Source organism: Poecile atricapillus, chromosome W, assembly GCF_030490865.1.
Source record: "Poecile atricapillus isolate bPoeAtr1 chromosome W, bPoeAtr1.hap1, whole genome shotgun sequence".
NCBI lineage: Eukaryota > Metazoa > Chordata > Aves > Passeriformes > Paridae > Poecile > Poecile atricapillus.
Genome location: NC_081288.1, coordinates 813,922 through 1,089,681, shown reverse-complemented (window position 1 = coordinate 1,089,681; position 275,760 = coordinate 813,922). Strand labels below are relative to the sequence as shown.

The window sequence follows — 275,760 nt, the reverse complement described above, 5'->3', positions numbered from 1 at the left end:
ACTGGCACCAGGACTGGCACCGACACACGTCCCACGGGCTCCCACCTGCCCTGGGTGCGTCTCCAGCTCCAGAACTGGCTGGGCACGGTGGGATCCAGCGCTGCCTCCTCTCCCAGCCCCTCTGCAGCCCCTCTTTCCCGGGATGCTGGAATGGCTCCCGCAGGATGCAGCCATTGGATCCCCTCCGGGCCTTTCCCGGCGCCTCCCGGCACCATCAGCGGCTCTGGGGAGCGCTTTGGGATCGGAGCTGGGACATTCCCGGGATGTGGCGCTGAGGGATCCTCCAGGAGGGTGGGATTGTTCCCCTCAGTGCTAAACCAGAGTGGGAGCTCTTCCCAATCCCTGCCCTGGAGCTCCATTCCCAGTGGAAAGGATGGGCTGGGACAGAGCTCCAGGCTGAGCCCTCTGGAAGCTGCTCCATTCCCGCTGGAGTCCACAGAATCACGGATTTATTTGGGATGGAAAATCCCTCTGAGCCCATTGAGTGCAATCAGTGGTGCCAAGGCCACCCCTGGCCGTGTCCCCAAGTGCCACCTCCACACGAAATCCCTGCAGGGATGGGCAGCTGGGCCAGGCACGGACATCCTTTGAGGTGGGATCTTGGGAATTAGGAATTCCTGGCTGGAATGGAATTCCCAGAGCAGCTGTGGCTGCCCCTGGATCCCTGGAGGTGGCCAAGGCCGGGCTGGGAGCACCTGGGCCAGTGGGAGGTGTCCCTGCCCTTCATCCCTGGGATCAGCAGTGTCCAGCTGCTCTTCCCATTGCCTGTCCCCTCAAATTCCAGTGCAGTTTGGGACCTTTCTGGGCTGTTTTATCCGAGGCAAAACCACACTTGTATTTTTATTTCTATTTTTCTGAGTTTCCTGGTGTCTGCAGGGACTTGGGAACTGTCCCAAGCAGGAGCAAAGCTGCTTTTTTTATTTCCCAAGGGTCAAACTGTCCAGCCAAAAAATCCCTGGAATTTAAACAATCAGAGCCCTGTGCTGTTGGGAGCCAGGGGTGGCTCCAGGGCTTCCCACAAGCTCTGCAAGTGTCCTGGGGGAGCAGCACGTGGGGCTGATCCAAAGGCAGCTCGGGAAATCCACGGGAGCTCATCCCGGGGCTCGGGTGGGACACTGCAGTCAGGGCTGATCCTCCTTGACAGCTTTTTGGGGAAAAAAGCGTTCCCAGGGAGTGCAGGGAGGTGGGGATTGGAGCTGCTGGACATGGACAGTGTCTGACAGCAATTCCCAGCAGAGATCTCTGGTTTTAATGGATCAAATTCCCTGGGGACAGGCTGAGGGTGAAGCGGGGAGCCTCTCCCTGCAGAGCCCTGGGAGTGCCTGGAGAGGGCATTCCCAAAAGTGAGGGCATTCCCAAAAGTGAGGGCATTCCCAAAAGTGAGGGCATTCCCAAAAGTGAGGGCATTCCCAAAAGTGAGGGCATTCCAGGAGTGAGGGCATTCCCAAAAGTGAGGGCATTCCAGGAGTGAGGGCATTCCAGGAGTGAGGGCATTCCAGGAGTGAGGGCATTCCCAAAAGTGAGGGCATTCCCAAAAGTGAGGGCATTCCCAAAAGTGAGGGCATTCCCAAAAGTGAGGGCATTCCAGGAGTGAGGGCATTCCAGGAGTGAGGGCATTCCCAAAAGTGAGGGCATTCCCAAAAGTGAGGGCATTCCCAAAAGTGAGGGCATTCCAGGAGTGAGGGCATTCCAGGAGTGAGGGCATTCCCAGGAGTGAGGGCATTCCAGGAGTGAGGGCATTCCCAAAAGTGAGGGCATTCCAGGAGTGAGGGCATTCCAGGAGTGAGGGCATTCCCAGGAGTGAGGGCATTCCCAAAAGTGAGGGCATTCCCAATAGTGAGGGCATTCCCAGGAGTGAGGGCATTCCAGGAGTGAGGGCATTCCCAAAAGTGAGGGCATTCCAGGAGTGAGGGCATTCCAGGAGTGAGGGAATTCCAGGAGTGAGGGCATTCCCAAAAGTGAGGGCATTCCCAAAAGTGAGGGCATTCCCAAAAGTGAGGGCATTCCCAAAAGTGAGGGCATTCCCAAAAGTGAGGGCATTCCAGGAGTGAGGGCATTCCAGGAGTGAGGGCATTCCAGGAGTGAGGGCATTCCCAAAAGTGAGGGCATTCCAGGAGTGAGGGCATTCCCAGGAGTGAGGGCATTCCCAAAAGTGAGGGGTGACACTGGGACAGTGACAGTGACCCGGCACAGTGACACCAGGACAGTGACACTGGGACAGTGACAGTGACCCCAGGACAGTGACCCCGGGACAGTGACACCGGGACAGTAACACCAGGACAGTGACACCAGGACAGTGACACTGGGACAGTGACAGTGACACCAGGACAGTGACCCCGGGACAGTGACACTGGAACAGTGACAGTGACACCAGGACATTGACACCGGGACAGTTACACCAGGACAGTGACACCAGGACATTAACAGTGACACTGGGTAGTGACACCGGGACAGCAACAGTGACACCAGGACAGTGACCCAGGGTCAGTGACCCCAGGACAGTGACACCAGGACAGTGACACTGGGACAGTGACAGTGACACCAGGGCAGTGACACCAGGACAGTGACACCAGGACAGTGACACCAGGACAGTAACACCAGGACAGTGACACTGGAACAGTGACAGTGACACCAGGACAGTGACACCAGGACAGTGACACTGGAACAGTGACAATGACACCAGGACAGTGACACCAGGACAGCGACAGTGACACTGGGACAGTGACCCCGGGACAGTGACACCAGAACAGTGACAGTGACACCGGGACAGTTACACCAGGACAGTGACACCAGGACATTAACAGTGACACTGGGTAGTGACACCGGGACAGCAACAGTGACACCAGGACAGTGACAGTGGGACAGTGACACCAGGACAGTGACACCGGGTCAGTTACCCCAGGACAGTGACCCCAGGACAGTGACAGTGACCCTGGGACAGTGACACTAGGACATTGACAGTGACACCGGGTAGTGACACCAGGACAGTGACAGTGACACCAGGACATTGACAGTGACACCAGGACAGTGACACTGGGACAGTGCCACCGTGTGTTCATCCCAATGTTCTGCTGAGCCAAAGCTTCCCCTGTGCTCCAACAGGAGCTGGCAGCAACCCCTGGATGGAGAGTGTGGGATGGAGAGTTTGGGATGGAGAGTGTGGGATGGAGAGTGTGGGATGGAGAGTTTGGGATGGAGAGTTTGGGATGGAGAGTTTGGGATGATGGAGAGTGTGGGATGGAGAGTGTGGGATGGAGAGTTTGGGATGATGGAGAGTTTGGGATGGAGAGTTTGGGATGGAGAGTTTGGGATGGAGAGTTTGGGATGATGGAGAGTTTGGGATGGAGAGTTTGGGATGGAGAGTTTGGGATGGAGAGTTTGGGATGGAGAGTTTGGGATGGAGAGTTTGGGATGGAGAGTGTGGGATGGAGAGTTTGGGATGGAGAGTGTGGGATGGAGAGTTTGGGATGGAGAGTGTGGGATGGAGAGTTTGGGATGGAGAGTTTGGGATGATGGAGAGTTTGGGATGGAGAGTTTGGGATGGAGAGTTTGGGATGGAGAGTGTGGGATGGAGAGTTTGGGATGGAGAGTGTGGGATGGAGAGTTTGGGATGGAGAGTGTGGGATGGAGAGTTTGGGATGGAGAGTTTGGGATGGAGAGTTTGGGATGGAGAGTTTGGGATGGAGAGTGTGGGATGGAGAGTTTGGGATGGAGAGTTTGGGATGGAGAGTTTGGGATGGAGAGTTTGGGATGGAGAGTGTGGGATGGAGAGTGTGGGATGGAGAGTTTGGGATGGAGAGTTTGGGATGGAGAGTTTGGGATGGAGAGTTTGGGATGGAGAGTTTGGGATGGAGAGTGTGGGATGGAGAGTTTGGGATGGAGAGTTTGGGATGGAGAGTTTGGGATGGAGAGTTTGGGATGGAGAGTTTGGGATGGAGAGTGTGGGATGGAGAGTTTGGGATGGAGAGTTTGGGATGGAGAGTTTGGGATGGAGAGTTTGGGATGGAGAGTGTGGGATGGAGAGTTTGGGATGGAGAGTTTGGGATGGAGAGTGCGGGATGGAGAGTTTGGGATGGAGAGTTTGGGATGGAGAGTTTGGGATGGAGAGTGCGGGATGGAGAGTGTGGGATGGAGAGTTTGGGATGGAGAGTTTGGGATGGAGAGTGTGGGATGGAGAGTGCGGGATGGAGAGTGTGGGATGGAGAGTGTGGGATGGAGAGTTTGGGATGGAGAGTTTGGGATGGAGAGTTTGGGATGGAGAGTTTGGGATGGAGAGTGTGGGATGGAGAGTTTGGGATGGAGAGTGTGGGATGGAGAGTGCGGGATGGAGAGTTTGGGATGGAGAGTTTGGGATGGAGAGTTTGGGATGGAGAGTTTGGGATGGAGAGTGTGGGATGGAGAGTTTGGGATGGAGAGTGTGGGATGGAGAGTTTGGGATGGAGAGTTTGGGATGGAGAGTTTGGGATGGAGAGTGTGGGATGGAGAGTTTGGGATGGAGAGTGCGGGATGGAGAGTGTGGGATGATGGAGAGTGCGGGATGGAGAGTGTGGGATGATGGAGAGTGTGGGATGGAGAGTTTGGGATGGAGAGTTTGGGATGATGGAGAGTTTGGGATGATGGAGAGTTTGGGATGGAGAGTTTGGGATGGAGAGTTTGGGATGATGGAGAGTGTGGGATGGAGAGTTTGGGATGGAGAGTTTGGGATGATGGAGAGTTTGGGATGGAGAGTTTGGGATGATGGAGAGTTTGGGATGGAGAGTGTGGGATGGAGAGTTTGGGATGGAGAGTGTGGGATGGAGAGTGTGGGATGGAGAGTTTGGGATGGAGAGTGTGGGATGGAGAGTTTGGGATGGAGAGTGTGGGATGGAGAGTGTGGGATGGAGAGTTTGGGATGGAGAGTGTGGGATGGAGAGTTTGGGATGGAGAGTTTGGGATGGAGAGTGTGGGATGGAGAGTTTGGGATGGAGAGTGTGGGATGGAGAGTGTGGGATGGAGAGTTTGGGATGGAGAGTGTGGGATGGAGAGTTTGGGATGGAGAGTGTGGGATGGAGAGTGTGGGATGGAGAGTTTGGGATGGAGAGTGTGGGATGGAGAGTTTGGGATGGAGAGTGTGGGATGGAGAGTGTGGGATGGAGAGTTTGGGATGGAGAGTGTGGGATGGAGAGTTTGGGATGGAGAGTGTGGGATGGAGAGTGTGGGATGGAGAGTTTGGGATGGAGAGTGTGGGATGGAGAGTTTGGGATGATGGAGAGTTTGGGATGGAGAGTTTGGGATGGAGAGGCCCCAGTGACACAGAATTTGGGGAGCAGCTCCTGGGGGTGCTTTTTCCTGCTGTCCCTCCTTCTGCCACCCCAAGCATCCGGACAAACCCAAGCTCCCATCCCTTGGGCTCTTCCCAGGGAGGAGAGGAGGATCCATGAGCTCAGGGAGTGATGATCAGCTGGAAAGTCTCAGTTTCCAGCCCGGGCTCCTGAGGGAGCTGGAACAGCATTCCTGAGCCTTGTTCTCCCGGGATTTGCTGAATTCCCTGTCCTCAGTGTGCCTCGAGCCCCGGAGGGAGCAGGGCTGGAAGCTGGGGATCTTCCACAGCCCCTCAGCAGCCACACACAGCCCTGAGGAAATAAAGAAATCCCCCTGAGACCCACCAGGAGTCCTGGGGCCCGCGGCTGGAATGACCCCGGCCCCGGCCCCGGGAGGGGCTTTGGGAAGTGCAAGGGACAGTGCCAGGGGACAGTGCCAGGGGACCGTGCCAGGGGACAGTGCCACCTCCTGGAGCCACTCCAGGCCTGTGTCCCTCGTGTCCCCTTTCCTGCTGGGCTCCGTGCTGGTGGCATGGGCCGGCTGGCACATGGTGGGCGGGGGGCCTGCAGAGTTCGGGGGGCTTGGTGCCATGGGGTGTGCAGAGTTTGGGGTCTCTGTGCCATGGCGTGTGCAGAGTTTGGGGTCTCTGTGCCATGGGCTGTGCAGAGTTTGGGGTCTCTGTGCCATGGCGTGTGCAGAGTTTGGGGTCTCTGTGCCCTGGGGTGTGCAGAGTTTGGGGTCTCTGTGCCATGGGGTGTGCAGAGTTTGGGGTCTCTGTGCCCTGGGGCTGTGAAGAGTTTGGGGTCTCTGTGCCCTGGGGGTCTGGGGGTGTGCAGAGTTTGGGGTCTCTGCCTTGGGGTTGTGCAGTTTGGGGTCTCTGTGCCATGAGGCTGTGCATTTTGGGGTCTCTGTGCCCTGGGGTGTGCAGTTTGGGGTCTGCCTTGGGGTTGTGAGGAGTTTGGGGTCTCTGTGCCCTGGGGGTCTGGGGTGTGCAGTTTGGGGTCTCTGTGCCCTGGGGGTCTGGGGTGTGCAGTTTGGGGTCTCTGTGCCCTGGGCTGTGCAGAGTTTGGGGTCTCTGTGCCATGGGGCTGTGCAGTTTGGGGTCTCTGTGCCCTGGGGTTGTGCAGAGTTTGGGGTCTCTATACCATGGGGCTGTGCAGTTTGGGGTCTCTGTGCCCTGGGGCTGTGCATTTTGGGGTCTCTGTGCAATGGTCTGTGCAGTTTGGGGTCTCTGCCCTGGGGGTGTGCAGAGTTTGGGGTCTCTGTGCCCTGGGGGTCTGGGTCTGTGCAGTTTGGGGTCTCTGTGCCCTGGGGTTGTGCAGAGTTTGGGGTCTCTGTGCCATGGGGTGTGCAGAGTTTGGGGTCTCTGTGCCCTGGGGCTGTGAAGAGTTTGGGGTCTCTGTGCCCTGGGGGTCTGGGTCTGTGCAGTTTGGGGTCTCTGTGCCCCTGGGGGTCTGGGGGTGTGCAGAGTTTGGGGTCTCTGCCTTGGGGTTGTGCAGTTTGGGGTCTCTGTGCCATGGGGTGTGCGGAGTTTGGGGTCTCTGTGCCATGGGGCTGTGCATTTTGGGGTCTCTGTGCAATGGGCTGTGCAGTTTGGGGTCTCTGTGCCCTGGGGCTGTGCAGAGTTTGGGGTCTCTGTGCCCTGGGGGTCTGGGGCTGTGCAGTTTGGGGTCTCTGTGCCCTGGGGTGTGCAGAGTTTGGGGTCTCTGTGCCCTGGCAGGAGTTTCCCCAGGATCTGGGGGCTCCAGCCTGGCCGGGCTGTCCCATCCCAGCTCCTCTCTGGGGTTCTCCAGGCGGCTCCTGCTGTCCCTGTGGACAGGACAGGACAGCACCGGCCCCACTTCCCTGCAGAGCGGGATTTGGGAATATTTGGGAATATTTGGGAATATTTGGGAATATTTGGGAATGCCCAGAGCCGGTCCAGCGGGGTTGGGAGGTTCCAGGAGACCGGGGGGCTCTGCCCAGCGCTCTCCCCACTCCTGCACCACAGAGCTGCTGTGGCCAAGGGCCGGCCTTGGGGTCCTGTGGTGTGGGATGGGTTTGGGGTCCTGTGGTGTGGGATGGGTTTGGGGTCCTGTGGTGTGGAACAGGTTTGGGGTTCTGTGGTGTGGGATGGGCTCAGGAACGGGGTCCTGTGGTGTGGAACGGGTTTGAGGCTGGGGTCCTGTGGTGTGGGATGGGCTCAGGAATGGGGTCCTGTGGCGTGGGATGGGCTCAGGAACGGGGTCCTGTGGTGTGGAACAGGTTTGGGGCTGGGGTCCTGTGGTGTGGGATGGGCTCAGGAATGGGGTCCTGTGGTGTGGAATGGGCTCAGGAATGGGGTCCTGTGGTGTGGGATGGGTTTGGGGCTGGAGTTCTGTGGTGTGGAACAGGTTTGGGGTCCTGTGGTGTGGGACGGGTTTGGGGCTGGGGTCCTGTGGTGTGGGATGGGCTCAGGAATGGGGTCCTGTGGTGTGGGATGGGTTTGGGGCTGGAGTTCTGTGGTGTGGAACAGGTTTGGGGTCCTGTGGTGTGGGACGGGTTTGGGGCTGGGGTCCTGTGGTGTGGAATGGGCTGGGGGCTGCGGTCCCACGGTGTGAGATGGGCTTGGGAATGGGGTCCTGTGGTGTGGGATGGGCTCAGGGCTCAGGGATGGGCTCAGGGCTGGGTCCCACGCCATGGCAGCCGTTTGGGACGGGCTGGCAGCCCCTGAGGTGTGGGATGGTCTCAGGACCAGGGTCCCATGGGGTGGGACAGGCTGGCAGCCCCTGAGGCGCTGTCCCCCCGCAGTTCTGCCAGCCCAGCGGGTGGCAGCTCTTCCCCGAGAGGAACCCCCCAACCTTCTTCGTGGCCGTGCTGACCGACATCAACTCAGAGCGGCACTACTGCGCCTGCTTCACCTTCTGGGAGGCTGTGGAGAGCACACAGGTACCGGGGACACCAGGACATGGGGACATGGGGACTCGGGAACACCGGGACACAGGGACACGGGGGACATGGGGACACCAGGACATGGGGACATGGGGACTCGGGAACACCGGGACACAGGGACACGGGGGACATGGGGACACCAGGACATGGGGACATGGGGACTCGGGAACACCGGGACATGGGGTCATGGGGACTCGGGAACACTGGGACATGGGGACTCGGGAACACCGGGACACTGGGGACCTGGGGACACGGGGACATGGGGACATGGGGGACATGGGGGACATGGGGACACTGGGACATGGGGACATGGAGACACCGGGACATGGGGACATGGAGACATGGGGACACTGGGACATGGGGACATGGAGACACCGGGACATGGGGATATGGAGACATGGGGACACTGGGACATGGGGACATCGGGACATGGGGACACCGGGACACAAGGACATGGGGACACTGGGACATGGGGACACTGGGACATGGGGACATGGGGACACCGGGACACGGGGACACCAGGACACAAGGACATGGGGACACTGGGACATGGGGACATGGAGACATGGGGACACTGGGACATGGGGACACTGGGACATGGGGACACGGGGACATGGGGACACCAGGACACAAGGACACGGAGACACAGGAGTACAGGGACACAGGAGTACAGGGACATGGGACACAGGGACATGGGGACAGCGGCTGCCAGTGAAGGATCTGGCTGCCTTTGGCACTGGCCAGGGGTTCCTGCATTCCCTGTGCCACCGGGAGCTCGGGACAGGGCAGAGCATCCCTTAACCCCCAGCGTGGGCTGGCTTGTGTCTCCCCAGCCCCAGAGCCACGCCAGGAATGGTGAGGGCGAGGAGGAGGAGGAGGAGGAGGAGGTGGCCTCGTCCCCCGTGCAGCCTGCACAGCTCTTCGCTCCCAAGAGCCTGGTGCTGGTGTCACGGCTGGACCACGCAGAGGTGTTCCGGGTGAGTTGGGAGCGGCTCCGGGAGTGGGGCTGAGCTGGCACGGCCCCGAGGGAGCCCAGTCCTGAGGGAGATCAGTCCTGAGGGAGCCCAGTCCTGAGGGAGCCCGGTGCCATGGGAGACTGGTGCCATGGGAGCCTGGTCCTGAGGGAGCCGAGTCCTGTGAGAGCCCAGTCCTGAGAGAGCTCAGTCCTGAGGGAGCCCTGAGGGAGCCATGTCCTGAGGGAGCCCAGTGCTGAGGGAGCCCATCCTGAGGGAGCCCAGTCCTGAGGGAGCCCATCCTGAGGGAGCCCAGTCCTGAGGGAGCCCAGTCCTGAGGGAGCCCATCCTGAGGGAGCCCAGTCCTGAGGGAGCTCAGCCCCATGGGAGCCCAGTCCTGAGGGAGCCGAGTCCTGTGAGAACCCAGTTGTGGGGGAGCCCGGTCCTGAGGGAACCCAGTCCTGAGGGAGCCTGGTTGTGAGGGAACCCAGTCCTGAGGGAGCCCGGTCGTGAGGGAGCCCTGAGGGAGCCCGGTTGTGGGGGAGCCTGGTCGTGAGGGAGCCCGGTCGTGAGGGAGCCCGGTCGTGAGGGAGCCCTGAGGGAGCCCAGTCGTGAGGGAGCCCGGTTGTGGGGGAGCCCGGTCGTGAGGGAGCCCAGTCGTGAGGGAGCCCGGTCCTGAGGGAGCCCGGTCGTGAGGGAGCCCGGTTGTGGGGGAGCCCAGTCGTGAGGCAGCCCGGTTGTGGGGGAGCCCGGTCCTGAGGGAGCTCGGTTGTGAGGGAGCCCTGAGGGAGCCCGGTTGTGGGGGAGCCTGGTCGTGAGGGAGCCCGGTCGTGAGGGAGCCCGGTCGTGAGGGAGCCCAGTCCCGTGGGAGCCCGGTCCTGAGGGAACCCAGTCCTGAGGGAGCCCAGTCCTGAGGGAGCCAAGTCCTGAGGGAACCCAGTCCTGAGGGAGCCAAGTCCTGAGGGAACCCAGTCCTGAGGGAGCCAAGTCCTGTGAGAGCCCAGTCCTGAGGGAGCCAAGTCCTGAGGGAACCCAGTCCTGAGGGAGCCAAGTCCTGTGAGAGCCCAGTCCTGAGGGAGCCGAGTCCTGTGAGAACCCAGTCCTGAGGGAGCCATGTCCTGAGGGAGCCCGGTTGTGGGGGAGCCCGGTCCTGAGGGAACCCAGTCCTGAGGGAGCCTGGTTGTGAGGGAACCTAGTCCTGAGGGAGCCCGGTTGTGGGGGAGCCTGGTCGTGAGGGAGCCCGGTCGTGAGGGAGCCCGGTCGTGAGGGAGCCCGGTCGTGAGGGAGCCCAGTCCTGAGGGAACCCAGTCCTGAGGGAGCCCAGTCCTGAGGGAACCCAGTCCTGAGGGAGCCCGGTCATGAGGGAGCCCTGAGGGAGCCCAGTCGTGAGGGAGCCCGATCGTGAGGGAGCCCGGTCGTGAGGGAGCCCTGAGGGAGCCCTGAGGGAGCTCGGTTGTGAGGGAGCCCGATCGTGAGGGAGCCCGGTCGTGAGGGAGCCCGGTTGTGGGGGAGCCTGGTCGTGAGGGAGCCCGGTCGTGAGGGAGCCTGGTCGTGAGGGAGCCTGGTCGTGAGGGAGCCTGGTCGTGAGGGAGCCTGGTTGTGAGGGAGCCCGGTTGTGGGGGAGCCCGGTCCTGAGGGAGCTCGGTCCTGAGGGAGCCCGGTCGTGAGGGAGCCTGGTCGTGAGGGAGCCCGGTCCTGAGGGAGCCCTGAGGGAGCTCAGTCCTGAGGGAGCCCGGTCGTGAGGGAGCCCGGTCGTGAGGGAGCCCGGTCCTGAGGGAGCCCGGTTGTGAGGGAGCCCAGTCCTGAGGGAACCCAGCCCCGTGGGAGCCCTGCCCCATCTTGCCCCCGGCACCCTGGAGCTCCGGGGCCGGCAGCTGCTGCTGATCCTGAACGGCCGCGGGACACGGAGCAGCTGCTGGCCCTGCTGATGGAACCCCTGAGGAACAGCCCGTTCCTGGGAGCACTGTCTGTGCCAGCCGTGCTGGCTCCAAAGGTGCTGCATTGTGTGCCTGGGCAGGGCTGGGAGCTGTACGGATTGTATCCGTGGGGATGGGGCTGGGAACGTTCCCCTGGAAAGGAGAAGGATCCAGGGAGAGCTGAGAGCCCCTGCAGGGCCTGAAGGGGCTCCAGGAGAGCTGGGAATGTTCCCCTGGAGAGGAGAAGGATCCAGGGAGAGCTGAGAGCCCCTGCAGGGCCTGAAGGGGCTCCAGGAGAGCTGGGAATGTTCCCCTGGAGAGGAGAAGGATCCAGGGAGAGCTGAGAGCCCCTGCAGGGCCTGAAGGGGCTCCAGGAGAGCTGGGAATGTTCCCCTGGAGAGGAGAAGGATCCAGGGAGAGCTGAGAGCCCCTGCAGGGCCTGAAGGGGCTCCAGGAGAGCTGCAGAGGGACTGGGACAGGGCTGCAGGGCCAGGAGCCAGGGAATGGCTGCCAGTGCCAGAGGCCAGGGCTGGATGTTGGGATGTTGGGAATTGGGAATTGCTGGCTGGGCTGGAATTGCCAGAGCAGCTGGGGCTGCCCCTGGATCCTTGGCAGTGGCCAAGGGCAGGCTGGAGCCTGGGGCTGGGAGCAGTGGGAGGTGTCCCTGGCCTTCCATAGAGTGGGAATTCTCAGCAATACAGGATTTGTTTTCCTTAGCCTGGGGCAGCAGAGTGGGGTCCTGCCAGGCAAAGCTGGGGCAATTCCAGGGCACAGGGTGACCTCACTTGTTCCCAAAGGCAGAAGTTCCTTCCAGCTGCTCCCCTGGGACTGCACAGAAGCAGCTCCCAGCTCCTCATTCCAGTGCCCAGGAGTCTGAGCTTCATCTTCATCCTGCCCTTCCCTCTCTGTTCCATTGTGCCACAGTCTGCCTGGCCCTGCTCTCCCAATCCCAGTGTTTGTGTTTTCCCTTTTCCTCAATGCCATGGGGAGGTTGGAAAACAACACCCTGAGGGTTCCTGGAAGACAAATTCCTTAAATCCCTGATTCCCAGCTTGTCCTGAGGGCTGCCCTGTGCTGCTGCCCCCAGACTCCCTCTGAGCTGGGGCTGCTGTTGCTTCCCAGTTGGAATAGGCTGTTTTTGTGGGAAGGGACCCACAGTGACCACCCAGGGCTGACCAGAGTCCGGGTGTGCTGTCAAGGGCATTGCCCTAATGTTCATCTCAGCCAGCCCTCGCTGGGAAAGGATCTCCTCCCATCCCTTCCTTGGGGTTTGTGTGGGGCTGGGAGTGCTGGGGGAGCTGTCCCTGTGCTCCTGGAGCCCCTCGGGCTCAGTTCTCCTGACTGGAACATGCCATCCCTGGGGATGAGGAAGGCCTGGAGCTGGCATGGCCAGGGTGTGTTTGTGGCCAGGGACAGCCCTGGGAGTGTCCCCAGCTCCCAGCCCTGCTCATGTGTGCTCTGCTCCCCTCTCCAGAACAGCCTGGGGCTCATCTACACCATCTACGTGGACGGGCTGAGCGTGTCCCTGGAGAACGTCATCGGGAACCTGCTGACCTGCACCATCCCCATCACGGGGGGAGCTCAGGTGGGTGTCCTGCAGCCCTCCTGTCCCAGCTGTGTCCCTCTCAGCGTGCTGGCCATGCTGGCTCTGTGCCCTGCTGCCTTCCCGAGAGCTCCTGAGCACAAATCCCATCAGATCCTTGATTAGCCACCAGCTCCTGCTGCCTTCCTGAGAGCTCCTGAGCACAAATGCCATCAGATCCTCGATTAGCCACCAGCTCCTGCGGTGGTTCCGTGCCCTGGCTCCTGCTGCCTTGGGACAGACAGGTGTGGTCAGTCCATGCAAGCATTCCCTGCTCCCAGGGCACTCCTGGGGTCTGGCTCTGTGCTCAGCCCTGTGGGATCACCCTGTGGAGAGCTGCTCCAGAGCCCAGCGCTCACGGGCCATCTGTGAGAGCAGGGCTGGCATGGCCGTGGGGACATGGGCCAGCAGGGCCAGCAGGGCCAGCAGGGCCAGGACAGCAGCCTGGAGCTCTCCTCGGGGCACTGGCCTGGTGCTGTGTCTGTGCCAGGTCCTGTGTCTGTGTCTGTGCTGGGTCCTGTGTCTGTGACTATGCCAGGTTCTGTGTCTGTGACTGTGCCAGGTCCTGTGTCTGTGTTTGTGCCAGGTCCTGTGTCCATCTCTGTGCCAGGTCCTGTGTCTGTGTTTGTGCTGTGTCCTGTATATGTGTCTGTGCCAGGTTCTGTGTCTGTGACTGTGCCAGGTCCTGTGTCCATCTCTGTGCTGGGACTTGTGTCCATCTCTGTGCTGGGGCTTGTGTCCATCTCTGTGCCAGGTTCTGTGTCCATCTCTGTGCCAGGTCCTGTGTCTGTGTCTGTGCCATGTCCTGTGTCTGTGTTTGTGCTGTGTCCTGTGTCTGTGTTTGTGCTGGGTCCTGTGTCCATCTCTGTGCTGGGGCTTGTGTCCGTCTCTGTGCTGGGACTTGTGTCCATCTCTGTGCCAGGTCCTGTGTCCATCTCTGTGCCAGGTCCTGTGTCTGTGTTTGTGCTGGGTCCTGTGTCCATCTCTGTGCTGGGACTTGTGTCCATCTCTGTGCTGGGGCTTGTGTCCGTCTCTGTGCCATGTCCTGTGTCTGTGTTTGTGCTGTGTCCTGTGTCTGTGTTTGTGCTGGGTCCTGTGTCCATCTCTGTGCTGGGACTTGTGTCCATCTCTGTGCTGGGACTTGTGTCCATCTCTGTGCTGGGGCTTGTGTCCATCTCTGTGCTGGGGCTTGTGTCCATCTCTGTGCTGGGGCTTGTGTCCATCTCTGTGCCAGGTCCTGTGTCTGTGTTTGTGCTGGGTCCTGTGTCCATGTCTGTGTCTGTGTCTGTGCCAGGTCCTGTGTCCATCCCTGGGGGCATGAGGAGCAGCATCAGCTTCTCCTGGAGCTGAGGCCTCCCTGCTGTCCCCCCACAGCCATGTGTCCCCCCACAGCCGTGTGTCCCCCCAGAGCCATGTGTCCCCCCAGAGCCATGTGTCCCCATGAGCCATGTGTCCCCCCACAGCCGTGTGTCCCCCCAGAGCCATGTGTCCCTCCAGAGCCATGTGTCCCCTCAGAGCTGTGTGTCCCCCCCAGAGCCATGTGTCCCCCCCAGAGCCATGTGTTCCCCCACAGCCATGTGTCCCCCCACAGCCGTGTGTCCCCCCACAGCCGTATGTCCCCCCACAGCCATGTGTCCCCCCACAGCCATGTGTCCCCCCACAGCCGTGTGTCCCCCCAGAGCCGTGTCCCCCAGAGCCGTGTGTCCCCCCACAGCCATGTGTCCCCCCATGAGCCATGTGTCCCCCCCACAGCCATGTGTCCCCCCACAGCCATGTGTCCCCCCATGAGCCATGTGTCCCCCCCACAGCCATGTGTCCCCCCACAGCCATGTGTCCCCCCACAGCCGTGTGTCCCCCCAGAGCCGTGTCCCCCAGAGCCGTGTGTCCCCCCAGAGCCATGTGTCCCCCCACAGCCGTGTGTCCCCCAGAGCCGTGTGTCCCCCAGAGCCGTGTGTCCCCCAGAGCCATGTGTCCCCCCACAGCCATGTGTCCCCCCCAGAGCCATGTGTCCCCCCAGAGCCATGTGTCCCCCCACAGCCATGTGTCCCCTCAGAGCCATGTGTCCCCCCCAGAGCCATGTGTCCCCCCAGAGCCGTGTGTCCCCTCAGAGCCGTGTGTCCCCCAGAGCCATGTGTCCCCCCACAGCCATGTGTCCCCTCAGAGCCATGTGTCCCCCCCAGAGCCATGTGTCCCCCCAGAGCCGTGTGTCCCCTCAGAGCCGTGTGTCCCCTCAGAGCCATGTGTCCCCCAGGGCCATGTGTCCCCCCACAGCCGTGTGTCCCCCCCAGAGCCATGTGTCCCCCAGAGCCATGTGTCCCCCCAGAGCCATGTGTGCCCCCACAGCCATGTGTCCCCCAGAGCCATGTGTCCCCCCAGAGCCATGTGTGCCCCCACAGCCATGTGTCCCCCCCAGAGCTATGTGTCCCCCCCAGAGCCATGTGCCCCCCCAGAGCCGTGTGTCCCCCCAGAGCCATGTGTCCCCCCACAGCCATGTGTCCCCCCACAGCCGTGTGTCCCCCCCAGAGCCATGTGTCCCCCCACAGCCATGTGTCCCCCCACAGCCGTGTGTCCCCCCCAGAGCCATGTGTCCCCCCAGAGCCATGTGTCCCCCCCACAGCCATGTGTCCCCATGAGCCGTGTGTCCCCCCAGCCTGCCCTGCTCCAGGGCCAGCTGGGCTCAGCACATGGGGCTGGGGGCTCCCTGGGGATGGCAGAGAGGGAAAGCCCAGCTGGAGCCCCTGGCACGAGGCTGGGGACAGCAGCGTTGTGCCCTGGAGCTCTGCTGGCCCCTGGCGTGGCCCTGGGGACGTGTGCTTGTGTCCCACGTGCCTTCCCCTCTGCTGAGCTCCCCTTCTCCCCACAGAGTGCCAGGAATGATCCCACAGCCAGAATGATCCAGGGGGGAGCCTTGGACAGGCTGGGACAGCGCTGTGGGGCACTGGGACAGCACCAGGGGCACTGGGACTGCACTGCAGGGCACTGGGACAGCAGCACAGGGCACTGGGACAGCACCAGGGCCACTGGGACAGCACCAGGGGCACTGGGACAGCAGCACAGGCACTGGTGCCTCCCCTGGGGGTTCCTGCCCACTGTGCCTGAGGGGCTCTCCCTGACCCTGAAGGGCTCTCCCTGATCCCCAGGGGCTCTCCCTGATCCCGTGGGGCTCTCCCCGATCCTGAGGGTCTCTCCCTGATCCTGAAGGGCTCTCCCTGATCCCCAGGGGCTCTCCGTGACCCTGAGGGGCTCTCCCCCATCCCAAGGGGCTCTCCCTGATCCCGTGGGGCTCTCCCTGACCCCGAGGGGCTCTCCCTGATCCCTAGGGGCTCTCCCTGACCCTGTGGGTCTCTCCCTGATCCCGAGGGGCTCTCCCTGACCCCGTGGGGCTCTCCCTGACCCCGTGTCCCACCGGGATTTGGGGCAACTGCTGCCGCACATTTGGGGCTCCCTCTGGCAGCCAGAGCTGATCCCGGGAGAAGCCGGCAGCGCTCAGATTTGTGGTGAGGGTACAGCCAGGCCTGTGCCCAGGGAGGTGCTGCCCACCCCAGGCTGTGCCAGGCACCCGGCTCCTCAGTCCCTTCCCATGGGATCTGCCCAGCTCCGGCTCCTCCCGGCTTCGCTGCCACCACGGCTCGCTGAGCTTGGCACAGATCCGTCCCCCCAGCTGGGGCAGGATGGCTCTGTGCCGTGGGAATGGGGACTGTGTCACAGCGGGGACACTTTGGTGGTGGCACTTCCTGTGGTTTTGGTGCTCTCCTGCCGTGGCCAGCAGGTGTTCCTGGTGCTGTGGGCACTCTGTGTCCGTGTCTGTGGGCTCCTGTCCTGTCCCATTGTCCCTGCTGGTGTCCATGTCCATGTCCCTGTCCATGGGCTCCTGTCCCATTGTCCATGTCTGTGTCTGTGTCCATGGGCTCCTGTCCTGTCCCATTGTCTGTGTCCATGTCCCTGTCCATGGGCTCCTGTCCCATTGTCCATGTCTGTGTCCCTGTCCATGGGCTCCTGTCCCTGCAGGTGTCCATGTCCGTGGAATCCGGTCCTGTCCCATTGTCCCTGCTCGTGTCCGTGTCCCTGTCCATGGGCTCCTGTCCCTGCTGGTGTCTGTGTCCGTGTCCATGGGCTCCTGTCCTGTCCCATTGTCCCTGCTGGTGTCCATGTCCCTGTCCATGGGCTCCTGTCCCTGCTGGTGTCTGTCTCCATGTCTATGGACTCCTGTCCCTGCTGGTGTCCATGTCCGTGGAATCCTGTCCTGTCCCATTGTCCCTGCTGGTGTCCATGTCCATGGGCTTCTCTCCTGTCCCACTGTCCATGTCTGTGTCTATGTCTGTGGACTCCTGTCCCTGCTGGTGTCTGTGTCTGTGGGCTCCTGTCCTGTCCCACTGTCCATGTTTGTGTCCGTGTCCCTGGGCTCCTGTCCCTGCTGGTGTCAGTGTCCATGTTTGTGTCTGTGTCCCTGGGCTCCTGTCCCTGCTGGTGTCAGTGTCCATGTCTGTGTCCGTGTCCCTGGGCTCCTGTCCCTGCTGGTGTCAGTGTCCATGTCTGTGTCCGTGTCCCTGGGCTCCTGTCCCTGTCCGTGTGTCCTAACTGACTGTGCTCTCTGTCTGTCCCACCTCAGCCTGACGCGGAGGACGAAGCCGTGGTACGAACTCCTTTTCTTTCCCACCTTCTTTTTCCCTCTTTTCTCTCCTGGCTCTGGGTCTGTCCCCTTGTTAGCAGCCTCTCTGTTAATTACTGTGCCCCAGCCCCAGGTCCTGGTCCCTGTGTGTCCCTGAATGCCAGGCCCACCTCTCTGAGGCTGTGAGAACCCAGCTCATGGTTCTGAGAACCCAGATCAAGGTTCTGAGAACCCAGCTGAGGGTTCTGTGAGAACCCAGCTCATGGTTCTGAGAACCCAGTTCAGGGGTGTGAGAACCCAGCTCAGGGTTCTGAGAACCCAGCTCAGGGGTGTGAGAACCCAGCTCAGGGTTCTGTGAGAACCCAGCTCATGGTTCTGTGAGAACCCAGCTCAGGGTTCTGTGAACCCAGCTCATGGTTCTGTGAGAACCCAGCTCAGGGTTCTGAGAACCCAGTTCAGGGTTCTGATAACCCAGCTCAGGGTTCTGATAACCCAGCTCAGGGTTCTGATAACCCAGTTCAGGGTTCTGATAACCCAGCTCAGGGCTCTGAGAACCCAGCTCAGGGTTCTGAGAACCCAGCTCAAGGATGTGAGAACCCAGCTCAGGGTTCTGAGAACTCAGCTCATGGTTCTGAGAACCCATCTCATGGTTCTGTGAGAACCCATCTCATGGTTCTGTGAGAACCCAGCTCAGGGGTGTGAGAACCCAGCTCAGCCCTGTGAGAACCCAGCTCATGGTTCTGAGAACTCAGCTCATGGGTCTGTAAGAACCCATCTCATGGTTCTGTGAGAACCCATCTCATGGTTCTGTGAACCCAGCTCAAGGTTCTGTGAACCCAGCTCATGGTTCTGTGAGAACCCAGCTCATGGTTCTGATAACCCAGCTCATGGTTCTGAGAACCCAGCTCATGGGTCTGTAAGAACCCAGCTGATGGTTCTGTGAGAACCCAGCTCAGGGTTCTGTGAGAACCCAGCTCATGGTTCTGATAACCCAGCTCATGGTTCTGATAACCCATCTCGTGGTTCTGATAACCCATCTCGTGGTTCTGATAACACATCTCGTGGTTCTGATAACCCATCTTGTGGTTCTGATAACCCATCTCGTGGTTCTGATAACCCATCTCGTGGTTCTGATAACCCAGCTCATGGTTCTGATAACCCATCTCGTGGTTCTGATAACCCATCTCGTGGTTCTGATAACCCATCTCGTGGTTCTGATAACCCAGCTCAGGGTTCTGATAACCCATCTCGTGGTTCTGATAACCCATCTCGTGGTTCTGATAACCCATCTCATGGTTCTGATAACACATCTCGTGGTTCTGATAACACATCTCGTGGTTCTGATAACCCATCTCGTGGTTCTGATAACCCATCATCTCGGTGCCCTGGCTCTGCTCAGCCATGGATTTTGGTTCTGTTCTGGTGGGATTTGGGATCTCCTGGCCGGAGGTGGCTGCAGGGGGACGCTGCTCCTGCACCAGCGCTGTCCCTGGAGCAGGGGAAGGAGGAGGAGAGGGGTTGGGGACAGCCTGGGGACATGTGGCTGTCCCTGTGTCCCTGGAGTGAGCTCAGCCCTGGGAGTGCTCGCTGGGACCGGGGAGAGGCACCCATCCTGTGCTCAGTGTCCCCCGGGATGTTCCTCGGGATGTTCCTTCCCTGGAGAGGCCATGGAGCTGGGGACAGGGACAGGGACAGGGACAGGCTGGGACACGAGAGCTGGGGACAGGGACAGGCTGGGACAGGGACAGGCTGGGACACGGGATCTCCTCCCTCGGCTCCCAGGGTTTGGAGAGGCTCAAATGCCCCTCGAATTCTGGGGAGGCCTGGGGAGCGCTCTTCTCATGGAGAGCTTTCAAATCCACATCCTGGAGATCCCTCAGGTCCCAGGGAATCCTCACGTCCTGGAGATCCCTCAGATCCTGGGGAATCTTCATGTCCTGGAGATCCCTCATGTCCTGGAGATCCCTCAGATCCTGGGGAATCCTCATGTCCTGGAGATCCCTCAGGTCGCAGGGAATCCTCATGTCCTGGAGATCCCTCAGATCCCAGGGAATCCTCACGTCCTGGAGATCCCTCAGATCCTGGGGAATCTTCATGTCCTGGAGATCCCTCAGGTCCTGGAGATCCCTCAGGTCCTGGGGAATCCTCACGTCCTGGAGATCTCTCGAGTTCTGGGGACCAGTGGGTGCTGTGGCAGCAACTTCTCTCTTTCCTTTTCCTTTTCCTTTTCCTTTTCCTTTTCCTTTTCCTTTTCCTTTTCCTTTTCCTTTTCCTTTTCCTTTTCCTTTTCCTTTTCCTTTTCCTTTTCCTTTTCCTTTTCCTTTTCCTTCTCCTTCTCCTTCTCCTTCTCCTTCTCCTTCTCCTTCTCCTTCTCCTTCTCCTTCTCCTTCTCCTTCTCCTTCTCCTTCTCCTTCTCCTTCTCCTTCTCCTTCTCCTTCTCCTTCTCCTTCTCCTTCTCCTTCTCCTTCTCCTTCTCCTTCTCCTTCTCCTTCTCCTTCTTCTCCTTCTCCTTTCCCTCCTCCTGCAGCAGACAGGGGTTGTGCTAGGGCATGGTGGCTGTGTGCCTGGGGGTGTCTGGCTGTCCCTGTCCCCTGTCCCTGTCCTGTCCTTGTCCTGTCCCTGTCCTGTCCCTGTCCCTCTCCTGTCCCTGTCCCTCTCCTGACCCTGTCCCTCTCCTGTCCCTGTCCCTGTCCCTCTCCTGTCCCTGTCCCTGTCCCATCCCTGTCCCATCCCTGTCCCTGTCCCATCCCTGTCCCTGCCCTGTCCCTGTCTGTGTCCTGGTGGCTCTGGTGACACGGGGTGTGTGTTCCCTTGCAGAGGACGATCTCTCTGGGAGCAGGGGACAGGCAGGTGATCCAGACCCCCATCAATGACTCTCTGCCCGTCAGCAGCTGCAGCGTGGCCCTGCTCTTCCGCCAGCTCGGTGAGACGTGTCCCCACGCTGTCCCCATACTGTCCCCACACTGTCCCCGTGTCCCCACACTGTCCCCATGTCCCCACACTGTCCCCACGCTGTCCCCACACTGTCCCCACGCTGTCCCCATGTCCCCACACTGTCCCCACACTGTCCCCATGCTGTCCCCACGCTGTCCCCGTGTCCCCACACTGTCCCCACACTGTCCCCATGCTGTCCCCACGCTGTCCCCGTGTCCCCACACTGTCCCCACACTGTCCCCACGCTGTCCCCGTGTCCCCACACTGTCCCCATGCTGTCCCCATGCTGTCCCCTTGTCCCCACATTGTCCCCACACTGTCCCCACACTGTCCCCATGCCACCCGGGGTCCCTGGGGGTCACCTCCCACAGGAGCCTCCCCAGCCCTGCTGTGCCATCCCTTTTCCAGGAGGGTGGAATTGGGGCTGGGGTCTGGAGGAGCAGCCCGGGGCTGCCACTGGCCTTGTGGCCCCCGGGAAGGGTCACTCTGTGTCCCCAGGGAAGGGTCACTGTGTCCCCAGGAAGGGTCACTGTGTGTCCCCAGGAAGGGTCACTGTGTCCCCAGGAAGGGTCACTGTGTCCCCAAGGTCACTGTGTCCCCAGAAAAGGTCACTGTGTCCCCAGGAAAGGGTCACTGTGTCCCCCCAGGAAGGGTCACTGTGTCCCCAAGGTCACTGTGTCCCCAGGAAAGGTCACTGTGTCCCCCCAGGAAGGGTCACTGTGTCCCCAGGAAAGGTCACTGTGTGTCCCCAGGAAAGGTCACTGTGTCCCCAGGAAAGGGTCACTCTGTATCCCCAGGAAGGGTCTCTGTGTCAGGGGTCTCTGGGGGGTGTCAGGGGTATCTGGGGGGTGTCAGGGGGTCTCTGGGGGGTCTCTGGGGGTATCAGGGGGTCTCTGGGGGTGTCAGGGGGTCTCTGGGTGTCTCTGGGGGGTGTCGTGTGTCCCCCCCGGCTCCTGATCCCGCTGCTGTTCCCTGCCCAGGCATCACCAACGTGCTGTTCCTGTTCTGCGCGGCGCTGACGGAGCACAAGATCCTGTTCCTGTCCAGCAGCTACCAGCGGCTGACAGACGCCTGCCGGGCCCTCCTGGCCCTCATGTTCCCCCTCAAGTACAGGTGAGGGTGTCCCTGAGCCTCCAGCTGTGCCAGCTGTGCCAGCTGTGCCCCTGGCCCACCCTCAGTGCCCCCCAGGCTCTGGGCAGTAACTGGGAATCTCCCAGCCCTGTCTCCCTCTCCCAGGCCAAGCGGGCTCTGGAGCTGGGGACAGTGCTGGAAAATGTTCTGTCCTTCCTGGGCAGCAGGGACAGGAGCCAGGGAACCATGGAGCTGTGCCAGGGGAGGGAGAGGATGGAGAGCAGGAAAGGTTCTTCCCCAGAGGGTGCTCCCCAGGGAATGGGAACGCTCCAGGAGCGTTCGGACACCGCTGCCAGGGATGGCCGGACAGGGCCAGGAGATGGACCCATGATCCCTGAGGGTCCTTTCCATGAGCAGGAGTGAGCAGTTCCCAGCAGTGTCAGTGGTGGCCAAGCCAGCGTGGAGACTCCTGTGGGATGGCTGGAACCCCGCTGTCCCCAGGGAGCTGGGGATGTCCCACAGGGATTGGGAGCCCTGGCAGCTCTGCAGTGACAGATGGGCTGAGGGTCCTGCTCTCCAGGCCGGCCTGGCCTCCCCAGGCTGTCCCAGAGGAACCTTCCTTTGCACACAACTGTGGAATCCCTGAGCTTGGAAAAGCCCTCCAGGGTCACCCAGTCCAAGCTGTTCCCAATCCCCTCCTTGTCCCCAGCCCAGAGCCCTGAGGTGTCCAGGAATTCCTTGGACACCTCCAGGGATGGGCACTGCAAACCTCCCTGGGCAGCCCCTGCCAGGGCCTGACCCCCTTTCCATGGAGGATTTTTCCTGAAATTCTTCTTTTGGAGTTAATGGCTCTGCTGGAAACCTTTTCCTTGGTCAGACTTTGATTGTAACCCCAAGGCCAGACAGGGATCATATTGTGGAATCCTGGGATGGTTTGGGATAGAAGGGACCCCCAAACCCCCCAGTGCCCCCCACACCTCCCACTGGCCCAGGCTGCTCCCAGCCCCAGGCTCCAGCCTGCCCTTGGCCACTGCCAGGGATCCAGGGGCAGCCACAGCTGCTCTGGCAATTCCAGCCCAGCCAGCAATTCCCAATTCCCAACATCCCAACATCCAGCCCTGGCCTCTGGCACTGGCAGCCATTCCCTGCCTCCTGGCCCAGTCCCTCTCATCCTTTGGGATCTCTGTGTGGCCAAGCTGCCCTGGAGGGACTGGGGGTGCCCGGGGTACCCTGGCCCAGCTCCGGGGCAGGGATGCTGTGGGGCTGGGATGCTGTGGGGCTGGGATGTGGGGCAGGCTGGGATGCTGTGGGGCTGGGATGTGGGGCAGGCTGGGATGTGGGGCTGGCTGCAGTGGGGCTGTGCTCGGGGCTGGTTCTGAGGCTGTTTCTGGTTGCAGTTTCACCTACGTGCCCATCCTGCCCGCCCAGCTCCTGGAGGTGCTGAGCACACCCACCCCCTTCATCATCGGCGTCCACTCCATCTTCCAGTCAGAGACCCAGGAGCTGGTGAGGCCACATGCCCTGTCCTGGGGGACAGCTCTGGGGACAGCTCCGTCCATCCTGGGGACAGCTCTGGGGACAGCTCCGTCCATCCTGGGGGTGCCCAGGGCCACGGGCTCCGTGTGCTCTGTCCGGGGTCCCACAGGAGCCAGAGGGAATGGCTGGGAACAGAGGGAATGGCTGGGAGCAGAGGGAATGGCTGGGAGCAGAGGGAATGGCTGGGTTTTGTGGGAATGGCTGGGTTTTGTGGGAATGGCTGGGTTTTGTGGGAATGGCTGGGTTTTGTGGGAATGTCTAGGAGCAGAGGGAATGGCTGGATCCCTTGGGAATGGCTGGGTCTCTCCTGCCAGGTGTCCCCCTGTCCCCTCATGAGGGATCCCAGTGTATCCTTGGATTTGGGGACGGGATGGGACCCAGGGACTGCCGAGGGCTCAGGGGAGGTGGGGACAGCTCTGTGTCCCCTGGGGGAGGTGACACTGGGATCAGCAGTGTCCCCCTGCTGTCCCCACAGCTGGATGTGGTGATCGCTGACCTGGACGGTGGCACTGTCAATGTCCCCGAGTGTGTGCACATCTCGCTGCTCCCGGAGCCGCTGCTCCAGCAGACCCGGGAGGCGCTGTCCATGGTGAGTGCCGCCATTCCCATTCCACAACATTCCCAGTTCCCTGGGAATGGCACAGCCGTGTGGGGAGCTGGCAATGGAGCTGCTCTGCAAGTGGGATTCCTGCCTTGGGGTGCTGTTCTTCCTTGGGTGCTGCAACTTCCTTGGGGTGCTGTCCTGCCTTGGGGTCCCATCCATGCCTTGGGGTGCTGCCCCATTCCTTGGGGTGCTGCCCATTCCTTGGGGTGCTGCCCCTTCCTTGGGGTGCTGCCCCTTCCTTGGGATCCTGCCCCATTCCTTGGGATCCTGCCCCATTCCTTGGGGTGCTGCCCCATTCCTTGGGGTGCTGCCCCTTCCTTGGGGTGCTGCCCCTTCCTTGGGATCCTGCCCCATTCCTTGGGATCCTGCCCCATTCCTTGGGGTGCTGCCCCATTCCTTGGGGTGCTGTCCTGCCTTGGGGTGCTGCCCCATTCCTTGGGGTGCTGCTCCATTCCTTGGGGTGCTGCCCTATTCCTTGGGGTGCTGCCCCTTGCCTTGGGGTGCTGCCCCATGCCTTGGGGTGCTGCCCTATTCCTTGGGGTGCTGCCCCATTCCTTGGGGTGCTGCCCCTCCTTGGGGTGCTGCCCCATTCCTTGGGGTGCTGCCCCATTCCTTGGGGTGCTGCCCCATTCCTTGGGGTGCTGCCCCATTCCTTGGGGTGCTGCCCTATTCCTTGGGGTGCTGCCCCATTCCTTGGGGTGCTGCCCCATTCCTTGGGGTCCCATCCATGCCTTGGGGTGCTGCCAGCATCATCCAGCCAGGATGGGGCCTGAGCTGGGTGTTCTCCTTGGGCAGGTCCTGGACCCGGAGCTGGAGGTGGCCGACCTCGCCTTCCCCCCTTCCACCATTTCCGCCTCTTCCCTCAAGATGCAGGTGAGGGGTGGGAGGGAGAGGGTCCCTGGGTGAGGGGTGGGAGGGAGAGGGTCCCTGGGTGAGGGGGTGTTCCCAGGGACACCCCAGGACAGGAGGGAGAGGGTCCCTGGGTGAGGGGCTGTCCCTGGGTGAGGGGCTGTTCCCATCCCTGGGTGAGGGGCTGTTCCTGTCCCTGGGTGAGGGGCTGTTCCTGTCCCTGGGTGAGGGGCTGTTCCCATCCCTGGGTGAGGGGCTGTTCCCATCCCTGGGTGAGGGGCTGTTCCCATCCCTGGGTGTGGGGCTGTTCCTGTCCCTGGGTGAGGGGCTGTTCCTGTCCCTGGGTGAGGGGCTGTTCCCATCCCTGGGTGAGGGGCTGTTCCCATCCCTGGGTGTGGGGCTGTTCCTGTCCCTGGGTGAGGGGCTGTTCCTGTTCCTGGGTGAGGGGCTGTTCCTGTTCCTGGGTGAGGGGCTGTTCCCATCCCTGGGTGAGGGGCTGTTCCCGTTCCTGGGTGAGGGGCTGTTCCCATCCCTGGGTGAGGGGCTGTTCCTGTTCCTGGGTGTGGGGCTGTTCCTGTTCCTGGGTGAGGGGCTGTTCCTGTTCCTGGGTGTGGGGCTGTTCCTGTTCCTGGGTGAGGGGCTGTTCCCATCCCTGGGTGAGGGGCTGTTCCCATCCCTGGGTGAGGGGCTGTTCCTGGGTGAGGGGCTGTTCCCATCCCTGGGTGAGGGGCTGTTCCCATCCCTGGGTGAGGGGCTGTTCCCATCCCAGGGTGAGGGGCTGTTCCTGTTCCTGGGTGAGGGGCTGTTCCCATCCCTGGGTGAGGGGCTGTTCCCATCCCTGGGTGAGGGGCTGTTCCCATCCCTGGGTGAGGGGCTGTTCCTGTCCCTGGGTGAGGGGCTGTTCCCATCCCTGGGTGAGGGGCTGTTCCTGTTCCTGGGTGAGGGGCTGTTCCTGTTCCTGGGTGAGGGGCTGTTCCCATCCCTGGGTGAGGGGCTGTTCCTGTCCCTGGGTGAGGGGCTGTTCCTGTTCCTGGGTGAAGAGCTGTTCCCATCCCAGGGTGAGGGGCTGTTCCTGTTCCTGGGTGAGGGGCTGTTCCTGTTCCTGGGTGAGGGGCTGTTCCTGTCCCTGGGTGAGGGGCTGTTCCTGGGTGAGGGGCTGTTCCCATCCCTGGGTGAGGGGCTGTTCCCATCCCTGGGTGAGGGGCTGTTCCTGTCCCTGGGTGAGGGGCTGTTCCCATCCCAGGGTGAGGGGCTGTTCCCATCCCTGGGTGAGGGGCTGTTCCCATCCCTGGGTGAGGGGCTGTTCCTGGGTGAGGGGCTGTTCCCAAAGCCATCCCATCCCTCGTGCACCCTTCCAGCCCCGTGTTGCCCCAAGGCTCCTGGCTGTGCCTGGATCCTGCAGTGCCGTGGGCTCTGCATTCCCAGCCGGGCTGGAGCACTCGGGGAATGTTTGGGGGTCCCAGAGCTGTGGAGCTCCCCCCTCCTCCCCGTGCAGCTGCTGGGGGACAGAGCTGTCCCTCTGCCCTCACCCCAGGGTTGATCCCATGCTCAGGGGAGATTCCTGTCCCCACCCCTCATCCTCATTCCCTGCCCTCACCCCGGGGTTGATCCCATGCTGGGGGGACATTCCTGTCCCTGTCCCGTGTCCCACGAGCCCTGGCTGTGCTCCCCTGCCCCAGGACAAGGAGATCCGGGCCGTGTTCCTGCGCCTGTTTGCTCAGCTGCTGCAGGGCTACCGCTGGTGCCTGCACATCATCCGCATCCACCCCGAGCCCGTCATCCGCTTCCACAAGGTGAGCCCAGGAAATGGCGCTGCCTCTGCAGGCCACGGTGACATCCCAGTGTCACTGCCATGGTGACATCCCCAGTGTCCCTGCCATGGTGACATCCCCAGTGTCCCTGCTGTAGTGACATCCCTGCCACAGTGACATCCCCAGTGTCCCTGCCACAGTCACTGTGTCCTGTGTCACTGTGTCACTGTGTGCTGTGTCACTGTATGACTGTGTCATTGTGTGCTGTGTCCTGTGTCGTTGTGTCCTGTGTCACTGTGTCACTGTGTCACTGTGTCCTGTGTCACTGTGTCACTGTGTGCTGTGTCCCTGTGTCCTATGTCACTGTGTCACTGTGTCCTGTGTCACTGTGTCACTGTGTGCTGTGTCCCTGTGTCCTATGTCACTGTGTCCCTCTATCCTGTGTCCTTGTGTCCCTCTGTCCCTGTATCCTGTGTCCTCCTCTATCCCCATGTCCCTGTGTCCCCATGTCCCTGTGTCCTGCCTCTGCATGCCAAGGTGACACCAGAGCCCTTCCCTTGTCCCTTGTCCCTTGTCCCTTGTCCCTTGTCCCTTGTCCCTTGTCCTGCCACCATGGGCCACAGGCTCAGGTCCCGTGCCAGCCCTGTCCCTGCACCCAGGTGGCACCAGGAAGGAGATGGCACCATCCATGGCTCAATGTCACCATCCATGGCTCAGTGTCACCATTCATGGCTCAATGTCACCATCCATGGCTCAGTGTCACCATCCATGGCTCGGTGTCACCATCCACAGCTCAGTGTCACCACCCACAGCTCGGTGTCGCCACCCAGAGCTCGGTGTCACCATCCATGGCTCGGTGTCGCCACCCAGAGCTCAGTGTCACCACCCAGAGCTCGGTGTCACCATCCACAGCTCGGTGTCACCACCCACGGCTCAGTGTCACCATCCATGGCTCAGTGTCACCATCCACAGCTCGGTGTCGCCACCCAGAGCTCGGTGTCACCATCCATGGCTCGGTGTTGCCACCCAGAGCTCAGTGTCACCATCCACAGCTCGGTGTCACCACCCACGGCTCAGTGTCACTATCCACGGCTCTGTGTCACCACCCACAGCTCGGTGTCACTGTCCATGTCTCGGTGTCACCATCCACAGCTCGGTGTCACCCCCCACGTCTCGGTGTCACCCAGAGCTCAGTGTCACCATCCATGGCTTGGTGTCACCCCCCATGTCTCGGTGTCACTGTCCATGTCTTGGTGTCACCCCCCATGTCTCGGTGTCACTGTCCATGTCTCGGTGTCACTGTCCATGTCTTGGTGTCGCTGTCCATGTCTTGGTGTCACCCCCCATGTCTCGGTGTCACTGTCCATGTCTTGGTGTCACTGTCCATGTCTCGGTGTCACTGTCCATGTCTCGGTGTCACCCCCCCATGTCTCGGTGTCACTGTCCATGTCTTGGTGTCACTGTCCATGTCTCGGTGTCACCCCCGTGGCTCGGTGTCACCCCCATGTCACGGTGTCACCCCCTGCTGATGGCAGTGCCTCTCCCGTTGCAGGCAGCGTTCCTGGGCCAGCGGGGGCTCACGGAGGACGATTTCCTCACCAAGGTTCTGGAGGGGATGGCCTTCGCTGGCTTTGTCACCGAGCGCGGGGCTCCCTACCGCCCCATCGACCTCTTCGACGAGGTGAGGCCTGGGGACAGCTGCTCTGGGGACCTGGGGACCTGGGGACCTGGGGACAGCTGCTCTGGGGACCTGGGGACAGCTGCTCTGGGGACCTGGGGACAGCTCTCCTGGGGACAGCTCTACTGGGGACAGCTCCTCTGGGGACCTGGGAACAGCTCCTCTGGGGACAGCTCTCCTAGGGATAGCTCCTCTGGGGACCTGGGGACAGCTCCACAGCTCCTCCTGGGGACAGCTCATCCTGGGGACAGCTCCCCTGGGGACCCTGGGGACAGCTCATCCTGGGGACAGCTCCACAGCTCCCCTGGGGACCCTGGGGACAGCTCCCCTAGGGACAGCTCCTCCTGGGGACCTGGGGACAGCTCCTCCTGGGGACAGCTCTCCTGGGGACGCTGGGGACAGCTCCACTGGGGACAGCTCATCCTGGGGACAGCTCCTCTGGGGACCCTGGGGACAGCTCCTCTGGGGACAGCTCTCCTGGGGACGCTGGGGACAGCTCCACTGGGGACAGCTCTCCTGGGGACGCTGGGGACAGCTCCTCTGGGGACAGCTCATCCTGGGGACAGCTCCTCCTGGGGACCCTGGGGACAGCTCCTCTTGGGGACAGTTCCTCCTGGGGTTCTCCAGGCGGGATGTGCCGTGTCCCCGCCGTGTCCCTGCCGTGTCCCTGCCGTGTCCCTGCCGTGTCCCTGCCGTGTCCCTGCCGTGTCCCCGCTGTGTCCCTGCCGTGTCCCTGCTGTGTCCCCGCTGTGTCCCTGCCATGTCCCTGCCGTGTCCCTGCCCTGCAGCTCCCCTGTCCCCCCCTGGTCCCCAGCTCGTGGCCTACGAGGTGAAGCGCATGAAGGCGGAGGAGGGGAACAAGCAGAAAATCCTGAGGCACATCAAGGAGCTGGCAGAGAAACTCTACAAGAACGTGAGTGCTGGAGCCCCAGGGTGGGAGGGGATGGGCTGGGGGAGCTGGGGAGCAGTCCTGGTCACTCTGCAGGGACAATGTGGTGATGGATGCTGTCCCTCCTGGTGTGCTCAGACACATCCTCACGTGCCCAGAGCTCCTGGGATTCCCTGGTTTTATAGGATCACAGAATCCCAAAATCCCTGGGGCTGGAAAAGCCCTCCCAGCTCATCCAGTGCCAGCTGTGCCCGATGCCCACCTTGTCCCCTGAGTGCCACCTCCAGGAATTCCCTGGACACCTCCAGGGATGGGCACTGCAAACCTCCCTGGGCACTTCCAGGGCCTGACCCCCTTTCCATGGGGAAATTCCTGCTGCTGCCCACCCTGAGCCTGTCCTGGCCCACCCTGAGCCTGTCCTGGCCCACCCTGAGCCTGTCCTGGCCCATCCTGAGCCTGTCCTGGCCCATCCTGAGCCTGTCCTGGCCCATCCTGAGCCTGTCCTGATCCATCCTGAGCCTGTCCTGGCCCACCCTGAGCCTGTCCTGGCCCATCCTGAGCCTGTCCTGGCCCATCCTGAGCCTGTCCTGGCCCATCCTGAGCCTGTCCTGGCCCATCCTGAGCCTGTCCTGGCCCATCCTGAGCCTGTCCTGGCCCACCCTGAGGTCTCCAGTGGCACCCAAAGCTCCCCAGGAGCCTGGGCTGGCTGGCACAGAGCTCCTGGTGGCCCTGGGCTCATGACTGTGTGTCCCTGCTGCTGGGGGGAGCAGATCCCATGGCTGGGATCAGATCCCAGTTCTCGGATCAGATCCCAGTTCCAGGATCAGCTCCCAGTTCCAGGATCAGATCCCAGTTCTCCGATCAGCTCCCAGTTCCAGGATCAGATCCCAGTTCAGTTCCAGGATCAGACCCCAGTTCCAGGAGCAGATCCCAGTTCCAGGAGCAGATCCCAGTTCCAGGAGCAGACCCCAGTTCCAGGATCAGACCCCAGTTCCAGGATCAGATCCCAGTTCCAAGATCAGATCCCAGTTCCAGGAACAGATCCCAGTTCCAGGAACAGATCCCAGTTCCAGGAACAGATCCCAGTTCCAAGATCAGATCCCAGTTCCAGGAGCAGATCCCAGTTCCAGGATCAGATCCCAGTTCCAAGATCAGATCCCAGTTCCAGGATCAGACCCCGTGCCAGCAGGGCTGATCTGTCCCCATCCCCCAGGAGAACCCGTACCCGCAGTGACGATGCACAAGGTGCAGAAGCCGTCCGAGGGTTGTCACCTGTGATCCCAGTTCCAGGATCAGATCCCAGTTCAGTTCCAGGATCAGATCCCAGTTCAGTTCCAGGATCAGATCCTAGTTCCAGGATCAGACCCCAGTTCCAGGATCAGACCCCAGTTCCAGGATCAGACCCCATGGCTAGGATCAGATCCCAGTTCTGGAATCAGAATCAGTTCCAGGATCAGATCCCGATCCCGAGGGTGATCTGTCCGTGTCCCCCAGGAGAACCCGTACCCCGCGGTGACGATGCACAAGGTGCAGAAGCCATCTGAGGGTTGTCACCTGCGGCTGCACCAGCGGCCGTTCCCCCGCCTGGACGAGGGCACGGTGCAGTGGATCATCGACCAGGCCACGGCCAAGCTGCAGAGCGCCCCGCCCGCCGTCAGGGCCGAGAAAAAGTGCATGGTGCCCTCGGGACCCCCCATCGGTGTGTGGGGATCTGGGGGGGTCAGGGGACCTCGGGACCCCCCCTCGGTGTGTGGGGATCTGGGGGGCGTGGGGAGCCCAGGACCCCCCATCGGTATGGGGGGGTCTGGGGGGTGTGGGGACCTCGGGATCCCCCATAGGTACAGGGGGGTCTGGGGGGTGTGGGGATCCCGGGACCCCCCATTGGTATCGGGGTCTGGGGGGTGTGGGGACCTTGGGACCCCCCATTGGTGTGTGGGGGTCTGGGGGGTGTGGGGACCTCGGGACCCCCCATCGGTATCGGGGGGATCTGGGGGTGTGGGGAGCCTGGGACCCCCACTGGTACAGGGGATCTGGGGGGTGTGGGGAGCTCGGGATCCCATTGGGGTGTGGGGCATGGAGGGATCTGGGAGGCCATGGTGCCCTCCAGACCCCCCATCGGTATGGGGGGGGTCTGGGTGGTGTGGGGAGCCCGGGAGCCCCCATCAGTATGGGGGGTCTGGGGGGTGTGGGGACCTCGGGACCCCCCATTGGTGTGTGGGGGTCTGGGGGGTGTGGTGAACCTGGGACCCCCCATCGGTACGGGGGGGACTGGGGACCCTGGGGACTCTGGGACCCCCCACTGGTACAGGGGATCTGGGGGGTGTGGGGACCTCGGGACCCCCCATCGGTATGGGGGGATCTGGGGGTGTGGGGAGCCCGGGACCCCCCATTGGTATCGGGGTCTGGGGGTTGTGGTGACCCTGGGACCCCATTGGGGTGTGGGGCATGGAGGGATCCTGTCCTGGGGGGGTCTGGGGGGGTCTGGGGACCTCGGGACCCCCCATTGGTACAGGGGGTCTGGGGGGGGGCGTGGTGACCCTGGGACCCCCCATCGGTACAGGGGGGTCTGGGGGGCGTGGTGACCCCAGGACCCCACTGGGGTGTGGGGCATGGAGGGATCCTGTCCTGGGGGGCTGTGGGAGGGAGTGGAGCCCCATGGGTATGTGGGGCAGGGGGAGACCCTGCTTTGGGGGGCTGCTGGAGGCCATGGTGCCATTGGGACCCCCCATGGGTGTGTGGGAGACCCCATGGTCACATCACAGGAGCTGAACATGGGGAGAGAGCAGCTCCGACCCCCTTGGGGTCCCAGCACCCCTGGAGACCCCTGGTCACTCAGAGAGGGGGGACACCGTGTCCCCATGAGGGACTCAGGTCCCAGCACCCCTGGAGCCCCTGGTCACTCAGAGAGGGGGGGACACCCCAATCCCCACGAGGGACTCAGGTCCCAGCACCCCTGTAGCCCCCTGGTCACTCAGAGAGGGGGGGACACCCCAATCCCCACGAGGGACTCAGGTCCCAGCACCCCTGGAGCCCCCTGGTCACTCAGAGAGGGGGGACACCATGTCCCCACGAGGGACTCAGGTCCCAGCACCCCTGGAGACCCCTGGTCACTCAGAGAGGGGGGACACCCCAATCCCCACGAGGAGGCTGGTCCCAGCACCCCTGGAGCCCCCTGGTCACTCTGAGAGGGGGGACACCCCAATCCCCACGAGGGACTCAGGTCCCAGCACCCCTGGAGACCCCTGGTCACTCTGAGAGGGGGGACACCCCAATCCCCACGAGGAGGCTGGTCCCAGCACCCCTGGAGCCCCCTGGTCACTCAGAGAGGGGGGACACCCCAATCCCCACGAGGGACTCAGGTCCCAGCAGCCCTGGGCTGAGTGGGATCTGTTCCCAGCTGCCATCCTGGAGCGCAATGGGAACGCCCTGGCCAACAGCGCCCGGCGCCTGGAGGTGGTCAGGAACTGCATCTCCTACGTCTTCGAGAACAAGATGCTGGAGGCCAAAAAGGTGAGGGGGGCTGGCCTGGGGGGTGCAGAGGATGTTCCCTGTCCTGGGCCCAGCTCCTGCTGGGTGGGTCAGGGTCAGAAAGTTGTGGAATCTCAGAGTTAGTGAGGCTGGAAAATCCCTCTGAGCCCATCGAGTCCAGCCAGGGCCAGCACTGACCCTGTCCCCAGGTGCCACCTCCACAGAGAAATCCCTCCAGGGGTGGGCACTCCAAACCTGCTGGGCAGCCCCTTCCAGGGCCTGGCCACCCTTTCCATGGGGAAACTCCTCCTGATGTCCAACCTGGCACAGCTTGGATCTGTTCCCTCTCCTGGGAGCAGAGCCCACCTCAGTAACAGGACCCTGGAGCTGTTTGGATTGGGAATCCCTCTGGCACCATCAAATCCCACCACTGACCATGATCCCCCTTCAGCACCATCAGATCCCACCACTGGTCCAGGATCCCCCTTCAGCACCATCAGATCCCACCACTGACCATGATCCCCCTTTTGGCACCATCAAATCCCACCAGTGACCCAAGATCCCCCTTCAGCACCATCAAATCCCACCACTGACCCATCATCCCCCTTCAGCTCCATCAAATCCCACCAGTCCCCAGCACTGAGGGGTCACCACAGACCCATGATCCCCTTTTGGCACCATCAGATCCCACCACTGACCATGATCCCCCTTCAGCACCATCAGATCCCACCACTGGTCCAGGATCCCCCTTCAGCACCATCAAATCCCACCAATCCCCAGCACTGAGGGGTCATCACTGGCCCAAGATCCCCCTTCAGCACCATCAAATCCCACCACTGACCCAGGATCCTCCTCTGGCACCATCAAATCCCACCAGTGACCCAAGATCCCCCTTTTGGGGAGCCCTTGGCTCTGAGATCCAGGAGAACACTGAATTGCACACAACATGAAATTTCTGGGCGTGTTTTCATGGTGATCCGTGAAAAAAACTGTTAAAGTTGGTTAAAAACCTAAAAAGTGAGAGTTTTCTTAAGTCACTGAGTGAAAAAGTTTAGAGTTTAAACCAGTTTAGAAAGCAGAAGATGAAGGATTTAGAGCGTTGTCTCTTTTCCTTCTTCTTCATTTTCTTCTTCTAGAGGTTTTGGGTAGTAGTAGGTGATTGGATAGAAAACAATCATTAAGAAAAATAATTTATGTGTGTATAGTTAATTGGATAAAAATAAATATAAAGATAAAAAGGCTGCACGGTTCAGGGCCGTTTTGTGCCATCAGAGCCCAAAGTGTGCCAGGCTGTAGTGATTTAAACTCGTGCACAAAGTCTGGAGAGACCTGCCAAGCTTTGTGATAAGATCCTAATTAACAAGATCCTAACGAGTTCTGACCCAGAGAACTGAGATAAACCAAACCAAACTCCAGAGGAGCTCAGCTCAGAAAAGCTGAGAAATCCAGGAGTGAGGAGCAGTTTTGTGATAAGATCCTAATTAACAAGATCCTAACGAGTTCTGACCTGGAGAAATCCAGGAGTGAGGAGCAGCTTTGTGATCACATCCTAATTAACGAGATCCTAACGAGTTCTGACCCGGAGAACTGAGATGAACCGAACCAAACTCCAGAGGAGCTGAGCTCAGAGAAGCTGAGAAATGCAGGAGTGAGGAGCAGCTTTGTGATCAGATCCTAATTAACAAGATCCTAACGAGTTCTGACCCAGAGAACTGAGATAAGCAGAACTCCAGAGGAGCTGAGCTCAGAGAAGCTGAGAAATGCAGGAGTGAGGAGCAGCTTTGTGATCAGATCCTAATTAACAAGATCCTAACGAGTTCTGACCCGGAGAAATGCAGGAGTGAGGAGCAGAATGAGGAGAAGCAGGTTTAGAGTTGCAGAGGACACCCTGTAATTCCCATTCCCATTTCCCCAGCTGTTTCCAGCTGTGCTGCGCGCCATGAAGGGCCGGGCGGCGCGGCAGTGCCTGACGCAGGAGCTGCACCTGCACGTGCAGCAGAACCGCGCCGTGCTGGACCACCAACAGTTCGACTTCGTCATCCGCATGATGAACTGCTGCCTGCAGGTAGGGCAGGGCTGGGGGGGCTCCTTCTGTCCCCTGGGGCGCGGTGTCACTGCTGGTGTCACCCGCTCACTGGTGTTACCCGCTCACCGGTGTCACCTGCTCACCGGTGTCACCTGCTCACCGGAGTCACCACCAGTGTCACCTGCTCACTGGTGTCACCCGCTCACCAGTGTCACTTGCTCACCGGTGTCACTTGCTCACCGGTGTCACTCGCTCACCCGTGTCACCTGCTCACCGGAGTCACCACCGGTGTCACCCGCTCACCGGTGTCACTCGCTCACCGGTGTCACCCGCTCACCCGTGTCACCACCGGTGTCACCCGCTCACTGGTGTCAGCCGCTCACCGGTGTCACCGCGCTCACCGGTGTCACTTGCTCACCGGTGTCACCCCGCTCACTGGTGTCAGCCGCTCACCAGTGTTACCCACTCACCGGTGTCACCCTCTCACCGGTGTTACCTGCTCACCGGTGTCACCTGCTCACCAGTGTCACCCCGCTCATCGGAGTCACCACTGGTGTCACCCACTCACCGGTGTCACCCCGCTCACCGGTGTCACCCCGCTCACCAATGTCACCCGCTCACCGGTGTCACCACCGGTGTCACCACCGGTGTCACCCGTGTCACCACTGGTGTCACCCGCTCACTGGTGTCACCCCGCTCACCAGTGTCACCCGCTCACTGGTGTCAGCCTCTCACCGGTGTCACCCGCTCACTGGTGTCACCCGCTCACCGGTGTCACCCCGCTCACCAGTGTCACCCACTCACTGGTGTCAGCCTCTCACCGGTGTCACCACCGGTGTCACCCGCTCACTTGTGTCACCCGCTCACTGGTGTCACCCTCTCACCGGTGTCACCCTCTCACCGGTGTCACCCTGCTCACTGGTGTCACCCTGCTCACTGGTGTCACCCGCTCACCGGTGTCACCCTCTCACCGGTGTCACCCTCTCACCGGTGTCACCCCGCTCACCGGTGTCACCCCGCTCACTGGTGTCACCTGCTCACCGGTGTCACCACCAGTGTCACCCACTCACCGGTGTCACCACTGGTGTCACCCTGCTCACTGGTGTCACCACCGGTGTCACCCGCTCACCGGTGTCACCCGCTCACCGGTGTCACCACCGGTGTCACCCCTCTCACTGGTGTCACCATTGGTGTCACCCTCTCACCGGTGTCACCACTGGTGTCACCCTCTCACCGGTGTCACCCACTCACTGGTGTCACCCTCTCACCGGTGTCACCCGCTCACCGCGCTCCTCCTCCCGCAGGACTGCACGGCCACAGACGAGCACGGCATCGCTGCCGCTCTGCTGCCGCTGGTCACGGCCTTCTGCAGGGTGAGTGAGCCCTGCTCCTGCCCCACGGGCTCTGCCCCACAGGTTCTGCCCCACAGGCTCTGCCCCACGGGTTCTGCCCCACGGGTTCTGCCCCACAGGCTCTACCCCACGGGTTCTGCCCCACAGGCTCTGCCCCACAGGCTCTGCCCCACAGGCTCTGCCCCACGGGCTCTGCCCCACGGGTTCTGCCCCACAGGGAGCCCTCAGCATCCCCCGGGGGGCAGAGCCTGCAGGAGGGGACCCCTCAGGAGCTGTGGATCCTGCCCAGAGCCTCCAGCCCAGACTGGGCGAGGCTGCCAGGGAGCAGCTGTGGGAATGGGGTGGATCTGGATGGATCCCATGGGCTGGGGTGATCCTGTGGAGCAGCTGTGGGATGGGGGTGGCTCTGGGATGGATCCCACGGGCTGGGGGGAGGCTCTGGGATGGATCCCATGGGCTGGGGGGTGGATCTGGGATGGATCCCATGGGATGGGGATGGCTCTGGGATGGATCCCATGGGCTGGGGGGAGCCTCAGGGCTCTGGGTGGGCTCTGAGCAGGAGGATTTTCAGGGAATGCTGCAGGAGCTCTGGTGCTGAGCCCTGCCTGCCCAGGCCATTCCCAGTGGCTGGCTGGAGGAGCAGGGATACCCGAGTGGAGAGCTCGGCACAAAGGGTTTGTTCAGATGTTCAGATGGACTTTTCCACCTCCCTGCACAGAAACTGAGCCCTGGCATCACCCAGTTCGCCTACAGCTGCGTGCAGGAGCACGTGGTGTGGACCAACATCCAGTTCTGGGAGGCCATGTTCTACTGCGACGTCCAGAACCACATCCGGGCCCTGTACCTGGACAGCGCCGAGGAGAACCACACGGAGCAGGTGGGAGGGGGACCAGGAGAGCTCCCAGGAGAGCTGGGGCTCCCCATGGAGTTACAGAATCCTGGGATGGGTGGGAATGGACCCCCGAGCCCCCCCAGTGCCCCCCACACCTCCCCAGGCCCAGGCTGCTCCCAGCCCCAGGCTCCAGCCTGCCCTTGGCCACTGCCAGGGATCCAGGGGCAGCCACAGCTGCTCTGGCAATTCCAGCCCAGCCAGCAATTCCCAATTCCCAATTCCCAACATCCCACCCCCATCTCCCCTTTCCCAGGGAATTCCCTCCATTCCCTCTCTCCAGCCCTGCCCCGGCTCCGCTCCAGGAAGGAATTTTGGGATCCAGGGGTTTCCCTGGCAATCTCAGCACTGCAGGAAGGGTCTCCCTTCCCTTTCCCAGCCCCAACTTCCAGAAAAATCCCTTGGGATGGATTCAGAGCCTCCCAAATCCCAGAATGGTTTGGGATGGGATCCAGGGACCTTCAATCCCATCCCATTCCAATCCCACCATCCCAGGCTGCTCCAAGCTTTCCTTGGCCATTCCCGGGATCCAGGGGCAGCCCCAGCTGCTCTGGCAATTCCATTCCAGCTGTCCCCCAGTTCTGGGAGATCCCAGTGGGATCCATGCAGACAACCCCCATCTCCTCCCCCCTCCCCAGGAGAGCCCGGAGGAGCCTCAGGAGGCCAAATCGGCTCTGGAGATCGCGTCGGAGCAGCTGCGGCTGTGGCCCACCATGAGCCGGGAGAAGCAGCAGGAGCTGATCCAGAAGGAGGAGAGCACGGTGTTCAGCCAGGCCATCCACTACGCCAACAGGATGAGCTACCTGCTGCTGCCCCTGGACACCAGCAAGAACCGCCTGCTCCGCAGCTCCGGCCTGGGCGACGTGGAGAGCGTCAGCAACAGCTTCGTCACCAACAGGTGACCCAGGGGACAGCCGGGGACACCGGGGGGGGATGGCCCTGCTCGCTGCGGGTGGCTCCGAAGGTTCTTTCCAGCCCCAGACACGCTGGGATTCCGGGATTGTGTCGGGATTGAGGCGGATTGGGGTGCCCAGGGGGGGTTCTGGGAGTGGGGGCTCTCCTGGGGCTGGCAGGAGTGGGAGCAGGCTGGGACTCCTGGCAGGAGTGGGAGCTCTCCTGGGATTGGATCAGGAGTGGGAGCTCTCCAGGGTTTTTATCAGGAGTGGGAGCTCTCCTGGGATCAGATCAGGAGTGGGAGCAGGCTGGGACTCCTGGCAGGAGTGGGAGCTCTCCTGGGATTTGTATCAGGAGTGGGAGCTCTCCTGGGATTGGATCAGGAGTGGGAGCTCTCCTGGGATCGGATCAGGAGTGGGAGCTCTCCTGGGATCGGATCAGGAGTGGGAGCTCTCCTGGGATCAGATCAGGAGTGGGAGCTCTCCTGGGATTGGATCAGGAGTGGGAGTTCTCTTGGGATCAGATCAGGAGTGGGAGCTCTCCTGGGATTGGATCAGGAGTGGGAGCTCTCCTGGGATCGGATCAGGAGTGGGAGTTCTCCTGGGATCAGATCAGGAGTGGGAGCTCTCCTGGGATCAGATCAGGAGTGGGAGCTCTCCTGGGGCTGGCAGGAGTGGGAGCAGGCTGGGACTCCTGGCAGGAGTGGGAGTTCTCCTGGGATTGGATCAGGAGTGGGAGCTCTCCTGGGATCAGATCAGGAGTGGGAGCTCTCCGGGGTTTTTATCAGGAGTGGGAGCTCTCCTGGGATCAGATCAGGAGTGGGAGTTCTCCTGGGATCAGATCAGGAGTGGGAGTTCTCTTGGGATCAGATCAGGAGTGGGAGCTCTCCTGGGATTGGATCAGGAGTGGGAGCTCTCCTGGGATCGGATCAGGAGTGGGAGTTCTCCTGGGATCAGATCAGGAGTGGGAGCTCTCCTGGGATCAGATCAGGAGTGGGAGCTCTCCTGGGGCTGGCAGGAGTGGGAGCAGGCTGGGACTCCTGGCAGGAGTGGGAGTTCTCCTGGGATTGGATCAGGAGTGGGAGCTCTCCTGGGATCAGATCAGGAGTGGGAGCTCTCCGGGGTTTTTATCAGGAGTGGGAGCTCTCCTGGGATCAGATCAGGAGTGGGAGCTCTCCTGGGATCAGATCAGGAGTGGGAGCTCTCCTGGGGCTGGCAGGAGTGGGAGCAGGCTGGGACTCCTGGCAGGAGTGGGAGTTCTCCTGGGATTGGATCAGGAGTGGGAGCTCTCCTGGGATCAGATCAGGAGTGGGAGCTCTCCTGGGATCGGATCAGGAGTGGGAGCTCTCCTGGGATCAGATCAGGAGTGGGAGCTCTCCTGGGATCGGATCAGGAGTGGGAGCTCTCCCGGGTCCATGCTGGGAGTGCCCCTGGCCGGGCTGTTCCTGGCTGAGCTGTTCTTGGTGGGGCTGTTCCTGGTGGGGTTGTTCCCAGTCAGGCTATTCCTGGTGGGGCTGTTCCTGGTGGGGCTGTTCCCATCCCGCCTGTTCCTGGTGGGGCTGTTCCCATCCCGCCTGTTCCCAGTGGGGCTGTTCCATCCCGCCTGTTCCCGGTGGGGCTGTTCCCATCCCGCCTGTTCCCGGTGGGGCTGTTCCCATCCCGCCTGTTCCCGGTGGGGCTGTTCCCATCCCGCCTGTTCCCAGTGGGGCTGTTCCCATCCTGCCTGTTCCCAGTGGGGCTGTTCCCAGCCCGGCTGTTCCTTGTGGGGCTGTTCCCAGCCCGGCTGTTCCTTGTGGGGCTGTTCCCGGCCGGCTGTTCCCAGTGGGGCTGTTCCCATCCCGCCTGTTCCCGGTGGGGCTGTTCCCATCCCGCCTGTTCCCGGTGGGGCTGTTCCCATCCCGCCTGTTCCCGGTGGGGCTGTTCCCATCCTGCCTGTTCCTTGTGGGGCTGTTCCCATCCCGCCTGTTCCTTGTGGGGCTGTTCCCATCCCGCCTGTTCCTGGTGAGGCTGTTCCCATCCCGCCTGTTCCTGGTGGGGCTGTTCCCAGCCCGCCTGTTCCCAGTGGGGCTGTTCCCATCCCGCCTGTTCCCGGTGGGGCTGTTCCCATCCTGCCTGTTCCCGGTGGGGCTGTTCCCAGCCCGGCTGTTCCTTGTGGGGCTGTTCCCAGCCCGGCTGTTCCCGGTGGGGCTGTTCCCATCCCGCCTGTTCCCGGTGGGGCTGTTCCCATCCCGCCTGTTCCCAGTGGGGCTGTTCCCATCCCGCCTGTCCCGGGCTGACGCGCTCCCGTTTCCCTCGGGAAGCATCGCGGGCAGCGTGGCCGAGAGCTACGACACCGAGAGCGGCTTCGAGGACGCCGAGAGCTCGGACGTGGCCAACTCGGTGGTGAGGTTCATCAACCGCTTCGTGGACAAGGTGTGCACCGAGAGCGGCGTCACCAACGAGCACCTCAAGGGGCTGCACGTCATGATCCCGGGTGAGGACACGGCCACCGGGGCTGCGGGGACAGCGGGGGACAGCAGGGGACAGCGGGGACAGCGGGGACAGCAGGGGACAACAGGGGACAGCGGGGGACAGCAGGGGACAGAGGGGGACAGCGGGGGACAGAGGGGACAGCGGGGGACAGCGGGGATAGAGGGGACAGCAGGGGACAGCTGGGGACAGCAGGGGACAGAGGGGGACAGCTGGGGACAGCAGGGGACAGAGGGGGACAGCTGGGGACAGCAGGGGACAGAGGGGGACAGCGGGGACAGAGGGGACAGCGGGGGACAGCGGGGGACAGAGGGGACAGCGGGGGACAGAGGGGACAGCAGGGACAGCAGGGGACAACAGGGGACAGAGGGGGACAGCGGGGGACAGTGGGGGACAGGGAACGGGGGAATTGGGGCAGGTGGGGTTGGGTGGGGTTTGGGTGGGGTTTGGGAGGGGCAGGTGGGGTTTGGGAGGGGTTTGGGTGGGATTTGGGGACAGGACAGGTGAGATTGGGACAGGACAGGTGGGATTTGGGGACAGGACAGGTGGGATTTGGGGACAGGACAGGACAGGTGGGATTTGGTCAGGACAGGCGGGATTGGGGCAGGACAGGTGGGATTTGGGGTAAGGACAGGTGGGATTTGGGGACAGGACAGGTGGAATTTTGGGACAGGACAGGACCACTGGGATTGGACAGGACAGGTGGGATTTTGGGACAGGACAGGACAGGTTGGATTTTGGGGCAGGACAGGTGGGATTCAGGCAGGACAGATGGGATTTGGGGACAGGACAGGTGGGATTTGGGTGGGATTGGGGCAGAACAGGCGGGATTTTGGGGACAGAACAGGTGGGATTTGGGTGGAGTGTGGGGACAGGACAGGACAGGTGGAATTTTGGGACAGGACAGGTGGGATTTTGGGACAGAACAGGTGGGATTGGTGTAGGACAGGTGGGATTTTGGGACAGAACAGGTGGGATTGGTGTAGGACAGGTGGGATTTTGGGGACACAACTGACTCCCTGTGCCACAGACATCGTGCAGATGCACATCGAGACCCTGGACGCCGTGCACAGGGAGAGCAAGCGGCTCCCTCCCATCCAGAAGGTGGGAACACCCTGCAGGGCTGGGAGGGGGTCCTGGGGGCTCCGGGACCCTCCCCACGAGCCCCCCCGTTGTTCCCCCAGCCCAAGCTGCTGCGGCCCACGCTGCTGCTGGGGGAGGAGTGCGTGCTGGAGGGGCTCCGCGTGTACCTGATGCCCGACGGGCGCGAGGAGGCGGCGGGGGGCAGCGCCGGGGGACCCCCCCTGCTCCCCGCAGAGGGGGCCGTGTTCCTCACCACCTACAGGATCATCTTCAAGGGGACCCCCACGGACCCCCTGGGTGAGGGGCTGAGCCTCGGGAAAGGGCCCCGGGGATGCCTGGGGGGCATGGGGGGAATGGGGGGGGTCAGGGGTCCTTGGGGGGCATGGGGGGGTCAGGGATCCCTGGGGATGGGGAGGTCAGGGGTCCCTGGGGATGGGATCTGGTCTGAGGACCCTGGGGATGGGATCTGGTCTCAGGGATCCCTGGGGATGGGATCTGGTCAGGGATCCATGGGGAGGAGGGTCAGTGATCTCAAGGATCAGGATCAGTGATCCCCAGGGGATCCGGGATCAGCGATCCCCATGGATCAGGATCAGTGATCCCAGGAATCAGGATCAGTTATCCTGGGGATCCGGGGCTCTGTTCCTGGCCGCTGTGTCCTCTGGGCCATGGAGGGACAGTCCCCTGGCCAGGGCAGGGTGGGTGTGACCGGCTGTGTCCCCTGTCCCCTGGGCCATGGTGGGACAGTCCCCATGGCCAGGACAGGGTGGCTCTGGACAGTCCCCTGTCTGGGGCAGGGTGGCTCTGGACGGTCCCCATGGCCAGGGCAGGGTGGCTGTGACCAGTTCTGTCCCCTGTCCCCTGGTGGCCCGGTCCCCATGGCCAGGGCAGGGTGGCCCTGGTGACCGGCTCTGTCCCCTGGTGGGACAGTCCCCATGGCCAGGGCAGGGTGGCTCTGGACAGTCCCCTGGCTGGGGCAGGGTGGCTGTGACCGGCTCTGTCCCCTGGTGGCCTGGTCCCCATGGCCAGGGCAGGGTGGCTCTGGTGACCGGCTCTGTCCCCTGGTGGGACAGTCCCCATGGCCAGGGCAGGGTGGCTCTGGACAGTCCCCTGGCTGGGGCAGGGTGGCTGTGACCGGCTCTGTCCCCTGGTGGGACAGTCCCCATGGCCAGGGCAGGGTGGCCCTGGTGACCGGCTCTGTCCCCTGGTGGGACAGTCCCCATGGCCAGGGCAGGGTGGCCCTGGTGACCGGCTCTGTCCCCTGGTGGGACAGTCCCCATGGTCAGGGCAGGGTGGCCCTGGTGACCGGCTCTGTCCCCTGCCCAGTGGGGGAGCAGGTGGTGATCCGGTCCTTCCCCATCGCCGCGCTCACCAAGGAGAAGAAGATCAGCGTCCAGGCACAGGCGGATCAGTTCATCCAGGAGGGACTGCAGCTGCGCTCCTGCACCTTCCAGGTGACACCTGGGGACAGCTGGGACAGCTGGGGACACACCTGGGGACAACCCAAACCTCACCTGGGGACACCTGGGGACACCTGAGACACTCTGGAGACACCTAGGGACACACCTGGGGACACCTGGAGACATCTGGAGACACCTAGGGACACACCTGGGGACACCTGGGGACATCTGGGGACACCTGGGAGGACACCTGGGGACACACCTGGGGACAGCTGGGGACACCTGGGGACATCTGGAGACACCTGGGGACACTTGGGGACACTTGGGGACATTTGGGGACACCTGGGGACACCTGGGGACATCACAACACAGCCCCTGTGGATCACTGAGGGTGGAGACCACCAGGGATGGGACATTTGGTGACATTTGTTGACATTTGGTGACATTTTGAGGATATTTGGTGACATTTGGTGACATTTTGAGGTCATTTGGGGACATTTGGGGACATTTGTTGACATTTGGTGACATTTTGAGGACATTTGGTGACATTTGGTGATGTTTTGAGGATATTTGGTGACACTTGGTGACATTTTGGTGACGTCTGGTGACATTTGAGGATATTTGGTGACACTTGGTGACTTTTGGTGACATTTGGTGACATTTTGAGGACATTTGGTGACACTTGGTGACATTTGGTGACATTTGGTGACATTTTGAGGACATTTGGTGACATTTTGGTGACATCTGGTGACCTTTGAGCTGGGACAGAGCTCTGAAGCCGCAGCCCCCGCGGGAGGAGCGGCAGTCGGGGGCTCCGGGGGAACGGGAACGCAGCGATGGCCCCGCCACTCCCAGCTGGCTCCATCCTCTGTCCCCTGTCACCTCCCCCGGTGTCACCTCCCCGGTGTCCCCACAGCTGCTGAAGATCGCCTTTGACGAGGAGGTGGCCTCGGACAGCGCCGAGATCTTCCGGAAACATCTGCACAAGCTGCGCTACCCCCAGCACGTGCGCGGCACCTTCGCCTTCACCGCGGGCCAGTCGCCCAAGCCGGCCATGCAGGCCAAGGCCAAGGACAAGAACCCCTCGCTCAGGTGACACAACAGGACAGGGGTGACACCTGAGGGGGCCTCTGTGCTTGGGGACACCGCTCCTGTCACCCGGTGTCACCCAGGGGAGGGGCACGGGGAGCTGAGCCCGCCTCAATCACAGCCAGCCTGGGGATCAGAGAATCTGCAGGGATGGAAAAACCTTCCCAGACAGTGATTCCAGACATTCCCTGTCCCTAAAAACCTTCCCAGACAGTGATTCCAGACATTCCCTGTCCCTAAAAACCTTCCCAGACAGTGATTCCAGACATTCCCTGTCCCTAAAAACCTTCCCAGACAGTGATTCCAGACATTCCCTGTCCCCAAAATCCTTCCCAGACAGTGATTCCAGACATTCCCTGTCCCCAAAATCCTTCCCAGACAGTGATTCCAGACATTCCCTGTCCCTAAAAACCATCCCAGACAGTGATTCCAGACATTCCCTGTCCCTAAAAACCTTCCCAGACAGTGATTCCAGACATTCCCTGTCCCTAAAAACCATCCCAGACAGTGATTCCAGACATTCCCTGTCCCTAAAATCCTTCCCAGACAGTGATTCCAGACATTCCCTGTCCCTAAAAACCATCCCAGACAGTGACTGCAGACATTCCCTGTCCCTAAAAACCTTCCCAGACAGTGATTCCAGACATTCCCTGTCCCTAAAAACCATCCCAGACAGTGATTCCAGACATTCCCTGTCCCTAAAAACCTTCCCAGACAGTGACTGCAGACATTCCCTGTCCCTAAAAACCTTCCCAGACAGTGATTCCAGACATTCCCTGTCCCTAAAATCCTTCCCAGACAGTGATTCCAGACATTCCCTGTCCCCAAAATCCTTCCCAGACAGTGATTCCAGACATTCCCTGTCCCTAAAAACCTTCCCAGACAGTGATTCCAGACATTCCCTGTCCCCAAAATCCTTCCCAGACAGTGATTCCAGACATTCCCTGTCCCCAAAATCCTTCCCAGACAGTGATTCCAGACATTCCCTGTCCCTAAAAACCATCCCAGACAGTGATTCCAGACATTCCCTGTCCCCAAAAATCATCCCAGACAGTGATTCCAGACATTCCCTGTCCCTAAAAACCTTCCCAGACAGTGATTCCAGACATTCCCTGTCCCTAAAAACCATCCCAGACAGTGATTCCAGACATTCCCTGTCCCCAAAAACCTTCCCAGACAGTGATTCCAGACATTCTCCCGATGATTCCAGACATTCTCTGTCCCCAAAATCCTTCCCAGACAGTGACTGCAGCCATTCCCTGTCCCTGTCCCCAAAATCCCTCCCAGTGATTCCAGCCATTCCCTGCACTGGGTGACTCAGGGACATTGTCCTGCAGCACTGGGTGACCTGGGGACATTGTCCTGCAGAGCTGGGTGACTCAGGGACATTGTCCTGCAGCGCTGGGTGACTCAGGGACATTGTCCTGCAGTGCTGGGTGACCTGGGGACATTGTCCTGCAGCGCTGGGTGACATGGGGACATCGTCCTGCAGCGCTGGGTGACTTGGGGACATTGTCCTGCAGTGCTGGGTGACTTGGGGACATTGTCCTGCAGCGCTGGGTGACTCAGGGACATTGTCCTGCAGTGCTGGGTGACTCAGGGACATTGTCCTGCAGCACTGGGTGACTTGGGGACATTGTCCTGCAGCGCTGGGTGACCTGGGGACATTGTCCTGCAGCGCTGGGTGACTCAGGGACATTGTCCTGCAGTGCTGGGTGACTCAGGGACATTGTCCTGCAGTGCTGGGTGACGTGGGGACATTGTCCTGCAGCACTGGGTGACTTGGGGACATTGTCCTGCAGCGCTGGGTGACTCGGGGACATTGTCCTGCAGTGCTGGGTGACTTGGGGACATTGTCCTGCAGTGCTGGGTGACTCGGGGACATTGTCCTGCAGCGCTGGGTGACTCGGGGACATTGTCCTGCAGCACTGGGTGACCTGGGGACATTGTCCTGCAGCGCTGGGTGACCTGGGGACATTGTCCTGCAGCGCTGGGTGACTCAGGGACATTGTCCTGCAGTGTGGGTGACTCAGGGACATTGTCCTGCAGCACTGGGTGACCTGGGGACATTGTCCTGCAGCGCTGGGTGACTCAGGGACATTGTCCTGCAGTGCTGGCTGCAGCCCTGAGCCCAGGCTTGGCTGGCAAAGACCCTACCATGGATCCCCTGGTCCCTGTGCTGGATCCCTGTGCTGGGTTCCTGTGGTGGATCCCTGTGCTGGGTTCCTGTGGTGGATCCCTGGGCTGGGTTCCTGTGGTGGATCCCTGGGCTGGGTTCCTGTGGTGGATCTCTGTTCTGAATCCCCATAGTGGATCCCCATGCTGGTTCCCCGTGGTGGTTCCCTGTGGTGGATCCCCATGCTGGATCCCTATTCTGGATACCTGTGGTGGATCCCTGTTCTGGATCCCTGTGGTAGATCCCCATGCTGGATCCTGGTGCTGGATTCCTATTATGGATCCCTGTTCTGGATCCCCGTGTCGGATCCCTGTACTGATCCCTGTACTGATCCCCGTGCTGGATCCCTGTCCTGGTTCCCCGTGCTGGTTCCCCATGCTGGATCCCCGTGCTGGATCCCTGTGGTGGGTCCCCATAGTGGATCCCCATGCTGGATCCCTGGGCTGATCCCTGTTCTGGATCACCATGGTGGATCCCCGTGCTGGTTCCCCGTGGTGGTTCCCTGTGCTGGATCCCCATAGTGGATCCCCATGCTGGATCCCTGTGCTGGATCCCCATGCTGGTTCCCTGTGGTGGATCCCCATAGTGGATCCCTGTGGTGGATCCCCGTGCTGGATCCCTGTCCTGGTTCCCCGTGCTGGTTCCCCGTGCTGGTTCCCCGTGCTGGATCCCCATAGTGGATCCCCATGCTGGATCCCTGTCCCTCGCTGTGCTTTGGATCTCCCCTCCCCTCCCGTGTGGCCGTAGGTTCCGAGCCGCCGCGTCCCCGGGGGTCCCCAGGGTGGGGCCCTGCTCCTGCCAGGGGGTCCCCAGCACCCCAAAGCCCCCGGAGCGGCGGTGGCCGGGTGACAGCGCTGTCCCCGTGTCCCCAGGACGCTGTCCAAGAACCTGGTGAAGAACGCCAAGAGGACCATCGGCCGGCAGTACGTCACCCGCAAGAAGTACACCCCGCCCGCCTGGGAACAGCGCGGCAGCCACAACTTCCCCGAGGACAACGAGGATGAGATCTCAGGTGGGGACAGGTGACACTGTCACTGTGCTGGGGACAGGGTGGGGTGACACTGTCACTGAGGTGGGGACAGGGAGAGGTGACACTGTCCCTGTGCTGGGGACAGGGAGAGGTGACACTGTCACTGAGGTGGGGACAGGAAGAGGTGACACTGTCACTGTGCTGGGGACAGGGAGAGGTGACACTGTCCCTGTGCTGGTGACAGGGAGAGGTGACACTGTCACTGTGCTGGGGACAGGGAGAGGTGACACTGTCCCTGTGCTGGGGACAGGGAGAGATGACACCGTCCCAGCAGTGGTGACAGGGTGAGGTGACACTGTCACCGTGCTGGGGACAGGGTGGGGTGACACTGTCCCTGTGCTGGGGACAGGGAGAGGTGACACTGTCACTGAGGTGGGGACAGGGTGAGGTCACACTGTCACCGTGCTGGGGACAGGGTGAGGTGACACTGTCACTGTGCTGGGGATAGGGAGAGGTGACACTGTCCCTGTGCTGGTGACAGGGAGAGGTGACACTGTCACTGTGCTGGGGATAGGGAGAGGTGACACTGTCCCTGTGCTGGTGACAGGGAGAGGTGACACTGTCCCTGGGGTGGGGACAGGGTGAGGTGACACTGTCCCTGTGCTGGGGACAGGGTGAGGTGACACTGTCACCGTGCTGGGAACAGGGAGAGGTGACACTGTCCCTGTGCTGGTGACAGGGAGAGATGACACTGTCCCTACTGTGGGGACAGGGAGAGGTGACACTGTCCCTGGGGTGGGGACGGGGTGAGGTCACACTGTCACCATGCTGGGGACAGGGCGGGGTGACACTGTCCCTGTGCTGGGGACAGGGAGAGGTGACACTGTCCCTGTGCTGGTGACAGGGAGAGGTGACACTGTCACTGAGGTGGGGACAGGGTGAGGTGACACTGTCACTGTGCTGGGGACAGGGTGGGGTGACACTGTCACTGTGCTGGGGACAGGGAGAGGTGACACTGTCACCATGCTGGGGACAGGGAGAGGTGACACTGTCCCTGTGCTGGTGACAGGGAGAGGTGACACTGTCACTGTGCTGGGGACAGGGAGAGGTGACACTGTCACCATGCTGGTGACAGGGAGAGGTGACACTGTCACTGTGCTGGGGACAGGGTGGGGTGACACTGTCACTGAGGTGGGGACAGGGTGAGGTCACACTGTCACCGTGCTGGGGACAGGGAGAGGTGACACTGTCACCGTGCTGGGGACAGGGAGAGGTGACACTGTCACTGTGCTGGGGACAGGGTGGGGTGACACTGTCCCTGCCGTGGGGACAGGGTGTGGTGACACTGTCACTGTGCTGGGGACAGGGTGGGGTGACACTGTCACTGTGCTGGGGACAGGGTGGGGTGACACTGTCACTGAGGTGGGGACAGGAAGAGGTGACACTGTCCCTGTGGTGGGGACAGGAAGAGGTGACACTGTCACCGTGCTGGGGACAGGGAGAGGTGACACTGTCACCGTGCTGGGGACAGGGAGAGGTGACACTGTCCCAGCAGTGGTGACAGGGAGAGGTGACACTGTCACCAAGGAACACACACATGTCCATGTTTGTGGTTAACAACACCTTTCCAAGCACACTGACCACGAGAGGTGTCCACCAGGAGAAGTGTCACCAAGGAACGCACACCTATCCACGAGAGGTGTCCACAAGAGGTGTCCATCAGGAGATGTGTGACACATGTCCATGTTTGTAGTTAACAACACCTTTCCAGCAACACCATGAGAGGTGTCCATCAGATGTGTGACACATGTCTATGTCTGTAGTTAGTAACACCTTTCCAAGCACACTGACCACGAGAGGTGTCCATCAGAAGTGTCACCAAGGAACGCACACCTGTCCATGAGAGGTGTCCATCAGGAGATGTGTGACACCTATCCATGTTTGTAGTTAACAACACCTTTCCAAGCACACTGACCATGAGAGGTGTCCATCAGGAGAAGTGTCACCAAGGAGCGCACACCTGTCCATGTTTGTAGCAGAAGTGTCACCAAGGAACGCACACCTGTCCATGTTTGTAGCAGGAGAAGTGTCACCAAGGAACGCACACCTGTCCATGTTTGTAGCAGAAGTGTCACCAAGGAACGCACACCTGTCCATGTTTGTAGCAGAAGTGTCACCAAGGAACGCACACCTGTCCATGTTTGTAGCAGGAGAAGTCACCAAGGAACGCACACCTGTCCATGAGACGTGTCCACCAGGAGATGTGTGACACCTATCCATGTCTGTAGTTAGTAACACCTTTCCAGCCACACTGACCACGAGAGATGTCCATCAGGAGAAGTGTCACCAAGGAACGCACACCTGTCCATGTCTGTAGTTAGCAACACCTTTCCAACCACACTGACCATGAGAGGTGTCCACAAGAGGTGTCCATCAGGAGAAGTGTCACCAAGGAACGCACACCTGTCCATGTTTGTAGTTTCTGTCCTGGGAAGGTTCTCCAGAAACGGTGTCCCCAAGCTCCAGAGCTCTCAGGGTGACAGGCGGGCAGTGACCCCAGCAGGGTGGGTGGGTGGTTGTTCTGGGGTCAGGGACACCGTGTCCAGCGCCGCCGCGTCCCCGCAGTGTCCGAGGAGCTGGACAGGAGCACGCTGACGCCCGGCAGCACGGTGAGGCCGTCGGAGAAGATGACCATGACGCACGTGGTGGAGCGCGCCTGTTGCCGGGACTACCAGCGCCTGGGGCTGGGCACGCTGAGCAGCAGCCTGACGCGCTCCAAGAACGAGCCCTTCCGCATCTCCACCGTCAACCGCATGTACGCCATCTGCCGCAGGTGAGCGTGGGTCCTGGTGGGTCCTGGTGGGTTCCTGAGGGTTCCTGGTGGGTCCTGGTGGGTTCCTGTGGGTCCTGGTGGGTCCTGGTGGTTCCTGTGGGTCCTGGTGGGTTCCTGGTGGGTTCCTGTGGGTCCTGGTGGGTTCCTGAGGGTCCTGGTGGGTTCTGGTGGGTTCCTGTGGGTCCTGGTGGGTCCTGGTGGTTCCTGTGGGTCCTGGTGGGTCCTGGTGGTTCCTGTGGGTCCTGGTGGGTTCCTGGTGGGTTCCTGGTGGGTTCCTGTGGGTTCCTGTGGGTCGCGATGGGTCCTGGTGGGTTCCTGTGGGTCCTGGTGGGTTCCTGGTGGGTTCCTGGTGGGTTCCTGTGGGTTCCTGTGGGTCGCGATGGGTCCTGGTGGGTCCTGGTGGGTCCTGGTGGGGTCCTGAGGGTTCCTGTGGGTTCCTGTGGGTTCCTGTGGGTTCCTGGTGGGTTCCTGTGGGTTCCTGTGGGTCCTGGTCGGTTCCTGTGGGTTTCTGAGGGTCCTGGTGGGTTCCTGTGGGTCCTGTGGGTTCCTGTGGGTTCCTGAGGGTCTTGGTGGGTCCTGGTGGGTTCCTGAGGGTCCTGGTGGGTTCCTGTGGGTTCCTGTGGGTTCCTGTGGGTTCCTGAAGGTCTTGGTGGGTTCCTGGTGGGTTCCTGTGGGTCCCTGTGGGTCCCGGTGCATTCCTGTGGATCCTGGACTTTGAACCCTGGTCACTCCTGTCCTTGGATGACCCTGAGCCCTGGTCACTCCTGTCCATGGATGACCACGTCTCTGGTCACTCCTGTCCTTGGATGACCACATCTCTGGTCACTCCTGTCCATGGATGACCCTGAGCCCTGGTCACTCCCATCCATGGATGACCACAAGCCCTGGTCACTCCTGTCCCTGTTTGTCCATAAATCCGGCTCCCAGGTGCCGTTACCTCCTCGGGCCGTGCTCCCTGTGTCAGGTTGGGTTTCCCCCATGTGGAATTTCCATGGAACAATCCAAGGAACAATCCAGAAGATCAATTAGCCCAGGCTGCAGGGGTTAATTAACACCCTAACGAGGCCCGGGAGAGCCGTGTCACCCCCAGCTCTGTTCCTCCAAGGAACAATCCAGAAGATCAATTATCCTGGGGGTTAATTAACACCCTAACGAGGCCGGGGAGAGCCGTGTCACCCCCAGCTCTGTTCCTCCAAGGAACAATCCAGAAGATCAATTATCCTGGGGGTTAATTAACACCCTAACGAGGCCGGGGAGAGCCGTGTCACCCCCAGCTCTGTTCCTCCAAGGAACAATCCAGAAGATCAATTATCCTGGGGGTTAATTAACACCCTAACGAGGCCGGGGAGAGCCGTGTCACCCCCAGCTCTGTTCCTCCAAGGAACAATCCAGAAGATCAATTATCCTGGGGGTTAATTAACACCCTAACGAGGCCGGGGAGAGCCGTGTCACCCCCAGCTCTGTTCCTCCAAGGAACAATCCAGAAGATCAATTATCCCGGGGGTTAATTAACACCCTAACGAGGCCGGGGAGAGCCGTGTCACCCCGAGTTTTGTGTCCACAGCTACCCCGGGCTGCTGATTGTGCCGCAGAGCATCCAGGACAACACGATCCAGCGGATCTCGCGCTGTTACCGGCAGAGCCGGTTCCCGGTGGTTTGCTGGAGGAACTCCCGCACCAAGGCCGTGCTGCTGCGCTCCGGGGGCCTCCACGGCAAGGGCGTCGTGGGGCTCTTCAAATCCCAGAACGCCCCGGCCCCCGGTGAGCGCCGAGCTGGGGCTGTGGGATTGTCCCTGCCGCGGGGTGGTGGCACCTGGGGTGACCTGGCTTGGGCAGTGACACCTGGGGTGACCTGGCTTGGGCAGTGACACCTGGGGGTGACCTGGCTTGGGCAGTGACACCTGGGGTGACCTGGCTTGGGCAGTGACACCTGGGGGTGACCTGGCTTGGGCAGTGACACCTGGGGTGACCTGGCTTGGACAGTGACACCTGGGGGTGACCTGGCTTGGACAGTGACACCCTGCCTCAGGGTGGTGACACCCGGGGGTGACCTGGTCCTGAGAGGTGACACTCGGGGTGACCTGGCTTGGACAGTGACACCCTGCCTCGGGGTGGTGACACCTGGGGTGACCTGGCTTGGGCAGTGACACCTGGGGGTGACCTGGCTTGGGCAGTGACACCTGGGGGTGACCTGGCTTGGACGGTGACACCCTGCCTCAGGGTGGTGACACCTGGGGTGACCTGGCTTGGACAGTGACACCTGGGGTGACCTGGCTTGGGCAGTGACACCCTGCCTCAGGGTGGTGACACCTGGGGTGACCTGGCTTGGACAGTGACACCTGGGGTGACCTGGCTTGGACAGTGACACCCTGCCTCAGGGTGGTGACACTCAGGTGTCCCCTGGCTTGGACAGTGACACCTGGGGGTGACCTGGCTTGGACAGTGACACCTGGGGTGACCTGGCTTGGACAGTGACACCCTGCCTCAGGGTGGTGACACTCAGGTGTCCCCTGGCTTGGGCAGTGACACCCTGCCTCAGGGTGGTGACACCCGGGGGTGACCTGGTCCTGGGAGGTGACACTCAGGGGTGCCCTAGCTAAGGGTGCTGACACTCAGGGTGTCCCAGCCCTGGGAGGTGACAGGGGTGTCCCCAACTCTGGGAGGTGACAGTCGGGGGTGTCCCCATCCCTGGGAGGTGACAGGGGTGTCCCAGCCCTGGGAGGTGACACTCAGGGATGTCCCCAGCTGTGGGAGGTGACACTCAGGGGTGTCCTCCCAGCCCTGGGAGGTGACAGGGCTGTCCCAGCTGTGGGAGGTGACACTCAGGGGTGTCCCAGCTGTGGGAGGTGACACTCAGGGGTGTCCCAGCTGTGGGAGGTGACACTCAGGGGTGTCCCAGCTCTGGGAGGTGACACTCAGGGGTGTCCCCAGCCTGGGGAGGTGACAGGGGTGTCCCCACAGGCCCCTCCCAGGCCGACTCCACCAGCCTGGAGCAGGAGAAGTACCTTCAGGCCGTCATCAATTCCATGCCCCACTACTCTGACGCCGGCGGGCGCAACACCCTGAGCGGCTTCACCTCGGCTCACATGAGCAGTGCAGGTGAGGGACGTGGGGAGGGGGCTCGGGGGGCTCCCCCACATCCTCTGCAGGACCCCAGCTCCGGCCGCGCCTCCCTGGCTGGGGTTTGGGAGATCCGGGGGGTTTGGGAATCTCGGTGTCCCTGGAGCTGGGAGCCAAAGGCTGGGATTGGGGACAGACCCTTCCCTGCGGGGTCTCAGCACTGCCTGAGCCCCGTGCACGGAGCTGGGGACAGGCTGGGGACCCCCGGTGAGGCTGTGCCCAGCTGGCCCTGCCCAACCGGACATTCCCAACTGACCATTCCCAACCGGCCATTTAGAACTGGCCATTCCCAAAGTGACCATTCCCAACTGACCATTCCCAACTGACCATTCCCAACTGACCATTCCCAACCGGCCATTTAGAACTGGCCATTCCCAACCGGCCCTGCCCAACCGGCCCTTCCCAAAGTGACCATTCCCAACTGACCATTCCCAACCGGCCATTTAGAACTGGCCATTCCCAAAGTGACCATTCCTAACTGACCATTCCCAACCGGCCATTTGGAACTGGCCATTCCCAAAGTGACCATTCCCAACTGACCATTCCCAACCGGCCATTTGGAACTGGCCATTCCCAAAGTGACCATTCCCAACTGACCATTCCCAACCGGCCATTTGGAACTGGCCATTCCCAACCGGCCCTGCCCAACCGGCCCTGCCCAAAGTGACCATTCCCAACTGACCATTCCCAACTGACCATTCCCAACCGGCCATTTAGAACTGGCCATTCCCAAAGTGACCATTCCCAACTGACCATTCCTAACTGACCATTCCCAACCGGCCATTCCCAACCGGCCCTGCCCAACCGGCCCTTCCCACCTGGCCATTCCTCACTGGCCATTCCCAACCGGCCCTTCCCAAAGTGACCATTCCCAACTGACCATTCCCAACTGACCATTCCCACCCGGCCATTCCCAACCGGCCCTGCCCAAAGTGACCATTCCCACCCGGCCATTCCCACCCGGCCATTCCCAACTGACCATTCCCAACCGGCCATTCCCACCTGGCCATTCCCAACTGACCATTCCCAACTGACCATTCCCACCCGGCCATTCCCACCCGGCCATTCCCAACTGACCATTCCCAACCGGCCGTTCCCTGGAGGACAGAGCTCCATCACGCCCTGGCGCACTCTGGTGCCGCCCATCCTGTCCCAGTGCCACCCATCCTGTCCCGGTGCCATCCCTCCTGTCCCAGTGCCACCCATCCTGTCCCAGTGCCATCCATCCTGTCCCAGTGCCACCCATCCTGTCCCAGTGCCACCCATCCTGTCCCATTCCTCCTGTCCCAGTGCCATCCCTCCTGTCCCAGTGCCATCCCTCCTGTCCCGGTGCCATCCATCCTGTCCCAGTGCCACCCATCCTGTTCCTTCATCCCACCCATCATCACTGGACACATCAGGGGCTGGGGGCTTTGGGGAGCCCAGGGGGGTCTCCCTGATCCTGCAGGGAAGGAACGTCCGGCCGCCCCCGAGGCCTCTCCTGCAGCGGGGGGACACGGCCGGGGCTCGGCTCAGGGGTGGCACAGGTGACCTGGCAGGGCTGGCACTGGTGACCTGGCACAGGTGACCTGGCACAGGTGACCTGGCACAGGGTGGGCTGGGGGCCGAGCCCCTGACCCCAGGGCTGCCCCTGCTCTGCCGTGGCTCCGGCTGGACGGTGCCTCCCGCGCTGTCTCCGTGTCCCTGCGGCCCCGCTTGTCCCGGCTCCGGAGCGCCTGAGAGCTCTGGGGTGGCCTTGGGAACCTTGGGAGCACCTTGGGAGCTCCGGGAGCACCTCAGGAGCACCTTGGGTGCCCCAGAATGGCCTCGGGAGCCCCAGAATGGCCTTTGGGAGCACCTTGGGAGCATCTCAGGAGCTCCAGGATGGCCTCAGGAGCCCCAGAACGGCCTGTGGGAGCACCTCAGGAGCTCCAGGATGGCCTCGGGAGCCCCAGAATGGCCTTTGGGAGCACCTCAGGAGCTCCAGGATGGCCTCAGGAGCCCCAGAATGGCCTTTGGGAGCACCTCAGGAGCTCCAGGATGGCCTCAGGAGCCCCAGAATGGCCTTTGGGAGCACCTCAGGAGCCCCAGCATGGCCTCGGGGGCACCTCAGGAACCCTGGGATGGCCTTGGGAGGCCCAGAATGGCCTCGGGAGCCCAGGAATGGCCCCAGGAGCACCCCAGGAACCCTGGGATGGCCTCGGGGGCACCTCAGGAGGCCCAGGATGGCCTCGGGAGCCCCGGCACGGCCTCGGGAGCTGACGTTCTCTTGGTGCTGCAGATTTCTCCGACAAGAGGCAGCAGCCTAAGCTGGGATCGCTCATGAAGCAGGTGATGGGAGGGAAGGACGAAGGGCCTGGGACTTTGAGCCGTGGAGGTGAGGACGGGGTGGGGCCTCACCCAGACCCCCAGCCCTGGGCAGCTCTCGTAGAGTAGATTCTTCTCTGGGGGGAGCAGGTGATGATCCCAGGGAGGAGCAGGTGATGATACCAGGGAGGAGCAGGTGATGATACCAGTGCAGAGCAGGTGATGATCCTTGTGAGGAACAGGTGATGATCCCAGGGAAGAGCAGGTGATGATCCCAGTGAGGAACAGGTGATGATCCCAGGGAAGAGCAGGTGATGATCCCAGTGCAGAGCAGGTGATGATCCCTGTGAAGAGCAGGTGATGATCCCAGGGAAGAGCAGGTGATGATCCCAGGGGGAGCAGGTGATGATCCCAGGGGGAGCAGGTGATGATCCCAGGGGGAGCAGGTGATGATCCCAGTGCAGAGCAGGTGATGATCCCTGTGAGGAACAGGTGATGATCCCAGGGAGGAGCAGGTGATGATCCCAGGGAGGAGCAGGTGATGATCCCAGTGCAGAGCAGGTGATGATCCCTGTGAGGAGCAGGTGATGATCCCAGTGCAGAGCAGGTGATGATCCCAGTGCAGAGCAGGTGATGATCCCTGTGAGGAGCAGGTGATGATCCCAGGAGGAGCAGGTGATGATCCCAGTGCAGAGCAGGTGATGATCCCTGTGAAGAGCAGGTGATGATCCCAGGAGGAGCAGGTGATGATCCCTGGTGGGAGCAGGTGATGATCCCTGTGAGGAGCAGGTGATGATCCCTGGTGGGAGCAGGTGATGATCCCAGGGGGGAGCAGGTGATGATCCCAGGGGGGAGCAGGTGATGATCCCAGGAAGTGATTCCCTGTGAAGAGCAGGTGATGATCCCAGGGTGATCCCCAGGGTGATCCCCAGAGCCGCAGGGAGGAGGGAGGGCTGAGCCACATCCCCGGTGCCATCACCTCCATGCCATTCCTGTCCATGTCCCGTGTCCCATGTCCTGTGTCCCGTGTCCCGTGTCCCCTGCTGAGGTGGCTCTCATCCTGTGCCCCCAGGGCTGGGTCACAGAGCCAGGGTCATCACCCTGTCCTCCCCCAAGTGCGCGTCGCCGAAGGGCCGCGAGACCCCCCGAGGTACGGAAGCGCCCGAGCCGGCGGCTGTGACTGACCACTGACCACTGACCACTGACCCCCACTCACTCCTGCCCCTCCCACTAATGGCCAGTAACCCCAGTAACCCCAGTAACCCCCCCAGCCCCCCCCTGCTGCTCCAGGTGTGCCACGGGCACGGGAAGGACCCGGCACCTCGCCAGGTTTGCTTTGGGCTCCTCGGCCTCTGCGGTGCTGGGGCAGGGCTGCAGTGCTGGCAGGGCTGTGGGGCAGGTGATGGGGCTGTGGGGCAGGTGATGGGGCTGTGGGGCAGGTGATGGAGCTGTGGGGCAGGTGATGGGGCTGTGGGGCAGGTGATGGGGCTATGGGGCAGATGATGGGGCTGTGGGGCACAGGACAGGGCTGTGGGGCAGGTGATGGGGCTGTGGGGCACAGGACAGGGCTGTGGGGCAGGTGATGGGGCTGTGGGGCAGGTGATGGGGCTGTGGGGCAGGTGATGGGGCTGTGGGGCACAGGACGGGGCTATGGGGCAGGTGATGGAGCTGTGGGGCACAGGACAGGGCTGTGGGGCACAGGACGGGGCTATGGGGCAGGTGATGGAGCTGTGGGGCAGGTGATGGGGCTGTGGGGCAGGTGATGGAGCTGTGGGGCAGGTGATGGGGCTGTGGGGCAGGTGATGGGGCTGTGGGGCAGGTGATGGGGCTGTGGGGCAGGTGATGGGGCTGTGGGGCACAGGACAGGGCTGTGGGGCAGGTGATGGGGCTGTGGGGCAGGTGATGGGGCTGTGGGGCACAGGACAGGGCTGTGGGGCAGGTGATGGAGCTGTGGGGCAGGTGACAGGGTAATGGCACAGGGGACAGGTGGCAGGTGACAGGACAGTGGCACAGGTGACAGGACAGTGGCACAGGTGACAGGGGACAGGTGACAGGGCTGTAGGGCAGTGGGACAGGTGACAGGGCTGTGGCACAGGTGACAGGTGACAGGGCTGTGGCACAGGGCGCAGGCGGTAGGGCTGTGGCACAGGTGACAGGGCAGTAGGGCCATGGCACAGGTGACAGGTGACAGGGCTGTGGCACAGGTGACAGTCCTGGTGACACCAGACCGGGCTGTGGCAGTGCCAGTGACACACGGAGCCAGCGAGGTCGGAATCCCACGGCACGCAGAGGGAGAGGGAGCCAAAGCAAACCCGGTGCCCCCCAGCACCCCCGGCATGTGCCATGTGCCCCCTGGCATGTGCCATATGCCACCCTGGCATGTGCCACATGCCCCCCTGGCACGTGCCATGTGTCCCCTGGCACCCCAGGCCGGGTCCCCCGATGCCAGCCCCTCCTGAGCCGCCCCATCCCGCAGGGAAGTGGGGCAGCATCCGAGCCAGCGGCCGCGTCAGCAGCTACGCCCTCAACGTGGAGGTCGGGTCCCGCCTGGCCGGGAAGGACCTGCTGGGGACACAACACAACGGGACCCCCGGAGAGCCCCCCTTCCTCCGGCAGCACCGAGCCTCGCTCTACATCATCGGGGACAAGTCCCAGCTGAAGGTGACACGGCAGGGACGGAGCTGCAGGGGCTGGAGGTGTCCAGGGAACGGAGCTGGGAAGGTTCTGGAGCCCCAGGAAGAGCTCTGGGAGCTGGGAAGGTTCTGGAGCCCCAGGAAGAGCTCTGGGAGCTGGGAAGGTTCTGGAGCCCCAGGAAGAGCTCTGGGAGCTGGGAAGGGGCTCAGCCTGGAGCAAAGGGGGATCAGGGGGACCTTGTGGCTCTGCACAAGTCCCTGGCAGGAGGGGACAGCCGGGGGGTCGGGCTGTGCTGGCAGGAACAGGGACAGGAGGAGAGGGAACGGCCTCAGGATGGGCCAGGACAGGCTCAGGATGGGCCAGGACAGGCTCAGGGTGGGCCAGGACAGGCTCAGGGTGGATCAGGACAGGCTCAGGATGGGCCAGGACAGGCTCAGGATGGGCCAGGACAGGCTCAGGGTGGGCCAGGACAGGCTCAGGATGGGCCAGGACAGGCTCAGGGTGGATCAGGACAGGCTCAGGATGGGCCAGGACAGGCTCAGGATGGGCCAGGACAGGCTCAGGATGGGCCAGGACAGGCTCAGGGTGGGCCAGGACAGGCTCAGGGTGGATCAGGACAGGCTCAGGGTGGATCAGGACAGGCTCAGGGTGGGCAGCAGCAGGAATTTCCCCATGGAAAGGGGGTCAGGCCCTGGAGGTGTCCAGGGAGGTTTGGATTCCCCATCCCCGAGCTCCCAGGGAGGTTTCCAGCCCAGGGAGGGTTGGTTTGGATTCCCCATCCCCGAGCTCCCAGGGAGGTTTGGATTCCCCATCCCCGAGCTCCCAGGGAGGGTTGGATTCCCCATCCCCGAGCTCCCAGGGAGGTTTCCAGCCCAGGGAGGGTTGGATTCCCCATCCCCGAGCTCCCAGGGAGGTTTCCAGCCCAGGGAGGGTTGGATTCCCCATCCCCGAGCTCCCAGGGAGGTTTCCAGCCCAGGGAGGGTTGGATTCCCCATCCCCGAGCTCCCAGGGAGGGTTGGATTCCCCATCCCCGAGCTCCCAGGGAGGTTTCCAGCCCAGCCCATGCTGTGCCCGCAGGGTGTGAAGCCGGACCCGCTGCAGCACTGGGAGCTGGTGCCCATCGAGGTGTTCGACGTGCGCCAGGTCAAGGCCAGCTTCAAGAAGCTGATGAAGGCCTGCGTGCCCGGCTGCCCCTCCAGCGACCCCAGCGTGGCGTACCTGCGCTCCCTGGAGGAGTCAGAGTGGCTGTCCCAGGTCAGAGCCCCTCCCTGCGAGCTCGGCTGGGTGGGAGGGACAGGGGACAGGGATGGGATGGGGCTGGGATGGGGCTGGGACAGGGGACAGGGATGGGACAGGGGACAGGGCTGGGACAGGGATGGGACAGGGATGGGACAGGGCTGGGACAGGGATGGGACAGGGCTGGGACAGGGGACAGGGATGGGACAGGGCTGGGACAGGGCTGGGACGGGACAGGACTGGGACAGGGCTGGGGTCAGGGATGGGACAGGGGACAGGGCTGGGATGGGGCTGGGACAGGGATGGGACAGGGCTGGGACAGGGATGGGGACAGGGCTGGGACAGGGATGGGGACAGGGATGGGACAGGGATGGGACAGGGATGAGACAGGGGACAGGGCTTGGGACGGGGCTGGGACGGGAATGGGGACAGGGATGGGGACAGGGATGGGAACACGGATGGGGACAGGGCTGGGAACAGGGATGGGACAGGGATGGGACAGGGCTGGGACAGGGATGGGGACAGGGATGGGACAGGGATGGGACAGGGATGGGGACAGGGATGAGACAGGGGACAGGGATGGGACAGGGCAGTGCCAGGGTGAGCAGTGGCCTGGGGTCACCTGTCCGAGCGTGGGAGGGGATGGCTGGGAGTCCCCTGTGCCCTGTCCCTGCTGCCACCACCGTGTCCGAGCATGGGGTGGTGGCCCCGGTGACCCCCGAGCGTGGGGTGGTGGCCCTGGTGACCCCTGAGCGTGGTGGCCCTGGTGACCCCCGAGCGTGGTGGCCTCGCTCCAGAGAAGGTCGAACCCCCTCATCCCAGCCCAGGAATTTCCTCTCCCTCCTCACCCCTCCCACCCCGGGCAGATCCACAAGATCCTGCAGATCTCGGTGCTGGTGGTGGAGCTGCTGGACACGGGATCGTCCGTGCTGGTCAGTCTGGAGGACGGCTGGGACATCACCACGCAGGTGAGAGTGTCCCTGGTGTCCCCACAGCCCCCTGTCCCCAAGTCCCTGAGACCCCTGTCCCTGCAGGTGGTGTCCCTGGTGTCCCCTGTCCCCTCAGGTGATGTCCCTGGTGTCCCTGGTGTCCCCACACCCCCCCTGTCCCCACAGGTGGTGTCCCTGGTGTCCCCACAGCCCCCATGGTGTCCCTGGTGTCCCCACAGGTGGTGTCCCTGGTGTCCCTGGTGTCCCCTGAGTCCCTAGTGTCCCCACAGGTGGTGTCCCTGGTGTCCCTGGTGTCCCCACAGTCCCCTGGTGTCCCCACAGGTGGTGTCCCTGGTGTCCCCTGAGTCCCTGGTGTCCCCACAGCCCTCATGGTGTCCCTGGTGTCCCTGGTGTCCCCTGAGTCCCTGGTGTCCCCACAGGTGGTGTCCCCTGAGTCCCTGGTGTCCCCACAGGTGGTGTCCCCTGAGTCCCTGGTGTCCCCACAGGTGGTGTCCCCTGAGTCCCTGGTGTCCCCACAGGTGGTGTCCCTGGTGTCCCTGGTGTCCCCTGAGTCCCTGGTGTCCCCACAGGTGGTGTCCCTGGTGCAGCTCCTGTCTGACCCCTATTACCGGACGCTGGAGGGGTTCCGGCTCTTGGTGGAGAAGGAGTGGTTGTCCTTCGGCCACCGCTTCAGCCACCGCGGCGCCCAGACCCTGGCGGGACAGAGCAGCGGCTTCGCCCCCATCTTCCTCCAGTTCCTGGACTGTGTCCACCAGGTGAGCCCAGCCGGACCTGAGTGACCACTGGGGACACTGAGTGTACCGTGAGTGACCACTGGGGACCCTGAGTGACCACTGGAGACACTGAGTGACCACTGGGGACACTGAGTGACCACTGGGGACACTGAGTGTACCGTGAGTGACCACTGGGGACCCTGAGTGTACCCTGAGTGACCACTGGGGACACTGAGTGTACCCTGAGTGACCACTGGGGACACTGAGGGACCACTGGGGACACTGAGGGACCACTGGGACCCTGAGTGACCACTGGGGACACTGAGGGACCACTGGGGACCCTGAGTGACCACTGGGGACACTGAGGGACCACTGGGACCCTGAGTGACCACTGGGGACACTGAGGGACCACTGGGGACACTGAGTGACCACTGGGGACACTGAGTGTACCCTGAGTGACCACTGGGGACACTGAGTGACCACTGGGGACACTGAGTGTACCCTGAGCACCCACTGGGACCCCTGAGTGACCACTGGGACCCCTGAGTGACTACTGGGGACACTGAGTGACCACTGGGGACACTGAGAGACCACTGGGGACACTGAGTGTACCCTGAGTGACCACTGGGACCCTGACTGACCACCAGGGACCCTGAGTGCCCACTGGGGACCCTGAGCACCCACTGGGACCCCTGAATGACCAGTGGGGCCTCCAAGTGACCAGTGGGACCCACAAGTGCCCAGCAAGACCCCCAAGTGACCACTGGGACCCTGAGTGGCCACTGGGAGTGCCCGGCCCGTGGCTCCCGTCCATGCCGGGGCTCTCCCGTCGCTGCTCCCGCAGATCCACCTGCAGTTCCCCATGGAGTTCGAGTTCAGCCTGTACTACCTGAAGTTCCTCAGCTACCACTACATTTCCAACCGCTTCCGGACATTCCTGCTGGACTCGGACTACGAGCGCATCGAGCTGGGTGAGGGCGGCGTGCGGGGCCGGGGCCGGCTCCTGGCCCTGCCCCCCATGTCACACCCCCTGTCCCTCCTGTCCCCCGTGTCCCCCCAGGGCTCCTGTACGAGGAGAAGGGCGAGAGGAAGGGCCAGCAGGTCACCAAATCCATCTGGGATTACATCGACCGCCTCAACAAGAAATCTCCCGTCTTCTTCAACTACCTGTACGCACCTGAGGACGGGGAGGTGAGAGCTGGGGGCACCTGAGGCTCCGGGAATTCCATTCCAGCCAGCAATTCCCAATTCCCAGCAATTCCCAATTCCCAACATCCCAACATCCAGCCCTGGCCTCTGGCACTGGCAGCCATTCCCTGGCTCCTGGCCCTGCAGCCCTGTCCCAGTCCCTCTGCAGCTCTCCTGGAGCCCCTTCAGGCCCTGCAGGGGCTCTCAGCTCTCCCTGGATCCTTCTCCTCTCCAGGGGAACATTCCCAGCTCTCCTGGAGCCCCTTCAGGCCCTGCAGGGGCTCTCAGCTCTCCCTGGATCCTTCTCCTCTCCAGGGGAACATTCCCAGCTCTCCTGGAGCCCCTTCAGGCCCTGCAGGGGCTCTCAGCTCTCCCTGGATCCTTCTCCTCTCCAGGGGAACATTCCCAGCTCTCCGGGAGCCCCTGCAGGCTCTGGAATGTTCTGGAAGCTCTCCCTGGAGCACTCTCCCAGCTCCCTGGGGTCACACCATCCCCTCGGTCCGGCCGGGATTGTCCATCCTGGCCGCGCTGTCCTGGCTGAGCCGCCCCCGTTGGTCCCGCAGGTGCTGAGGCCGTACAGCAACATCTCCAACCTGAAGGTGTGGGATTATTACACGGAGGAGACGCTGGCCGAGGGCCCCTCGTACGACTGGGAGCTGGCGCAGCCGGAGCCGCCGGAGGAGCCGGAGCGCCAGGACACGGCGGCCCCACAGAGCAAGCGCCGCGTCATCTGGCCCTGCTACGACAACCGCAGCCGCATGGAGCCCGACGCCATCTCCAGACTGCTGGAGGTCAGGAACGGGCTGGAAACGGGGTGGGACTGGGGTGGAACTGGGGTGGGACTGGGGTGGAACTGGGGATGGAACTGGGGGTGGGACTGGGGTGGGACCGGGCTGGAACTGGGTGTGGAACTGGGGTGGGGCTGGGGTGGAACTGGGCTGGAAACAGGGGTGGGACTGGGGTGGGACTGGGATGGAAACAGGGGTGGGACTGGGATGGAAACAGGGGTGGGACTGGGGTGGAACTGGGGGTGGAACTGGGGTGGGACTGGGATGGGACTGGGGTGGAACTGGGATGGAAACGGGTGGGACTGGGGTGGGACTGGGATGGGACTGGGATGGGACTGGGGTGGGACTGGGGTGGAACTGGGGTGGGACTGGGATGGAAACAGGGCTGGGACTGGGGTGGAACTGGGGTGGAACTGGGGGTGGAACTGGGGATGGAACTGGGGTGGAAACGGGATGGAAACGGAGTGGTACTGGGGTGGAACTGGGGTGGAACTGGGGATGGAACTGGGGATGGAACTGGGGATGGGACCAGGGTGGAACTGGGCTGGAAACGGGGTGGGACTGGGCTGGAACTGGGGGTGGAAACGGGATGGAACTGGGGATGGAACTGGGGGTGGAACTGGGGTGGAACTGGGATGGAACCGGGGATGGGACCAGGGATGGAACCGGGGATGGGACCAGAGTGGAACCAGGGTGGAACTGGGCTGGAACCGGGATTGGAACCAGGGATGGGACCGGGGATGGCAGCGGGACGGCACCAGGGGGGCACTGGGATGGCACCCAGCAGAGCCCCCAGTCAGGACAGTGACCCCTGGACTGGGATGGTGGCCCCAGGACAGGACAGTGGCCCCAGGACAGGGATGGTGACCCCAGGACAGGGACGGTGGCCCCAGGACAGGGATGGTGGCCCCAGGACAGGGACGGTGGCCCCAGGACAGGGACGGTGGCCCCAGGACAGGGATGGTGGCCCCAGGACAGGGACGGTGGCCCCAGGACAGGGATGGTGGCCCCAGGACAGGGACGGTGGCCCCAGAGGCTTTGTCCCCTCCGGGGCTGATGCCGGAATCCTCCCCACAGGAGCTGCACAACCTGGAGATGGAGCTGGGGCAGGTCCCGGAGCGCTGGAAGGACACCTGGGACAAGGTGAAAGCGTCCCAGCGCACGGAGGGGCGGCAGGAGGGCAGCAGGGTAGGTGACAGGGGGTGACAGGAGGTGACAGGGGGTGACAGGGGGTGACAGGGGTGACAGGAATGACAGAGGTGTGACAGAAGTGACAGAGATGTGACAGGAGTGACAGGGGGTGACAGGGGTGACAGGGGGTGACAGGGGTGACAGGGGTGACAGGGGGTGACGGGGGGTGACAGGAATGACAGAGATGTGACAGGAGTGACAGGAGTGACAGGGGTGACAGGAGTGACAGGGGTGACAGGGGTGACAGAGGTGTGACAGGAGTGACAGGGTGTGACAGGAGTGACAGGGTGTGACAGGGTGTGACAGGCTGGTGCTGGTTCTGGTTCTGCTGCTGGTTCTGCTGGTGGTTGTGGTTGTAGTTCTGGTGCTGGTTCTGATGGTGGTTGTGCTGCTGGTTGTGGTGCTGGTTCTGCTGTTGGTGCTGGTTCTGCTGGTTCTGGTGCTGGTGCTGGTTCTGCTGGTGGTTGTGGTTGTGGTTGTGGTGCTGGTTCTGGTGCTGGTTCTGCTGTTGGTTCTGGTTCTGTTTGTGGTGCGGGTGCCCAGCCCCAGCCGTGTCCCCTGTCCCCTGTCCCCCTGTCCCCGTGTCCCCGTGTCCCTGTGTCCCCTGTCCCCGTGTCCCCTGTCCCCTGTCCCCTGTCCCCTGTCCCCGTGTCCCTGTGTCCCCTGTCCCCCTGTCCCCGTGTCCCATGTCCCCTGTCCCCATGTCCCCGCTGACGCCGTCACCGTCCCGCAGACCCCCAGCTCTCTGCTGATGTCGTCGGGGCTGTCGCACCAGCGGCGCTCGCTGGGCGCGTACCTGCAGGAGAGCGGGGTGGGCTCCACGCTCAACCTCAGCCTGGACAGCGACACCAGCAGCACCTCCACCCCCTCCAGCGCCAGGGCCGGCGGCCGCCGCAGCACCTCCACCCTCTACAGCCAGTTCCAGATGTCCGAGAGCGAGAACAGGCAGGGAACGGGGTGGGAACGGGGTGGGAATGGGATGGGATTGCACTGGGAATGCACTGAGAATGGGCTGGGAATGGCAGCAGGGGGAGGGGGATCCCTCCCGGGGACCAGGACATGGATCCCGGTGGGTTCCCATCCCTGACCCCGCTGTTCCTGGCTCCTTCCTGCCCCACAGGTCTTATGAGGGGTCTCTGTACAAGAAAGGCGCCTTCATGAAACCCTGGAAGTCTCGGTGGTTTGTGCTGGATAAAACCAAACATCAGGTACCGGGTGGGGCCCGGGGTCTGTCCTGTCCCTCCATCCCATCAGTCCCATCCCATCAATCCCATCCCATTGATCCCATTGATCCCATTGATCCCATCCCATCCCATTCCATCCCATCAATCCCATCAATCCCATCCCATCCCATTCCATGGATCCCATCCCACCCCACGGATCCCATGGATCCCATCCCATCCCATCAATCCCACCCCATGGATCCCATGGATCCCACGGATCCCGTCCCTGAGCGCGGCTCTCCGCAGCTGCGGTACTACGACAGCCGGATGGACACGGAGTGCAAGGGGGTCATTGACCTGGCCGAGGTGGAGTCCATCACCCCGGGGACCCCCACCATGGGAGCCCCCAAGACGGTGGATGAGAAGGCTTTCTTCGACGTGAGTGTCCCCGGGGTTGGGCTCTGGGCGGCTCTGGAGCTCTGCCCCCTCCGCAGCGCCCTCAGCCCCTCCTGTCTCCGCCCGCAGCTGAAGACGACGAAACGAGTTTACAATTTCTGCGCCCAGGACGTGCAGCTGGCCCAGCAATGGATCGATCGCATCCAGAGCTGCCTGTCGGACGCGTGAGCCCGGCTCAGCGGAGCCGCAATTCCAGGCACGGCTGCCGGGCCCGCAGCGGGAGCAGAGGCAGCGCCGGGCTCTGGGCCGAGCCCGGGACTGAGGGAGAGGAGGAGCGGCCCTTCCTCGCACCCCGCGGGCAGCACGGGCGTGTCCGGGCTGGGTGGCACAGGGAGGGATCCCTCGCGTTGGAGCGGGCGGGGGTCCCGGCCCGCCCCCGGCCCCGTCTGAGCCGTGTCGTGACCCCGAGTCCTCCGTGTGCTCCGGCCCCGCTCCGGCTCCAGGGCCGGGGTCCCCCCACACCCCCACCCCGCACTGCTGGGAGAGGCAGAGCTGCCCCCTCGTCCTGCCCCTCGTCCTGTCCTGCCCCCCTCGCGTGTCTGCCCGAGCCCCCCGGAACCTGCCCGGCCCCTCCCGGCCTGGGAGCGAGTCCTGGGCTCCCCTCCCGTCCTGCCGGAGCCGGGACCTGGAGCCCAGGGGATGGCAGAGGGGACAGAGCCCTGGAGCCCAGGGGATGGCACAGGGGACAGAGCCCTGGAGCCCAGGGGATGGCACAGGGGACAGAGCCCTGGAGCCCAGGGGATGGCACAGGGGACAGAGCCCTGGAGCCCAGGGGATGGCACAGGGGACAGAGCCCTGGAGCCCAGGGGATGGCACAGGGGACAGCGTGGAGCACTGGGGCCATCCCGCATCGTGTCCCACCCTGGAGCCGCTCCCAGCTGTGCGAAGGAACGGGAATACCGGGAATACCGGGAATACCGGGAATACTGGGAATACGGGGAATACTGGGAATGCCGGGGCGCTGCAGGCGCTGGCTCCGTGTCCCCGGGGGGGGACGTGGCCGTGGCTGCTCCCAGCAGGCAGGAGGCTCCTCGGACTGTGGCCAGGGGTCCCTGTCCCGCTGGGGTCCCTGTCCCGCTGGGGTCCCTGTCCCGCTGGGGTCCCTGTGCTGGGGTCCCTGTCCCGCTGGGGTCCCTGTCCTGCTGGGGTCCCTGTGCTGGGGTCCCTGTCCCGCTGGGGTCCCTGTCCCGCTGGGGTCCCTGTCCCGCTGGGGTCCCTGTGCTGGGGTCCCTGTCCCGCTGGGGTCCCTGTCCTGCTGGGACAGTCTCTACCTCCAGGCTGCCCGTCCCGGGGGCACAATTCCTGCGGGAGGTGCCAAATGCTGCGCCTGGGTGCCCCTCTGTCCCCTCCCGGGGGGTGGGGACCAGCCCAGCCCCGGGATGAGGGTCCCCTCTGGCTGCAGCCACACGGGGCTGGGACAGGGATGGGACAGGGCTGGGACAGGGATGGGACAGGGATGGGACAGTGGCCCTGCGGGTGCCACCCGGTGTCTGCAGGGTCTCCTTTGCACAGGTCACACCCCCCACCCCCCCCCAGGGCTCTTCTCCCTCCCGACTCCTCCCCCCGGGTGCCCCCTTCGTGCTCTGCCTGTGCCCAGCCCGGGGGGATCCAGGGGAGCGGCTCCTGTCCTCGTCCTTGTCCCCATCCCTGTCCCAACCCCACTGTCCCCATCCCTGTCCTCATCCCTGTCCCTGTCCTATCCCTGTCCCTGTTCCCATCCCTGTCCTTGTCCCTGTCCCCATCCCTGTCCCCATCCCTGTCCCCATCCCTGTCCCCTGTCTCTGTCCCATCCCCGCTGTCCCCATCCCTGTCCCCTGTCCCTGTTCCCATCCCTGTCCCCTGTCCCTGTCCCATCCCCGCTGTCCCCCCGCTGCTGCCCCCCCTCATTTCCGGGGGTCTCTCGGTACAGCCCCGGCTCCTGCAGCCTCCCCTGTCCCGCAGCGCTGTGAGCCGGGGGTTGGGCGTGGGGGGACCCCCGAGGGGTCACTCGGCCCCAGCAGCGCCAGGACCGACCCCCCCGGCCCCCCCAGCCGTGTTGTTTTTAAAGTCCAGCGTTTTATTTCAGAGCTCTTTGTACAGTCCCGTTGCTCTGCTCCATCCCGGCTGTGCAGGTGTAACACGGAGGTTTTGTAACTCACCCAGCAGTTGTAGATTATTGAAGTTTCTGTACATTGTGTCAAACATGCAGAGTCCTTGTATTGTATTTGTGCCTAGAGGAAAAGGTTATTCTATAAAGAGAAAACTAACGGAATTTAATAAAAAAATTAATATGAGAGATGCTCCTTCAGCCTCGCTGAGCGCCGGGAAAGGCGGCAGAGCCCGGGGACACGGCCCAGCCTCGGCTCCCGCTGAGCCACGGGGGGATCCCGGGGGATCCCGGGGGGATCCTGGCACAGATCCCTGAGCAGGATCCGCTCCGTCCCAGCCGCTGCTGCTCGGGGCTGTCACCACCCCAAGCTGGCAGGAGGGGACAACCAGGGGGACTTGGGATCCCAGGGAACGGGGACAGGAGGAGAGAGAACGGCCTCAGGATGGGCCAGGACAGGCTCAGGGTGGGCCAGGACAGGCTCAGGGTGGGCCAGGACAGGCTCAGGATGGGCCAGGACAGGCTCAGGATGGGCCAGGACAGGCTCAGGGTGGGCCAGGACAGGCTCAGGGTGGATCAGGACAGGCTCAGGGTGGCACAGGACAGGCTCAGGGTGGATCAGGACAGGCTCAGGATGGGCAGCAGCAGGAATTTCCCCATGGAAAGGGGGTCAGGCCCTGCAAGTGCCCAGGGAGGTTTGCAGTGCCCATCCCTGGAGGTGTCCAGGGAATTCCTGGAGGTGGCACTCAGGGGACAAGGTGGGCATCGGGCACAGCTGGGACTCCATGGGCTGGGAGGGCTTTTCCAGCCCCAGGGATTTTGGGATTCCATCGAGGTCCAGCTCCGCCCATCCCGAAGCCCCTCGGGACCCTCAGCGTGTCCTGCAGGACGGAGGAACCCAGCACTGGCACGTGAATTTTGAGCTTTTATTGATAGTTGGAATTTACAGCCTAAAACCGACAACATAGAGAGATGCAGACTTTTTTTCCTTTTTCTTATTTTCTTTTTTTTTTTTCTTTTTCGCTCGCTTTTTTACAAAAAAAAAAAAACAAAAAAACCAAAATCAAAACCAAAAACCAAAATAACCAAAAAAGCCACCAGCATCAGATTTACAATATAAAAGTTTTGACAGTAGAGAGACTAAAGTACATCTGGAATTACTCAGAAAAATAAACAGGGAGAAGGCAGTCATTTGAAATTTGTCGCTCGTATTTACAATAATACACAGACATTGCTTACAAAGACCCGGAGCCCTCGTTAAGGGCAGTTGGCATCGAGCGGCTCCCCCGGCACCGCCCCCGGAGCGGATCCCGCATCTCCCCGCGGCCCCTCCGTGGTTTTATTGCTTTGCGGGGCCGCTGATTGTGGAGAAAGGCATCGAGTCCCCCCCGCCGGGACACCCCCAGCCCTCGGGAATTCCCTCGGGAATCGCCGGGATGTCCCCGCTGCCAGCGCGGATTTCCAGGGAGATTCGGTGGGGTTTGGGAAGAGGAGTGGAGCTGAAAATCCGGGCTCGGGCTGGGACCCCCTGCAAGATCCCCAAATCCATCGATCCCCCACCCCCCACCACGGGCTGTTGGATTTCTGGGATCTCCAGCCCCCATCCCACATTCCCAACCCTGCAATTGGCTCTGCCTGGGCTGGGACGTGGCACAGGCGCCATTCCCGAGGCCTTTTCCCAAAATGAGCCAGGGCAGGAGCCAGGCACGGCCTGGGATGGGCACAGAACACCCAGGACGGGCACAGAGCCCCTGGGATGGGCACAGAACCCCCCAGATGGGCACAGAGCCCCTGGGATGGGCACAGAGCCCCTGGGATGGGCACAGAACCCCCCAGATGGGCACAGAGCCCCTGGGATGGGCACAGAACCCCTGGAATGGGCACAGAACCCCCCAGATGGGCACAGAGCCCCTGGGATGGGCACAGAGCCCCTGGAATGGGCACAGAGCCCCTGGGATGGGCACAGAACCCCCGGGATGGGCACAGAACCCCCGGGGTGGGCACAGAACCCCCCAGATGGGCACAGAATCCCCAGGATGGGTCCAGAGCCCCCAGGATGGGTCCAGAGCCCCCGGGATGGATCCAGAACCCCCAGGGTGGGCACAGAACCCCCAGGCCCAGCCCAGAGCCCGGACAGAATCCTCTCCCTCAGGACCCCCGGCACCGCTGTGCCCCCAGAGCCTCCCGCTCCCCTGGAATCTGGAATTATTCCCACCAAAGAGTTTTGGGATCATTTTCACATCCCGGGGGCTCTGGGGCTGGAGGCGGCTCCGGGGGGATCCTCCCGGGTTGTGCGAACAGTCAGAGCCAGGAATTCCCAGCCAGCCCCGCCAGGGATGGACAGGCCCTGGAAAAGCGGCTCCAGAGGCTCCAACTCGACGGAAAACAGGGAATGTTCCGAGTGAGGATGGATGGGAAAGAGGAGCCAGGGAGGGATTGGCTGGAGGGAATGGATCCTGCAGGAGAAGCACCAGGATCGGGATGTGCCAGCAGGGATCAGGACCCCGGGACTCGGGTGGGATTAAAGGAAAGGTTTGGAAAATGTCACGGAGAACACCTGGAAAACTCCACATTCCCACCCAAACCCCCCCAAGCGCCGCTGCAGCCGGGTCAGACACGGAAGGCAAAGACAGAAACGAGGGAAAGGGAAAATCCGAGAGCTCCGAGAGCTCCAGGGACCCCCTGGGACGGATCCGGCCGGGAAAAGCCTCCGGGGAAAACGGAACCGGGACAAAACTGAGGGAAGGAATCGCTCCATCCTCAGCCCTGGGACCCTGGAATTCCCAGCCCTGCCTGGGACTGGGATTGGGATTGGGACTGGGATTGATTGGGATTGGGACTGGGATTGGGACTGGGATTGATTGGGACTGGGACTGGGATTGATTGGGATTGGGACTGGGATTGGGACTGGGATTGATTGGGACTGGGATTGGGACTGGGATTGATTGGGACTGGGATTGATTGGGACTGGGATTGGGATTGATTGGGATTGGGACTGGGATTGATTGGGACTGGGATTGGGACTGGGATTGATTGGGACTGGGACTGGGATTGGGACTGGGATTGGGATTGGGACTGGGATTGATTGGGACTGGGACTGGGATTGGGACTGGGATTGGGATTGGGGTTGATTTGGACTGGGATTAGGATTGATTGGGACTGGGAATAGGATTGGGATTGATTGGGACTGGGATTGGGATTGATTTGGATTGGGATTGGGATTGATTTGGACTGGGATTGGGACTGGGATTTGGACTGGGATTGGGATTGGGATTGATTTGGACTGGGATTGGGGTTGGACTGGGACTGGGATTGGGATTTGGACTGGGATTGGGATTGGGATTTGGATTGGGACTGGATTGATTTGGACTGGGATTGGGATTGGACTGGGATTGGGATTTGGACTGGGATTGGGATTGGGATTTGGACTGGGATTGGATTGATTTGGACTGGGATTTGGATTGGGATTGGATTGATTTGGACTGGGATTGGGATTGGGATTGGACTGGGATTGGGATTTGGACTGGGATTGGGATTGGGATTGGACTGGGATTGGGATTGGACTGGGATTGGGATCTGGACTGGGATTGGGACTGGATTGATTTGTACCGACACCGGAGCCCGTTGGGGAGGCGCAATTCTCCTTCTCCAGGAGATCCCAGCAAAGCCAAAAGCTCTGGGAAAAACGGGATTGGGGCAAGTTTAGAAATCTCTGCAATAAATTTTGATAAATATTCCCTATTTACAGCAAACACCGGGAATGGGAGCATGGGGAGGGAAGGAGGAACCAGGGACACGCTCGGAGCGGCTCCTGCTGCCACCACCGGGATGTCCCCAGTGTCCCCAGTGTCCCCTCAGCTTCATCCCATGGATCCATCCCCTCTGGAATGTCCCTGCCTGTCCCAGGGTGCATTAATGGGATCCAGGGATGCACTGATGGATCCAGGGATGCACTGATGGATCCAGGGATGCATTAATGGGATCCAGGGATGCACTGATGGATCCAGGGATGCACTGATGGATCCAGGGATGCACTGATGGATCCAGGGATGCACTGATGGGATCCAGGGATGCATTAATGTGATCCAGGGATGCATTAATGGGATCCAGGGATGCATTAATGGGATCCAGGGATGCACTGATGGATCCAGGGATGCATTAATGGGATCCAGGGATGCACTGATGGCTCCAGGGATGCACTGATGGGATCCAGGGATGCACTGATGGATCCAGGGATTCACTGATGGAATCCAGGGATGCACTGATGGATCCAGGGATGCATTAATGGGATCCAGGGATGCACTGATGGATCCAGGGATGCATTAATGGGATCCAGGGATGCACTGATGGATCCAGGGATGCATTAATGGGATCCAGGGATGCACTGATGGATCCAGGGATTCACTGATGGATCCAGGGATGCACTGATGGATCCAGGGATGCACTGATGGATCCAGGGATGCACTGATGGGATCCAGGGATGCATTAATGGGATCCAGGGATGCATTAATGGGATCCAGGGATGCACTGATGGGATCCAGGGATGCATTAATGGGATCCAGGGATGCACTGATGGGATCCAGGGATGCACTGATGGATCCAGGGATTCACTGATGGGATCCAGGGATGCATTAATGGGATCCAGGGATGCACTGATGGGATCCAGGGATGCACTGATGGATCCAGGGATGCACTGATGGATCCAGGGATGCATTAATGGGATCCAGGGATGCACTGATGGATCCAGGGTGCATTAATGGGATCCAGGGATGCACTGATGGCTCCAGGGATGCACTGATGGGATCCAGGGATGCACTGATGGATCCAGGGATGCATTAATGGGATCCAGGGATGCACTGATGGATCCAGGGATTCACTGATGGAATCCAGGGATGCACTGATGGATCCAGGGATGCATTAATGGGATCCAGGGATGCACTGATGGATCCAGGGATGCACTGATGGATCCAGGGATGCTCTGATGGATCCAGGGATGCATCAATGGGATCCAGGGATGCATTAATGGGATCCAGGGATGCATTAATGGGATCCAGGGATGCATCAATGGGATCCAGGGATGCACTGATGGATCCAGGGATGCACTGATGGGATTCAGGGATGCACTGATGGATCCAGGGATGCACTGATGGATCCAGGGATGCACTGATGGATCCAGGGATGCACTGATTGATCCAGGGATGCACTGATGGATCCAGGGATGCACTGATGGATCCAGGGATGCACTGATGGGATCCAGGGATGCATTAATGGGATCCAGGGATGCATTAATGTGATCCAGGGATGCACTGATGGATCCAGGGATGCATTAATGGGATCCAGGGATGCACTGATGGGATCCAGGGATGCACTGATGGATCCAGGGATGCTCTGATGGATCCAGGGATGCATTAATGGGATCCAGGGATGCACTGATGGATCCAGGGATGCATCAATGGGATCCAGGGATGCATTAATGGGATCCAGGGATGCATTAATGGGATCCAGGGATGCACTGATGGATCCAGGGATGCACTGATGGATCCAGGGATGCACTGATTGATCCAGGGATGCACTGATGGGATCCAGGGATGCACTGATGGATCCAGGGATGCACTGATGGATCCAGGGATGCACTAATAATGGGATAAGGAGCCGTGAGGTGCAGGGGGAAGAGCACAGGGAACAGAAATCCAGTGTTGGGATTGGGATGGATTTAAGGCACTGGGAACAGTGGGAATTAGGAATGACTGTTATCCATGGGAACTGGGAATGGCTGCAGGGATCAGGGAATGGCTGCAGGGAACTGGGAATGGCTGCAGGGATGCAGGGATTCAGGGATTAAGTGCAGGGATCAGGGAATGGCTGCAGGGATGCAGGGAATGGCTGCAGGGATGCAGGGATTAAGTGCAGGGATGCAGGAATTAAGTGCAGGGATGCAGGGATTAAATTCAGGGATGCAGGGATTAAATTCAGGGATGCAGGGATTAAATTCAGGGATGCAGGGATTAAGTGCAGGGATGCTGGGATTAAATTCAGGGATGCAGGGATTAAGTCCAGGGATGCAGGGATGAAGTCCAGGGATGCAGGGATGAAGTGCAGGGATGCAGGGATTAAATTCAGGGATGCAGGGATGAAGTGCAGGGATGCAGGGATTAAATTCAGGGATGCTGGGATTAAATTCAGGGATGCTGGGATTAAATTCAGGGATGCAGGGATTAAGTCCAGGGATGCAGGGATGAAGTGCAGGGATGCAGGGATTAAATTCAGGGATGCTGGGATTAAATTCAGGGATGCAGGGATTAAATTCAGGGATGAAGTGCCAGGAGGACACGGAATGCACAGGGCCAGGAACAGCTGCAAGGACCAAAGACCATGGAACAGGGATGAGGATCAGGGATCTGCAGGGACCAAGGGATGGCTCCAAGGGCCAGGGAAGGGCTCCAGGGAACCAGGAATTCTCAGGAGGACACGGAAAGCACTCAAAGACCACGAACAAGGCAACTCCAGGCCCAGCTCCGGGAATTTCCCTGTCCCAATCCCAAGGGCAGCCCAAGGGCCCCTCGGGGCTCTCCAGGAGAAGTTTGGGAAAGAGGAGAGTGGGAGAAGCATTCCCAAGGTCTCCAGGAATGTTTGCTGTGCCCCTGGGTAATTCCATTCCACGTTTGGATCCATGAGATCCAAGGAGGGCATCCTCTGGGAATCCACCCCCAGGGAATCCTACAGAATTCCCAAAATTCCACCAAAGTTCTGCAGAACCAGCTCTGGGCATCAACACGGCAGCAGAAAGGATCTGATCCTCGTTTCCATCTGTCCAAGGAATTTGAGGGAATCAAAAAGAGAAGGGGAAAGCCCCGAATCAAGGAGAGAGGAAAATCCCTCTCTTCCCATCAGCATCCAATACAAAAATACACATTCCAGGGGAATGTCCCAGTGCTGGGAGCTGTGAGAGCCACCCGGGAATTCCGGGAATTCCCTACAAATCCAGGCTGGGACAGCACAAAGCCCTTCCTGGATGAGGTAAGAGAGGTTCAGGTGAGCGAAGCCGCCGGGGAGGAGCCGAATTGTTCCTTTCCCGTTTGTTTGTCCCGAAGTTCAGCCCCAAATACACCCAGGAAATTCCAGGCTTTGCTGGAACTTCCCAGCACGGAGGGAAAAAACCAGGATCAAAAATCTCACTCCCAATAAATTCCTGATAAAGTCAGGAACGTTATCCAAAGCCAATGGGAACTGATCCATTTTCCAAAGGGGTTTCACTGATGGAATGCTGGACACCATTCCTGCCACTGCCACATGACATTAATTAACACAGGAAATTAATTATTCATTAACGCTGCCAAATCCCAGATCCCAAACGCCACAATCCCAAATCCAACCTCACAGAGCAGAGGGAAAATCCCGATAATGATCCAAGGGCGACGCCTCCATCCCGGCTTTCCATGGATACAGCAGCACCTCCCGTCCCAAGGGCTCCTCAGGGAATTCCAGGCTGGCACATCCTGTCCCAAGGGAGAGAGAGCCCAGGGGAGAGGAACAGGGAGAGGGGACAGCGGGAATGGGAACGGGAATGGGAATGGGAATGGGGATGGGAATGGGAATGGGAATGGGGGTGGGAATGGGAATGGGGATGGGAATGGGAATGGGAATGGGAATGGGGATGGGAATGGGAATGGGAATGGGGGTGGGAATGGGAGTGGGAATGGGGGTGGGAATGGGAGTGGGAATGGGAATGGGAATGGGAATGGGAATGGGAATGGGAACGGGAACGGGAATGGGAATGGGAATGGGAATGGGAACAGGAATGGGAATGGGGATGGGAGTGGGGATGGGGATGGGAATGGGAATGGGAACGGGAATGGGAATGGGAATGGGAATGGGAATGGGGATGGGAATGGGAATGGGGGTGGGAATGGGAATGGGAACGGGAACGGGAATGGGGATGGGGGTGGGAATGGGAGTGGGAATGGGAATGGGAATGGGAACGGGAATGGGAACGGGAATGGGGATGGGAACGGGAATGGGAGTGGGAACGGGAATGGGAACAGGAATGGGAATGGGAATGGGAACGGGAATGGGAATGGGGATGGGAATGGGAATGGGAACGGGAATGGGAATGGGGATGGGAATGGGAATGGGAACGGGAATGGGAATGGGGATGGGAATGGGAATGGGAACGGGAATGGGAGTAGGAATGGGAACAGGAATGGGAATGGGAATGGGAATGGGAACGGGAACGGGAATGGGAGTAGGAATGGGAACAGGAATGGGAATGGGAATGGGAACGGGAACGGGAATGGGAGTAGGAATGGGAACAGGAATGGGAATGGGAACGGCAGCAGGAGCTCCCATCCCAAGGTGCAGCCCGTGAGGACAGAACCAGGAATTCTCCCCGGGCAGCCCAGCAGGCCCCAGTTTAAACCAGTTCAGAGCCAGTCCATGAGTGACATGACAGCAGGAAAAGGGACACAGCTGGATACAGCTGGATACAGCCGGGATAGAGCTGGGATAGAGCTGGGATAGAGCTGGGATACAGCCGGGATACAGCCGGGATACAGCCGGGATACAGCCGGGATAGAGCTGGGATACAGCCGGGATACAGCCGGGATAGAGCTGGGATACAGCCGGGATACAGCCGGGATAGAGCTGGGATACAGCCGGGATAGAGCTGGGATAGAGCTGGGATACAGGCAGAATACACCTGGATACACCTTGGATACACCCTGGATACACCCTGGATACACCCTGGATACACCCTGGATACACCTTGGATACACCCTGGATACACCCTGGATACACCCTGGATACACCCTGGATACACCTTGGATACACCCTGGATACACCCTGGATACACCATGGATACACCTTGGATACACCCTGGATACACCCTGGATACACCCTGGCTACACCTGGATACACCCTGGCTACACCCTGGCTACACCCTGGATACACCCTGGATACACCTTGGATACACCTTGGATACACCTTGCATACACCTTGAGCCCTTCCCTAAGCACCACACGCCCGTTTCTCCAATGGACCAATTCTGGTTTTTCTGATCAATTCCAGTTTTTTGGATCAATTCTGGTTTTTCTGATCAATTCCAGTTTTTTGGATCAATTCTGGTTTTTCTGATCAATTCCAGTTTTTTGGATCAATTCTGGTTTTCCCAGCAGGTAATTCCCAGCCCGGCCGGTGGGGGGATGAGGGGGATCCCCGAGGGATTTCCAGGGATCCTGATCCATCAGGATTTGGATACAGCTCCCGGCCAGTGTGGGAACCAGGAACTGAAATGATGTTTCCTTTGGATATGTTCCTCGGGAATGTCCCTGCACCTTCCCTCCAAACCTTTCCCTGGATGCCCAAGCCCTTCGGAACAGACACTGAGGGCAGCACGGAGCTTTTGGGTGGATTTTGGGTCATTTCTTTTCCCTTTTTTTCCCTTCCCAGGTTTCCATTCCCTGCCCACCTGCAGCTCTTGATGAAGCTTTGGGATTCCATCCCAGGGACTGCAGCAAAGCCTCGGGACACTGGGAGAATTCCCCTCGGGCTTTGCTGAGGATCAGCATCCCAACAAACACCCGGGATTCTGCCTGGCTGATGGTTCTGCCCCAGGAGGAGCAGGAATTGTGGTTCAGGGAAGGTTTTGGCTGGGAATGACCGGAATCTTCCCTGCAGGGAATTCTGGACACGGCCCAGGGACCCCCCTGCCTGTCCTGAGCCCCAGGAATGCTCCATCCCATGGGATCCAAACACCGGGATTTGGGATTCCGAGAGCTGCAGAACGCTCCCCTCCCCCACTGCAGCCAGGTGCCACCGCAGGGCTTGGGAGGCTGGGGGGGTGGGGTGACAGGGACAGGGGACAGGGGACAGGGATGGGGACAGGGATTGGGACAGGGACAGGGATGGGGACAGGGACAGGGATGGGGACAGGGACAGGGATGGGGACAGGGATGGGGAGAGGGGTTGGGACAGGGACAGGGATGGGGACAGGGATGGGGACAGGGATGGGGACAAGGACAAGGATTGGGACAGGGACAGGGACAAGGATTGGGACAGGGGCAGGGATTGGGACAGGGATGGGGACAGGGATTGGGACAAGGATGGGGACAGGGATGGGGACAAGGACAGGGATTGGGACAGGGACAGGGCTGCTCCGACACCGTGGGATGCTGCCAGCCCCAAGGAGCCCCTTGTTCCCCATCCCCCAGGGACAGAGGCGCCACGGCCCAGGAATTCCCGGGACAGCCCAAAGGGATGAGCTTCAGCTCTAACTGTGCCCGAGACCCCCTCCCATCCCATCCCATCCCATCCCATCCCATCCCATCCCATCCCATCCCATCCCATCCCATCCCATCCCATCCCATCCCATCCCATCCCATCCCATCCCATCCCATCCCATCCCATCCCATCCCATCCCATGGATCCCATCCCAGGGGGGAGTGGCCGGCACAGCAGGATCACCGGATCCCAGAAGGATGAAGCCAGCAGATTGGGATCACCGGATCCCGGATGGATGTGGCTGGCATGACAGGATCACCCGATCCTGGATGGGAAGCCAGCAGAGTGGGATCACCAAATCCTGGATGGATGTGGCTGGCACGGTGGGATCACCGAGCGGGATCACCGGATCCCAGAAGGATGAAGCCAGAGGGTGGGATCACTGGATCCTGGATGGATTAAGCCAGCAGAGTGGGATCACCAGATCCCGGATGGATGAAGCCAGCAGAGTGGGATCACTGGATCCCAGAAGGATGAAGCCAGCAGAGTGGGATCACTGGATCCCAGATGGATACAGCTGGCACGGTGGGATCACCGGATCCCAGAAGGATGAGGCCAGCAGAGTGGGATCACTGGATTCCAGATGGATGATGCCAGCAGAGTGGGATCACTGGATCCCAGATGGATGAGGCCAGCAGAGTGGGATCACTGGATCCCAGAAGGATGAAGCCAGCAGAGTGGGATCACTGGATCCCAGATGGATGCAGCCAGCTGGGTGGGATCACTGGATCCCAGATGGATACAGCTGGCACGGTGGGATCACCAAGCGGGATCACCGGATCCCACATGGATGCCCAGGCAGGCAGAACCACTGCACAGAACATTCCAGAAGCATCCCCCGGATGAGCTCAAGCCCAGCTCCTCGTGCTCCCCCTGGCCCTCCCCAGGTTTCTCCTGGGATCCATGGAACGCCAGCCCTGTGGACACCAGAGATCCCGGGGCAGGAGGGAAGCGCCGAGCAGGACTCAGGACATGGAGCCGCACAGGGCCAGGGGATGAGGGGATGGGGGACAGGGAATTCCATCCTCAGGAGCCGGGAGATCCTGCTCCAGCCCTGGGAAACCCTTCCCCGGAGCACAGGGAGAAGGAAAAGCCCAGCTGGGAAGCTCCACGCCCGCTGTGCCTCCGGAGGGTTTCCTATTCCCGGTTTCCCCACAGGAACACGGGAGCCAGGCCAGGAGCTGGCTCTGCTCGGAGCCCAGGCAGCAGGAGCCGGTTCTGGAGCAGCCCTGGCTGCTGGGAAGAACAACCCCAGGGGAAGGGAGAGGTGGAAGGAAGTGAGAGCCTCAATCCCAGCCGTGGAGGGATCATCCATGGGCACCAAACCCACGGGATTTGTGCATCTCCCCAGGTCTGAGCCAGCCCCAGCGATGTGTCTCAGCACTAAGAAATAAATCAGCCCAGTAAGGAGCTGTGCTCGGATCAGGACATGGCCAAGGATATTATTATTATTATTATTCTTATTATTATAATCATTATTATTAATAGAATGGTTATTATTAAAGCTCTCACTGACACTCAGGGAGCCGAAGCTGAGGAATGCCAGGCTGGAATTGCAGCGGAAGGCACGGACAGCCCCATCCCCTGGAGACCCCCGGGGTTACTGCTGCCCCTCACCGCTCCTGGAGCTCCCCGGGCTGCGGCCCCAGCGCCCCCAAATCCTGGGAAGGGATCCCAGCCACAGGAACGCTCCAGCCGATCCCACACGGCACCGGGAACAGGCTGGAAAAACATCCCCCAGGATCCAGCCAGGCTGTACCAGCACATGGATCCTTCAGCTTCCATGGAATCAGCCCCGAGAACGCCCCAAGGGAAGCCGATGTCCAGCAGAACTCTAGCACCAATCCTTGGAAAAATTAAGACTTTAATGTGTCTCCAATCAGGACCTCAAAACCACTGATCCTGCCTGAGAGTCCTGGCTGGAGCGGGATTGATCCCTGAACACCAAGCGGGGAAAGCAAAGCACAAAGTGAGATTTCTTTTGTTTTTTTTTTCCCTCCCAGTGCAATTAACTTTAAATTATTAATTTTAAATTACACAGAGCGAGTGAAAACTTCAAGAAGGAGAGCCCTGCACCATCTGATCCCCAAGGAACTGGGGCTGGGGGACAGCCACCCCCTTCCCTCCCGGCAGAACCCGGCTGGGAAGGCAGGAATGCACCCCGGGAATGCACCCCAGGAATGCACCCCAGGAATGCATCCCAGGAATGCACCCCGGGAATGCACCCCGGGAATGCACCCCAGGAATGCACCCCAGGAATGCATCCCAGGAATGCACCCCGGGAATGCACCCCGGGAATGCACCCCAGGAATGCACCCCGGGAATGCACCCCGGGAATGCACCCCGGGAATGCACCCCAGGAATGCATCCAGAGCAGCTGGCTGCCCCCTGTGCCGAGCTCCAGCCTTCACTCCAAAGGGAGGAGTTTCCAGGATCCCACAGGGGGTTCCAGCTCAGCTGCCCCGAGCCCCCCCAGTGCCCCCGATGTGCTGGGCAGTGAGCTGGGAGCCTGGGAGCGGCACAGAATTCCATTTATCCCAGCTCCAGGTGCTCCCCTCACCTGGCCCCGCTCTCCCACGGCCCTGAGGGACCTGGGTGTCCCCTCCCCGGGCGGGCACGGCCGCAGCCGCGTCCCTTCCGACGCTGCCATCGCCAGGTACAAAGTGCAAAAGTGTTGCTGTTCCTGCATCCATTAAAAACTTTAAAAAACAGAACAAAACAAACAGAAAAAAGGATTTCCATCATCATTTGCAAATACATTAATTCAGTTTCCAAAGAGCCAGCAAAGCCCTGGTCACCTCCTCGTGGGCCAACACGGACACGGGCAGGAGAAGCCGTCTGTGACCCAGCCCAGATCCTGCCCTGATCCAGCAGGAGTCCAGGGGAGGCCGGAGCAGCGCTGGGATTCAGGGACACCCCGGGACAGCCGGGCTCCGGCTGGGGACAAGCCCGGCCTCGGCCCTGCCCAAATCCAAGCCCTCCCTGCTCCCTCCCGTGGAAGTGTTGGCATTCCTCCTCTCCTGTGAAATGTTTCTGGTAAGGCTTTATTGCTCTACAAAGCGGTGCAAAGGCTGCCCGAGGACAGCTCCATCAGGAACTTTGGTCACACGGCTGCGGGATTTGTGCGCTGGCCCCGGCCGCCGCTGGACCTGCTACCTTCCCAAGAGAAGCTGAATACTGTGTGCAATAACACTGGGAAAACAGCACTGAACCCCAAATCCAAAACAAAAACCAGGGGCACGGGGAAAGGGGACAACTGAAATCAGGCAGAAGGCTTGGGAAGAGCCCGTCATTCCCGTGAGGACTGAACTCAATGCTACATTTCGACAATGCCGAGTGTCTTTCCGAACGGATCGGTGCTGTTGGATCTGCGTGTCTGGTCCTGAACGCCAGCTCGCTCTCATCAATGCAGCATTTATTAAAAAATAAAATTAAAAAGAAAAAAAAAAAAGGAAAAAAAAAAAAAAAAAAAAGAATTGACAAAATTGCATCACCAGGGAGCAGCCTGGCCTGGCTCTCACACACGTCCCGGGGCGGCGGCGGTGGCATCAAGCGGGGCCGTTCAACGTGGCTTCGGTGCAGGGCAAGGGCTCCTCACTCCTGTGGGGACAGCGGGGAACGGCCTCAGCCACACCGGGAACGCTCCCAGAGCCTCCCCCACCCCTCCAGGCAATGCTGGGACCTGAGCGGGGACAGCGGGGAACGGCCTCAGCCACACCGGGAACGCTCCCAGAGCCTCCCCCACCCCTCCAGGCAATGCTGGGACCTGAGCTCCTCCCTCCGGTTTGTGTTTTCTGCCCGGTGAAGCGTCCTCAGCTCCCCATGGAGACTCTGCCATGGATTGTAACGTGGAAATTCATGGAATGTTACAGGGAAAATCAATGTGGAATCAGGGAATGGTCTGTGTGGGAAGGGACCTTAAAGCTGTCTGGTTTCAACCTCTTCCAAGGTGGTCAGAGGGACAGGGCACCTCTGCTATGAGCACAGGCTGAGAGTTGGAAATGTTCAGCCAGGGAGAAGAGCTCAGAGCCCCTGCAGGGCCTGAAGGGGCTCCAGGAGAGCTGGGAATGTTCCCCTGGAGAGGAGAAGGATCCAGGGAGAGCTGAGAGCCCCTGCAGGGCCTGAAGGGGCTCCAGGAGAGCTGGGAATGTTCCCCTGGAGAGGAGAAGGATCCAGGGAGAGCTGAGAGCCCCTGCAGGGCCTGAAGGGGCTCCAGGAGAGCTGCAGAGGGACTGGGACAGGGCTGCAGGGCCAGGAGCCAGGGAATGGCTGCCAGTGCCAGAGGCCAGGGCTGGATGTTGGGATGTTGGGAATTGGGAATTGCTGGCTGGGCTGGAATTGCCAGAGCAGCTGTGGCTGCCCCTGGATCCCTGGCAGTGGCCAAGGGCAGGCTGGAGCCTGGGGCTGGGAGCAGCCTGGGCCAGTGGGAGGTGTGGAGGGCACTGGGGGGGTTTGGGGGTCCCTTCTATCCCAAACCATGGCAGGGTTCTGCCCTCACCTGTCTCTCGTGGCCGTTTCTGTGGCAGTTGTGACAGCGGTGGCCACTCTCTGGTGCCCGTCCGTGTGCGTGGCCGCGCTGCTCCGGGCTCGGGGGGCACCGGCAGGAGCGGATTCGGCCACGGGAAGCGTCTCCGGGGCCGTTCCATCGGAGCCACTGTGGGAGAGGGCAGGGACACGTCCATGGAACTCCCACTGGAATGGGGCTCACATTCCTGTTCTCCTCCTCACAAAGGCCTAAAGATCCCGTTGGGAATGAGAACTGGCAATGAACTGGGAATAAGAACAGCGGGCACAGGCAGGTCCCAGAGCAACAGGACACACCAGAGCAGCTCCTCCAGGGAGGAATTCCCAACTCCTGCTGCAAATGCAGTCTGGGAGTTCCCAAACTGCAATTCCCACTGCCACTGCTGGGACATGGACCTTGCTCTGCCCCTCAGGCTTCTGGGGCACCCAGAAAATCCTGGATTTAGGGGCAGATCCTAAAACCCCATGGAGGAAAAACCCCAGGGATGGGATGTCCAGAATCCAAACATGCTGAAGGTGCTCCAGGAGGTGCCACCTGAGGGACAAGCAAAGCTCAAATCCTGGAAAAGGAGAACTGCAGAACAAACCCTCCCAATCTCTCCTTTGGAATAAACCCATCCAGATTTCCAGCTGGAGAAGGGATTTCTGTGCAGATCCCGTTTTTTGGCTCCCAAGGCAGAGGAGGATGAGCTGCCCCAGGAATGATTTTCCTCCCAGTTTCCATCCAGAACAATTCCTTCTCCCTCTCTCCCAGAGCAAACCTCCACCAAAAGGAGGAAAGCTGGAGATGGCTGAGCTGGAATCCTGTCACTGGCTCCAGGGGAGCTTTCATGGAATGAAATAATCCCAGCTGGATAATTGGACATGTGATAGAGACTGGAGACTGAGGTTCTATTTCTGGAGCACTTCTCTTGAAAAAAAACAACATAAAAATGAGGAATAATGAGATCCAAACATTCCCTTTCCTCCAGAGCTCACAAGCTGCTCAGAAGCACCAAAATACACCTTGGAGAGACACAGGGATGGAGCTGCATTCCCAGGAATGTCGCTTCCCACACAAAAAGCTTTGACATTTCCATGGCTGAAAGAGAAACTTCTGAAGCCCAACCCCTGAAGTTTCCAGGGCAGGAGGATTCCAGAGTTACCTGAGCACACACAGGGGCTTGGGAATTTCTCTGCATTCCCTGGAGCTGGACCAGGGCCAGACCCAAGGGTGACACAACAAAGAGTTGTCCTGTTGTCCCCTGACTCCCCAGGGGTGACACAACAAGGAGTTTGTGTGGGATGTCCTGTTGTCCCCTGACTCCCCAGGGGTGACACAACAAGGAGTTTGTGTGGGATGTCCTGTTGTCCCCTGACTCCCCAGGGGTGACACAACAAGGAGTTTGTGTGGGATGTCCTGTTGTCCCCTGACTCCCCAGGGATGGGATCCCAAACCCCCCTGGGCAGCTGGATCCACACTGGGGAGCTGAGAGCGATTCCTGAGCTGCATCTCCTGCACTGGAGCAGCTGGGATGGGGCTCACGGAGGGTGGAACATCTGGAGGATTTCCTGGACTGCAACATCTGGATTCCACAGAATCCACAGAGGCCTTGGGCAGCTCCAAGGACAAAAGACCAACATCTGGATTCCAGGGGCACAAGGGGAAGGAAAACCTGAGTTCCTGAGAAGCTCCAAGGAGAATTTGAGATCTCTGTGGATTCCAGGGACAAGGGGAAGGAAAACCTGAGTTCCTGAGCAGCTCCAAGGAGAATTTGAGATCTCTGTGGATTCCAGGGACAAGGGGAAGGAAAACCTGAGTTCCTGAGCAGCTCCAAGGAGAATTTGAGATCTCTGTGTGGATTCCAGGAACAAGGGGAAGGAAAACCTGAGTTCCTGAGCAGCTCCAAGGAGAATTTGAGATCTCTGTGTGGATTCCAGGAACAAGGGGAAGGAAAACCTGAGATCCTGAGAAGCTCCAAGGAGAATTTGAGATCTCTGTGAATTCCAGGAGCAAGGGGAAGGAAAACCTGAGTTCCTGAGCAGCTCCAAGGAGAATTTGAGATCTCTCTGTGGATTCCAGGAACAAGGGGAAGGAAAACCTGAGTCCCTGAGCAGCTCCAAGGAGAATCTGAGATCTCTGTGGGGATTCCAGGAACAAGGGGAAGGAAAACCTGAGTTCCTGAGCTGCTTCAAGGAGAATTTGAGATCTCTGTGAATTCCAGGAACAAGGGGAAGGAACACCTGAGTTCCTGAGAAGCTCCAAGGAGAATTTGAGATCTCTGTGAATTCCAGGAGCAAGGGGAAGGAAAACCTGAGTTCCTGAGAAGCTCCAAGGAGAGTTCGAGATCTCTCTGTGGATTCCAGGGATAAGGGGAAGGAAAACCTGAGTTCCTGAGCAGCTCCAAGGAGAGTTCAAGATCTCTCTGTGGATTCCAGGGATAAGGGGAAGGAAAACCTGAGTTCCTGAGCAGCTCCAAGGAGAATTTGAGATCTCTGTGGATTCCAGGGGCACAAGGGGAAGGAAAACCTGTTCCTACAGCAACAGGAATGGGGTTTGGTGCAGGCTTGGGGGAAGTGCTTGGAGAATCACAGCCCACAGAGTGACTCCAGAATGTTCCTGATTTCCCTGGACTCATTAAGGAAGGTGGTAAGAAATGGATATTCCCACTGTGGGCAGAGTGGTCTGGGAGAGCTGAGGACACTGGGAATGCTCCAGGTGGTGATTCCCACTGGAGCCCAGCCTGGAGCAGCTCCAGTCCCAGCTGTGGCACCGCTCCTGCCCTCCCACAGCTTCCCCTGGGATTTCCAGGATTTTCCAGGATTTCCTCTCTTTGCCACAGTGCAGTCAGCCCTGGAGAAGGGCAGGCAGGCAAAGGCAGGTTGGGGAAGTTTTATCCCTATGGAATGTGGTAGAGACACTTGTCTGGAGAGGAAAACATTCCCAATGTGCCAAAGCAGGAACAAACACTTCCCTCCTGCCAGGACAGCAGGGGAAGAGGTGAGAACACCTCGAGGAGGATGGACACAGGAACAGCTGGATCTGGGAGGGATATCAGGAAAGGTGGGAAGGGCACTGGAACAGCTCCCCAGGGATGGGCACGGCTCCAGAGCCCTGGGATGTCTGGACAACGCTGGCATCGCTGGACCAAGGATCCCAAGGATCCCCTGGTCCCACTGGGAACCCAGCCTGGCAAGGTCCTGATCTCCCACACCACCATCCAGGGCAGGAAAAGCACAGCTTGGATCAGATCCTATGGATCCAATCCCACACAACCCAGGAGAAGGAGAGGCTGTGCCTTCCCTCACCTTCTGCTTCCCACCCAGCCACAGCCAGGCTGTTCCCAGGCACACAGAGTGCTGTTATCAAAATTAATGCATTTATCAAACTGAAATGGATCCAAAATTAACTGTATTTATCAAAATTAATGCATTTATCCAAATTAACTGCATTTATCAGAATTAACGCATTTATCAAAATCAACTGTATTTATCAGAATTAATGCAATTATCAGAATTAATGCATCTCTCAGAACGAGCTGCCTCCAACCAAACAGACCCTGGGATAACTCTGCCCTAATTCCAGGGAATTCTGCAATCCCAGCGGTTCCCCAGCCCCCAGGAGCTGCTGCTGGCTGAGCACAGCCAGGGATGACCCCAAACTGTCACCAACCATCACTGAAGGGAACCTCCTGCTCCTGACTCTGGTGCACAAACCCCGGGGCTGGTGACAAACACAAGGAAATCCATGGAAAAGTATGAGGAAAAACCTTGGAATGTTAGAACTGGGTAAGATCTCCATGGATGCAGCAGGATCTGACCGGGCTGGGCAGCAGCTGCCCCAGGACTGAAGGCTGGATTGAGGATCCAATTCCTACAGACCTGCCCAACCCCTGGGTCTGCTCCAGCCTTTCCTGGTGCTTTCATCATTGATTATTGGCTTTGACACCGAGGGGAAAACGAGAACCTGGGTTAAATCCTTCCCCCATGGCTGCAGGGGGATCCCAGGGGAGCCTTTGCTTTTCCAAGTGATCCCACCCGGACCCTGCCCTGGGCCTGGATCCCTCATCAGGGACAGAGGAGATCCTGTGACACTGGAGTGACCCAAAGGACAGGGACAGAGGCTCCTGTGACACTGCAGTGACCCAAAGGACAGGGACAGAGGTGATCCTGTGACACTGCAGTGACCCAAAGGACAGGGACACACTGGAGTGACCCAAAGGACAGGGACAGAGAAGCTCCTGTGACACTGCAGTGACCCAAAGGACAGGGACAGAGGTGATCCCGTGACACTGCAGTGACCCAAAGGACAGGGACAGAGGTGATCCTGTGACACTGGAGTGACCCAAAGGACAGGGACACACTGGAGTGACCCAAAGGACAGGGACAGAGAAGCTCCTGTGACACTGGAGTGACCCAAAGGACAGGGACAGAGGTGATCCTGTGACACTGCAGTGACCCAAAGGGCAGGGACACAGAGGCTCCTGTGACACTGGAGTGACCCAAAGGACAGGGACAGAGGTGATCCTGTGACACTGGAGTGACCCAAAGGACAGGGACACAAAGGCTCCTGTGACACTGGAGTGACCCAAAGGACAGGGACACACTGGAGTGACCCAAAGGACAGGGACAGAGGCTCCTGTGACACTGGAGTGACCCAAAGGACAGGGACAGAGGTGATCCTGTGACACTGCAGTGACCCAAAGGACAGGGACACACTGGAGTGACCCAAAGGACAGGGACACAGAGGCTCCTGTGACACTGGAGTGACCCAAAGGACAGGGACAGAGGTGATCCTGTGACATTGGAGTGGCCCAAAGGACAGGGACAGAGGCTCCTGTGACACTGGAGTGACCCAAAGGACAGGGACAGAGGTGATCCTGTGACACTGGAGTGGCCCAAAGGACAGGGACACACTGAAATGACCCAAAGGACAGGGACACAGAGGCTCCTGTGACACTGCAGTGACCCAAAGGACAGGGACAGAGGTGATCCTGTGACACTGCAGTGACCCAAAGGACAGGGACAGAGGCTCCTGTGACACTGGAATGGCCCAAAGGACAGGGACAGAGAAGCTCCTGTGACACTGGAGTGACCCAAAGGACAGGGACAGAGGCTCCTGTGACACTGGAGTGACCCAAAGGACAGGGACAGAGGCTCCTGTGACACTGGAATGGCCCAAAGGACAGGGACAGAGAAGCTCCTGTGACACTGGAGTGACCCAAAGGACAGGGACAGAGGCTCCTGTGACACTGCAGTGGCCCAAAGGACAGGGACAGAGGTGATCCTGTGACACTGCAGTGACCCAAAGGAGCCCCCACCACTCCTTGCAATAACCCTGTGCTAAATCCATCCCTCAGAGCCCTGTGCCACCCCAGGGGCAGGACCTGCTCTCCCATGGGACAGGGGACACTGGGAGCACACGGGGCCATCCCAGGGGCAGTCCCAGCCCCTGGAGATCCCTTCCCACCTGGAGCGAGCCGCCCTGTCCTTGCTGGGCTCCTGCGCCGTGGGTTCCGTGCCAGCCTTGGCCTTGTCGTCGTCGTCGTCGTCGCTGTCGGAGCTGCCCGAGGAGCTGCTGTCCAGGGCCACCAGCGGCGCCTTGCGCGTCCCGCACGCGTTCCACGCACAGGGAGCGGCAGCGCTGCCTGCGGGAGGAACAGCCCACGCTGGAACCTCGGGAATGTTCCCTGGAACGGCCCCAGGGGCCCAACAACCTCCACAGGTGGGCTGGGAACCGTGGCTTGGCTGGGATGGAGCCCAAAGCCCACTCAGTGCCACCACGGGCGGGGACAACTTCTGCTGTCCTGGAGTGCTCCAAGCCCATCCAGCCTGGCCTGGGACACCTCCAGGGATAATTGAAGTGTCCCTGTGGTATCAGCTCCAACTCATCTCCATCCCTTCCTCCCCATCCCAACAAACCCTGGGGATTTCTGCCTGTGCTTCGTGCACTGATGCTGCAGGGAACCCTCGGGGCTTGCCCTGCCCAGGTGCTCCCTGCAGAGCTGGAGCAGCCCCGAGTGGGGCCCTGTGTCACTCACAGTTCTTGTCCTGGCCCTGTGCCGGGCTCCTGTCGCTGCCGCCGCTCTCGGGGTCCACGGGGGAGCTGCAGCGAGGCCCGGACTCGGAGCTGGGGAGGGAAAAGCCCTGAGCACAGAGCCAGGATCATCCCCCAGGAGCAGTCACCGGCCCTGCTCTTCCTTCCCATCCATGTTCTGAACTTCTCTAAGCATTATTTGCTGGTTTTCCACCCCAGGAGGACACAGGGAGCGGGGCTGTGTCCCAGCCCCAGGCAGGAGCACTGGGAAGCAGCGGGAAGCATGACGGAACCCCAACATTAAACAATAGAAGGGCAGAGGAAGAGGAAGGGATTACAGCCAGGCACACCATCAGAATGTACCCCAGATATTCCCCGTTCCCAAGCCCCAAGGGAGCTGGAATTCCGTGGTTCTTACCAGCAGAAAGGCTGGAAGTCTGTGAACTTGGCCCAGCCCTTCTCCTCCGGGGCACTGCTCTGTGGGGTGGCCGAGTCCCACACGCTGGAGCCCACGTCCATGGCCACGGGCGGCGCGGGGCTCGCGGGGCTCGCGGGCTCGAACACGGCCGTCCAGCCAGCCCCTGTGGAGAGCACAGCCTGGGGTGCCAGCCTGGGACAGCTGGGGACAGCTGGGGACAGCTGGGGACAGCTGGGGACACCTGGGGACACCTGGGGACAGCCCTGGGGACAGCCCAGGGATAGCCAGCCCCTGTGGAGAGCACAGCCTGGGGTGCCAGCAGGGACAGCTGGGGACACCTGGGGACACCTGGGGACAGCTGGGGACAGCTGGGGACACCTGGGGACACCTGGGGACAGCTGGGGACAGCTGGGGACAGCCCAGGGATAGCCAGCCCCTGCGGAGAGCACAGCCTGGAGTGCCAGCCTGGGACAGCTGGGGACAGCCCTGGGGACACCTGGGGACACCTGAGGACAGCTCAGGGACAGCCCCGGGACAGCCAGCCCCTGTGGAGAGCACAGCCTGGGGTGCCAGCAGGGACAGCTGGGGACAGCTGGGGACTGCTGGGGACACCTGGGGACAGCTGGGGACAGCTGGGGACACCTGGGGACAGCTGGGGACACCTGGGGACACCTGGGGACAGCCCAGGGATAGCCAGCCCCTGCGGAGAGCACAGCCTGGAGTGCCAGCCTGGGACAGCTGGGGACAGCTGGGGACAGCCCTGGGGACAGCCCTGGGGACAGCCCCGGGACAGCCCTGGGACAGCCCTGGGACAGCCAGCCCCTGCAGAGAGCACAGCCTGGAGTGCCAGCCTGGGACAGCTGGGGACAGCCCTGGGGACACCTGGGGACAGCTGGGGACAGCCGGGGGACAGCCCAGGGACAGCCCCGGGACAGCCCTGGGGACAGCCCTGGGGACAGACAGCCCCTGCAGAGCGCACAGCCTGGGGTGCCAACCTGGGACACCTGGGGACAGCTGGGGACAGCCCTGGGGACAGCCCCGGGACAGCCCTGGGACAGCCTGGGGACAGCTGGGGACAGACTGGGGACAGCCTGGGGACAGCCCTGCGACAGCCTGGGGACAGCCAGCCCCTGTGGAGAGCACAGCCTGGGGTGCCAGGGATGTTCTGGGCTCCAGGGATGTTCTGGGCTCCAGGGATGTGCTGGGCTCCAGGGATGTGCTCTAGGGATGTGCTGTGGCTCCAGGGATGTGCTCTAGGGACGTTCTGGGCTCCAGGGATGTGCTGTGGCTCTAGGGATGTGCTCTAGGGATGTGCTGAGCTCTAGGGATGTGCTCTAGGGATGTTCTGGGCTCCAGGGATGTGCTCTAGGGATGTGCTGTGGCTCCAGGGATGTGCTCTAGGGATGTTCTGGGCTCCAGGGATGTGCTCTAGGGATGTTCTGGGCTCCAGGGATGTGCTCTAGGGATGTGCTGGGCTCCAGGGATGTGCTGTGGCTCCAGGGATGTGCTGGGCTCCAGGGATGTGCTCTAGGGATGTGCTGGGCTCCAGGGATGTGCTCTAGGGATGTTCTGGGCTCCAGGGATGTGCTCTAGGGATGTGCTGTGGCTCCAGGGATGTGCTCTAGGGATGTGCTGTGGCTCTAGGGATGTGCTCTAGGGATGTTCTGGGCTCCAGGGATGTGCTCTAGGGATGTGCTGTGGCTCTAGGGATGTGCTGGGTTCTAGGGATGTTCTGGGCTCTAGGGATGTGCTCCCAAACTCGGTACCTTGGGAGGAGCCCGACTCCTTCCTCTCCGGGGCGCTGCCCTTGTGCGGGGAGGGGGGCGGCCGCTGCTCCTCCTCCTCCTCCGAGTCCACGCTGCCATCGTGGTCCCCGTTCTCCAGGTCACTCCTGGAGCTCTCCGACGTCTGCGACGCTCCAAACCTGAAGGGGAACCGGGAATGAGCCACGCCCGCATCGCTCAGCTCCTCCCCCCTGTCCCGGGGGAAACAGCCCAGAGCCTTTCCCAGGGCTGTTTCTCCCAAAATATTTCCCCCAGTTGCTCAGGGCAATCGTGGGTGCTCAGAGGTTCCCCCAGCTTGCCGGGGTGTCACAATTCCCTGGAGGTGCAGGGACACGGCCAGGTCTTGGATGTTTTCCCTGTCTCCTTTGATCACATCTCAGATTGGGAATTATGGAAATAACTTTATTTAATGAGTGGCTCTATCAAAGGGATGGGAAATTATTTCAAAGCCTGAGATGCCCCTGGGAGGCCTCTTGTTCTCACTTTTCTGATTTGAACGTTCTAAGAATGTTCTGCCCACTCCCCTCAGGCTCACCTCCTCCTCCTCCTCCTCCTCCTCCTCCTCTCCAAGGATGAGGGAAGGAGCAAATTCCAAGTGTTTAACACTAAGGGTGGGAGTTTTCAACGTGTCTGATGGAAGATTCATTAATTAGGTGTTCCCATTGTTAATGAATTGGCTTTAACTGGATCTGTCTCCAGCTCAGGAGAACCCCCAGCACAAGTGGCAGGGAGATAAAACCCCACAGCCCCAAAATGACACAAAACCCAAGGAATTCCTCCTGGCCCAGGCTGCAATGTGCAGATTCCCAGCAGCAGGAGGAAAATCAGGGTTCTGCTTTCACCTTACCGTGTCCTGGACTTGACCTGGGTTGCGTAGGAGATCTCCTTCTCCTCCCAGATGTCCTCCTCCTCCTCGTTGTCGTCGAACTGCTGGATGCGCTCGTTGCAGCAGGCCTCGAACAGGGAGGCGTTGGGCTGCAGGACCACAGGGAATCACTGCACACCTTCTCTGTACACACTGATTTATTAAACCCAGGCTCAGGGCTGAGCAAACCCAGCCCTGCTCAGGGATCACCCAGGATCACCCCAGCCCTGCTGCTGCTTCGCTTTGGGGAATAAAGCAGGAAAGGCCAGGAACAGCCTGGCAATGTTTAGATCCATGAGAAATCCATCTCTGCCTGTGCTTCCCTAATCTGAGTCTGGAAAGGTGATCTAAAGCTGCAGGAGCTGGGAATGTTCCCCTGGAGAAGGGAAGGCTCCAGGGAGAGCTTCCAGAACATTGCAGGGCCTGAAGGGGCTCCAGGAGAGCTGGGAATGTTCCCCTGGAGAGGAGAAGGATCCAGGGAGAGCTGAGAGCCCCTGCAGGGCCTGAAGGGGCTCCAGGAGAGCTGGGAATGTTCCCCTGGAGAGGAGAAGGATCCAGGGAGAGCTGAGAGCCCCTGCAGGGCCTGAAGGGGCTCCAGGAGAGCTGCAGAGGGACTGGGACAGGGCTGCAGGGCCAGGAGCCAGGGAATGGCTGCCAGTGCCAGAGGCCAGGGCTGGATGTTGGGATGTTGGGAATTGGGAATTGCTGGCTGGGCTGGAATTGCCAGAGCAGCTGGGGCTGCCCCTGGATCCCTGGCAGTGGCCAAGGGCAGGCTGGAGCCTGGGGCTGGGAGCAGCCTGGGCCAGTGGGAGGTGTGGGGGGCACTGGGGGGTTTGGGGGTCCCTTCTATCCCAAACCATCCCAGGATTCCCCGATTCTAAGAACAGACTGGCACTGCAGGGAGGGAGGAAGATTCCCTCTGTGCCAGGGGTGCTGCCTCAGAGGGAACATTTCCTGCAGGAGCCCCCTGAGGGTTCTCTCCAGCCCCTCTGCACTGGCCAAAGCCCCCCAGCCTTTGCCCTCTCAGAATGCAAGCAGGACTTTTCCAGAGGCACATTTATCCCAGCACAACCCCACACCCCCACTCACGCTGTCGTCGTCGGCGTCGATGTTGAAGTTGATCTCGGCTATGCGGTCGAAGGGAGCGCTGGGAGGGAGGAGGAGGAAGAGCCTCAGGGATGGCTCCGAGGAGCTTCCCCAGGGGACAGCAGCAGCCCCAGAGCCACTCCTGGGCTGGGATCCCTGCACAGCCACTCCTGCCCCCGGCTCCCCTCGCTGAGGGAAGGGTCATTCCAGCCCGGAACATTCCCTGCCCATGGCAGGGGGGCTCTGGAGGGGCTTCCTGGGGACAGCCAGGAGCTCTGCTGCCAGGACAGGCTCAGGATGGGCCAGGACAGGCTCAGGGTGGGCCAGGACAGGCTCAGGGTGGGCCAGGACAGGCTCAGGGTGGGCAGCAGCAGGAATTTCCCCATGGAAAGGGGGTCAGGCCCTGGAAGTGCCCAGGGAGGTTTGCAGTGCCCATCCCTGGAGGTGTCCAGGGAATTCCTGGAGGTGGCACTCAGGGAACAAGGTGGGCATCGGGCACAGCTGGGACTCCATGGGCTGGGAGGGCTTTTCCAACCCCAGGGAATTTGGGATTCTGGGAATCTCAGTGCAGCAGTGGCTCAAAGCCCGAGGTGTGGCTGCACTGTGGATTATATATTCCCAGGATGTGAATATCCCAGGATGTGAATATCCCAGGATGACCCAATTCCCAGTCCAATCCAGAGGAGCCCCTGGAAGGAACAACAGAGGGTGCTGCAGGCCCAGAAATTCCCAATTCCCAGAGTTTGGATGCAGGAAGAGTTCACTCCCCCCACTCATGGATCTGTAGCTTTTCCAGTGTTTTTTCTTTGAAAGACTCTCCAGCTCAATCCTGCTGCAGTCCCAGGGACACTGAACCATGACTGGTGCTCCTGAAATATTCCAGCTCACTTCCAGCCCAGTGCCCAACAGCTGGAAACAGCTGGCAGTGAGCACCACTCCCAGAATATTCCAGGTTTTGCAGGACATTCTTCTTTTCCAACCACAAACAGAGCCACGACATCCCAGGCACAGACTTTTTCCAGCTCCATTCTACACCAGGCACAAAGCTCCTGGGGCAACTCCTCAGGGATTTAAGTCCTCCCTGTCCCTCACTCACATGGGGCTGTGTTTGACAGCAGTGAAAAGTCTATTTTTTATTTTATTTTAGTTTAGTTTAGTTTAGTTTAGTTTTTAGTTTATTTATTTTTATTTTATTTATTTTCATTTTATTTTATTATTTTATTTTATTTAGTTTAGTTTAGTTTAGTTAATGATTTCAGTTTATTTTATTTTATTTTATTTTATTTTATTTTATTTTATTTTATTTTATTTTATTTATTTATTTATTTTAATTATGTGTGGAACTGAATAATTTATGTTCAATTCAGCTCTGATTCTCTTCTGGAACTTTTTGGCCTTATCAAGTTTCTGGTGTCTCTGAGGCCCAGGAAAAACCCCTGGATGGGAAGGGCAGAGGTGCTGCCTTGGATCCCAAGGAACCCCTGGGATGGAGAAAAACCCAGGAGCACTGGGATCCCCTGGAGCACTGCTCTGCCCATAACTGGTCCCATAACTGTGGCCACTGGGATAATCCCAGTGCCAGGTACATTTCCAAGGAGAGAGGATGAGCTGCAGCTTTAATGGGATTAAAGGAATTCTGTAAAAGCAGTGAATTCCGAGCTTTCAGCAAGTTGTGTAACACTGAATCCCCTCTTCCCTGTCTCCCTGAACTGCCACTGCTCCTGATTATCCCTGCTCCCTTCCTCAGGAGCAGGAAAACGGCTGCATTTCCATGGAACCATCAGAGCACTGTCCCTTCACTTCTCACTCCAATAAGGATGTAATTCCTTGGAAAAGATCTGTTTAACTGCCCACAGTTTGTTCTCAGGCTTTGCCTTTAAACTCATTCCAAACCAGGGCTGGACAACAATTGCCTGCTTTATTTCACATATCCCTCTTTAAAATGAGAGAATTTCTTGCTTCTCCACCTGGCTCAGAGATCGGGCTGTGCTCCTGGAAAACAAGGAGCTGTTTCCAACCTGAGGAGGGACAAGGAGGCTCATTTGTAAACCTGGAGCAGAGGGAGGATGGGATGCAAAGAGGCTGAAATGGCAAACACCCCCAGACTCACTTGGTGCTGTCACCAGAGACCCCCAGACTCACTTGGTGCTGTCACCAGAGACCCCCAGACTCACTTGGTGTTGTCACCAGAGACCCCCAGACTCACTTGGTGCTGTCACCAAACACCCCCAGACTCACTTGGTGCTGTCACCAAACACCCCCAGACTCACTTGGTGTCACCAAAGCCCCCAGACTCACTTGGTGCTGTCACCAGAGACCCCCAGACTCACTTGGTGTCACCAAAGCCCCCAGACTCACTTGGTGCTGTCACCAAACACCACCAGACTCGGTGCTGTCACCAAACACCCCCAGACTCACTTGGTGCTGTCACCAGAGACCCCCAGACTCACTTGGTGCTGTCACCAGAGACCCCCAGACTCACTTGGTGCTGTCACCAGAGACCCCCAGACTCATTTGGTGTCACCAGAGACCCCCAGACTCACTTGGTGTCACCAAACACCCCCAGACTCACTTGGTGCTGTCACCAAACACCCCCAGACTCATTTGGTGTCACCAAACACCACCAGACTCACTTGGTGTCACCAAAGCCCCCAGACTCGCTTGGTGCTGTCACCAGAGACCCCCAGACTCACTTGGTGTCACCAAAGCCCCCAGACTCACTTGGTGCTGTCACCAGAGACCCCCAGACTCACTTGGTGTCACCAAAGCCCCCAGACTCACTTGGTGCTGTCACCAGAGACCCCCAGACTCACTTGGTGCTGTCACCAAAGCCCCCAGACTCACTTGGTGCTGTCACCAGAGACCCCCAGACTCACTTGGTGTCACCAAAGCCCCCAGACTCACTTGGTGCTGTCACCAGAGACCCCCAGACTCACTTGGTGCTGTCACCAAAGCCCCCAGACTCACTTGGTGTCACCAGAGACCCCCAGACTCACTTGGTGTCACCAAAGCCCCCAGACTCATTTGGTGTCACCAAAGCCCCCAGACTCACTTGATGTTGTCATCCTGGTCGGCAAACTCCTCGTCGTTGAAGCCGAACTGATCTGCGAAATTTGCCGTCATCTGCTGGATCTGGTACTCGGAGAAGGCCTGGGAAGGGATCCCAGAAATCCATCATTAGGGTGTCCAGAGACACTCCAGACACAGTCAGTGGAGCTGTGAGGAAACAGCTCCCCCAGGAAAGTGCTGCAGTCCCAGGGAAGTGTGTGAAATCCTCATCCTGACCTTGCCAGGGCAGGGTCCCGCAGAGCTCTGGGATTCCCACCCCAATCCCTCCTGAGCTGCTGCCAGGAGGATCCCAGGCCATGGAACCTCCCTGGGAAATCCCAGAGGAGCTGAACACACGGAGCAGATCTCAGGAAGCTGCTCCACAGCAGGATGGACTGAGGGCAACCACAGCAGTGAGTTTCTGGGAATAGTCAGGATGTTCCCAACTCACCTGTTGGAGAGTGAGCTCGTTGGGAAAAGCGCTTTCAATGTCCTCATCCTCGCTGGAGGAGTGCAGGTGGTGGGTGCTCACCTGGGAAAGCACAAAACAGTCAGGGAACCTGGGAAAGCTGGAAAAGCTCCCACGTTTCAATTCCACCAAAGCCCAAAGTCCTGCCCAGGCAGGAGCTGCCCCAAGGAATCCCAGGGAGCAGCTCAGCACCACGGATCAGCTCTGCTGAATGATCATTATGGAACAGGTTTATGGAAATGCTTTCTACTCTGTCTTGAAGCATTCTTTAGCAAAACAAGGAAAAAAGGAAAACCAGGAGTATTCATTTCTTCTGTTAGGGGAAGCCCAGCAGGCACTGGAGTGACCAACTCACCAAATCCACCGTGTTTCTCCGGTTCGTCTCGGTCAGCGTCTCCTCCACAAAACTCTCCCACCTGCCCCTGCAGTCCTCAGGCAGCTCTGGAACCAGAGGAACACAGAAACCGTGGGATTCGGGTGCTCTCAGCTCCCTGGGGACTCACCTGGCCCAAGGACTCCCAGCTTCTCTCACCCTGCTGGGAACAACCACCCCGAGCGGGGCTCCAGCTGCGCCTGGGTCTCCCCTTTTCTCCCGGGACTGGGGGACCCTTCCCTCCCTTCCCTCCCTTCCCTCTCTTCCCTCCCTTGCCTCCCATCCCTCCCTTCCCTCCCATCCCTCCCTTCCCTCCCTTCCCTCCCATCTCTCCCTTCCCTCCCTTCCCTCCCTTCCCAGCACACCGGGGAGCCCAAAGGGGAGCAGAACCTGAGGGTGGAGGAAAGGAAATGGAGAAATAGCACAAGGAGAAAAGAGAGGATTGTGCTCTCAGATCGTCACTGCCCGGCAGGGGCGGAGCAGAGGGGATGGACAATGTGGAAAATGGAAAATCTTCCTTCCTCCCACCCAAACCCATGGGGGAAAACCAGTTCTCCCAGTGGATCCAGTGAGGATGGACACAGGCTGGCAGTGGGAACACCCCTGATCAGCTGATGAGTCTGTGGCTGCTGGGGACATTTAACCCCGAGTCTCCTCCCTCAGAGGTGTCACGGAGTCATGGAATCATGGAATGGTTGGGTGGGAAGGGACCCCAGACCCCCCCAGTGCCCCCCACCACGGCAGGGACATCTCCCAGTGCCCAATCCCAACCCCACTGTGTGAACACCAAGAGCAGCCAGACGGGGGTCTCACCATGCTTTCAGTGATGGGATAATGTGGGATTTCCCTGGGAATCCTTTCCAGTGGAAAGGATCTTGAGGAAATACCTGCAGGGAGTCCTTCCAGGAGCTCCCAAGGGTTTTTTTTTTCCCTGGAGAGCAGTGAGGGGGAGCTGGAGGAGGAAGAGGAGGAGGAGGAGGAGGAGGAGGAGGAGGAGCAGGCGGTACCTTTGATGAAGTCACTGATCTGGGCCTGCATGGGTCCCTTCTCCATGTTGTGCACCACGGCGTTGGCGATGCGGGTCAGGTGCCCCATGTTCCCTCTCCTCCTGCCGCCCTCCGCCCTGGAACAGAGAGCAGCCGCTACCCTCGGAGCCGGGATACCCTCGGATACCGTTGGAGCCGGGATACCCTCGGATACCCTCGGAGCCGGGATACCCTCGGATACCCTCGGAGCCAGGATACCCTCGGATACCCTCGGAGCCGGGATACCCTCGGATACCCTCGGAGCCAGGATACCCTCGGATACCCTCGGAGCCGGGATACCCTCGGAGCCGGGATACACTCGGATACCCTTGGAGCTGGGATACCCTCGGATACCCTCGGAGCCGGGATACCCTCAGAGCCAGGATACCCTTGGAGCTGGGATACCCTCAGAGCCGGGACACACTTGGAGCTGGGATACCCTCGGAGCCGGGATACCCTCAGAGCCGGGATACCCTCGGAGCTGGGATACCCTCGGAGCCGGGATACCCTCGGAGCTGGGATACCCTCGGAGCCGGGATACCCTCGGAGCCGGGACACACTTGGAGCTGGGATACCCTCGGATACCCTCGGAGCCGGGACACACTCGGAGCTGGGATACCCTCGGAGCCGGGATACCCGGGGATACCACGATGGGAAACTCTCGGAGCCGGAGCCGGGACAGAGCCCTAAGAATTGCCCCAGCATTCCAGCCCAAATGGCCACAGAATTCCATTCCCAATGGCCACGGAATTCCAGCTCCAATGCCCATGGAATTCCAGCCCAAATAACCACAGAATTCCAGTTCCAATGCCCACAGAATTCCAGGTCTAATGGCCACAGAATTCCTGCCCCAATGCCCATGCAATTCCAGCCTAAATGCCCACAGAATTCCTGCCCGAATGCCCATGCAATTCAAGCTCCAATGCCCATGAAATTCCAGCTCCAATGGCCACAGAATTCCTGCCCCAATGCCCATGGAATTCCAGCTCCAATGGCCACAGAATTCCATCTACAGCACAGCCCCTGGCAGAGCTCCAGGGTGGGGCTGGGACTGCTGCAGTGACTCCCCCAGGAGAGAAGACATTCCCATCCAACCATGGGATAAAACCAGATCCCAACAGAGAACCCGAGCAGCCCTGAGCTCAGGGAATCCTGGAATTGGGATAAAAGGGACCCCCAGAGCCCCCCCAGTGCCCCCCTGCCATGTCCCAGGCTCCAGCCTGGCCTTGGGATCCATCTGCCACTGAGAGCAGCCAAGAAAACCCCACCTTCCCAAAGCCCCAGCTGAGATTCCTCTGTTTGAATCCCCATTTTTTCCCTTCCAATCAGATTTTTTCCAGTGTGGTGGTGACTGGAACTCTGCTGGGAAATAGGGATGAGCTCTGGCTCCTTCTGGTTTAATCAGGAAAACTCCCAAGCAGCACCCAGGGATATTTTTTGTCCCCAGGGATATTTTTGGTCCTACAGATCTGGGCAAGGAAATGCCCAGCAAAATTCCTTATGTGGAGGAGGGGCTGTAAAAAGGACCAAAAACCCAAAAAAAACCAAATTAAACCAACCAAAAAAAAAATGTAATCCAGACCTCAAGCCTCCAATTATGGCCAAAACCATGACAGTGGGGCTCCAAAGCCCTTGGAAGCCACCAGGAGCTCAAAATAGAGAGTGAGGACCAAACACTGAGCTGGGCATGGAAACTGAAGCCTGCAGAAGATTTCCACTTTGATTTCTTAGTTTTTTAAAAATATTTAGTTCTTATCAGCCCAATCAGCACAAAATCCAAAGGGTTTATAAAGCTAAAATAGGAAATCCAGGGCAGAAATGCTTGGCCACCCCAACTTAAAAGAGTTTTCTTCTCCAGGGAGAATAGAATTATGCATTTAAAACAAAACAAAACAAAAAAAGAGAATGAAAGAAGTGAATATTCCATGGGATTCCCTGAGAAAGCAGGAAAGCAGCAGCCTGAGGTGCTGGGATGAGGTGTTGGGAACATCCATAAAACCCATCACGCCTTCAAATCCTGTCTGTTTGGGAATTTGGCTTGTCAGCATGCAAACCACCCCAGCTCCAAACCCCAACCAAAACCCAAGTCTGTTTGGACACCACTAAACTGGAAATTCTCCAGGAATATTATCCCAAGTCAATGTGCAGCAATTCCTTACTGGATTTTGTCATTGGCTTCCCAGGCGTCCAATATCCTCTGCACCAGGCAGCACTTCTGGAACAGCTGTGGGGAAATGGGAGAATATTTGGGATTTTCCAGAGGAGAAATGTGAATCCTCCTGTTCCTTCCCGCATTCCTCCTCAGGAGATCAAACCTCAGCCCTTCCCCAGGAGCCCCGGTTCCTTCCTGGTTATTTCCCAGGGATCCCAGCAGATCCCAGCAGCAGGAATTAAAGGAATTAAAGGAATTAAAGGAATTAAAGCCCTGCCAGGCACCACTCTGAGGCCTGGCCACTAACAGCTGGAATGTTCTTAGCTAGGTTTTTTTTCCAAAATTTATAGTAATTTTTACTAAAAAAAAATTGGAATTTTAAGAATAAATGGGGATCATTTTAATAAATAGCAAGGGATTCATGGGGCCATTAAATGAGGGAAGTTTTAATGGGATGTTGCAAATAAAGGCACAAAAGCGAACACAGCTCCACGAGAACCACCCCAAATGATAATAAATAGTAATAAAGCCCACTAAATATAGGTAATAAATAATAATAAATAATAATAAAGCTCATAAAAATTGGTAATAAATAATGAAATTCACTAAAAAACGGCAATAAATTATAACAAAACCCACGGAAAATTACATATAAAAATAAGTAACAACAAATTCAAACTGAGCCAAGTGCCTGCTCTGCAACAGCCCAGCCCAGAGACCCCTGGAGACCCCAGCCCAGGGATCCCTGGAGACCCCAGACCCATCTCAGGGATCCCTGGTGACCCCAGCCCCATCTCAGGGATCCCTGGGGACCCCAGACCCATCTCAGGGATCCCTGGAGACCCCAGCCCCATCTCAGGGATCCCTGGTGACCCCAGCCCAGCCCAGCTCTCACGTGGGTGACCCCAGCCCCATCTCAGGGATCCCTGGAGACCCCAGCCCACCCCAGCTCTCATGTGGGTGACCCCAGCCCCATCTCAGGGATCCCTGGGAACCCCAGCCCAGCCCAGCTCTCACGTGGGTGACCATGACGTTCTCGGTGGCTCCGTTTGGGGGCTCTGAGGGCTCCGTGGGCTCCGTGGGCTCCGCTGGCTCCGGGGCCGCGTTCCCGCTCGGAGCTTCCTCTTTGCTGCCCGGCTCCCCCGGGCTGGGCTTCCCCTCATGCACAGAGTGGGACAGGATGGCTGCTATGGACAGCTCCACTTGGAAATGCAAAAAGTTATTCCACGTGTATTTAAAAAATAAATCCTGGAGGAGAAATGAGAGATGGAAGAGTTTACTCGGGATAAATCTTCCTGGTTTTAATGATCAGTGACATCAGGGATCTTTAAGGATCCTCCCAACCCAACCCATGCCAGGATTCTGGGACTCTGGGATATTAAATTGTTGCCCAAGTTGTTGTTTGATCATCAATTCCACTCAGTTTTCCTGCCACACGCCAGCAGCCACTGCTGGCTGGGCTCTGCATTCCCAGGGTGCTGTCTGTTGGGAAATCAGTGAATATTCCCAATAAATGGAGCACTTGGGAATCCTCTCACAGCACAGACACACACTGAATGAAATAACTCCACTGGGGCTGAATGAATCCTAGGAAAAACAGGAACTGAATCATTGCTAAGGATGGAATTAATTCCCTTAAGCTTGCCCAGGTTCTGGGAGGCCCTTTCCAGTCCCAGGGATCCTGGGAGAAAATTAATCTCTCAGCGTTCCAGGAGCTCACACACACAGCACAGACTGTTTCACACCTTCTCCACCGAACTGACACGGAATTGGAAGCGTGAGGCTCAGTCCAAAACCCCAGACAGTCGGATTTGGATGGCAAAAGCTCCTGCAGGGATCTGCTCCTCGCTGGAGCAGGTAAGGGAAATAACAGGACTTTGTCCCCCTGACAGAGAATGGATTCCACAGCCCATCCCCGCTCCCTGGGAGGCCCCTGGATACTCACAAGTAGCAAGTCCATGGTGCCGAGCCTGCAGAGCTCGTGGTTGATGCTGGGGGTGTTGGTGTGCAGCAGCGCCGCGATCAGCCGCGAGCCGTGCAGCCGCGCGTTGCCCAGAGGCTCCTCCAGCACTCCCAGCGTGGTCAGGATGGCCGGTTTCTGAGGAGCAGGGATGCCAGTCAGGGAAGGACAACGTTCCCACAGCACACGTGCCCCAGAGCTCTGCTCCACAGTGCCCAGAGCCTCGGCTGCTCAGCCATGGGAGCTCCATCTCACCCGGGGGAAGAACTGCCCAGGGAGGGGGCAGAGCCCTGGGACTGCTGCCCACGGAGGGGATGGAGCCCTGGAAATGCTGCCCAGGGAGGGGATGGAGCCCTGGAAATGCTGCCCAGGGAGGGGATGGAGCCCTGGAAATGCTGCCCAGGGAGGGGATGGAGCCCTGGAAATGCTGCCCAGGGAGGGGATGGAGCCCTGGAAGTGCTGCCCATGGAGGGGATGGAGCCCTGGAAGTGCTGCCCAGGGAGGGGATGGAGCCCTGGAAGTGCTGCCCAGGGAGGGGATGGAGCCCTGGAAGCGCTGCCCAGGGAGGGGGCAGAGCCCTGGGACACTGCCCAGGGAGGGGCAGAGCCCTGGAAGTGCTGCCCAGGGAGGGGCAGAGCCCTGGAAGTGCTGCCCATGGAGGGGATGGAGCCCTGGAAGTGCTGCCCATGGAGGGGACGGAGCCCTGGAAGTGCTGCCCAGGGAGGGGCAGAGCCCTGGAAGTGCTGCCCATGGAGGGGATGGAGCCCTGGAAGTGCTGCCCATGGAGGGGACGGAGCCCTGGAAGTGCTGCCCAGGGAGGGGATGGAGCCCTGGAAGTGCTGCCCATGGAGGGGCAGAGCCCTGGAAGCGCTGCCCAGGGAGGGGGCAGAGCCCTGGAAGTGCTGCCCAGGGAGGGGCAGAGCCCTGGAAGCGCTGCCCAGGGAGGGGATGGAGCCCTGGAAGTGCTGCCCAGGGAGGGGATGGAGCCCTGGAAGTGCTGCCCATGGAAGGGGCAGAGCCCTGGGACACTGCCCATGTAGGGGACGGAGCCCTGGAAGTGCTGCCCATGGAAGGGGCAGAGCCCTGGGACACTGCCCATGGAGGGGGCAGAGCCCTGGAAGCGCTGCTCAGGGAGGGGCAGAGCCCTGGAAGTGCTGCCCAGGGAGGGGCAGAGCCCTGGAAGCGCTGCCCAGGGAGGGGGCAGAGCCCTGGAAGTGCTGCCCATGGAGGGGACGGAGCCCTGGAAGCGCTGCCCAGGGAGGGGATGGAGCCCTGGAAGTGCTGCCCAGGGAGGGGACGGAGCCCTGGAAGTGCTGCCCAGGGAGGAGATGGAGCCCTGGAAGTGCTGCCCATGGAAGGGGCAGAGCCCTGGGACACTGCCCATGGAGGGGACGGAGCCCTGGAAGTGCTGCCCAGGGAGGGGGCAGAGCCCTGGAAGTCCTGCCCAGGGAGGGGGCAGAGCCCTGGGACACTGCCCAGGGAGGGGACGGAGCCCTGGAAGTGCTGCCCAGGGAGGGGACGGAGCCCTGGAAGTGCTGCCCATGGAAGGGGCAGAGCCCTGGGACACTGCCCAGGGAGGGGGCAGAGCCCTGGAAGTGCTGCCCAGGGAGGGACAGAGCTCTGGAAGTGCTGCCCATGGAGGGGCAGAGCCCTGGAAGCGCTGCCCATGGAGGGGACGGAGCTCTGGAAGCGCTGCCCAGGGAGGGCCTGAGTCCCCCCAGCTCTGCAGACATCCCAAAGCCAGCTGCATGTGTCCCTGTGTCACCTGCTCCAGGTGACCCTGCCCTGCCCAGACAACCCCAGCTGCTCTGGGATTCTCACATTTACCAGAACCCTCTCATTTCAGGACTGTTCTCAGCAGGGAAACCCAAACCACCTTCCCAAGAGGATGGCTCTGAGGCCACCAGGTGATCTGACTGCCAGATCAGAAGATCAAAATCCAATTATCCACTGCAAGTTCTTTTCTCTCCATCCCTTCCCATCTCCACTCAATCCCCCAGTCCCAAAGATTTCCCTGAACACAACCCTCAGATTCCTGCTGCAGATTCCTGCTGCGGATTCCTGCTGCGGAATCCTGCTGCACATTCCTGCTGCGGATTCCTGCTGCGGATTCCTGCTGCGGAATCCTGCTGCAGAATCCTGCTGCAGATTCCTGCTGCGGATTCCTGCTGTGGAATCCTGCTGCAGATTCCTGCTGCGGATTCCTGCTGTGGAATCCTGCTGCGGATTCCTGCTGCGGATTCCTGCTGCAGAATCCTGCTGCGGATTCCTGCTGCGGATTCCTGCTGCGGATTCCTGCTGTGGATTCCTGCTGCAGATTCCTGCTGCGGAATCCTCCTGCGGATTCCTGCTGCGGATTCCTGCTGCGGAATCCTGCTGCGGATTCCTGCTGCAGATTCCTGCTGCGGAATCCTCCTGCGGATTCCTGCTGCGGATTCCTGCTGCGGATTCCTGCTGCGGATTCCTGCTGCGGATTCCTGCTGCGGAATCCTGCTGCAGATTCCTGCTGCAGACTCCTGCTGCGGAATCCTGCTGCGGATTCCCATTGCAGATTCCTGCAGCGGATTCCCATTGCAGATTCCTGCTGCAGATTCCCGCTGCAGATTCCCGCTGCAGATTCCTGCTGCAGACTCCTGCTGCCTCATGCCTGCACACCTGAGTTACAGAATCTGCGTGCGGGTTTCCCCTCCCGGCCGCGTGTCCAGGCTGGAGCTGTGTGGGCTGCCGGGAATGGTGGCTGTACCTTGGGCGGGCGCAGCAGCAGCTGGTGGAAGTCCTTGAGCCGGGGCTCGATGCCGTGCAAGATGCTGCTGTTGACAGCGTAAGACCTCTCGAATCCCTGAGTGTACGAGTCCATCAGGCCTTCCACTCTGAGGGGACACCGGGATTCACTCGGGGTTCACTCGCAATTCCCTCTTCCCATTCATCACCAGGGTCCCCAAGGTCCCAATCCCAGCTGGGATTCTGGGATTTTATGACATTAAACTATTGCCCAACTCAGTGTTTAATCAGCAATTCCACTAAAACCTTCTAACCTACCACTAATTTTCCTTCCTGGAAACCATTTTCCTTCCTTCCCATTCTTTCCTTCCTGGTTCTCCCAGCTATCCCAGCTATCCTGGTTATCCCAGTGATCCTGGTGATCCCAGCAAACCCAGCTATCCCAGTTATCCCAGTGATCCTGGTTATCCCGGTCACCCCAGCTATCCCGGTGATCCCAGTGATCCCAGCTATCCCGGCTATCCTGGTGATCCTGGTGATCCCAGCTATCCCAGTTACCCCGGCTATCCCAGTTACCCCAGCTATCCCAGTTACCCCAGTTATCCCAGTTACCCCAGCTATCCCAGTTACCCCAGCTATCCCAGTTACCCCAGCTATCCCGGTGATCCCAGTGATCCCAGCTATCCCGGCTATCCTGGTGATCCCAGCTATCCCGGTTACACCGGCTATCCCGGTTACCCTGGTTATCCAAGCTATCCCAGTTACCCCAGTTACCCCAGCTATCCCAGTTAACCCGGCTATCCCAGTTACCCCAGCTATCCCAGTTACCCCAGTTACCCCAGCTATCCCGGTTACCCCAGCTATCCCAGTTACCCCAGTTACCCCAGCTATCCCGGTTACCCCAGTTACCCCAGCTATCCCAGTTAACCCAGCTATCCCAGTTACCCCAGTTATCCCAGTTAACCCAGCTATCCCAGTTACCCGGCTATCCCAGTTACCCCAGCTATCCCAGTTACCCCAGCTATCCCAGTTAACCCAGCTATCCCAGTTACCCCAGCTATCCCAGTTACCCCAGCTATCCCAGTTAACCCAGCTATCCCAGTTACCCCAGTTATCCCAGTTACCCCAGTTACCCCGGCTATCCCAGCTACCCCAGTTACCCCGGCTATCCCAGTTAACCCAGCTATCCCAGTTACCCCAGTTACCCCAGCTATCCCAGTTACCCCAGCTATCCCAGTTACCCCAGTTACCCCAGTTACCCCAGCTATCCCAGTTAGCCCAGCCATCCCGGCTATCCCAGCCATCCCGGTTACCCCAGCTATCCCAGTTACCCCGGCTATCCCAGTTACCCCAGTTACCCCAGCTATCCCAGTTACCCCGGCTATCCCAGTTACCCCAGTTACCCCAGTTACCCCGGCTATCCCAGCCATCCCGGCCATCCTGGCGGTCCCGCTCACCCGGAGCGCCGCGTTTCCAGCAGCGTCAGGAGCACCTGGGTTCCGTTGACGATGCAGGTCTCGCTCTGCTCCCCGTCGAACATGTTGCTGAGGAGCTGCTCCACACACTCCTGCCTGGGGACACAGGGGGGTCACTCACAGGGGGCACCCACGGCCAGGGAAGATCCCGCTCTTCCTGCTGCTCTGTGCTGGGAGCAGGGAATGATGGAGGGAGGAACGGGAGGCTGAGGCCAGCCCTGCTCCCCAGCTCTGGTTCCCCACCACACGTCAGCTCTGTCTCTCCCCAAAAGCCAGCCCTCAGGAATTCCCTTCCCTGGTCCCACATCCAGCCCAACCCGGCATCCCTGAGCTCACAGCCCGATCCCGACTGCTTTCTAACATTGCAAAAAGTCTCCTTGCCATGGGTATAAATAAAATATGAGACAAAAATGTAAAAACAGCTGAATAATTCATGAGGGAGGATTATTTGAATAAGGAGCATCTAAATACCCTCAGTCAGCAGAGCAGGGGACGCAGAGGCAGGAAAAGGAGTCAACTTCTGTAATGAATCAAATTCCCTTTATTGCACCCAACCAGCAGCTCCTGAACCGGGATTTGGGGCTCATTCCCTGATCCCACCTCCTTCATGCTGCTCATTCATTCCTGACTCAGGGATGATAAAAGCTATCCAAAACCCAAAAGGTCGCTGTAATACTGGGAAAATCGGCCAGGAAGGGAATGAGCTTTGTGACCTCCAGCAGAAAGGGAAGAGAAGGAAAAGAATCCCTTTGCCCAAAATGCTCCTTTATTCTGAGCAGGAATTCTGGAGATGGTTCCTGGAAGTGCAGGGTCCCACAGCCCTCTCCAAAACTACCAAGAAAGCCTAAAATTACCAAAAAAGTCTGGAAGTGCCTCATCTTCCATGGCCATCACCCCTCCCAGAGCCCCCATTAAAGGTCCTGGGATTCCCAGGGGGAATGACCGAGCTGCAATCCCATCTCTGACACAAAGGAGAGGCCACAGGCTCCAGTCAGGGCTGGGACCTCCAGTGCCTCCAGCTCCAGAGCCCAACAGCAGCAGCACCTGGAGCGGCTGGAGAGAGCCCAGAGGAGACCCCAGAGCTGCTCCAGGCCTGGAGCCCCTCAGTTCCCAGGGATCCAGCCTGGGAGAGCTGGGAATGTTCCCCTGGAGAGGAGAAGGATCCAGGGAGAGCTTCCAGAACATTCCAGGGCCCCTGAAGGGGCTCCAGGAGAGCTGGGAATGTTCCCCTGGAGAGGAGAAGGATCCAGGGAGAGCTGAGAGCCCCTGCAGGGCCTGAAGGGGCTCCAGGAGAGCTGGGAATGTTCCCCTGGAGAGGAGAAGGATCCAGGGAGAGCTGAGAGCCCCTGCAGGGCCTGAAGGGGCTCCAGGAGAGCTGCAGAGGGACTGGGACAGGGCTGCAGGGCCAGGAGCCAGGGAATGGCTGCCAGTGCCAGAGGACAGGGCTGGATGTTGGGAATTGGGAATTGCTGGCTGGGCTGGAATTGCCAGAGCAGCTGTGGCTGCCCCTGGATCCCTGGCAGTGGCCAAGGGCAGGCTGGAGCCTGGGGCTGGGAGCAGCCTGGGCCAGTGGGAGGTGTGGGGGGCACTGGGGGGTTTGGGGGTCCCTTCTATCCCAAACCATCCCAGGATTCCGTGAAAAGTCAACACTTCCCCAGCACAGGATCCTGTCAGGCCATGGCACAAAGGCTGGATCTACCTCATTCCTGCAGGAGCAGTGAGGGAAATGAAGGATTTACAGAAGTGCAGCAGGTTCTGGCAGGGGCAGAGCTCCAAGGCAAGCCCAGGATGGTCCCAGTGGCTTCCCAGTACTGGGGTGATCCACATGCCATTCCCACCTTCACACTGGAATTATCCCACAGTCATGGAGGAACTGACAGCCATGGATCAGGAGAAAAGATCCCCAGTGCCACCTAAATTCAGAGCTCTGGCTGGACACAAATATCTCAGAGGAATTGGGAGCCCCAGTCCCTTCCATGGCTCCATCCAGCCCTTTCCTGACAAAATGTCACCTCCAGGCCCAACAGAACCTTTTTTAGTTTCAGTCTCCTGAAGAATATCCCAGAGTTTTTCAGTTTGCAGCAGTGATATGAAGCAGAAAACACAGGACATAAATAATTGAATGTTCATTGCAAAGAGCAAAGGAACAACAGCAGGATGGAGCAAAACTGGGAAAATCAACATTTCTGGTACACACTGAACGTTATCTGGGAAATCAGGGAATCCTGGGATGGTTTGGGATAGAAGGGACCCCCGAGCCCCCCCAGTGCCCCCCTGCCATGGCAGGGACACCTCCCACTGGCCCAGGCTGCTCCCAGCCCCAGGCTCCAGCCTGCCCTTGGCCACTGCCAGGGATCCAGGGGCAGCCCCAGCTGCTCTGGCAATTCCAGCCCAGCCAGCAATTCCCAATTCCCAACATCCCAACATCCAGCCCTGGCCTCTGGCAGTGGATGTCATTCCCCTTGTCCTGGCACTCCAGTTCTGGATGAACAATCCCCCTCTGGCTTCCTCTGAGATCACTTCAGACCCTGAAGGTGCTGTGAGGTCCCCACAGAACCCTCCCTTCTCCAGGCTGAAATCCCTTGGGTCTTTGCCTCACCCTGAAGGGGTGCTTCGGGCTCCCTGACCCCCTCTCCTGCCCCTGGACAGAGCCTCAAACCCCAAATCCCTGAAGAGGCCGTTCATTCAGTGCTGCTCCAGCTCCAGAAAAACATCCCTGCTCTGCCTGCTCCCTGCACAGCGATCCAGGAGCCAGCCCCAGTGCCCCCAGTACTCACGATTCCAGTGCTGTGAGAAGCGGATCCGGCTCTGGGACATCCTGGAGCTGAGTGCTCTGGTCTCTGCTCAGCCTGATGATGTCACACAGGGTCTGGGAAGCGTTGGATTGCCTCTGGAAACGGGGACAGGAGCAGTGTCAGCGCCAGGGCCAAGCCTGGCCAGGCTGGGAATGCTCCGGCTGGGGTCAATCCCATTCCTGCTCCCCCTGGAGTTACTCAGTGCTGGACACTGCTGGAGCAGCAGCATCAACAGTTTGCACTCAAAGGAGATTGGCCCAAACACGACCATCAAGAGCAGCTCAGGAGCTCAGGGATGAGGATTCCTCTCTCTCTCCTCAATCCTGCTAACCTGCACATTCCTAACACTAGCATTCCGTCCTTCCTCCCACTGCTCTCTTCCTGCTGGAGAGAACCCTTCACCGTTTAACTCCTGGGGATTAAAAGGTTTTCCAGGGCTGTTTGAGGAATTCATCACTCAAAGCCCCTCTGGAGCTGCTGTACCTCAGCACCTGCTCCAACACAAATCCATGGGGATGCTCCCAGCTCTCCTCTCACAGAGGGAACTTTGCCTGGGATGAGCTGAGGGAATCGGGCTCAGAGAACTGCATTTTCCAGACTTTACAACTGAATTCCCACTCGGGGCTAAAAAGATTTGAAAATGGCATCAAGTGGCTGATTTTAAAGGATCTTCCAGGAACAGCAGGTTCCTCCCTAACCCCACTGTCTGTAGGTTTGAGATCAACCAAGGCAGCAGAACCAAGGAACTGCGAGTAAAAGAAGTCAAAAGCAGATGAAACCACTCCAAAGCCCCAGATCTGGTGCTGAGCAGAGGACAGCACATCCCAAGGCCATCCCCAGCAGCTCCTCCACAGGTCACACGGAAAACAGAAATCTCCAGGGCCCTGCAGGACCCAGCACCCCAAATCCCCAGCCCTGGTGCCACTCACATCCTCATCCTGGCTCGAATGGATCAGCTCCACGAGTCTCTGGATAATCCTGGCTTCATTCAGCCACTGCAGGGAAAAGAGGAGGAGAGAAGATCCTCGTTGGATGTCCAGGAGCTCAGATTGAGAGGAGCTCTGGGAAGCTCTGCAGGAAGGGGATGCCTTTCCTTCCCTCTCCCAATTCCATCCCCGAGGTGGGTACAGAGATGGATTCGGATTTGCATCAGCACGGATGGGGATGGATTAGGATTTGCCTCCTGCCATGGAACTAACACACAGACCCTCTGGAAAACATGGAATGCTCCAGGGTCAAACAGCTCATCTGAGCAGCGGTGGCAGAACCCCCACCACATTCTCCCAGCAGCTCCTGCTCTTCCTGATGCTCACAATTCCTCCTCCTGCCAGATGTTGGAACAGCTGTCACTGTACCTTCACCTTGCTCCACCAGCTCCTGATCTCCATGCAAACCATTCCCTAGCTCCTTTTCCAGCCCAGGAAATCCAGGAATGTCCTCTCCAAATGCTCCCTTCCACTCCTCCAGCCCAGCCCCACCTGCAGGCTCAACCACTCATCTCCACCCATTTCCATTCACATCCCACTCCTGTTCCAGGAAAACTGCTGATGTGTGACATCCCCCAAACTCATCCCAACGATGCCCAAACGCAGCTGCCTGGGAAATGAGCAAACTTCCATTACAAGGAAAAACATTTCCAGGGATGGGTCTGGGACCCCTCTGCTCCTGAGGCAGACCAGAGGACATGGGAATGTTCCCCTGGAGAGGAGAAGGATCCAGGGAGAGCTTCCAGAACATTCCAGAGCCTGAAGGGGCTCCAGGAGAGCTGGGAATGTTCCCCTGGAGAGGAGAAGGATCCAGGGAGAGCTGAGAGCCCCTGCAGGGCCTGAAGGGGCTCCAGGAGAGCTGCAGAGGGACTGGGACAGGGCTGCAGGGCCAGGAGCCAGGGAATGGCTGCCAGTGCCAGAGGACAGGGCTGGATGTTGGGAATTGGGAATTGGGAATTGCTGGCTGGGCTGGAATTGCCAGAGCAGCTGGGGCTGCCCCTGGATCCCTGGCAGTGGCCAAGGGCAGGCTGGAGCCTGGGGCTGGGAGCAGCCTGGGCCAGTGGGAGGTGTCCCTGCCATGGCAGGGGGGCACTGGGGGGGCTCAGGGATCCCTTCTATCCCAAATCATTCCAGGATTCCCTGATTCTATGATTCCTTGAACATGGTAAGGAATTAAGACTAATTACTTCCCAATCAATGTCTGAATTTCTGAACACTGGGAAGAATTCAGATTCCCTTTCTCCAAGCTCTCCAGGTGGACTAAAGAGAAGTTGCTCCATAGAAAAATGAGTGGGAAACCCTTTGGTGCCAGAAGTGAGCCAGGCTGCTGCCCTGGAGCCACAATGGGGCTGAGGGACCCCAGGGAGAGACTCCAGCCCTGGGAATGGGAGCTGTCAGAGGGGTGGATCAGCTCCTGGGATAAAACACCCACAAACCCCATTTGTCCCAAGCCAGGCAGGGACAGGGGCTGGGAGAGGGTTGGCCCTCACATTGAGCACGTCCTGGCGCAGCGCCGTGGGCTCCACGCAGCTGATGAGGCGCAGCAGCAGGTCCATCATGGCAGAGGTGTCGATGTGCTTTAGCACCAGGCTCAGGAACTTGTCCTTTTTCCTCAAAAATGAGATCACCTGTGGAAAGAGGAGCCTGCATCAGCTGCCAATGGGACACGCAACTCCCTCACAGCCCCCTCAGAGTCCCCTCACAAATCCTTCACAACTCCCTCAGAACTCCCTCACAGCTCCCTCATGGCTCCCTCACGGCTCACTCACAAATCCCCCGCAACTCCCTCATGGCTCCTTCATGGCCCACCTCACAACTCCCTTGTAATTCCCTCACAACTCCCTCACGGCTCCCTCACATCTCCGTCACAGCTCCCTCACAGCCCCCTCACAGCTCCCTCACATCTCCTTCGTGGCTCCCTCACAGCTCCCTCACGGCTCCCTCATGGCTCACTCACATCTCCCTCATGGCTCCCTCACAGCTCCCTCACGTCTCCCTCACGGCTCCCTCACGGCTCCCTCACAGCTCCCTCACAGCTCCCTCACATCTCCCTCATGGCTCCCTCACAGCTCCCTCATGGCTCCCTCACATCTTCCTCACAGCTCCCTCACGGCTCCCTCACGGCTCCCTCACATCTCCCTCACAGTTCCCTCAAGGCTCCCTCATGGCTCCCTCATGGCTCCCTCACGGCTCCCTCAGATCTCCCTCACAGTTCCTTCAAGGCTCCCTCACATCTCCCTCATGGCTCCCTCACAGCTCCCTCACAGCTCCCTCACATCTCCCTCACAGTTCCCTCAAGGCTCCCTCATGGCTCCCTCACGGCTCCCTCACGGCTCCCTCACGGCTCCCTCACATCTCCCTCACAGTTCCCTCAAGGCTCCCTCATGGCTCCCTCACGGCTCCCTCACGGCTCCCTCACAACTCCCTCACATCTCCCTCACATCTCCCTCACGGCTCCCTCACAACTCCCTCACATCTCCCTCACAGCTCCCTCATGGCTCCCTCACGGTTCCCTCAAGGCTCCCTCATGGCTCCCTCATGGCTCCCTCACATCTCCCTCACGGCTCCCTCACAACTCCCTCACATCTCCCTCACAGCTCCCTCATGGCTCCCTCACGGTTCCCTCAAGGCTCCCTCATGGCTCCCTCATGGCTCCCTCACGGCTCCCTCAGATCTCCCTCATGGCTCCCTCACTGCTCCCTCACATCTCCCTCACAGCCCCCTCACTGCTCCCTCATGGCTCCCTCACAGCTCCCTCACATCTCCCTCACAGCTCCCTCACATCTCCCTCACGGCTCCCTCACATCTCCCTCATGGCTCCCTCACATCTCCCTCATGGCTCCCTCACATCTCCCTCACATCTCCCTCACAGCTCCCTCACGGCTCCCTCACGGCTCCTTCACGGCTCCCTCATGGCTCCCTCACATCTCCCTCACAGCTCCCTCACAGCTCCCTCACAGCTCCCTCATGGCTCCCTCACGGCTCCCTCACGGCTCCCTCACAGCTCCCTCACAGCTCCCTCACGGCTCCCTCATGGCTCCCTCACGGCTCCCTCACGGCTCCCTCATGGCTCCCTCACGGCTCCCTCACGGCTCCCTCACAGTTCCCTCATGGCTCCCTCACAGCTCCCTCACATCTCCCTCACATCTCCCTCACAGCTCCCTCACAGCTCCCTCACGGCTCCCTCACTGCTCCCTCATGGCTCCCTCATGGCTCCCTCACATCTCCCTCACATCTCCCTCATGGCTCCCTCACTGCTCCCTCATGGCTCCCTCACAAATCCCCCTCAGCTCTCCCACAGCTCCCGGAGCTTCTCTTTTGTGTCTCAACCACCGACCTTGGGTTGGGAACCCTCCAGGGAACACGGGAATGATTCTTATTTCAAGGCAACACCAAATCAGATCTTTTCAGCCAACTTTTCTCCCCTCCCGAAGCCATGGAAATAAGTGAAGCTGGGGAATTTTCCTTTCCTCTCAAGCTCCCTACCAGGCAGCTTTTATAAACCTCAGTATTTACTGGGATGTGAATATTCCTGAATCCCTGTTCAGCTCATGCCTCAGCAGTCCTTCCATAGGGATGAGCCTGAGGCCTTGTTTATGGATTGGGATGACTCTGATGATCCTCAAAACGCCTTGGTATGAAAAGTGAAGCTTGAGCTGTGCCATGGGGATATTCTGGCTGTGACAGACCCCAACCCAAAACTCCGGTAAGGGTCTGTCCACGCCAGCATCTCACTGCACTGAGGAATTCTGAGAACTTCCCAGAGACTCCATTTCACCTCTGAGCTTAAACCCAACTCCAGGAATACCATGAGCTCACAGCAAGGACACAACACCGGCAGAGCTGGGGAATTCCCTGGACGGGACAGATCCCATCCCTACCTGTTCTGTTTTCCGTGCAATGAGGTTCCCGATGGTCTTGCTGAAGAAGCTGGCGAGGAGGGGGTTCAGGGGGGGCTCGTGGTCCAGGAAGTCGTAGAGGATGTTGAGCAGGGTCTCGTCCCCACCCAGTTTGTCGTTGATCTGCGGCACGTCCGAGGTCAGCAGCTCGCAGGCCGTGTTGGGATACCTGCAGTGACACACCCGGAGCGACCACAGGTGAGATGGAAACTCCCTGGAGATCTGCCCTCTGCAAAGCTCTCAGAGTGAAGGAGTTCCAGGCTGGCCAGGGTGGCACAGGGTGCCCAGAGCAGCTGTGGCTGCCCCTGGATCCCTGGCAGTGGCCAAGGGCAGGCTGGAGCCTGGGGCTGGGAGCAGCCTGGGCCAGTGGGAGGTGTCCCTGCCATGGCAGGGGGGCACTGGGGGGGCTCGGGGGTCCCTCCTATCCCACCCACGACTGACTCCCTGTGCTGAGGACACTTCCCACAATGGGTCATTACTGATTTGTGACCAAACCAGGTTTCTACACCAGGATCTTTCCCGGTCTCTGCACTCTTCACAAGCCACTACAACACTTCCAGGCCAGTTGGGAGCTTTGACCCTTTCCCTGCACCATTCCCTTCCCCAGCAGCCTCCCCCTGTTCTTGCAGTTCCAGCCCTGAGGGTTGCAAATGCCCCTCAGGCCCCGCTGCTGCTGCTCCAGCCCTGGTGCTGTCCCAGGAGCTGAGGCTGAGGATGTCGCTGTCACCACCCCAGAGGGACCTTCCAGCCCTTCCATCCCTTCCAGCCCCAAGGGGACACCAGGACTCATTTCTCCTTTTCCTGGCTCATTCCATGCAAAAAGCACCCACAACTCCTGGAGATCTGCGTGTGGACACACATCCCATGGACCCAAGAGAAATGGGAGCTCTCCTCTCCCAGCAGGTTCTGCTCCTGCAGCTCTCACAGCCCCAGGTGTGATCCAATCCTCACCATTCCCGTTCTGGCACCACAGCCCAGCCCTGGAGGATTCCAGGCTGCAGGGAACTCCCCCTCAGACCCCTGGAAGCTGAGCTTCCCTCACCCCTGGAATCAGCAGTTCATTGGCAGATGCAAGATTCACACTCTGCTTTCCTGCTCCAGCCTCCTTTCAGGTGTTTAATTCCACAAGTTCTCCTTGCATGAGGATTGACTGGGCACTTTTCCTCTTTGCAGTTTCTCCTCTGAACTTTATGAACCTCCATCCCACTGTTTCAGTTGGATGATCCCCTCTCCACACATCCTGAGCCCCAGATCCTTCCAAAGCTATCGAGTTTCTCCCTGTCCCACTCCACAAACTTTCATAACCTTTCCTGAAGAGCCAAAAGCGGGATTCCATCTGGATTTACACAGAGTTCATTCTTCCTGCTCAGCCTTTATTTATCCCAAAAGCTCCCCTGGTTTCTAATGAGCACAAACCCTCCTTCCCCTCTCCAGGCTTTGGAGACACTTCTGGGCCTGCTCTGCCTGGGAGTCCCAAGTGCTGCCAAGAAAATGCTCCATGAACATCAGCCCTCGGAGTCCCAGTGGGAATTTCCTTCTTGAAACCTCTGTCCTTGTCCCCCCTTCCCTCATTCTTCTCCTGCTTGATTCAGTCAGGGAATCCTGGGATGGTTTGGGATAGAAGGGACCCCCGAGCCCCCCCAGTGCCCCCCACACCTCCCACTGGCCCAGGCTGCTCCCAGCCCCAGGCTCCAGCCTGCCCTTGGCCACTGCCAGGGATCCAGGGGCAGCCACAGCTGCTCTGGCAATTCCAGCCCAGCCAGCAATTCCCAATTCCCAACATCCCAACATCCAGCCCTGGCCTCTGGCACTGGCAGCCATTCCCTGGCTCCTGGCCCTGCAGCCCTGTCCCAGTCCCTCTGCAGCTCTCCTGGAGCCCCTTCAGGCCCTGCAGGGGCTCTCAGCTCTCCCTGGATCCTTCTCCTCTCCAGGGGAACATTCCCAGCTCTCCTGGAGCCCCTTCAGGCCCTGCAGGGGCTCTCAGCTCTCCCTGGATCCTTCTCCTCTCCAGGGGAACATTCCCAGCTCTCCTGGAGCCCCTTCAGGGGCCCTGGAATGTTCTGGAAGCTCTCCCTGGATCCTCCTCTTCTCCAGGGGAACATTCCCAGCTCTCCCACCCAGGCTGGATCCCTGGGAGCAGCTCCTCTGGACTTGCTCCAGGTCCTTCTCCTGCTGGCCCAGGGCTGGGGCAGCTCTGCAGGTGGGTCCCAAACTCACCTTTCAGAGCAGGATCCCTGCACAGCAGGCACAGGATATTCCAAATTATTACCCCACATATTCCCAGGCATTCACTCACCTGGGAACAGCCACCTCACACCGTTACCAACTCTCACCCAAAACCAGACCTGAACATCTCTGTGCCTTTCCATCAACACCAACCCAGCCCTGATCCATTCCCACCAGGAAAAACCTGCCCAGTTTTATTTATTTATAGTCAGAGCAGCCTTTTATTTTTATATCAACTTCACAAAGGCAAACAAACTCCCCAAATGTCAATATTTTTGAGTATACATTTGGTTAAAAATGCACAAAAACAACTTTGGTGAGAAGGAAATCCCTGTGAGGAGCTCAGGTCTGAGCAGAGGCAGGGCCTGCCCGGAGCTCTTGATCCCTGAAATCAGCAGGATTTGGACATGCAGCGCACTGAAAATATCCCAAATTTTATTCATTTTCCAGCTCACCTTGTTCTGTGGGATTGGAAACCCATTGAGTTCAGAGATTTCTACCTCTTGTGCTTCCCTTTCCTATAAAAACCTACTCAAGGGGCTTCGGATTTTGAGGGAACAGCAGGGTAAGATTTCTTGGAGACATTATTTGGGATAGGATTATTTTTGGACATTATTTGAGACTTGAATATCTGAGACATTACTTGAGCTATGGTTTTTTGGAGACATTATTTGAAATAGGATTTTTTATTTTTTGGACATAATATTTGAGATTTGAATATCTGAGACATTACTTGAGTTATGGTTTTTTTTGCAGACATTATTTGAAATAGGATTTTTTATTTTTTCGACATAATATTTGAGATTTGAATATCTGAGATATTACTTATGTTTTTTTGCAGACATTATTTGGAATAGGGTTTTTTATTTTTTGGACATTATTTGAGATTTGAATATCTGAGACATTTGAATTATGGGTTTTTTTGCAGACATTATTTGAAATGGGACTTTTTATTTTTTGGACATTATTTGAGATTTGAGTATCTGAAACAATACTTGAGTTATGGTTATTTTTGCAGACATTATTTGAAATAGGGTTTTTTATTTTTTGGACATTATCTGAGACTTGAATATCTGAGGCAATACTTGAGCTATGGTTTTTTTTCAGACATTATTTGAAATAGGATTTTTTAATTTTTGGACATTATTTGAGATTTGAGTATCTGAGACATTACTTGAGTTAGGGTTTTTTGCAGACATTATTTGAAATGGGATTTTTTATTTTTTGGACATTATTTGAGATTTGAATATCTGAGATATTACTTATGTCTTTTTGCAGACATTATTTGAAATAGGATTTTTTAATTTTTGGACATTATCTGAGACTTGAATATCTGAGGCAATACGTGAGCTATGGTTTTTTTTCAGACATTATTTGAAATAGAATTTTTTAATTTTTGGACATAATATTTGAGATTTGAATATCTGAGATATTACTTATGTTTTTTTGCAGACATTATGTGAAATAGGATTTTTTATTTTTTGGACATAATATTTGAGATTTGAATATCTGAGACATTATTTGAATTATGGGTTTTTTTGCAGACATTATTTGAAATGGGATTTTTTATTTTTTGGACATAATATTTGAGATTTGAGTATCTGAAACATTACTTGAGTTATGGTTATTTTTGCAGACATTATTTGAAATAGGATTTTTTATTTTTTCGACATAATATTTGAGATTTGAATATCTGAGACATTACTTATGTTTTTTTGCAGACATTATTTGAAATAGGATTTTTTAATTTTTGGACATTATTTGAGATTTGGATATCTGAGATATTACTTATGTTTTTTTGCAGACATTATTTGAAATAGGATTTTTTACTTTTAGGACATTATTTGAGATTTGAATATCTGAGACAATACTTGAGCTCTGTCTTTTTGCAGACATTATTTGAAATAGAATTTTTTTTTTTTGGACACCAACTCAATGTTAAACCATCAAAACCAAAGCAACAAATGCTGAAATCCCCTCCCAACCCCAAATGCTGGAACACCCCCAGAGCTCCAAGGCTGTCCCCCCCAGGAGGTGGCAGTGGGGCCAGCAGCCAGGTGGAATCTCTGTGTCCACCCCGGGATCCCTGCTGGGACATCCCGGGGCAGCAGGGATCCAATACCTACTTGAATCGGACCTTCTCGTCCATGTCCACGGGGGGCTCGTGGGTGATGAGGGTGACCAGCTGCTCCATGCAGTGCTGCTGGCACAGGAAGTCCAGCAGCCGCCGGTTCTGGGCTTTGCATTCCTGCAGGACGTCATCCTCGTCCATCAGCTCCTCCAGGGTCACATCCTCCTTGTCCAGCAGCTTGTCCACGTGTGACGTTGTGTTCAAATCAAACTTCCAGAACATGGTGATGGGACGCGACTGGCTGGGGGTGGGAAAGCACCGGTTACTGCTCCACACCTGCCATGGATTGTCATGAAACCCCTGAGGCTGGAGAAGACCTCTGAGATCACCCAGTCCCACCATCCACCCCATCCACTCCCACCCCATGGCCTCAAGTGCCACGTCCACACATTTTTTGAACACTTACAGGGATGGGGCCTGCACCCCTGCCCTGAGCAGCCCATCCAGTGCTTTCCAACCCTCCTAGGGAAGCAATCTCCCAAAAATCCACCTGAGCCTGTCCTGGCCCATCCTGAGGCCGTTCCCTCTCCTCCTGTCCCTGTTCCTGCCAGCACAGCCCGACCCCCCGGCTGTCCCCTCCTGCCAGGGACTTGTGCAGAGCCACAAGGTCCCCCTGATCCCCCTTTGCTCCAGGCTGAGCCCCTTCCCAGCTCCCAGAGCTCTTCCTGGGGCTCCAGAACCTTCCCAGCTCCCAGAGCTCTTCCTGGGGCTCCAGACCCTTCCCAGCTCCCAGAGCTCTTCCTGGGGCTCCAGAACCTTCCCAGCTCCCAGAGCTCTTCCTGGGGCTCCAGAACCTTCCCAGCTCCCAGAGCTCTTCCTGGGGCTCCAGAACCTTCCCAGCTCCCAGAGCTCTTCCTGGGGCTCCAGACCCTTCCCAGCTCCCAGAGCTCTTCCTGGGGCTCCAGAACCTTCCCAGCTCCCAGAGCTCTTCCTGGGGCTCCAGAACCTTCCCAGCTCCCAGAGCTCTTCCTGGGGCTCCAGAACCTTCCCAGCTCCATCCCTGGACACCTCCAGCCCCTTCCCAGCCCCATTCCCTGGATGTTCCCCCTCAGGGTCTTTCCTGGGGCACTGCACATTGAATCCCCCATTTCCATCCAATCCTAACCCAACCTTTCTTTGCCCTTAAGTTATCCCAATTTTTCTCTGAGTTCTATTAATGATGTTTTTCCATTTTGCTTTCCCAGTCCCTGGAATTCTGGGAAAGCTGTGAGTTACACCAAACCATGGCACTTTCAGACCACCCCAAGGAGACTCTTCCAGGGCTCCTCCTTTTGCTTAATATTTCCTCTTCCAGTTCTGCCCTTCACCATCTCAGCTCAGCTCCTCAACAACCCTTCACAGTCCTGTTCTGGCCACAGTACCAGGTACAGAACTCATGGAATCCTGGGATGGTTTGGGATAGAAGGGACCCCCGAGCCCCCCCAGTGCCCCCCACACCTCCCACTGGCCCAGGCTGCTCCCAGCCCCAGGCTCCAGCCTGCCCTTGGCCACTGCCAGGGATCCAGGGGCAGCCACAGCTGCTCTGGCAATTCCAGCCCAGCCAGCAATTCCCAATTCCCAACATCCCAACATCCAGCCCTGTCTCTGGCACTGGCAGCCATTCCCTGGCTCCATTAACACAATCTCCTGGCAGTGGCTGTCACAGGTGACTCGGCTCCCTCAGCCCGTGCTGGCCAGTGCCAGCCCTGGCTCCCACACTCTGCACTCAGAGCTCCTGGGCTGAGGTGTCCCTGTGCCACATTCCCAGCTGATCCAGCATCACCATGTGATCCCACACCCAGGATCACAAGGCTGTTTTTAACCTAACCCACATCCCCATTTCTGCACTCAGAACTCTCAACCATCCACTCCTTTCGTTCTTTCCAGCATCCAAAATTGTCCCTGTGCCTGATCCTCTGCCAGTCCCACTCTGCACGGCCTCAGCTACAGGACAGCCTGGACATTTTCCTCTTAAAAACCCATTTTCCATCCAGGAATGATACTGAGGGGGCTGTGCTGCCAGGAACAGGGACAGGAGGAGAGGGAACGGCTTCAGGATGGGCCAGGACAGGCTCAGGGTGGGCCAGGACAGGCTCAGGGTGGGCCAGGACAGGCTCAGGATGGGCCAGGACAGGCTCAGGGTGGGCCAGGACAGGCTCAGGGTGGGCCAGGACAGGCTCAGGATGGGCCAGGACAGGCTCAGATGGGCCAGGACAGGTTCAGGATGGGCCAGGACAGGCTCAGGATGGGCCAGGACAGGCCTCAGGATGGGCCAGGACAGGCTCAGGGTGGGCCAGGACAGGCTCAGGATGGGCCAGGACAGGCTCAGGATGGGCCAGGACAGGCTCAGGGTGGGCCAGGACAGGCTCAGGGTGGGCCAGGACAGGCTCAGGGTGGGCCAGGACAGGCTCAGGGTGGCACAGGACAGGCTCAGGGTGGATCAGGACAGGCTCAGGGTGGGCCAGGACAGGCTCAGGATGGGCCAGGACAGGCTCAGGGTGGTCAAGGACAGGCTCAGGGTGGATCAGGACAGGCTCAGGGTGGGCCAGGACAGGCTCAGGGTGGGCCAGGACAGGCTCAGGGTGGGCCAGGACAGGCTCAGGACGGGCCAGGACAGGCTCAGGGTGGGCCAGGACAGGCTCAGGGTGGATCAGGACAGGCTCAGGATGGATCAGGACAGGCTCAGGGTGGGCCAGGACAGGCTCAGGGTGGGCCAGGACAGGCTCAGGGTGGGCCAGGTCAGGCTCAGGGTGGCACAGGACAGGCTCAGGGTGGCACAGGACAGGCTCAGGGTGGGCAGCAGCAGGAATTTCCCCATGGAAAGGGGGTCAGGCCCTGGAAGTGCCCAGGGAGGTTTGCAGTGCCCATCCCTGGAGGTGTGCAGGGAATTCCTGGAGGTGGCACTCAGGGGACAAGGTGGGCATCGGGCACAGCTGGGACTCCATGGGCTGGGAGGGCTTTTCCAGCCCCAGGGATTTTGGGATTCTGGGATTTCAGCACTGAGTTTTGGAGTTGGGAGCAGCCATCTGAATGTTCAACCTACGTGACACGGCAGTGACAGCACTGCTGGGCTCGGTGTGTTCCTCACAAACTGTTCTTTGGGTATTTTTAACCATCTCTGCTTGGTTCTAAATTCACCAAGGGAAAATCTGGCACCAAAGGCCTTCAGAGAAGGAGGTTTGGGGGCTCAGTCAACCCAAATGCAGAAACATTCCCTCCATTGGTGTGGAATCCACACGGAATTCTCACCTTCCAAACTGACACCCATTGTAATCCTGGCAATTCCACAGCTTTCCTGAACTTTTTATCCATCTCCAGGAGAAGCTGCCTGACCTTCCTTGGGAGAGTGGGGAGGGGCTGGGCTGGAGGTGGGAGAAGTGGCAGGTCCCATGGGATCAGGGAATCCTGGGATGGTTTGGGATGGAAGGGACCCCCAAACCCCCCAGTGCCCCCCACACCTCCCACTGGCCCAGGCTGCTCCCAGCCCCAGGCTCCAGCCTGCCCTTGGCCACTGCCAGGGATCCAGGGGCAGCCACAGCTGCTCTGGCAATTCCAGCCCAGCCAGCAATTCCCAATTCCCAACATCCCAACATCCAGCCCTGCCCTCCCTCATTCTGAGCCCACCAGGGAAGGGGATTTCTGCAGGTGTGTCTGGGTTAGAGCACCCCTGTCCCAGCACAGCAGCACCAGTTCCCAACCCATAAATGAATTTCTATTAATGATAAAAAGCAGTGTTGGGGTGTTTGACATGTTTGGGACAATGCAGGAGATGCTTAATCTCCCTGTTCTGACACAGATCTGCAAGACCAACAAACCCTGGGCTGGGAATGTTCAATTCCCTGCCAGCAAAATTCCAGCAGAGTTTATAAAAAGTTCCAACAAGTAATGCACTTGCTGTTTAAAACCCCAAACAAAGGACCCCTTTTGCCACCTCTGCTCTGCTCAGTTCTCCTTCTCCATCTGCCCAGGAGCTGGGGAGAGTGGGCATCCATTATTTTATATGTTATTTTATTTCATTTCATTTTCCACCCAAAGCTGTGTCCTGGACAGGATCTGCCCCAGAGCTGCTCATTTGCATAAACTACAACATCAATGTTTTACACACAATGTTCTGAGCCCGAGGAGTTCCTGGCTGGCAATTCCAACTGGAATTTGTCCTTTAATTATTTCTTTTTCATGGATGATCTCCCCGTCTCCTGCTGCCAGCAGCCCCAGGGAACAGCTCGTCCAGCACATCCCAAGGATCCCCTTGGGAACTGCAGTGGGAACAGCAGGGAAGGGACCTGGGGTGTGGTGCTGGTGCCAGGGTCAGTCCCAGGTGACTCCAAAGGGACCTGGAGGTACCAGGGTCAGTCCCAGGTGACTCCAGAGGGACCTGGGGGTATCAGGGACAGTCCCAGGTGATGCCAAAGGGACCCAGAGGTGCCAGGGTCACTTCCAGGTGACTCCAAAGGGACCCAGAGGTGCCAGGGTCAGTCCCAGGTGACTCCAAAGGGACCCAGAGGTGCCAGGGTCAGTCCCAGGTGACTCCAAAGGGACCCAGGGGTGCCAGGGTCAGTCCCAGGTGACACCAAAGGGACCCAGAGGTGCCAGGGTCAGTCCCAGGTGACTCCAAAGGGACCCAGGGGTGCCAGGGTCAGTCCCAGGTGACTCCAAAGGGACCCAGGGGTGCCAGGGTCAGTCCCAGGTGACTCCAAAGGGACCCAGAGGTGCCAGGGTCAGTCCCAGGTGACTCCAGAGGGACCCAGATGTGCCAGGGTCAGTCCCAGGTGACTCCAAAGGCACCTGAGGGTGCCAGGGTCAGTCCCAGGTGACTCCAGAGGGACCCAGAGGTGCCAGGGTCAGTCCCAGGTGACTCCAGAGGGACCTGGGGGTGCCAGGGTCAGTCCCAGGTGACTCCAGAGGGACCCAGGGGTGCCAGGGTCAGTCCCAGGTGACTCCAAAGGGACCCAGGGGTGCCAGGGTCAGTCCCAGGTGACTCCAAAGGGACCCAGGGGTGCCAGGGTCAGTCCCAGGTGACTCCAAAGGGACCCAGGGGTGCCAGGGTCAGTCCCAGGTGACTCCAAAGGGACATGGGGTATCAGGGACAGTCCCAGGTGATGCCAAAGGGACACAGAGGTGCCAGGGTCACTTCCAGGTGACTCCAAAGGGACCCAGGGGTGCCAGGGTCAGTCCCAGGTGACTCCAAAGGGACATGGGGTATCAGGGACAGTCCCAGGTGATGCCAAAGGGACACAGAGGTGCCAGGGTCACTTCCAGGTGACTCCAAAGGGACCCAGGGGTGCCAGGGTCAGTCCCAGGTGACTCCAAAGGGACCCAGGGGTGCCAGGGTCAGTCCCAGGTGACTCCAAAGGGACCCAGAGGTGCCAGGGTCAGTCCCAGGTGACTCCAGAGGGACCCAGATGTGCCAGGGTCAGTCCCAGGTGACTCCAAAGGCACCTGAGGGTGCCAGGGTCAGTCCCAGGTGACTCCAGAGGGACCCAGAGGTGCCAGGGTCAGTCCCAGGTGACTCCAGAGGGACCTGGGGGTGCCAGGGTCAGTCCCAGGTGACTCCAGAGGGACCCAGGGGTGCCAGGGTCAGTCCCAGGTGACTCCAAAGGGACCCAGGGGTGCCAGGGTCAGTCCCAGGTGACTCCAAAGGGACCCAGGGGTGCCAGGGTCAGTCCCAGGTGACTCCAGAGGGACCCAGGGGTGCCAGGGTCAGTCCCAGGTGACTCCAGAGGGACCTGGGGGTGTGGTGCTGATGCCAGGGTCAGTCCCAGGTGACTCCAAAGGGACTGAGGGTATCAGGGTCAGTCCCAGGTGACTCCAGAGGCACCCAGAGGTGCCAGGGTCAGTCCCAGGTGACTCCAAAGGGACCCAGGGGTGCCAGGGTCAGTCCCAGGTGACTCCAGAGGGACCTGGGGGTGTGGTGCTGGTGCCAGGGTCAGTTCCAGGTGATTCCCTGGTCCCTGAGCCTCTCCCAGCCCCCTGACCCCCCGGCTCTGGGAGTATCCAGGCCCTGGGTTGCTGTGATTTCTCCCAGGGTTATTCCCTGTCCGTTCTGTGTCACCAAGGGATCCCCTGATCCTCAGCAAACACAGGCACAGACAAAAGAGCCACAGCATTTTCCAACCATTCCAAAGTGCCCTCCGCATTCCAACACCAGGAAAAGTGAACACAGAGGGGCAGAAACTCCCCAGGCACCTCCTCCTGGAAACTGGGACAAAATTCCCAAGATTTACCGACTTTTTAGGCCCATTTAAGACCATTCCTGCTAAAATAAAGCACTGAATGTTTTCACTAGGTGAGAGCACATGGAAGGGCTGAGGGAAGGACGTTCTCAAAAAGAGTTCTGGGATCCTCCTGCCATCCCAGTAACATCCAGTACAAAATCCCAACGCCAATCCCAACTCCAGCAGCTCTGGCCCAGCTGAACAGGTCCCTGCTCCATGCAGGGTGGATTTTAGCCTGGACAGACACAGATTCCTGATGGGAATTTCAAGCTTATTCTTTTTTGCCAAGTTTTAATACAAAATCTTCCCTATTTCCTCTATAAGAATAAATAATTTTAAGCTTTGATACACAAAACAACAAAAAATACCCCAAAACATAGGGAATTCCCTCCAAATCCAGTATGGGAAGAAGTCTGGAGCACAGCAAGACCAACATCCATCCAAGAGCTCTCCATCTCTAATCCCAGTTACCCAGGGAATAAAATCTCACTTTACTGAACCTGCAACCCCAAACCAGCTTTTTCAGCAAATTGTTCCACCACTGGAAAAGCCACCTGGAAAACACAGACAGACAAGGCCAGGCTGATCAATGGCTCAGCTCAATTCCCACTGAAGGGTTGGGCATGGAATTCCCAAACATCTTTAGAGCAAAATTCCCTCCATTTGGTGACTCAGCAGCGGGATGAAAGAAATGAATCAACATAAATTAGAAATAGGAAAAGGCACAGAAGGATCCCAAACCAGGGCCAGTGGACTTGGGAGTGATCCCAGAAGGAAGAGCAAGGAATCAACACCTGCTTGGGACACAAAAATAATTAGGCTGAGCCTACCAAAGCTGTCACAAGGACCAGGCTGCTCCAAGCCCCATCCAGCCTGGCCTTGGACATTTCCAGGGATCCAGGGGCAGCCACGGCTGCTCTGGGAATTCCATCCCAGCCCCCACCACCCTCCCAGCAGGAATTCCTTCCCAGTATCCCACCTAACCGTTCCAATCCGTGCATCTTTAACTCATCACCTATGAGAACTTGTTTCACATAAAATCTCTCCCTTTGGAGCAGTAGGGAAGCTTTTCCCACTGAATTCCCAACAGGAAAATGCTCGAGTCAGCCACTCCACTGCTGGCACTGGGAAGGATCCCGCTGCTCCCACACCTCCAGGGAATGCCAGGGCAGTGAATCCCAATGGAATTACTGCTGCAGGAAAGGGCAGCTCCTCCTGTGTGCCTCGAGCTGCTGTGCTGGATGGTTCCCATTCCTCCCTGGGGAACTCGGGGAGAGATCCCGGCCTGTTCCCATCCCTGCCCCACAATGAGTGCACAGTGGGGCCCTTCCACAGGGAACTCCCTGCACCAGCCACAGCAGCTCCCAGGAGAACAGGGAATGAGGAGTTCCAGGCTCTTCCCAGCAGTTATGGACAGGAGCTCAGCTTCTGAGAGACACTTCCACAGTTGAATGTGGTTTTAGGGACGATCCTGGCCAGCACACTGAGATTCCTGGGATCCCTCCCAGCCCATCCAGTGCCAGCTGTGCCTGATTCCCACCTTGTCCCCTGAGTGCCACCTCCAGGAATTCCCTGGACACCTCCAGGGATGGGCACTGCAAACCTCCCTGGGCACTTCCAAGGCCTGACCCCCTTTCCATGGGGATAAAGCCAGCCCAGGCTCAAGGCTGGCACAGGGACACGGGGACACAGGGACAGAGGGACACAGGGACACAGGGACTGAGCTCCTCCATCCTCAGGAATATCCCTGGGACACCACAATTCCCTCTCAGATGACTCCAGGAATTAAATTCCAGATCAATCCCAGGAGCAGCCACCAGAACTGAGCACCCAGCATCACAGAGCTCATCCTCATTATTGGGAATTAATTGGTCCATTAATGAGGAACTTGACAGGCCCTGACCAGAGCCCCCCAGGGCTGGGCTAATCCCGCAGGGGAGGGGGGACCCTGCCCCTGTCCCCCACCTGCAGAGCTGCCCCAGCCCTGGGGACACAGCAGCAGCACCTGGAGCTGCTGGAGAGAGACCAGAGGAGACCCCAGAGCTGCTCCAGGCCTGGAGCCCCTCAGTTCCCAGGGATCCAGCCTGGGAGAGCTGGGAATGTTCCCCTGGAGAGGAGAAGGATCCAGGGAGACCTTCCAGAACATTCCAGAGCCTGAAGGGGCTCCAGGAGAGCTGGGAATGTTCCCCTGGAGAGGAGAAGGATCCAGGGAGAGCTGAGAGCCCCTGCAGGGCCTGAAGGGGCTCCAGGACAGCTGCAGAGGGACTGGGACAGGGCTGCAGGGCCAGGAGCCAGGGAATGGCTGCCAGTGCCAGAGGCCAGGGCTGGATGTTGGGATGTTGGGAATTGGGAATTGCTGGCTGGGCTGGAATTGCCAGAGCAGCTGTGGCTGCCCCTGGATCCCTGGCAGTGGCCAAGGGCAGGCTGGAGCCTGGGGCTGGGAGCAGCCTGGGCCAGTGGGAGGTGTGGGGGGCACTGGGGGGTTTGGGGGTCCCTTCTATCCCAAACCATTCCATGACAGAAGGACAGGGAGATGTTCTTACCTTCAGTAGAAGTTCCTTCAAACGTGAAATCTCCTCCACGGACAGAGAAACATTTGGGTTACAGTTCCTGGAATAGACCCAGCTTCAGGAATTGGTTTTCATCCAGTGCAAATTCCTCTGCAAACTTTCAATCCTGTAGAAGATTTTTAAAAATTACCAATAAACAAAGGTACCTGAGAACCAAAGGCTTTTATTTTTTTTCCCTAAGTGAACTTCCAGAGAACCTTCCAGCACAAAGGAAGATCATAGGGACCGACAGCCCCTGCCCAGCCATCAGCACCAGGCCACACAGGATCCTCCCAGTTATCCCAGTTCCTCCCCTGCTGCAGCTCTGGGAGATGTGAACTGCCCAGCCCTGCAGGTGCTCAAGGCCTGGGGCTCAGAACAACCAGGGAGAGTGGAAGGGGATCACAGAGGAAGAGCCAAGGCTGGCTCAGCCCATGAGCTGCCCCCCAACTCCAGAGCTGGGCTTTAACCAGTCTCCTGAAACCCAGGAATTCCTGATGTGCTCTTGGATACAGAGACCAACCAGCAGGAGGTCCCCCACAAGAAACTGAAATTAAATTTAATGAGAAAATAAATGTATTTCCTCATCTTCCAATCAACAATTACTTAACTGGAGGTACAACATTCACCCAAACCAAGGGCATTGATCTGAACAAAAACTGTTCAAGATTTTATTTCTAAATTTTGATGCCTTTTTCCCCAGAATTTATGCCCAAAAGTCCCTGACCCAGTCCCAGATTCAGGGAGGTTGGAAAAGCCCTCCCAGCCCATGGAGTCCCAGCTGTGCCCGATGCCCACCTTGTCCCCTGAGTGCCACCTCCAGGAATTCCCTGCACACCTCCAGGGATGGGCACTGCAAACCTCCCTGGGCACTTCCAGGGCCTGACCCCCTTTCCATGGGGAAATTCCTGCTGCTGCCCACCCTGAGCCTGTCCTGTGCCACCCTGAGCCTGTCCTGGCCCACCCTGAGCCTGTCCTGGCCCACCCTGAGCCTGTCCTGATCCACCCTGAGCCTGTCCTGATCCACCCTGAGCCTGTCCTGGCCCACCCTGAGCCTGTCCTGGCCCATCCTGAGCCTGTCCTGGCCCACCCTGAGCCTGTCCTGGCCCATCCTGAGCCTGTCCTGGCCCACCCTGAGCCTGTCCTGGCCCACCCTGAGCCTGTCCTGGCCCACCCTGAGCCTGTCCTGGCCCATCCTGAGCCTGTCCTGGCCCACCCTGAGCCTGTCCTGGCCCATCCTGAGCCTGTCCTGGCCCATCCTGAGCCTGTCCTGGCCCACCCTGAGCCTGTCCTGGCCCACCCTGAGCCTGTCCTGGCCCACCCTGAGCCTGTCCTGGCCCATCCTGAGCCTGTCCTGGCCCATCCTGAGCCTGTCCTGGCCCACCCTGAGCCTGTCCTGGCCCATCCTGAGCCTGTCCTGGCCCACCCTGAGCCTGTCCTGGCCCATCCTGAGCCTGTCCTGGCCCATTCTGAGGTCATTCCCTCTCCTCCTGTCCCTGTTCCTGCCAGCAGAGCCATGAGCAGGGACACCTCCAGCAAGATCTTCCTCAGCAATTCCCCTGCTGGGTTCCAAGAGTTCAGTAAAATCCTGCACAACTCTGGCTTACATGGACAGCAAAGCTTTGGAGAGCTCAAGGCTGGAAGAGCCCTGGAAGAACACGTGGAATTCTCACAATGCACACAAGAGGCTGCTCCAGGGACAGGGAGCAATGGGGGGTTGGAAGGAAGAACTTGTCTTGGTTTCAGCTGGTTTTGCATTCCACAACCATGGAATCCTGGGATGGTTTGGGATAGAAGGGACCCCCAAACCCCCCAGTGCCCCCCACACCTCCCACTGGCCCAGGCTGCTCCCAGCCCCAGGCTCCAGCCTGCCCTTGGCCACTGCCAGGGATCCAGGGGCAGCCCCCGCCCTGTGCCAGGGAGGAATTTGCTCCCAATCTCCATCAGAGAGAGATCTCCTGGGAGCCAGGACACCCAGGGTGAGCCAGGACACCCAGGGTGAGCCAGGACACCCAGGGATCCAGCCCAGCCCACCCAGCAAGGCCCCAGCTCCAGCACATCCTGATGGGAACGGCTCCGGAGAGCGGCCAGAGACCCCCGGACACAGCCACAGGGAGCCCTGGACACAGCGACCCCTGTGTCACTGCTGTGTCACCTCAGTCACCACCCCTGCCACCACCCCGTGTCACTGCTGTGTCACCCCAGCCACCACCCCTGCCACCACCCTGTGTCACTGCTGTGTCACCCCAGCCATCACCCCGTGTCACTGCTGTGTCACCCCAGCCAGCACCCCTGCCACCACCCTGTGTCACTGCTGTCACCAAAGCCACCACCCCTGCCACCACCCTGTGTCACTGCTGTGTCACCTCAGCCAGCACTCCTGCCACCACCCTGTGTCACTGCTGTGTCACCCCAGCCAGCACTCCTGTCACTGCTGTGTCACCTCAGCGAGCACTGCTGCCACCACCCCGTGTCACTGCTGTGTCACCTCAGCCAGCACTGCTGCCACCACCCCGTGTCACTGCTGTGTCACCACAGCCAGCACCCCATGGCACTGCCTGTCACCCCAGCCAGCACTCCTGTCACCACTCTGTGTCACCACACCCAGCACCCCATGGCACTGCTTGTCACCTCAGCCAGCACTCCTGTCACCACCCCATGGCACTGCCATGTCACCACAGCCAGCACTCCCTGTCACTGCTGTGTCACCAGAGCCAGCACTGCTGCCACCACCCCGTGTCACTGTCATGTCACACAGCCATCACTCCCTGTGTGTGCCACCACCCTGTGTCACTGCTGTATCACCACAGCCAGCACCCCCTGTGTGTGCCACCACCCTGTGTCACTGCAATGTCACCTCAGCCAGCACTCCTGTCACCACCCCGTGTCACTGTCATGTCACCACAGCCAGCACTCCCTGTCACTGCTGTGTCACCAGAGCCAGCACTGCTGCCATCACCCCGTGTCCCTGCCATGTCACCACAGCCAGCACTGCTGCCACCACCCTGTGTCCCTGCTGTGTCACCTCAGCCAGCACTCCTGTCACCACCTATGGCACTGCCATGTCACACAGCCAGCACCCCGTGTGTGCCACCACCCCTGTCACTGCAGAGTCACCACAGCCAGCACCCCCTGTGTGTGCCACCACCCTGTGTCACTGCAATGTCACCTCAGCCAGCACTCCTGTCACCACCCATGGCACTGCCACATGTCACACAGCCAGCACTGCTGCCATCACCCCGTGTCACTGCTGTGTCACCACAGCCAGCACTGCTGCCACCACCCCGTGTCCCTGCTGTGTCACCTCAGCCAGCACTCCTGTCACCACCCATGGCACTGCCATGTCACACAGCCAGCACTCCTGTCACCACCCTGTGTCACTGCCATGTCACACAGCCAGCACTCCCTGTGTGTGCCACCACCCTATGTCACTGCAGTGTCACCACAGCCAGCACTCCTGTCACCACCCTGTGTCACTGCCATGTCACACAGCCAGCACTCCCTGTGTGTGCCACCACCCCATGTCCCTGCAGTGTCACCAGGACACGCCTGCCTGGTGACAGCAGCAGCTGCTGGCACTGCTCCTGAGGGCCCAGGGGCTGGCACAGCTCCTGATACTCACATCCCCTCATGTCCCCTCATGTCCCCTCATGTCCCCTCATGTCCCCTCATGTCCCCTCAGGTCCCCTCATGTCCCCTCATGTCCCCTCACGTCCCTTCAGGTCCCCTCATGTCCCCTCATGTCCCCTCACATCCCCTCACATCCTGGCCAAAGGCACACAGAACTCACCCCAAGTTTAGTGGCAGCAAAACCCAAAGCAATTCACGAGGCTGCTGATCTGCAGCTCCTCCTGTGAGACAGCAGCTGCTCCCAAACATCCCAAATAAACATCCCAAATACATATCCCAAATAAACAATATCCCAAATAAATAATATCCCAAATAAATAATATCCCAAATAAATAATATCCCAAATAAATATCCCAAATAAACATCCCAAATAAATATCCCAAATAAATAATATCCCAAATACATATCCCAAATAAACATCCCAAATAAATATCCCAAATAAATAATATCCCAAATAAATATCCCAAATAAATAATATCCCAAATAAATATCCCAAATAAATAATATCCCAAATAAATATCCCAAATAAATAATATCCCAAATAAATATCCCAAATAAATAATATCCCAAATAAACATCCCAAATAAATATCCCAAATAAATATCCCAAATAAATATCCCAAATAAATAATATCCCAAATAAATATCCCAAATAAATATCCCAAATAAATAATATCCCAAATAAATAATATCCCAAATAAATATCCCAAATAAATATCCCTGATAAATATCCCAAATAAATATCCCAAATAAATATCCCAAATAAACATCCCAAATAAACATCCCAAATAAATATCCCAAATAAATATCCCAAATAAATATCCCAAATAAATAATATCCCAAATAAATATCCCAAATAAATATCCCAAATAAATAATATCCCAAATACATATCCCAAATAAATATCCCAAATACATATCCCAAATAAATATCCCAAATAAACATCCCAAATAAATATCCCAAATAAATATCCCAAATAAATAATATCCCAAATAAATATCCCAAATAAATATCCCAAATATCCCAAATAAACATCCCAAATAAATATCCCAAATAAACAAACATCCCAAATATCCCAAATAAATATCCCAAATAAATATCCCAAATACATATCCCAAATAAACATCCCAAATAAATATCCCAAATAAACAAACATCCCAAATATCCCAAATAAATATCCCAAATAAATATCCCAAATAAATATCCCAGATAAATATCCCAAATAAATATCCCAGATAAATATCCCAAATAAATATCCCAGATAAATATCCCAAATAAATATCCCAAATAAATATCCCAAATATACACAAAGAGCTGGGCCTGTCATTGGAAAACACGGTCCCAAAAACATCAACAAATTGAAAGTATCAATCAAGAGTGCAAGTCCACTTTGAAGAAATAATCCTGGAATGGTTTGGGTGGGAAGGGAGCTCAAAGCCCCCCCAGTGCAGGGACAGCTCCCATGTCCCAGGGTGCCCCAAGCCCCAGTGTCCAGCCTGGCCTGGGACACTGCCAGGGATGGTGCCAGAGTTTTCAGGGATATGGCTCAGCTCCAAGCACGATGAAACCCGAGCGTGTTGCAGCTTTTCCACACGTCTGTGTGCCAATATTCCGTGAACAGAGCCCACCCTGGCCACCACAGCCACACCTTCCATGCCTTAGGACAGATGTTCCCAAGATATTCTGCAGCCTTTCCATGGAATCCACTCAGCAAGGAAGGAAAGCTCGTTACTGAGCAGACTAAAACCCACCAAAAACCTCTCCAGTGCCTTTGGAAAAGCATTTACATTTATTACATTTACATTTAGCATGTCATGACCAACTGTTCAATACACCCTAGCTCCTCTCCTGAGTCTCCTCGGGCTCCAGCCGTGCTGGAGGATGTGCAGAGCCCAGCAGCAGCAGATCCACCGCTCCTGGGGATGTTCCAGGTGCTGTGTGCTGGACACGGGGCTCAGAGCCCATCCCAGAGCCTGCACCAGGATCCCTGAGTCCAGCACAGCCTGGAACCTCCCCTGTGCCCCTCTGCTTAAGGGAGCTGGGAATTAAACACCCAGCACGTGTCTGACAATCATCCCTGGACTCACAGAGCCATGGGATATCATGGGATATCATGGAATATATGGAATATCATGGAATATATGGAATATCATGGAATATCATGGGATATCATGGAATATCATGGAATATATGGAATATCATGGAATATCATGGAATATATGGAATATAGCTGGAGCTCCACAGGGATCACCTGCACAGACCCCAGCTCCCAGCAGCGCTGTCCCAATGCCCCCGGAGCTTCGGCAGCCTCGGGGCCCTGCTCAGAGCCCCTTCCCTCCAGGGAAGAAGCTGAGTTCACCTGAGCCCCCCTGCCAGGGGCTCCTCCTGCTCTGCTCCTGCTGCTCCAGGGAATCAGGAGAGGGGATCCACAGAGGCTGCAATGGGCCATGCCCTGCTCAGAGCCCCTTCCCTCCAGGGAAGAAGCTGAGTTCACCTGAGCCCCCCTGCCAGGGGCTCCTCCTGTGCCTGCTGCTCCAGGGAATCACGAGAGGGGATCCACAGAGGCTGCAATGGGCCATGCCCTGCTCAGAACCCCTTCCCTGCAGGGAAGAAGCTGAGTTCACCTGAGCCCCCCTGCCAGGGGCTCCTCCTGCTCTGCTCCTGCTGCTCCAGGGAATCAGGAGAGGGGATCCACAGAGGCTGCAATGCCCCAGCCCCCAGGTGAGTCCATACCCAGATACAAGGAAAGGGTTCTTCAGCTGCAAAAGGCACTGGAAGACGATGAGGAGAATCGGGAATTCCTCAATAAAAACCATCAAAAGGTCCATTTAAACATGAGCCTCCCAAGAGGAACAGAATTCCTGCCTTTCCCATACATCCCGTGGCACATCCCAGGAGGCAGCAGTGGGATGGGAGCATTTGGAAAAGGACAGGCATGTACAAAACCCAGCTATTTTTAACAAAATTTAAAGTCTTCCCACTGCCTCAGTTACTTTATCATGGTTGATCAGAAATATCAACTAAGATGAGCTAAATTCAACCTTTTATATAAGTTAGAACTTGCCTCAAGACTTCACTAATAAAGGAAGAGTTTGAGCTGTTGGAATTAAAGGAAAGCAGCATTTCCCAGGGTACCTGCACGGCCAGGAGGAGAACGGAACAACCACAAACTGCTCCCTGGTCAATGTCCACTCATAAATTTTGGGACTTATTCAGCCTCTTCCCACCTGCTTTAAGAGCAGTCCCAACAAAATCCCTGGAAAAGCCCTCCCAGCCCAAGCTGTGCCTGATTCCCACCTTGTCCCCAGCCCAGAGCCCTGAGTGCCACCTCCAGGAATTCCCTGGACACCTCCAGGGATGGGTACTGCAAACCTCCCTGGGCAGCCCCTGCCATGGCTAAATACAGCCAAAGGAAAAGAGAACAATCCCAGCCTAAAACAGTTGGATTTTCCATCTTCTTCTCTCCAGCAGCAGTGAGTGATGCAAAGACTGGGGAGAACAGTTTGGAGGTTCTCCCATTTCAGGGCTTTTATACCATCAACACCTGCAACACCTGAAACTGGGGTTTTATGAACCTTCATCTCTTCCCCAACCCTCCTTGTCTCTGCAAGGAACTCAGGGATTAAAGGGTGGAAGGGTAAAACCATCCAGGCACCGCTCCAATGCTCAGCCAGAACAGCTGAGTGACCACAAACATCAACTGACCAAGATGGTCACTCCAGATATTCCTGATTAACCCAAACCCACAAACTCCTGCAGCCCATTCCTGACTCCACACAGCCCTGAGGTCACTGGGATGGGCTCTGGTCTCTGCTGCTTCCTCCTTTCCAGTAAATAAATAAATACACACATAAAGATCCTTCCACCAACTCTTGTGAACCTCAACCATAACACGGGAATTGAAATATTCCCAGAGCCACTGGTTCTAACAGTAAATAAACAACGGCTGAGATTAACTGCTGGACACAGTCCAGAGACCACGGAGCTGCTCCAGGGCTGGAGCCAGCCTGGGAGAGCTGGGAATGTTCACCTGGAGAGGAGAAGGATCCAGGGAGAGCTCAGAGCCCTTTCCAGGCCTAAAGGAGCTCCAGGAGAGCTGCAGAGGGACTGGGGACAAGGGAGTCCCCATGGCAGGGACACCAGCCCCAGGCTCCAGCCTGCCCTTGGCCACTGCCAGGGATCCAGGGGCAGCCACAGCTGCTCTGGCAATTCCAGCCCAGCCAGCAATTCCCAATTCCCAATTCCCAACATCCCAACATCCAGCCCTGGCCTCTGGCAGTTTCTGGAGTTCCTGTTCCATCCCCAGGGAGGAGCAGCCAGCCCACTCCTCTCTGCCTGTTCCCAGCCCTGGCTCATCCCTAAATCCACTCCCCCTGGCAAACATCATTTCAACTCTTCCTTCATCAACTCAGGGTCAGAGCAACAGCAGATTTCTTTTCCTGAGCATGTGGACATTTGGAAAACGATATGCAAATCATGAGATCCCTGGAATGATCCTGGTAACTGGAGAAGCCACCAAGACCAGTTACTATTTTAAACTCTTGGCCAAGCTCTGGGAATCTTCCACAGGAGCTGATCCAGCAAAGAACCAGCACCTTGTGGTGCCAGAGCCTGCTCCAAATATTTTCAAATCTCCATGGAGCTGTGCCAGGGAGGGTTGGAGAGCAGGAAAGGTTCTGCCCCAGAGGGTGCTGGCACTGCCCCGAGGCTGTGGGGGCTCCAGGAGCTCCCAGGGATGCCCAGGCTGGGATTGCTGGGGGTGTGTGCAGGGCCAGGAGCTGGATCCACCATCCCTGGGGTCCCTTCCAGCTCAGGAGATTCCATGGCTCTGTGATTCCAGGTACAGCACAGGATGGATGTGCAGCTGCTGTGGTTTCAGTCAGACACTCAAAGCACAGCAGGTCAGGCAGCCCAGGACTGATGGCAGTGAACAGCCCACAGGAGCTGCTGTTGTTGTTGTTTTTATGGTTGTTATCCAGCCCAGTGCTGCCAGGGAAGAAGAAGCCAGAGGCTGCAGTGCATCACCTGCAGCAACAGGGAGGGTGCCCAGGTGTCCCACTGCTGCTGGTGACTCCCAGGGCAGGGACAGGGTCATTCCCAGCCCTGCTCACAGCCAAGCCCAGCTGGAAGCCAGCCCTGATCCATCCCCAGACCTGTCAAGCACTCCCAGGAAAGCAGGCAAGGAGCGGTGCCAGCTCATACATAACACCCCACTGCCACCTCACAACAATTTACACTCGCCAGTATTTTTATCCTCAAGCTCTTCCCAAGAAATTGGATCATTTGGGTTATCAACATTTCTCAACTGCACAATTTCACTTCCCTAAAAAGGACCCAACTTTCCTTGAGAGAGAAGCAAACAACACCCAGAATTCATCCCCTGTGAAGGTCTCAGGTCAGCCCTGATGGGGGCTGCAGGCACATCTCGGACTCCTCCTCCTGTGAGAGCTGGACAAGGGACACACAAAGTCACCATCCTGCAGGAATTCAGCAGGAATTTCCCCATGGAAAGGGGGTCAGGCCCTGGAAGTGCCCAGGGAGGTTTGCAGTGCCCATCCCTGGAGGTGTGCAGGGAATTCCTGGAGGTGGCACTCAGGGGACAAGGTGGGCATCGGGCACAGCTGGGACTCCATGGGCTGGGAGGGCTTTTCCAACCTCAGCATTTCTGGGATTCTGGGGTTCAGTCTGCCAGGGGAAGAGAATCATGAGCTACTCAGTTATTTCAGAGCTCTCTCAACCTCCTTCGGCTCCCACCTCAGACTCCTGTGAAACACACTCTGCTTCAAAATGGAATAATTCCCATATTTATCTTTAACACAGCAAAGACTGAATCCAAGACCTTTGTGGATTTCTCTTCAGAGGAATGGTGGAGGCACAAAGGATGGTGAGAAACTCCAAAGGAGGAAAAGAAATGTTTCCTACAGAAATGCCAGAGCTCAAGGCCAGGTTGGATGGGGCTGGGAACAGCCTGGGACAGGGAGAGGAGTCCCTGCCATGGCTGGGGGGCACTGGGGGGGCTCAGGGGTCCTTTCCCACCCACAGCAGTCTGGGATTCCATGATTCCATGATTCCATGACTCCATGACTCCATGACTCCATGATCTCAGCCCCTCTGCTCTCAAATCACACCGTGCCAGGAGCCCATCCCATGGCAGCCATGAGGAACACCAAGGAACAGGACCTGTGCAAGGTTCTCCACCCAGGAGCAGCTCTGGGACACCTCAGCTCCTCTGACATCAGGATTTTACATCACTCCATTCCCATTCAGCACCATTCCCATGCTCCCTGCCTCCCCCATTTGGATTCTTTTTGGAATCCCTGCCTAAAGGCAAAGCAGGACACACCAGAGGTCTCGAGGCAGTGACCCCACCTCACTGGGGGTTCATCACTGCCACACATCCCCAAAGAGGTGTTTCAGCTCCCTGAGACATCCCCTGGCCAAAGTTGCTTATTGAAAACCACTTGGATACATTTAAAATTCACAGATAAAATTTATTGTCAACCAAAATATTTCACCAGTTTGCCAAGAATGTCCTTTTGTTTTCCCCTTTGAGCTTTGAAGATGAATTTCTTCATTATTCTTTAACATGTGACAAAGAGATCTCTGCATTTACATTACAAAATCCTGGCACCATTTGGTTGGAAAAGCCCTCCCAGCCCATCCAGTGCCAGCTGTGCCCGATGCCCACCTTGTCCCCTGAGTGCCACCTCCAGGAATTCCCTGCACACCTCCAGGGATGGGCACTGCAAACCTCCCTGGGCACTTCCAGGGCCTGACCCCCTTTCCATGGGGAAATTCCTGCTGCTGCCCACCCTGAGCCTGTCCTGGCCCACCCTGAGCCTGTCCTGGCCCATCCTGAGCCTGTCCTGGCCCATCCTGAGCCTGTCCTGGCCCATCCTGAGCCTGTCCTGATCCACCCTGAGCCTGTCCTGGCCCATCCTGAGCCTGTCCTGATCCACCCTGAGCCTGTCCTGATCCACCCTGAGCCTGTCCTGGCCCACCCTGAGCCTGTCCTGGCCCATCCTGAGCCTGTCCTGGCCCATCCTGAGCCTGTCCTGGCCCATCCTGAGCCTGTCCTGGCCCATCCTGAGGCCGTTCCCTCTCCTCCTGTCCCTGTTCCTGCCAGCACAGCCCGACCCCCCGGCTGTCCCCTCCTGCCAGGGACTTGTGCAGAGCCACAAGGTCCCCCTGATCCCCCTTTGCTCCAGGCTGAGCCCCTTCCCAGCTCCCAGAGCTCTTCCTGGGGCTCCAGAACCTTCCCAGCTCCCAGAGCTCTTCCTGGGGCTCCAGAACCTTCCCAGCTCCCAGAGCTCTTCCTGGGGCTCCAGAACCTTCCCAGCTCCCAGAGCTCTTCCTGGGGCTCCAGAACCTTCCCAGCTCCCAGAGCTCTTCCTGGGGCTCCAGAACCTTCCCAGCTCCATTCCCTGGACACCTCCAGCCCCTCCAGGGCTCTCCTGGCAGGAGGGGCCCAGAGCTGTCCCCAGGATTCCAGGGGGTCCCTCAGCAGGGCCAGCACAGGGGACAGTCCCTGCCCCGGGCTGTGCCCACCCTGGGGCTGCCCCAGCCCGGCTCCATCGGCCTCCTGCCCCCCTGGCCCCTCTGGGCTCGTGTCCCCCCAGGGCCTTTCCCAGTTTCCAGCCCCTGTGCCCAGCCTGGAGCGCTCCAGGGCAGCTCCTGCCCCTCAGCCTGGCCGTCCCTCACCCTGTGGCCTCATCCCAGGTCCCCATCCCTCTGCACAGCCCCACATCCCACCCAGCTCAGGGGCACCCCACGTTCTGTGGCCAGCAGCAGGAAACCACAGGCACACTGGAATGCTGCTCTGCATGGAAAGGGGCTGTGTTGGGCTTTTTCTTTAACAACAAACTGCCCCTGGCAATAAACCCTTGAAGGCCTCTGTGTTGGACAAATGAAGAGCTCCTTCTAATTCTTCCCGGCCTCTGAAGCTCCCAAAGAAAGAGATGGTATCAGGAATTCTCTGTTTTGATCATCAACCTTATCCTCACCCACTATCTCGTTAAGCAGCCTCCTAATTGCTGCCCTACCCCATGCTAAGGACAGAATTTGCACAGCTTCTTGATTTAAATGTTACTTTTTTAATTAACTGCTCCACACCCAGACACGGGGAAACCGCAGCGCTTCAAAAGCTGCAGGAAAAAGCTGCAGAAAAGGCTCCCAAGCGCCCTGGGAACAAAACAGCACCAAAAAGGCCTTTTTTAACAGCTCAGTCAGTGCACATGGAGCTCAGTACATCCCTAAAATTCACCTCTACGGGCTGCTGGGCTCACGTCAGCTCTGAGGGCAGAGGAATCTCCCAGTTTGTGATGTGTATTTCAGCAGGAATTGAGCAGGATTGGTTATTTCCAGCTGCTCCTCTGTGCTGACGGCCCCAAGGAACCCCGGGGGGACTCAGGGCTTCCCATTAAACAGTAACCTTTGAGTGGGAGATTTGCAACTGCATTTGAATATTAAAGCAGCAAAACAAAGTGCTGGGGTGCTTGAAGAGCTGATTTCCATCCCTCGCAGGACTCCAGGCTCCTGGATCGCTTTGATGAGGCTCAGGGCTGGTTACTCTGTCTGCTCCAAGCAACAAGTGACATTTTCTCCTGGGTCAGCACAGCTGAACCCCACAGAAATCCCTGTAAATGACCAGACTGGGATCTCAGAGCAGGCTGTTGTTTTAACTGGGGTGCACAAGCACAGAAATCCCATTTTGTTCAAGTCCTTCCGTGGACCTTGGATATTTTCATCTTTGCTGCCCACAGACTAAGGCAATGTTACAAAAGACACCTCTTTGTACTCAGACCGAGGGCCAGCATTTGCAAGCTGAGATTTCCTGCTGCACCCCACGGGGAGATCAAGGGCTGCCCGTTCCACAGACTCGTATTTGATCAGCACAGGGCCCCAAGTGAGCCAGTAAAACAACTGCTGTGCCCTTTTCTGCTCCTTCATCCCGGTTCAAAGCTCCCAAGGTGAGTTTGTGGCTGTTCCTGCACCTCAACAGCCCAGCCCCTCACATGCTGCAGCTCCTGCCAGAATATTCCAATGCTCCTCCACCCAACAGACCCAGACCTGAGGCCCCAGCAAAGCAGAGCCCTCAAACAGGACATTAAATAAAAGCAGTTTAATTTCCTCAATGCCCCTTCATTTCAGGCCATTACAGACATAGTCCATGTAAAGTTTAAGTTTTGCAGTTCAGAGAAATAAAGACGCTTCAGAAGGAGCTCAGAATGGCTGAGGTTGGAAAAGAGCATCCAGCGCCAGCTGTGCCCGATGCCCACCCTGTCCCCAGAGCCCTGAGTGCCACCTCCAGGAATTCCTTGGACACCTCCAGGGATGGGCACTGCAAACCTTCCCTTTCCATGGGGAAATTCCTCCCCCTTTACCCAGTTCCTTGGAATTGGGTAAAACATCTTTGCCAGGACAAGGCACCAGCAGCCTGTTCTCCCTGCATGACACCACTTAACCTCTATTTATGAGCCAGCCTTCATCCACCATGAAACATCCTGAAAGGAAAACAATCCCTGGGAACTCTCAGACCCACCCTTAGGAGTTCCATGGGTTTTACCTGGATAAAGAAACATCAAAGTTCAAGCTGCTCTGGGAATCCCAAACCAGCAGGACACACTCCTGATCCGAGGCCACAACTCGCTGGGTATTAAACCTGCACTGCTGGGAAAAAATGGGTTTCCTTTGCCATGCAGAATTAGCAGGAAAAAAAATAATCAGCTGGATCATTCCCCCAAACCGGCTCCCAACATTGCTGCAGGAATGTCTGAGCAGGGAGGGAGGGCAGGGAAGTGGCAAGGATGGAGAACTAATCCAAGGAGTCACTCACACTGTGACTGAATTCCCTCAATCACAACCAAAACCACTCATAAAACCCGTGGAATGAGTAGGGTGAGCATTTCAAAAGACTGAAAAGGCTGACATTTATTTTTCCAAGCTTAATAAAGAATCCTAGAGATTGGATCAATATTGGGAAAATAACTGAACATGCACCTTGCACGAAGGATCATCAACAATTCTCTTGATCACGGAAGCAGGGAATGATTTGGGTGTGGCTTGCAGTCCCCTGGGATAGTGAAATGTGTCCCTGCCTTGGCAGGGGTTGGAATGAGAGAGGCTTTAAGGCCCCAAACCATCCTGATATTCCATGATTCCCCTTAGGAATCTGGATGGGCCATTCCCCAGGAACAGCAGGAATTTCCCCATAAACATTAAAACCTAAACCCAGCAGGGCACTGGAGATCCTCCTGCCTGCCCAGCACTGGCCCTGCTGGTTGGCTGGTAGTGATCCCACCTGCTTTTCCCAAAATAACACATTCCTGACCAGGGCACAGTCCACAGCTCCAAACAAACTGGGATTACACAACAGGATTTTCCCCACATGGCCAAAGTCTCCTGTGCCCACCAGGTGATCCTGTCTCATTTCACTGCTCCTTGGAAACTCCAGCACGGATCCAAACCCCAGGAATACACTCAATACTTCTCCTTGCTCTTCTCCTCTAAAACTAAAAACAACAGTTTTGTTCTTGGGAACTGCACTGCTTCATTCCAGCATTTGCTTCCAAGTATTTGAGAAAACAACACAGAGAAGCTCTAAGAATCCCAGGATTCCTGGGGCTGGAAAAGCCCTCCCAGCCCATCCAGTCCCAGCTGTGCCCGATGCCCACCTTGTTCCCTGAGTGCCACCTCCAGGAATTCCCTGCACACCTCCAGGGATGGGCACTGCAAACCTCCCTGAGCAGCCCCTGCCAAGCCTGGTCCCCCTTCCCATAAAGAAATTCCTGCTGCTGCCCAGAATTCACCTGTGAAAAATGAAGCTGAAGCAGTTTTTTCCTGCAAGACGAAACATTCCTCAGCGGAGCTGCTGTTGGAAACAGAGGGAAAAGCAGGAGCAGGGAGACCATGGACACACTGGAAGCACTCCCCACATTAACATCCCTGCCCTGTACCCGTTATTTCATGTGTCACAAGGAAGGTGACACAAGGGAAGGAAAAACAGAAGGCCTGAAATTGCCCCTTTTGCAAGAGGAAGTTAGGGTGCAACAGCCATGAAATGGGGTGTGCAGGCACCACTGGCACCAGGTCCCAGACCCCTACACCAACATGTGGCACCCTAAAGCCCCTTAGAGCTTTTGGAAACACCTCTGCTGCTTCATCCTGGAGATCTCAGAGCCCTGTCACATGCAGCAGTCTGGGACCAGACACAGTTAAATGAACTCTCTCTAAAAGCAGAAGGGAAAAACAGTAAAATGTTGATAAACTTCTGAGCTTTGGGCCCTCCCCTTGCCAGGCATTGAAGGAAGTGGGGAAATGCTGTCCTCTGCTTTAAGGACCCCCCAAACCCCCCCAGTGCCCCCCACACCTCCCACTGGCCCAGGCTGCTCCCAGCCCCAGGCTCCAGCCTGCCCTTGGCCACTGCCAGGGATCCAGGGGCAGCCCCAGCTGCTCTGGCAATTCCAGCCCAGCCAGCAATTCCCAATTCCCAATTCCCAACATCCCACCCCCATCTCCCCTTTCCCAGGGAATTCCCTCCATTCCCTCTCTCCAGCCCTGCCCCGGCTCTCCGCTCCAGGAAGGAATTTTGGGATCCAGGGGTTTCCCTGGGAATCTCAGCACTGCAGGAAGGGTCTCCCTTCCCTTTTCCAGCCCCAACTTCCAGAAAAATCCCTCGGGATGGATTCAGAGCCTCCCAAATCCCAGAATGATTTGAGATGGGATCCAGGGACCTTCAATCCCATTCCATTCCAATCCCACCATCCCAGGCTGCTCCAAGCTTTCCTTGGACATTCCCGGGATCCAGGGGCAGCCCCAGCTGCTCTGGGCACCCTGTGCCACCCTGGCCACCCTCCCAGGGAGGAATTTGTTCCCAATATCCAATCTAAACCAATCCATCCCTGCTCTCTGGCAGTGGGAAGCCATTCCCTGTGTCCTGGCACTCCAGTGCTGATTCAGGGTCCCTCTCTGGCTCTCTTGGATGCCTTCAGATCCTGGAAGGTGCCCTGAGGTCTCCGCACGACCTTCCCTCCCCAAGGCTGAACACTCCCAAGTGTCCCAGGCTGTCTCTGGAGGTGCTCCAGTCTCTGTATGACCATGCTGGGCTCCCCTGGACCTGCTCCAGCAGCTCCACATCCTGCTGATGGCAGGAGCAGCAGAGCTGTGCATCACACTCCTCACAGAACTGGAAACAGCTCTGCTGGGCACATACACAACAACAACTTCAATTTGGTTCAGCGTTTTGGCCTCAGAGAGATCTCCATGGTTCTGAATCCCTTCCTGCTTCCAGCAGCAAACTCATCCAGCTGCTGTGGAACAGGGAGAAGGTTCCCCAGGCAGAGCTCAGGGTTTGGACGTGGCAGAACATCAGCACCTCACATTTAGGCTGGAAAAGCCCTTGGGGAGCACCCAGTCCAGTCTCTCCTGAGGAGCAGCTCCAGGAGCCAGCCCCAGGTGAGGAGCTCCCTGTCCCTGTCCCTGTCCCAGCCCTGTGGGTGTCCCCTGCCCAGGCTGGGTCTCACCCAAGGGACAGATATTTATAGCGAGGATGACTGATCCCAGTCCATCACCCACATTCCCTGGGCAGGAGAGGAACGAGAGCTTCTCCAGCACAACTCAGCTATTTCAGATCCCTGCCCAGACAGGGAATGAGCACCTGGCTCCTCCACTGACTAAAAAAGGAACCTGAACCATTGCCTCCGAAGAAGGGATTTATATCACAGAGGTGTGAACTTTGGGAGAGGTTCCAGCCCCTGGAAAGCCAAGGCAGAGTAGGAAACACAGTACTGGGGGAGGGGAAATACTTAGTCATGGAAGAAAATTTCGGATATACCATGGACAGTGCAACATTAAAGAATGATATAATAAATATGGGAAACATGGAATGGTTTGGGTGGAAAGGGACTTTAAAAACCATCTTGTTCCAACCATGGCAGAGAACAAGGACTGGGAGAATGCAGAAGCAGTAAATAACAACTGAGCACAAAGAAAAACAATCTTCCAACTGAAAAATGAAAAGGAAACAAGCTGCACAGCTAAGCTGGAAAAACATCCTTTGGTGTTTTCCAATTTGCTAAATGGTGCAGACTGAGCACCTGCTCAGCAGGAATGGGGTAACCTGGCTCAGGGGCTGAGGGTTCCCAGGATAACCTGGATATTCCATTCCCTCAGCTGAGCATGACTTAACATGGAATCATGGCTGTTGTCAACATCACTGCAACCCCATCCCATTCCAGCCTGGCAGAACTTCCAGCAGTGGGACTCATGTTCAGTCAAACAGAAGCAGAGTCCTGGGATGGTTTGGGATAGAAGAGACCCCCAAGCCCCCCCAGTGCCCCCCACACCTCCCACTGGCCCAGGCTGCTCCCAGCCCCAGGCTCCAGCCTGCCCTTGGCCACTGCCAGGGATCCAGGGGCAGCCACAGCTGCTCTGGCAATTCCAGCCCAGCCAGCAATTCCCAATTCCCAATTCCCAACATCCAGCCCTGGCCTCTGGCACTGGCAGCCATTCCCTGGCTCCTGGCCCTGCAGCCCTGTCCCAGTCCCTCTGCAGCTCTCCTGGAGCCCCTTCAGGCCCTGCAGGGGCTCTCAGCTCTCCCTGGATCCTTCTCCTCTCCAGGGGAACATTCCCAGCTCTCCTGGAGCCCCTTCAGGCCCTGCAGGGGCTCTCAGCTCTCCCTGGATCCTTCTCCTCTCCAGGGGAACATTCCCAGCTCTCCTGGAGCCCCTTCAGGCCCTGCAGGGGCTCTCAGCTCTCCCTGGATCCTTCTCCTCTCCAGGGGAACATTCCCAGCTCTCCCAGGCTGGCTGCAGAGCAGAGGGGCTCCAGCACCTCCATGGCCTCTCTGGGTTCACTCCAGCAGCTCCAGGTGCTGCTGCTGTGGGGAGCTGCAGGCTCTGAGGAAGCAGCACAAGTTCCCAGAGCAGGGAGGTGTCTGACCCTGCTCCCTGTGAGCCCAGCACCACCACACCAGAACATCACCAGGCTGCCAGGGCCACCCAACCCTGCCTGGGTTAAATGCCCAGGACAGCCCCAGCTCTGCCACTCTGCTCCTTCCCAGGTCCCATGTCCCCATGCCCCAGTGCCAGGGCCACCCCAGCCCCACCTGGGTTAAATGCCCAGGACATTGCCCTGTCACTCTGCTCCTTCCCAGGTCCCACATCCCCATGTCCCAGTGCCAGGGCCACCCCAGCCCCACCTGGGTTAAATGCCCAGGACATTGCCCTGTCACTCTGCTCCTTCCCAGGTCCCACATCCCCATGTCCCGGTGCCAGGGCCACCCAACCCCACCAGGGTTAAATTCCCAGGACAGCCTCAGCTCTGTCACTCTGCTCCTTCCCGGGTCCCACATCCCCATGTCCCGGTGCCAGGGCCACCCCAGCCCCACCTGGGTTAAATGCCCAGGACATTGCCCTGTCACTCTGCTCCTTCCCAGGTCCCACATCCCCATGTCCCAGTGCCAGGGCCACCCAGCCCCACCAGGGTTAAATTCCCAGGACAGCCCCAGCCCTGTCACTCTGCTCCTTCCCAGGTCCCACGTCCCCATGTCCCGGTGCCAGCGCTGCCATCCCACACGGCTGCAGGGCCAGCACGGGCCAGCCTGGCCCTGTGCCCGCTCCTGGCATGCTCCAACCGTGCCCTTTGTCCTCTGCCTCGGGGACACGGGGACAGTTTTCAACCTGTGAGCTCACAGGCTCAATTATCCTTCTCAAAGAAAAGAAATCCATCTTAACATAAAAGAATTCAATTAAACGGCGTCCCGGGGGATCTGCCGAGGGAAGAAAACACAAATAAACAGCTAAGGAAACACAAGCTTCTCATCCCACCCCGCTGCACAGCCAAGCAAGGAGCTGGAATCAGCTGCAGGCTGTGCAAGGCTGTGAGGAACGGAAGGAAGAAACTGCCACAAGAGAACCCCAAATGTCACAGCAGAGCCACCAGTGCCTTCTCTGAGGTGTGACAGAACTCAGTCCTCACAAGGAATCAAAGGCAAAAATGAAACTAAAGCAGCTTCTTGTGTTCTGTTTCCTTCTTCCTTCCTGTGGCTGCAGCAGCCAGACCATCCCCAACTCCTGCAGGCTTGTGCCTCTCCCAGAGCCAGGCTCTGCTGCTGCTGCTCCGAAAGCTGCCCAGGGGAATCAGAATCAAAGTGACTCCAGAGTCACCAGTGTCACTCCAGGCCATGGAGCTGGGAGCAGCAGCAAACTGCAGCACTGAAATCCCACTGCAAGCCCAGGTTCCCAGCACAGGCACTCTGAAGTGCAGCAGGGGCACTGCCAGCCCCACACAAACCCTGGACTGAGCAATCCAGATGTTTGGGAAGCTTCCCTGCAAAGTCAAAGTTCCACAGGGTTCCAACTCAGGCCCAGTTCCCTTCAGCACCTCCATGGATGACCTGGATGTGGCCCAAGGGGACACCAGGTCTGTCTGCAGATGGTTCAGAACTGGGAGGAGCTGCTGACTCCCCAAAGGCAGAGAGGCCCTGCAGAGACCCGGACAAACCCAAGGGCTGGGAATGACCAAGTGCCAGAGGTTTAACACAGGCAGGTGCTGGATCTGCACCCTGGGGCAGCCCTGGATGCCCCCCAGGCTGGGATGGAGAGGCTGGAGAGCAGCTCTGGGAAGGGACCCAGTCCTGGTGGATGGCAAGGGGGATCTGAGTCAGCTGTGCCCTGGAGCCAGGAGGGACATCCCTGTCCCAGGGGGCATCAGGGACAGCATCAAGGGAGGGGATTGTCCTGCTCACCTCCAGTCCTGGGATTGGGCACCTCCAGAGAAAAAACAACTGAAACCATTGGGGAGCATCCAAAGGAGGAACATGGGGATGGGAAGGGTCTGGAGGGGCCACATGAGGAGTGGCTGAGGACACTTGGAATGTTCAGCTGGAGGAGACTGAGCTCAGGGCTCCCCAGGGGCTGCAGTTTCATCCTGAGGGGTAACTCTGGTCTCTGTGAGCAGGGACAGGAGCCAGGGAACCATGGAGCTGTGCCAGGGAGGGTTGGGTTGGACAGCAGGAAAGGTTCTGCCCCAGAGGGTGCTGGCACTGCCCAGGCTCCCCAGGAATGGGCACAGCCCCGAGGCTGTGGGGGCTCCAGGAGCTCCCAGGGATGCCCAGGCTGGGATTGCTGGGGGTGTGTGCAGGGCCAGGAGCTGGATCCACCATCCCTGTGGTCCCTTCCAGCTCAGGAGATTCTGTGGAAAGCTGTGCCAGAGAAGTTTTTCACTCTGCCCCAGGCTGGGAAGAGCTCTGAGCTCTGCCTGCCCTTTGCCATTTCACCAGAAGGTTTTTTTCTCACGCCTTCCAGCTTCCCCTCCTGCCCAGATGAGCCCGGTGTCCTCGGGCAGCCCAGGCTGACTCCAGGGGAAGGAATGGGGTGTGTGGGTGCTGTGACACCGGGAACAGCCTCCCCCAGAGCGCTCCCAGGTAACAGATGGACACAGGACAGACACTGAGAGGGACAGCGAGGAGCAATCCCAGCCCAGCAGCTGCACAGCTGCCAGCTCAGGCTGAGGAAGGAGCTGCACTTCCTCCTGACATCACCTCACCCTCGCTGTGGTGACAGCTCCCGGTCACGGCTCGGTGCCACGTGGGGTTGGGTTTAAAGGCGCCCCTGACAAAAATGACAATTTTGGTCAGGCTTCAGGCCCTGCAGACATTTTTCACCGTCACTCTTGAGGTGCCTCTGCTCCATCTGGGACTAACAGGCACCAAGGAACACAAAGATGGAACTTCCCACTTCCACACCTCATCCAACAGCAATATGTGTGGCACTCAAATTCCACCTAAATCCGAGCCTTTTTCGTCTGAGATTTTCAAGCTTGGCTGCGAAAGCTTCATTTCCTGAGGTAACTGATATTCATCTGCCCAAGTTTCCCTCCAAAACAAGAGTTAAGGTGCAGGTAAAAATAGTCCAGGCAGCGATAATAATGTCAATATTGGTTATTGCAGTGCTGGCAGCTGGGGAGGATCAAAACAAGGAGCAGGGAAATCCATCAGGAGTGAGGGGAGGATGGTGGGAGGAACAGGGAGCAGAGAGGGAAAAAGAAAAGCTCAAGTAGAGAAACACAGCAGCAGCCAGGAAAGACAACACACTCCTGCTTCCAATAATATTGAATCAAAGGAGACACTTAAGAGCCTTTGTTGCTACTCCTGGTCACACAGAGGCCACATTCCTTCCCTGAGCCTTCCATAAAGCCCCGACATCTGCGGATTTGCCGTGAAAAGGCGGTGAAAGCACTGCAGCCCATCGGTGTAACTGGGAGGAGGGCTGTGTTCCCAGTTCCCAGCTCCCAGGAGTGAGAGACTGCAGCTCCCGGCCGAGCCTCTGTGTCTGACAGCCCAGCCCGAGCGCTGCCGTCACTCATTAACTCACTCTATTAACTCCTCAATTAGTTCTTCAGGAATTCTGCATCCAGCAAAACAAGACCTCCCACAAACCCTCCTCCCTGTAAAGTTCTCTGAAGTTCTGTCAAGCTGGCACAGGCTCCCCAGGGAATGGTCCCGGCCCCGAGGCTGCCAGAGCTCCAGGAGCGTTTGGACAACTCACAGGGATGCAAAGGGTGGGATTTGGGGGGTCCCAGGCAGAGCCAGGAGCTCGACTGGATAATCCCTGTGGGTCCCTTCCAACTTGGGATATTCCTTGATCCTCTCATTGAAACACCCAGCTCCTCCTTTGCTCTCAGTTCACCGACCTCACCCGTTTCTCCTGCACTATTTGCACCCAAATTTCCCAGTTATTCTTGTTCTACTCTTGTTCCAAACCCAAGATTTACCCCAACAAGGCTCTCCTATTTCCTGGCATTCCAGTTTGCCCATTTTTATGGCTGAGCTGCAGCTCCTGCCCTTCAGGCACTGCAGCCCCTGTTAAAGCATCCTGCTGGATGACATCCACACAGTCACAATCCCCAGCGCAGAAGCCACGGCTGCTCCAGCTGTGCCTGCACACCTGGCTGTCAGCAAGGAGAGCAGGAAAGCTCATCCCTCTGCTCCCAGCCCTCCCCAAACTCTGGGCAGCAGGGACAGGAGCCAGGGAACCATGGAGCTGTGCCAGGGGAGGGAGAGGATGGAGAGCAGGAAAGGTTCTTCCCCAGAGGGTGCTCCCCAGGGAATGGGAACGCTCCAGGAGCATTCGGACACCGCTGCCAGGGATGGCTGGGCAGGGCCAGGAGATGGACCCATGATCCCTGTGGGTCCCTTCCCACCCTGGAGATTCCATGGTTCTGTGATGCTGGAATTCCTCTATACCACTGCAAGGCCCAGGGAAGGAAAGTTTTGGGTCCCCTTTGCCACCAGAAAACTCAGGAGAGACCTCAAATGAAGCATTCCCTGCACAGAGCGTGGAAAAGCACCACGGGAAAACACTGGGATATCTCCCTAGCAAAGAGGAGAGGAAGCATTAACGAACCAACGCCCCCTTCTCGCTCAGGATCTCACTGTGGGGGACAGCAGCGATGGGATTCCCTCCAGCTGCCTCCCAATCCAACCCAGAAACTGTGATCAGGACCGGGGGGATCCCACTCTGGAACACAGCTGGGCCCCCCAGCCCCCTGTTTCCCAGGGAAGCTCTGCCAACAGCAGCCTGGAACTTCCCAAAAACCCTGTAAGCCCACAGAGCGCTTTTCTCCTGGTAACAAACCCCCGAGCAGCAGCTCTCACACAGCGCTGCCTCGTCGTTATTATTTTTGACAGTTTCCAATTTGTGAAGTCAGAAATCCACCCTGTCCCTCCCACAGCACACGCAGAGCTCCTGGAACACCAGGCTGAGCAGGAGATGCTCCAAAGCTCCTGCATCCCACAACAAACCTTCCCTCAGTGTGAGGTTCTGCAGGAACCTTTCCTGCACCACCTGCCCGACAGGCACCTGCTGCTGCACCACCAATCTGTCCCCACGGCCAGCCAGGACGTCATCCCACATCCCCGCATTTCAACGTTAATCCAAAGCAAGTACAAAAATCACCAGGAATATCAGTGTACACACAGAGAACAAGCCTTGGTTTCACACTGGTTTGTTCCAACCCAGCCCTCATCACCTTCTGCCGAGCAAATGTCACCCAGGCCAGCCCGGGCCGTGATGTGCTCCCACTGACAGCCCAAAATTTAACTTTGCTTCCCATGAGATCACCATTGGTTGCCATGGAAATCCCTATACTACCATCCACCGAGGGTTTTTTTTACCACTGAAGTATTTTGGCAGCATGTTCGCTTTTAAGTGTCAGAGTAATAAGAGAAAACATAAATGTTTCTTCTCTCATCAGGCTTTAAGCAGAGCTTTATAAACCAAATCTACTCCTAAGAGCTTGATTCAAACCTGTGGGGCTGGGCAGGGCTGGAATCACCACTTTCTCTTTTCTCAGACACAAAATAAATGATGAAAACAACTTTCAAGTTTTTAAAACATTAATTTCCAAGTGAGGGATCAAGCGAGGAAAAATCTCTCAGGCCCCTCTGAGTTCTCTCAGTTTCTCTTTTTCACTTCCTAGTTTGGTTTTTTTTTTTTTTTTGCTGGTGCAAAACAAGGCCCTCAAATTCAGCAGGGCCCTCCCAGCCTCTGCCAGGAGCCACTTTCCTGTCAGATCAATCTTGTGGTGATTCCAGCGGGGCCTCCACTCCTACCCCAGTTTCTGGTCCTTAATAAAACCAGCAGGGTGACATTTATGGCCAAATTCTGCACCCTGAGGTGGGCAGGTCCCCAAGAGGGTGACACCCGTGGGAGGCTGAGCCCCCTCCTGTGACCCCCAGGAGGGACCTGACCCCCGGAAACAGGACCAGACCCTGACCACTGATCCCCCTCCTGTGACCCCCAAAAACAGGACCTGACCCTGACCACTGATCCCCCTCCTGTGACCCCCAAAAACAGGACCAGGACCAGACCCTGACACTGATCCCCCTCCTGTGACCCCCAAAACCAGGACCAGACCCTGACCACTGATCCCCCTCCTGTGACCCCCAAAAACAGGACCAGGACCAGACCCTGACCACTGATCCCCCTCCTGTGACCCCCAAAAACAGGACCTGACCCTGACACTGATCCCCCTCCTGTGACCCCCGGAAACAGAACCAGATCCTGACCATTGATCCCCCTCCTGTGACCCCCAAAAACAGGACCAGACCCTGACCCTGACCACTGATCCCCCTCCTGTGACCCCCAGAAACAGGACCAGGACCTGACCCTGACCACTGATCCCCATCCTGTGACCCCCAGGAGGGACCTGACCCTGACCATTGATTCCCCATCCTGTGACCCCCAAAAACAGGACCAGGCCCTGACCACTGATCCCCCTCCTGTGACCCCCAAAAACAGGACCAGGCCCTGACCACTGATCCCCCTCCTGTGATCCCTGTGAGGGACCAGGACCAGACCCTGACCACTCATCCCCGTCCTGTGACCCCCAGGAGGGACCTGACCCTGACCATTGATTCCCCATCCTGTGACCCCCAAAAACAGGACCAGGCCCTGACCACTGATCCCCCTCCTGTGACCCCCAGGAGGGACCAGGACCAGACCCTGACCACTGATCCCCCTCCTGTCACCCCTGGCAGGGACCTGACCCCCGGACACAGGACCAGAAGCCGGAGGTCGAGCCAGACTCTCGGGAAGGCAACCAGACCCCCGAGAAGGCGACCTGACCCTCTGGAAGGGGCCCAGACAGCCGAGAGGGACCTGACCCACAGGAGGGGAACCAGACACCCAGAAAGGGGGACCCTCAGAAGGGTGATCTGACCCCCGGGAGAGACCTGACGCCCCGGAGGCGGATAAGAACCTCGAGAGGGGAACCTGAGCATCGGCAAAGGGACCAGACCGCAGGGGGGTGATGTGACCCCCGCGCAGGGGACCCCCAAAAGGTGACCAGAGCCTCGAGACTGCGCGCTGAGCCCTAAGAGAGGGATCTGAGCCCCAGGAAGGGTGACCTGACCCCTGACCTTGCCACCGCCACCACTCCCGACAGCTCCGGCCACTCCCGGCCGGCCAGGTACGCTCCAGGAGCAGCCGGAGGCCGCAGCCGCGGCCCCCAGCCCCGCCAGCCCGCCCCGCACGCACCAAAACACGGCAAGAGGAAACTGTCACGCGCAGAGCAGTCGGATTTAACCCAGATCCGCACGGAACGAGGCGTCGGGAGCACGGCCCAGCCCCGGACAGCGGCTCGGCGGGGGAGGTTTTTAACCCCCCAAACGGTGCCGAAGCACCGGAACGCGGGGGACGGCTCCGGGAGGCCGGAGCGGAGCCGGGGGGGCGGCGGGGCCCAGCCCGCGGCGCGCCGGGCCCAACCCCGACCCCGGCCCCGCGAGGGCGGCGGTGACAGCCGGGTCTCACCTGCGGGTGCCGGGCTGCCCTCGGGCGCTGCCGGGCCGGGCTGCGGGCCGGGCCCGCGGGCTGGGCCGGCCGGGGCTGCGCGGGCAGCGGCGGCGGAGCGGCGGCGGCGGCGGCTCCAAAATGGCGGCGGCGCCGCGGCTCCCTCAGGGCGGGGGGAGAGGGGCGGGACCGAGGGGGAGGGGCGGGGCCAGGGCGGGGCTGGGTGGGCGGGGTCAGACGGGGGCGGGGCCGAGGGACACCGGGACAGGGATGGGGACAGGGATTGGGACAGGGATGGGGATGGGGATGGGGATGGGGATGGGGATGGGGATGGGGACAAGGACGGAGACAGAGATGGGGATGGGGACAGGGATGGGACAGGGATGGGGACAGGGATGGGGATGGGGATGGGGATGGGGACAGGGATGGGGACAGGGATGGGATGGAGACAGGGATTGGGAAAGGGACAGGGATCGGGAAAGGGACAGGGATGGGGACAGATATGGGGATTGGGACAGGGATAGGGATGGGGACAGGGACAGGGATGGGGATGGGAATAGGGATGGGGACAGGGATGGGGACAGGGATGGGGATGGGGATGGGGATGGGATGGGGACAGGGATGGGACAGGGATGGGGATGGGGATTGGGATGGGGACAGGGATTGGGAAAGGGACAGAGATAGGGATGGGGACAGATATGGGGATTGGGACAGGGATAGGGATGGGGACAGGGACAGGGATGGGGATTGGGATGGGGACAGGGATTGGGAAAGGGACAGAGATAGGGATGGGGACAGATATGGGGATGGGGATGGGGACAGGGATTGGGATGGGGACAGGGATTGAGACAGGGATGGGGACGGGGACAGGGATTGGGGATGGAGACAGGGATTGGGACAGGGACAGGGATGGGGACAGGGACAGGTATGGGACGGGGACAGGGACAGGGATGGACACCGGAACAGGGATGGACACCAGGATAGGGATGGGGACAGGGACAGGGATTGGGACGGGGACAGGGAGATAGGGACAGGGATGACAACAAGGGGATGGGAATGAGGGCGTGGATATGAGAGCACAGGGATGGGCACAGGGATCAGGATGGGGACACGGACGTGGGGACATGGACACTGCGGGATGGGGATGAGGATGAGGATGGTGGGATGGGGATGAGGGCACAGGAGGGGAATGGGGGTGGTGGGGCAGGAATGGGGACACGGACAGGGGGACGAGGATGGGAACACGGGGATGGGATGGGATGGGATGGGATGGGATGGGATGGGATGGGATGGGATGGGATGGGATGGGATGGGATGGGATCCATGGGATGGGATCCATTGGATGGGATGGGATCCATGGGATGGGATGGGATGGGATGGGATGGGATGGGATGGGATGGGATGGGATGGGATGGGATGGGATGGGATGGGATCCATGGGATGGGATGGGATGGGATGGGATCCATGGGATGGGATGGGATCCATGGGATGGGATGGGATTGAACATGGAGACGGGGATGGGGGACAGGGACGGGGACATGGGGACACAGGGATGCGTACAGGGACAAGGGGATGGAGATGGGGGCAGAGATGGAGACACGGGGGTGGGGATTGGGGACAGGGAGATGGTGGGACAGGAATGTGATTGGGACAGACACCAGGACACTGGGATGGGGCTATGGGGACACAGGGGTCAGGGATGGCGGGGTGAGGGCAGGGACAGGGGAACTGGGGAGAGGGGACAGTGACAGCCCTCAGGACCCCAGGGTGGGTGAGCTGCGGCCCCCGGGGGTGGTCAGAGCCTCGGGGGGAACAGGAGGAGCACGGGGACAGGACCCCGGGGCTGGGGTCAGCAGGAGCCATTCCGTGGCCCTGGTGTCACTGCAAGGGGGCCACCCCAGAGATGGGGATCGGGGACAGGGTGGGGACAGGCTCTGCTGTGCCCATGGAGGTGGGGATGAGCACGGAGAAGGGAGGGGAAAAGAGGAGACAGAGGGAGCAGGGAGCCAGTGCTGGGAGCAGGGATCTCTGAGTCATGCTGGCAGCCTGGGCTCCTGGATCCGCTGTCGCCGTGCCCGGATTTGTCTTTGTCTCGTGGATAAACTGCTTTCCAAGTGCCAGCATCCTCCAGGAACCAGCAGGAAGCGATCCAATCCCTCATTCCAAAGTGAATTCCTGCCATGAGATTTACCACTAAGCTGCTCCGAGCTGCTCTCGCCGAGGCCTTGACCCTGCAAAGATTCCTGCACGTGGTTAAAGTTTACAGGGAAAACGTGGCCCTTGCCATGGCAGAAGAGGGACGGTTCTGCGCTCACAGGGGGCACAGAATCACGGGATCCTGGAATGGTTGGGTTGGGAGAGAGCTTAAGGCTCATCCCATATCACCCCCTGCCACAGACCAGGGTTTACCCATGGGACTGCCGCCACAGAAATGCCACTAAAAGTGTTCCCCTGTGGCTGAGTGGGTAAAATTCCTCATTTATGGATGCTTTTCCAGTGTGAGGGTTGCAAGGGAAGAGCTCCAAGAATTTATACAGTGCCCAGTGTGGCAATTAGCACTTTGGTGGTCATTAATGCAGGGAAAAAATAGCACAGCCTCAGGAGTTTCACTTCCCAGTTGTCTGTTGGAGGGAAATGGGCTTGGAAAGCATTTTTTTTGTGGCTTCTTGTGGCTTCTGGGGACAGGACAAAACCATCCAAGCAAATTCCCAAATCTGGCCGCCCCCAGAGCCTATTCCCACCCCCAGGAGGGCCAGGGTTGTACAGCCTGACTCCTCCAGATGATTTCTAGAGTTCCAACCTTGGAACAGCTTCCTCTGCTCCAGCCCTCTGGAACATGCTAAAATACAGCTAAAATTCAGCTAAAATACAGCTAAAATTCAGCTAAAATTCAGCTAAAATTCAGCTAAAATACAGCTAAAATTCAGCTAAAATACAGCTAAAATACAGCTAAAATACAGCTGAGCTCTGGGCTTGGCAACAGCAGGGCCAGGAGCTGCCAGCTCCCCTCGCCTGGCAGGGACAGGGACAGGACAGGGACAGGGCTGGGGACAGGGACAGGGACAGGGCTGGGGACAGGGCTGGGACAGGGCTGGGGACAGGGACAGGGACAGGGACAGGGACAGGGACAGGGACAGGGACAGGGCTGGGGACAGGACAGGGACAGGGACAGGGATGGGACAGGGACAGGGACAGGGACAGGGACAGGGACCTCAGGCCATGGTTCTGAGCCCTGGTTATGACACAGGTCAGCTGGATCCCACTGGGAACAGCTGCTGGATCCCACTGGGAACAGCTGCTGGATCCCACTGGGAATGGCTGCTGGATCCCACTGGGAACAGCAGCTGGATCCCACTGGGAACGGCAGCTGGATCCCACTGGGAATGGCTGTTGGATCCCACTGGGAATGTCTGCTGGATCCCACTGGGAACAGCTGCTGGATCCCACTGGGAAAAGCAACTGGATCCCACTGGGAATGGCTGCTGGATCCCACTGGGAACGGCTGCTGGATCCCACTGGGAAAAGCAACTGGATCCTACTGGGAACGGCTGCTGGATCCCACTGGGAATGGCTGCTGGATCCCACTGGGAACAGCTGGTGGATCCCACTGGGAATGGCTGCTGGATCCCACTGGGAATGGCTGCTGGATCCTACTGGGAACAGCAGCTGGATCCCACTGGGAACGGCTGCTGGATCCCACTGGGAATGGCTGCTGGATCCCACTGGGAATGGCTGCTGGATCCCACTGGGAACAGCTGCTGGATCCCACTGGGAATGGCTCCTGGGATCTCCTCAGCACCAACACGAGGGGCTGAGGCCGGCGGTGGCAGGGCCAGGCTGGACAGTGGCAGCAGCCTGGGCTCACGGAAGGTCCCTGTCCCTGGCAGGGGTGGCAGAGGTGGCATCAGGGACCCCTTGGATCCAAACCATGCCAGGATTCCCTGGTTCTGAGAACGTGCAGTCCCTGCAGAGCTGCCGGTCCTGAGGCTCAGCAGGATTCCCAGCGGGAGCAGGCACACGTTGGGTGGGAGGCTGCAGGCCCAGAATAGGCTGTGGATGATGAAGAATTCTGGGATCTATTCTTGGCTCAGGATTGAGGCGTGATCTGGTGCCTCCAGCAGGCATCAGAACAGGATCTCCCAGCGCCAGTTCGACATTAATGCGAGCGGCCCCGCAGGGAGGAGGGGACGAGCCTTCCTCCCTTCTTCTTCCTCCCTTCTCCTTCCTCCCTTCTCCTTCCTCCCTTCTCCTTCCTCCCTTCTCCTTTTTCCCTTCTCCCGCAGCCCCTCCTGAGCGCCCAGCGCTGCTCCGGGAGCTTTTCCGAGCCCCGGAGTTTCCCTCCGGCTGCTTTTTGGGCCGAGTGAGCGGGCCCGGTTCAAACCCCGCGGCTCCGAGTGGCCGAGCACGAAGATGCCGAGGAGCAGCCCCCGTTCCCCGGCACTCCGCAACATCCCGGGGCTGCGGGAACGGAGCTCCCGGCGCTGCGGAGCACGGGCTCGGCTCCTGCGTTAATTATAGCCGGGGAGCTCGGGCCGTGTTGTGTTTGCGGGGTTGCTGGGGAGATGAACAGCGGACACAGCGCCAACCTTCCCAAATATGGGCGAGCAGCAGCGGCCCGGAGCTCGCCAGGCTCAGCCGGGCTCTGGAGCGGAGCCTCGGGGGCTCTGAGTGCACGGAACTCCCCCAGACCGGAGATCTCCAGGCCCAGCCGGGCTCTGGAGCGGAGTCTCGGGGGTCCTGAGTACACGGAACTCCCCCAGCCCGGAGATCTCCGCTCCGCAGCTTCCCGAGGCCGGCAGCAGCAGCCCTGGCTCCAGCCGGGAGGGTGCCCCAGGCAAAGCCGAGATCTCGGCGGTTTCAACAGCAGGAAACCAAAAATCCTCCGGGGCAGGTCCTCAGTTCATGGAAATCTCCTGTGGAGACAGACCGGGAGAGCTGGGAATGTTCCCCTGGAGAGGAGAAGGATCCAGGGAGAGCTGAGAGCCCCTGCAGGGCCTGAAGGGGCTCCAGGAGAGCTGCAGAGGGACTGGGACAGGGCTGCAGGGCCAGGAGCCAGGGAATGGCTGCCAGTGCCAGAGGCCAGGGCTGGATGTTGGGAATTGGGAATTGGGAATTGCTGGCTGGGCTGGAATTGCCAGAGCAGCTGGGGCTGCCCCTGGATCCCTGGCAGTGGCCAAGGGCAGGCTGGAGCCTGGGGCTGGGAGCAGCCTGGGCCAGTGGGAGGTGTGGGGGGCACTGGGGGGTTTGGGGGTCCCCTCTATCCCAAACCATCCCAGGATTCCTTGGTTCTTTGATCCAACACTTGCCTGTCCTGACTCTGGGGAATTCTCTCTGAAGGATTTGGGATGCTGGGTGTGACAGTTCCCTGCTCAGGGCTCTGCTTCCATTCTAATTGAAACCCTCCAGCCCTTACTTTTATATTTCTCAGATGTTTTAAGCACTTTTATTGCCCTTTTTATTCACAATTATTTTTCTTCTGCTTGGCCAGGCAGGAATGTTTGTGTGGCTGCAGTGAAATCAGCCATGGGAGACCCCTGGGACAAGATTAAAACTGATTTTTATTGCAGGACAAAGAGTTACTGAGGAAAAAAATGTCCAATATTTTTTGATACATATTTTTCTTTTCTTATGTTTTCCTGCTCTCCCCTGTCTGACAAGAATCAGCTCCAAGTGTGGCAAGTGTAAATGTGGTGTTGCAGGCTTTATTACAAGCCAGTAATAAATGATAACCAGCATTAATTAGCAGTTCATTAGGGACAGGGCAGTGTTTAAGTGCAGCTGCTCTGCTCCCTGAGCAGGGGAGTTCCACAGGGGCAGGACACGAAAGAGCTGAAACTGAACAAACAGCACGGGGGGGGACCAAAGAAATAAAATAAATGTAAAAAATAAACCAAATAAACCAATATAAATAAATAAATAAAACCAAATATATATATAAAATATAAATAATATATATAAATAATATATATATAAACCTAAATATATATATATAAATAAAACCAAATATATATATAAATAATATGTATATATAAGTAAAACAACAACAAATATATATATAATCCCTGTGATATAATATATATACATTACATTTATTTATATATAAATATATATATAAATATATATCTAAATAAAAGCAAATATGTATACGTAAGTATATATCTATAATACATATAAAAATAGTATATATAAATAAAAAATATATAAAAATAAAACCAAATATATATATAATATATAAAATAATATATATAAATAAAATATATATAAACAAAATCAAATATATATATGTATATGATATATATAAATAATATATATAAACTTTAAAAGAAAAAAAATACATATATATAACCCCTGTGGAATAATATATATACATTATATTTATTTATATAAAAATTATATATATAAATAATATATATAAATAAAGCAAATATATATATAATATATATAAATAAAAAATATATATATAAATAAAACCATATATATATATATATACACATAACCCCTGTGGAATACAATATATATATTATATTTATTTATTTATAAATAAAAATATATAAATAATAGCAAATATATATACATATGTATATATATAATATATATTATATATATTATATATATTTTATATATAAATATATATTTATATACATTATATATTTTTATATATTTATAAATAAAAATATATAAATATATTATATAATATATAATATATATAATATATAATATAATATATATTTATATATATATAAATATATATAAATATTATATATATTATATATATTTTATATACATATATTTATATTTATTTATATTTTTATATATATTTTATACATTTATGTTATATATATTTATATTTTTATATATTTATATATATTTATATATTATATATATTTATATATATAAATAATATATATAAATAAAATATATATATAAATAAACCCATATATATATAATGTATATATATAATATATAAATCAAATATATATACCTAAAGCCATATATATATATATATATATAAAATAAATATAAATAATATATATAAATAAAAATGGATATATAAATAAAACCAAATATAAAACCAAACATAAAACCAATATAAATAAATCAACCAAATAAATTCATAAATAAACCAAAAATAAATCTCCAAACGCACGGGGGCGATGCTGCTGTGGGAGCTCGGCTGCCTGGGCAGGGAATTCCCGTGGGAGTCACTCAGGACACCCTGGAATGGTTTCACTCCCCAAAACCCACCCAGTCCCATGGGCAGGGAATTCCTGTGGGAGTCAGGACACCCTGGAATGGTTTCACTCCCCAAAACCCACCCAGTCCCATGGGCAGGGAATTCCTGTGGGAGTCACTCTGGGCACCCTGGAATGGTTTCACCCCTCAAAACCCACCCAGTCCCCTGGGCAGGGAATTCCTGGGGGAGTCACTCAGGGCACCCTGGAATGGTTTCACTCCCCAAAACCCACCCAGTCCCATGGGCAGGGAATTCCTGGGGGAGTCACTCAGGGCACCCTGGAATGGTTTCACTCCCCAAAACCCACCCAGTCCCATGGGCAGGGAATTCCTGGGGGAGTCACCCTGGGCACCCTGGAATGGTTTCACTCCCCAAAACCCACCCAGTCCCATGGGCAGGGAATTCCTGGGGGAGTCACTCAGGGCACCCTGGAATGGTTTCACCCCTCAAAACCCACCCAGTCCCATGGGCAGGGAATTCCCATGGGAGTCACTCAGGGCACCCTGGAATGGTTTCACCCCTCAAAACCCACCCAGTCCCATGGGCAGGGAATTCCTGTGGGAGTCAGGACACCCTGGAATGGTTTCGCTCCCCAAAACCCACCCAGTCCCATGGGCAGGGAATTCCTGTGGGAGTCAGGACACCCTGGAATGGTTTCACTCCCCAAAACCCACCCAGTCCCATGGGCAGAGAATTCCTGGGGGAGTCAGGACACCCTGGAATGGTTTCACCCCTCAAAACCCACCCAGTCCCATGGGCAGGGACCTTCCCCTGCTCCAGGGTGCTCCAAACCCTGCCCAGCCCGGCCCTGGGCACTGCCAGGGTGGAATTGTCACCTATTCCAATAAATAACCCCCCGAAGGGTCTGGGTGTTCCTCAGCTCCTCAGGAAATCTGTCACAGATCTGTCACAGATCTGTCACAGATCTGGCATTTGTCCCCGCTATTGTCCCCGCTATTGTCCCCGCTATTGTCCCCGATATTGTCCCCGATATTGTCCCCGATATTGCCCAGATTTCCCTGAGCAAGGAGCAGCTCGAGCATTGTATTCTCGTGCCCAGAATCCCACAAAAATCACCATCAAACAGAGACCCCTGACACCCCCAGGGACCCCTGACACCCCCCAGGGACCCCCCTGACACCCCCCAGAGACCCCCCAGGGACCCCTGACACAGTGACCCTCCCTGGGGACACAGTGACCCTGGGGACACACAGTGACCTTTCCTGGGGACACAGTGACCTCTCCTGGGGACACACAGTGACCCTGGGGACACAGAGTGACCCTTCCTGGGGACACACAGTGACCCTGGGGACACAGAGTGACCCTTCCTGGGGACACAGAGTGACCCTGGGGACACAGAGTGACCTTTCCTGGGGACACACAGTGACCCTTCCTGGGGACACACAATGACCCTTCCTGGGGACACACAATGACCCTTCCTGGGGACACACAGTGTCCCTGGGGACACACAGTGACCCTCCCTGGGGACACAGTGACCCTTCCTGGGGACACACAGTGACCCTGGGGACACACAGTGACCCTTCCTGGGGACACACAGTGACCTTTCCTGGGGACACAGAGTGACCCTGGGGACACAGTGACCTTTCCTGGGGACACAGTGACCCTTCCTGGGGACACAGAGTGACCCTGGGGACACAGAGTGACCCTCCCTGGGGACACAGTGACCCTGGGGACACAGAGTGACCCTCCCTGGGGACACAGTGACCCTGGGGACACACAGTGACCCTTCCTGGGGGGACACAGTGACCCTTCCTGGGGACACACAATGACCCTTCCTGGGGACACAGTGACCTCTCCTGGGGACACAGAGTGACCCCGGGCCACCCTTTGCCCTCTGCCTTGGGAACAGCCCCGGGGCACCACCCTGGGGCTCCCTGGTGGATCCTCATTGCCGGGTGAACTCCTCCAGAAGGAGCTGATGGCATTTTCTCACCTTTGCAAACGGAACTGAGGCATCAGGAAACTTTTGCAATAACAGACGCTTGATAAAAGAGCTTTTTTCAAGGATAAAGTCAATTTTCCACTGAGTCAGCTCGGGTCACACAGGTAATTGTGCATTGGGCAGGTGAGAATGTGACAGCGGGGCGGGTTTGTGTAAATTCTCCTGCAGAAAAAATATCATTTTGTACCCTTTGGTGAGTTTGTTTTGTGGAGATTTCCTCCTCCTCACGCCCGGCAGGGAATAAACGGCGTCGGTTTAATAAATGTTGTTTGGGGCGATCATAAAATCGGCCCTGGGGGGCTCAGACCGGGCTCGGGGGCCTCAGACCGGGCTCAGACCGGGCTCAGACCGGGCTCGGGGGGCTCAGACCGGGCTCGGGGGGCTCAGACCGGGCTCAGACCGGGCTCGGGGGGCTCAGACCGGGCTCAGACCGGGCTCGGGGGGGCTCAGACCGGGCTCAGACCGGGCTCGGGGGGCTCAGACCGGGCTCAGACCGGGCTCAGACCGGGCTCGGGGGGGCTCAGACCGGGCTCAGACCAGGCTCAGACCGGGCTCAGACCAGGCTCAGACCGGGCTCAGACCGGGCTCGGGGGGCTCAGACCGGGCTCGGGGGGCTCAGACCGGGCTCGGGGGGCTCAGACCGGGCTCAGACCAGGCTCAGACCGGGCTCAGACCAGGCTCAGACCGGGCTCAGACCGGGCTCGGGGGGCTCAGACCGGGCTCAGACCGGGCTCAGACCGGGCTCAGGGGGGCTCAGACCGGGCTCAGACCGGGCTCAGACCGGGCTCGGGGGGCTCAGACCGGGCTCAGACCGGGCTCAGGGGGGCTCAGACCGGGCTCAGACCGGGCTCAGACCGGGCTCAGACCAGGCTCAGACCGGGCTCAGACCAGGCTCAGACCGGGCTCAGACCGGGCTCGGGGGGCTCAGACCGGGCTCAGACCGGGCTCAGACCGGGCTCAGACCGGGCTCAGGGGGCTCACACCGGGCTCGGGGGGGCTCACACCGGGCTCAGACCGGGCTCGGGGAGATTAACACCGGGCACAACCGGGGGTCGGACCGACCCCGACCGGCCCAGCCCGTAGCGTTGAAGCCGCCGAGCGCTCACTACCTCCAAGCCCCGCGGAGCCCTCACACCGCCGCCATGCCGCCGCCATGACACCTCCATGACACCTCCATGACACCTCCACAGCCCCTCCCGCGCCGCTCTGCGCGCCCGCTCCTGTCTCGATGGTGCGGGTGGCGCTCTCGGGTCCTCCCATCCGCCAGGGGGCGCAGCGTGGGGTCCTCCCATCCGCCAGGGGGCGCAGTGCGGGGTCCTCCCATCCGCCAGGGGGCGCCGCACAGCGCGGGGTCCTCCCCTCAGCCAGGGGGCGCGGGGCGGGACGGGGCGGGCGGCGCCGCCATGGACGCGCTGAGCCGGGCCGAGCCTCGGCCCCGCCGCGCCGCCGCCTCCCCCCTGCCCTGGGGCCGCTTCGCCGCCTGGATCGACTGCGTGTGTGTGGTGACCTTCGATCTGGAGCTCGGGCAGGCCATGGAGGTGCGCCACAAAACACCGGGACACCGGGACACAGCGCCTCAGGCAGCGCGGGAACACCGGGGAGGGAACGGGGCCCTGAGGGAGACGGGATGGAGACGGACGGGAGCGGGATGGAGACGGGGAAACGGGAATGGAGACCGGGAATGGGGATCGGGAATGGAGACAGGGAACCGGGAATGGAGACAGGGAACCGGGAATGGAGACAGGGAACCGGGAATCAGAGGCAGGGAATGGGAATCGGGGATAGGGAATGGAGACAGGGAACCGGGAATGAGCGGGACAGGGAATGGGGATGGGGAATCCGGGATGGAGACAGGGAACCGGGAATGGGAACCGGGAATGGAGACAGGGAATGAGAACCGGGAATGGAGACAGGGAACCGGGAATGGGAGGGGACAGGGAGGCAGGAGATGGGGATCAGGGATGGAGACGGACGGGACCGGGATGGAGACAGAAAACCGGGATGGAGACAGGGAACCGGGAATGGGAGGGACAGGGAGGCAGGAGATGGGGATCGGGAATCCGGGATGGAGACCGGGAATGAGAGGGACAGGGAGGCAGGGAATGGGGATCGGGGATCGGGAATAGAGACAGGGAACCGGGAATGGAGACAGGGAACCGGGAATGGAGACAGGGAACCGGGAATGAGAGGGGACAGGGAGGCAGGAGATGGGGATCGGGGATCGGGAATGGAGACAGGGAACCGGGAATGGAGACAGGGAACAGGGAATGAGAGAGGACAGGGAGGCAGGAGATGGGGATGGGGAGTCCAGGATGGAGACAGGGAATGGGGAATAGGAGGGGACAGGGAATGGGGATCGGGAATCCGGGATGGAAACCGGGAACCGGGAATGAGAGAGGACAGGGAGGCAGGAGATGGGGATGGGGATCGGGGATTGGGAATGGAAACAGGGAACTGGGAATGGGAGGGAATGGAGACAGGAGATGGGGATGTGGAGGGATCAGCGATGGGGAGAGAGGGAATCAGGGATAGCAGGCTGAAAAGGGAATTAAGGGTGGGGACAGAAGGGATTGGGAATGGAGTGTGTGAAAGGTGGGATTGGGAATGGAGGGTGAGGAAGGTGGGATTGGGAATGGAGAGAGTGAAAGGTGGGATTGGGAATGGAGTGTGTGAAAGGTGGGATTGGGAATGGAGGGTGTGAAAGGTGGGATTAGGAATGGAGGGTGAGGAAGGTGGGATTGGGAATGGAGTGTGTGAAAGGTGGGATTGGGAATGGAGTGTGTGAAAGGTGGGATTGGGAATGGAGAGAGTGAAAGGTGGGATTGGGAATGGAGTGTGTGAAAGGTGGGATTGGGAATGGAGAGTGAAAGATGGGATTGAGAATGGAGGGTGTAAATTGGGATTGGAGAGTGAGGAAGGTGGGATTGGGATTGGAGGGTGTGAAAGGTGGGATTGGGATTGGAGAGTGTGAAAGGTGGGATTGGGAATGGAGTGTGTGAAAGGTGGGATTGGGATTGGAGGGTGAGGAAGGTTTGGATCACGGCTGGGGTGTGCCCACAATATAAAATGTATTTATAACAAACCACAGCAGTCAGGCTCTGCTCTCTCCACAGCTGGTTTATCCCCACGACTTCAGGCTCACTGAGAAGGAGGTAAAGACCTTCATCCCTTCCCATTCCTCCTCCCCTGCTGCTCTCCTGGATCTCATTCCCGCTGCCTTCCTTGCAGAAAACCAGCATCTGCTACCTGTCCTTCCCAGATTCCTACTCAGGTGGGTGACACCGGGGTGGCCCTGGGGGGACAACGGGCCCTGGGGTGCTGCAGGGCTGGGAGGGCTGCAGGAGCACCCTGGGGTGAGCCAGAGCTTCCCTGTGCTCCAAGGAAATTCCTGGGATTGAGCCAGAGCTTCCCTGTGCTCCAAGGAAATTCCTGGGATTGAGCCAGAGCTTCCCTGTGCTCCAAGGAAATTCCTGGGATTGAGCCAGAGCTTCCCTGTGCTCCAAGGAAATTCCCAGAGCTTCCCTATGCTCCAAGGAAATTCCCAGAGCTTCCCTGTGCTCCAAGGAAATTCCCAGAGCTTCCCTGTGCTCCAAGGAAATTCCCAGAGCTTCCCTGTGCTCCAAGGAAATTCCCAGAGCTTCCCTTTGCTCCAAGGAAATTCCCAGAGCTTCCCTTTGCTCCAAGGAAATTCCCAGAGCTGAGCCAGAGCTCCAAGGAAATTCCCAGAGCTGAGCCAGAGCCTCCCTGTGCTCTGTGCTCCAAGGAATTTCCCGGAGCAGGAGTTCCTGGGATGGAAGCTGTCACATTCCTGGGGCTGGGACAGGAGCTGGGGAGAGGCACTTCCAGCAGAAATGTCCCCAAATCTGTGTTTATCCATCACAAAGGAGAAATAAATCTTATCCAGCCAGGCCCTGGGGCTTTAAGGGTTGGGTTTCCGCACTTTCATGGAATCCTGGGATGGTTTGGGATAAAAGGGATCCCAAATCCCCCCCAGTGCCCCCCTGCCATGGCAGGGACACCTCCCATTGTCCCAATGTCCAGCCTGGCCTTGGACATTCCAGGGATCCAGGGGCAGCCCCAGCTGCTCTGGCAATTCCAGCCCAGCCAGCAATTCCCAATTCCCAATTCCCAACATCCCACCCCCATCTCCCCTTTCCCAGGGAATTCCCTCCATTCCCTCTCTCCAGCCCTGCCCCGGCTCCGCTCCAGGAAGGAATTTTGGGGTCCAGGGGTTTCCCTGGGAATCTCAGCACTGCAGGAAGGGTCTCCCTTCCCTTTTCCAGCCCCAACTTCCAGAAAAATCCCTCGGGATGGATTCAGAGCCTCCCAAATCCCAGAATGGTTTGGGATGGGATCCAGGGACCTTCAATCCCATCCCATTCCAATCCCACCATCCCAGGCTGCTCCAAGCTTTCCTTGGCCATTCCCGGGATCCAGGGGCAGCCACAGCTGCTCTGGGAATTCCATTCCAGCCGGGAATTCCCAATTCCCAACATCCCAACATCCAGCCCTGTCCTCTGGCACTGGGAGCCATTCCCTGGGCACCCTGTGCCACCCTGCCAGGGAAAAGCTTTTTCCAAGAGTTCCCTTTTCCTTCCCGTTTCACTTCCATTTTCCCTTCCTTTTTCCTTTCTCTTTCCCCTCCCTTTGGGATTTCTCTGTTTGGTTTCTCCTCTCTGTCCCTGTTTTGGGTGTTCCCATAGCTCCATCCCGTTCTCCTGGAGCCTCTCCCAGCTCTGTGTCCCTGTCCCTGCTGTGTCTGTCCCAGGTGGCCTTGGGGACACCCAGTTCAGCTTCCGGCTGCGCCAGGCCGGGGGTTCCCGGAGCTCCCCGTTCCAGGATGACGGGAGGTACAACCGGGAGGCCCCTCTGACCCTGCAGGTGGGTCCTGCAATGAGCTGAGCATTCCGTGGATTTGGGCTCCCTCTGGAAAATCCTCCTTTGGCTGTGGGGACAGAGGGGAGGGAAGGATTCAGCGCTGGGATTTCCTTCCGTGCTCACCGGGGAGGGAACGGGATCAGGGAACTGCTGGGAAAGGGATCAGGATCAGGGAACTGCTGGGAAAGGGATCAGGGAACTGCTGGGAATGGGATCAGGGAACTGCTGGGAAAGGGATCAGGGAACTGCTGGGAGAGGAAATGGGATCAGGGAACTGCTGGGAATGGGATCAGGGAACTGCTGGGAATGGGATCAGGGAACTGCTGGGAAAGGGATCAGGGAACTGCTGGGAGAGGAAATGGGATCAGGGAACTGCTGGGAATGGGATCAGGGAACTGCTGGGAATGGGATCAGGGAACTGCTGGGAAAGGGATCAGGGAACTGCTGGGAGAGGAAATGGGATCAGGGAACTGCTGGGAATGGGATCAGGGAACTGCTGGGAGAGGGAACAGAATCAGGGAACTGCTGGGAAAGGGAATGGGATCAGGGAACTGCTGGGAGAGAGATCAGGGAACTGCTGGGAGAGGGATCAGGGAACTGCTGGGAGAGGGAACAGAATCAGGGAACTGCTGGGAAAGGGAATGGGATCAGGGAACTGCTGGGAGAGGAAATGGGATCAGGGAACTGCTGGGAGAGGGATCAGGGAACTGCTGGGAGAGGAAATGGGATCTGGGAACTGCTGGGAATGGGATCAGGGAACTGCTGGGAGAGGGAACAGAATCAGGGAACTGCTGGGAGAGGAAATGGGATCAGGGAACTGCTGGGAGAGGAAATGGGATCAGGGAACTGCTGGGAGAGGAAATGGGATCAGGGAACTGCTGGGAATGGGATCAGGGAACTGCTGGGAATGGGATCAGGGAACTGCTGGGAATGGGATCAGGGAACTGCTGGGAGAGAGATCAGGGAACTGCTGGGAAAGGGATCAGGGAACTGCTGGGAGAGGGAACAGAATCAGGGAACTGCTGGGAAAGGGAATGGGATCAGGGAACTGCTGGGAAAGGGATCAGGGAACTGCTGGGAGAGGGATCAGGGAACTGCTGGGAGAGGGAACAGAATCAGGGAACTGCTGGGAAAGGGAATGGGATCAGGGAACTGCTGGGAAAGGGATCAGGGAACTGCTGGGAGAGGAAATGGGATCAGGGAACTGCTGGGAGAGGGATCAGGGAACTGCTGGGAGAGGAAATGGGATCTGGGAACTGCTGGGAATGGGATCAGGGAACTGCTGGGAGAGGAAATGGGATCTGGGAACTGCTGGGAGAGGGAACGGGATCAGTGGGATCAAAACCAACTGAATCTGGGGGAGAGGGAAGTGAGTTGAGTCAGGGGGACCCCCAGATGTTTTGGGATGTGGAGTGGAATGATGGAGACCCCAGTTCCACTGGGAGGGAATTGAATTAGGGAAACCCCAGTTATTTTGGGAGAGGGAACTGAAGCAGGGACACCTCCCACTGGCCCAGGCTGCTCCAGCCCCAGGCTCCAGCCTGCCCTTGGCCACTGCCAGGGATCCAGGGGCAGCCACAGCTGCTCTGGCAATTCCAGCCCAGCCAGCAATTCCCAATTCCCAACATCCCAACATCCAGCCCTGGCCTCTGGCACTGGCAGCCATTCCCTGGCTCCTGGCCCTGCAGCCCTGTCCCAGTCCCTCTGCAGCTCTCCTGGAGCCCCTTCAGGCCCTGCAGGGGCTCTCAGCTCTCCCTGGATCCTTCTCCTCTCCAGGGGAACATTCCCAGCTCTCCTGGAGCCCCTTCAGGCCCTGCAGGGGCTCTGAGCTCTCCCTGGATCCTTCTCCTCTCCAGGGGAACATTCCCAGCTCTCCTGGAGCCCCTTCAGGCCCTGCAGGGGCTCTCAGCTCTCCCTGGATCCTTCTCCTCTCCAGGGGAACATTCCCAGCTCTCCTGGAGCCCCTTCAGGCCCTGCAGGGGCTCTCAGCTCTCCCTGGATCCTTCTCCTCTCCAGGGGAACGTTCCCAGCTCTCCCAGGCTGGCTCCAGCTGTGTCTGTCCCTGTGTCCCCATGGGAAGCTCTCCTGGGGGATTGGGATCAATGCTGGGATGTGCCAGAGCAGGGGGTGCCTCAGGAAGGAATGGTGACAGTGGGGCTGGGCTGTTCCTCACTGTCCCTCTGTCCCTCTCTGTCCCTGTGTCCCTCTCTGTCCCTCTCTGTCCCTCTCTGTCCCTCTGTCCCTCTCTGTCCTTCTCTGCCCATCTCTGTCCCTCTGTCCCTCTGTGTCCCTCTCTGTCCTTCTCTGTCCCTGTGTCCTTCTCTGTCCTTCTCTGTCCCTCTCTTTCCCTCTGTCCCTCTCTGTCCCTGTGTCCCTCTCTGTCCCTCTCTGTCCTTCTCTGCCCATCTCTGTCCCTCTGTCCCTCTGTGTCCCTCTCTGTCCTTCTCTGTCCCTGTGTCCCTGTCCCTGTGTCCTTCTCTGTCCCTCTCTTTCCCTCTGTCCCTCTCTGTCCCTGTGTCCCTCTCTGTCCCCCTCTGTCCCTCTCTGTCCCTCTGTCCCTGTCTCCCTGTCCCTGTGTCCCTCTGTCCCTCTCTGTCCCTGTCCCTGTGTCCCTGTCCCTGTGTCCCTGTGTCCCTCTCTGTCCCTGTCCCTGTGTCCCTGTCCCTGTGTCCCTCTGTCCCTCTCTGTCCCTGTCCCTGCAGCGAGAGGCCGCTCACTATTTTGGCTACGTGTACTTCCGGCAGGTCAAGGACAGCTCCATGAGGAGGGGCTACTTCCAGAAGGTCAGTGCTGAAATCCCAGAATCCCAAAATCCCTGGGGCTGGAAAAGCCCTCCCAGCCCACCCAGTGCCAGCTGTGCCCGATGCCCACCTTGTCCCCTGAGTGCCACCTCCAGGAATTCCCTGGACACCTCCAGGGATGGGCACTGCAAACCTCCCTGGGCACTTCCAGGGCCTGACCCCCTTTCCATGGGGAAATTCCTGCTGCTGCCCACCCTGAGCCTGTCCTGATCCACCCTGAGCCTGTCCTGGCCCACCCTGAGCCTGTCCTGGCCCATCCTGAGCCTGTCCTGGCCCACCCTGAGCCTGTCCTGATCCACCCTGAGCCTGTCCTGGCCCACCCTGAGCCTGTCCTGATCCACCCTGAGCCTGTCCTGGCCCATCCTGAACCTGTCCTGATCCATCCTGAGCCTGTCCTGGCCCATCCTGAGCCTGTCCTGGCCCACCCTGAGCCTGTCCTGGCCCACCCTGAGCCTGTCCTGATCCATCCTGAGCCTGTCCTGGCCCATCCTGAGCCTGTCCTGATCCACCCTGAGCCTGTCCTGGCCCATCCTGAACCTGTCCTGATCCATCCTGAGCCTGTCCTGGCCCACCCTGAGCCTGTCCTGGCCCACCCTGAGCCTGTCCTGTGCCACCCTGAGCCTGTCCTGATCCACCCTGAGCCTGTCCTGGCCCATCCTGAGCCTGTCCTGGCCCACCCTGAGCCTGTCCTGGCCCAACCTGAGCCTGTCCTGGCCCATCCTGAGCCTGTCCTGGCCCATCCTGAGCCTGTCCTGGCCCATCCTGAGCCTGTCCTGGCCCATCCTGAGCCTGTCCTGGCCCACCCTGAGCCTGTCCTGGCCCATCCTGAGCCTGTCCTGATCCACCCTGAGCCTGTCCTGGCCCATCCTGAGCCTGTCCTGGCCCATCCTGAGCCTGTCCTGGCCCATCCTGAGCCTGTCCTGGCCCATCCTGAGCCTGTCCTGGCCCATCCTGGGGCTTTTCCCTCTCCTGTGCTGCTCCATGGGGACACCTCAATCCCAGCACTGTCCTGATCTTTGTCCCCTCCAGCCCCAGGAGCTCCTCTGAGGCTCCTGCTGATGCACAAATCCCGTTCCCATCCCCTCCAAACCCATCAGTTTTCCCCTGGAGCACTGGGATTGCTCAGGGAAGGAATTGTCACACTTGGATGAGGTTTGAATTCCAAGTTTGGGGTTGGACAGGAGGTGTTTAAATGACTCCTGCATTCCTAATTAAAGCACTCATTAATGGGATGGAGGAGAATGGTGTAACAGTGAAAGCCCCAGTGGGGCTGGGCTGGGACAGCTGTAAAAAAATGGGATTTATTCCACAAGGAAGCCCCATTTAGAACAAAAAAGGCTGGATATGATTCATTATTCCAAGTTCCTTTTTCCTTCCCCAGCATTCCCTGATTTTCCATTTCAGGAATTCTCCAATTCCCATTTCAGGAGTCTCTCCTTTGTGCTCCTCCACCTGAAATGATTTTTGGGAGCTTTGAACCCAGCAGATTTTTATTCCCTTTCCAGCTGCTCTTTTCCCAGGCCATGCTCCCACACCTTTCCTCTCCCAAATCCCAGGTGGGCAGCAAGAATCCCAAAAAAATTCCGGCTTGGAAAAAACTTGGGAGCTCTCCATGGTTTTGTGCCGGGGTTTTTCAGTCCAGCCCTCCATGGCTGGGATCGGGGGGAAAGATCCTGATCCCAATGATCCCAATGATCCCAAATCTCCCATTCCCAGTCCCTGGTGCTCGTGTCCCGCCTTCCCTAGTGCTGGGATTGGGGATCCTGATCCCAATGATCCCAAATCTCCCATTCCCAGTCCCTGGTGCTCGTGTCCCGCCTTCCCTACGTGCTGGGATTGGGGCAGGATCCTAATCCCAATGATCCCAATGATCCCAATGATCCCAAATGTGCCATTCCCAGTCCCTGGTGCTCGTGTCCCGCCTTCCCTACGTGAGGCTGTTCCAGTGCCTGCTCCAGCTGATCGCTCCGGAATACTTCGACAAGCTGGAGCCGTGCCTGGAGGCAGGTGAGGCAGGAAAGCTTGGGATTCTGGAAAATTCCAGCAGGAAGAGACCAGGAAACCTTGGGATTCTGGAAAATTCCAGCAGGGAAACCAAGAGCAGGGATGGCAGCTTGGGATTCTGGAAAATTCCAGCAGGGAAAGCAGGAGCAGCTTGGGATTCTGGAAAATTCCAGCAGGGAAGGACCTTGGGGGTGTTTCCAAGGAATGGGGGCTGTTCCCAGGGAATGGGGACTGTTCCCAGGGAATGTGAATTGTTCCCAAGGAATTCTGGGATGAGCTGGGTTTGCCCCAAGCTGGGGTGGGTGTATAAGATGGGAAGAGGGAACAATTCCCATTAGGAATTCTGGGATAAGCTGGGTTTGCTCCACTCCAGGGGTGTGTGTAACCTGGGAAGAGGGAACAATTCCCATTAGGAATTCTGGGATGAGCTGGGTTTGCCCCAATCCAGGGAGGGGTGTGTGACCTGGGAAAAAGGAACAATTCCCATCAGGAATTCTGGGATAAGCTGGGTTTGCCCCAAGCCAGGGAGGGGTGTGTAATCTGGGAAAAGGGAACAATTCCCATTAGGAATTCTGGGATAAGCTGGGTTTGCCCCAAGCTGGGAGTGGGGTGTGTAATCTGGGAAAAGGGAACAATTCCCATCAGGAATTCTGGGATGAGCTGGATTTGTCCCAAGTTGGGAGTGGGGTGTGTGACCTGGGAAAAGGGAACAATTCCCATCAGGAATTCTGGGATGAGCTGGGTTTGCCCCACTCCAGGGGTGTGTGTAACCTGGGAAAAGGGAACAATTCCCATCAGGAATTCCGGGATAAGCTGGATTTTCCCCCAAACTCTTCCCTCAGTGTGCAACGAGATCGACCAGTGGCCGCCGCCGGTGCCTGGGCAGACGCTGAACCTGCCGGTGATGGGAGTGCTCATCCAGGTACCATCCAGGGAAGGGATTGCACCCTCCTGGAGGTGAAATCCCGGGAAAAGCCCCACATTCCCACAGTTTTTCCCCTGGGAATCGGTGGTGGAGGAGTTTGTTGTCCCTGTGCAGGTGAGGATCCCGTCGCGGGTGGACAAGCCCGGATCCAGCCCGGTGAGGCAGTGCAACCAGGAGGTGAGAGGGGATCACGAGGGAGGAGCTGATCCCTGGGGATCCTGGGGATGAATCCTGGGATCCTGGGGTCCTGGGAATGGATCCTGGGAATCCTGGGGATGCTGGGAAACATGGGAATCCTGGGGATGGATCTGGGGGATCCAAGGGATCCTGGGGATGGATCCTGGGGATGAATCCTGGGATCCTGGGGATGCTGGGATCCTGGGGATGAATCCTGGGATCCTGGGGATGCTGGGGTCCTGGGGATCCTGGGAATCCTGGGATGCTGGGAATTCTGGGAATCCAGGGATCCGTGTGGTCCCAGCAGTGCCGCTCCAGGCTCACCTGGATCACGGCTCTCTGCACCCAGTGCGGGTGTTTCACCCCCTGCCCTTCCTGGGAATTCCTGGGAATCCTGGGATCCTGGGGATCCTGGGAATCCTGGGGATGAATCCTGGGATCCTGGGGATCCTGGGAATCCTGGGATCCTGTGGTCCCAGCAGTGCCGCTCCAGGCTCAGCTGGATCACGGCTCTCTGCACCCACTGCGGGTGTTTCACCCCCTGTCCTTCCTGGGAATTCCTGGGAATCCTGGGATCCTGGGGATCCTGGGAATCCTTGGGATGAATCCTGGGATCCTGGGGATCCTGGGAATCCTGGGATCCTGTGGTCCCAGCAGTGCCGCTCCAGGCTCAGCTGGATCACGGCTCTCTGCACCCAGTGCGGGTGTTTCACCCCCTGCCCTTCCTGGGAATTCCTGGGAATTCCTGGGAATTCCTGCTGCCTCTCCCACCTTCACCTTGACCCGTTTGGAATCTGCTCCGGTGTTTTGGTGTGGATCCCTCCCCCTTTCCCCTCCCTGCTGGGCCTGACCCCCCTGTGCTGCCCCCGTGAGCCCCAAACGCTCTCCCAGCACAGGAAATCCTGGGAAATAACGGAGCAGCCCTGGGCAGCCTGGGAACATCCCTTAGATTGTGGGAACAGGGATGGGTTTGGGATGGGATTGGGATGGGTTTGGGATGGGTTTGTTTGGGATGGGGGGCTCCAGACACAGGGATGGGTTTGGGATGGGATTGGGATGGGTTTGGGATGGGTTTGGGATGGGTTTGTTTGGGATGGGGGGCTCCAGACACAGGGATGGGTTTGGGATGGGATTGGGATGGGATTGGGATGGGTTTGGGATGGGTTTGTTTGGGATGGGGGGGCTCCAGGCACAGCGATGGGTTTGGGATGGGATTGGGATGGGGGCTCCAGGCACAGGGATGGGTTTGTTTGGGATGGGTTTGGGATGGGGGGCTCCAGGCACAGGGATGGGTTTGGGATGGATTTGGGATGGGTTTGGGATGGGTTTGGGATGGGTTTAGGCTCCAGGCACAGGGATGGGTTTGGGCTCCAGGCACAGGGATGGGTTTGGGCTCCAGGCACAGGGATGGGTTTGGGATGGATTTGGGATGGGTTTGGGCTCCAGGCACAGGGATGGGTTTGGGCTCCAGGCACAGGGATGGGTTTGGGACAGGGGTGGGTTTGGGATGGGTTTGGGATGGGGGGCTGCAGGCACAGGGATGGGTTTGTTTGGGATGGGGGGCTCCAGGCACAGGGATGGGTTTGGGATGGATTTGGGATGGATTTGGGATGGGTTTGGGATGGGTTTGGGATGGGTTTGGGATGGGTTTAGGCTCCAGGCACAGGGATGGGTTTGGGCTCCAGGCACAGGGATGGGTTTGGGACAGGGGTGGGTTTGGGATGGGTTTGTTTGGGATGGGGGGCTCCAGACACAGGGATGGGTTTGGGATGGGTTTGTTTGGGATGGGGGGCTCCAGACACAGGGATGGGTTTGGGATGGGTTTGGGATGGGTTTGTTTGGGATGGGGGGCTCCAGACACAGGGATGGGTTTGGGATGGGTTTGGGATGGGTTTGTTTGGGATGGGGGGCTCCAGACACAGGGATGGGTTTGGGATGGGTTTGGGATGGGTTTGTTTGGGATGGGGGGCTCCAGGCACAGGGATGGGTTTGGGATGGATTTGGGATGGGTTTGGGATGGATTTGGGATGGGTTTGGGATGGGTTTGGGCTCCAGGCACAGTGATGGGTTTGGGATGGGTTTGGGATGGGTTTGGGCTCCAGGCACAGGGATGGGTTTGGGACAGGGGTGGGTTTGGGATGGGTTTGGGATGGGGGGCTGCAGGCACAGGGATGGGTTTGGGATGGGTTTGTTTGGGATGGGGGGCTCCAGACACAGGGATGGGTTTGGGATGGGTTTGGGATGGGTTTGGGATGGGTTTGTTTGGGATGGGGGGCTCCAGGCACAGGGATGGGTTTGGGATGGATTTGGGATGGGTTTGGGATGGGTTTGGGCTCCAGGCACAGGGATGGGTTTGGGACAGGGGTGGGTTTGGGATGGGTTTGGGATGGGGGGCTGCAGGCACAGGGATGGGTTTGTTTGGGATGGGGGGCTGCAGGGTGTGAGCCCCTTGTTCCCTGGAGGAGCTGTGCAGTGATTCCAGCTGGAGCTGCAGCCTCCTCCCAGCTGCTGACAGCTTTTCCTGTCTCCCTTCCTCCCCCAGAACCTGCTACCAGCACCCCTGGTCCTCCCCAGCGTTCATGAGCTGGATCTGTTCAGGTGAGAGGCTCCTCTGCCCCTTTCCCTGCAGGGATCATCCCCCAAATCTCAGGATGCTGCAGAATCCAGCGCTGCTGCATCCCTGGAGCTCCTCTGGGATTCTGGGTTTGAGCTGAGCAAGGGGATGGGGAGCAGCTGCTGCCCAAAATCCCCCAGGGGAGAGTTCCAGGCACATCCTGTAGGAGACACTTTCTGGGGACGGTCTGAGACACGGCAAAGACCTCTATAATCCAGTTGGGTGTTAGAAGGACCTCTATAATCCAGTTGGGTGTTAGAAGGACCTCTATAATCCAGTTGGGTGTCAGAAGGACCTCTATAATCCAGTTGGGTGTTAGAGGGACCTCTATAATCCAGTTGGGTGTCAGAAGGACCTCTATAATCCAGTTGGGTGTTAGAAGGACCTCTATAATCCAGTTGGGTGTTAGAAAGACCTCTATAATCCAGTTGGGTGTTAGAGGGACCTCTATAATCCAGTTAGAAGTTTATTTCAGGGCTTGGGAGAGAGAGAGCTCTGCTATGAGCCAGCAGGTAGAGCTCAAAGCAGGCTCAGAGAGAACAATACAAAAGGGGATAAAATATGAATACATGAGCTCAAGACTTAAGATTGCTGAGAAAGAGAGTGACAGAACAGAAGTGAGAGAGCCAGGGAAAAAGAGAGAGCGTAGCAAGAGAGAGCAAGAGAGAGCAAGAGAGACCAAGAGAGACCAAAATTAAGAGTTAAGAGCTAAGAGAGCCCAAGAAAACTCAGAGAGCCAAGAGAGACTAAAAGTGCTAAGAGGGCTAAGAGTTAAGAGAGAGCTAAGAGAACCAAAAGAGAGAATTCTCTTTTACAATTACTTATTATTAATATACAATTGCAATTATTATTAATATAACCTATACATTGAATATTCTATTCCTTCACTAACCAATCTTTCTAACTATACTAATACAGTAACATTTGGGTGTGACCTATAGAAATCGCTATTTTTGCATATTTTTAATTATCTCGGGGTCCTTCAGACCTTTCCTTATAAGGCTGGGGAGAGGGGTCTCAGCTTAGTTTTATTATTAGTTTTATTGCTTTTTAATGTGTTCTGGCACACCAGCCAGGTTTATTTGAATTATTCAATCCCTGCTTTCATTTGTATTTCTTCCTTAGCCTTTCTGGCTACAGAGTCATATTTATAATTTCTTTCTAATTCTGCCTTCCCAACATCATCCAGCACGGGATGTGCCATTCCTGGGTGCATCCTGTGGTGTCCAGGGGTGTCCTGATGTCACAGGCACTGAGAGAAACATCTGTCCTCAGGAGCCTCCTGGGGTGTCACAAGGCCAACTCCAGGGTGCTGCACCCAGGTCAGGGCAGCCCTGGGATTGATCCAGGCTGGGCAGGAGCCTGGAGCAGCCCTGGGACAGGGATTTGGGGGTGCTGGGTGTGACCTGAGCCAGCCCAGAGCCCCCCAGGGCTGGGCTGATCCCGCAGGGGAGGGGGGACCCTGCCCCTGTCCCCACCTGCAGAGCTGCCCCAGCCCTGGGGACACAGCAGCAGCACCTGGAGCTGCTGGAGAGAGACCAGAGGAGACCCCAGAGCTGCTCCAGGCCTGGAGCCCCTCAGTTCCCAGGGATCCAGCCTGGGAGAGCTGGGAATGTTCCCCTGGAGAGGAGAAGGATCCAGGGAGAGCTTCCAGAACATTCCAGGGCCCCTGAAGGGGCTCCAGGAGAGCTGGGAATGTTCCCCTGGAGAGGAGAAGTGCCAGGATTCCCGAGTCAGGCTGGTGGTGACAGCCCCTAAAATCAGGATGTTCCTGCCCGCAGCTCCTGGCTCTGGGAAAACCCTGGGAGTGGAGATTTCCATTGTTCTCACCAGCCCTTGGAATGATTTCTGTGTTGAGGATGATGAGCCTGAGAGCCTCCCCCAGGGCTGGGCTGATCCCGCAGGGGAGGGGGGACCCTGCCCCTGTCCCCACCTGCAGAGCTGCCCCAGCCCTGGGGACACAGCAGCAGCACCTGGAGCTGCTGGAGAGAGCCCAGAGGAGACCCCAGAGTGGCAGGGGGGACACTGGAGGGGCTTTGAGGTCCCTTCCCCTTCCCACCCAAACCATTCCACAAGTTCTGGTCACAGATTGCTTGACTTTGCTTGGAGCATTTCCTTTAAACTTGTACAAAACCAAAGAGTGAGAGCCCAGGTGGAGACACCTGAATTCCTCTTGGAATGCTGAACATCCATCCCAGGTGGAGACACCTGAATTCCCCTTGGAATGCTGAAAATCCATCCCAGGTGGAGACACCTGAATTCCCCTTGGAATGCTGAAAATCCATCCCAGGTGGAGACACCTGAATTCCCCTTGGAATGCTGAAAATCCATCCTAAATCCCAAATCCCCGGAGGGGAGCAGAGCTGGGGGAGCACAGCTCCATCCTCAGCTCTGTCCCTCGGTGTTTCCAGATGTTTCCAGCCCGTGCTGATCCACATCCAGATGTTGTGGGAGCTGATGCTGCTGGGGGAGCCCATGGTGGTGATGGCACCGTCCCCAAGCGTGTCCTCAGAGATGGTCCTGGCCCTCACCAGGTGACTCCTGCAGGGTTTGGGGGGTCTGGGGGGGCTGCAAACCCCAGCAGAAAACTCTGATTTCGCTTTAGTTTGCCCGTGGAAGCTTTGCAAAGCAAACTTTATATATTTTTATACACTTTTTTTTGAAATTTTTTTTTTCTTTTAAATTTATTTATTATTTTTATATACTTTAAATATTCCATGTTACCACTGAGGATAAATAGATCACACAGAAAACTCTGATTTCGGTTTAGTTTGCCTGTGGAAGCTTTGATATAATATATTCGCATATCATATATTATATAATATATAATACTATAATACCATTATAATATATACTATATATACAATATATATTATATATATAATACTATATTGTAGTATATACTATTTTATATAATATATAATATATAATATATAATATATACTGTATATTATATATATGGTAGTATATAATAGTATATACTATTATATAGTATATAGCATATAATATATAATATATTATATGTTATAATAGTAGTATAATATACTGTATATAATGATAGTATATAATATAGTATATAATATTAGTATATAATATATTATATACTGCATAATACAATAATACTATTATAATATATATAATAGTATATAATAGTATATGATAGTATATATAATATATACTATATATAATATATATAATATATATAATAGTATATAATAGTATATACTATTATATAGTATATAGTATATAATGCACTACATATTATAATAATAGTATAATATACTGATTATAATAATATATTCTATGTAATATAGTATATAATAATATATAAATAATAGTTTATAATATTAGTATGTAATAGTATATAACATTAGTATATAATATGTTATATACTATATAATACTATAATACTATAATAATAATATAATATATAATAATTAATATAATATCATTTGCAAGGCAAACTGCAAATACTCCATGTTATCACTGAGGATAAATAGATCACACAGCAAACTCTGATTTCGGTTTAGTTTGCCCATGGAAGATTTGCTATATTGTATTAATATATATTATATACTATATAATACTATAATACTATTATAATATATATTATACATATAATATATATTATATAGTATATAATAGTATATAATAAATACTATATAATACTGTAATAGTATTACAATAATATAATATATAATTTAATAATTAATATAATATAAAATACAATACTCCATCTCACCCTTTTTGGTTTAACAAAAAGAAAAGAAAAAAGAAAAGTGAACAAAGAAACTAGCAACATTATAAAAATAATATAATACTATAATATAATATGCTATTATAATAATACTTTATAATATATACTATATACATAATAGTATATAATGTTGGTATATAATATTAGTACATGATACTATAATTCTATGATAATAAATTCTATTATAATATACACTACATATATAATATATATAATAGTATATAATAGTATATACTATTATATAGTATATATACTATATATATAATATATAGTATATTTAATATAGTATTTAATATTATCTACTATTATATAGTATATAGTATATCATGTATAATATACTATATATTATAATAATAGTATAATATACTGAATATAATAATAGTATATACTATATAATATAGTATATAATCGTATATAATATTAGTATATAATATATACTGTATAATACTATAATACTATTATAATAATATAGTATATAATAATTAATAAAATATAAAATACAATACTCCATCTCACCCTTTTTGGTTTAAGGAAAAGAAAAGAAAAAAGAAAAATAAGCAAAGAAACTAGCAACATTATAAACAATAATATAATACTATAATATACTATTATAATAACACTATATAATATATACTATATATATATAATAGCATACAATATTAGTATATATTAGTATATAATATGTTATATACTATATAGTATTATAATATTATTATAATATATACTGTATATAATGCATGTAATATATATAATAGTATATAAGAGTGTATACTATTGTATAGTATATAGTTAGTATATAATATATAATATACTATATATTACAATAATAGTATAATATATAATAATGTATATTATTTTATATTATATTATGTTATGTTATATTATATTATGTCATATTATATATTATATATATAATAGTATAACAATAGTATATATTATAACAATAGTATAATATACTGTATTAATATATACATTATACATAATGTATACATTATATATAATATATACATTATATATAATATAATTATATATTATAATAATAGTATAGTATACTGTATATATTAATAGTATAAATATAGTATATAATAGTATATATTAGTATATATTATTAGCATATAATATATCATATACTATACAATACTATAATAGTATTATAATATATACTGTAAATAATATATAGTATACATATAATAGTATATAATAATATATACTATTATATAGTATACAATATATTATATATTATAATAATAGTATAATATACTGAATATAATAGTATATACTATATAATATAGCATATAATAGTATATAATATTAATATATACTATATACTATACAGTACTATAATACTATTATAATATATGCTATATATAATATATATAATATATATTATAGTATATAATACTGTATACTATTATATGGTATATAGTATATAATGTGTAATACTATATATTATAATAGTAGTATAATATACTGTATATAGTAGTATATTCTATATAATTCTATATAATATAGTATACAATATTGCATCATATTAGTGTATAATATATACTATATAATAGTATAATACTATTATAATATATACGATATATATAATATATAGTGTATATATAATACTATATAGTAGTATATACTATTATATATAATATATACTATATATAATATATATGGTATATATAATAGTATATAATAGTATATCCTATTATGTAGCCTATAGTATAAAATATATAATATACTATATATTATAATAATAGTGTAAATGTACTGAATATAATAGTATATTCTATATAATATAGTATATAATAGTATAGAATATTAGTATATAATATATACTATATAATACTATAATACTATTATAATAATATATAATAAATACTATTATAATAATATATAATATAATTATTAACAATAATATATAATATAATGATTAATATAAAATAATATAAAATACAATACAATATAATAATGTATAATATAATGATTAATATAAAATAAAATACAATACAATACTCCATAGTGCTGCCCTGGAGCTGCTGCCCTGGAGCTGCTGCCCTGGAGCGCTCCAGGCTGGGCACAGGGGCTGGAAACTGGGAAAGGCCCTGGGGGGACACGAGCCCAGAGGGGCCAGGGGGGCAGGAGGCCGATGGAGCCGGGCTGGGGCAGCCCCAGGGTGGGCACAGCCCGGGGCAGGGACTGTCCCCTGTGCTGGCATGGGGTGACTGCTGTGCCCAGGGTGCCCTGTGCCATGTCTGGAGTGTCCTGTGCCATGTCTGGAGTGTCCTGTGCCATGTCTGGAGTGTCCTGTGCCATGCCCAGGGTGTCTCTGCCGTGCCCAGGGTGCCCTGTGCCATAACCAGGGTGCCCTGTGCCATGCCTGGAGTGTCTAGAGTGTCCTGTGCCATGCCCATGGTGACCCTGCCATGCCCATGGTGACCCTGTTGTGCCCATGGTGACCCTGCTGTGCCCATGGTGACCCTGCCATGCCCATGGTGACCCTGCTGTGCCCATGGTGACCCTGCTGTGCCCATGGTGACCCTGCCATGCCCATGGTGACCCTGCCATGCCCATGGTGACCCTGCTGTGCCCATGGTGCCCGTGCCATGCCCATGGTGCCCTGTGCCATGTCTGGAGTGCCCTGTGCCATGTCTGGAGTGTCCTGTGCCATGCCCATGGTGACCCTGCCATGCCCAGGGTGACCCTGCCATGCCCATGGAGCCCATTCCATGCCCACGGTGCCCGTGCCATGCCCATGGTGACCGTGTCTGTCCCTGCAGCTGCCTGGCCCCGCTCCGTTACTGCTGCGACTTCCGGCCCTACTTCACCATCCACGACAGCGAGTTCAAGGAGTACACCACACGGACCCAGGCCCCGTGAGTGCCCCCTGTGCCCTGCCAGGACCTTCCTGTGCCCTGCCAGGACCCTCTGTGCCCTGCCAGGACCCTCTGTGCCCTGCCAGGACCTTCCTGTGCCCTGCCAGGACCCTCCTGTGCCCTGCCAGGACCTTCCTGTGCCCTGCCAGAACCCTCCTGTGCCCTGCCAGAACCCGCTGTGCCCTGCCAGGACCTCCCTGTGCCCTGCCAGAGCCCCCTGTGCCCTGCCAGGACCCTCCTGTGCCCTGCCAGGACCCTCTGTGCCCTGCCAGAGCCCCCTGTGCCCTGCCAGGACCCTCCTGTGCCCTGCCAGGACCCTCTGTGCCCTGCCAGAGCCCCCTGTGCCCTGACAGAGCCCCCAGTGCCCTGCCAGAACCCTCCTGTGCCCTGCCAGGACCCTCCTGTGCCCTGCCAGAGCCCCCTGTGCCCTGCCAGAACCTCCCTGTACCCTGCCAGGACCTTCCTGTGCCCTGCCAGAACCCGCTGTGCCCTGCCAGGACCCTCCTGTGCCCTGCCAGAACCCGCTGTGCCCTGCCAGGACCCCCCAGTGCCACCCCAGTGTCCCCCCAGTGTCCCCAGTGTCCCCCCAGTGTCCCCAGTGCCACCCCAGTGTCCCCAGTGCTCAGGCTGGCCCCTCCAGTGCCCTGCCAGGACCCCCCCAGTGTCCCCCCAGTGTCCCCAGTGCTCAGGCTGGCCCCTCCTGTGACACACCCAGTGTCCCCAGTGTCCCCCCAGTGTCCCCAGTGCTCAGGCTGGCCCCTCCAGTGCCCTGCCAGGACCCCCCATGCCCTGCCAGGACCCTCCTGTGCCCTGCCAGGACCCCCCAGTGCTCAGGCTGGCCCCTCCTTGCAGCCCCAACATTGTGGTGGGTGTCACCAACCCCTTCTTCATCAAAACCCTGCAGCACTGGCCCCACATCCTGCGCCTGGGGGAGCCCCGCACGGCAGGTGAGCCCCGAAACGGGAGAGATTGGGGTGTCAGGGGACATTGGGGTGCTGGGGGACATTGGGATGTCAGGGGACATTGGGGTGTCAGGGGAGATTGGGGTGTCAGGGGAGATTGGGGTGCTGGGGACATTGGGGTGCTGGGGGAGCCAAACAGGGGAGATTGGGGTGCAGGGGAGACAAATGAGAGATTGGGGTGCTGGGGACATTGGGGTGCCTGACAGGGGAGATTGGGGTGCTGGGGGAGCCCCGCACTGCAGGTGAGCCCCGAAACAGGAGAGATTGGGGTGCTGGGGACATTGGGGTGCTGGGGAAGATTGGGGTGCTGGGGGACATTGGGGTGTCAGGGGAGATTGGGGTGCTGGGGGACATTGGGGTGCTGGGGACATTGGGGTGCCTGACAGGGGAGATTGGGGTGTCAGGGGAGATTGGGGTGTCAGGGGAGATTGGGGTGTCAGGGGAGATTGGGGTGCTGGGGGAGACAAATGAGAGATTGGGGTGCTGAGGACATTGGGGTGCTGGGGAGATTGGGGTGCCTGACAGGGGACATTGGGGTGCTGGGGACATTGGGGTGCCTGACAGGGGACATTGGGGTGCTGGGGGAGCCAAACAGGGGAGATTGGGGTGCTGGGGGAGACAAATGAGAGATTGGGGTGTCAGGGGAAATTGGGGTGCTGGGGAGATTGGGGTGCCTGACAGGGGAGGTTGGGGTGCCAGGAGAGTTTGGGGTTCTGCAGGAGTTTGAGGTGCCAGGGGAGTTTGGGGTGCCAGGGGACACTCAGGGTGCTGTCGGGGGGTCTCAGGGTGCTCTTGGGGATCTCGGGGTGCTGTTTGGAATCACGGGGTGCTGTTGGGGGGTCTCGGGGTGCCGGGGGGGTGGCCCAGGGCTCGCTGGGGCTGGGGAGCAGCCGGAGGCTGCAGGAGCTGCCCCAGCCGGGATTCCCCGGATTCCCCGGATCCCCTGGATTGATTCCCTGGATTCCCTGGATCCCCTGGATTCCCTGGATTGATTCCCCGGATCCCCTGGATCCCCTGGATTCCCTGGATTCCCTGGATTGATTCCCTGGATCTCCTGGATTCCCGGGATCCCCTGGATCCCCTGGATTCCCCGGATCCCCTGGATCCCCTGGATTCCCTGGATTCCCCGGATCCCCTGGATTCCCTGGATTGATTCCCTGGATCCCCTGGATCCCCTGGATTCCCCAGATTCCCTGGATTCCCCGGATCCCCTGGATTCCCAGGATTCCCTCGCAGCTCGGGCTGTGCCCCGAGCAGGGAGAGCAGGAATCGCTGTCCTGCAGCTCCCAGGAGAGGAAAATCCTCCCTGGGCAGGGAAATGAGGGGACAGAGAGAGAGAAAAACCTGCTCTGATCCCCTGTGCCCCTCTGGGAGCTGGGAATGAATCCCTGGGAATGGGAATTGAGGGACAGGGAGAGAAAAACCTGCTCTGATCCCCTGTGCCCCTCTGGGAGCTGGGAATCCATCCTGGGAACAGGGAATTCACAATTCCAGAGGGGAGGGATTGCTGGGAACGCTGGAGACCCTGCAGGAGGGGACAGAACCCCAATTGTCCCCTCTGGGATTGCCAGGACCCCAATTGTCCCCTCTGGGATGGCCCCAGACCCTGCAGGAGGGGACAGGACCCCAATTGTCCCCTCTGGGATTGCCAGGACCCCAATTGTCCCCTCTGGGATTGCCCCAGGAGGGGACAGGACCCCAATTGTCCCCTCTGGGATGGCCCCAGGAGGGGACAGGACCCCCATTGTCCCCTCTGGCTCACAGGGGAGCTGCCCAAGCAGGTGAAGGTGAAGAAATTGGCCAAGCTGAAAACCCTGGACACAAAACCAGGTGGGTGCAGGGCTCCAGGAGAGCCCCTTCCCCAGGGTCTGCACCCATCCCTGAGTGATTGATTACCTGATTGATTGATCCCCTGATTGACTGATCCCCTGATTGATTCCCTGACTGATTCCCTGATTGATTCCCTGAGTGATTGATTACCTGATTGACTGATCCCCTGATTGACTGATCCCCTGATTGATTCCCTGAGTGATTGATTCCCTGATTGATTCCCTGATTGATTCCCTGAGTGATTGATTACCTGATTGATTCCCTGATTGATTCCCTGAGTGATTGATTACCTGATTGATTGATTCCCTGATTGACTGATCCCCTGATTGATTCCCTGATTGATTCCCTGATTGACTGATCCCCTGATTGATTCCCTGATTGATTCCCTGATTGATTCCCTGAGTGATTGATTACCTGATTGATTGATCCCCTGATTGATTGATCCCCTGATTGATTCCCTGAGTGATTGATTCCCTGATTGATTCCCTGATTGATTCCCTGATTGATTCCCTGAGTGATCCCCTGATTGATTCCCTGATTGATTGATCCCCTGATTGATCCCCTGATTGATTCCCTGACTGATTCCCTGATTGATCCCCTGATTGATCCCTGATTGATTCCCTGATTGATCCCCTGATTGATTTCCTGATTGATCCCCTGATTGATTCCCTGATTGATTTCCTGATAGATCCCTGATTGATCCCTTTATTGATCCCCTGATTGATTCTCTGACTGATTCCCTGATTGATTCCCTGATTGATCCCCTGATTGATTCCCTGATTGATCCCCTGATTGAATCCCTGACTGATTCCCTGATTGATCCCCTGATTGATTGATTCCCTGATTGATCCCTTTATTGATTCCCTGATTGATCCCCTGATTGATTCCCTGATTGATTGCCTGATTGATCCCCTGATTCCCTGATTGATTCCCTGATTGATTGATCCCCTGATTGATTCCCTGACTGATTCCCTGACTGATCCCCTGATTGATTCCCTGATTGATTGATCCCCTGATTGATTCCCTGATTGATTGATCCCCTGATTGATTCCCTGATTGATCCCCTGATTGATCCCCTGATTGATTCCCTGATTTCCCCTCCAGGAATCTACACTTCCTATAAAACATTCCTGCACAAAGACAAAACCCTGATCAAGAGGCTGCTAAAGGTGAGCACAGAATTTACACTTTGGGGGATTCAGAACATCCTGGGGCTCCCCAAAAGAGCAGAATTTACACTTTGGGGGATTCAGAACATCCTGGGGCTCCCCAAAAGAGCAGAATTTACACTTTGGGGGATTCAATCCATCCTGGGGCTCCCCAAAAGAGCAGAATTTACACTTTGGGGGATTCAGAACATCCTGGGGCTCCCCAAAAGAGCAGAATTTACACTTTGGGGGATTCAGAACATCCTGGGGCTCCCCAAAAGAGCAGAATTTACACTTTGGGGGATTCAGAACATCCTGGGGCTCCCCAAAAGAGCAGAATTTACACTTTGGGGGATTCAGAATCCATCCTGGGGCTCCCCAAAAGAGCAGAATTTACACTTTGGGGGATTCAGAACATCCTGGGGCTCCCCAAAAGAGCAGAATTTACACTTTGGGGGATTCAGAACATCCTGGGGCTCCCCAAAAGAGCAGAATTTACACTTTGGGGGATTCAGAACATCCTGGGGCTCCCCAAAAGAGCAGAATTTACACTTTGGGGGATTCAGAACATGCTGGGGCTCCCCAAAAGAGCAGAATTTACACTTTGGGGGATTCAGAACATGCTGGGGCTCCCCAAAAGAGCAGAATTTACACTTTGGGGGATTCAGAACATCCTGGGGCTCCCCAGAAGTGCAGAATTTACACTTTGGGGGATTCAATCCATCCTGGGGCTCCCCAAAAGAGCAGAATTTACACTTTGGGGGATTCAGAACATCCTGGGGCTCCCCAAAAGAGCAGAATTTACACTTTGGGGGATTCAGAACATCCTGGGGCTCCCCAAAAGAGCAGAATTTACACTTTGGGGGATTCAGAACATCCTGGGCCACGTTCATGGGGCCAGGTTTAGGATTTTCCAGTCGATATTAAGGATTAAATCCTTAAAACGAAGAATTTAATTAACAAGAAATGAGTGGGAAGAATTTGTGTAAGAAAAAGAGGCTGGAAAAATCAGATTTTAGTGTTAATGTATTTGAGCAGTGGGGGAAATATGGGTTTGGGGTCTGGGTTTGGGTTTGGGGTTTGGGTTTGGGGTCTGGGTTTGGGGTCTGGATTTGGGTCTGGGTTTGGGCTCTGGGTTCTGGGTTTGGGGTCTGGGTTTGGGCTCTGGATTTGGGGTCTGGGTCTGGGGTCTGGATTTGGGGTCTGGGTTGGGGTCTGGGTTTGGGGTCTGGAGTTGGGTTTGGGGTCTGGGGTCTGATTTGGGGTCTGGGTTTGGGCTCTGGGTTTGGGGTCTTGGTTTGGGTCTGGGTTTGGGGTCTGGGTTTGGGGTCTGGGGTCTGGGTTTGGGGTCTGAGTTTGGGTTTGGGGTCTGGAGTTGGGGTCTGGGTTTGGGTTTGGGGTCTGGGTTTGGGGTCTGGGTTTGGGTTTGGGGTCTGGGTTTGGGGTTTGGGGTCTTGGTTTGGGTCTGGGTTTGGGGTCTGGGGTTTGGGTTTGGGGTCTGGGTTTGGGGTCTGGTTTGGGGTCTGGGGTCTGGGTTTGGGGCTCTGGGTTTGGGGTCTGGGTTTGGGGTCTGGGTTTGGGGTCTGGGGTCTGGGTTTGGGGTCTGGGTTTGGGTCTGATTTGGAGTCTGGGTTTGGGGTCTGGGTTTGGGGTCTGGGTTTGGGTTTGGGTTTGGGGTCTGGGTTTGGGGTCTGGGTTTGGGGTCTGGGTTTGGGGTCTGGGTTTGGGGTCTGGGGTCTGGGTTTGGGGTCTGGGTTTGGGGTCTGGGTTTGGGTTTGGGTTTGGGGTCTGGGTTTGGGGTCTGGGTTTGGGGTCTGGGTTTGGGGTCTGGGTTTGGGGTCTGGGGTCTGGGTTTGGGGTCTGGGTTTGGGGTCTGGGTTTGGGGTCTGGGTTTGGGGTCTGGGGTCTGGGTTTGGGGTCTGGGTTTGGGGTCTGGGGTCTGGGTTTGGGTTTGGGTCTGATTTGGGGTCTTGGTTTGGGGTCTTGGTTTGGGGTTTGGGGTTTGGGGTTTGGGGTCTGGGTTTGGGCTCTGGGTTTGGGGTTTGGGGTCTGGGTTTGGGCTCTGGATTTGGGGTCTGGGTCTGGATTTAGGGTTTGGGGTTTGGGGTGTGGGTTTGGGGCAGCCCTTCAGGCTCTCTTGGCTGCAGAGCTGCAGGTTCTGACAGTGAGGGGACACCTGGGAGACCCCACAGTGCCATGGCTGACCCTGGGTGACCATGGGTGACCCCACAGTGCCATGGGTGACCCTGGGTGACCTTGGCTGACCCTGGGTGACCCCTCTGTGCCTGGGTGACCCTGGCTGACCCCACAGTGACCCCACGGTGACCCCACAGTGACCCTGGCTGACCCTGAGTGACCCTGGGTGCCCCTGTTTGACCCTGGGTGCCCCTTGGTGACCCCTCTGTTCCATGGGTGCCCATGGCTGACCCTGTTTGACCCCTGGGTGCCCCTTGGTGACCCCTCTGACCCTGTTTGACCCTGGGTGCCCCTGTTTGACCCCTGGGTGCCCTGGCTGACCCCTCTGTGCCACGGGTGACCCTGGCTGACCCTGTGTGACCCTGGCTGACCCCTCTGTTCCATGGGTGCCCCTGGCTGACCCCTCTGTGCCTGTTTGACCCTGTTTGACCCCTGGGTGCCCCTGGCTGACCCCTCTGTGCCCGCAGGGCATCCAGCGGAAGCGCCCCTCGGAGGTGCAGAGCGCTCTGCTGAGGAGGCACCTCCTGGAGCTCACCCAGAGCTTCATCATCCCCCTGGTGAGTGCCAGCATCACCCTGGGGACATGGGGACAGCCCTGGGGGACAGGGAATCCTGGAATGGCCATGGGGACAGCCCTGGGGGCCAGGGAATCCTGGAATGGCCACAGGGACAGCCCTGGGGGACAGGGAATCCTGGAATGGCCACAGGGACAGCCCTGGGGGACAGCCCTGGGGGACAGGGAATCCTGGAATGGCCATGGATGGGGACAGCCCTGGGGGACAGCCCTGGGGGGACAGGGAATCCTGGAATGGCCCTGGGGACAGCCCTGGGGGACAGGGAATCCTGGAATGGCCACAGGGACAGCCCTGGGGGACAGCCCTGGGGGGACAGGGAATCCTGGAATGGCCACAGGGACAGCCCTGGGGGACAGCCCTGGGGGACAGGGAATCCTGGAATGGCCCTGGGGGACAGCCCTGGGGGACAGGGAATCCTGGAATGGCCACGGGGACAGCCCTGGGGGACAGGGAATCCTGGAATGGCCCTGGGGGACAGCCCTGGGGGGACAGGGAATCCTGGAATGGCCATGGGGGGACAGCCCTGGAGGACAGGGAATCCTGGAATGGCCATGGGGACAGCCCTGGGGGGACAGGGAATCCTGGAATGGCCATGGGGGACAGCCCTGGAGGACAGCCCTGGGGGACAGGGAATCCTGGAATGGCCATGGATGGGGACAGCCCTGGGGGACAGGGAATCCTGGAATGGCCCTGGGGGACAGCCCTGGGGGGACAGGGAATCCTGGAATGGCCCTGGGGACAGCCCTGGGGGGACAGGGAATCCTGGAATGGCCATGGGGACATGGGGACAGCCCTGGGGGACAGCCCTGGGGGACAGGGAATCCTGGAATGGCCACAGGGACAGCCCTGGGGGACAGGGAATCCTGGAATGGCCACGGGGACAGCCCTGGGGGACAGGGAATCCTGGAATGGCCATGGGGACAGCCCTGGGGGACAGGGAATCCTGGAATGGCCCTGGGGGACAGCCCTGGGGGACAGGGAATCCTGGAATGGCCACGGGGAAGGAGCTTCATCCTCATCCCACGGGACACCTCCCCTGTCCCTGCTGCCCCAGCCCTGCCAGGGGGATCCAGGGACACCCCCTGAGGCTCCTGGAATTAAAAACTTTTGGATTTGGGTTCTTTTTCCCTTTGAGCTGAAGATTGATGAGAGGGAGGCAGTTTTGGTCTCATTTATTTTCCCTTATCAGCATTACAAGGTACAAGGAGCTGTGTGCACTATGATAGAAAAGGGGTAAAATGGCTAAAAAAGATCTTTTTCAAGGTTTTTTTTATGTCCATTTACCCAATTAACAGATGCCAACTTAATTATTTTTCTTAATGACCCAACACCTGTTTGCTGCACTGGCATTTTTTACCAAATCACCCAAAAACCTCCAGGAGAAGAAGATGAAGAAAGAAAAAGGACAAGAGACAACACCCTAAATCTTCTTGTCTCCTGTTCTCTAAACTTTTTCACCCAGTGATTTAAAGAAACTTTCTAATTTACACACTTTTAGCTTTTTTCATCTAACTTTACCATTTGTTCTCATGTATCACCATGAAAACACGCTCATGAATTTTATATTTATGAAATTCAGTGTTTCCTTGAATCCTAGAACTGAATATTAGAAACAAGGGCACACACTCTGCATCTCAGACTCCAACAGCTCTCAGTTGTTTATTTTTCCTTATCAGCATTACAAGGTACAAGGAGCTGTGTGCACTATGATAAAAAAGGGGTAAAATGGCTAAAAAAGATCTTTTTCTTTTTTTTTTTATGTCCATTTACCCAATTAACAGATGCCAACTTGTCTCATTAAGGACTTTTGGATTTGGGTTCTTTTTCCCTTTGAACTGAAGATTGACCAGAGGGAGGCAGTTTTGGTCTCATTTATTTTTCCTTATCAGCATTACAAGGTACAAGGAGCTGTGTGCACTATGATAAAAAAGGGGTAAAATGGCTAAAAAAGATCTTTTTCAGGTTTTTTTTTTATGTCCATTTACCCAATTAACAGATGCCAACTTAATTATTTTTCTTAATGACCCAACACCTGTTTGCTGCATTGTGACATTTTTTACCCAATCACCCAAAAACCTCCAGGAGAAGAAGATGAAGAAGAAAGAAGAAGGACAAGAGACAACACCCTAAATCTTCTTGTCTCCTGTTCTCTAAACTTTTTCACCCAGAGATTTAAAGAAACTTTCTAATTTACACATTTACACTTTTCCTATCTAACTTTAACATTTGTTCTCATGTATCACCATGAAAACACGCTCATGAAATTCATATTTTATGAAATTCAGTGTTTCCTTGAATCCTAGAACTGAATATTAGAACCAAGGGCACACACTCTGGATCTCAGACTCCAACAGCTCTCAGTTGTTTATTTTTCCTTATCAGCATTACAAGGTACAAGGAGCTGTGTGCACTATGATAGAAAAGGGGTAAAATGGCTCACAAAGATCTTTTTCAAGGTTTTTTATATGTCCATTTACCCAATTAACAGATGCCAACTTAATTATTTTTCTTAATGACCCAACACCTGTTTGCTGCACTGGCATTTTTTACCAAATCACCCAAAAACTTCCAGGAGAAGAAGATGAAGAAGAAAAAAGGACAAGAGACAACACCCTAAATCCTCCACCTTGTCTCCTGTTCTCTAAACTTTTTCACCCAGTGATTTAAAGAAACTTTCTAATTTACACATTTACACTTTTCCTATCTAACTTTACCATTTGTTCTCATGTATCACCATGAAAACACGCTCATGAATTTCATATTTATGAAATTCAGTGTTTCCTTGAATCCTAGAACTGAATATTAGAACCAAGGGCACACACTCTGGATCTCAGACTCCAACAGCTCTCAGTTGTTTATTTTTCCTTATCAGCATTACAAGGTACAAGGAGCTGTGTGCACTATGATAGAAAAGGGTAAAATGGCTCACAAAGATCTTTTTCAGGTTTTTTTTTATGTCCATTTACCCAATTAACAGATGCCAACTCAATTATTTTTCTTAATGACCCAACACCTGTTTGCTGCATTGTGACATTTTTTACCCAATCACCCAAAAACCTCCAGAAGAAGATGAAGAAGAAAGAAAAAAGGACAAGAGACAACACCCTAAATCCTCCACCTTGTCTCCTGTTCTCTAAACTTTTTCACCCAGTGATTTAAAGAAACTTTCCAATTTACACATTTACACTTTTCCTATCTAACTTTAACATTTGTTCTCATGTATCACCATGAAAACACGCTCATGAATTTCATATTATATGAAATTCAGTGTTTCCTTGGATCCTAGAACTGAATATTAGAACCAAGGGCACACACTCTGGATCTCAGACTCCAAGGAATGAATATTTTTATTTTCATTTGTGTTTTTTTCTCTTTCTAGGAGCACTACATGGCCAGCCTGATGCCTCTGCAGAGAGCCATCACCCCCTGGAAGGTGAAATGAACTTCCCAGCCCTGCTCTCCTCTGGGACTGGGAGCTGGGAACCTCCCCCGTGGAAGAAAAAGGGATTTTAATCCTTTAAAAACTCATTAAAGTGTTGAGAGAGCCCTTGGGACAGATATTCCCAGTTTTCCTGGGATCCTCATGTGATTTTCCCAGTTTAATTTGGGATTGTTTGAGCTGGATTTGGGATTTTTGGGATTGTTTGAGCTGGATTTGGGATTGAGCTGGATTTGGGATTGAGCTGGATTTGGGATATTTGGGATTGTTTGAGCTGGATTTGGGATGGTTTGAGCTGGATTTGGGATTGTTTGAGCTGGATTTGGGATGGTTTGAGCTGGATTTGGGATTGTGTGAGCTGGATTTGGGATTTTTGGGATTGTTTGAGGTGGATTTGGGATTGTTTGAGCTGGATTTGGGATTGTTTGATCTGGATTTGGGATGGTTTGAGCTGGATTTGGGATTGTGTGATCTGGATTTGGGATTTTTGGGATTGTTTGAGCTGGATTTGGGATTGTTTGAGGTGGATTTGGGATTGTTTGAGCTGGATTTGGGATGGTTTGAGCTGGATTTGGGATTGTTTGAGCTGGATTTGGGATTGTTTGAGCTGGATTTGGGATTGTTTGAGGTGGATTTGGGATTGTTTGAGCTGGATTTGGGGTTGTTTGAGCTGGATTTGGGATTGTTTGAGCTGGATTTGGGATTGTTTGAGCTGGATTTGGGATGGTTTGAGCTGGATTTGGGATTGTTTGAGGTGGATTTGGGATTGTTTGAGCTGGATTTGGGATTGTTTGAGCTGGATTTGGGATTGTTTGAGCTGGATTTGGGATGGTTTGAGCTGGATTTGAGCTGACCAGGATCTCTCTGTGCAGAATCCGCCCCAGATCCGCCCGTTCTGCCAGGAGGATTTCATGAAGAGCCTGGAGCACGCGGGGCCCCAGCTCACCTGTGTGCTCAAGGGGGACTGGCTGGGGCTCTACAGGTGAGACCTGCAGGGAATCCTGATCCTGGCTTAGCTGGGCTGGGCTCTGCAAGGCCTGGATCAGCACCAGAACCCAGCAGGGTGGGACCCACAGGGAATCCTGATCCTGCAGGGAATCCTGATCCTGCAGGGAATCCTGATCCTGGCTTAGCTGGGCTGGGCTCAGCAAAGCCTGGATCAGCACCAGAACCCAGCAGGGAATCCTGATCCTGCAGGGAATCCTGATCCTGGCTCAGCTGGGCTGGGCTCTGCAAAGCCTGGATCAGCACCAGAACCCAGCAGGGAATCCTGATCCTGCAGGGAATCCTGATCCTGGCTCAGCTGGGCTGGGCTCTGCAAAGCCTGGATCAGCTCTGGTACCCAGCAGGGAATCCTGATCCTGACCCAGCTGAGCTGGGCTCTGCAAGGCCTGGATCAGCACCAGAACCCTGCAGGGAATCCTGATCCTGCAGGGAATCCTGATCCTGGCTCAGCTGGGCCGGGCTCTGCAAGGCCTGGATCAGCACCAGAACCCAGCAGGGTGGGACCCACAGGGAATCCTGATCCTGCAGGGAATCCTGATCCTGCAGGGAATCCTGATCCTGGCTTAGCTGGGCTGGGCTCTGCAAAGCCTGGATCAGCACCAGAACCCAGCAGGGAATCCTGATCCTGGCTCAGCTGGGCTGGGCTCTGCAAAGCCTGGATCAGCACCAGAACCCAGCAGGGAATCCTGATCCTGCAGGGAATCCTGATCCTGCAGGGAATCCTGATCCTGCAGGGAATCCTGATCCTGGCCCAGCTGGGCTGGGCTCAGCAAAGCCTGGATCAGCACCAGAACCCAGCAGGGTGGGATCAGCAGGACTCAGCCCTGGCTGAGCTCAGGAGGGTCAGGAACAGCAAATCCAGGGTGGATTCAGCCCCGGGGTTTGTGTTTGAAATGAGTGCAGATCCTGCAGGGGAGCTGCTCCAGGCTTTCCCTGGATTCTGTGGGATGGAGAAGACACTGGGGGCAGTGGGAGTGGGAAAAGTCTGGGGTTGGATGGCTGAGGAGAGTGGGAAATGCACACAGAGAGTGAAATAATCCCAGACTGGGATCAGAAATGAGAACTGTGGAATCCTGGGATGGTTTGGGATAGAAGGGACCCCCGAGCCCCCCCAAATGGTTTGAGATGGGATCCAGGGAGCTTCAATCCCATCCCATTCCCATCTCACCATCCCAGGCTGCTCCAAGCTTTCCTTGGACATTCCCGGGATCCAGGGGCAGCCCCAGCTGCTCTGGCAATTCCATTCCAGATGGGAATTCCCAAAATCCCACCCCCATCTCCCCTTTCCCAGGGAATTCCCTCCATTCCCAGCTCTCCCAGCCTGGCATTGGATCCAAAGGAATTTTGGGATCCAGGGGTTTCCCTGGCAATCTCAGCACTGCAGGAAGGGTCTCCCTTCCCTTTTCCAGCCCCAACTTCCAGAAAAATCCCTCAGGATGGATTCAGAGCCTCCCAAATCCCAGAATGGTTTGAGATGGGATCCAGGGAGCTTCAATCCCATCCCATTCCAATCCCACCATCCCAGGCTGCTCCAAGCTTTCCTTGGCCATTCCCGGGATCCAGGGGCAGCCCCAGCTGCTCTGGCTCCTGTTCCCGTGTCCTGCTGTGTCCCCAGGGCCACCTGGGGGGCTCAGGATGGGATTTTGGGGTGGGAGGGTCCCTGTGGGGCTCCCCCAGTTCCACCATTCCTGAGCTCTCTCCACAGGAGATTCTTCAAATCCCCCAATTTCGATGGTTGGTTCCGGCAGCGGCACCGGGAGATGACACAAAAGCTCGAGGCTCTGCACCTGGAGGCCATCTGTGAGGCGGTGGGTGACAGGGACAGGGACACAGGGACACAGGGATGGGACACAGGGACAGGGACAGAGACACGGGGACAGGGACACAGGGACACAGGGATGGGACAGGGACAGGGACACAGGGACAGGGACACAGGGACAGGGACATGGGGATAGGGACACGGGGACAGGGACAGGGACACGGGGACAGGGACAAGGACACGGGGACAGGGACAAGGACACGGGGACAGGGACACGGGGACAGGGACAGGGACACGGGGACAGGGACAAGGACACGGGGACAGGGACATGGGGATGGGACAGGGAGACAGGGACAGGGACACAGAGACAGAGGGACACAGGGGGACAGGGACATGGGGATGGGACACGGGGACAGGGACACTGGGACGGGGACACAGGGGTGGGGACACAGGGGTGGGACAGGGACACAGGGCTGAGACACAGGGATGGGACAGGGATGGGACAGGGACAGGGCTGGGATGGGGGGGACACAGGGATGGGACAGGGCTGGGATGGGACTCAGGGCTGGGACAGGGACAAGGATGGGATGGGGACAGGGACAGGGACAGGGATGGGACAGGGATGGGACAGGGCTGCTATAGGGACAGGGATGGGACACAGGGACAGGGATGGGACACAGGGACAGGGACACGGGAATGGGACAGGGACACAGGGACAGGGATGGGACACAGGGACAGGGATGGGACACAGGGACAGGGACAGGGATGGGACACAGGGACGGGATGGGACAGGGACAGGGACAAAGACAGGGCCAGCACTCCCTGACACCCACGTGCCATCCCTCTGGCAGTTCCCAGGCCAGGCTGGGAGCACCGACAGCTTCCAGTTCATTTTATCCCAAATATCAGAAGAAATTCCTTCCTCAGAGATGAGGAGGATCCAGGGAGAGCTTCCAGAACATTCCAGGCCTTGAAGGGGCTCCAGGAGAGCTGGGAATGTTCCCCTGGAGAGGAGAAGGATCCAGGGAGAGCTGAGAGCCCCTGCAGGGCCTGAAGGGGCTCCAGGAGAGCTGGGAATGTTCCCCTGGAGAGGAGAAGGATCCAGGGAGAGCTGAGAGCCCCTGCAGGGCCTGAAGGGGCTCCAGGAGAGCTGGGAATGTTCCCCTGGAGAGGAGAAGGATCCAGGGAGAGCTGAGAGCCCCTGCAGGGCCTGAAGGGGCTCCAGGAGAGCTGGGAATGTTCCCCTGGAGAGGAGAAGGATCCAGGGAGAGCTGAGAGCCCCTGCAGGGCCTGAAGGGGCTCCAGGAGAGCTGCAGAGGGACTGGGACAGGGCTGCAGGGCCAGGAGCCAGGGAATGGCTGCCAGTGCCAGAGGCCAGGGCTGGATGTTGGGATGTTGGGAATTGGGAATTGCTGGCTGGGCTGGAATTGCCAGAGCAGCTGTGGCTGCCCCTGGATCCCTGGCAGTGGCCAAGGGCAGGCTGGAGCCTGGGGCTGGGAGCAGTGGGGGGCACTGGGGGGGTTTTGGGGATGTTTCAGGAATGAGGAACCCCCTGCTCACCCTTTCCTTGGGGGAATCCCTCGGGAATTGTCCCTGAGGGAAGCTGCTCTCTCCTTTAGGACATTGTGGCCTGGATGAAGGACAAGTCTGAGGTGGAGATCGTGGATCTGGTGCTGAAGCTCCGGGAGAAGCTGGTGAGTCCCTCCCTCCCTCCCTCCCTCCCTCCCCATCACTCCTGGGGCAGGGATCACTCCTGGGCCCTGGAGAACCTCAATCCCCATCCCTGGAGAGCATCAGATCCAGGGAAATTCAATGTTTGTGTGAAATCCTGAGAGGAAATTCAATGTTTGTGTGAAATCCTCAGAGGAAATTCAGTGTTTGTGTGAAATCCTCAGGGGAAATTCAATGTTTGTGTGAAACCCTGAGAGGAAATTCAATGTTTGTGTGAAATCCTCAGAGGAAATTCAATGTTTGTGTGAAATCCTCAGGGGAAATTCAATGTTTGTGTGAAATCCTCAGAGGAAATTCAATGTTTGTGTGAAATCCTTATTGGAAATTCAATGTTTGTGTGAAATCCTCAGAGGAAATTCAATGTTTGTGTGGAACCCTCAGAGGAAATTCAATCTTTGTGTGAAATTCTCAGAGCTGGGGGGGCACAGGCTGGGCTGGGTGGGTGGGAGGGTGGGTGGGAGGGTCCCTGGGTTTTCGGTGGGTGGGTGGGAGGGTCCCTGGGTGCTGTGTGGGTGGGATGATGGTCCCTGGGTGCTGTGTGGGTGGGATGATGGTCCCTGGGTGCTGTGTGGGTGGGATGATGGTCCCTGGGTGCTGTGTGGGTGCTGTGTGGGTCCCTGGGTGCTGTGTGGGTGCTGTGTGGGTCCCTGGGTGCTGTGTGGGTCCCTGGGTGCTGTGTGGGATGATCCAGGGTGTCTCTCCCGGGGTTCAGAGCTGTTTCCTGCCTGTTTTGCTGCTGCTCTGGAGCCCCCTGAGCTGATTTGTGTCCCCCCAGGTGAGGGCTCGGTGCCAGCAGCTGCCTGTGAGGGAGGAGACGCTGCACAGGGTGGAGCTGTACATCAGCACCATCATCAGCTCGCTGCCCCAGGACCTGCAGGCTGTGCTGCAGCACCCATGAGCACCCCTGGGTGCCCCAGAGCATCACTGAGTACCCAAAGGCTGCCCTGCAGCACCCATGAGCACCCCTGGGTGACCAGAGCATCCCTGAGTGCCCAAAGGCTGCTCCTGCAGCACCCCTCAGCACCCCTGGGTGACCAGAGCACCCCTGGGTACCCCTGAGCATCACCGAGTGCCCTGAGCATCCCTGAGCACCCCTGGGTGCCCTTGAGCATCACTGAGCGCCCAGAGCCTGCTCCTGCAGCACCCAGAGCCTGCTCCTGCAGCACCCAAAGCACCCCTGGGTGCCCTGAGCATCACTGAGCACCCAGAGCCTGCTCCTGCAGCACCCCTGGGCACCCAGAGCATCCCTGAGTGCTCAGAGCCTGCTCCTGCAGCATCCCTGAGCACCCCTGGGTGCCCTGAGCATCCCTGAGCACCCAGAGCCTGCTCCTGCGGCACCCAGAGCATCCCTGAGTGCTCAGAGCACCCCTGGGTGCCCGGAGCCCACTCCTGCAGCACCCCTGGGTGCCCAGAGCCGGTTCCTGCAGCACCCAGAGCATCCCTGAGTGCCCAGAGCACCCCTGGGTGCCCAGAGCTGGTTCCTGCAGCACCCAGAGCACCCCTGGGTGCCCAGAGCCCGCTCCTGCTCCTGCCCCACCACCCCCGAGGGGGACCCGGGGCCAGCGCTTCACCTTCATCCCGCTGGGATCCATCCCGGAGCTGCCAGGAGGAGGAGGAGGAGGAAGAGGAGGAGGAAGAGGAGGAGGTGACAATGCCATCCCTGTCCCTGGACGGCCGCTGGGAGCAGGAATTGCTGGACATGGAATTGCTGGACATGGAATTGCTGGACATGGAATTGCTGGATATGGAATGCTGGACATGGAATGCTGGACATGGAATGCTGGATATGGAATTGCTGGACATGGAATGCTGATCTGGAAGTGGGAATTGCTGGACATGGAATGCTGCTCTTGGAGCAGGAATTGTTGGACATGGAATGCTGGACATGGAATGCTCATCTGGGAGCAGGAATCACTGGACATGGAATTGCTGGATATGGAATACTGGACATGGAATTGCTGGATATGGAATGCTGGACATGGAATTGCTGGATATGGAATGCTGGATATGGAATTGCTGGATATGGAATGCTGGATATGGAATGCTGGACATGGAATGCTGGACATGGAATTGCTGGATATGGAATGCTGGACATGGAATTGCTGGACATGGAATTGCTGGACATGGAATTGCTGGATATGGAATGCTGGACATGGAATTGCTGGACATGGAATGCTGGACATGGAATGCTGGACATGGAATGCTGGACATGGAATGCTGGATATGGAATTGCTGGATATGGAATGCTGGACATGGAATGCTGGACATGGAATGCTGGACATGGAATGCTGGACATGGAATGCTGGATATGGAATTGCTGGACATGGAATTGCTGGACATGGAATTGCTGGACATGGAATCACTGGACATGGAATGCTGGACATGGAATGCTGGATATGGAATTGCTGGACATGGAATGCTGCTCTGTTTCTCCAGGGCTGGAGCATCCGCAGGGATCGGAGCTCCCCGGAGTGCCCGGGAGCCCCAAATCCCAAATTTCTTCTGCTTGAGCGCCCAGCCCGAGCTCCAGGGACAGGCGGGGCTGGGGCTGTGCCCGAGGCACTTCCCAATAAAACCTGGAGAAGCCGATTCCTGCAGCTGGAATGGCCAGGAATTTGCTGGGACAAGGATTTCCTGGGACCAGGGATTTGCTGGGACCAGGGATTTCCTGGGATCAGGGATTTGGTGGGACCAGGGATTCCCTGGGACCAAGGATTTCCTGGGACCAAGGATTTCCTGGGATCAAGGATTTCCTGGAACCAGGGATTCCCTGGGACCAAGGATTTCCTGGGACCAAGGATTTCCTGGGATCAAGGATTCCCTGGAACCAGGGATTTGCTGGGATCAAGGATTTCCTAGGATCAAGGATTTCCTGGGATCAGGGATTTGCTGGGATCAAGGATTTCCTAGGATCAAGGATTTCCTGGGATCAGGGATTTGCTGGAACCAGGGATTTCCTAGGATCAAGGATTTCCTAGGATCAAGGATTTCCTGGGATCAGGGATTTGCTGGGATCAAGGATTTCCTAGGATCAAGGATTTCCTGGGATCAGGGATTTGCTGGAACCAGGGATTCGCTGGGATCAAGGATTCCCTGGGCCCAGAGCTGCATTGCACCGCCAGGGATTCCCTCCCAGCACGGAATTTTAGCCAAAAAAAAGCCTAAAAAAGCCTAAAAAAAGCCTTTGGGAAGGATGTGGCAGCCCAGAGGGGTTGGAGGCAGCGCCTCTGCTCCTGCTGGGATTGTTGGATTGTTCCTGCCCAGTGCTCCCAGTGCTCCCAGTGCTCCCAGTCTTCGCCCTTCCCATCGCTCCCTGCCCGTTCTCAGGGCTGGGGAGGAGTTGGGGGGCTCAGAGGGAGCTGAATTCTCCCTGGATTTCCCCTCTGGAGCCAGGCAGGAGCAGCAGGAGGCTCTGGGTGTCTCTGGCCCTGCTGGAGGAGGGAATTCCGAGCGAGATCCATGGGGATGGGATGAGCTCTGCACACACCAGAGCCCAAACCCCTCTGTGAGCTGGGAAATCTGAGTTAAAAAACCCCTGGAGCCAAACTGGGATGAGCTTTGGAGGCTGGGGAGGTTTATTGGCTTGGGGGGTTTGTCCCTGCTCGTGGTCACTCGTGGCCATCCCGGTTTTCCAGAAGGTTCCCAGAGTCCAGCCCAGCAGCTGTGGGTGCTCTGTGTCCCTCTGTCCTTCCCAAGGCTCGGAATCCGGGGGCATTTGGGTGGGAAAACCTTGGATCCCACGGAGTCCCAGCAGTGCCAGCCCTGCTGGTGTCCCCACGTGCCACATCCCAGGGCTTGGAGATCCCTCCTGGAATTCTCCTCAGGGATGAATTTCCACCTTTGCATTCCTCCCAAGGAGGCTGGACCCCGTCTCCTGCAACTCCAATATCCCAGAATCCCGGGATGGTTTGGGATAGAAGAGACCCCCAAACCCCCCAGTGCCCCCCACACCTCCCACTGGCCCAGGCTGCTCCCAGCCCCAGGCTCCAGCCTGCCCTTGGCCACTGCCAGGGATCCAGGGGCAGCCACAGCTGCTCTGGCAATTCCAGCCCAGCCAGCAATTCCCAATTCCCAACATCCCAACATCCAGCCCTGGCCTCTGGCACTGGCAGCCATTCCCTGGCTCCTGGCCCTGCAGCCCTGTCCCAGTCCCTCTGCAGCTCTCCTGGAGCCCCTTCAGGCCCTGCAGGGGCTCTCAGCTCTCCCTGGATCCTTCTCCTCTCCAGGGGAACATTCCCAGCTCTCCTGGAGCCCCTTCAGGCTCTGGAATGTTCTGGAAGCTCTCCCTGGATCCTTCTCCTCTCCAGGGGAACATTCCCAGCTCTCCCAGGCTGGATCCCTGGGAACTGAGGGGCTCCATCCCTGTGGATCTGCAGGGGGTGGGATTTGGGGGTCTCCAGCCCAGCCCCAGCTGTGCCCCCCCCAAACGGCTCCAGGCACGAGGGGCCACACCCAGCGACCCTGGGGGACACCGGGGACTGTCCCTGCCATGGCAGGGGGGCACCGGGGGGGCTCGGGGGTCCCAAACCATCCCAAACCATCCCAAACCATCCCGGGATTCCCTGAGCTGCTGGGAATGTGCAAATCCCTCCTGGGAATGGGATGAGCTCAGGGAGCAGCTCCTGGGAATGGAAATGGGATGAGCTCAGAGCTCAGGGAGCAGCCCCCAGGGAGTGGGATGAGGTTGGAGTTCAAGGAGCAGTCCCAGGGAATGGGATGAGGTTGGAGTTCAAGGAGCAGTCCCAGGGAATGGGAATGGGATGAAGTTGGAGCTCAGGGAGCAGCCCCAGGGAATGGGATGAGCTCAGGGAACAGTCCCCGGGAATGGAAATGGGATGAGCTCAGAGCTCAGGGAGCAGCCCCCAGGGAGAGGGAATGGGATGAGCTGGGGGTTCAAGGAGCAGCCCCCAGGGAATGGGATGAGGTTGGAGTTCAGGGAGCAGCCCCCAGGGAGTGGGAATGGGATGAGCTCAGGGAGCAGCCCCTGGGAATGGGATGAGCTCGGAGCTCAGGGAACAGTCCCCATGGAGTGGGAATGGGAATGGGAATGGGAATGAGATGAGCTCGGAGCTCAGGGAACAGTCCCCGGGAATGGAAATGGGATGAGCTCGGAGCTCAGGGAGCAGCCCCCAGGGAGTGGGAATGGGATGAGCTGGGGGTTCAAGGAGCAGCCCCCAGGGAGTGGGAATGGGAATGGTCGGAGTTCACGGAGCAGCCCCCAGGGAGAGGTCGTAGAACGCCTTGAGCCCCTCGGGGCTGTGCCGGGAGCGGCTCCGGAGCAGAACATCCCTGCGGAAATTCTCCCTCATCCAGCCATAGGCCAGGCTGTGCAGGAAACCCTGCAGGGACACGCTCAGAGCCTGCGGGGACACGGGGACAGGCTCAGGGACACGGGGACAGAGGCTCAGGGACACGGGAACAGGCTCAGGGACACGGGGACAGGCTCAGGGACACGGGGACAGAGTCAGGGACACGGGGACAGAGTCGGGGACAGAGTCAGGGACAGGCTCAGAGCCTGCGGGGACACGGGGACAGGCTCAGGGACACGGGGACAGGGTCAGGGACACGGGGACAGAGTCAGGGACACGGGGACAGAGGCTCAGGGACACGGGGACAGAGTCAGGGACACGGGGACAGAGTCAGGGACACGGGGACAGGCTCAGGGACACGGGGACAGAGTCAGGGACACGGGGACAGGCTCAGGGACACGGGGACAGAGTCAGGGACACGGGGACAGAGGCTCAGGGACACGGGGACAGAGTCAGGGACACGGGGACAGGCTCAGGGACACGGGGACAGAGTCAGGGACACGGGGACAGAGGCTCAGGGACACGGGGACAGAGACTCAGAGCTCCGGGACCCTGCAGGGACACGGGGACAGGGTCAGGGACACGGGACCCTGCAGGGACACACTCAGAGCCTGCGGGGACACGGGGCAGAGGCTCAGGGACACGGGGCAGAGGCTCAGGGCTCCGGGACCCTGCAGGGACACGGGGACAGAGGCTCAGGGACACGCTCAGAGCCTGGGGGGACACGGGGACACGAGGACAGGGTCAGGGCTCCGGCTGGCACCGCACACCGGGCCCTTCCCTCCGGCTGTGGCCGATTAAAGCACACCCAGCACCCGGGAAATGCTGAAATCCCAAGCCAAAAACCAGCGGGAAGAGCCGGGCTGTGTCCAGGGCTGTGTCCTCAGCCTGCCCGGGTGTCCCCAAGGGCTCCCACGTGGGGTGGGGACAAATGTCCAGGCCTGGCAAAGGGGCTCTGACTCACTGTGGACACGTAGAGGACAAAGAGCGAGGCAGGGCTGATGCTGCTGAAGGAGAGGATGGTGAGGAGGAAGGCTGTGGGTGGGACACAAGGACATTCCTTGGTGGGACACCCTCGGTGTGACCCTGCAAGGCTGGGGACACCCCCAATGTGACCCTGGGGGAGCTGGGGACACCCCCAGTGTGACCCTGGGGGGCTGGGGACACCCCCAGTGTAACCCTGCAGGGGTGGGGGGCAATGGGACACCCCCGGTGTGACCCTGGGGGTTCAGGAGCAGGGGGACACCCCCGGTGTGACCGTGCAGGGCTGGGGGAGCTGGGGACACCCCCAGTGTGACCCTCATAGGGCTGGGGACACCCCCAGTGTGACCCGGGGGTTCAGGGGCAGTGTGACACCCCCAGTGTGACCCTGAAGAGCTGGGGGACAATGGGACACCCCCGGTGTGACCCCACCCCAGCCTTGCCTGGTGTCCAGCAGATCAGGAACACGAGCTGGAAGCTCAGCGAGGCTTTTCTGACGCTGCCGCCCCCGAACCCTCCGGTTCCGTCCGGGCCCAGCAGCGGCAGCGCCGCCTTCCCCCGGTACCGGAGCCGCACCCGCCGGTACAGGAGCTGCGGGCACCGGGGGTCAGCGGAGCGCTGGGGACCCCCGGTTCCTCCCCCCGGTACAGGAGCTGCGGGCACCGGGGGTCAGCGGAGCCCTGGGGACCCCCGGTTCCTCCCCCCGGTACAGGAGCTGCGGGCACCGGGGGTCAGCGGAGCCCTGGGGACCCCCGGTTCCTCCCCCCGGGCCGGGCTCTCACCGAGCAGCAGCCGAACACCAGCAGCAGGTACAGCAGGAGGATGATTTTCTCCTCCAGCCCCGCGTTCTTCCTCCCGCCGGACTGGGAGGCAACGGGAGATGAGCGGGGATGGGGAAGCGACCCCCGGAGCCCCCCGGAGGCTCCCGGAACCCCCCCGGATCCCCCCGGCCAGGGGGAGCAGCGCCCACCTGGGTGCAGATGTCTCGGCTGGGGTGGATCAGGAGGAGGCAGCTGCAAGGACAGAGCGGTTCCGGTGGTCCCGGATCCTTCCCCCGGTGTCCCGGGGACCGGAGGGGACCGGAGGGGAGCGGAGGGGCCGTACCTGGAGCAGTAAAGGCTGAAGGTGCCGTTGGAGCCGGTTCGGGGCACCACGGGCTCGGTGTCGGCGGAGCCTCGGGCGAGCAGCTGGGCCAGGAGGGTCAGCACCGGCAGCAGCCTCGGGAAGGGAGGGGTGTGAGTCCCGGGACCCCCGGTAGGACCGGGCCGAGCTCCCCCGGGGGCTCCTACCAGGCCAGGACCGAGGGAATTCCCTGCCGGGCGCTCTCCGGGCAGCGGCTCCGCTCCTGCGGGAGAAGAGCCCTGAACCGGGGCTGGAGCGGCGGCCGAGACCGAGGGGAGCCCCGAATCCCCGGGAGAAGGGGCTGCCCTGGACCGGCCGCGGTTCCCAGGTGTTACCGGGCGAGGGGAGCCCCGAATTCCCGGGGGAAGGGGCTGCCCTGGATCTGCCCGTGGCTCCCTGACGGTTCCCCGGTGTTACCGGGCGAGGGAAGCCTCGAATTCCCGGGAGAAGCGGCTGGAGCGGCGGCCGAGACCGAGGGGAGCCCCGAATTCCCGGGGGAAGGGGCTGCCCTGGATCTGCCCGTGGCTCCCTGACGGTTCCCCGGTGTTACCGGGGGAGTCACGGACCTGCAGCGCTGCCGGGGGCCGGGATCGCCCCCCGAGGACGGCTCGGTGCGATTCGTACGCGTAAACAACGAGCATGAGGAGCGAGACCGAGTAGGAGGTCTGGGAGGGAGAGAGGGAGAGGAACGGGGGATCCTGCTGGGTCCAGCGCCTCCAGGGCACCCCCCGGTATCCCTCTGCCCCCCAACCCTGCACTCTGCCCCCCGAATTCCCCCGTTCCCCCGCCCTTCCCTCCCCGTGCTCCGCAGCCCGACACCCGCCAGCCCCCGGCAGAGCTGTCCCCACCCCGGGCAGGGTCCCCAGGACACCCCAGAACACCCCCAGGGTCCCCAGGACACCCCCAGGACACCCCAGGACACCCCCAGGACACCCCAAGAACACCTCAGGACACCCCAGGACACCCCCAGGACAGGTCCCCGCTGTCCCCAGCAGTGTCCCGGTACCGTGGCGAGCATCCTCCCGTAGGGGCAGGCGGCCAAGGCGGGCACGGAGAGCGGGGCCGGCAGCACCGGGATGGTTCCCGTGCCCAGCACGGCGCTGGCACCCAGGAAATCCGCCAGGGCCAGCAGGAACAGCGGCCGCAGCTGGGGACAGGGACACCGCTGGCATCAGCCCCGACCCCCGGGAGCTCCCACCGCCCTCCCCGGGCTCCCGGGGACCGGCGGCTCCCGGGGACCGGGCCGGGTGCCGGTACCGGGCATCCCGAACCTCCCGCTCCCCTCCCGGGCCTTAAACCCGGTGCTGGCCCGGCTTTGATCCGAGCTTAGCTGGGCCAGACCCAGCTCTGTGTCCCTGGGAGCCGGGGACACTCAGCTGGACACGGCGACACTGCCAGGGGCTGGTGGCACTCACAGGGATGTGGCAGCAGTTGGTGGCACTCACCGGGAGGTGACAGGGGTTGGTGACACTCACCGGAATGTGGCAGCAGTGACACTGCCAGGAGCCGGTGGCACTCACAGGGATGTGACAGGGGTTGGTGACACTCACCGGGATGTGACAGCAGTGACACTGCCAGGGGTTGGTGGCACTCACCGGGAGGTGACAGCAGTGACACTGCCAGGGGTTGGTGACACTCACCGGGAGGTGACAGGGGTTGGTGGCACTCACCGGGAGGTGACAGCAGTGACACTGCCAGGGGCTGGTGGCACTCACCGGGAGGTGACAGCAGCGCCCCTGCCAGGAGGTGACCGCCAGGATGGCTCCGCTGCCCAGGAGGCTGGAGGGGACAGGGAGGATGAGGAATGTCCCCCAGAGCCACCCGCAGGTGCCAGCCCAGGGCGGGGGACAGGGACAGGACGCACCTGAGCAGCGCGGCCGGGAGGGTGACACCGCTCAGCGCCAGGACCTGCGGGAGGCACGGAGGGAGCGGGGCCGCCCCGAGCGCACCCTGGGCACGGCCGGGATCCCCCCGGGAACCGCTGGGATTTCCCTGTTCCTTCCTCCCGGGAACCGCTGGGATTTCCCTGTTTCTTCCTCCCGTTTTTTCCCGCTGGGATTTCCCTGTTTCTTCCTCCCGGCTTTTCCCGCTGGGATCTCCTCCCAGGTTTCCCGGGGCTGGGGAGGGCCGAGAAGCCGCGTCCCGGGCCCGGGACTCAGCCGGGAACAGCGGGGCAGAGCCCGGTAGGAGCCGCTCCGGTCCCAGAGGAATCCCTGCCCGGCTGTCCCCTCTCCTTGGGGTGGCCCTGGCCACCCTGGGCCGGTCCCAACGCGCTGCCCCAAACCCCGCCTGGGGGGAGCTGCCCCGGGCAGGATTTGCTGGAATCCAGCGCTCAGCTGGAGCCTCTCCCGCTCTGCCCCGGGCAGGATTTGCTGGAATCCAGCGCTCCGCTGGAGCCTCTCCCGCTCTGCCTTGGGCAGGATTTGCTGGAATCCAGCGCTCAGCTGGAGCCTCTCCCGCTCTGCCTTGGGAAGGATTTGCTGGAATCCAGCGCTCAGCTGGAGCCTCTCCCGCTCCGCCTTTACCTGGAGATCCGAGAGGGCCGGGGGCAGCTCCTGGGCGGTGGCCATGGGCGGCAAACGGAGCCCGGAGCGACCCCGGCTGTCCCGGGATGGAAGGGACGGAAGGGATGAAAGGGATGGAAAGGGATGGAAAGGGATGGAAAGGGATGGAAAGGGATGGAAAGGGATGGAAAGGGATGGAAGGAAGGGACAGAAGGGACAGAAGGGGTGGAAAGAAGGGACAGAAGTGATGGAAACGATGGAAAGGGACAGAAGGGATGGAAGGAAGGGACAGAAGGGACAGAAGCGATGGAAGGAAGGGACAGAAGCGATGGAAAGGGATGGAAGCGATGGAAGGAAGGGACAGAAGGGACAGAAGCGATGGAAGGAAGGGACAGAAGGGACAGAAGTGATGGAAGGAAGGGACAGAAGTGATGGAAACGATGGAAAGGGACAGAAGCGATGGAAGGAAGGGACAGAAGTGATGGAAGGAAGGGACAGAAGGGACAGAAGCGATGGAAGGAAGGGACAGAAGCGATGGAAGGAAGGGACAGAAGCGATGGAAAGGGATGGAAGCGATGGAAGCAGCTCCTGCCGTGCCCGGGCTCGCTCCACGCCCAGCTCTGGGACGCGGCCGCGGCGCAGCCGGAGGAACCGGCCCGGCCGGGGCAGCAGGAGCTTCCCAGAGCTCCTGGAAGTTTTGTTTCCCACAACTCCCGGAGGTTTTGTTTCCCAGAGGAGCAGCCGGCGCCAGCCCCGCGGGCGGGGAGGGATCAGCCCCCGGCGAGGGAGAGCCCAAAGGAGCGCTCGGATGTCCCTGGACACACCGGGAATGAGGGAACAGTGCAGGGAGAGCAGCCGGGAGCTCCTGGAGCTGATCCAGGGCTGGAGCCCCTCAGTTCCCAGGGATCCAGCCTGGGAGAGCTGGGAATGTTCCCCTGGAGAGGAGAAGGATCCAGGGAGAGCTTCCAGAACATTCCAGGGCCTGAAGGGGCTCCAGGAGAGCCGGGAATGTTCCCCTGGAGAAGGGAAAGCTCCTCTCCATTCACTCGGCTGCCACACGACTGCAGGTGCAGGAATGAACCATTCCCGTTCTCACACTCCCAGGAACTTCAGGAAATCACGGGATTCAGCAATTTGGTGCTAATTTTAAACCCAAGGATGTTTCAATATCCAGCAAAAACCCCCCAAGCAATCCCGTCCCCAGGAGCCACCGGAGCCCCCTCAAACAGGAATTTTGTGTTTATTCCAGGGATATTTGGCCGAAGGGAGAGGGAAGAGGGAGGGATGTGGGGGAGGCTCCGAGGGAAGGAGGGAGAGGGGCTGGAGGTGACGGTGACACGGAGCTGGGCACTCCTGGAGATGCTCCCCTGCAGCAGCTTCATCTTCCTCTGCCAGGAACAGACGGAGGCACCGGGATGGATCCGTGTCCTGCCTGATGGATCCCACCTTATCCAGCTGGATCCCACCTTGTCCCTCCTCTCCCAGCTGGATCCTGCCTTATCCCTCCTTTTCCAGCTGGATCCCATCTTATCCCTCCTCTCCCAGCTGGATCCTGCCTTATCCCTCCTTTTCCAGCTGGATCCTGCCTTATCCCTCCTCTCCCAGTTGGATCCCACACCGATTCCCTGCTCCCAGCTGGATCCCACAGTGATTCCCTGATCCCAGTTTGATCCCTGCTCCCAGCTGGATCCCACACCGATTCCCTGCTCCCAGTTTGGATCCCACACCGATTCCCTGCTCCCAGTTTGGATCCCACACCGATTCCCTCCTCTCCCAGTTTGATCCCACACCGATTCCCTGCTCCCAGTTTGGATCCCACAGGGGTCCCCACCACCCCTGGGATCCATTCCAGGTCGCTCCATCCCACAGGAGCAGAGGGAGAGCAGGGATCCACCCTCAGCCTGAGCAGCCAGGGCAGGAGGAGGCTCCGTCTCCCTCTGGAGTTGTGGGAATGGCTCCGGGGAAAGAGCTGGAGCCACCCCTGCCATTCCAGAGGCTCTCCTTGATTCCAAACTGGGAGCAGGGGCTGAACTCTCCCCTGGCTGAGCCGGAACTTTCATCCTTAAGGAGAGTTTCAAACATTCCTGGGACAAACTCTCCCACTCCCACCCCGTTCCCCCCACCAGGGAGCACCCGGATCCCAGTGGGAACATCCCTGGCTGCAGCCCCAGGAAGGGCTCAGCTGTGTCCCCCTCCCAGCAGGGCAGAGCCTGGGACACGTTTTCCCTGAGGGTTTTTTTTGGAGGAGAAATTGGCACCGGAATCCAGGGAATTTGGCCACTGACAGGACCGGGAACAGCCAAGGAGGGGAGCTGCAGGTCCCTGTCCCAGGATCCTTCCCCAGGAGCTGCTCCCAAACCTGCTCCTGGCTGGGCTCCAGGACACCCTGGGGGTTAATCCAGAGCCATCCCCGAGTCTGGGCCCAGCTTTAGCAGCCAGGATTGAATTCCAATTGGAATTCCAGTTGGCAGGGAACAACACCCAGAGGGGCTCTGGAGGATCCAGGGGAGCAGAGCTGGGAAGAGCCAAATCCAGGGATGCAGCAGAACATCCCAGCCCATTCCAGGATATCCTGGCTTCCTTCTTTCACCGATTCCCAAGAAATCCGGGAAGAACCTCAAGGTTCCTGAGCCCTGGCCAGGCTGTCCCTGTCCCCAGGGTCCTGTCCCATCCCAGCAGGAGCAGCCCCTTCCCCCCCAGAGCAGCCAGACTTCCCTGGAACCTTCCAGAAGCAGGAGCAGGGCACTCATTTCAGCGGGAGGGAGGGAGGGCCTGAGCCCCTGGCTGAGCCTGCAGTTGCATCCACTGCTCAAATCTGGCTCTGGAAAAGAACCTGAGGGGGAAATTCCCAGGATTTCCTGCACTGATCCCCATCTTCCCGAGCCTTCCATGGCCTGGTGCCTTTTTAGCTCCACCTAAAGTGCTTCCCACCTTCCCTTTCATATCCTGAGTCACCAGCCTGGCTGGAGCTTGAAGATCCAAGTGAATTCCACTCGATCCCACGCCTGAGAGGTAGGGATTGTTTTTAAATCGCCTTTAGAACACCTCAGCACCTTCAATTCCACGGCTTTCAGATCAAGTCCCAACTCGGAGCGAATTCTCCCTGCAGAGGCTTTGGGGCTGGAAAAGTTGGCACAATCCCACTGCAAAAACAGTGACTGGAGCCCAAACCCTGGAGAGCTCCCGGGATGAGGTTTTGGGCAGTCCTCAGGAACGACTCTTATGGAAAACAGAACCAACTCCAGCCCTCATCTCTTGCCGTGGAGCCACCAGGAGCCGTGTGCCGAGCTCTTGGCGATGCTCAGCTTCTCCTCGGGGCTGAAGTGGAGGATGGCCAGGATGGCGGTGAGCGTCTGCTGCCGGCCCCGCGCGTCCGGCAGCGTCAGGAAGCGGTACACCACGTTCTTCAGGTACTCCAGGTTGGCTCCTTCCCTGCTCTTATCCCGGCAATTCTTCTGGATCTCTCCCCGCAGCGCCTCCACCTCCTCCCGGTGCTTGTCCTCCTCGGCCAGGGCCCTGCCCTGGAGCTGGTGCAGCTGCACCTCCAGCCGGTGTTTGTGCTTGCGCAGCGCCGCGATCTCCACCTCCTTGCGCGCCAGCTGCTCGGCGTACAGGAAGAAGGTGGGCTCGGAGCCCGAGCAGGGCTGCAGCTCCTGCGGGAGGATCTCCGAGGAATCCCGGCCGGGAACGTCCCCGGAGGCGCCGTCCCGGGAGCTCTTGGTGCCGTGGGGCGGCGCCGGGGCGCGGAGCCGCTCCAGCTCCCGCTCCTTCTCGGCCAGCACGGCCAGCGCCCGGTCCCGCTGCTTGTGCATCTCCTCCTCCAGGCGCAGCGCCCGCTCGCGGAACTGCAGCTGGCAGCGCTCCAGCTCCTGCCGGTGCAGCTGCTGCAGCTGCTGCAGCTCCTGCCGCTTGGCCTCCAGCTCCTGCCGCTGCCGCTCCTGCGCCTCGTCCGCCGCCAGCTGCAGCAGCACCTGCTTGTCCCGGAGCTCCGCCAGCTGCTCCCGCGCCTCCTCCAGCTCCTTGGCCAGCCCCACGTCCTTGCTGGCCTTGCTCTTCAGCACCTGCTGCGCCCTCACCTTGTAGCGCTCAAACTCCTCCTTCAGCTGCCTCAGCTCCTGCTGGCAGTGCCCGCCCGTGCCTTTGTCCCCGTCACCGCTGCCCGGGGCTGGCTCCGCTGGCTCCGGTGGCTCCTCTGGTTCCCGCGGCTCCTCCGGCTCCGGCTCTGGGCCCTTCCCGGCCGCCGCCTGCAGGAGCTTCCGCAGCTTCTCCATCTTCTCCTTGAGCACGGACACGTCCAGGGTGGTCTCCTCCACGGCCTCCTCGCCCAGGGAGCGGCTGGAGGCGGCGATGGCCAAGGTTTTGTTCTCCAGGTCCAGCTGCAGCAGGCGGTCCTTGAGCCTCTGGATGGTGGCCTGGTCCCTCTGCTTGGTCCTCTCGTAGGTGCCCAGCAGCTCGGACACCTGCGCCACCTGCGCCTCCAGCTCGGCCACGCGCTGCTCCTCCCGCTGCGAGCGCTGCCGCAGCTGCTCCTCCGCCTGCGCTGTCTGCAGGGACACGCCGGGGTCAGGGCAGCGCAGGGGACAGGGGGGGACAGCGGGGGGACAGCGGGGGGACAGGGGGGGACAGCTGGGTCACAGCTGGGGTCACACCTGGGGCTATACCTGGGGTCCCACCTGGGTCACAGCTGGGGTCACAGCTGGGGTCACAGCTGGGGTTATACCTGGGGTCACAGCTGGGTCACACCTGGGGTGACAGCTGTGTCATATCTGGGGTTATACCTGGGGTCACAGCTGGGGTTATACCTGGGGTCACACCTGGGGTTATACCTGGGGTCACAGCTGGGTGACAGCTGGGTGACAGCTGGGGTTATACCTGGGGTCACACCTGGGGTCACAGCTGGGTCACACCTGGGCCCTGCTCTGCTCCAAACAAGGGGCCCTCCCCACCCCTGGAATCCTGCCTGAAACATCTCCCTGCCCTGGCTCTTTGGGGATTTGTGTGTTTAAAATCCTGGGATGGTTTGGGATAGAGGGGACCCCCGAGCCCCCCAGTGCCCCCCACACCTCCCACTGGCCCAGGCTGCTCCCAGCCCCAGGCTCCAGCCTGCCCTTGGCCACTGCCAGGGATCCAGGGGCAGCCACAGCTGCTCTGGCAATTCCAGCCCAGCCAGCAATTCCCAATTCCCAACATCCCAACATCCCACCCCCATCTCCCCTTTCTCAGGGAATTCCCTCCATTCCCTCTCTCCAGCCCTGCCCCGGCTCTGCTCCAGGAAGGAATTTTGGGATCCAGGGGTTTCCCTGGGAATCTCAGCACTGCAGGAAGGGTCTCCCTTCCCTTTTCCAGCCCCAGCTTCCAGAAAAATCCCTCGGGATGGACCCAGAGCCTCCCAAATCCCAGAATGATTTGGGATGGGCTCCAGGGACCTTCAATCCCATCCCATTCCAATCCCACCATCCCAGGCTGCTCCAAGCTTTCCTTGGCCATTCCCGGGATCCAGGGGCATCCACAGTTGCTCTGAGCCATTTATTTCAAACCTCCTGGAATCTGAGGCACTGGGAAGGGGAATTTGTCCCACTCCAGTCTCACTTCCCGGGTACCTCCCACCTCCAGCTGTTCCCCAGGATTGTCACCCCATCAATCCAAGCCAGGACGCTTTGGACTCAGACTGGGAGTGGGAATTTGGCTCCTCCAGCCCCAAACCCCACCCCAGTCCCTCATTCCCATCCAGGAATCACCTTCTTCATCTCCTGCACCAGCTGCAGCTGGAAGTGGTTCTTGAGGGCGGCCATCTCCTCCTGCAGCTCCTGGATGCGCGGGTCGGCTTTGCCGTTCTCCTCCCGCAGTCCCTGCAGCTCCCTCCGCAGCTCCTCCAGCTCCCGGCTCAGCTGCTGCTCCTGGTGGCCCTGGGCTCGCTCGGCGGCTCCGGCGCTGCCGGCCGATGCATCCCTGGCCTGCTGCAGCTGCAGCTCTGCGGCACGGCGCGCCTCGCGCTCGGCGCGCAGCAGCTCCTGCAGCTCGCGCAGCATCAGCCCGTGGTCGCCCTGCTCGCGCTCCCGCTCCCGCTGCTGCTCCGCCAGGCGCCCGCGGGTCTGGGCCAGCTGCTCCTGCAGCTCCGCGTCCCTCCCGGCCGCCTCCTCCAGCTCCCGCCTCATCTGCAGCCGCTCCGCCCGGTACGAGGCCTCCACGCGGGATTTCTCCTGCGTCAGCGTGGCCAGCGCGGCCGTGAGCGTGGCCAGCTGGGCTTGCAGCTGCTGCGGGCGCCGCTCTGCGTCACCGGGACACGGCTCCCCGCTCTCGGAGCCGCTCGCATCCTCTGCTCCCCGGGAAGGGGCGGCCGAGGGTTTCTCCTCCTCGCTGTCGCTGTCCTCACCCCGGCGCTCCCCGGGCGGTGACACCGCCGGGTTCTCCTCGGGGGACACGGACAGCACCTTCAGGCTGGACTCCAGAGCTTCCTTCTCCTTCAGGAGGCTCTTGTAGGCCAGGACGACGTCCTTGAGGCGCGCCTGGAAGCGCTGGAGCTGCTGTTTCTGCGTCTCGATGGTCTCCAGCAGCTCCTTCCTGCTGGGGCCGCCACCGAAGTTCATCCCGAACTTCTCCATGGTGGGGAATCTGGGGAGAGAGGGATGGGGAGGAAAGGAACCTTGGGATGGGCAGGGGAAGAGGTCTGGGCACACACGGGATGGAAAATGGGCAGCAGACAGCATAAACATCACTAACAAACATCAGAAACATCATAAACAAACATCATAAACATCAGAAACATCATAAACAAACATCAGAAACATAATAAACATCACAAACATCAAGAACAAACATCAGAAACATCATAAAAATCATAAACATCACTAACAAACATCAGAAACATCATAAACAAACATCATAAACATCACAAACATCACGAACAAACATCATAAACATCACAAAAAATCACACAAACATCATAAACATCACAAACAAACATCACAAAAATCACAAACATCATAAACATCACAAACAAACATCAGAAACATCATAAAAATTATAAACATCACAAACAAACATCAGAAACATCAGAAACATCACAAACATCATAAACATCATAAAAATCACAAACATCACAAAAATCAAACATCACAAAAATCAAACATCACAGACATCACAAACAAACATGAACATCACTAACAAACATCATAAAAATCACAAAGATCACAAAAATCAAACATCACAAACATCACAAACATCACAAACATCACAAACATCACAAAAATCACAAACCCTGGCCCACCCTCCTGAACCCCCCTCAAAATTCCCATCCCGACCCCCCCAAACTCCCATCCTGACCCCAAACTCCCATCCTGACCCCCCCGGACACCACCGAGCCCCCCTCATCACCCCCTCAGGACCACCCTGACTCCCCCCCTGACCCCCCCAAACCATCCTGACCCCCACCCTGAACCCCCAGACCACCCTGACCCCCCCGGACCCCCTGGGCCCCCATTGTCACCCTCTCAGGACCCCCCTGACCCTCCCAAACCATCCTGACCCCCCCGGACACCACCGGGCCCCCATCGTCACCCCCTCAGGACCACCCTGACCCCCACCCTGACCTCCAGGACCACCCTGACCCCCACCCTGACCCCCCAAAACTATCCTGACCCCCCTGGACACAACCCTGACCCCCACAGTCCCCCCCTCAGGACCACCCTGACCCCCACCCTGACCCCCCCAGACCACCCTGACCCCCCCGGACACCACCGAGCCCCCCTCGTCACCCCCCCAGGACCATCCTGACCCCCACCCTGACCCCCCCAAACCATCCTGACCCCCTCAGGACCACCCTGACCCCCACCCTGACCCCTCCAGACCACCCTGACCCCCCTGGACACCACTGGCCCCCCACAGTCCCCCCCTCAGGACCACCCTGACCCCCCAGATTCCCATCCTGACCCCCCCGGGTCCCCTGGGCCCCCATCGTCACCCCCTCAGGACCCTCCTGACCCCCTCAGGACCCCCCTGACCCCCTCAGGACCCCCCTGGCCCCCTCAGGACCCCCCTGACCCCCTCAGGACCACCCTGGCCCCCTCAGGACCCTCCTGACCCCCTCAGGACCCCCCTGACCCCCTCAGGACCCCCCTGACCCCCTCAGGACCACCCTGGCCCCCTCAGGACCCTCCTGACCCCCTCAGGACCCCCCTGACCCCCTCAGGACCCCCCTGACCCCCTCAGGACCACCCTGGCCCCCACCCTGATCCCCTCAGGACCCCCCTGACCCCCTCAGAACCCCCCTGACCCCCACTGTCACCCCCTCAGGACCCCCCTGACCCCCTCAGGACCCCCCTGACCCCCTCAGGACCCCCCTGACCCCCTCAGGACCACCCTGACCCCCACCCTGATCCCCTCAGGACCACCCTGACCCCCTCCCGATCCCTCCGCCCACCTCGGTCCCCTCCCGTCCCCTCCCGTCCTCCCCGGTCCCCCCCGGTCCCCCCCGTTCCCCTCACCTCCGGCCGGTTCCGCCGCGCGGCCACTTCCGCCGGAAGCTGCCGGTAGGGGCGGGGCAATGGCTCGGCCACGGGGAGGGGCGTGGCCTCGCACCATATAAGGAGATGAGTGGGCGTGGCTAAAGGGGCTGCTCAGCGCTGTGGGTGTGGCTTTGCTGTGAGGGGCGTGGCCTCAGTGCCGAAGTGGGCGTGGCCTCAATGTCGGGGTGGGCGTGGCCTCAGTGCAGGAGTGGGCGTGGCTCGGCGCCTGAAGTAGGCGTGACCTCGGCGCCTGGAGTGGGCGTGGCCTCAGCGCTGGGGGCGTGGTCTGGGTGAGGGGCGTGGTCCCCGCCGTGGGCGTGGCCAACGGGAGGGGCGGGGCTTCCGGCCCGGCTCAGCACGGCGGGGACGGCCCGGGGGTCCCGAGTGCCCCCCCGGGAATGCCGCGTGTCCTCTGTGTCCCCCCGTGTCCCCCGTGTCCCCCTCCGTGTCCCCTGTGTCCCCCCGGGAATGCCGCGTGTCCCCTGTGTCCCCCCCCGGGAGTGCCGCGTGTCCCCTGTGTCCCCTTCGTGTCCCCAGTGTCCCCCCCCGGGAATGCCGCGTGTCCTCTGTGTCCCCCCCGTGTCTCTCCCGTGTCCGCCCCCGTGTCCCCCGTGTCCCCTCCGTGTCCCCAGTGTCCCCCCGGGAGTGCCGCGTGTCCCCCCGTGTCCCCAGTGTCCCCCTCCGGGAGTGTCACGTGTCCCCCTGTGTCCCCCCCGTGTCCGCCCCCGTGTCCGCCCCCGTGTCCCTCCGTGTCACCCCGTGTCACCCTCCGGGAATGCCGCGTGTGCTCTGTGTCCCCTCCGTGCCCCCCGTGTCCCCCCCCGGGACTGCCGCGTGTCCCCCGTGTCCCCAGTGTCCCCCTTCGGGAGTGTCACGTGTCCCCCATGCCCCCCCAGTGTCCCCCCATGTCCCCAGTGTCCCCCCATGTCCCCCCATGTCCCCAGTGTCCCCCTCCGGGAGTGTCACGTGTCCCCCTGTGTCCCCCCCCGTGTCCGCCCCCGTGTCACTCCGTGTCCCCCCATGTCCCCCGCGTCCCCCGCGTGTCCCCAGTGTCCCCCCCGTGTCCCCAGTGTCCCCCCATGTCCCCCTGTGTCCCACAGTGTCCCCCCCGTGTCCTCAGTGTCCCCCCCGTGTCCCCAGTGTCCCCCCATGTCCCCCAGTGTCCCCCAGTGTCCCCCCCGTGTCCCCAGTGTCCCCCCAGTGTCCCCCCCGTTCTGGAGCCGTTCTGGTGCCACCGAGTCTGGCTCTGCCAGGGGCCAACAAAATTGTGACCTCCACAAAGACCCCGGGACAAAACTTTGGCCCCTGTTTGTACATCCTGAGCCACAAAGAAACAAATCTGGTTCTGAATTAAATAAAAATTAATTAATTAGCATCGGTCACCTGCTGATTACTGAATTCTTCCTTGGGCAGGGACACCTCTCTCTGTCCCTGTGTCCAGCCCGCCCTTGGCCACTGCCAGGGATCCAGGGGCAGCCACAGCTGCTCTGGCAATTCCAGCCCAGCCAGCAATTCCCAATTCCCAACATCCCAACATCCAGCCCTGGCCTCTGGCACTGGCAGCCATTCCCTGGCTCCTGGCCCTGCAGCCCTGTCCCAGTCCCTCTGCAGCTCTCCTGGAGCCCCTTCAGGCCCTGCAGGGGCTCTCAGCTCTCCCTGGATCCTTCTCCTCTCCAGGGGAACATTCCCAGCTCTCCTGGAGCCCCTTCAGGCCCTGGAATGTTCTGGAAGCTCTCCCTGGATCCTTCTCCTCTCCAGGGGAACATTCCCAGCTCTCACCCCCAGCCCCCCCCAAATCCCTGTCCCAGGCTCGTGCCCAGCCCGGTTCCAGAAGGTTCTGCCCGGTCTCAGCCCGTGCTGGTGCTCACAACGTTCCACATCTCTGTGACACCGAGCTGTCCCTGTGTCCCTGGAACCGGCCCCTGTGTGACATCAGCCCGGGCCGGTGGCACCGCCAGGGCCACCAGAGGTGACAGCAGCGCTCCGCCTCTGCCACCTGCGCTGGCACCGATGGCTCTGCTGGCCCTGCTCGTCCTGCTGGCCCTGGCCGGGCCCGTGGGGGGCACGTGGGACACCTGCAGGTCGGTGTCCCCAGGGGCTTGGGGACACTCGGGGCTGTCCTGGCAGGGATGAGCCCCTCGGGGGTCCCTGTCCCCACTGTCCTGGGGGGGAGTCCCTGTCCCCACTGTCCTCGCTGTCCCCACTGTCCCCACTGTCCCCGCTGTCCCCGCTGTCCCCACTGTCCCGGCACGGATGAGCCCCTCGGGGGGTCCCTGTCCCCACTGTCCTGGGTGGGGTCCCTGTCCCCACTGTCCTGGGGGGTGTCCCTGTCCCCACTGTCCTGGCAGGGATGAGCCCCTCGGGGGTCCCTGTGTCCCGCTGTCCTGGGGGGGAGTCCCTGTCCCCACTGTCCTCGCTGTCCCCACTGTCCCCACTGTCCCCGCTGTCCCCGCTGTCCCCACTGTCCCCACTGTCCCCACTGTCCCCGCTGTCCCCACTGTCCCCGCTGTCCCCGCTGTCCCCGCTGTCCCCACTGTCCCCACTGTCCCTGCTGTCCCCACTATCCCCACTGTCCCCTCTGTCCCCTCTGTCCCCCTCTGTCCCCACTGTCCCCACTGTCCCCTCTGTCCCCTCTGTCCCCTCTGTTCCACTCTGTCCCCACTGTCCCCACTGTCCCCACTGTCCCCACTGTCCCCACTCTCCTGGAACGGATGAGCCCCTCGGGGGGTCCCTGTCCCCTCTGTCCCCACTGTCCCCGCTGTCCCCACTGTCCTGGCAGGGATGAGCCCCTCGGGGGTCCCTGTCCCCACTGTCCCCATTGTCCCCGCTGTCCCCTCTGTCCCCACTGTCCCCACTGTCCCCACTGTCCTGGCACGGATGAGCCCCTCGGGGGGTCCCTGTCCCCGCTGTCCCCGCTGTCCCCAAGCAGGTCACCAATGGCTTTGTCCTTCCAGAGGGACCTGCGGGCTCCGTCCCTTGGCTTCCGACCACAGCTCAGCCGCTGCCACCTCCCGCTTCCTGGGTGGCACCGGGGTCCCCCCGGGCTCCTGGCCTGGCATTGTCAGCATCCAGGCCACCTGGGCGAACGGCACGTGGCACATGTGCACCGGTGTCCTCCTCAGCTCCCGGTGGGTCCTCACGGTCGCACACTGCTTCGCCAGGGGCGGGTAAGAAAAAATATTGGTGTCATTTATCTCTCTTTGCCTCTTTTGGGCTGAATTCTCAGCTTTTCTCTCTCTGCCTCTTTTGGGCTGAATTCTCAACTTTTCTCTCTCTGCCTCTTTTGGGCTGAATTCTCAACTTTTCCCTCTCAGCCTCCTTTGGGCTGAATTCTCAACTTTTCCCTCTCAGCCTCCTTTGGGCTGAATTCTCAACTTTTCTCTCTCTCTCAGCCTCCTTTGGGCTGAATTCTCAACTTTTCCGTCTCTCTCAGCCTCTTTTGGGTTGAATTCTCTGTGGATTTAACTTTTCTCTCTCTCTCAGCCTCTTTTCGGTTGAATTCTCTGTGGATTTAACTTTTCTCTCTCTCTCAGCCTCCTTTGGGTTGAATTCTCTGTGGATTTAACTTTTCTCCCTCTCTCTTTGCCTCCTTTGGGCTGGATTCTCAACTTTTCTCTCTCTCTCAGCCTCTTTTGGGCTAAATTCTCAACTTTTCTCTCTCTGTCTTTGCCTCCTTTGGGATGAATTCTCTGTGGATTTAACTTTTCTCTCTCGCTCTCAGCCTCCTTTGGGCTGAATTCCTCTGGGATCCTCCCTCCTGGGGACTCCCACTTATCTCAGTCCTTATGATTCAAAGAAAACTCCCGAGCTCGTTAGAATCTTATTTCTCCTATTTATTTATTAACAGGTGATCACAAAACTTAACAGCTTTCTCCGGGCTGGCTACACAAATTTAATCTTTGCAATTTGGCAAATTTCTTTCTTCTGATGGTACAAACAAGGCCTTGTGGCACACTTTGTGTCTGATCCACAAAATGGCCCCGAAATACGCAGTTCTTTTATCTTTATACCTATTTTTACCCGATTAACAATAGACACGAATATTATTTTTCTTAATGACCCAATGACCCATCACCTCTGTGCTGCACTGCTGCATTTTTTATCTAATCACCCAAAAACCTCCAGGAGAAGAAGATGAAGAAGAAAGAAGAAGGGACAAGAGACAGCACCGTAAATCCTCAATCTCGTCTCCTGTTCTCTAAACTAACTTTTTCACCCAGTGATTAAAAAACTTTCTAATCTACACACTTACATTTTCAGCTTTTCCTATCTAACTTTACCATTTGTTCTCATGTATCACCATGAAAACACGCTCATGAATTTCGTATTCTATGAAATATATATTATTATATTATAATTATATAATATATTATATTTATATATATTATATATGTTATATATATTATATATAGTATATATATTATATATACTATATATTATATATTTTTAAAAATATTTTATATATTATATTATATATAATATATATACTATATTATATATATTATATATTATATATTATATATTATATATTATATATTATATATTATATATTATATATTATATTATATTTCATATTCTATGAAACTCAGTGTTTTTCTAGATCTTATAACTGAGTATCAGAAACAAGGGCACACACTCTGGATTCCAGACTCCTAAAATTGGTGTGTAAAAAACGCTCGCTCGCGGTGAGAGACTTCTCCAGGGTCAAGGTGTTCAAGGATAAGCGATTTATTATAAGGGTAAAAAGAGGGGAGAGCCGTGTCTGCCACCAGCCTCGGCATCCCCATGGGCCAGGGGAGGGGAGAGAGAGATGGGAGAGAAGGGGAGGAGAGGTTGGAAAAGGGGAGGAGGGGAGAGAGAACAGGTGGAGAAGGGGAGGAGAGGTTGGAAAAGGGGAGGAGAGGTTGGAAAAGGGGAGGAGAGGTTGGAAAAGGGGAGGAGAGGTTGGAAAAGGGAAGGAGGAGAGAGAACAGGTAGAGAAGGGGAGGAGAGGTTGGAAAAGGGGAGGAAGGGAGAGAGAACAGGTAAAGAAGGGGAGGTGAGGTTGGAAAAGGGAAGGGAGGGAGTAAGAACAGGTAGAGAAGGGGAGGAGAGGTTGGGAAAGGGGAAGAGAGGTTGGAAAAGGGGAGAAGGGGAGAGAGAACGGGTAAAGAAGGGGAGGAGAGGTTGGGAAAGGGGAGGAGAGGTTGGAAAAGGGAAGGAGGGGAGAAAGAGTTGGTAGAGCAGGGGAGGAGAGGTTGGAAAAGGGGAGAAGGGGAGAGAGAACGGGTAAAGAAGGGGAGGAGAGGTTGGAAAAGGGGAGGAGAGGTTGGAAAAGGGGAGAAGGGGAGAGAGAACAGGTAAAGAAGGGGAGGAGAGGTTGGAAAAGGGGAAGAAGGGAGAGAGAACAGAGGGAAAGAGGGAAAAAGCAAAGGGAGAAAGCAGGGAAGATTAGGGGGTAGGAGCAGGGAGAGGGGGCTGAGAGTTAAGAGGGGGGGAGAGGGGTAAGGGGGTAAGAGGGAAAGGCTAAGAGATAAGAGTTAAGAGATCGAAGTTCTTGTTACAATCCAATCTATCTTTTTCTATCGTGAATATTCTAATTCTCAGTAACCAATCACCATGAGACACACCCACTAAAGAATTTACATCCAGCCTATGCGCTTCCCTATATTAACATACAGTGTTGCATTTTAGATTCTACAAAACCTTACGAGTTCTTCCCTTGCTTCTGGACCTTTGTGCTTTTCGATCAGCAGAAGGACATTGTTTTATCAACAGGGATTCTCCTCTAGGAGAATTGTTCTAGGCTACTGTTCTTTGGTTAACCAGTGCTCAGTATCCTGAGACTCAAAGCAGGCTTTCATTGCTACTTCGATTCCAGCCTTCGTATTTTTAGAATCTTTTGCCCATCACGTTCATAAGGTTTCCCTGTTTCACCCTCCCCAACAAACCAGCAGGGACAGAGATGTCCCCAGAGCACAGCCAGGTGCCCAGGTGACAGCACCAGGTGCCACTTTCACCCCGGCTCTTTCCTCTCTGCTTCCCTCTTGTAGTGCATCTAAAAATCCTGGTATCTCCCAAGGGTAAAACTCACCTCGGACACTTCCCTGTCCGCCTTGGGAAGAGGAAGGCAGGGAAATGCTGGGCCACTGCCAGCCCGTGGCTCTGTCACCCCTGTCACCCTGTCTGGAATCCAGAGTGTGTGCCCTTGTTTCTGATACTCAGTTATAAGATCCAGAAAAACACCGAGTTTCATAGAATATGAAATTCATGAGCGTGTTTTCATGGTGATGCATGAGAACAAATGGTAAAGTTAGATAGGAAAAGCTGAAAATGTAAGTGTGTAGATTAGAAAGGTTTTTAATCACTGGGTGAAAAAGTTAGTTTAGAGAACAGGAGACGAGATTGAGGATTTAAGGTGTTGTCTCTTGTCCCTTCTTCTTTCTTCTTCATCTTCTTCTCCTGGAGGTTTTTAGGTAATAGTCAGTGATTGGATAGAGAATGCCACAGTGCATCACAGAGGTGATGGGTCATTGGGTCATTAAGAAAAATAATATTCGTGTCTATTGTTAATTGGGTAAAAATAGGTATAAAGATAAAAGAACTGCGTATTTCGGGGCCATTTTGTGCATCAAACACAAAGTGAGCCACAAGGCCTTGTTTGTACCATCAGAAGAAAGAAATGTACCAAATTGCAAAGATTAAATTTGTGTAGCCAGCCTGGAGAGAGCTGTTAAGTTTTGTGATCACCTGTTAATAAATAAACAGGAGAAATAAGATTCTAACGAGCTCGGGAGTTTTCTTTGAATCATAAGGACTGAGATAAGTGGGACTCCCCAGGAGGGAGGATCCCAGAGGAATTCAGCCCAAAGGAGGCTGAGAGCGAGAGAGAAAAGTTAAATCCACAGAGAATTCAGCCCAAAGGAGGCTGAGAGAGAGAGAGAAAAGTTGAGAATTCAGCCCAAAGGAGGCAAGGAGAGAAAGAAAAGTTGAGAATTCAGCCCAAAGGAGGCAAGGAGAGAAAGAAAAGTTGAGAATTCAGCCCAAAGGAGGCTGAGAGAGAGAGAGAAAAGTTAAATCCACAGAGAATTCAGCCCAAAGGAGGCAAGGAGAGGGAAATTACAGCCCCTGTCCCCTCTCTAGGGACATCTCCACGTGGGAGGTGGTGATGGGGGCCACAGACCTGAGCCAGCCGGGCCCCGAGGCTGCGGTGAGACACATCCAGAGGCTCCTGGTACACCGGCACTACGTGCCTGCCACGGCGAGGAATGACATCGCCCTGCTGGAGCTGGAGCAGCCCGTGGAGTGCAGCGACTACATCCAGCTGGGCTGCGTGCCCGACGCCTCGCTCAGGGTCTCGGAGCTGAAATCCTGCTACATCGCCGGCTGGAACTTTGCCAGAGGTGAGTTCCCATGCAGGATGTGCGCCCTGAGGGAGAGCTGGGCATGCCAGGGACACAGGCTGGGCACCCTGGGGACGTGGAGTGGCCACAGACAGAGTCCAGCTGCGGGATGGCAGCAGGGCCGGGGCTCGGAGCAGCCCGGGCTGGGGGGAGGCTGGGATGAGCTGGGAGGTTCCTTCTCAGCCAAACAATTCCTGCTGGCCCCGAGAAGCCTCTGCAGAGATGGCTCCGGTTCCTCCCGGGACCAACAACTGGGACACAGCTGGACAGCATCGCTCCGTGGGGAAGGGGCAGAGCCGGGCCCGGGGAAGGGGAAGGGGCAGAGCCCCGGGGAAGGGACAGAGCCGGGCCCGGGGAAGGGGCAGAGCCCCGGGGAAGGGACAGAGCCGGGCCCGGGGAAGGGGAAGGGGCAGAGCCCGGCCCGGGGAAGGGGCAGAACCCCAGGGAAGGGACAGAGCCGGGCCCGGGGATGGGGCAGAGCCGGGCCTGGGGATGGGGAAGGAGCAGAGCCGGGCCCGGGGAAGGGGCAGAACCCCGGGGAAGGGGCAGAACCGGGCCCGGGGAAGGGGAAGGGGCAGAGCCCGGCCCGGGGAAGGGGCAGAACCCCGGGGAAGGGGCAGAACCGGGCCCGGGGAAGGGGCAGAGCCGGGCCTGGGGATGGGGCAGAGCCCGGCCCGGGGAAGGGGCAGAACCCCGGGGATGGGGCAGAGCCCCGGGGATGGGGCAGAGCCCCGGGGATGGGGCAGAGCCCCGGGGAAGGGACAGAACCCCGGGGAAGGGACAGAACCCTGGGGAAGGGGCAGAGCCCCGGGGAAGGGGCAGAACCGGGCCCGGGGAAGGGGGCAGAACCCCGGGGAACGGGAAGGAACGGGTCCCGGGAGCTGCTGGGGGCTCATTCCCGCGGTTCCGGGATCAGGAATGGTTCTGCAGGAGTCCAAGGTCCACCTGATGGACACGGAGCTCTGCAACAGCAGCCGCTGGTACTCGGGGGCCGTTCATGCTGACAACCTGTGTGCTGGGTACCCGCAGGGTGGCATCGACACCTGCCAGGTAGGAGCCCCCACACACAGCCCAGCCTGTCCCGTGGGAGCCCCAAAAATAGGGATGTGACCCTGGAACATCTGTCCCCCACACATCTGGGAGAGATGGGAGAGCTCTGAACCCTGAGATGAACCTTCCCAGGCTGGGAATGCAGAGCTGGCAGGGGCTGGGAGAGAGGAGCCAGCCCTGGGGATGGGAGAGAGGAGAAAACCTTGGGATGGGAGAGAGGAGAAAACCCTGGGATGGGAGAGAGGAGAAAACCCTGGGATGGGAGAGAGGAGAAAACCCTGGGATGGGAGAGAGGAGAAAACCCTGGGGATGGGAGAGAGGAGCAAACCCTGGGGATGGGAGAGAGGAGAAAACCCTGGGATGGGAGAAAGGAGCAAACCCTGGGGATGGGAGGGAGGAGCAAACCCTGGGTATGGGAGGGAGGAGGCAGCCCTGGGGATGGCAGCAGCCCACCACAGCCTCTGATCTTCTCTCCTGGCACAGGGGGACAGCGGGAATCCTCTCATCTGCAAGGACAACAGAGCCGACTACTTCTGGCTTGTGGGAGTGAGCAGCTGGGGAAAAGGCTGTGACAGAGCCAGGCACCCCGGGGTCTACACCTCCACTCAGCACTTCTACAACTGGATCCTGCTCCAGACGGGCCTGAGCCCAGCTGACATATCCGGACCAGCACCGGAGCCAAACTGCACCCCGACTTCTGCAGAGACCCCGATACCAGAGCTGGAACCAGAGCCAGAGCCAGAACCAGAACCAGAGCTGGAACCAGAACCAGAACTGGAACCAGAACTGGAACCAGAACCAGAGCTGGAACCAGAGCCAGAGCCAGAGCCGGAACCAGAGCTGGTGCCAGAGCCAACACCAGTGCCAGTGCCAGAGCCAACGCCAGAGCCAGAGCCGGAACCAGAACTGGAACCAGAGCCAGAGGAGGAGCCAGAGCCAGAGCCAGAGCCGGAGCCAGAGCCGGAACCAGAGCTGGTACCAGAGCCGGAACCAGTGCCAGTGCCAGAGCCAACGCTAGAGTCAGAGCCGGAACCAGAACTGGAACCAGAGCCAGAGCTGGTGCCAGAACCAACACCAGTGCCAGTGCCAGAGCCGACACCAGTGCCAGTGCCAGAGCCAGAGCTGGAACCAGAGCCAGAGCTGGTGCCAGAGCCGCTGCCAGTGCCAGAGCCGACACTAGTGCCAATGCCAGAGGCAACACCAGAGCCAGAGCCAGAGCTGATGGTGCCAGAACCAACACCAGTGCCAGTGCCAGAGCCAGAGCTGGAACCAGAGCCAGAGCTGGTGCCAGAGCCGACACCAGTGCCAGTGCCAGAGCCGACGTTAGTGCCAATGCCAGAGCCAGAGCTGGAACCAGAGCTGGAACCAGAGCCAGAGCTGGTGCCAGAGCCAGTGCCAGTGCCAGAACCGACACTAGTGCCAATGCCAGAGCCAGAGCCGGCCCCGGAGGCAGAGCCGGCCCCGGAGGCAGACGCGGCCCTGGAGCCCGAGGAGCCGGTGCCGACACGGGAAGCGGACCGGCTCCTGCTCATCTCGGTGCCGTACCAGAGCCTGCTGAAGTTGTGTGAGCTGCTGAGGAATTTCCTGCGGTTCCTGAGGGAGCAGCTGGGCTGAGCCGGAGGATGAGCAGAGCCGCCTGTGGCTGCTCCGAGCCGGAGCCGCGCCCGCGGGGTCCGGGGCAGCCGCAGCGCCCGGGGCCGCTCCGGCGCCCCCCGCCCTCCCCCGCGCCCACCCCAGGCCGGAGCTGAGTTTGTTGTTGGAATAACGCTGCTCGTGCTCGTGTTCACCGCGGTCTCGGCGCGATTCGGCCTCCCGGGCAGGGCAGGGAGGGCCCGGGCCGGGAGCCGGGAGGGGAACGAGCGGGGAACGTGCGAGGAGACGAGCGCGGAGCCGGGGAGGAGCGGGGAAAGCGCTTTAATGCCCGAGCGGCCCGGGAGCGGAGCGGCTCCAGCCGGGAGCCCCGAGGGACGCGGAGGTGCGGGAGGTGCCACCCTGAGCTGGGTGCCACCCAGGGGCCACCCGGGGCCGTCCCCTCTGCCGGCAGCTCCGGCCTCGGGGGCTGCCGGGACCCCCATCCCGTTCCCCCGTGCGCATTTGGGACCCCGGCCCCCGGGACATTCCCTCTGCTCCGGCGGGGTCGCTGCTCCAAAGAGCTGTCCTGGCTCGGGACGAGGCGCTGCAGCCCCGGGGCACCCCCGGGACGGCTCCGGGACCCCGCATTCCGCGATCCGCCCGTGCCTGGAGGTGCTTCGGGCTGGCCCGGCCGTGCTCGCCCGGCTGCCAGCGGAGCTCGCCCTTCACGGGTACCCTCAAGGCTCCGGCGCTGTCGGGACCCCCGTCCTGCCGGGACCCCTCGAGCCGTGGGGGCGGGCGGGGGGCTCGGGGGGCTCGGGGGGCTCGGGGGGACGGTGGCACCGGGGGCTCGGGGGGCTCAGAGGGGTCGGGGGGCTCGGGGGGCGGTGGCACCGGGGCTCAGAGGGGTTCGGGGGTTCGGGGGGCTCAGGGAGCTCGGGGGACGGTGGCACCGGGGCTCAGAGGGGCTCCGGGCCCCAGGCTGGCAGCGGGGTGAGCCCGGGGGGCAGCAGGGCCAGGGGGAGGCTCTCCAGGGGCTGCCAGGGCGATGGAGCGGGGCTCCCACCGGGAACCGAACCTGCGGGAAGGACACGGGGCTCGGGCGGCGTCCCCGGGACCCGCAGCCCCAGAAGCCCGGGGGTCCCGGCCCCTCGTACCGCAGCAAGCCTCGTCCCAGGCGCAGGGGCCGGAGGCGCAGAGGTGCAGCGGGGCCGGGGGCCGCGGGTGCGGGGCGAGGCCGGGGAGGGGCCGCGCAGAGCCCGAGGGGGGGTCCTGGAGGGGCTGCGGGGACACCAGAGGGTCACAGGGGTGCTCCGGGACCTCCGGCAGAGGGTCCGGGGCTCCAGCGGGTGCCGGCCGTGTCCTACCCGGGCGGCGGCGGCGGCGGCGGCACCGAGAGCGGCCGGGGTCCAGTGGCACCAGGAGCCTGCGTGGGGACGGGAGGGGACAATGTCCTGGCTCACCGGTGGGACAGCGGCCGTGTCCTTGCCCAGCTCCCAGCCCCAGATTTCAGCCGCGCTCCCTCCCAGGGCCACCCCTGGGTGTCCCCTCGGTCCCCGGGCTGTCACCTGCGCCGCCGGGCTCCGGCTGCTGCTGCTCGTTCTCCCGGCGCCACTTGGCTCGGCGGTTGGAGAACCAAACCTGGGGAGAGCCGGGAGCTGAGGCCGCCCCCCGCCCGTCCCACACGGGCCTGGCACTGCCGCGAGCCCCGGGACACCCCGGGAGTGACCGGGGACACGCGAGGGACACAGGCAGAGAGAGGGGCTCGGTCCCAGACATGGCCACGGACAGAGGAAGGGTCCTGATCCCGAGCGTGGACACCGACAGGGACAGGGACACGGACAGGGTCAGGGTCAGGGACAGGGGACAGGGACAGGGACAGGGACAGGGACACGGACAGGGACACGGACAGGGACAGGGACGCGGACAGAGACAAGGGCTCGGATCCCGCCCCGGCACAGGGCACGGCATTTCCCGGGCAGGGCTGCCCTGGCACCGGGGACCCGCTGCTGGCACTGCCCGGACTGCCGGGGCTACCGGGGCTGCCGGGGCTACCGGGGCTGCCGGGGCTGCCGGGGCTACCGGGGCTGCCGGGGCCCGAGGGGAAGGGGCTGCGGGCACCGGGAGAGGCTCGGCAGCGGCACAGGGCAGTGGGGCTGCAGCTGCTGGGGAGAACATGAGGGGAGTGTGCCACGGGGGCCAGGAAGTGTTCCAGGTGTGCCAGGGGTGCCAGGGATTCCAGGTGTGCCAGATGTGTGCCAGCTGTGCCAGGGAATGTGCCACGGGTTCCAGGTGTGCCAGGGGTGTGCCAGGTGTGCCAGGGGTGTGCCAGGTGTGCCAGGGAGTGTGTCAAGTGTGCCAGCTGTGTCAAGTGTGCCAGGGAATGTGCCAGCTGTGCCAGCTGTGCCAGGGAGAGCCCCCCGATCCCGGGACAATCCCTGCCCTGGGGAGCCCCCCCCTGTGCGGAGCTGTCCCCCCCCCCGTGAGGGTCACGGAGCTGTCCCCACCCTGTGCGGAGCTGTCCCCACCCTGTGAGGGTCACGGAGCTGTCCCCACCCCTGTGCGGAGCTGTCCCCAGCCCTGTGAGGGTCACGGAGCTGTCCCCACCCTGTGCGGAGCTGTCCCCACCCCTGTGAGGGTCACGGAGCTGTCCCCACCCCTGTGCGGAGCTGTCCCCCCCCCCCCGTGAGGGTCACGGAGCTGTCCCCACCCTGTGCGGAGCTGTCCCCAGCCCTGTGAGGGTCACGGAGCTGTCCCCACCCCTGTGCGGAGCTGTCCCCAGCCCTGTGAGGGTCACGGAGCTGTCCCCGGGGGCAGGAGGGCCCCGGTCCCCCCTGCCCCAGGACCCCTCTCACCCTGACGGTGCTGTCCGGGAGCCGGGTGGCCGCGGCCAGGCTCTCGCGGGTGGCGGTGTCCGGGTACTGTCCCCGCTGGAACTCTGCGAGGGGATCGGGGTCACCCGGGGGGGTCCGGGCAGCCACCCCCGGATCCGGGCAGTGTCTGCAGCCAGAGCCCGGGGCAGCGAGCTGGGGAGCTCCGGGGAGGTTTGGGGAGCTCCGGGGAGGTTTGGGGAGCTCCGGGGAGGTTTGGAGAGCTCCGGGGAGGTTTGGGGAGCTCCGGGGAGGTTTGGGGTGCTATGGGGAGGTTTGGGGTGCTATGGGGAGGTTTGGAGAGCTCCGGGGAGGTTTGGGGAGCTCCGGAGAGGTTTGGAGAGCTCTGGGGAGGTTTGGAGTGCTTTGAGGTGATTTGAGGTGCTCTGGGGTGGTTTGAGTTGCTCTGGGGTGCTCTGGGGAGGTTTGGGGTGCTCTGGGAAGGTTTGGAGAGCTCCGGGGAGGTTTGGAGAGCTCTGAGGTGGTTTGTGGTGCTCTGGGGAGCTCCGGCGAGGTTTGGAGTGCTCTGGAGTGGTTTGGGGAGCTCCGGGGAGGTTTGGAGAGCTCTGAGGTGGTTTGTGGTGCTCTGGGGAGCTCCGGCGAGGTTTGGAGAGCTCCCGGGAGGTTTGGAGAGCTCCGGGGAGGTTTGGAGAGCTCCCGGAAGGTTTGGAGTGCTTTGAGGTGATTTGAGGTGCTCTGGGGTGGTTTGAGTTGCTCTGGGGCGTTCTGGGTTGTTTTGGGGCGCTCTGGGTTGCTCTGGGGCGCTCTGGGTAGTTTTGGGGCTCTCTGGGTTGGTTTGGGGCGCTCTGGGTTGGTTTGGGGCGCTCTGGGTTGGTTTGGGGTGCTCTGGGGTGGTTTGAGTTGCTCTGGAGCGCTCTGGGTTGTTTTGGGGCGCTCTGGGTTGCTCTGGGTTGCTCTGGGTAGTTTTGGGGCTCTCTGGGTTGGTTTGGGGCGCTCTGGGTTGGTTTGGGGCGCTCTGGGTAGTTTTGGGGCTCTCTGGGTTGGTTTGGGGTGCTCTGGGGTGGTTTGAGTTGCTCTGGAGCGCTCTGGGTTGATTTGGGGCGCTCTGGGTTGGTTTGAGGTGCTCTGGATTGCTTTGGGGTGCTCTGGGTTGCTCTGGGTTGATTTGGGGCGCTCTGGGTAGTTTTGGGGCGCTCTGGGTTGGCTTGAGGCTCTCTGGGTTACTTTGAGGCTCTCTGGGTTGCTTTGGGGCCCCGCAGCGCTGGCCGGGCCACCCCCAGGGGCAGGAGCCCATCCCGAAAGCGGCAATTCCCAACCTTGGGAACAGCCCCGCTCCCGTGGGGAGCGCACCTCTCTCCAGAGCCTCCGCCTGCTGCCGGGAGAACACGGTCCTGCTCCTGCTCCTGCTCCCGTTCCTGCTCCCGTTCCCGTTCCTGCTCCCGTTCCTGCTCCCGCTCCCCTCCCGGGGGCTGCCCGGGGCCGGGGGCGGCTGCGGGCCGGGGGTCGCGGTCCGGGGGGACGCTGCGGGCACAGGAGGGCGGGGGCTGGAGGCGGAGCCGGTGCCGGGGGCTCCCCGGAGGGCCCGGGAGGGGTCGGGAGGGCTCCGGGCTTTGGGGCGAGGCTCACGCCGTGGCCGCGGCTCCCGGGGCTCGGCCGCCAGCCGGAGGTCGCTGGGCAGGGTCCTGAGAACGCGGTTGATGGAGGAGACCTGGGCAGGGGAGAGGGGATGTGCCGGGAGGGGAGCCGGGGGGACACGGGGGGAGGCGGCGGGCCCGGAGCTGTCTCTGGGATCCTCCGGCCCGGGGCTGATCCCTGCCCGTGATCCCGGAACGCCCGGGACTGACCGAACCTAACGGGGCACGGGGGTCCCGGTGTGTCCCGGGGAGGCAGCCGGGCTCGGGGGCGGCGCTCGGGGCTCTGCTTCCCCTGGGAAGGAGCGATTTGCCTTCCCCTCCCCGCCTGCTCCTGCTCCGCGTCTCAGCGAGCACCGAGCCCTTCCCTGTGGATCCTTCCCATTCCCGAGTCCTTCCCACGGAGCCGAACCCTTTCCATCACTCCCGGCCCTTCCTGGGATATCATTCCCACTGTCCCGAGCCCTTCCCGGGACACCCGTCCCATATCCCGAGCCGTTCCCGGGCCCTCATTCCCATATCCCGAGCCTTTCCCGGGACATCATTCCCATATCCCGAGCCTTTCCCGGGCCCTCATTCCCATATCCCGAGCCTTTCCCGGGACATCATTCCCATATCCCGAGCCCTTCCCGGGACATCATTCCCATATCCCGAGCCTTTCCCGGGCCCTCATTCCCATATCCCGAGACCCTCCCGGGCTCTCATTCCCATATCCCGAGCCTTTCCCGGACACCCATCCCTTATCCCGAGCTTTTCCCGGGCCGTCATTCCCATATCCCGAGCTTTTCCCGGGCCCTCATTCCCATATCCCGAGCCCTTCCCGGGACATCATTCCCATATCCCGAGACCCTCCCGGGCTCTCATTCCCTCCTCCCCCCGCCCTGCCGCCCCCCGCCGTGGGCCGGGACCCCCCTGCCCTCCCCGGCGCTGGGAATTGCGGCATTCCCGGGATTCCCGCAGGACTCACGCTGGGGATGGCGCTGCTGCCGCAGGTTCCCTCGTGGTGCAGCTGCCGCCGGATCTCCCAGGCGAAGATCCCGGGCCGCTCCAGCTTCATCCTCGCGATCCGGGCCACCAGGGCGGGGGTGGCCATGGGGGGCTTGCTGCCCCCCGCCGCCTTGGGCCCCACGGCGCCCGTCCGGTAATAGCGGCGCAGGATTTTACTGACGCAGCCGTTGGACACCTGCGGACACCACTTCAGCCTCGGGGGGGCTTTGGGAAGGGGGAAGGAGCCCCCCGACCCCGGCCCGGCCGCACCTTGAGGCTGCGGGAGATGTCGGAGCTGCGGGCGCCGCTCGCCGCCAGAGCGATGATTCTCTGCCTCTTGCACGTGGGGAGGGGGCGGCCGTTCAGGAAGAGCCCCCCGAGCTGGTTCACCCCGCTGGGCCCTGGGGAGGGGGACGGGGCTGGGGGGCAGCGGGGGCTGCCGGCTCTGCCCTCCCGAATTGCCGGGACAGCAGCGGGGAGGGGGCGGGAGCCGAGGGGCTGGGGAGGGGGAGCTGGGGCTCGGAGGGACGTGGGGCTCGATGCTGGGGGGTGGGTGCAGGCCGGGAGTGGGGGCACCGGCCCCAGGAAGCTGGAGAAACGGAAAGAGGGGAGAATTTGGGAAGGGCAAGGGGGCGGGAGGTGAATCGGAGCCGGGCTGGACGCGTTTGTGCCGGAGCAGGGAACGGCGGCGCGGCACATCCCCCGTTCCCACCTCGGTGTTGCATCGTGGAGAGGCTTCGGGGGGCTGTGGGTGCCTGGGAATTCCCAGTGGGATGAGGGAGACACTCCGGGATGGGATAAATCAGCTCCGGTGTCCAGGGCTCAGGCGCGACCCTGCTGCGAGGGGAAGGGACACGGGCAGGAATCCGGGAGCGGGCTGGAAACACTCGAGGGCAGCTTGGGAAAAAATCCCGCTCCAGGCGCAGGGGATAAAGACCCGGAAAAGAGATCACAGGGCTCTGGAGAGGCTCGGGAGACGCCGGGAGCGCTGCCCGTGCTGCCCGCGGCCACGGGCACGGAACGGAGCCGCGTCCCAGCGGCCGCAGAGCTCCCCTGGGCACCCCACGGGGGACAGCGGGGTCCCCACGCCCACCCCGACCCGGCCCAGTGCCGGCATCCACAGGGAATGGAGGGTTCCCCATGGCCAGCACCGTCCCAGCCAGCAATTCCCAATTCCTAATTCCCAATTCCCAACATCCCAACATCCCAACATCCAGCCCTGGCCTCTGGCACTGGCAGCCATTCCCTGGCTCCTGGCCCTGCAGCCCTGTCCCAGTCCCTCTGCAGCTCTCCTGGAGCCCCTTCAGGCCCTGCAGGGGCTCTCAGCTCTCCCTGGATCCTTCTCCTCTCCAGGGGAACATTCCCAGCTCTCCCAGGCTGGCTCCAGAGGATTTCCCGGCAGGATTCCCGCAGGGACACCGGTGCCGGTGCCTCTCTCCCCTCAACACCTCGGGCATCGCTGAGCACCAGCGGAGCCACGGAGCCTCGCCAGAGCCCCCAGTTCAGCCGGGATTTCACCCGGAACACCCCCAAAACCCCCCGGACACCCCCAGTGCGGGGGTCTCCCTGCCACAATCCCCAAATCCCGCCTCGCCTCTTCCTGCACAGCCCGAGGGAGTTGTTTGGCGACACCGACCCTCGGTGAAACTCAGGAAAAGCGAAATAAATCCAACAAGAGGGACGAATCCGCAGGTTTCCCGCAGGTTCCCCGCAGGTTTCCCGCAGGTTTCCCGCAGGGTTCCCGCAGGTGAGCGGGAATGCCGAGGCGCATCCCCCGTCCCTCTGCTCGGAGAGGGATGGATGGCCCTGGAGCGATGCTCGGGGAAGGGGGAACAGGACCCGAGTTCCCTCGGGCAGCACCCCCGGCACCGCCCGTGCCGTGCCCGGAGGTGACACGGGGATTTCTGTCCCCGCAGGGAACCGGGAGCACCGGGACAGCCGAGCCGGGAGCGCCGGGAGCGCCGGGACAGCCGAGCCGGGAGCCCCGGGAAAGGCGAGCCAGGAGCCCCGGGGGAGCCGAGCCGGGAGCGCCGGGAGCGCCGGGACAGACGAGCCGGGAGCACCGGGACAGCCGAGCCGGGAGCGCCGGGACAGCCGAGCCGGGAGCGCCGGGACAGCCGAGCCGGGAGCGCCGGGAGAGCCGAGCCGGGAGCTCTCGGTGCGTCCTGGATGGTGCCGAGGATCCCCGGGCCCGGGGGGAGCTCGGTCCCCGTGCGGAACCGGGACAAGGAAGGAGCGGGAGCAGCGGCCCGGGGCCGGAGACCCCCGGGACCCCAAAACTTCTCCAGGTGGGAGCGCCCTCGGCTCCAGCTCCTACAGCGAATTCCTGCGGCTTTCGCCCGGGGAAAGGAGGCTCGGGCCAGCGGGAATGGCCGGAGCGGCGCAGGGAGGTACCTGAGGAGCCTCGGCGGGGCTGGAGCGGGTCGTGCCGGGAGCCGGGCGGGCGCTCGGTGCCGGGAGCGGGGCCGTGATGTCACGGCAGGAGGGAGAGGAGCACGGGGAGGAAGGGGCGGCCCGATGTGACCGCGCCCGGGGGGGCTCCGTCGGGACTCGGGGGCGCTCGGAGCCCCCCCCCGGGCCGGGCACGGAGTCGGTGCCGGGGGAGCGCCGGTGTTTCAGCACCTGCGGTCGGCGGACAGCGCGGCCCCGCGCCCCGGAGCATCCCCGGGGAGCCCCCGGCCGAGCCCCCCGAGGGGCTGCGCTCCCGCGTCTCTCCCGCAAAGCAAACAGGGACATATGGGATTCAATCATAAATCCAGCTTCGCTTTTATTACATCGATTTGATTTATTTTGGGTGCTGAACAAATAGAAGGCGGCCCCCGGGGTGGCGGCTGGGCCCCGGCGGGGACTCCCCGGTGTGTTCCAGACGAGCCACCGGCACAGATGGCCCCTTCTTGGAAGATTAAAAAAAAAAAACAACGTTGTAAACCTTTCAAGTAAAATATTTGAAGAGCAAATATTAGCCAGCGAGGAGCCCATCACCGTGGCCCTCCGCGCCCGGCCCCGCGAGTCATCCGGCGTTATTTGCACCCCGGCCCCGGCCCCCGGCTCCGCACAACCGCCCGCCTTTGGAAAATACCATATGCTCCGAATTACACATTAACCACAGCCCTGCGGGGCCCGGGCCCGGCCCCGGCCCCCGGGGAGCCTCCGCGCCGCCCCCCGCCGCCCCCGGGGCGCCCCGGCTGTGCCGCACCCCGCGCTCGGCCTCGGGCTCCCGGCGGCGCGGGGAGCGCTGGAACCCGGGCCCGGATCCCCCCGCTCCGCCCCGGCCGCCCGGGACCCCCCCCAGCTCCGCTCCGGCCGCGGGGGATCCCCGGCGGAGCCCCCGGCCCCGGCGAGCCCCGTGCGTAACGCGGGGAGGGGGCCGCGGGCAGCGGGGCTCGGCACCGGGCGGGAGCACCGGGCCCGTCCCCGGGCCCCTGTCCCCGGGCCCGGGCGGGGGGCGGCACCCGGGGGGGCTCCGGGCAGGCCCTGGAGCCGCGGGGCCGCCCCCGGGGCCGTGCGCGCTGGGACCGGGCGCGCCGGGCTCCGGAGCGCACGGCCCCGGCCGCAGCCTCGCCGCTCCCGGGACGGACCCGCCGGGACCCGGAGGAGCCCCCGGAGCCGCCCGGAGCTCGGGGAGCCCGGGGGAGCCCCGCGGGCCGGGGGGAGCCCCGGCGGAGGGCACAGGACCGTGCGTACCGGGAGAGGATCGGGCGCGGCGGCGGCGGCGGCCTCGGGAACCGGGAAAACGGAACGGGAAAAAACGGGGGAGAGAGAGGAGAGGAGAGGAGAGGAGAGGAGAGGAGAGGAGAGGAGAGGAGAGGAGAGGAGAGGAGAGGAGAGGAGAGGAGAGGAGAGGAGAGGAGAGGAGAGGAGAGGAGAGGAGAGGAGAGGAGAGGAGAGGAGAGGAGAGGAGAGGAGAGGAGAGGAGAGGAGAGGAGAGGAGAGGAGAGGAGAGGAGAGGAGAGGAGAGGAGAGGAGAGGAGAGGAGAGGAGAGGAGAGGAGAGGAGAGGGGAACAGGGAGATGTGGAGATGGGGAGATGGAGGGAGGTGGAAAGAGAGATGGACCCGTGGAGAGCAGAGACGGACACAGAGATGGAGAGAGGGTGAAATGGAGAGATGGAATCGGGAAGGGAGGGAGGTGGAGAGGTGGGGACAGGAGATGTGGAGAGCTGGAGTTGTGGGGATGTGGAGAGCTGGAGGGAGATGGAGAGGTGGAGGGAGATGGAGAGGTGCTGAAATGGAGAGATGGAGAGGAGGAGAGGAGGAGAGGAGGAGAGGAGGAGCGGGGGGACTTGTGGGGACACGGAGAGGTGAAGATGTGGAGAGGGGAGAGATGGAGACACAGAGAGGTGAGAAGACAGGTGGAGAAATGCTAAAATGGAGAGATGGAGGGATGGACAGATGGAGGGATGGACAGATGGACAGATGGAGGGATGGACAGATGGACAGATGGAGAGATGGACAAATGGAGAGATGGAGGGATGGAGAGATGGAGAGGAGAAGATGAGGAGAGATGGAGAGAGAGATGCAGAGATGGAGGGATGGAGAGAGGGAGAGATAGAGGGATGGAGAGATGGACAGATGGAGAGTTAGAGGGATGGACAGATGGACAGATGGAGAGATGATGGAGAGATGGACGGATGGAGGGATGGAGAGATAGAGGAATGTACAGATGGACAGATGGAGGGATGGACAGATGGAGGGATGGAGAGATGGACAGATGGAGGGATGGAGAGATGGACAGATGGAGGGATGGACAGATGGAGGGATGGAGAGATGGACAGATGGAGAGATGGACAGATGGAGAGATGGACAGATGGAGGGATGGAGAGATGGACAGATGGACAGATGGAGAGATGGACAGATGGAGGAATGGACAGATGGAGGGATGGACAGATGGAGGGATGGACAGATGGAGGGATGGAGAGATGGAGAGATAGAGGAATGTACAGATGGACAGATGGAGGGATGGACAGATGGAGGGATGGACAGATGGAGGGATGGACAGATGGACAGATGGACAGATGATGGAGAGATGGAGGCAGAATTCCGGAGCCATGGAAAGGTGCAGAGCTGAAGGGGTGCAGACACGGGGTGATGGAGAGGGGGAGGAAGGAGAGGTGGGGGGGGATCAGGGGAGGCGCAGGGACAGAGCTGGAGAGGTGGGGACACGGAGAGATGGGGACACGGAGAGATGGGGACAGAGCCCTGGAGTGGTGGGGACAGAGCTGGGGACACGGAGAGGTGGGGACAGAGCCTTGGAGAGGTGGGGCAGAGCTGGGGACACGGAGAGATGGGGACATAGAGAGGTGGGGACATGGAGAGGTGGGGACAGAGCTGGGGACAGAGTTGGGGACACGGAGAGATGGGGACAGAGCTGGGGACACGGAGAGCTGGGGACGGAGATGGAGAGGTGGGGACACAGAACGGGGGACACAGAGAGGTGGGGGCAGAGCTGGAGTGGTGGGGACAGAGTTGGGGACACGGAGAGGTGGAGACAGAGCTGGGGACACAGAGAGGTGGGGACACAGAGAGATGGGGACAGAGCTGGAGAGATGGGGACAGAGCTGGGGACACGGAGAGATGGGGACACGGAGAGATGGGGACAGAGCTGGAGCGGTGGGGACAGAGCTGGGGACACGGAGAGATGGGGACAGAGCTGGGGACACGGAGAGGTGGGCACGGAGCTCCGGAGAGGTGGAGAGCACATCCAGGAGCCGCCGTGGAGCGGCGCTTGTGCTCCTGTGACCTTTGCAGGGGTTTGAGGATGCCGAAGATCCCGGGATCCCGGGGATTATTCCCTTGGAAAGGCCGGGAATTGCAGGGGTTTGAGGATGCTGAACATCCTGGGATCCCGCGGGGATGATTCCTTTGGAAAGGCCGGGAATTGCAGGGATTTGAGGATGCCGAAGATCCCGGGATCCCGGGGATGATTCCCTTGGAAAGGCCGGGAATTGCAGGGGTTTGAGGATGCCGAAGATCCCGGGATCCCGCGGGGATGATTCCCTTGGAAAGGCCGGGAATTGCAGGGATTTGAGGATGCTGAACATCCCGGGATCCCGGGGATGATTCCTTTGGAAAGGCCGGGAATTGCAGGGATTTGAGGATGCCGAAGATCCCGGGATCCCGGGGATGATTCCCTTGGAAAGGCCGGGAATTGCAGGGATTTGAGGATGCCGAACATCCCGGGATCCCGCGGGGATGATTCCTTTGGAAAGGCCGGGAATTGCAGGGATTTGAGGATGCCGAACATCCTGGGATCCCGCGGGGATGATTCCCTTGGAAAGGCCGGGAATTGCAGGGATTTGAGGATGCCGAACATCCCGGGATCCCGCGGGGATGATTCCTTTGGAAAGGCCGGGAATTGCAGGGGTTTGAGGATGCTGAACATCCCGGGACCCCGCGGGGATGATTCCCTTGGAAAGGCCGGGAATTGCAGGGGTTTGAGGATGCTGAACATCCCAGGATACCCGGGGATGATTCCTTTGGAAAGGCCGGGAGTGGCACATTCGGCATCGGGGGGTGCTGGGGACACGAGTGGCCGCTCCTGCCTGGGAAGATGGGAACTCCAACAGGGATGGGGAAATGGGGGAGAGGGGAAACGGGGAAATGGGGGAATGGAGGAATGGAGGAAAGAGGAAAGAGGAAAGAGGAAAGGAAGAAAGGAGGAAAGATGAAAGAGGAAAGGAGGAAAAGAGGAAAAGAGGAAAAGAGGAAAGGAGGAAAGGAGGAAAGGAGGGAAGGAGGGAAGGGGGAAAGGAGGAAAAGAGGGAAGGAGGAAAGGAGGGAAGGAGGGAAGGGGGAAAGGAGGAAAAGAGGGAAGGAGGAAAGGAGGAAAGGAGGAAAGAAGGAAAGAGGAAAGGAGGAAAAGAGGAAAAGAGGAAAGGGGGAAAGAAGGAAAGGAGGAAAGGAGGGAAGGAGGAATGGAGGAAAGGGGAAAAGGAGGAAAGGAGGAAAGGAGGAAAGGAGGGAGGGAGGGAGGAAAGGGGGAAAGAGGAAAAAGGAAAGGAGGAAAGGAGGAAAGGAGGAAAGGAGGAAAGGAGGAAAGGAGGAAAGGAGGAAAGGAGGAAAGGAGGAAAGGGGAAAGGAGGAAAGAAAGAAAGGAGAAAGGAGGAAAGAAGGAAAGGAGGAAAAGAAGAAAGAGCAAAGAGGAAAAAGGAAAGAGGAAAGGAGGAAAGGAGGGAGGGAGGAAAGGGGTAAAGAGGAAAAAGGAAAGGAGGAAAGGAGGAAAGGAATGGAGGAGGGAAGGAGGAAAGGGGCAAAGGAGGAAAGGAGAACCCGGTCCCCTCTGTCCCCAGGCAGGATCAGGGGCGTGTTGGGGTCACCGGGGGCTGTGGAGGGGAGCACAAAGCCGGGGTGTCCCAGGAAAGGCGCTGGTGGCAGCAGCTCAGCCGTGTCCCCCACGGCTCTCCCGGGGACTTTGCAGGGGACAGGGATCCAACTGAGCAGAGCCATCATCTCCACCTTCATCTCCATTTTCATCTGCATCTTCAATTCTCTTTCCATCATTTCTTTTGCCTCTGTATTTGTGTCTGAGTCTCCATCTCCATCCGCAGTCTCCATCTTTGTATCCTTTCTTTTCCTCTCCTTTCATCTCTGCCTCCATCTCCACCTTTATCTCCATCCCCATTCCCAATCCCATTTCCCATCTTCATCCCCATTTCCATCTGATCTTTATCCCCATCCCATCTCCATTCACATTCCCAAATCCATCCTGTCTCCATCCCCATCCCATCCCCATTCCCAAATCCATTCCCATCCCAAAATCCAATCCCTGTCTCCATCCCTATCCCCATCCTCAAATCCATCCCATCTCATTCATATCGCCAAATCCCTCTCATCTCCATCCCCATGCCCATCCCCAAATCTATCCTGTCTCCATCCCCATCCCCATCCCCAAATCCCTCCCGTCTCCATCCCCATCCCCATCCCCAAATCTATCCTGTCTCCATCCCCATCCCCATCCCCACATCCATCCTGTCTCCATCCCCATCCCGTCTCCATCCCCATCCCATCCCAATTCCCAAATCCCTCCCGTCTCCATCCCCATCCCCAAATCCATCCTGTCTCCATCCCCATCCCATTTCCATCCCCATCCCATCCCATCCCATCCCATCCCATCCCATCCCATCCCATCCCATCCCATCCCATCCCATCCCATCCCATCCCATCCCATCCCATCCCATCCCCATCCCCACATCCATCCGGCCTCCATCCTGTCCCCATCCTGTCCCCATCCCCAAATCCATCCCGTCTCCATCCCCATCCCCACATCCATCCTGTCTCCATCCCCATCCTGTCTCCATCCCATCCCAATTCCCAAACCCCTCCCATCCCCATCCCGGTGTCTCCGGGCTGTTCCAGAGGGTTCCGGGAGTGTCCTGTGCAGGCCCCGGGGCTCTCCAGGGTCCCATCCTGATCCCACCGGAGATCTCCGGGAGGTTTTTCCCTCTGGAGCCGCTCCAGGGAGGGGGAGCTGAGCCTCTCCCACCCCGGGAGCGCGGCTGGAGCTGGGAACGGGAAAGGGAACAGGAATGGGAACGGGAATGGGGACGGGAATGGGAATGGGAATGGGAACGGGAATGGGAACGGGAATGGGGATGGGGATGGGATTGGGAACGGGAATGGGAATGGGAACGGGAATGGGAACGGGAATGGGAATGGGAATGGGAATGGGAACAGGAACGGGGATGGGAATGGGAACGGGAATGGGAACGGGAATGGGAATGGGAATGGGAACGGGCCGGGATTGGGGTCCTGGGCTGGGAGGGGACACGGGAGAGTTGAGGGGACCCTGCAGGGACAGGGGGGAGGAGCTGGGAGCAAGGAGGGGACCAGAGGGACAGCAGCACGGCTCGGGAATGGGACACGGAATGGGGACAGGAACAGGGGGGACACGGGAATGGGGACAGGGACAGGAGAATGGGACACAGGACAGCACAGGGACATGGAGGGACACGGGAATGGGAACAGGGACAGGGAGGGACACGGGAATGGGGACAGGAGTGGGAAGGACACGGGAATGGGAACAGTGAAAGACATGGGAACGGGACATGGAATGGGACAGGAATGGGGGGGACACGGGAATGGGGACAGGGACATGGGAATGGGACACAGAACAGCACAGGAACATGGAGACACGGGAACGGGACACGGGAATGGGAACAGGGAGAGACACAGGAATGGGACACGGAACGGGACACGGGAATGGGGACAGGGACATGGGAACGGGACACGGGAATGGGGACAGGGAGAGACACAGGAACGGGACACGGGAACAGGACACGGGAATGGGAACAGGGAGAGACACGGGAATGGGACAGGAACGGGGGGGACACGGGAATGGGGACAGGGACATGGGGAAACACGGGAACGGGACACAGAATGACACAGGGACAGGGAGGAACACGGTTCCAGGGACATGGAGGGGACACGGGAACAGGGACAGCATGGAACACGGATGTGGAGGGACACGGGACTGGGAAAACAGAGAAGGTGGAACAGGGACACGGAGGGGCTGAGGGACAGGGACTGGGAGGGAAACAGGAATGGGGGGATGGAAAGAAACAGGAATGGGGAGATGGAGGGAAACAGGAATGGGGAGATGGAGGGAAACAGGAATGGGAACATGGAGGGAAACAGGAATGGGGAGATGGAGGGAAACAGGAATGGGAACATGGAGGGAAACAGGAATGGGAACATGGAGGGAAACAGGAATGGGAACATGGAGGGAAACAGGAATGGGAACATGGAGGGAAACAGGAATGGGAACTGGGAGGGAAACAGGAATGGGGAGATGGAGGGAAACAGGAATGGGGAGATGGAGGGAAACAGGAATGGGGACTGGGAGGGAAACAGGAATGGGGAGATGGAAAGAAACAGGAATGGGAACTGGGAGGGAAACAGGAATGGGAACTGGGAGGGAAACAGGAATGGGAACATGGAGGGAAACAGGAATGGGGAGATGGAGGGAAACAGGAATGGGAACATGGAGGGAAACAGGAATGGGAACTGGGAGGGAAACAGGAATGGGGAGATGGAGGGAAACAGGAATGGGGAGATGGAAAGAAACAGGAATGGGGAGATGGAAAGAAACAGGAATGGGAACTGGGAGGGAAACAGGAATGGGGAGATGGAGGGAAACAGGAATGGGAGCAGGGCCACAGAGGGAGCGGAAGAGACACGGAGGGAGGAGAAGAGGGAATTATCCCAGGAGATTCCCGCAGCAAGGTAAAGCTGTCAAAGCACAGCAGCTCATTCCTGGGATTTTATCTGGAATTGTGTTTGCGTTCCCGGAGAGGCGCTGGTGGGAGCAGGAGCGGCAGAGCCCCCATCCCACAGGGAACATCAGCCAGGGGCTCAAAGGAACCCGGACACGGGGAATGCCCGGTCCTGGGGCATGACTGGATCAGGGATCTACTGGGATCAGGGATCTACTGGGATCAGGGACAGGATCGGATCAGGGACAGGATTGGATCAGGGACAGGATTGGATCAGGGACACGCTGGGACCAGGACACTCTGGGATCAGGGACACGCTGGGACACGCTGGGATCAGGGATCTGATGGGATCAGGGACAGGATCGGATCAGGACACGCTGGGATCAGGGACACACTCAGTCCCAGGACGTGCTGGGATCAGGGACACGCTGGGATCAGGACACAGTTGGATCAGGACACGGTGGAATCAAGGACAGGATCGGATCAGGGACAGGATTGGATCAGGGACAGGATGGGATCAGGATCTGCTGGGATCAGCGACAGGATGGGATCAGGACTCCCCCTGTCCCAGGACATGCTGGGATCAGGAACACGCTGGGGTCAGGACACGCTGGGATCAAGGACAGGATGGGATCAAGGACAGGATGGGATCAGGGACATGCTGGGATCAGGGACATGCTGGGATCAGGGATCTGCTGGGATCAGGACACCCCTTGTCCCAGGACATGCTGGGATCAGGGACTCAGTCCCAGGACATGTTGGGATCAGGGATCCACTGGGATCAGGGATCCACTGGGATCAGGAACACGCTGGGATCAGGACACGCTGGGATCAGGGACAGGATGGGATCAGGACACCCCTTGTCCCAGGACATGCTGGGATCAGGAGCACACTCAGTCCCAGGACATGTTGGGATCAGGGACAGGCTGGGATCAGGGACAGGATGGGATCAGGGATCCACTGGGATCAGGGACACGCTGGGATCAGGGACAGGATGGGATCAGGGATCCACTGGGATCAGGGACAAGCTGGGATCAGGACTCCCCCTGTCCCAGGACACGCTCCGAGCTCTCCCAGCTGCGCACAGGGACGGGTTCCGGGATCCCCGGATTTGGGAATTCCCATCCCTGTCCAGAGGAGGCCTCGCTGCCACCCCCGGGCAGCTCCCGCTGTTCCCTCTGCTCATCCCAGGGCCAGCTCCGGGCTCCCGGGAACGCAGCGGGATGAGGGGCAGCTCCCAGGGATTTCAGCATTCCCAGCATTTCCAGGGAATTCCCATCCCTGGAGAGCCCCAGGCCGGGCTGGGCCAGTGGAGGTGACCCTGCCCTGGCTGGGGGGCTCTGGGGGGCTCTGGGGGTCTCTGGGGGGATCTGAGGGTCTTTGGGGGTCTCTGGGGGGGCTCTGGGGGGCTCTGGGGGTGCTGGGGGTCTCTGGGGGGCTCTGAGAGGCTCAGGGGGGCTCTGGGGGGGCTCTGGGGGGGTCTCTGGAGGGTCTCGGGGGTCCCTTCCCACCCAAACCCATCCCGCCTTTCCCTCATTTCCCTCCTCCCCGCACGCCCGGGGCTGTTTGGGACCATCCGGGGCTCTGTCCCTGCTCCTCGCTGAGCCCCCGGGGATTCCCGCTCTGCTCCGCTGCAGAAATTCCTCTGGAAGCTCAAATCCATCCCGGGTGACTCAGCCGAGCGAGGGAACGGAATTTATCCCCTCCCTCCCTCCCACCATCCCAGGCTCCTCTCCATCAAAACGATGATTATTGAGGGATTCGGGCTAAAAGAGGCAATTCGGGGGTTTGGAGGATTCATCCCGGTGGGATGCAGCTGCCAGGCGGGACACGGTGAGGATTTGGCCCGGGAATTCCATGGATTGGGATAATCCAGCGGCCCCCGGCAGGGTCTGGGCAGAGATTTCCTGTCCTCGGTCAGGGGCCGGGTGTTAAAAACGGGGAGAAATCCCAGAAATGAATAAATGAGAACGGGGAAATGGGGGAAAGGAGGAAAGAGGAAAAAGGAAAGGAGGAAAGGAAGAAAGGAGGAAAGAGGGAAGATGAAAGAGGAAAATAGGAAAATAGGAAAAGAGTAAAGGAGGAAAGAAGGGAAGGAGTGAAGGAGGGAAGGAGTGAAGGAGGAAAGAAGGAAAGGAGGAAAGAAGGAAAGGAGGAATCCAGCTGCCCCCGGCAGGGTTTTGGCAGAGATTTCCTGTCCCCAGTCAGGGGCCGGGTGTTAAAAACGGGGAGAAATCCCAGAAATGAATAAATGAGCATCAAAAAGCGGGAGATGAGGGAAAAGCAGGAGAGGAGGGGGAGCGGCGGGAGGTTGTGGAGGGCAGGGAGAGAGGGGGAAGGGGAATCCTGGTGGATCGGGAGACTCTGGCACGGCCAGGACAGAGAAATCCTGGAGCGGGACCCCCGGGACCCCCGGAACTCCCCGGGACCCCCGGGACCCCCGGGAAAGGGGCGGGGGCTGCCTCGGGACACAGAGAACGGGGGTGGGGAAACATCGGAAAATCCGCAGGGATCGGGGGAAATGAGCCGGGATGTCCCGGGGATGGTCCCGAGGGGACCGGGGGGAATCGATCCCTCTCAGGTGTGCCCTGATCCCTCCCCAGATGTGCCCCGATCCCCTCAGGTGTGCCCCGATCCCTCCCCAGGTGTGCCCTGATCCCCTCAGGTGTGCCCTGATCCCTCCCCAGGTGCCCTGGGGGATCCCCGATCCCATGGAACTGTCCAGGGGGATCCCCAATCCCACGGGAATGTCCAGGGGGATCCCCAATCCCATGGAACTGTCCAGGGGGAACCCAAATCCCACGGGGAATGTCCTGGGGGTGTTCCCGCTCCCCCGAGCCCCCAGCCCCAGCCCAGCCCGGTCCCGGGGGTCCCCTCTGGGCGCTCCGGTGACAAAAGGGGCGTGTCCCAGACAAGCCCCGCCCCAGGGCAAGAAAGGGGGCGTGTCCCGCCGTGACCACGCCCCCAGGGCGGGAAAGGAGGTGTGGCCCTGTGTGGCCCCGCCCCCAGGAGAAGAAGGGGGTGTGTCCCTGTGTGTCCCCGCCCTCCATGAGCCGGGAAAGGGGCGTGTCCCTGTGTGCCCCCGCCCTCATGGCCAGGAAGGGGGCGTGTCCCTGTGTGTCCCCGCCCTCATAGCCAGGAAGGGGGCGTGTCCCTGTGTGTCCCCGCCCTCATGAGCCGGAAAAGGGGCGTGTCCCCGTGTGTCCCCGCCCCCAGGAGCAGTCAGGGGTGTGTCCCTGTGTGTCCCCGCCCCCAGGAGCAGTAAGAGGGCGTGTCCCTGTGTGTCCCCGCCCCCAGGAGAAGAAGGGGGCGTGTCCCTGTGTGTCCCCGCCCCCAGGAGCAGTAAGAGGGCGTGTCCCTGTGTGTCCCCGCCCCCAGGAGCAGGGAGGGGGCGTGTCCCTGTGTGTCCCCACCCTCATGAGCCGGAAAAGGGGCGTGTCCCTGTGTGTCCCCGCCCCCAGGAGCAGTAAGGGGTGTGTCCCTGTGTGTCCCCGCCCTCATGGCCAGGAAAGGGGCGTGTCCCTGTGTGTCCCCGCCCCCAGGAGCAGTAAGGGGCGTGTCCCTGTGTGTCTCCGCCCCCAGGAGCAGTAAGGGGGCGTGTCCCTGTGTGTCCCCGCCCTCATGGCCAGGAAGGGGGCGTGTCCCTGTGTGCCCCCGCCCTCATGGCCAGGAAGGGGGCGTGTCCCTGTGTGCCCCCGCCCTCATGGCCGGGAAGGGGGCGTGTCCCTGTGTGTCCCCGCCCTCATGGCCAGGAAGGAGGCGTGTCCCTGTGTGCCCCCGCCCTCATGGCCAGGAAAGGGGCGTGTCCCTGTGTGCCCCCGCCCTCATGGCCAGTAAGGGGGCGTGTCCCTGTGTGTCCCCGCCCCCAGGAGCAGTAAGGGGCGTGTCCCTGTGTGTCCCCGCCCCCAGGAGCAGTAAGGGGGCGTGTCCCCGTGTGTCCCCGCCCTCATGGCCAGGAAGGGGGCGTGTCCCCGTGTGTCCCCGCCCCCGGCGCGGCGCGAGGCCACGTGTGCGCGCGGGCGGCCTTTGCCGACGTGTCCCTGGCGCCGCGCGCCCCGGAAGTCCCGCCCCCCTCCCGCGCGCCGGGCCGGGCGGGGCCGCGGCGCCCGTGACGTCACGGCCCGCGCGCCGCTATTGGCCGAGGGGCGGGGGGGCGGGGCGGCGCGCGCGGCGGGAGCGGCCGCCCGTTGGCCGCCGGCCGCGAGGGGGGCGGGGCCGAGCGGAGGCCACGCCCCCCCTCCCGCCGCCCCGGCCCCGCCCCGCGGTCCCTTCCGCGCTCGCCCCGGGCCCCGCCGCGCTCCCGCCGCCCGCGCCCGGCCCGACCCGGCCCCGCAGCCCGCCCGGCCCCGCCATGGCCTCCGCGGCCAACCCCGGCCAGCCCGGCTCCGCGCCGCCGCCCGTCGTCCAGCGCGGCATCGTCAAGATGGTAAGGGCTGTGCCCGCCGCTCCTCTCACCGGCCCCGCCGCTCGCCGCTCACCGGGGACCCCCGGCTCCCGCTGGCTGCTCCGGGACCGCGCTCCGCTCCCCCGCCTCGCTGCTCGGGAGCCGGGAGCCCGTCCGTTCCCCGCGGTGCCCGGGTGCCCCGGCTCCGGTGCAGCCCCTCCGGTGCTCCCGGGTCTCTTCCCGCGGCCGTTACGGACCCGTTACCGCCCGCAGCCCGCGGGCCCCGCGCAGCTCCCCCCGCCGCTGTCCCGGGACCGGGCTCGGCTCCCCCCGCTGTCCCGGGACCGGGCTGGGCTCCCCCCGCCGTCCCGGTACCGGGCTGGGCTCCCCCCGCCGTCCCGGTACCGGGCTCGGCTCCCCCCGCTGTCCCGGAACCGTCCCGGTACCGGGCTGGGGCAGGACGGGCTCGGTGTCCCGGGCGGGGCCGTCCCGGGGGTGCCGCACGTGCTTCCCCTTCCCGGGACATCCCCGCGGGCCGGGCGGGATCCCCGAGCCCCGGCCCGGGTCCGCACGGGCAGAGCGCGGGGATGGGGACCCCCGGCCCGTCCGGTGTCCCCGGGAAGGGTCCCCCCGGTGTCCCCGGTCCGGTCCCCACGTGCGCCGGCAGCGGGGCCCGGGAGAGCGAAGGTCGGTCGGGCTCGGTCCGTCCCCCGTGTCCCGGTGCCGTGTCCCGCCCCAGCCCGGTCCCTGCCGTGTCCCCGGAGCCTGCGGGGTTCCTGTCACCGGATCCGGGGGGGATCCCAGCCCTTGTCCCGGCTGTCACCGGATCCGGGGGGATCCCAGCCCTTGTCCCGGCTGTCACCGGGCTGGGGACACCGGGGACGGACCCTGCGAGTCCGGGATGGCAGCACGGGGGTGTCAGGATGGATCCCACGGATTTTGGGGTGTCCAGACCCCTCCCCTGGCTGTGCCCCAGGGGGGTCCCCAGCGGGATTTTGGGGTGCTCAGATCCTTCCCCTGGCTCTTTGTGCCCCATGGGGGTCCCCAGGGTGATTTTGGGGTGCTCAGAACCCTCCCCTGGCTCTTTGTGCCCCAGGGGGGTCCCCAGGGTGATTTTGGGGTGCTCAGATCCCTCCCCAGGAATTTTCCCCCTTCTCCTGTCAGGATTTTTAACCCTTTGTGCCCCCAGGGGCAGCTCTGGGTGTGGGGTTTGGGTTCCCTGCTCCGGTGCCGTGTCCCTGTGCCCTGTGTCCCCTCCCTTCTCCAGACCCAATTTAGCCTGGTTTAAACCCAAATTTCTCTGCTGGAGCCCTGCCTGGGGCAGGTGGCACCTGGGGTGGGACAGGGACAGCGGGGCCGGTGTCCCCACATGTGCGGGTGGCACTCGGGGGCCTGGGACCCCTCCGTGGGGTCCTGGGGGATGGAAAATCCCCCCAGTGACCCCAAAACATGGAGCAGGGGGTCCTGGGGGATGGAAAATCCCCCCAGTGACCCCAAAACACGGAGCAGGGGGTCCTGGGGGATGGAAAATCCCCCCCAGAGCACCCCAGTGACCCCAAAACATGGAGCAGGGGGTCCTGGGGGATGGAAAATCCCCCCAGAGCACCCCAAAACATGGAGCAGGGAGTCCTGGGGGATGGAAAATCCCCCCAGAGCACCCCAGTGACCCCAAAACACGGAGCAGCTCCTCCAGGGATCCCAGGGGGGCTCCAGGGGCCGGGCTCCAGCACCCCCCGTGCCTGGTTCGTTACAGCTCGGGGTTAATTACAGCCAGGAGACCCCCGAGTCGTTAATTACAGAGCGCTGGGAGCGCTCTGGGGGTGCCTGGGGCTCTGCCACGGCTCCAGGGGGTGCGGGGGGCACCCAGAGCCTCGGGGTGGGCTCGGGGGGGCACCCAGAACCTCGGGGTGGGCTCAGGGGGGCACCCAGAACCTCGGGGTGGGCTCCGGGGGGCACCCAGAGCTCGGGGTGGGCTCAGGGAGCACCCAGAGCTCGGGGTGGGCTCCGGGGGGCTCATTCCAGGGGGATCCGGTGTCCTGGGAACGGGGCTGGAGGGGTTGGGGACCCCAGGAGCGTCCCTGGGGGTTCCAGGGTGTGGGGAGCCAGGACAGGGGCTGGAAACAGCTCTGGGAGCAGGGAGATCCCAGGGAGATCCCAGGGAGATCCCTGGGGAGATCCCAGGAGCAGGGAGAGCCCAGGGAAATCCTCAGGGAACAGGGAGATCCCAGGGACATCCCCGGAGAAATCCTCGGGAGCAGGGAGATCCCCGGGAGCAGGAAGATCCTCATGGAGATCCTTGGGAAATCCTCAGGGAACAGGGAGATCCCCAGAGCAAGGAGATCCCAGGAACAGGGAGATCCTCAGGGATATCCCAGGGAGATCCCGGAGAAATCCTCAGGATCAGGGAGATCTCTGGGGAGATCTCCGGGGAGATCCCAGGATCAGGGGGATCTCCGGCTCCTGGCCCGGATCCCGGTCCTGCTGGGGGAATGTTGGGGCTGGGGGGGTGAGGGAGCCCTGGGGGTGCCCAGCCTGGAGCTGTGTCACCACTGGGGACAGTCTGTGACCCTCCTGTCACCACTGGGGACAGTCTGTGACCCTCCTGTCACCACTGGGGACAGTCTGTGACCCTCCTGTCACCATTGGGGACAGTCTGTGACCCTCCTGTCACCACTGGGGACAATCTGTGACCCTCCTGTCACCATTGGGGACAGTCTGTGACCCTCCTGTCACCATTGGGGACAGTCTGTGACCCTCCTGTCACCATTGGGGACAGTCTGTGACCCTCCTGTCACCATTGGGGACACCCCATGACCCCCCTGTCCCCCCCTGTCCCCTCAGGTGCTGTCTGGCTGTGCCACCATTGGGGACAGTCTGTGACCCCCCCCTGTCCCCTGTGTCCCCCCAGGTGCTGTCTGGCTGTGCCATCATTGGGGACAGTCTGTGACCCCCCTGTGTCCCCTCTGTGTCCCCCCAGGTGCTGTCTGGCTGTGCCACCATTGGGGACAGTCTGTGACCCCCCTGTGTCCCCCCCTGTCCCCCCAGGTGCTGTCTGGCTGTGCCATCATCGTTCGGGGTCAGCCCCGTGGGGGTCCCCCCCCCGAGCGTCAGATCAACCTCAGCAACATCCGTGCGGGGAGCCTGGCCCGGCGTGCGGCCCCCAGCCAGCCCGAGGCCAGGGACAGCCCTGACGAGGTGAGTGTGACCGGGACCCCCCAGTGACCCCCCCGGTGACCCCCCAGTGACCCCCCTGGTGACCCCCCAGTGACCCCCCCGGTGACCCCCCTGGTGACCCCCCCGGTGACCCCCCAGTGACCCCCCTGGTGACCCCCCCCGGTGACGCCCCCGGTGACCCCCCGGTGACCCCCCCGGTGACCCCCCGGTGACCCCCCTGGTGACCCCCCCGGTGACCCCCCGGTGACCCCCCCGGTGACCCCCCGGTGACCCCCCTGGTGACCCCCCCGGTGACCCCCCCGGTGACCCCCCCGGTGACCCCCCCGGTGCCATGGGACCCCCCCGGTGACCCCCCCGGTGACCCCCCCGGTACTGCCCAGGACCCCCTGGTGCTGCCCAGACCCCCCCCGGACCCCCCCGGTGCTGTCCTGGGACCCCCCCCAGTGCTGCCCTGGGACCCCCGGTGCCATGGAACCCCCCGGTGACCCCCCCGGTGACCCCCCAGTGCCATGGGACCCCCCGGTGACCCCCCCAGTGCTGCCAGGGACCCCCAGTGCCATGGGACCCCCCAGGGACCCCCCCCCTGGTGCTGCCAGGGACCCCCCCAGTGCCACGGGACTCCCCCCAGTGCTGTCCTGGGACCCCCCCAGTGCTGCCCCAGCCCCAGGGGGGATTTGGGGGAATCCTCTCCTTCTTCACCTGGGGGGGACGGGGGGCTCGGGGGGGCTCAGGGGATGGGTTGGGGATGGTTTGGGGATGGTTTTGGGACATGTGGGATGGTTTGGGGATGGTTTTGGGACATGTGGGATGGTTTGGGGATGGTTTTGGGACATGTGGGATGGTTTGGGATATGGGGGATGGTTTTGGGGGATGGTTTGGGGCACACGGGATGGTTTGGGGCACAGGGGATGGTTTGGGGCACAGGGGATGGTTTGGGGATGGTTTGGGGATGGTTTGGGACATGTGGGATGTTTTGGGGGATGGTTTTGGGACATGTGGGATGGTTTGGGGATGGTTTTGGGGGATGTGGGATGGTTTGGGACATGTGGGATGTTTTGGGGGATGGTTTGGGGCACAGGGGATGGTTTTGGGGGATGGTTTGGGGATGTTTTGGGACATGTGGGATGTTTTGGGGGATGGTTTGGGGCACAGGGGATCGTTTGGGGATGGTTTTGGGATGGTTTGGGGATGTTTTGGGACATGTGGGATGTTTTGGGGGATGATTTGGGGCACACGGGATGGTTTGGGGATGTTTTGGGACATGTGGGATGTTTTGGGACATGTGGGATGTTTTGGGACATGTGGGATGTTTTGGGACATGTGGGATGTTTTGGGGGATGGTTTGGGGATGGTTTTGGGATGGTTTTGGGACATGTGGGATGTTTTGGGGGATGTTTTGGGGCACAGGGGATCGTTTGGGGATGGTTTTGGGATGGTTTGGGGATGTTTTGGGACATGTGGGATGTTTTGGGGGATGGTTTGGGGCACACGGGGCGGTCCCACCCGGTTCCCCCTCCCGCGGGCCGGGGGCGGCGGGAGCAGCGCTGACAGATAATTGCTCTCCCTGGGGAGTTTTGTCTTCCAAAGAGCCTCTAAATGTCACTCTGTGCCAAAGTGACGCCTGTCAGCCCCGCTAATTGTGCTAATTGTTTATGAGCGCGTCATGTTCCCACCTCCGGCCGCGCTCCCGCCCACCCGCGCTGCAGCGGGAGCGCGCCCGGGAGCGCGCACCGGGAACCAACGGAGCCGCTCCGGAGCCTCCCGTGCCCGGCGTGGGGCTGGGAGAGCACGCAGCTCCCGGCTGGGATCATCCGGGTGGGATCATCCGGCTGGGATCATCCGGCTGGGATCATCCGGGTGGGATCATCATCCTGCCGGGATCATCCTGCCGGGATCATCCTGCTGCTCCCACTGGGCTCATCCCTCTGCTCCTGGCTGCTCCCATCCCTCTGCTCCCATCCTGCTGGGATCATCCCGCTGGGATCATCCTGCTGCTCCTGCTGGGATCATCCTGCTGCTGGGATCATCCTGCTGCTGGGATCATCCTGCTGCTGGGATCATCCTGCTGCTGGGATCATCCTGCTGGGATCATCCTGCTGGGATCATCCTGCTGCTCCCTCTGTTCCCATCCCTCTGCTCCCATCCTGCTGGGATCATCCCCCTGGGATCATCCCTCTGCTCCCATCCTGCCGGGATCATCCTGCTGCTCCCACTGGGCTCATTCCTCTGCTCCTGGCTGCTCCCATCCCTCTGCTCCCATCCCTCTGCTCCCATCCCTCTGCTCCCATCCCTCTGTTCCCATCCCTCTGTTCCCATCCCTCTGCTCCCATCCCTCTGCTCCCATCCCTCTGTTCCCATCCCTCTGCTCCCATCCCTCTGCTCCCATCCCTCTGCTCCCATCCCTCTGCTCCCATCCCTCTGCTCCCATCCCTCTGCTCCCATCCCTCTGCTCCCATCCCTCTGCTCCCATCCCTCTGTTCCCATCCCTCTGTTCCCTTCGTTCCCATCCCTCTTTTCCCACCCCTCTGTTCCCATCCCTCTTTTCCCACCCCTCTGCTCCCTCTGTTCTCATCCCTTTCCCTCCCAGCCCCAGCAGCTCCCGGGAAGTTGCCCTCGGCACATCCAGGGAATTGGGGCCGCTCCCGGAGCTTTCCCGGTTTTGGGGAGCTGGGAAAGCTCCCGGGATCCCTCTGGGGGGGAGTTGGTTCCTGGGGAGGAGAGCGGGATCTGCCGGGAATTTGGGAATCCCGAGGCTCAGGGCTCTTCCCTCCCACAGCCCTGGGGCTTCCCGGCCCGGGAATTCCTGCGGAAGAAGCTGATCGGGAAGGAGGTTTGCTTCACCGTGGAGTACAAAACCCCCCAGGGCCGAGAGTACGGAATGGTGTACCTGGGAAAAGGTGAGGATGGGGGAATTCCTGGGAAAAGGTGAGGATGGGGGAATTCCTGGGAAAAGGTGAGGATGGGGGAATTCCTGGGAAAAGGTGAGGATGGGGATTCCTGGGAAAAGCTGGGATGGGGGAATTCCTGGGAAAAGGTGAGGATGGGGATTCCTGGGAAAAGCTGGGATGGGGATTCCTGGGAAAAGCTGGGATGGGGAATTCCTGGGAAAAGGTGAGGATGGGGGAATTCCTGGGAAAAGGTGAGGATGGGGGAATTCCTGGGAAAAGGTGAGGATGGGGGAATTCCTGGGAAAAGGTGAGGATGGGAATTCCTGGGAAAAGGTGAGGATGGGAATTCCTGGGAAAAGGTGAGGATGGGGGGATTCCTGGGAAAAGCTGGGATGGGGGAATTCCTGGGAAAAGGTGAGGATGGGGAATTCCTGGGAAAAGGTGAGGATGGGGATTCCTGGGAAAAGGTGAGGATGGGGGAATTCCTGGGAAAAGGTGAGGATGGGAATTCCTGGGAAAAGGTGAGGATGGGAATTCCTGGGAAAAGGTGAGGATGGGGATTCCTGGGAAAAGCTGGGATGGAGATTCCTGGGAAAAGGTGAGGATGGGGATTCCTGGGAAAAGTTGGGATGGGGATTCCTGGGAAAAGGTGAGGATGAGGATTCCTGGGAAAAGCTGGGTCTGGGAGGATTCCTGGGAAAAGTTGGGATGAGAAGTTTCCCAGGAAAAGCCGGGATGGGAGGGTTTCCCAGGAAAAGGCAAGGCTGTGAGTTTCCTGGGAAAAGCTGGGATGGGAGGTTTTCTGGGAAATTCAGGGATGGGAGGATTCCCAGGAAAAGTTGGGTCTGGGAATGAGGCTGGGAAGGGTCTGGATGTTGGGAATGATGTTGGGATGGGTCTGGATGTTGGGAATGATGTTGGGAATGGTTTGGATGTTGGGAATGAGGCTGGGAGTGGTTTGGATGTTGGGAATGATGTTGGGAATGGTTTGGATGTTGGGAATGAGGCTGGGAATGGTTTGGATGTTGGGATGGGTTTGGATGTTGGGAATGGTTTGGATGTTGGGAATGGTTTGGATGTTGGGATGGGTTTGGATGTTTGGAATGAGGCTGGGAGTGGTTTGGATGTTGGGAATGAGGCTGGGAATGGTTTGGATGTTGGGAATGATGTTGGGATGGGTTTGGATATCGGCTCCTGCCGGGGCCTCTCCCGGTGCCGTCCCCGTCCCTCCCTGCTCCAGCCCAGCCGGGAGCGGCGCTGGTGGGAGAAATGAGGCTGGAAACGTTTCCTGCTGGAATTTATCAGGGTTTAAACTCCATTAACGTGGGAATGCTGGGACAGGTTCCCTGCAGCAGCTGCGGGATGGGGACCTGGGATGAGGCCACAGGGTGAGGGACGGCCAGGCCGAGGGGCAGGAGCTGCCCTGGAGCGCTCCAGGCTGGGCACAGGGGCTGGAAACTGGGAAAGGCCCTGGGGGGACACGAGCCCAGAGGGGCCAGGGGGGCAGGAGGCCGATGGAGCCGGGCTGGGGCAGCCCCAGGGTGGGCACAGCCCGGGGCAGGGACTGTCCCCTGTGCTGGCCCTGCTGAGGGACCCCCTGGAATCCTGGGGACAGCTCCGGGCCCCTCCTGCCAGGAGAGCCCTGGAGGGGCTGGAGGTGTCCAGGGAATGGAGCTGGGAAGGTTCTGGAGCCCCAGGAAGAGCTCTGGGAGCTGGGAAGGTTCTGGAGCCCCAGGAAGAGCTCTGGGAGCTGGGAAGGTTCTGGAGCCCCAGGAAGAGCTCTGGGAGCTGGGAAGGTTCTGGAGCCCCAGGAAGAGCTCTGGGAGCTGGGAAGGGGCTCAGCCTGGAGCAAAGGGGGATCAGGGGGACCTTGTGGCTCTGCACAAGTCCCTGGCAGGAGGGGACAGCCGGGGGGTCGGGCTGTGCTGGCAGGAACAGGGACAGGAGGAGAGGGAACGGCCTCAGGATGGGCCAGGACAGGCTCAGGATGGGCCAGGACAGGCTCAGGATGGGCCAGGACAGGCTCAGGATGGGCCAGGACAGGCTCAGGATGGGCCAGGACAGGCTCAGGGTGGGCCAGGACAGGCTCAGGGTGGGCCAGGACAGGCTCAGGGTGGCACAGGACAGGCTCAGGATGGGCCAGGACAGGCTCAGGGTGGATCAGGACAGGCTCAGGATGGGCCAGGACAGGCTCAGGGTGGGCCAGGACAGGCTCAGGGTGGGCAGCAGCAGGAATTTCCCCATGGAAAGGGGGTCAGGCCCTGGAAGTGCCCAGGGAGCCCAGGCTGGGGTCAGTGGTGTCCCCAGGAGAGCTCTGGGGCTGTTCCAGCACTGCTTTGCTGGGATCACTGGGAATTCTGCCCGATTCCCGTGTCTCTCCTGCTCCTCTCACCCTCGTGCTCCTCTTTCCCAGACACCAGTGGTGAGAACATCGCCGAGTCCCTGGTGGCCGAAGGATTGGCGTCCCGCCGGGAGGGGATCCGAGCCAACAAGTACGTGCACAGCTCCCATGCTGATCCTGATCCCAATCCTGATCCTGATCCCAATCCTGATCCTGATCCCAATCCTGATCCTGATCCCCATCCTGATCCTGATCCTGATCCCCATCCTGATCCTGATCCTGATCCCCATCCCAATCCTGATCCTGATCCCCATCCCAATCCCGATCCTGATCCCCATCCCAATCCTGATCCTGATCCCCATCCCAATCCCGATCCTGATCCCCATCCCAATCCCAATCCTGGTCCCCATCCCCATCCTGATCCCCATCCCAATCCCCATCCCTGGCTCCAGGGGCTCAGCCATTGGAGCAGCTCCTGCTCCTCAGCTCCCACATTCCATGGGTTTTCCCAGGGTGTTCTGTGGCTTTGGGGCTGGGCAGGGGCCGGGGTCTCCTGTCCCAGGGTGTTCCGTGGATTTGGGGCCAGGGTCTCCTGTCCCGGGGTGTCCCTGGGCTGTGGAGCCCCTCCAGTCACAGCTGGGGGGTGAATCCCCGGAATTCCCGCTGGAGAGGAGGGGCTGGGACGTGGCTGGGTGATCCCAGCAGAGCCCAGGCTGTTCCCAGCCTCCCCCACATCCCGGGAAAGGGACATCCATGGGGACGGGGACCCTGAGCCAGAGGGTGCAGGACACTCAGCCTCGTCTGTGGGGCCAGGGAATCCTGGGATGGTTTGGGATAGAAGGGACCCCCAAACCCCCCAGTGCCCCCCACACCTCCCACTGGCCCAGGCTGCTCCCAGCCCCAGGCTCCAGCCTGCCCTTGGCCACTGCCAGGGATCCAGGGGCAGCCACAGCTGCTCTGGCAATTCCAGCCCAGCCAGCAATTCCCAATTCCCAATTCCCAACATCCCACCCCCATCTCCCCTTTCCCAGGGAATTCCCTCCATTCCCTCTCTCCAGCCCTGCCCCGGCTCCGCTCCAGGAAGGAATTTTGGGATCCAGGGGTTTCCCTGGGAATCTCAGCACTGCAGGAAGGGTCTCCCTTCCCTTTTCCAGCCCCAACTTCCAGAAAAATCCCTCGGGATGGATTCAGAGCCTCCCAAATCCCAGAATGGTTTGGGATGGGATCCAGGGACCTTCAATCCCATCCCATTCCAATCCCACCATCCCAGGCTGCTCCAAGCTTTCCTTGGCCATTCCCGGGATCCAGGGGCAGCCCCAGCTGCTCTGGGCACCCTGTTCAGAATCCCTGGATTTGCTGTGGCAGGACTGGGATGGGCTTGTGGTCACTCTGGTGGCCTTTCAGGGTGTGCAGGGTGGGATGATCCATGGATTCCCATGGAATGTGCCTTCCCCGCTCTCCCAAACTTGCTGTGCCCTGCTGGGAGTCGGGAACGCTGCAGCCTTGGGAAGGGTTCCCCGGGTTCCTTGGGTTCCTCAGAAGGGTTCCTCGGGTTCCTCAGGTTCCCTGGGTTCCTTGGGGAGGGTTCCTGGGGTTCCTCGGGTTCCTCGGGTTCCTCGGGTTCCTCAGGTTCCTCAGGTTCCTTGGGTTCCTCGGGAAGGGTTCCCCGGGTTCCTTGGGAAGGGTTCCTCGGGTTCCCTGGGTTCCTCGGGAAGGGTTCCTCAGGTTCCTTGGGAAGGATTCCTGGGGCTCCTCGGGTTCCCCGGGATCCTTGGGTTCCTCATGAAGGGTTCCTCGGGTTCCTCGGGAAGGGTTCCTTGGGTTCCCCGAGTTCCTCGTGAAGGTTTTCCCGTGTTCCCACTTTGTTCCCACTGTTCCAGGGGGCGGGAGGAGCCGGGCTGGGCTGGCAGGGGTTGGGATGGAGGCTCGGGATGGGGACGGAGGCTCGGTGTGCCGCAGCCCCGAGCAGAGCCGGCTGGCAGGGTTTGGGATGGAGGCTCGGGATGGGGACGGAGGCTCCGTGTGCTGCAGCCCCGAGCAGAGCCGGCTGGCAGGGGTTGGGATGGAGGCTCGGGATGGGGACGGAGGCTCCGTGTGCCGCAGCCCCGAGCAGAGCCGGCTGGCAGGGGTTGGGATGGAGGCTCGGGATGGGGATGGGGACGGAGGCTCGGTGTGCCGCAGCCCCGAGCAGAGCCGGCTGGCAGGGGTTGGGATGGAGGCTCGGGATGGGGATGGGGATGGAGGCTCCGTGTGCTGCAGCCCCGAGCAGAGCCGGCTGGCAGGGGTTGGGATGGAGGCTCGGGATGGGGATGGGGACGGAGGCTCGGTGTGCCGCAGCCCCGAGCAGAGCCGGCTGGCAGGGGTTGGGATGGAGGCTCGGGATGGGGATGGGGACGGAGGCTCGGTGTGCCGCAGCCCCGAGCAGAGCCGGCTGGCAGGGGTTGGGATGGAGGCTCGGGATGGGGATGGGGACGGAGGCTCGGTGTGCCGCAGCCCCGAGCAGAGCCGGCTGGCAGGGGTTGGGATGGAGGCTCGGGATGGGGATGGGGACGGAGGCTCGGTGTGCCGCAGCCCCGAGCAGAGCCGGCTGGCAGGGGTTGGGATGGAGGCTCGGGATGGGGATGGGGACGGAGGCTCGGTGTGCCGCAGCCCCGAGCAGAGCCGGCTGGCAGAGCTGGAGGAGCAGGCCCGCAGCGCCAAGAAGGGAATGTGGAGCGAGGGCTCGGGCTCGCACACCGTGCGCGACCTCAAGTACAGCCTGGAGAACCCCCGGCACTTCGTGGACTCCCTGCACCAGAAACCTGTCAATGGTAACGTGGCCCTGTGTCACCATGTCCCTGTGTCACCATGTCCCTGTGTCACCATGTCCCCATGGCCCTGTGTCACCCTGTCCCTGTGTTCTTGTGTCCCTGTGTCACCATATCCCCATGGCCCTGTGTCCCTGTGTCACCCTGTCCCTGTGTCCCTGTGTCACCATATTCCTGTGTCACCATATTCCTGTGTCACCATGTCCCTGTGTCACCATATCCCCATGGCCCTGTGTCACCCTGTCCCTGTGTTCTTGTGTCCTTGTGTCACCATATCCCCGTGGCCCTGTGTCCTGTGTCACCATGTCCCTGTGTCACCATGGCCCTGTGTCACCATGGCCCTGTGTCACCATGGCCCTGTGTCCCTGTGTCACGATGTCCCTGTGTCACCCTGTCCCTGTGTCCCTGTGTCACCATATTCCTGTGTCACCATGTCCCTGTGTCACCGTGTCCCTGTGTCACCATGTCCCTGTGTCACCATGTCCCTGTGTCACCCTGTCCCTGTGTCCCTGTGTCACCATATTCCTGTGTCACCATATTCCTGTGTCACCATGTCCCTGTGTCACCATGTCCCTGTGTCCCTGTGTCACTATATCCCCATGGCCCTGTGTCCCATATCCCTGTGGCCCTGTGTCACCATGTCCCTGTGTCCCTGTGTCACCATGTCCCTGTGTCACCATGTCCCTGTGTCACCGTGTCCCTGTGTCACCATATCCCTGTGTCACCATGTCCCTGTGTCACCATATTCCTGTGTTCTTGTGTCCCTGTGTTCCTGTGTCCCTGTGTCACCGTGTCCCTGTATCACAATATCCCTGTGTTCTTGTGTCCCTGTGTCACCATATCCCCATGGCCCTGTGTCACCATATCCCTGTGTCTCTGTGTCACCATGTCTCTGTGTCACCATATCCCTGTGTCCCATATCCCTGTGTTCCTGTGTCCCCCTGTCCCATGGTCCTGTGTCCCTGTGTTGTCCCCATGTCCCGTTCTCCTGTGTCCCTGTGTCCTCACATCCCTGTGTCCCTGTATTCCTGTGTCATGTCCCCATGTCCCATGTCCTTGTGTCCCTTGTCCCTGTGTACTGTGTCCCTGTATTCCCATATTCTCTGTGTCCCCGTGTCCTCATATTCCCGTGTCCCCATATTCCCATGTCCCCATGTCCCCATGTCCCGTGTCCCCGTGTCCCCATATTCCCGTGTCCCCATATCCCCATGTCCCTGTGTCCCCATGTCCCTGTGTCCCCATGTCCCTGTGTCCCCATATTCCCATGTCCCCATGTCCCCGTGTCCCCATGTCTCCGTGTCCCCATATCCCAGTGTCCCCATATCCCAGTGTCCCCATGTCCCTGTGTCCCCATGTCCCTGTGTCCCCATATTCCCATGTCCCCATGTCCCCGTGTCCCCATGTCTCCGTGTCCCCATATCCCAGTGTCCCCATATCCCAGTGTCCCCATGTCCCCATGTCCCCATGTCCCCATATTCCCATGTCCCCATATCCCCACGTCCCGTGTCCCCATGTCCCCACGTCCCGTGTCCCCATGTCCCCATGTCCCCGTGTCCCCGTGTCCCCATGTCCCCGTGTCCCCGTGTCCCCGTGTCCCCATATCCCCATGTCCCGTGTCCCCATGTCCCCGTTGGGATGATCTCCTGTGTCCGCAGCCATCATCGAGCACGTTCGTGACGGCAGCGTGGTGAGAGCTCTGCTGCTGCCCGACTTCTACCTGGTCACTGTCATGCTCTCGGGGATCAAGGTGAGCCCATTCCCGATTCCCGCTGCAATTCCTGCTGTGCAGTTCCCGCTGCAATTCCCGCTGCAATTCCCGCTGCAATTCCCGCTGCAATTCCCGCTGCAATTCCCGCTGCAATTCCCGCTGTGCAATTCCCGCTGTGCAATTCCCGCTGTGCAATTCCCGCTGTGCAATTCCCTCCTGCCCAATTCCCTCTGCCTAATTCCTGCTGCCCCATTCCCACAAACTAATCAGGATCAAAATGTCCAGGAATCCCGGGATGGTTTGGGATAGAAGGGACCCCCAAACCCCCCCAGTGCCCCCCACACCTCCCACTGGCCCAGGCTGCTCCCAGCCCCAGGCTCCAGCCTGCCCTTGGCCACTGCCAGGGATCCAGGGGCAGCCACAGCTGCTCTGGCAATTCCAGCCCAGCCAGCAATTCCCAATTCCCAACATCCCAACATCCAGCCCTGGCCTCTGGCACTGGCAGCCATTCCCTGGCTCCTGGCCCTGCAGCCCTGTCCCAGTCCCTCTGCAGCTCTCCTGGAGCCCCTTCAGGCCCTGCAGGGGCTCTCAGCTCTCCCTGGATCCTTCTCCTCTCCAGGGGAACATTCCCAGCTCTCCTGGAGCCCCTTCAGGGGCCCTGGAATGTTCTGGAAGCTCTCCCTGGATCCTTCTCCTCTCCAGGGGAACATTCCCAGCTCTCCTGGAGCCCCTTCAGGCCCTGCAGGGGCTCTCAGCTCTCCCTGGATCCTTCTCCTCTCCAGGGGAACATTCCCAGCTCTCCCAGGCTGGATCCCTGGGAACTGAGGGGCTCCAGGCCTGGAGCAGCTCCGGGGTCTCCTCTGGGCTCTCTCCAGCAGCTCCAGGTTCCTCTCCAGGTTCCCAGGGCTGGAGTTGGTTCCCGTTTCCCGGGGCATTCCGAGGGCTCTGTCCTTTCACAAATTCCCGGATTTCAGCCCCTGAAGCCCCCCTGGAGCCGGGGAATGGGGGCAGTCTCTCCTCCCCTGTGGTTTCCCAGCCCATTCCCGATGTTCCCGGTGCTATCCCGTTCCCATTCCCGATGTTCCCGGTCCCATCCCGTTCCCATTCCCGATGTTCCCGGTCCCATCCCGTTCCCATTCCCGATGTTCCCGGTGCCATCCTGTTCCCGTTCCCGATGTTCCCGGTGCCATCCCGGTCCCATTCCCGATGTTCCCGGTGCCATCCTGGTCCCGTTCCCGATGTTCCCGGTCCCATCCCGTTCCCATTCCCGATGTTCCCGGTGCCATCCCGTTCCCATTCCCGCAGTGCCCCACGTTCAAGCGCGAGGCCGACGCCGAGGTCCCGGAGCCGTTCGCGGCCGAAGCCAAATTCTTCACGGAGTCGCGGCTGCTGCAGAGGGACGTGCAGATCGTGCTGGAGAGCTGCCACAACCAGAACATCCTGGGCACCATCCTGCACCCGGCAAGTGCTGCTCCAGGGACAGGGGGTGCCTGCCAGGGGTCACGGGGATCCTGCTGATCCCTGGGGATCCTGCTGATCCTGGGGATCCTCTGATCCTGGGCACCATCCTGCACCCGGCAAGTGCCGCTCCAGGGACAGGGGGTGCCTGCCAGGGGTCACGGGGATCCTGCTGATCCTGGGGATCCTGCTGATCCTGGGGATCCTGCTGACCCCTGGGGATCCTCTGATCCTGGGGATCCTGCTGATCCTGGGGATCCTCTGATCCTGGGGATCCTGCTGATCCCGGGGATCCTGCTGATCCCTGGGGATCCTCTGATCCTGGGGATCCTCTGATCACAGAGATCCGCTGATCCTGGGCACCATCCTGCACCCGGCAAGTGCTGCTCCAGGGACAAGGGGGTGCCTGCCAGGGGTCACGGGGATCCTGCTGACCCCTGGGGATCCTGCTGACCCCTGGGGATCCTCTGATCCTGGGGATCCTCTGACCCCTGGGGATCCTGCTGATCCTGGGGATCCTGCTGATCCTGGGGATCCTCTGATCACAGAGATCCGCTGATCCTGGGCACCATCCTGCACCCGGCAAGTGCCGCTCCAGGGACGGGGGGTGCCTGCTGCAGGGTCATGGGGGTGCTGCTGATCCTGGGGATCCTCTGATCACAGAGATCCTGCTGATCCCAGGGGGTGCTGCTGATCCTGGGGATCCCCTGATCCCAGAGATCCTGCTGATCCTGGGGATCCTGCTGATCCTGGGGATCCCCTGATCCTGGGGAGCCTGCTGATCCCTGGGGGTGCTGCTGATCCCAGAGATCTTCTGATTCCAGAGATCCTGCTGACCCAGGGGATCCTCTGATCCTGGGGATCCTGCTGACCCCTGGGGGTGCTGCTGATCCCAGAGATCCTCTGATCCTGGGGATCCTCTGGTCCTGGGGATGCTGCTGACCCTGGGTGATCTCACTGACCCCTGGGGGGATTCTGCTGATCCCTGGCATGCTGCTGACCCCAGGGGGACCCTGCTGACCCTGGTGGGATCCCACTGACCCTGGGGGATCCTGCTGACCCTGGGGGGAGATCCTGCTGACCCTGGGGGATCCTGCTGACCCTGGGGGATCCTCTGACCGTGCTCGTGCTCCCCACAGAACGGGAACATCACGGAGCTGCTGCTGCGGGAGGGCTTTGCTCGCTGTGTGGATTGGTCCATCGCCGTCTACACCCGCGGCGCCGACAAACTGCGCGCGGCCGAGAGGTGGGGAGGGGATCCCGCTGATCCCTCTGATCCCAGTGATCCTGCTGATCCCAGTGATCCCTCTGATCCCGCTGATCCCTCTGATCCTGCTGATCCCAGTGATCCTGCTGATCCCGCTGATCCCTCTGATCCTGCTGATCCCAGCTGATCCCAGCTGATCCTGCTGATCCCTCTGATCCCTCTGATCCTAGTGATCCCTCTGATCCTAGTGATCCCTCTGATCCCAGTGATCCCTCTGATCCTGCTGATCCCTCTGATCCCAGTGATCCCAGTGTTCCCTCTGATCCCACTGATCCCAGCTGATCCCAGTGGTCCCTGCTGATCCCTCTGACCCCACTGATCCCAGTGCTCCCAGTTGCATCCATGGGGTGCCCAGAGCGACTCCAGCCCCCCCTGCCCTGTGTGGCTCCTCAGGGCTGGGATCACTGGGATCCCCTGGGATCCCCTGGATCTCTCCCGGGGCTGTTGTGGGTGTGTCCCAGCCCCATGTTGCTGACCCGGGCTGGGATCACTGGGATCCCCTGGGATCACTGGGATCCCCTGGGTCTCTCCCAGGGCTGTCCCGGGTGTGTCCCAGCCCCGTGTGGCTGACCTGGGCTGGGGTCCCCTGGGATCACTGGGATCCCCTGGGATCACTGGGATCCCCATGGATTGCTGGGATCCTCTGGGATCACTGGGATCCCCTGGGTCTCTCCCGGGGCTGTTCCGTGTGTCCCAGCCCCGTGTGGCTGACCCGGGCTGGGATCCCCTGGGATTGCTGGGATCCCCTGGGATCCCCTGGATCTCTCCCAAGGCTGTTCTGTGTGTCCCAGCCCCGTGTCCTGTCCCCACCCAGGTTTGCCAAGGAGCGCAAGCTGAGGATCTGGAGGGATTACGTGGCCCCCACGGCAAACCTGGACCAGAAGGACAAACAGTTCATGGCCAAGGTGAGTGGGGGGGGCTGGGGGGGATCTTTGGGGATCTTTGGGGCCTTTGGGGGCCTTTGGGGCACAGGACGGGGTCCCCAGCTCCAAGGGGGGACAAACTCCACTGGATCTCTTGGCTGGATCCCTCTGCTGGATCCCAGCCGTGGATTCCAGCCATGGATCCTGACCATGGATCCCAGCAAGGGATCCCGGTGATGGATCCCCACCATGAATCCTGGCCATGGATCCCAGCCATGGATCCAGATATGGATCCTGGCCATGGATCCCAGCCATGGATCCCCACCATGGATCCCAGCGATGGATCCCAGTTGTGGATCCCAGGACATTCGAGGCTGGAGAAGGGAAGGAGGAGCCCTGGGAGAGGTTTTGGCTCTGGGCAGGATCCGGGGGGGGTCCCGGCACCTCACACCGGCCACGGGACCAGGGATCGGGTCTGCATCGATCCCAATCCTCCAGGGGAGGGAATGGCTGCCCAGGGATCCATTCCCAATGTTCCCAGGCAATGGCTGCCCAGGGATCCATTCCCAATGTTCCCAGGGAATGGCTGCCCAGGGATCCATTCCTGATCCTCTGGGGAATGGCTGCCCAGGGATCCATTCCCAATGTTCCCAAAGTCTGGAGATGCTGCTGAGCCCCGCTCCTGCTGGGTGCTGGTGTGTTCCCTGTCCATGGATTCCATGGGGATCCCGTCCCTGGATTCCGTGGAGATCCCTGTCTGTGGATTCCATGGGGATCCCTGTCTGTGGATTCCATGGGGATCCCTGTCCCTGGATTCTGTGGGGATCCCTGTCTGTGGATTCTGTGGGGATCCTTGTCCCAGCACAAATCTGGAGGATCCAGAGGGAGGTGAAGCTGCGTGGGATGATCCAGGTTGGGATGATCCCGGCTGGGATGGTTCTTGGTGGGATGATCCCGGCTGGAATGATCCCGGTTGGGATGATCCCGGCTGGAATGATCCCGGCTGGAATGATCCCGGTTGGGATGATCCCGGTTGGGATGATCCCGGTTGGAATGATCCCGGCTGGAATGATCCCGGGTGGGATGATCCAGGGTGGGATGATCCCGGCTGGGATGATCCAGGGTGGGATGATCCCAGCTGTGATGATCCCAGCTGTGATGATCCCGGCTGGAATGATCCCGGTTGGGATCCGTGAGCTGCGGGATCCGGTTGGGATCCGTGGATCAGCCCCACTAGATGGAGCTCCAGCCTCGCCCAGGCAGCAGCTCCGGAGCCGCTGGAATTTCCTGGGAATGCGCAGCAGCCGCATCCGACCCGATCCCTGTGCGGGGTCAGAGCCGGCCCCGGGGCCTCCTTCCAGCTGCTCCGGTCCTGTCGGGATCGGGATCGGGATTGGGATCGTGTCCGGGGATCCTGGGGAAGAGCAGGAATGGGATCAGGCCTGGCAGATCCATGGGAAGAGCAGGAATGGGATCAGGCCTGGCAGATCCATGGGATGAAGGAATGGGATCAGGCCTGGCAGATCCATGGGAGCAGCAGGAATGGGATCAGGCCTGGCAGATCCATGGGAAGAGCAGGAATGGGATCAGGCCTGGCAGATCCATGGGATGAAGGAATGGGATCAGGCCTGGCAGATCCATGGGAAGAGCAGGAATGGGATCAGGCCTGGCAGATCCATGGGATGAAGGAATGGGATCAGGCCTGGCAGATCCATGGGAGCAGCAGGAATGGGATCAGGCCTGGCAGATCCATGGGATGAAGGAATGGGATCAGGCCTGGCAGATCCATGGGAGCAGCAGGAATGGGATCAGGCCTGGCAGATCCATGGGAAGAGCAGGAATGGGATCAGGCCTGGCAGATCCATGGGATGAAGGAATGGGATCAGGCCTGGCAGATCCCAGGGAAGAGCAGGAATGGGATCAGGCCTGGCAGATCCATGGGATGAAGGAATGGGATCAGGCCTGGCAGATCCCAGGGAAGAGCAGGAATGGGATCAGGCCTGGCAGATCCCGGGGGGATTTGGGTGCTGGGGTTGGATGGAGCAGGGATGGAAAAGCTCTGGAGCTGCCAGGACAGCAGGAGCTGCTCCAGCCCTGTCCATGGGGAGCTGATCCCGTGGGAATGGATCCTGTGGGAGCTGATCCTGTGGGAGCTGATCCCATGGGAAACTGACCCTGTGGGATCAAGTCCGCTGGGATGAGGTTGGGAATGGCTCCTGTGCCCACTCGGGCGGCTGTGCCAGGATCTGTGCCAGGATCTGTGCCAGGGCTGTGCCAGGATCAGTGCCAGGATCTGTGCCAGGGCTGTGCCAAGATCAGTGCCAAGATCAGTGCCAGGATCAGTGCCAGGATCAGTGCCAGGATCTGTGCCAGGATCAGTGCCAGGGCTGTGCCAAGATCAGTGCCAGGGCTGTGCCAGGGCTGTGCCAGGATCTGTGCCAGGGCTGTGCCAGGATCTGTGCCAGGGCTGGAGCTTTCCCTGGGATCGTGGGGATCGAGGCCCGGTGCTGTGGGGTGTGATCCCCCCAGGTTTGTGGGCAGGTTTCACAGGATCCCCCGATCCCCCGGCTCTGTGGGATCCCCTGAGCTGAGGGGCAGGTTTCACAGGATCCCCCGATTCCCAGCTCTGTGGGATCCCCCAGGTTACGGGGCAGAGTTCACAGGATCCCCCGATCCCCCGGCTCTGTGGGATCCCCTGGGCTGGGCTCAGGTTTCACAGGATCCCCCGATCCCCCGGCTCTGTGGGATCCCCCGGGCTGGGATCGCTCCCGGTTCCGCTCCAGCAGGATCCGGATTCCCCGGGATCCCCCAAACACCGCGTCCCGATTTTGGGGAGGGGACCCGAGCCTTCCTCCTCCTCCCGCGGGCTCCATCCCGCTCCTCGCTGGGCTCTGGAGCTCGGCCTTGGGCAGCCGCAGCCCCCCCCCGCGATCCCGGCTCACTTTGGGCTTTATTTTGGGGTTTTTATCCAAAAATCCCGGTTTTTGTGAGCAGCGGGACCGGAGCCCGGGGGCCCCGCGCGTGTCCCGGGGCTGGGGCCGGGCTGGAGCCGCGCTCGGCGCTGCGAGGAGCGCTGGAAGCGGCGGAGCTGCCGCAGGAGCTGCTGGAGGGGGAGGAGGAGGAGGAGGAGGAGGAGGAGGAGAAGGAGGAGGAGGAGGAGAAAGATCCCAACCTGCCTTTGCAGCGATCGACCGCGGCAAATCCGGCAGATTTTGGGGGCGCGGGGCTGGGCTGGGGGCGCTGGGGAGAGGCTCGGGCTCGCTCGGGGGGGTTCGGGGCTGGTGAGGAGAGGAGAAAAGCGGAGGATGGGAAATGTCGGAGGGGCTGCAGGAGCTCCCGGAACGGCTGCGTCAGCTCCCGGGAGCTGCGGGATTTGGGGCATCCGGGGATGCGCCGGCCCGGGAGCATCCTCTGCAGTCCCGGGGCTCGGGGTCCGGATCCCCCCGATGGGACCGGAGCCGCCTCCTCCCAGCCCCGATCCTGTTCCCTTTGCCCGGAGCTCTCCTCCCAGCCCCGATCCTGTTCCCTTTGCCCGGAGCTCTCCTCCCGGCCCCGATCCTGTTCCCTTCCCTGGGAGGGTCCTGCACTCCCCGGTGGGACCGGCCCGGAGCCGCCTCCTCCCGGCCCCGATCTTGTTCCCTTTGCCGGGAGGGTCCTGCACCCCCCGATGGGGCTGGAGCCGCCTCCTCCCAGCCCCGATCTTGTTCCCTTTGCCGGGAGGGTCCTGCACCCCCCGATGGGGCTGGAGCCGCCTCCTCCCGGTCCCGATCCTGTTCCCTTTGCCCGGAGCTCTGCTCGCGGCCGGATCATCCCGGAGCTCGCCGGGATGAGGCAGAGCCGAGCCCCGGAGCTGCTTCCTCCTCCTCCTCCTCCTCCTCCTCCTCCTCCTCCTCCTCCTCCTCCTCCGGCCGGGCTGCTCCCGGCTCTGGACTGGGAGCTCTCGTGTCCTGTACTGGTCCCAGTTCTGCTCTCAGCTCTGGACTGGGAGCTCTCATGTCCTGTACTGGTCCTAGTTGTGCTCCTGGCTCTGGACTGGGAGCTCTCATGTCCTGTACTGGTCCTAGTTGTGCTCCTGGCTCTGGACTGGGAGCTTTCGTGTCCTGTACTGGTCCCAGTTGTGCTCTCAGCTCTGGACTGGGAGGTTTCGTGTCCTGTACTGGTCCCAGTTGTGCTCCTGGCTCTGGACTGGGAGCTCTCGTGTCCTGTACTGGTCCCAGTTGTGCTCCTGGCTTTGGACTGGGAGCTCTCGTGTCCTGTACTGGTCCCAGTTGTGCCGCCCTGTGTGTCCCCGGTACTGGGGACAGGCAGAGCCCGGGGTGGGTGATTGGAGGCTTTGTTGGGATCGGCTCTCGCAGGAGGAACCGTTCCGTGATGAATCAGGCCAGGGCTGCGGGCTCGGTGCCCCGAGCGGCGGCGGGAGGGGGCGGCCGGGCCCGGCCGGTGCCCCGGGGCCGTTCCCGGGGCCCGGAGCGCTCTGGCTCTGCCGGGAGCTGGGACAAGCCGAGCTCTTCCTCCCGAGCCGCTGGCAGCGGGGCTCTCGCGGGCGGGAGAGGCCACAGGAAATCCTGGATCAGGGAATTGGATGCGGCGGGCTGGGAGCGTGGGGACACCGAGGGACCCGTCCTGTGGCACCGGCGCTGGCACCGTGTCACCCCCGGGAGCCTCCCGCAGGAGGAGGCAGCGGCTGCCCGGGGAGGGTGGGCACCCGTGGGTGTCTCTTGTGCCACCCTGCTCTGTCCTGATGGCACCGGCGTCCCTTGGGAGCCCTGGCTCCGGGTGCTGTGTCCTGTTGTGTGACCACTGTCCTGTGTCCTGTGTCCCCTGTCCTGTGTCCTGCTGTGTCCCTGTGTCCCCTGTCCTGTGTCCTGCTGTGTCCCCCTGTCCTGTGTGCCCTGTCCTGTGTCCTGTTGTGTCCCCCTGTCCTGTGTCCTGCTGTGTCCCCTGTCCTGTGTCCTGTTGTGTCCTGTGTCCCCTATCCTGTGTCCTGTTGTGTCCTGTGTCCCCTGTCCTGTGTCCTGCTGTGTCCTGTGTCCCCCTGCCCTGTGTCCTGTGTCCCCTGTTCCTGTGTCCTGCTGTGTCCTGTGTCCTGTGTCCTGCTGTGTCCTGTGTCCTGTGTCCTGCTGTGTCCTGTGTCCTGTGTCCTGCTGTGTCCCTGCGTCCCCTGTCCTGTGTCCCCTGTCCTGTGTCCCATCCTGTGTCCCTGTGTCCTGCTGTGTCCCCTGTCCTGTGTCCTGTGTCCCCTGTTCTGTATCCCTGTGTCCTGTGTCCCTTCAGCTACATCCCATGTCCTACATCCCATATCCTGCTGTATCCATGTCCTGTATCCCGCTGTATCCATATCCCGCTGTATCCATATCCCGCTGTATCCATATCCCGCTGTATCCATATCCCGCTGTATCCATATCCCGCTGTATCCCGCTGTATCCATATCCCGCTCTATCCATATCCCGCTGTATCCCGCTGTATCCATATCCCGCTCTTTCCCGGTGTATCCATGTCCTGCATCCCGCTCTATCCCATATCCCGCTCTATCCCGTTGTATCCATGTCCCGCTGTATCCATATCCTGCTCTATCCTGCTCTTTCCCGGTGTATCCATGTCCCATATCCCGCTGTATCCATGTCCCGCTGTATCCATATCCCGCTCTATCCCGCTCTTTCCCGGTGTATCCATGTCCCATATCCCGCTGTATCCATGTCCCGCTCTATCCCATATCCCGCTCTATCCCATATCCCACTCTATCCCATATCCCACTCTATCCCGCTGTATCCATGTCCCGCTGTATCCATATCCCGCTCTATCCCGCTCTATCCCGCTCTTTCCCGCTCTTTCCCGGTGTATCCGTGTCCTGTATCCCGCTGGCAGCCGTCTCATCCCTGCTCGGGGTCCCGTGAGTTCGTCCTGCTGGGAAGGGGCTCTGGGGGCCCGAGGGGCTCGGCCGGTCCCCGCTGCTGCTCCCGCACGGCTCTGAGGGCCGGGAGCTGCTGGGGCACCAGGAGCCCCTCCGGAGCACCGGGAGCCCTGGGAGCTGCTGGGACACCGGGAACTGCCGGAGCACCGGGAGCTGCTGGGGCACCGGGAGCACAGAGAGCTCCTCTGGAGCACTGGGAGCCGCTGGGGCACTGGGAGCACCGGGAGCCGCTGGGGCACCGGGAGCCGCAGGAGCACCGGGAGCCGCTGGAGCACCGGGAGCCGCTGGAGCACCGGGAGCCGCTGGGGCACCGGGAGCTGCTGGGGCACCGGGAGCCGCTGGAATGCCGGCTGCTGCCTCCTGCCAGGGAATAAATGCGATGTGATGGCGCTCCCGGGGCTCCCGGGGCTCCGTGTGCTGGATGTGTAACGGAGCGCGGGATCTGCCCCCGGAGCTGGCCCGGCCGCGGCGGCTCCGCTCGCATCCCGATTTTCCCGAGTCTCGGCGGGAGGAAGGAGAGAGGCCGCTCCCTCCTCGGCCCTGGATGCCCTGGAGCGTGAGATTGGATTACCGCACTTGGCAGCCGCTCGGCTTTGGGCTGCTCCTGCCGAGGGAACATCCCGGAGCCGGGAGAGGCCGGGGCGATCCCGACGGCTTTGCCGAGCGCCGCCGGTCCTCGGTGTCTGCTCAGATCTGAATTCCTCAAATCCCGCTCTCCCTGCCGGGCAGAGGGGGCTGGAGTGGGGCCAGCTCTGCCTGCGGCTCCCGGGATGTGCGGTGTGGGATCCGGGATGAGCCACAGCTCCTGCAGCCCCGGCACTGGGGGAACTGGGCTGTGCTGGGAGCGGGGGAAGGTCCCTGTCCTCCACTGGGAACATCCAGAACAACCCACTTGGCCGGGCTGCAGAACCGGGAATGTTAAACACGAGTGTCCTGAGCTGGAGCCAGAGCTGGGGATGTTCCCCTGGAGAGGAGAAGGATGCAGGGAGAGCTGAGAGCCCCTGCAGGGCCTAAAGGGGCTCCAGGAGAGCTGGGAATGTTCCCCTGGAGAGGAGAAGGATCCAGGGAGAGCTGAGAGCCCCTGCAGGGCCTGAAGGGGCTCCAGGAGAGCTGGGAATGTTCCCCTGGAGAGGAGAAGGATCCAGGGAGAGCTGAGAGCCCCTGCAGGGCCTGAAGGGGCTCCAGGAGAGCTGGGAATGTTCCCCTGGAGAGGAGAAGGATCCAGGGAGAGCTGAGAGCCCCTGCAGGGCCTGAAGGGGCTCCAGGAGAGCTGCAGAGGGACTGGGACAGGGCTGCAGGGCCAGGAGCCAGGGAATGGCTGCCAGTGCCAGAGGCCAGGGCTGGATGTTGGGATGTTGGGAATTGGGAATTGCTGGCTGGGCTGGAATTGCCAGAGCAGCTGTGGCTGCCCCTGGATCCCTGGCAGTGGCCAAGGGCAGGCTGGAGCCTGGGGCTGGGAGCAGCCTGGGCCTGGGGAGGTGTGGGGGGCACTGGGGGGGTTTGGGGGTCCCTTCCCACCCACCCATCCCGGGATTCCTGGAATTTCTGATCCTGATTATTTCGCTCCCACCAAGGGCTGTCCTTGCTCCCTCCTCCCTGAGCATTGTCCCGGTGTCCGGCTGGTGCTCCTGCCCCTCTGGAATTGTCTCTGGAATGTTCCGCAGGGGGCTGGGCCCTGGCACAGGACACACACGGCTGGCAGTGCCCGGGGGTCACCACGTCACCATCCCGGGACCCCCAGGACCCCCGGGACAGCCAGGCTGGAGCTGGGGCCGCTCTCTGTGCTGGGCACGGCTGGCAGCGCTGGGGGCACCTGGCCCTTGGTGTGCCCAGGTGTGCCCAGGTGTGCCCAGGTGTGTCTGGGTGTGCCCGGGTGTTCCCAGATGTGTTTGGGTGTGTCCAGGTGTGTCCGGGTGTGTCCAGGTGTGCCCAGGTGTGCCCACACTCCGTCTCTGTCCCCAGGTGATGCAGGTGCTCAATGCCGACGCCATCGTGGTGAAGCTCAACTCCGGGGACCACAAAACCATTCACCTGTCCAGCATCCGACCCCCGCGGCTCGAGGGGGACAGCAGCCAGGTGACACCGCGGGGACAGGGAGGGGACAGTGCCTGGGGACAGCGCCTGGGGATACTGCGGGACACGGAGGGGACAGGGGAGGGCACAGGGGACAGCGCCTGGGGACACTGCGGGGATGGGGAGGGGACAGGGAGGGGCCAGCGCCTGGTGACACCGCGGGGCCAGGGAGGGGACAGGGAGGGGACAGGGAGGGGCCAGCGCCTGGTGACACTGTGGGGACAGGGAGGGGCCAGGGAGGGGCCAGCGCCTGGTGACACTGCAGGGCCAGGGAGGGGCCAGGGAGGGGCCAGCCGGGGGCCGGGAGTGGCTCTGCGTGGAGACCCCTCCCCGTGGGGCTCCTGCTCTATCTGGGGTGAGCGAGCCCCCCGTTCCCTTCCTGTGGGATCCCATCCCGTGGGATGCAGGAGGGGCTGGAACGGGCTCTGGTGGCTGCGGGAGGCGGCTCCGTCCCTCCTTTCCTGCCCCTGTTCCGTGGCTGCTCCGGAGCGCTGCGGGACATTCCCATGGGATTTGTGTCCCAGCCGTGGGGCAGCCCCGGCAGAGGTGCCGGAGATGGCTCCAGGTGAATGAATCCCTGGATTCCCTCCCGGGGCCGTGGGGCCGGCCGGGCTCGGGGAGCTCTGCCCCATCCCGGAGCAGCTCGTGATGCCGTCAGGAGCCGGAGCGCCGGGAAGCGCCGGGAAGCGCCGCATTGTTCCCGCACAGTTTGCTCCTGGCTCTGTGTTTGAAGGGACATGAAAGTGCCGGGATGAGCCGGGATCGGGCACCAGGAGCGCCCTTGACCCTGCTCAGAGCTACAGAGCTCTGCGGGAAACGGGACACGGCTCCGATGTGTGCTGAGCATCCCTGACCCTGCTCTGAGCTCTGCGGGAAACGGGACACGGCTCCGATGTGTGCTGAGCATCCCTGACCCTGCTCGGAGCTCCAGAGCTCTGTGGGAAACGGGACACGGCCCCGATGTGTGCTGAGAGCCCCTGACCCCGCTCTGAGCTCTGTGGGAAACGGGACACGGCCCCAATGTGTGCTGAGAGCCCCTGACCCTGCTCGGAGCTCCAGAGCTCTGCGGGAAACGGGACATGGCTCCAATCTGTGCTGAGTGCCCCTGACCCTGCTCTGAGCTCTGTGGGAAACGGGACACAGCTCCAATCTGTGCTGAGAGCCCCTGACCCTGCTCTGAGCTCCGGAGCTCTGCGGGAAACGGGACACGGCTCCAATCCATGCCATGCACCTGATCCTGCTCTGAGCTCCGGAGCTGTGCCAGGATTTGGGATGAGGGATCGGCCCCCGTGTCACACACGGAGCGTCCCTGACTCTGCTCAGAGCTCGGTGCTGGGCTGGAAACTGGGATCAGGGATCGGGGATCGGGGATCGGGGATCAGGGCCTCTGCCACAGAGACTCCATCCCCTCACAGCTCTGGGATCAGGGATCAGGGATCACAGATCAGGGATCAGGGATCAGGGATCAGGGCCTGTGCCACAGAGCCTCCTTCATCCCCTCCCAGCTCCGGAGCTGCTCCAGGGGCCGGGATGAGGCTCCCATCCCGGTGTCCCTGTCCAGGACAGGGCTGTGGCTGCGGGAGCCGGGCCCTCACCGCTGTGTCCCGCGATCCCAGCCCAGCAGGGGCTCCTCAGGGCATGGATTTGTCCCTGTGCTGCTGCTTTTCCCTCCATGGCCGATGCGCTCGGAGCTGTGGGATCACCGAGCTCCCGAGACCCTCGGACAGCCTGCCTTGTTCTGGCACATCCTTCCTCATCCTCATCCTCCAGTGTCTCTGGACATGCCAGCAAGGTTCCTGGGGAGGTTCCTGGGAATGTTCATGGGAAGGTTCTGAGAAGGTTCTGGGAAGGTTCTGAGAAGGTTCTGGGAATGTTCATGGGAAGGTTCCTGGGAAGGTTCTGAGAAGGTTCCGGGAAGGTTCCTGGAATGTTCATGGGAAGGTTCTATGAAGGTTCCTGGGAAGGTTCTGGGAAGGTCCATGGGAAGGTTCTGGGAAGGTTCCTGGGAATGTTAATGGGAAGGTTCTGTGAAGGTTCCTGGGAAGGTTCTGGGAAGGTTCCTGGGAAGGTTCTGGGAAGGTTCCTGGGAATGTTCATGGGAAGGTTCCTGGAAGGTTCCTGGGAATGTTCCTGCCCGTGCACACGACGGGGCCGAGCCAGGGTTGCTCTAACCCCACCTTTTCCCGGCTGTTTTCCACCCTGGAGCACCACGGGCCGGCCTGGTGGGCGACGGCTCCCGAGGTGACCCCGCGTTGCTGTGGCAACGGGAATTTGGCAATTCCTGGATGGCGCCTTGTTCCGGCCACGCGGAATCCTGGAGCAATTCCCAGAGCTGCCTCTTCCCGCTGCTCCTCTGGCATCGGCTCCGCGCGGCCTGGAGCTGCCACGGGCCGGGGGCTGGAGGGGAGCAGCAGGATCTCCTCGGGATCAGTGGGATCTCCTTGGGATCAGCGGGATCTCCTCGGGATCAGTGGGATCTCCTCTGGATCAGCAGGATCTCCTCAGAAGCAGCGGGATCTCCTCTGGATCAGCGGGATCTTCTCTGGATCAGCAGGATCTCCTCCGGAGCAGTGGGATCTCCTCAGGAGCAGTGGGATCTCCTGGATCAGCAGGATCTCAGGAGCAGTGGGATCTCCTCAGGAGCAGTGGGATCTCCTCTGGATCAGTGGGATCTCCTCTGGATCATCAGGATCTCCTCAGGATCAGTGGGATCTCCTCTGGATCATCAGGATCTCCTCAGGATCAGCAGGATCTCCTCAGGATCAGTGGGATCACCTCTGGATCAGTGGGATCTCCTCAGGATCAGCGGGATCTCCTCTGGATCATCGGGATCTCCTCTGGATCAGTGGGATCTCCTCTGGATCAGTGGGATCTCCTCAAGATCAGCGGGATCTCCTCTGGATCAGCGGAATCCCCTCAGTATCAGCAGGATCTCCTCTGGATCAGCAGGATCTCCTCTGGATCATCGGGATCTCCTCAGGATCAGCGGAATCCCCTCAGTATCAGCAGGATCTCCTCTGGATCAGTGGGATCTCCTCTGGATCAGCGGAATCCCCTCAGTATCAGCAGGATCTCCTCAGGATCAGCGGAATCCCCTCAGTATCAGCAGGATCTCCTCTGGATCAATGGGATCTCCTCTGGATCAATGGGATCTCCTCTGGATCAGCGGGATTTCCTTTCGTGTCCTGTTCTGGTCCTGGTTCCGCTCCAGTTCAATCCCGGTTATTCCTCCCCGGGTTTCATCCTCCTCAGCGTTCCCGTCCCTGTCGTTAACGGCGCTGTCGTTAATTACCGGCACTGTCGTTAATTACCGGCAGTGCAATTAGCGCCAGCTCCACCCCTCCCCTTCCACCCCAGCACTTAAAATGATGGAAAAAACATCCAAGAATTCCAGAAGGGACCGGATTCCTCCTCCCTGGGGCTCAGGGTGGGGATCCCATCCCGGCCGCCATTCCAGAGCTGGATCCGGAGCTCAGGGAGCGCGGACACAACTTTTTATGGATCAGACGTCGGCAGGGACAGCGCTCCGTGGGTGTGGAATGTGTCCCACGGGTGTGGAATGTGTCCCATGGGTGTGGAATGTTCTCCATGGGTGTGAAATGTTCTCCATGGGTGTGGAATGTTCTCCATGGGTGTGGAATGTTCTCCATGGGTGTGGAATGTGTCCCATGGATGTGGAATGTTCTCCATGGGTGTGGAATGTGCTCCATGGGTGTGGAATGTTCTCCATGGATGTGGAATGTGCTCCATGGGTGTGGAATGTTCTCCATGGATGTGGAATGTTCTCCATGGGTGTGGAATGTGTCCCACGGGTGTGGAATGTTCTCCATGGGTGTGGAATGTGTTCCATGGGTGTGGAATGTTCTCCATGGATGTGGAATGTGTTGGGATTTACAGGAAATCCATGGGAATATTGAATAGATCTGAGCATTTATTGGAAATCAGCAGAGGAGGGGTCGGGCTCTGCTCCCGGGAACAGGGACAGGAGGAGAGGGAACGGCCTCAGGAATTTCCCCATGGAAAGGGGGTCAGGGCCTGGAAGGGGAATTTTGGAGTCCCCATCCCTGGAGGTGTCCAGGGAATTCCTGGAGGTGGCACTCAGGGGACAAGGAGGACATCAGGCACAGCTGGCACTCGGTGACCTTGGAGAGCTTTTCCAGCCCCAGGAATCCCGGGATTCTGTGATCCATATAAATCCTAGGAACATACATCCCTTTATTTAATACAAAATATAAAACACATGAAAGGCAATTTGGGGCTGATTCCAGGCTCCCCTGGAAGCTTTTCCCACTCCGTGGGCTCTTCCCAGCCTCTGATCGGAGCAGGAGCGCCGGGATGTCGCAGCTCCGTCGGGAATCCCATCCCGCCCTGCCGGGCGCTAATGGCTCCGCATGGAGGGGACGGGAGGTGACAGATGGAAAAGGGAGCGATGGAATCCTGCAGCCTTTTCATCTCCAGCCTTTTCATCTCCAGCCCCTCATCTCCAGCCTTTCCTCATCTCCAGCCTTTCCTCATCTCCAGCCTCTCATCTCCAGCCTTTCCTCATCTCCAGCCTTTCCTCATCTCCAGCCTCTCATCTCCAGCCTTTCCTCTCCAGCTTTTCATCTCCAGCCTTTCCTCATCTCCAGCCTTTCCTCATCTCCAGCCTCTCCTCTCCAGCCTTTCCTCATCTCCAGCCTTTCCTCATCTCCAGCCTCTCCTCATCTCCAGCCTTTCCTCCTCTCCAGCCTTTCCTCCTCTCCAGCCTTTCCTCCTCTCCAGCCTTTCCTCATCTCCAGCCTTTCCTCATCTCCAGCCTTTCCTCCTCTCCAGCCTTTCCTCATCTCCAGCCTTTCCTCATCTCCAGCCTTTCCTCATCTCCAGCCTTTCCTCATCTCCAGCCTCTCCTCTCCAGCCTCTCCTCTCCAGGCGTCGGATGAATCCCGGGAGCGCCGGCTCCGTGCTCGGCTCCATCCGGGAACAGCTCGGATCGGGATGGAGACGGATCGGGATGGAGACGGATCGGGATGGAGACGGATCTCCCACTGCTCCAGCTGCTGCAACAGCTGGAAAAGCTCACCTGGATGGTTGGAATCTTCATCAGGATAGCGGGAATCTCACTGGGATGGCTGGAAAACCTCACTGGGATGGCTGGAATCTCACTGGGATAGCGGGAAACTCACTGGGATTGCTGGAAAACATCACTGGGATTGCTGGAATCTCCCTGGGAAGGCTGGAATCTCACTGGGATGACTGGAATCTCTCTCTGGGATGGCTGGAATCTCACTGGGATGACTGGAATCTCTCCCTGGGAAGGCTGGAATCTCCCAGGGATCCCCATCTGGGGCTGCCAGTGTGGGCTGCTCCAATCCTTGGGATGCTCCCGGTGCCTGTGGATGCAGGGAACCATTCCCGAGGCTCAGCCCCTGGAGCCTGCGGCGGGGTTTGGGATCCATCGGATCCGGAGATGGATCCATCCTCCCTGGAGCCGTCTGCCGGCCCTGGATCCATCCGGAGGTCTCATCCCATCCCAGTTCCTCGGGATGGAAGGAGGAGCCGATTCCCGGGAAGAGCGAGAGGGGCTCGGACCCGCCGGATCCACCGGGGCCGGTTCTGCCCCGGAGCTTCCCGGGGTGTCATTCCCAGAGTTCGGGATCTCTCCGTTCCCTGTTCCCCTTCCCTCGGATCAGCCGCGTTCCCAGCCCCGCCAGCCGCTCCGGCGGAATTTTCTGGAGCACAGATCTGCTCCAATCCCCAATTTATCTAAATTGATCTCTTAATTAACTGGGAGCTGTGTGGAGGAGGGGGAGCGGAAGGCGCGGATCCTGACGGAACAGGCGGCGTGGGGAGCTGGAGCTCCGGCCCTCGGGAGCTCTCGGGAGCGCTGGGAATATCCCGGCTCCTTTCCCGGGACCCCCTGGCCCTGGAGGTGAGGGATTCTCCAGGGAACATCGGGATAGCCCTGGGACACTTCCAGAGGTCTTTTCCCAGGACTCCAGGCTGAGGCTCCCCGGTTTTCCATGGCTGTGCCCCCAGCAGGGATCCGGGATTTGGGATGGGGGATCCTGCTGCTCTCCCAGCGCCCCGGCAGGGAAAGGCCGGCGGCACCGGAGAGCTGGAAATGGCTTCGGGAAGAGGGAGAACAGATGGATTTGGGCTCGGGGAGTTTTTTCCCAGCTCTCAGAGGAGCTGCCTGCGGCTCCCTTGGCTTTCTGCTGTCATTCCAAGGGCAGGGAGCTGCTGGATCATCCGGGCCGGGATCCTGTGGGATCCTCGCAGCCGGGGATCGGCATCCTGGCTGGAATGTGGAACATTCCAGGGTGTTCCGGGGGAATTCCTGTGCCCGTGTCCTGCAGATCCCAGGGGCTTCGGGGCTCCTGCAGGTGCCAGGCCTGGACTCCTGGATTTGGGATTTTTGTGTGCCAGGAATGTCGGGAATGTCGAGGCCGCTGTGTGTCCCTCATTCCCCGGGAGAGGAGCGTGGATGTGGCCGCCCTGCTCATCCAGGATTCCAGCAGATCGCAGGGAACGTTTGATCCAAACCCCTCAGAGCTGCTGCTTTCCCTGTCCCTCGCCGCTTCCCGGGATATTCCCGCGGGATCGGGAGAGCTCCGAGCCTGGAGCTGCGCCAGCCTCGCCGGAGGCAGGGCAGGGAACGACCTTGGAGCCAAGGGCAGCTCCGCTTTGAGGCCGCTCCAGTCGGATTTATAAACCCAGTTGGATTTATAACCCTGCGGGAGAGCTGGGAAAGGAGCCGGGAAAGGAGCTGGGAGAGGAGCTGGGAAAGATCACATCCCACCCGTTTTTAGCAATCCCAGCTGCTCCATCCCTGGAAAAGAGCCGCCGCTCCCGGCTCCGAGCCACCCTGGATCCCCGCGGGGAGCCCGGGGCCCGTGGGTGCCGCTGCCAGATGGTCCGCAGGTGTCCTCCGGGAGCTTTTCCAGGGAGCAGCCAGCTGGATTTTGGGAAGAGGGCGGCTGCAGGGCTTGGCAGCGCCGTGCCGGGAGCTGGGAATGTTCTGGGGCCCTGCAGAGGCTGATGGCACAGCCCTGCCAGGGAGGAGGGGCTGCCACGGGCGGCGTTTTCCAGCCGGGAATGGCTCGGTGGGATCTGCCAAAGCCTGGGGGGGATGGAGGCACCGGCACAAATCCCTGGGACTGCGGTGCCGGGGCTGCAGCTGCCCCTGGATCCCAGGCCAGGCTGGAAACACCGAGGGCTTCCAGTTCATTTTATCCCGAATATCAGAAAAAATTCTTTACTGGGATGAGGATGATCCAGGGAGAGCTTCCAGAACATTCCCGGGCCTGAAGGGGCTCCAGGAGAGCTGGGAATGTTCCCCTGGAGAGGAGAAGGATCCAGGGAGAGCTGAGAGCCCCTGCAGGGCCTGAAGGGGCTCCAGGAGAGCTGCAGAGGGACTGGGACAGGGCTGCAGGGCCAGGAGCCAGGGAATGGCTGCCAGTGCCAGAGGCCAGGGCTGGATGTTGGGATGTTGGGAATTGGGAATTGCTGGCTGGGCTGGAATTGCCAGAGCAGCTGTGGCTGCCCCTGGATCCCTGGCAGTGGCCAAGGGCAGGCTGGAGCCTGGGGCTGGGAGCAGCCTGGGCCAGTGGGAGGTGTGGGGGGCACTGGGGGGGTTTGGGGGTCCCTTCTATCCCAAACCATACCGGGATTTTTCTGGTAACGATCCTGGAGGAACCGGGGCATCCCCAGCTCGCCCGAGCCCCCCCGTGTCCCCCCCTTGTCCCTGTCCCTGCCTCGGGCTCGGTCCCGGAGCCGTTCCCGGGGTCCGGGGGTTGGATCCGAGGCCTCGCTGCCGGGAATTCCCGCTGGGAACGGGGACAGGATGCGCCCGGAGCCGGTGGCGGCTGCGATCCGCGGGGTTTGTAGTGCACAAATCGCTCCGCACTCAGCGAGCATGAAAGATTAACGAGGAACAAAGCCGTGAACTCATCCGGAGCCGCTGCCGCTCACTCCCAGCTCCGGGGATCGCTTCATCCCGGGCTTGTGGAACACAGCGGGCTCCGAGCG

The 275,760-nt window shown here is 59.1% G+C and overlaps 11 protein-coding genes and 1 long non-coding RNA gene across 16 annotated transcripts in view; 5 read left to right on the top strand and 7 right to left on the bottom strand.

Moving 5' to 3' along the window:
* Nucleotides 1-65,167, top strand: part of LOC131591551 (myotubularin-related protein 5-like) — a gene marked incomplete at its 5' end in the record, with an annotated part of 66,858 nt that extends 1,691 nt beyond the window's left edge. The window contains 40 exons of the mRNA XM_058862361.1: nucleotides 8,071-8,208; nucleotides 9,045-9,188; nucleotides 12,555-12,665; nucleotides 20,089-20,194; nucleotides 21,186-21,318; nucleotides 22,674-22,782; nucleotides 23,288-23,401; nucleotides 24,212-24,289; nucleotides 25,945-26,058; nucleotides 27,569-27,697; nucleotides 28,509-28,607; nucleotides 30,078-30,282; nucleotides 31,981-32,093; nucleotides 33,967-34,116; nucleotides 35,382-35,450; nucleotides 36,148-36,306; nucleotides 36,957-37,216; nucleotides 39,512-39,684; nucleotides 40,711-40,784; nucleotides 40,865-41,060; nucleotides 42,090-42,217; nucleotides 43,080-43,255; nucleotides 46,301-46,440; nucleotides 49,024-49,231; nucleotides 50,796-50,992; nucleotides 52,193-52,330; nucleotides 54,612-54,707; nucleotides 55,710-55,787; nucleotides 57,114-57,298; nucleotides 58,349-58,525; nucleotides 59,374-59,475; nucleotides 60,027-60,212; nucleotides 61,015-61,141; nucleotides 61,231-61,361; nucleotides 61,922-62,149; nucleotides 63,224-63,334; nucleotides 64,071-64,282; nucleotides 64,458-64,545; nucleotides 64,807-64,938; nucleotides 65,026-65,167. Of these exons, the coding sequence (XP_058718344.1) occupies nucleotides 8,071-8,208; nucleotides 9,045-9,188; nucleotides 12,555-12,665; nucleotides 20,089-20,194; nucleotides 21,186-21,318; nucleotides 22,674-22,782; nucleotides 23,288-23,401; nucleotides 24,212-24,289; nucleotides 25,945-26,058; nucleotides 27,569-27,697; nucleotides 28,509-28,607; nucleotides 30,078-30,282; nucleotides 31,981-32,093; nucleotides 33,967-34,116; nucleotides 35,382-35,450; nucleotides 36,148-36,306; nucleotides 36,957-37,216; nucleotides 39,512-39,684; nucleotides 40,711-40,784; nucleotides 40,865-41,060; nucleotides 42,090-42,217; nucleotides 43,080-43,255; nucleotides 46,301-46,440; nucleotides 49,024-49,231; nucleotides 50,796-50,992; nucleotides 52,193-52,330; nucleotides 54,612-54,707; nucleotides 55,710-55,787; nucleotides 57,114-57,298; nucleotides 58,349-58,525; nucleotides 59,374-59,475; nucleotides 60,027-60,212; nucleotides 61,015-61,141; nucleotides 61,231-61,361; nucleotides 61,922-62,149; nucleotides 63,224-63,334; nucleotides 64,071-64,282; nucleotides 64,458-64,545; nucleotides 64,807-64,938; nucleotides 65,026-65,124 (5,613 nt within the window). The remainder of the gene's footprint in view (nucleotides 1-8,070; nucleotides 8,209-9,044; nucleotides 9,189-12,554; nucleotides 12,666-20,088; nucleotides 20,195-21,185; nucleotides 21,319-22,673; nucleotides 22,783-23,287; nucleotides 23,402-24,211; nucleotides 24,290-25,944; nucleotides 26,059-27,568; nucleotides 27,698-28,508; nucleotides 28,608-30,077; nucleotides 30,283-31,980; nucleotides 32,094-33,966; nucleotides 34,117-35,381; nucleotides 35,451-36,147; nucleotides 36,307-36,956; nucleotides 37,217-39,511; nucleotides 39,685-40,710; nucleotides 40,785-40,864; nucleotides 41,061-42,089; nucleotides 42,218-43,079; nucleotides 43,256-46,300; nucleotides 46,441-49,023; nucleotides 49,232-50,795; nucleotides 50,993-52,192; nucleotides 52,331-54,611; nucleotides 54,708-55,709; nucleotides 55,788-57,113; nucleotides 57,299-58,348; nucleotides 58,526-59,373; nucleotides 59,476-60,026; nucleotides 60,213-61,014; nucleotides 61,142-61,230; nucleotides 61,362-61,921; nucleotides 62,150-63,223; nucleotides 63,335-64,070; nucleotides 64,283-64,457; nucleotides 64,546-64,806; nucleotides 64,939-65,025) is intronic.
* Nucleotides 65,168-69,563: 4,396 nt separating this feature from the next.
* On the bottom strand, nucleotides 69,564-71,784 carry LOC131591689 (tetra-peptide repeat homeobox protein 1-like). Its single transcript, XM_058862632.1, has 3 exons — nucleotides 70,607-71,784; nucleotides 70,089-70,565; nucleotides 69,564-69,831 (listed from the first exon to the last, which is right to left on the bottom strand). The coding sequence occupies exons 1-3, from the start codon at nucleotides 70,810-70,812 to the stop codon at nucleotides 69,564-69,566; spliced, it is 951 nt and encodes a 316-aa protein (XP_058718615.1). The 5' UTR covers nucleotides 70,813-71,784.
* Nucleotides 71,785-77,491: 5,707 nt separating this feature from the next.
* LOC131591687 (uncharacterized) lies at nucleotides 77,492-80,793 on the top strand. The gene is made up of 2 exons (XM_058862630.1): nucleotides 77,492-78,668; nucleotides 78,840-80,793. Exons 1-2 carry the CDS (start codon nucleotides 78,019-78,021, stop codon nucleotides 79,153-79,155), a joined length of 966 nt encoding a protein of 321 aa, XP_058718613.1. The 5' UTR covers nucleotides 77,492-78,018; the 3' UTR covers nucleotides 79,156-80,793.
* On the bottom strand, nucleotides 79,926-151,092 carry LOC131591682 (serine/threonine-protein phosphatase 6 regulatory subunit 2-like). Of its 2 annotated transcripts, none has more exons than XM_058862622.1 (24): nucleotides 150,954-151,092; nucleotides 126,008-126,140; nucleotides 117,266-117,511; nucleotides 112,896-113,082; nucleotides 110,505-110,642; nucleotides 108,958-109,023; nucleotides 108,011-108,123; nucleotides 105,216-105,329; nucleotides 103,781-103,907; nucleotides 101,023-101,175; nucleotides 100,095-100,325; nucleotides 99,085-99,149; nucleotides 96,908-97,023; nucleotides 95,883-95,968; nucleotides 95,510-95,590; nucleotides 95,063-95,160; nucleotides 92,014-92,071; nucleotides 90,907-91,034; nucleotides 90,042-90,199; nucleotides 88,276-88,438; nucleotides 87,862-87,950; nucleotides 87,291-87,468; nucleotides 81,816-81,971; nucleotides 79,926-80,917 (listed from the first exon to the last, which is right to left on the bottom strand). In XM_058862622.1, the coding sequence occupies exons 3-24, from the start codon at nucleotides 117,490-117,492 to the stop codon at nucleotides 80,866-80,868; spliced, it is 2,784 nt and encodes a 927-aa protein (XP_058718605.1). In that variant the 5' UTR covers nucleotides 117,493-117,511; nucleotides 126,008-126,140; nucleotides 150,954-151,092; the 3' UTR covers nucleotides 79,926-80,865. The 2 variants fall into 2 exon arrangements, with proteins under 2 accessions (XP_058718605.1, XP_058718604.1); XM_058862621.1 differs by lacking the exon at nucleotides 150,954-151,092 and adding an exon at nucleotides 150,681-150,851.
* Nucleotides 81,979-85,234, bottom strand: LOC131591686 (uncharacterized). The gene is made up of 3 exons (XM_058862629.1): nucleotides 84,351-85,234; nucleotides 83,567-83,922; nucleotides 81,979-83,496 (listed from the first exon to the last, which is right to left on the bottom strand). Exons 1-3 carry the CDS (start codon nucleotides 84,457-84,459, stop codon nucleotides 82,816-82,818), a joined length of 1,146 nt encoding a protein of 381 aa, XP_058718612.1. The 5' UTR covers nucleotides 84,460-85,234; the 3' UTR covers nucleotides 81,979-82,815.
* A 5,520-nt stretch (nucleotides 151,093-156,612) lies between the features above and the next one.
* LOC131591690 (uncharacterized) lies at nucleotides 156,613-161,276 on the bottom strand. The gene is made up of 3 exons (XR_009280449.1): nucleotides 161,239-161,276; nucleotides 160,121-160,291; nucleotides 156,613-156,767 (listed from the first exon to the last, which is right to left on the bottom strand). It is a non-coding gene; the product is annotated as an uncharacterized LOC131591690 (long non-coding RNA).
* A 227-nt stretch (nucleotides 161,277-161,503) lies between these two features.
* LOC131591685 (protein DENND6B-like) lies at nucleotides 161,504-196,155 on the top strand. Of its 2 annotated transcripts, XM_058862627.1 has the most exons (21): nucleotides 161,504-161,667; nucleotides 163,243-163,281; nucleotides 163,358-163,400; nucleotides 164,898-165,010; nucleotides 167,710-167,790; nucleotides 169,710-169,815; nucleotides 170,655-170,734; nucleotides 170,852-170,914; nucleotides 173,457-173,512; nucleotides 175,940-176,062; nucleotides 180,057-180,152; nucleotides 181,005-181,099; nucleotides 182,879-182,944; nucleotides 184,049-184,113; nucleotides 186,756-186,845; nucleotides 190,243-190,296; nucleotides 191,175-191,284; nucleotides 193,013-193,115; nucleotides 194,686-194,760; nucleotides 195,573-195,978; nucleotides 196,072-196,155. In XM_058862627.1, exons 1-20 carry the CDS (start codon nucleotides 161,533-161,535, stop codon nucleotides 195,693-195,695), a joined length of 1,716 nt encoding a protein of 571 aa, XP_058718610.1. In that variant the 5' UTR covers nucleotides 161,504-161,532; the 3' UTR covers nucleotides 195,696-195,978; nucleotides 196,072-196,155. The 2 variants fall into 2 exon arrangements, with proteins under 2 accessions (XP_058718610.1, XP_058718609.1); XM_058862626.1 differs by lacking the exon at nucleotides 196,072-196,155 and having other exon boundaries at nucleotides 163,225-163,281; nucleotides 195,573-196,056.
* A 3,833-nt stretch (nucleotides 196,156-199,988) lies between these two features.
* On the bottom strand, nucleotides 199,989-204,779 carry LOC131591549 (uncharacterized). Its single transcript, XM_058862360.1, has 10 exons — nucleotides 204,480-204,779; nucleotides 203,925-204,117; nucleotides 203,216-203,500; nucleotides 202,776-202,874; nucleotides 202,192-202,432; nucleotides 202,058-202,100; nucleotides 201,870-201,950; nucleotides 201,531-201,678; nucleotides 201,071-201,141; nucleotides 199,989-200,157 (listed from the first exon to the last, which is right to left on the bottom strand). Exons 1-10 carry the CDS (start codon nucleotides 204,777-204,779, stop codon nucleotides 200,002-200,004), a joined length of 1,617 nt encoding a protein of 538 aa, XP_058718343.1. The 3' UTR covers nucleotides 199,989-200,001.
* Nucleotides 204,780-205,838: 1,059 nt separating this feature from the next.
* Nucleotides 205,839-207,388, bottom strand: LOC131591688 (uncharacterized). The gene is made up of 2 exons (XM_058862631.1): nucleotides 206,210-207,388; nucleotides 205,839-206,179 (listed from the first exon to the last, which is right to left on the bottom strand). The coding sequence occupies exons 1-2, from the start codon at nucleotides 206,864-206,866 to the stop codon at nucleotides 205,877-205,879; spliced, it is 960 nt and encodes a 319-aa protein (XP_058718614.1). The 5' UTR covers nucleotides 206,867-207,388; the 3' UTR covers nucleotides 205,839-205,876.
* An 88-nt stretch (nucleotides 207,389-207,476) lies between these two features.
* On the bottom strand, nucleotides 207,477-213,246 carry LOC131591683 (GRIP and coiled-coil domain-containing protein 1-like). Of its 3 annotated transcripts, none has more exons than XM_058862624.1 (3): nucleotides 213,197-213,246; nucleotides 210,452-211,380; nucleotides 207,477-209,257 (listed from the first exon to the last, which is right to left on the bottom strand). In XM_058862624.1, exons 2-3 carry the CDS (start codon nucleotides 211,313-211,315, stop codon nucleotides 207,962-207,964), a joined length of 2,160 nt encoding a protein of 719 aa, XP_058718607.1. In that variant the 5' UTR covers nucleotides 211,316-211,380; nucleotides 213,197-213,246; the 3' UTR covers nucleotides 207,477-207,961. The 3 variants fall into 3 exon arrangements, with proteins under 3 accessions (XP_058718607.1, XP_058718608.1, XP_058718606.1); XM_058862625.1 differs by having other exon boundaries at nucleotides 210,452-211,325; nucleotides 213,197-213,221; XM_058862623.1 differs by lacking the exon at nucleotides 213,197-213,246 and having other exon boundaries at nucleotides 210,452-211,439.
* Nucleotides 213,247-215,216: 1,970 nt separating this feature from the next.
* LOC131591548 (acrosin-like) lies at nucleotides 215,217-223,263 on the top strand. The gene is made up of 5 exons (XM_058862359.1): nucleotides 215,217-215,298; nucleotides 216,172-216,384; nucleotides 220,340-220,599; nucleotides 221,516-221,649; nucleotides 222,133-223,263. The coding sequence occupies exons 1-5, from the start codon at nucleotides 215,228-215,230 to the stop codon at nucleotides 223,261-223,263; spliced, it is 1,809 nt and encodes a 602-aa protein (XP_058718342.1). The 5' UTR covers nucleotides 215,217-215,227.
* Nucleotides 223,264-243,137: 19,874 nt separating this feature from the next.
* Nucleotides 243,138-275,760, top strand: part of LOC131591547 (staphylococcal nuclease domain-containing protein 1-like) — a 72,254-nt gene continuing 39,631 nt past the window's right edge. The window contains exons 1-10 of the mRNA XM_058862358.1: nucleotides 243,138-243,305; nucleotides 246,309-246,458; nucleotides 249,214-249,334; nucleotides 251,739-251,817; nucleotides 254,316-254,476; nucleotides 256,129-256,220; nucleotides 257,487-257,642; nucleotides 258,779-258,885; nucleotides 259,721-259,811; nucleotides 267,643-267,756. Coding sequence (XP_058718341.1) covers nucleotides 243,231-243,305; nucleotides 246,309-246,458; nucleotides 249,214-249,334; nucleotides 251,739-251,817; nucleotides 254,316-254,476; nucleotides 256,129-256,220; nucleotides 257,487-257,642; nucleotides 258,779-258,885; nucleotides 259,721-259,811; nucleotides 267,643-267,756 — 1,146 coding nt within the window. The 5' untranslated portion in view covers nucleotides 243,138-243,230. The remainder of the gene's footprint in view (nucleotides 243,306-246,308; nucleotides 246,459-249,213; nucleotides 249,335-251,738; nucleotides 251,818-254,315; nucleotides 254,477-256,128; nucleotides 256,221-257,486; nucleotides 257,643-258,778; nucleotides 258,886-259,720; nucleotides 259,812-267,642; nucleotides 267,757-275,760) is intronic.

Excerpts from the sequence above, each read along its gene's own strand:
- LOC131591689 (XM_058862632.1), bottom strand. The coding sequence starts at position 70,812 with ATGCTCCCATTCCCGGTGTTTGCTGTAAATAGGGAATATTTATCAAAA. Across the intron at positions 70,566-70,606 it reads CAGTCCAGATCCCAATCCCA|TCCAAATCCCAATCCCAGTC; the intron begins GTCCAATCCCAA and ends TCCCAATCCCAG. Across the intron at positions 69,832-70,088 it reads CAATCCCAGTCCCAATCCCA|GGCTGGGAATTCCAGGGTCC; the intron begins GTCCCAGTCCCA and ends AGTCCCAGGCAG.
- LOC131591687 (XM_058862630.1), top strand. The coding sequence starts at position 78,019 with ATGCAGCCAGCTGGGTGGGATCACTGGATCCCAGATGGATACAGCTGG. Across the intron at positions 78,669-78,839 it reads GGATTTGTGCATCTCCCCAG|GGAGCCGAAGCTGAGGAATG; the intron begins GTCTGAGCCAGC and ends ACTGACACTCAG.
- LOC131591683 (XM_058862623.1), bottom strand. The coding sequence starts at position 211,426 with ATGTTTATGCTGTCTGCTGCCCATTTTCCATCCCGTGTGTGCCCAGAC. Across the intron at positions 209,258-210,451 it reads TGGTGCAGGAGATGAAGAAG|ACAGCGCAGGCGGAGGAGCA; the intron begins GTGATTCCTGGA and ends GTGTCCCTGCAG.
- LOC131591549 (XM_058862360.1), bottom strand. The coding sequence starts at position 204,779 with ATGGCCACCGCCCAGGAGCTGCCCCCGGCCCTCTCGGATCTCCAGGTA. Across the intron at positions 202,875-203,215 it reads ACGGGAGGATGCTCGCCACG|ACCTCCTACTCGGTCTCGCT; the intron begins GTACCGGGACAC and ends TCTCCCTCCCAG. Across the intron at positions 201,679-201,869 it reads TGGTGTTCGGCTGCTGCTCG|CTCCTGTACCGGCGGGTGCG; the intron begins GTGAGAGCCCGG and ends CGGTGCCCGCAG.
- LOC131591682 (XM_058862622.1), bottom strand. The coding sequence starts at position 117,492 with ATGTTCTGGAAGTTTGATTTGAACACAACGTCACACGTGGACAAGCTG. Across the intron at positions 92,072-95,062 it reads GACCAGGATGACAACATCAA|CGCTCCCTTCGACCGCATAG; the intron begins GTGAGTCTGGGG and ends CCTCCCTCCCAG. Across the intron at positions 87,951-88,275 it reads GACTTCCAGCCTTTCTGCTG|CTCCGAGTCCGGGCCTCGCT; the intron begins GTAAGAACCACG and ends TTCCCTCCCCAG.
- LOC131591685 (XM_058862626.1), top strand. The coding sequence starts at position 161,533 with ATGGACGCGCTGAGCCGGGCCGAGCCTCGGCCCCGCCGCGCCGCCGCC. Across the intron at positions 163,401-164,897 it reads CTTCCCAGATTCCTACTCAG|GTGGCCTTGGGGACACCCAG; the intron begins GTGGGTGACACC and ends TGTCTGTCCCAG. Across the intron at positions 170,735-170,851 it reads TGATGGGAGTGCTCATCCAG|GTGAGGATCCCGTCGCGGGT; the intron begins GTACCATCCAGG and ends GTCCCTGTGCAG.
- LOC131591686 (XM_058862629.1), bottom strand. The coding sequence starts at position 84,459 with ATGAGTCCAGGGAAATCAGGAACATTCTGGAGTCACTCTGTGGGCTGT. Across the intron at positions 83,923-84,350 it reads TCCTGTTGCTGTAGGAACAG|GTTTTCCTTCCCCTTGTTCC; the intron begins GTTTTCCTTCCC and ends TCAGGGACTCAG. Across the intron at positions 83,497-83,566 it reads GGAGCTGCTCAGGAACTCAG|GTTTTCCTTCCCCTTGTGCC; the intron begins GTTTTCCTTCCC and ends TCAGGAACTCAG.
- LOC131591688 (XM_058862631.1), bottom strand. The coding sequence starts at position 206,866 with ATGTTCCCACTGGGATCCGGGTGCTCCCTGGTGGGGGGAACGGGGTGG. Across the intron at positions 206,180-206,209 it reads GCTGGAAAAGGAGGGATAAG|GTGGGATCCAGCTGGATAAG; the intron begins GCAGGATCCAGC and ends AGGAGGGACAAG.
- LOC131591548 (XM_058862359.1), top strand. The coding sequence starts at position 215,228 with ATGGCTCTGCTGGCCCTGCTCGTCCTGCTGGCCCTGGCCGGGCCCGTG. Across the intron at positions 216,385-220,339 it reads CACTGCTTCGCCAGGGGCGG|GGACATCTCCACGTGGGAGG; the intron begins GTAAGAAAAAAT and ends TCCCCTCTCTAG. Across the intron at positions 220,600-221,515 it reads CGGCTGGAACTTTGCCAGAG|GAATGGTTCTGCAGGAGTCC; the intron begins GTGAGTTCCCAT and ends TTCCGGGATCAG.